The sequence below is a fragment of the Scyliorhinus torazame genome, chromosome 13 (genome assembly GCF_047496885.1).
Source record: "Scyliorhinus torazame isolate Kashiwa2021f chromosome 13, sScyTor2.1, whole genome shotgun sequence".
NCBI lineage: Eukaryota > Metazoa > Chordata > Chondrichthyes > Carcharhiniformes > Scyliorhinidae > Scyliorhinus > Scyliorhinus torazame.
The window spans coordinates 134,456,306-134,744,663 of record NC_092719.1 but is presented as its reverse complement, the minus strand read 5'-3'; the positions used below and the strand labels follow the sequence as shown (position 1 = coordinate 134,744,663).

Sequence of the window (288,358 nt, the reverse complement as noted above, 5' to 3'; positions counted from 1 at the left end):
GAGAGTTCTAGCCCCAGAGATGGTGAACAGTATTCTCCCTTGGCTGATGCCGATATTTCAAAACATGATTGGCCAGAGAATATGTTCCGACGTCAAAATCGTGGTGGGTGCCGATTTGATGCCAAATCATAATTCTCCATCACCTTGACAGCGGCGTCAATGCATTCTGGAACGCATGTACAGTAAACACCGTTTGGATGTCATTTGTGGGCCTGACTTAGTATTCTCCGGGGCCTCCGCGATTCTCCGCCTCTGATGATTCCCAATGGCGCAGTTCACTTGCGCTTTTAAATATCGTGAAACCGGCATCTTGTCTGATGAGGGAGAGAGGGGACACAGAAGAGGCGTGACTGTAGGCTGCCGGGCCGGGCTGGCCGGGTTGGGGCGGCCCCTGTCAAGGCCGGGGGAAGGGATGGTTTGACGGGGGAACAGGCCGAGTGTTGGCGAGCATGCAGCACTTGCAGGTGCAGTTGGAGGAGTCCAACCGCGTGCAGGAGCAGCAGGTAGTGCTGAACATGCCTGATTCACTTGACCTGGGGATCAACTGTGCATTTAAACAGTCCCTTTGTACTCACTCCCAGTCAGTCCAGGAGGATGGCAGCACAGAAACGTTCTCTTCGCTTCCTGGAGGGATACCTGAACAGGTTTCTGAACGCAGAGGAGGAGAGGTGGGGCACCATGTACATCCGAGTGGGTGGAAGACTCTGAAGCAGCGAGACTAATTCAGCCATGGGATGCGGTGACTGCTGCAGTCAGTGCCAGCAGCCTGACATGGTGGACCAGCGTCCAATCCCACAAGAAAATGAATGACCTCATTCGAGTTGCAAGGGTGAGTGACCATCTGTCTCTTCCTGACATCAGCCCCATCTGTCACACCAGGAATGTCAACATTAATCCACTCCCTGACAACGTGAGGACTCCCAGCACCCAAAGCCTTCAGGTGCAGGAGATGGTGACGACATTGTAATGCACCGGGTCAAAACTGCAAGGGGGGAGACCATCATAGAACGCCTGGTGCTGGTCCTCCGAGCCGTGAATGGCAGAGGCCAAGGCATGGCTCATTCTCTGAGGATTATTTCTGAGGGTCTCGAGAGCCCGGTCCAGGCACAGAGGGCTATTACTGAGGGGTTCAGGAGCTTAGTCCAGACACAGAGGTCCATTGCTGGGGCCTCTCACACCAGGGGCGTCATTCTCCGACCCCCCAGAGGGTCGGAGAATGGCCGTTGGCCGCCGTGAATCCCGCCCCCGCCGGTTGCCGAAGTCTCCGAAGGGAGAAAAGTCGGCAGGGCGTTAATGTCGCCGCTGCCGTCGGAGAATGTCACGGGTCTGCGGTGATGCCACCTGTCATGATGACCGCTCACGTCGACGTAAATTAAACCTCCTTTTCATCGACGTGACCCTGTGCTCCAGGTTCACGCCGACCAGCGTGGAGGTGAGTGACGGCCTGGGGGGTTGGCTCTGGGCAGGCGATGGCGTGGCCGCAGTCTGAATGCGTGAGGAGAGGTGTGTCTCGGGTTGTGTGTGTGTGTGTGCGGCGGGGGGGGGGGGGGGGGGGGGGGGGGGGGGGGGGAGTAGGCTGGGCTCCGGGGGAGTGCCGGGAGGGGGTCCGTGCCGGGGTGGAGGTTGGGGGGGTGTCCGTGCCGGGGTGGAGGTTGGGGGGGGTCCGTGCCGGGGTGGAGGTTGGGGGGGGTCCGTGCCGGGGTGGAGGTTGGGGGGGGGGGTCCGTGCCGGGGTGGAGGTTGGGGGGGTGTCCGTGCCGGGGAGGGGGATGCGGGGTCCGTGCCGGAGTGGAGGTTGGGGGGGGGTCTGTGCCGGGGAGGGGGATGGGGGGTCTGTGCCGGGATGGAGTTTGGGGGGGGGGGTCCGTGCCGGGGAGGGGGATGGGGGGTCCGTGCCAGGGTGGAGGTTGGGGGGGGTTCCGTGCCGGGGAGGGGGATGGGGGGTCCGTGCCGGGGTGGAGGTTGGGGGGGGGGTCCGTGCCGTGGAGGGGAATGGGGGGTCCATGCCGGGGTGGAGGTTGGGGGGGGGTCCCTGCTGGGATGGAGGTTGGGGGGGGGGTCTGTGCCGGGGTGGAGGTTGGGGGGGGGGTCCGTGCCGGGGTGGAGGTTGGGGGGGGTCCGTGCCGGGGTGGAGGTTGGGGGGGCGTCCGTGCCGGGGTGGAGGTTGGGGGGGGGACCGTGCTGGGGAGGGGGATGGGGGGTCCGTGCCGGGGTGGAGGTTGGGGGGGGGTCCGTGCCGGCGTGGAGTTTGGGGGGGGGGGTCCGTGCCGGGGTGGAGGTTGGGGGGGGTCCATGCCAGGGAGGGGGATGCGAGGGCAAGTGAGTTGGTCCACCTGGCCAGGTGGCAGCCTCCAACAGTTGGACCCATGCGGTCCATGCCACCTGGCTGGGGGGAGGAGGGGATATGGGCAATGATGACATGTCGTCGTTCCCCCCCCCCACACCAGGCCGTCATGTTTTCAGATCATCCAGCGATGTTGGCCGCCGTGGCGGCAGCCGCTTTTGTCTATGTTGCCCTGGATGAGGAGGAGGAGGAGGAGGAGGAGCGTGCCAGAGAGGCGGCGCAGGCTGCCGCAGAGGGACAGGCGGCAGCCGCCCAGGCTGGAGGGACACCTGACCGACAGGACGAGGAGGGGGAGGAGGGCGCCCCGTGTGTACCGGCCCCGGCAGTCATACCAGGACCTCACGGACCGGGAATGCAGGAGGAGACTCCGGATGAGGCGGGAAACCGTGGCACACATCTGCCACCTGCTGGCACACCTGTCACCGCGTGGCACTGGCGGGGGACACCCTCTCCCCGTGTCCGTCAAGGTTACGGTGGCCCTGAACGTTTATGCAACGGGGGCATTCCAGGCACCGAGTGGGGACCTGTCCGGCATATCGCAGACATTGGTGCATCGGTGCATCCGGGCAGTGACAGATGCCCAATATGCCATGGCGCACCGCTACATCCGCTTCCCCGTGGACCGGACCAGCCAAGATGCCCGGGCTGTGGGCTTCTCTGCCGTGGCCGGGTTCCCCATGGTCCAGGGCGTGATCGATGGGATGCACGTCGCCGTGCGGCCACCTGCAGATAACAGGGCCGTGTTCACCAATAGGAAGGGGACCTATTCGATGAACATATAGGTGGTCTGCGACCACCGCATGATGATCCTGCACGTCTGCGCCCGTTACCCAGGCAGTGTACACGACTCATACGTGTTGTCGCGGTCATCCACCCCGGCATGTACGAGGGACGCCATCCCCGGCTGAGGGGCTGGTTGCTGGGAGACAGGGGCTACCCATTGCGATCGTGGCTGATGACGCCTATACGGAGGCCACGCAATGAGGCGGAGAACCGCTACAATGATGCCCATGTAGCGACAAGGGGAGTGATAGAGAGGTGCTTTGGCGTGCTGAAGATGCGTTTCAGGTGCCTGGACCTCTCTGGGGGCGCCCTCCAGTATCGGTCAGATAGGGTCGGCCGCATCATTGTGGTGTGCTACGTCCTGCACAACATAGCCCAGCAGAGGGGCGATGTGCCGCAGGCAGAGGAGGGCGGACTGGAGGAGCAGCAGGAAGAGGCGCAGTCCTCCCCAGATGAGGGGGATGGGGGTAATGGTCAGGGCAGACGGGGTAGACACAGGAGGGTGGCTGTCCACCGTTACCGGCTGGCCCAGCGGGCACGGGACAGACTGATAGCCGCCCGCTTCACTGACTAGATGGGTGTGGGAATCGGGTAGTATGGCCACAGACCGCACACCATGGCAGCAGCCGACCACCCACACCCCCCACCCATCCACCCACCCAGCACCCTCACCCCCCTCCCCAACCCCACCCACCCCACCCGCATGCACACCACCCACCCCCCATTGCCGATCCACCTGCGGCACAACGGGCCGGGCTCACACAGTTGCGGGTGGACGCGTGTCTATTGCAGGCCATGGAGGATGATGACAACCCGCCCTGCGGTGAGCTCCTGGCTCTACATCGTTGGACTATGTCTGACCCATGGCCACAGTACCACCATCCACCCGGACCATCCCTGCATGCGGCTGTGACACTGCAGCGCACGGTCCCGTCCTCTGCCTCAGGGATGTTGATGGCGGCCCAGGGGGAAGGGGGTACACTCACCTGGGGCTGAGGTAAGACCACCCCTCACACACACACTTGCGCTCAACGTACATGACACCCCCGCACGCTTTGGACAGAGCACAAAGGCAGCTTCTGTAGGTGTAACATTGACTTTAATAACCAAAGGAGTTCATGCACGTGCCCTAGCCCCTAAAACTCATCTGTGCCCTGCACCCGTGCCAACTTACTCAGTGTCTAATTGTTTGGCCTTACGGGCCCTTTGACTACGTCTACGTGGTTCCCCAGACGGTACAGCAGAACTGGAGGTGGACTCCTGTGATTCCTGCCCTCTGACACTGGATCCCTTTGGCGGCCGTTTCCTGGGGCGTCCTGGCCTAGATGGGCCAGGCTGCGGCCCGGGCGACTGGGATGGCGCGCTGCCAGCCTGTCCTGCCCGTTGCCGACCTGATGCACCTGGGACAGAAGGGGGGGAGTCCGAGGTGTCGCGGTGTACCGGGACCTCCCCTACAGGGGGAGCCGGGATGGACCACACCACCTCCTCCTCCCTCGGGGTGCCCGATGGCCCCCAGGCCTCTACATGGGTGGGGGATGCGAACGGACTGGCCATCCGACACCCCCCCGACCTCTGGCGCTGCCAGTCCTGGAGGCCCGTGCTGGTATCGACAGGGGTCTGCAGGTTTGCAGCCATGGAGCCCAGGGGGTTGGCAAACCCTGTCTGTGACAGTGCGACGCCGGCTCGCACATGGCCACTGGCGCCGATGACCTCAGCGATGGCCTGCAGAGACTGGGCCATGGCCTGCTGAGACTGGGCCATGGCCTGCTGAGACTGGGCCATGGCCTGCAGAGACTGGGCTATGGCGTTGAGCGCCTCTGCCATCTGGCGCTGGCACTGGCTCATGGCCTCCTGTGAGAGGGCAGCCATTTCCTGGGCCACAGACGCCGCCTGCACGGAAAGCCCCAGGCCTCGCAAACCGTTCCCCATGTCAGACACCGTCGCACCCATTGCCTCCACCGCGGACGCCACCCGTGTGGTGTCAGCTTGGGTGGCACGCATGACCGGCACCACTCCCAGCTCCTGGACTCCTCCACCTGCGACTGCAGCCGCCGCAAGCCGCCCGTCACCCTCTTCGCTCGTCTCCGGGTCGGTGGTTGCATCGGATCTATGTGTGGGTGTGGTAACTCCAGGAACCCGGGATCCATCTGGGCGGCAGATGTTCGCTTGGGCTGGGCTGCCCTCCGACCGCCCGGCCCCTCTGCTGCTCCTACCTCCACCTGCTGTACCGGGACGGCTGTGTTGTGCGCACCAGACAGTGTACCAGACGCCTCATCACTAAAGTGCCCAACCGAGGTGAGTGTTTCTGCGATGGTGTAGGGTGTTGGTGACAGCAGTGGCGTTGTGTCGTGCTCTTCGTCCCACTCTGAGTCCATGGCACTTTGGGGTGGGGGTTCGTCTCCACCCATCCACTCTGAGTCACTGTCCGGTATTTCGTCTTCCTGGGTAGTGCTGTCCCGGGTAGGGGTGTCCTGGGCAGTGCTGTCCCGGGTAGTGGTGTCCCGGGTAGTGGTGTCCCGGGTAGTGGTGTCCTGGGTAGTGGTGTCCTGGGTAGTGGTGTCCTGGCTCGGATGTGACGGGGGCCTGTGGCTGCCCCCTCATCGCTGGGTGGTCGCTCCCGCACGTGACGGGGGTGTTGTCTCCCTGTTGCTCCAGGTCTCTCCGTCTCCCGTGGCCTCCGAGGGGCATCCTGCGGGCGTCGCATGCTGGAGGGTGCGGGTCTCTCCGTCTCCCGTGGTGTGCGAGGGGCATCCTGCGGGCGTCGCATGCTGGAGGGTGCGGGTCTCTCCGTCTCCCGTGGTGTGCGAGGGGCATCCTGCGGGCGTCGCATGCTGGAGGGTCCGGGTCTCTCCGTCTCCCGTGACCTCCGAGGGGCATCCTGCGGGCGGTCTGCATCTGCGGGGATGGGTGCCTGGACGTTTGGTCCTGCGATACACAATGAAGCATGCATGGTTAGACATCAGGCAGTGATCAGGTGATATGGGGGAGGGGGATATAGGGGAGGGGGATATGGGGACGGGCTGTCGGTGGCTCACTTGCTACTACGCCCCCGACCTCTGCATCAGCAACCTCCCGGTCCTCAGGTCCGCCAGCCAGTTCCAGGGCCCTTTCCTCGTGTTCGGTCAGTGGCCTCTCATCAGCGGGGCCTCCTCCAGTCCTCACATGCTCCCTATTGTTGTGTGCGCGCTTATCCTGTGGGGGGGGGGGGGTGGCAGGGGTAAAAGACAACACTGTTAGGCAGGTATATGAATGCACGCCATCTGTTGCGCGCGCATTGCAGAGGTTAAGGTTAGGGCTGGATTCACTTGGGCATATGGGGGCTATGGGGGAGGGGGGGATATGGGGGATATGGGGGAGGGGGATATGGGGGAGGGGGATATGGGGGAGGGGGGATAATGGGGATATGGGGGAGGGGGGATATGGGGGAGGGGGGATATGGGGAGGAGGGATATGGGGGAGGGGGATATGGGGGGGATATGGGGGAAGGGGGGATATGGGGAGGGGGATATGGGGGAGGGGGGATATGGGGAGGGGGGATATGGGGAGGGGGGATATGGGGGAAGGGGGATATGGGGAGGGGGATATGGGGGAAGGGGGGATATGGGGAGGGGAGATATGGGGGATATGGGGAGGGGGGGATATGGGAGGGGGATATGGGGATATGGGGGAGGGGGGATAGGGGGAGGGGGGATATGGGGGAAGGGGGGATATGGGGAAGGGGGGATATGGGGGAGAGGGGGATATGGGGGAGGGGGGATATGGGGGAGGGGGGATATGGGGGATATGGGGGATATGGGGGAGGGGGGATATGGGGGAGGGGGGGATATGGGGAGGCTCACCCTGCCTGCTCTGACGAGGTCGTTCACTTTCTTGTGGCACTGGGTGCCTGTCCGTGGTGTCAGGGCCGCAGCGGTGACGGCCTCTGCCACTTCCCTCCACAGACGCCGGCTGTGGCGTGGGGCAACTCTGCGGCCGTGCCCGGGATACAGGGCGTCCCTCCTCTGCTCCACCGCGTCCAGGAGCGCCTCCACATCCCGTGACTCGAACCTCGGGGCTGAGCGGCGGCCAACCATCCAGTCGGGTGTTGCGGTCGGATGTTCCGGTCGGGTGGGGGGGAGCAGCGCGGCCTTATGAGCCGTCACGCCGTGCGGCGCGTATGACGCTGCACGGCGTGAACCACTGCGCAAGCGCGTATCCCGTTATGTCGCTGCTAGCCCATTTCGGGCCGGAGACTTTCGACCCATTTTTCCGACGTGACGCAAGTCGGATTTGCGCCGTTTTTTGCGCCAATCGGCGGACTTTCCGCCGATAACGGAGAATTTCGCCCCATGTTTCAGACAATGGCAGGCCTCCAAGAATGGCAGTGTCAAATGACGCAAAGGCTTCTGAAGACCACTCCAGCTGCCCCACCTTATGGAGTAGCCCAGGAGCCCACAGGCACCCCGAGGGAGGAGGAAGCGCTGGATCCTACCCTGAGCCTTCCACCTAAAAGACTCTGGCAGTCTTTAGCTTTCTGAATCCCCTCTTCATGGCATTGGTGCATCTCAGCAGAAGCAGAAAGAACAGGGTGGCAAAGTTGACTGGATCACTCGAGGTTGAAGCCTTCCAGAGGACGCCCGGCAAGGGCATCTCATGCTACAGGGCGTGAAATGCAGCAGGCTGCCTCCACTTCTGATGTGGATCCTGGGGAGACACCGAGACATAGCGCTAGGCCACACAAGATTAAGAAGTTTTAGGGGCGCAGAGTGGACACAGGTGAAGGTATGCACCATAGTTAGGGAGTGGATAAATTGTAACTATAAATAAACACCATGAAAGATTATCGCACATCAAAGCTGTAACTCCTCTGTCTTTGATCCTTTTCCCACAGGGAGTTTATCTCCCCATCTTTATTCAGATCCTCCTACAGGCCCTCCAAGCAATCTCAGCAGTGAGAGACATCCTGAACTGTCAGCCTCATCATTCACTGAACCCTAGCACTTCCCCGGACTGTTGGGCCAAACAAATGTATCCCGGCCCGGGAGTCTGTTTGCAGTCAGAAGACAGACAGGAGGCAGTCTTCAGCAGAACTTGAGGAGAATCACAGCTTTCCTCACAATGAATCGCCTCGGCAAGTGACTCGCTCGCCCTGCCATTTGGGCCTCATTATAATGGGACTTTGCCTCGTTCTCGGGCCTCCATACTGGCATCATCAACAATTACCTCAGCTGGTATCCCTTGGTGGATGGCCTATTAGCCCTCCAGTGTTGAAAGACCACATTTGGTCCATACATTAGGGTCCGGATCCTGTTGGAAAATCCAACCCACATCGCTTGAATGAGTGTTGAAGCGAATTCCACAGGAACCTTTAAAAGTTAAATCATGAATTTATTTGAAGAGAATTAATTTGAAGGGTTAAGGTGAAGAAGTTCAGGTGTGGGATTAAATTGGACAGCTCTTTCAAAGAGCCAGCATAGCAGTAATGGGCCTAAAGGCTTATTTTGGACTGTAAGATTATATTCAATGGGTCAACAACCCTGAGTAGATCTGATATTGAACTTCAAATGACTCCTCACCTAGCTCCTTTATTCTGTAACTATGGTACAGTTGCAAAGGAAGATGTCATTTTAAACTGGGCCCCAGATGTTAAATGTCCTTTTCCAGTCATTCATGTGAAGGAAAAGAAAGAAACAGTAACTTTTTTCTGTTCCTGTGTCGAAGCACTGATGAGAACCTGCAGCACAGCATAACAGCACCGAAGTGTATCATACGATGGAGTGATCCTACAGTGTTCAAGACCAGTGGGACATTTGTGCTGGAATTAGTCGTCTTAATGAAAGGGATCACAGGAAGTTAACTTTTCTTCGATTTAAAGAAAAAAATCCATAAATAAAAATGTTAGTTTTTTCCGTAAAGAGTTCCCCAGGGCTTGGGAACGAGATTAAGAAGAGGAAATACTGACAAGTTCTTTGTGGAGACAATGAGTTACTATTATTCTGTCACGGGCGAGAATTCCCACAACTCTTAAGTGTCACAGATATAAGTTACATCTGATGTTTTTTTCATGAGTGTAAGAACACTGGGAATTCTCCAGATACATAGAAGATAGGAGCAGGAGGAAGCCTTTTGGCCCTTCGAGCCTGCTCCGTGAAGTAGTGTGCCCTCTTTATCTCTTCCAATATGCAAAATTCAATGGCGATGGGTTGCAATCAAAAATTGTGCAATTTATTACACTGTTAAACACTTCTTCAATATGCATGCCTCACGTTGCTGTGTTTTAAAAAAATAAATAATGGGGCTATTAATAATGGTAGCACTGGTAGCTTAAATGGTAAAGGGTTTTCAAGTGGCCAGGGCAGATCCTTGAGCTCAAAGTCCAGGTTAGCCCATCTTTAGCTCAAAACACCTTATTGGTAATGGAGTTTAAACTTGCACTAATAACTGAGGATGATTAAGGCTCTGATTACCAATAAATTCTCCCCTAACATTTATTAAAGAAGAGTCATGCCAGTTGTTGGCTGGTGCTCCTATTAATGACCTCTCCAATAGCAACCAGCAGAACGAGAAATTGCTGGTGAGGGTTTTCACTGTTCACGTGCTGTTGGAAATCACCACTGTGTGGGAAGCAGACTTTTTGATTCACATTGAGAGGTTTTCTGGAGCGCTTTGCAAAGATGTAACCTACAATGTATTAACGTCTATTCCAGACATTCTCAGAGGATTTCACGGAAAGAGGGTGAGTGCTACTTCAATTTATTGGAGACCACACAGAAGTCACCAGGAGGAAGAAGAGTGCTTGGGCATGAGCATTTTGCGAGGGATACCCCTAATCATAGATATGATAGGACAAGGAATGGAAAGAAAACATGAATGCAGGCAGAGCAGCATCAGCTGCTGGAGGAGGGGAGACAAGCAGACAGGCAGGCAGGCAGGCAGACAGGCAGGCAGACAGGCAGGCAGACAGGCAGACAGGCAGGAGGCAGGCAGGGCTCCACATTTATTTAGATTTGCTGCATGCTGCACACTCTGGCAATCGTGAGAAATCAGCCGTTAATATTAGCAATTCTGCCAGTTGGCCAGGCTAATGAGCCACAAGAGGACAAAGAGGTGAAGGAGGAAGAGAAGGTATCAGTTGGACACAAGTTGCAAATGAGAGGGGCAGAATATGCCCTTTGGAGCAAGGAGATTAAGTTTGTTAAATTTTTAGCCGAATGCCGTTCAGGAAACTTAAAAAATCAGCAGCTACGGAATAAAAATGAAGATGATTTTAACATCACTCAACTTTCTGATCAGTATGTATTATTTATATTTAGGAGTCAGAATTTCAGCAGTTGTTAATGAAGGTAGAAATTGTTTTGCTTGCTAATTGTGCAAGTGTCTGACTCATTCCCACAGCATACATCCTGAAGTAGAGGTCTTATTGGACTCAATTCAATATTTTCCCTTGTCTCATCATAATCTTTGCTTTTGTATATTAGGCTATGTTGTTTAATATATCCAGTGGCAGCACCAGAGAGCCAGGAGCACTTCACAAGCTTTAATTACAAAGCTGTTCTCTGTAATGGGACCTCAGTGTGTTTATGCAATTTTTGTATCTCCTCACTAATTGAGAGCCTTCTCGCAGCCTTTGTTTCATTCCAGTCTCCAGCCCTAAAGAGTGGGGCCATTTGTGGCATTGTTGTTCTCCAGAGGTGGTACTTGTACTTGCTGATGTGTTGCTGCCCTGGCCCCATTGTAAATACTCACTGAGGCTGATGCACAACTGCTGTGTCAGATGGACAGGCCATCAAGATTCAGGGGAGCTCTGGCAGTGTGGCTAAGTAGGATGCCAGTTAGTGAGTGTAGACCTAACATTCAGTTTCAGACTGCAGGAGGTCTCTCCTTTCACGAATGCTTCAGCATCTCTGGTTTCTGCACACTCTTCCATTATGTCTAATTTTCCGGCGGATCCAATGTTGCGACTGGGGTTCAAGAAAATGACCAGGAGGATGGTGAGAAGGAGAAGAAAGGAAGACATTGCTTCCTTATTCTTTACGGTGAGGATGGCAAGCAAAAATCCTAAGATTGCCTCAATCAAGATACTTCTCTGAGTTCATCTACCTGAACCCTCTCAAAGTCCTCTCCTGCATCACCAGTTTTCTCACTCCCAAGCACCAGCTCAGATACCTTTTAGATGGGCGATGTAGAGATTGTAAGGGAGGATGCCACACCAGTTGATTGATAGACAATGAGGAGAAGGGAGTGAATAAGATTGACTAGTTTTTTATTTATTTGTTCATGGGACGTGGACGTTGCAGGCTGGGCCAGCATTTATTGCCCAAACCTAAATGCCCTTGAGGGGGAAGTTCAGAGTCAACCGCGTTGCTGTGGACCTCATGTAAGGCAGATCCAGGCAAGAACATTAGTGAACTAGATGTGGTTTCACCAAAATCGACAATGTTTACATGGTCATCATTCGACTTTAAATGCCAGATATTTTATTGAATTCAAATCTCACTAATTACAGTGGTGGGGTTTGAACCTGGGTCCCCAGAGCATTACTCTGGGTCTCTGGTTTACTAGTCCAGTGACAATACCACTATTCCACCACCTCCTCTTTAGATTTGCCCATAGGGAGGCTGCAGAATCCACAGTTCTTACCATGGAATCATATGACTCCGCTTTCATAGGTACTGCCTCGTATAGAACCATGAGCAAGAGGCATCATGCCCATGTGACATCCCTCAGAGGTTCCTCTCTCAGGGTCTGCAGCACTAGGCTGTTGTCACTTTACAAGCTTCATTTCTGGCAACATCAGGGAAACTTTGACCTCATTGTAGACATCCCCGGACAGTGGGACAGCTAGGTGAGAAGACTTCTGGCTTTCGGGTGACATGGGAGTCTAAATATTGTGATTCACAAGAAATTGCCGTTGGGTTGGAGAGGCTGGACAGACCGGTCATTTTTTTCCCTCTCTCCCGTGATTTGACTGTTCAATGGAATTTGCGACAGCACCCACCACAACTTCCAACTTAAATGTATATAAAAACTATTCCATGGAAAGCAACTTTATTTCCCTTAAATCAATGACTGCTACTCTACACAACCATAGCTGTGCATCGCATTAAAAATAAAGCTGCATCTGAAAAAGAAATCAGCAATTTCTGAAAATAAAAATCAATGGTTCAAATTGACTGTCACTTAATTGTGCACCAGTCAATGATTTATTCTGTGGTGGCGACTGTATGTGTATTCTGATTCAATTATAGAATGCACATGAGTTAGATGCTGAACCCATAGCTTGATACATGACTTTCTGACTGCAAGAGAAATAATAGGGGAAGAAATAACAGGCGGGCTTCTCCGGAATTGGGAAAGGCGATTGGGTGGAGAATCGGCCGTGGGATCAAAATTGTGGATGGAGGAGTCCGGCTCCACCTTGGCTGAGGGCATCATGCAGAGTTTGCATGCTTGCAGCCTCTACTTCATATTTCTGTCATACTGTATACCCGGAGGCACTGCAACTCTGCCCTCAGTCGTTGAGTGCGAGAGGTCCCCAAATACTCTATCTTCCCAGTGAGGATGCATCAACACTGTCAGCCAAATTCAGGACCTCACCACAAGACTTCCAAACACTCTGGAAATGCAGAGGTTCGTCAAAATTATCGTTTCGGCAAGTTGGGTGTCTGACCCTTCAATAATCCTTAAAAGAGGTATCCAAATTACTCTTATTGACCCTGTTCTTTCCTTGAAGACTTGAACAGTTTTCCTTTTCAAGTATTTATCCAGTTCCCTCTTGCAGGTTACTACTGAATCTATTTCCATCACCTTTTTGAATAGATTTGTCAAACACGTTTTTCCTTTCATAAAACTGTGACTTTGCCTTATCCTTATGATTTTCTAAACACCCTATTAGCACATACCTAATAATGAATTCGAACATTCTCTCGGCTATTGATGTCAGGCTAACTGGCTTATAAGACCATAAGACATAGGAGCAGAAGTAAGGCCATTCGGCCCATCGAGTCCACTCCACCATTCAATCATGGCTGATTTCAACTCCAATTACCCGCTCTCTCTCCATAGCCCTTAATTCCTCGAGAAATCAAGAATTTATCAACTTCTGTCTTAATGACACTCAACGTCCCGGCCTCCACCGCCCTCTGTGGCAATGAATTCCACAGACCCACCACTCTCTGGCTGAAGAAATTTCTCCTCATCTCTGTTCTAAAGTGACTCTCTTTTATTCTAAGGCTGTGCCTCCCGGGTCCTAGTCTCCCCTGCTAATGGAAACAACTTCCCTATGTCCACCCTATCTAAGCCATTCATTATCTTGTAAGTTTCTATTGGATCTCCCCTCAACCTCCTAAACTCCAATGAATATAATCCCAGGATCCTCAGACGTTCATCGTATGTTAGGCCTACCATTCCTGGGATCATCCGTGTGAATCTCTGCTGGACCCGCTCCAGTGCCAGTATGTCCTTCCTGAGGTGTGGGGCCCACCTTGTTTTCTTGGTTCCTTGGTTTCTTGTTTTCCCTCTCCCTCCTTTCTTGGATAGCAAGGTTACATTTGCTACTTTCCAATCCACAGATACGATTCCAGAATCTAGGGAAATCTGGAAGATCAAAATCAGCGTGTCCACTACTCCTGCATCTTTTAATAACCTAAGATGTAGGCCATCAGGTGCAGGGATTCATTTTCAGCCCAATAATTTCTCCAGTATTTCCTTTTTACCATTATTAATTATTTTAAGTTCCTTGCTGTCGTTAGTCACTCATTATTTCCAAGGGATTCTTTGTGCCTTTTATTGTGAAGAAAAATATTATATGTGTCTACTGTCTCTGCCATTCCCCATTATATTTCTCTTGTCTCAGCCTCTCAGGGACCAATGTGTATTTTCAATAATCCCTACTTTTTAATGTACTTTGGAAGCTTTTACAATCTATTTTAATATATTTTGCTACTTTACTTTCATATTCTATTTTCTCCCCTTTTCTCGATTTCTTTTTCATCCTTTTCTGATTTCAGAAAACTTGCTTAATTCCCAGCCTTAGTTCTCTCTTTGACAACGTTGTAAAAATCATTTTAAAATATAATACTTCTCCAGTTAGTCATAGCTGGACCATATTCCCAGTGAAACTTTTATTCTTTGAGGGAAAGTATATTCGTTGAGAATTGTTCCTTCAAATGTTTGCCATTACTTATTTTCTGTAATATCTTTAAATCCAATTGCCTAATCTACACAGCCATCCCACCCCTCAAACCTGTGTAATTGGCTTTGTTTAAATTAGCACACTACTTTCACACTTAACTATATTGCTCTCAAATGCATTACAAAATGCATCAAGTTATGATCACTCTTCCCCAGAAGATTATTTGCAATAAGATTACTGTTTAACCTGTCTCATTCAATATGCAATATTGGATCTAAGATAGCCTGATCCCTATTTGGTGCTAAACACTGTCTGGAATGCATTCCAGGAACTTGTCCTCTGACCTACTTTTGCCAATTTGGGGTGCAGTTTTTGCACCCCCCCCCCCCCCCCCCATTGCACCTGGCATTGGTCCGCCACACCGGGATCATCGGGGGAGAGACCCATCTCGGGCTTTGCACTGGGCGGAAACCCTCCCGCAAGTCACCCGACCCACAGCACCCAGAGCGATCTTGATCATACCCTCGCTGGGTGTGATCTAGATAATGATCCATTAGGCTACTTTAAATATGCGCAACCTATGTGAGGCTGCATTTTCCCAGTGTCCTTTGTCACTGGCCACACCGGCGAGGCCTCACACAGGCGCCGATTAGTACCAGTCTCCACAAGCAAAGACCAGGCGTGATGGCCTGGTGATCTCGGAGGCCATTGGAGCCCTTTGGGTGGTTGGGAACAGGGAAAGGAAGTATCCTATCACTCCCCCGAGCACCCTGGTGCCAACCTGCGGAGAGTGAAGGGGCTTCATAAAGGTTAGGAGGGTGAAGGGGATTCCTGAAAGGGGGTCCGTAAAAAGGTTTTGGAGTGCCTGAAAGCAGGGGCCCACAGCGACCCCATAGCAGGGTGTCCTCACTGGGGGCAGGGGGGGCGGGAAGCTAATGCCCATGTTTGCAGAAGGGGTGGCATTGTTCAGGGGTGGGGTGTCTGGGGGACCCTCAATTGGAGATCAGGACACCCTTCCAAAATGGCACCACAATCTCTGAGGAGCCGGTCTCGCTGGAGAGTTCAGCTCCCCACTGCTGAAAGAATTTTCAAGTGTGGACGAGACGGGGAAGAAACTCCCCAAAGGCCCAAATCATTGGCTAAGTGCGGGTGGTCTTGATCTGACCCTAAAAGCTGACGGGAAACACCCTGCCAAACCCACCTAAAATGACACCTACGCATTTTTTGGGAGATTCAATCCCTTGGTTTGCCCACAACCTATATGAAGATACTGGGTGCTATCCTCTCCCCCCACGCCAGGTTGGAGAATTGCCAGGGTGCCACACAAATCGCGCCACGCTGCCCAGACATCCGCATGCGATACTCAGTGGCATGGGCCACTCAGCGAACCGGCGAGCGGCGATTCTCCGGCCGGATGGGCCGAGCGGCCGCTACGACACGAAAGGTTCCCGCCGGCGCCGTCCACCCCTGGTCGATGCCGGCGGGAACTCTGCGGGAACGCTGGGGGGGGGGTGCTGTGGGGGGAGGAGGGGGGCCTCCGATGGGGTCTGGCCCGCGATTGGTACCCACTGATCGGCAGGACGGCCTCTTTCCCCCCCCCCCCCCCCCCCCCCAGGCCTACCTCCTTCCGCGTGCGACCCCAGAACACCGGCTCCATGTTGGTGAGGGGCCGGCATGCGTAAGACGTTCCCCGCGCATGCGCAGGATTGGGCTGCCCCAACTGCGCATGCGCGGTTTGGCGCGGCGCCCATTTGGCACCGTGTAAGGACGCTGGAGTGGCGTGAACCACTCCAGCGCTGTGGGCCAGAATAGGTCGTGGCCGGACCCTGTTTGCGCCATCGTGAAACGCGACGGCATTCACGATGGCGCGAACACTTGGCCTCAATATCGGAGAATCGCCCCCTAAGTTCCCACACAACATGGCGGGATTTTCTGCACAACCCTCCGCATGTTTTCGGCAGTGGAGGCAGCCCGCCAGCGGGATCTTCTGGGCAGCATGGTAGCACAAGTGGATAGCACTGTGGCTTCACAGCGACAGGGTCCCAGGTTCGATTCCCCGCTGGGTCATTGCATGTACGGAGTCTGCACGCTCTCCCCATGTCTGCGTGGGTTTCCTCCGGGTGCTCCGGTTTCCTCCCACAGTCTAAAGATGTGCAGCTTAGGTGGATAGGCCATGATAAATTGCCCTTAGTGACCAAGAAAGTTGGGGGTGGTTGTTGGGTTACAGGGATGGGGTGGAGGTGAGGGCTTGGGTGGGTCAGTGCAGACTCGCTGGGCCGAATGGCCTCCTTCTGCACTGTATGTTCTATGTTCATGTTCTATGTTCCGCTGCTGTCAACGGGATTTGCTGTTGAATGCGCCCCTCGTTGCTGGGATACACGAGATGGTGGTGCGCTGTAGATGGGACCAGTAAATTCCAGCCACAATTAGTGTATTAGGCTTTTTAATATGTTCAAATAATTTAATGATTTATTAAATAAACACTATATCTATCCAACATTGTAACTACGCTTAGGGGGCCTGTAGACTACCCAAACCTGAGATTTCTGCTGTTTGTTATTTATTAGCTCCATCCATACTGTTCCTGTCATTTTGGAAATGTTTCCTTTGCATTCTCTCTAAGGTGTTCACGGCCTCCTAAAGGGCGATGTCCAAAATCAGGCACAAAACTTCAGCTAGGTCCTGAACATGTTCAATATTGATGATGTCATCCATCTTCATCAACTGCTGCTGAAAATACAATGTGGAGCAAAAGTCATCTCTGTTAAATATTGTGTATCCATTGCGACAATAGCAGTCACCTTCATTTTGTGTCCCATTTATCTTAATTACTCGTTCGTCGACATTGTGCCAGTGCTCCTTCACTTAGCTGGGAAAGGAAGGAAAGGTCAAAGACAAATCTCATTTCAAGCAGCTCAGGCTGGATATTGTGAAGAACGAGTTTCAGACCAAACTCAGTTTTTGTATTTATATTCAGACATCACTTTGCATTTTTCGCTCAGACTGTGACACCAACTTCATGGTTTGACGAAATGAAATTCATGGTCAACATTTATTATTCCTTACTGAAAGTAGAAGATCACATTGCACCAAACAATGCAATCCTATGCACTGAGTAAGATCAATGATATCTTGTGTTGATGCACATCATTGTTTGCAACTAAAAGAGAGGTTCACCTCTCATAATGTCCCAGTAGTGAAATAATTAAGTGAGAAACCATGATTTATTCATGTTTCTAACATCCATATTTATCACAAGGTATAATTCCAGAATAATAGCCATTTTTTGCATTTTACTACAGACTGTAAGATTATGACAGGTCCTATATGCTATCGAAAACATTAGGCTCTGATTTTGTTACATTATATTGAACATCGGACATCTATATTCAGGTCTAGTCTGCACACCTTCACCTCCTGATGTTAAATTACTGTCACACATTCTGGGTTATATTTTCTCTTCAGGATCTGGAAACCGAAACAGGGACGGTTTCCATATCCCAAAGCCATTCCCAGGGAGATCAATCAGGGTATCCCTGTGGGCCTCATGGGATTGTTACATTAACAATAAAGAAAACTGCCAGGTGGCTGACAGGAGGACCTGTAGGCCGAAGAGGAGTACTTCCATGCAGTTTAACTTTGTGCCACGAAACTGGGGGCTAACTGTAAAATCCCAGCCAGTCTCCTTAATCCCTTATTAACAAGCCTCTAACAGGGGGAAACAGTCACTGGTTGGTGTTTTGATTAATGCACATCCTTAATTAGCACAGATACAGGTTCTCTGTCCAATTAAGAATGATGGGTGGTTTCTCAAGGCAGGGGGATTAATTACAGGCTCCTTCCTTGGGAGGTGGTGTAGTGGCATTGTCACTGGACTAATAATCCAGAGCCTCAGGATGATGCTCTGGGAGCCCAGGTTCAAATCCCACACTGCAGATGGTGGAATTTAAGTTCAACAAAAACCTGGAATTAAAAACCTAATAAGGACCATGAAACCTTGTTGACTGTTGTAAAAACCCATCAGGTTCACTAAAGTTCTTTATGGAAGGAAATGAGCCACCTTTACCTGGTCTGGCCTACATGTGACTCCTGACCCACAGCAATGTGGTTGGCTATTCAATACCCTTTGAAACGGCCTTACAAACAACTCAATTCAAGGGCAAGTAGGAAATATCAATACGCGTTGGGCCAACCAATGACATCCCCTGAAGAAATGTTTTAAAAGTCAGCTGCAGTAAATGGTAAGGAAGTGAGAGGGCACTTAACAGTAATGTCTCTTTACAGCACATACCCTTAAAAATGTAATTAACTATTAAGACCCAGGAAGCCACTTCCGGGTGCGGCGATGACCAGCTGAGTCGCACGTTTCGGCAGCTCCCGGTGTAACGGACCTTTGGGCTCTTAATAAGAGCCCCAACGGCAATTTTAACGGTTAAAAGTACTGTGCGGTAAACCAGAAGGGAATCCCCCCTGGATACGGATGGAAAAAGGAGAGGAAGGTGGCCGGATTGCGGTGGATCCTTTAGAGCAGTGGCAAGGAAGGCAAGCAAAAACCAAGATGGCGTCGGAAGGTGGCAGCTTAATATGGGGCCCTGAACAACACGAGTTTTTGAAACGCTGCGTGGAAGAACTCAAAAAGGAAATGAAGAAGGAGCTGTTGGTCCCGATATTACAGGCGATCGAAGGGCTAAAGGAGGAGCAAAAGACCCAGGAGCGGGAGCTTCGGGTCGTGAAGGCAAAGGCTGCCGAGAATGAGGACGACATACAGGGCCTGGTGGTGAAGACGGAGATGCACGAGGCACACCATAAACGATGTGTGGAAAGGCTGGAGGCGCTGGAGAACAACGCGAGGAGGAACAACCTAAGGATTCTTGGCCTTCCTGAAGGTGCAGAGGGAGCGGACGTTGGGGCATATGTGAGCACAATGCTGCACTCATTAATGGGAGCGGAGGCCCCGGCGGGTCCGCTGGAGGTGGAGGGAGCATACCGAGTGATGGCGCGAGGACCGAGAGCAGGAGAAATTCCTAGAGCCATAGTGGTGAGATTCCTCCGTTTTAAGGACAGAGAGATGGTCCTTAGATGGGCAAAGAAAACTCTGAGCAGTAAGTGGGAGAACGCGGTGATCCGCGTATACCAAGACTGGAGTGCGGAGGTGGCGAGAAGGAGGGCGAGCTTTAATCGGGCCAAGGCGGTGCTTCACAAAAAGAAGATAAAATTCGGAATGCTGCAACCGGCAAGACTGTGGGTCACATATCAAGGGAGGCACCACTACTTTGAGACGGCGGATGAGGCGTGGACTTTTATCGTGGAAGAAAAATTGGAATGAGCGGGTTATTAAAAAAAAAGAACGTTTGAAACAAAGTGGTGGGGCGAGTGTGGGGGGCGAAGAAGGGGGGAAAGAGGAGTTTTATGTTATTAATCCTGCGATGTGGTAACTTTTCTCTCTTCCACAGGAGGTGGTGGGGGGAGGAAAGGAGGTGGAAGAGATGGGGCGTTGGCCATTGGGGGCGGGGCCAAGGGGGAAGCGCGGGCTCGGTTCCCGCGCTATGATAATCATGGCGGGAATAGGGAAGCAGGAAGGAGGGGGCATCGCACGGTGCGAGCCGAGGTCACGGGGGGAAGCCGAGGTCGGCCAGAGTTTGCTGATTTCTGGGAGCAACATGGGGGGGTGTAACTACGCTAGTGGGGGATCTAGCGGGGGGGTGGGAGGGGGGAATTATTGGGCTGCTGCTGCTGGGGAGAGGGGGGAGCTGATATGGGGTGGGATGGGCGGAGGGGCACCGCCTGGGGGGGACACAGCTGCGTGGGAACCGGATGAGGAGCTGGAAAAAGGGGATGGCTAATCGACAAGGGGGGGGGTAAAAAGCCCCCCAACCCGGCTGATCACGTGGAACGTGAGAGGGCTGAACGGGCCGATAAAGAGGGCACGGGTACTCGCACACCTTAAGAAACTTAAGGCAGACGTGGTTGTGTTGCGGGAAGCGCACTTGAAACTGATAGACCAGGTGAGACTACGCAAAGGTTGGGTGGGGCAGGTGTTCCATTCGGGGCTAGATGCGAAAAACAGGGGGGTGGCTATATTGGTGGGGAAGCGGGTAATGTTTGAGGCTATAGTGGCAGATAGCGGGGGCAGATACGTGATGGTGAGTGGCAAACTACAGGGGGAGACGGTGGTTTTGGTAAACGTATATGCCCCGAACTGGGATGATGCCAATTTTATGAGGCGTATACTAGGACGCATCCCGGACCTAGAGGTGGGAAAGTTGGTAATGGGGGGAGATTTCAATACGGTGTTAGAACCAGGGCTGGACGGGTCGAGGTCCAGGACTGGAAGGAGGCCGGCAGCAGCCAAGGTGCTGAAAGATTTTATGGAGCAGATGGGAGGAGTGGACCCGTGGAGATTTGGCGAACCTAGGAGTAAGGAGTTTTCGTTTTTCTCCTATGTCCACAATGTCTATTTGCGAATAGACTTTTTTGTTTTGGGAAGGGCGTTGATCCCGAAGGTGAGGGGAACGGAGTATACGGCTATAGCCATTTCGGATCACGCTCCACATTGGGTGGACTTACAGATAGGGGAGGAAACAGAAGGGCGCCCACCCTGGAGAATGGACATGGGACTAATGGCAGATGAGGGGGTGTGTCTAAGGGTGAGGGGGTGCATTGAAAAGTACTTGGAACTCAATGACAATGGGGAGGTCCAGGTGGGAGTGGTCTGGGAGGCGCTGAAGGCAGTGGTTAGAGGGGAGCTGATATCAATAAGGGCACATAAAGGAAAGCAGGAGAGTAGGGAACGGGAGCGGTTGCTGCAAGAACTTCTGAGGGTGGACAGGCAATATGCGGAGGCACCGGAGGAGGGACTGTACAGGGAAAGGCAAAGGCTACACATAGAATTTGACTTGCTGACAACGGGTACTGCAGAGGCACAGTGGAGGAAGGCACAGGGTGTACAGTACGAATATGGGGAGAAGGCGAGCAGGTTGCTGGCCCACCAATTGAGGAAAAGGGGAGCAGCGAGGGAAATAGGGGGAGTGAGGGATGAGGAAGGAGAGATGGAGCGGGGAGCGGAGAGAGTGAATGGAGTGTTCAAGGCATTTTATAAAAAATTATACGAAGCTCAACCCCCGGATGGGAGGGAGAGAATGATGGGCTTTCTGGACCGGCTGGAATTTCCCAAGGTGGAGGAGCAGGAAAGGGTGGGACTGGGAGCACAGATTGAAATAGAGGAAGTAGTGAAAGGAATTAGGAGCATGCAGGCGGGGAAGGCTCCGGGAACGGATGGATTCCCAGTTGAATTTTACAGGAAATATGTGGACTTGCTCGCCCCGCTACTGATGAGGATCTTTAATGAGGCAAAGGAAAGGGGACAGCTGCCCCCGACTATGTCTGAGGCAACGATATCGCTTCTCCTAAAGAAGGAAAAGGACCCGCTGAAATGCGGGTCCTATAGACCTATTTCCCTCCTAAATGTAGACGCTAAGATTTTGGCCAAGGTAATGGCAATGAGGATAGAGGATTGTGTCCCAAGGGTGGTCCATGAGGACTAAACTGGGTTTGTGAAGGGGAGACAGCTGAATACGAATATACGGAGGCTGCTAGGGGTAATGATGATGCCCCCACCAGAGGGGGAAGCGGAGATAGTGGTGGTGATGGATGCCGAGAAAGCATTTGATAGAGTGGAGTGGGATTATTTGTGGGAGGTGCTGAGGAGATTTGGTTTTGGAGATGAGTATGTTGGATGGGTGCAGCTGTTGTATAGGGCCCCAGTGGCGAGTGTGGTCACGAATGGACGGGGATCTGCATACTTTCGGCTCCATAGAGGGACAAGGTAGGGATGCCCTCTGTCCCCATTACTGTTTGCATTGGCGATTGAGCCCCTGGCAATAGCATTGAGGGGTTCCAAGAAGTGGAGGGGAGTACTTAGAGGAGGAGAAGAACACCGGGTATCTCTGTATGCGGATGATTTGTTGTTGTATGTAGCGGACCCGGCGGAGGGGATGCCAGAGATAATGCGGACACTTCGGGAGTTTGGAGAATTCTCAGGATATAAACTGAACATGGGGAAATGTGAGTTGTTTGTGGTGCATCCAGGGGAGCAGAGCAGAGAAATAGAGGACTTTCCGCTGAGGAAGGTAACAAGGGACTTTCGTTACTTGGGGATCCAGATAGCCAAGAATTGGGGTACATTGCATAGGTTAAATTTAACGCGATTGGTGGAACAAATGGAGGAGGACTTCAAGAGATGGGACATGGTATCCCTGTCACTGGCAGGGAGGGTGCAGGCAGTTAAAATGGTAGTCCTCCCGAGATTCCTCTTTGTGTTTCAGTGCCTCCCGGTGGTGATCACGAAGGCTTTTTTCAAAAGGATCGAAAAGAGTATCATGAGTTTTGTGTGGGCCGGGAAGACCCCGAGAGTGAGGAAGGGATTCTTACAGCGTAGTAGGGATAGGGGGGGGCTGGCACTACCGAGCCTAAGTGAGTACTACTGGGCCGCCAATATCTCAATGGTGAGTAAGTGGATGGGGGAAGAGGAGGGAGCGGCGTGGAAGAGATTGGAGAGGGCGTCCTGTAGGGGGACTAGCCTACAAGCTATGGTGACGGCCCCATTGCCGTTCTCACCGAAGAAATACACCACAAGCCCGGTGGTGGTGGCGACTTTGAAAATTTGGGGACAGTGGAGACGGCATAGGGGAAAGACGGGAGCCTTGGTGGGGTCCCCGATAAGAAACAACCATAGGTTTGCCCCGGGGGGAATGGATGGGGGATATGGAATGTGGCAAAGAGCAGGAATAACGCAACTGGAAGATCTGTTTGTGGATGGGAAGTTCGCAAGTCTGGGAGCGCTGACCGAGAAATATGGGTTGCCCCAAGGGAATGCATTCCGGTATATGCAACTGAGGGCTTTTGCGAGGCAGCAGGTGAGGGAATTCCCGCAGCTCCCGACGCATGAGGTGCAGGACAGAGTAATCTCAAAGACATGGGTGGGGGACGGTAAGGTGTCAGATATATATATAGGGAAATGAGGGACGAGGGGGAGATTATGGTAGATGAGCTGAAAGGGAAATGGGAAGAAGAGCTGGGGGAGGAGATTGAGGAGGGGTTGTGGGCGGATGCCCTAAGTAGGGTAAACTCATCGTCCTCGTGTGCCAGGCTAAGCCTGATTCAATTTAAGGTGTTACACAGGGCGCATATGACTGGAGCACGGCTCAGTAAATTTTTTGAGGTAGAGGATAGGTGTGCGAGATGCTCGAGAAGCCCAGCGAATCACACCCACATGTTCTGGTCATGTCCGGCACTACAGGGGTTCTGGGTGGGGGTGACAAAGGTGCTTTCGAAAGTAGTGGGGGTCCGGGTCGAACCAAGCTGGGGGTTGGCTATATTTGGGGTTGCACAAGAGCCGGGAGTGCAGGAGGCGAGAGCGGCCGATGTTTTGGCCTTTGCGTCCCTAGTAGCCCGGCGCAGGATACTGTTGATGTGGAAGGAAGCCAAGCCCCCAGGGGTGGAGACCTGGATAAATGACATGGCAGGGTTTATAAAGCTGGAACGGATTAAGTTCGTCCTAAGGGGATCGGCTCAAGGGTTCACCAGGCGGTGGCAACCGTTCGTCGAATACCTCACAGAAAGATAGAGGGAATGGAAAAGAAGAAGGCAGCAGCAGCAGCCCGGGGGGGGGGGGGGGGGGGGGGGGGAGGGGGGAGGAACCAGAAGGAGTCTCAGGGTTATTAATATATATGTATAATATGTATAGGTCGTTGCTATAAATAATTGTATATTGGATTGTTAAACCATATTTTTGGAGAGTGTTTATCTGAGACAAGGCAGTTGCCATTTAGTTTTAGTTTTCGTTTTTGTTATATATTATTTATTCTTTGTTTATAAAACAGGTCATTGTTATTTATACTGTTATATTATTGTGTAAAGGATACACTATGTACTGTGATGGTTGACCAAAAATTTTCAATAACATATTCTTAATAAAAAAGACCCAGGAAGCCGAGCGGTAAGGTGAATGCAGATTTATTGATGGTGTTGTTGCACAGCAATCCTTGGGAGTGGTTGGGGCATCCAGAATCAGAGTTTCGGTTTCTTTTACCTCATCGCCAATATTAAAACCCAAGAAGCTGAGCGGTAAGATGAGCTAGGATTTATTTACGGTGACAGAAAGTTTGACCATGGCAGTGAATATATTTACAGAGTACAGTACCATTGGGAGAACCAACATGCCGGTCCCTGTTTGGGCCGGCATTTATACTTCTTATGATCCCCAGGTAGGTGGGCCTCCATCCAATGGCGGGGAAGCTTATATTCCACGAGTTCCACAGGGAGATCAATCAGGGTATCCCTGTGGGCCTCATGGGGATTATTACATTAACAATAAAGAAAACTGCCAGGCTATTGCTGTGGAGGATGGGCTGGGGAGGGATGACCGCCTACAGGGGGCTGACAGGAGGACCTGTAGGCCGAAGAGGAGTACTTCCATGCAGTTTAACTTTTGTGCCACGAAACTGGGGGCTAACTGTAAAATCCCAGCCAGTCTCCTTAATCCCTTATTAACAAGCCTCTAACAGGGGGAAACAGTTGCTGGTTGGTGTTTTGATTAATGCACGTCCTTAATTAGCACAGATACAGGTTCCCTGTCCAATTAAGAATGATGGGTGGTTTCTCAAGGCAGGGGGATTAATCACAGGCTCCTTCCTTGGGAGGAAGGAGGTGGTGTAGTGGCATTGTCACTGGACTAATAATCCAGAGACTCAGGATGATGCTCTGGGAGCCCAGGTTCAAATCCCACACTGCAGATGGTGGAATTTGAGTTCAACAAAAACCTGGAATTAAAAACCTAATGGGGACCATGAAACCTTGTTGATTGTTGTAAAAACCATCAGGTTCACTAAAGTTCTCGATGGAAGGAAATGAGCCATCTTTACTTGGTCTGGCCTACATGTGACTCCCGACCCACAGCAATCCTCGGGAGTGGTTGGGGCGTCCAGAATCAGAATTTCAGTTTCTAAATGTTGAGTTTGACTACCAAACTAATGTGGAATACAATGTGTTGGGTAAATACATCGGGCGAAATTCAATGATAAAAATTCAATATCCGGTTTCGGGCATGTTTAGTGCTGAGAAAGACGCTGCTATTCAATGGCACTTTGCAGTTTTGTTTGGCCTAGGTGCGGAACGCTTCTCCGAGGCCATACTTTAGTAAAGTCCTGCACTGGCAAGCTGCAAGAAGACTACTCGTGGATCGGGGCGCCACTTTGAAAAGCAGCTCTGATCTTTAATCCCCCATCAGCACCCTCACCGCAGCCTCAGGAGCCCCACTTCATCCAAATGACCTCTTCCGAGGTCCTCAAGTCCCCCTCACCCCGTCTCTTATGAGTAAGGCACCCATGGGCCCGACCCCTGGCACGGGCAACCTGGCAACTGGCACCTTGGCACTGCCAGGGTTTAAGAGAGGAAGTGGATAAGAATGAAGGGAGGTTTCGGTCTAAGATGGACAACCCTGCCATCAACAAAGGACACACTTTAACCACCTGAAGTAAAACATCGGGCACCCCGCTACTGCCCTGTTGCCCCAGACAAATGTATTATGGTGGGGACAGCAAATTTTATGGTTAACAACAAGCCTATTTGATCCTTAATTCATCATTTTAATAAGATGGCTGGGCTGACGATTTTGGTGCTCACCCCCCACCCCCCCTCATATTATGGGGATGAGCTTTGGAATAAATGGGAAGGTGATAGGATGGTTCAGACGTGGACAAAAGAGCTGACCTCCAAACTTCCCTTGACATCAAGGCAATACTTGACCAAATATGGCATGAAGGAGCTTTAGCAAATCTGCAGACAATGGGAATCGGGGGAGAAAATCACCACTGGTTGGGGTCATATGGAAAACAAAGGAAGATGGTTGTGGTTTTGGAAAGTTAATCATTTCTGTTGCAGGAAATCACTGCAGGAATGCCTCAGGGCATTGACCTCGGCCCAACCATATCGCTGTTTCATCAATGACCTCACTTCCATTAGGTCAGAAGTGGGGATGTTCGCTTACGATTCACAATGTTCAGCACCATTCGCAACACCTCAGGTACTAAAGCAGTCCATGTACAAATGGCAGCAAGACCCAGACAATATCCAGGCTTGGGCTGACAAGTGGCAAGTAACAATCACACCATGCAAGTGCCAGGCAATAACCATCTCCAACAAGAGAGAATCTAACCATCGCAGCTTGACATTAAATGGCATTACCATCACTGAATGTCCCACTATCAACATCGTGCGGGCTACCATTCACCAGAAACAGAACTGGATGAACCATATAACTGTGGCTAAAAGAACATGTCAGAAGGTAGGAATCCTGCGGTGGGCAACTCACCCCCTGACTCCCCGAAGCCTGCCCACCATCTACAAGGCACAAACCTGGAGTGTAATGACACCACCCAGAAATAAGCAGCACACTTGATTGGCACCCCATCCACAAACATTCACTCCCTCCACTACCAACGAACAGTGGTAGCAGTATGTACCATCTACAAGGTGCGCTGCAGGAACTTATCAGAACTTACCAACACTCCTCAGGAAACACCTTCCAAACCCACAACCTCCACCATCCAGAAGGACAAGAGGAGCAGATACATGGGATCACCACCACTTGGAAGTTCTCCTCCAAGTCACTCACCATCCTGACTTGGAAATGTATCGTCATTCCTTCACTTTCCCTGGGTCAAAATCATGGAACTCCCTCCTTAACAGCCCAGTGGACCACATGGACGCCAGTGATTATAGAAAGCAACTCACAACCACCTTCTCAAGTGCACATACAGATGGGTAACAAATGCTGGCCTCGCCAGCGAAGCCCACATCTTAAGAATGAACATAAAATAAATGGGAGCCCACTCCATTTTGCATGTCCTCCCCCTGAAGAAATATGCCTGCCAGGGGCATGTAAAATTCAGCCCATTATTAGTTTAGTACACACAGGGAAAGGCTTTAATTCAAAACAGCTAAAGTAAAATGCATGCACTTATAAAATTATTGTACAAAATATATCTATTGTTAACAAAATACCCTATTTTTATCCAAAGTAGAATCATTAATTTCCCTTGACGAAGGAGTCAACAAGACTCTATGATAACATCAACGTCATGAATTTTTTAAAAAAGCAATACAGCCACAACCCTCCCACAAAAGCTCTGATAAACTCTTAAATAATGTGAGCACAGGTTTAGTGCCTAAAGTTTTGTAAGCTTCAATCAGGATTAGTGCAGTTTAGCACATTTTTATAAATGTTGAATCATAATTAAAGATTACACTCCAGAGTTTGTAATAGAAATAGCAATGAGGATATCAAGTTTCAACAGAACTTGCTGTTGTTCACTTCTACTTCGTAAACACAAAAACTGCACGGTTTGTACAATGTGTGAAACAGAAATCGTGGAATCAGCAATAGAACATATAATGATGTTAACAATTATGCAGACCTACATTGAGTTTGAAATACTGAACCTTATGAAAGCATAAGGTGAAAAGAAATGGTTTCAATTAATAATCTCGAATGTAATGTATTGTATCCTTAATTGATCCCAGCCCCTATTCCATTCTTATTGGCTTTGAATTTGATTTAGCAGTTACTCATTCTGGAGAGCTGAGTACAAGACCGTTTAACTTGTGGGAATCTCCATTCCTCCACCCCCGCTTTCCGGCATGGCGCTCCCCCGCCAGCAGTGGGGTCCTCCATTCTCACAGCCAGCCAATGGGGTTTCCCATTGTGCCATCCCACGCCCATCGGGAAACCTATAGGCTTGGGTGCGCTGCCAGCGAAGCGGAAGATCCCGCCGATGGGGAATCCCGCAGTTTACTTCCCAAGTGAGGTAGAATTTATGCATCAGCCCTGGCACTGAAATTGAAGGAGCTTGGAAAACGCTGCAGGTATGTACCAGATAAGTACAAATCCAAAATAATTATGCTATCAATATTTTGCTGAGTCTAGATGGACTCATCAAGGTGAAATATAATGAAGTATAAAATATTTGACGTTAAACCTTGAGAAACTATTAGGTAACCGCAAACATTTTAGTAACTGCGCAACATGGGCGGGATTCTCCGCAATCGGCGCGATGTCTGCCGACTGGCGCCAGAAATGGCGCGAATCAGTCCGGCATCGCACCGTCCCAAAGGTGCGGAAGTCTCCGCATCTTGAGGGGGCGAGCCCTCACCTTGAGGGGCTAGGCCCGCGCCGGACTGATTTCCGCCCCACCAGCTGGCGGGAAAGGCCTTTGGTGCCCAGGCAGCTGGCGCAAAACTGACTTTGCCGTGCGGCGCATGCGCGGGAGCGTCAGCGGCTGCTCACTGCATCCCCGCGCATGCGCAGTGGAGGGGGTCTCTTCCGCCTCCGCTATAGTGGAGGCCATGGCGAAGGCGGAAGGAAAAGAGTGCCCCCACGGCACAGGCACGCCAGCGGATCGGTGGGCCCCGATCGCGGGCCAGGCCACCGTGGGGGCACCCCCCAGGGTCAGATCGCCCTGCCCAGATCTAGGCCCCCGGAGCCTGCCCACGCCGCCTTGTCCCGCCGGTAAGAGAGGTGGTTTGATTCTCGCCGGCGGGACAGGCATTCCAGCAGCGGGACTTCGGCCCATCGCGGGCCGGAGAATCGCCGGGGGGGGGGGGCCGGCCAACCGGCGCGGCGCGATTCCCACCCCCGCCGAATATCCGGTGCCGGAGAATCGGCAACCGGCAGGGGCAAGATTCACACCAGCCCCCGGCGATTCTCCGACCCGGCGGGGGGTCGGAGAATCTCGCTCCATATCTCTGAGATTACTGAAATAATCTTTGAATACAGATTGTCTACAATCCAGTGAAACCTAACGGTTGATGCCCTGTTCTAGGTGAAGAACAATCTATTGTGCATCAACTATCACCCAGTAAATAATTGTTGTCTGAACACCTTCTATCATCTCTTATCTTCATCATTAATATATAGACTATTTTACTTTGGCGAGGCTGATGTGAATTGATCCAAATTTGGAGCTGTGCAATTCAACTAATTTTAGGGTTCAACAACTACTTTTGGGAGGGGGTGTGGGATTCCAAAAGTGAGTGTTGTTGGGATTGGTCAGCTGGTAAAAAGATGCGCAGGTTAGGTGGGGTTACAGTGATAAGGTGGAGGGCTGGGTCTAGGTTGGGTGCAGACCTGATGGGCTGAATGACCTCCTCTGTACTTTAGGGATTCTCTGGATGAAATGACGAATGAATTGTAAATTTGCCAGCTTGACCACATTCTGTCTTGTGCTTGAACACATTCGGCTGCATCGGGGAAACCCCCTCTAGGAAAGGACAATTTGTGTTAACTGGGATTTCAGAATTCTGATCTCTTGGCTTTCTCGAACCTCTAAATGAAAATAAGGCAAGAGAACAATGGGGATTGAGGGGTTTGAACAAATGTAAATACTAGAAATATTCAAACCTCAAGGTGCTTCCTTGCCTAAGCAAAATACGTTTTCCCACATGACTTGTTCTGAGCATGCATTTTCACTACCTTGGAGGTTATTTAATCTTTGGAAGTTACTTCTATTACCTTGGAGGCACCTGATCCACATTTTCCATTTGTCAAAAGTCAGTTCAGCATGGATGTTCTTTAGCAGTTTAACCTTGGACTATGGATCAGGATCAAAATAAATGGCATCATCAGGAGTCACTTTGCAGGAAAGAGGGGATGAACTGCAGGTGACAGGAGGTAATGCCCCTAACAAAGGGTATACTGACAGAGAACTAACTTCCTGGACATCGCCCAGTACCAGTGCCTCAGCGAGCTCAGGGCATTGCCTTAGATGGTTGCTGACACTTGCGGGGTGGGGTTGATTCTGCATGTCCTGTCATCATAATTGGGTGCCATACTTAAAAGGCACCCCACCTCACTGACCCACCATTAAAGAAAGAAGGTGGATCTCCTGAAAAAGAAGATGGATCTCCAGGAACACACCGAGGCAAGAAGATGGGCCTCCTTGGTGACACTGAGGCTGAACGATCCTCCCGACAGATGTTTGTCCCACCCACTGCTGTGCTGCTGCAGGGTCCGGGGTCACCGGCGGCCTCTATCCAGAACTCAGGAGGCAGCCCCAGGCATTCCTCAGGTCAATTCTGACTTCTGCATGCCACATTGTTCCAGACGCATTTTGGACAGGCATATTTTCCAAGCGGGTTTCCAGTCTCACTATTTGGGCACCTGCAGATGATCCCGTGGGAAATTTATGCAGGTGTGAAACAGATTTTTGGACCTCCTGCCCAATTCTCTACCCTTCTCCCACCTGCCATTATACCCTCCGCGGGACATGGAAGAATTCCATCCCAGGATTCCAGACATTTCTCAGTGCAGTACAATTCAACTATTTTGTTCATGACCTTCCCTCCAGCCTAATGTCTGAAGAAATTCCGAAGAACAAGAAATTATTGTTCATTCCTTTTGACTTTGAGAAGGTGATGGTGAGCTGCCTACTTGAACCGTTGTGTTCCTTGTGGTGTAACTACCCCCACAATGCTGTTAGATAGGGTGTGTTGTCTTATTAGCTCTGCACACAAGCACACTGCGATAATTATTAGTAATCCAAACGAAGGGATCTTTATTGAAGTGGAGATGCCGACGTTGGACTGGGGTGAGCACAGTAAGAAGTTTTACAACACCAGGTTAAAGTCCAACAGGTTTGTTTCGAATCACTCGCTTTCGGAGCACAGCTCCTTCCTCAGGTGAATCCTCAGGTGAATCAAACATTCACCTGAGGAAGGAGCAGTGCTCCGAAAGCGAGTGATTCGAAACAAACCTGCTGGACTTTAACCTGGTGTTGTAAGACTTCTTACTGTTCTTTATTGAAGAATAAAAGGATTCCTGGAGAGCTATTCATCCACTTGTTACCTGCTGATAAATATGCTGCAACTGCCAAATAACATCTTAACTTGCATCGCTTCCTGCAACGATGTAAGCAAAACCATTTCCTATTCAACAGTATCTTCATCAGCATGTTAAGCGACATGCATTACAAAGCAATATCATCACAGGGAGTGCCAGAATTTGGACCCAGCAATGATGAAGGAATGGTAATATATTTCCAAGTCAGGATGGTGTGAATCCCTCATCATAATCATTTGAGGGTTACCATTGAGCAAAAACAGAACTGAACCAGCCATACAGATACTACGGCTACAAGGGCAGGTCAGAGGTTGGGATTTCTGTGGTGAGCAACTCATCTCCTGATCCCCCAAACCTTTCCATCATTTATAAGGCATAAGTCAGGAGTGTGGTGAAATACATTCCATTTGTCTCGATGAGTGCAACTCCAACAACACACAAACTCAATGTCATCCAGGACAAAGTAGCCGGTTTATTTTAAACCCCATCCATCACCGTAAACATTCAATCCCTCCACCACTGCCAAACTGAGGCAGCAGTGGGCACCATCTACCTGATTCACACAGCAGTAGAACAGGCCTCCTTCAACAGCGCCTTCCAAACCCATAGGGCGCTATCTAACCAAATTGGAATAGAGTCTCGTGATGAGTGCATTTAGCCGGGTGATTCCTGGCGCTCACAGCTTCGACAAACGCCGCGCTATCTATCGTGACTCTGCTGCAATCCGGGGCCTCAGCGGGTAACTCCCCGCACTTTGTCCTGTTTCCTATACCAAGGGCCTCTGCTGGCCAGAACTCCTCAGTGCAGCCATTTTTAAGTGGTGTTCTCATCTCACAAACCCCCCGACGTGATCCCCAAAACCGCCCAAAGCTCCAACTCGCCTTTAAGGGGCTGCACAGGCTTCCCTACACCCCACCTCACATTTTCAGGACATGCCCAGGCCCAATCCCCACTGGGGTAAAAGTCCTAGCCTGACATCTTGGCACTAGCAGTCTGGCACCCTGGCAGTGCCTCTATCAGATGGAAGTGCCACCTGGGCACCTTTGAAGTGCCAGGCTGGTACCCAGGTGGCACTGCCATGGTGCCAAGCTGCCAGTGCCAAGAAACACAGCTGGCACCAGCAGTGCCAGGGTGCCACTCTGCCCAGAGGTCAACCACCTGGGGGCCTCTGATCCTCTGGGAGACCCACACAAGGGCTGTTCCAACTGGTCCTCATTCGTGGGGACCAGCACTGAACGGCGCTCGCCCGAGGTCTCCGAAGTCAAGGGGTTAGCTTCCAATGCCTCAGGCAGATCAGGGCAGCGCATATTAGAGTGAGACTAACTGTCTCACCATAACATGCAGATTTACAAAATACTGATCCCGCACAGAATGGGTGGGATTCAGGTCATGGCATCTCGCAAGATTGCGTTAGATCTCACAAGGCATGGCGAGCCAAGTAGATCCCTGAAAAACGATCTCCCGGGATCTATCGGCCCTGCTACCTTTTGGGCGCAACGCATCTCACATCTCCACCACCTATATGGACAAGGGTACCAGGCACACACAGGAATACCACCACCTGCAAGTCACACACCATCCTGACTTGGACATTCAGTACTGTTCCTTCACCGTAACAGAGTGGAAATTCAGGAACTCCCTCCAAGCAACACTGCAGATATACTTGCACCACATGGACTACAGTCTTTTAAACTGCCACCGAGGACAGCTAAGCTTGGGCAATAAATGCTGTTCTTGCCAGGAAATCCCAGATTCCATGAAGAAATAAAGGAAAGTTAACCATGAGAGCTGCCATTAAGCAAACAAGCACATTGGATGTTGAAGTTGTGCTTCAAGTGCCTGGATAGATTTTCCAAAGTCTTTCCCTATACAAAGGTTCAGGAATCCAGATTTCAAAAGAAGAATTGCACTTTGCATAGCACAGCTGTTGCTATCTTTATTTGCTCGAAATATGGCCATCAATAAGGTTGCCCTTCTTTTATATGGATATGAATATGATTTGCTCTCAGATTCGCCAGGCATCAAATGATACCACCACAAGGTTCAACCGGGTATTAATCAAAGAGCTAAACAACCAGTTAGTTACTTCAAGATCAATGGTACTTTATTTACACACAAGATTAACTTACACATGCAACATAAACACTACGATCTAAACTACATCTAACAACTATAACAACCTGTACTTAACTTCAGCACCCGGCTTATGTCAGAGGAACAGTGGCCTTTGTTCGAATCTGGATCGGCTGGATCTGGAGAAGTCACTGCGGTTCGGCTGGGATCATCCGTCTGGTAGCGAGCGTTGAACTTGAAGTTGCTTCTGGTCGTGCTGCTGCAGTTGGAGATGGACATTGCCAGAGTGCCAGGTCCAAAAGAGATGGAACACATGGCAGTGTCTCTCTTTGTCCTTCGGGAATTTTGCGTTCTTTTGGGCAGTCCTTAGGTTTGGACCCAATTAATTGGGCAGTTCTCGATCACTGCCTTCGATCTGAACCAATAAAGGGGCGGGTGCCTTGATGGCTGGGCGTGTCCTAAGCGATCATTGACCTTGCTGGTTATGCTTCCTGAGTAAAGGGAGAGGCGCCGATGTATCTGGGATTGTATCGGTTACCTGAGTATCAATCCTTTGACTTACGGAGATGGGCCATTAAATGCTAATCGGTTGGGGGTTTCGATGCTGTCTGGATTCTCTGCTCACAAATATACATTCAGGCTCTGAGCCTGCCTGAATCTTACATTGTCCATATTTCCCGTTAGGCTTTGCGAACGTCCATGTTTCTTGTTGTAAGTGGCCATCCTAGATGGCTACACAGCCGTGAGTACTGGAGCTTCGGGAGGAAGAAGGTCCTGAGCACATTGTCCCTCCTTCTTGCTTCTTTTCTTGGTCCTCCTGCTGTGCTGGTTTAAAGAGGCAATGTTGTGAGGACCCGAGTAGCAGTGCACATAACTGCCCGGGATGGCTTAATTCTGATACGTTTCAATTAGATTAAAGCAATTAATGCATCTTACAGACAACTTCTCAATTCACTTAGTTACCCCATCCTTCAATACTAACCGTTCTTCATCCCTATCACAGATATCCATTTCTTATTCTGAACTCTTGTTTTACTAGACTTCACAAGTGGGAAGGTCATTTTCCAGGCTGCAGGAAGGCAGATTATTATCTGAATGGTTACATATTTAGAGAGGGTAATGTGACATGAGACCTGGGTGTCCTTGTACACCAGTCACTGAAAGTTAGCATGAAGGTTCAACAGGCGGTAAAGAAGGTAAATGCTACATTGGCCTTCATAGTAAGAGGGTTAGAGCACAGGGAAAGGGTTGTCTTTCTGAAGCTGCACAAGACCTTGGTGAGGCCACACCTGGAATATTGTGTGCAGTTTGGTCTCCTTATCTGAAGTGTTCTTCCCACAGAGGGACTGGTGCAAAGGTTTATTAGACTGATTCTTGGAATGGCGGCACTAACCTATGGGAAGAGATTGAATTGGTTCGGATTGTATTCACTGAAGTTTAGAGAAATTAAGGGATCTCATAGAAACCTATAAAATTCTAGCAGGACTAGACAGGGTAGACGCAGGAAGGATATTCCCGATTGTGCAGCAGCCCAGAACCAGGGGTCAAAGTCCAAGGTAAGGGGTAAACCAATTAGGACTAAGATGAGAAATTTCTTCACCCAGAGAGTGGTGAGCCTGTGGAATTTGCTACCACAGAAAGCAGTTGAGGACAAAACAATGTGGGCGGGAATTTCCTGTCGGCAACATCGTAATCACATTCGGCGATCGGCCGGAGAATACCCGATTCCGAACAAATAGGGGATCGTGCCACTTTCGCGATGCCCCGCCCCCTCCAAAGCGGTGTACTAACAGAATGTGTCGTATCGACGGCCTCACAACGTTACCTGAGGCCCACCCCCCCCCCCCCCGATGCTGCGCCCCCGACCGGCCAAGTTCCCGACGGCATAGGTCTCTCACGGTCTCACCCATCAGTAAATCGGATTGGTGGCTGCGGACTCAGTCCAGGGCCGCCACGGTCGGGGATGGCCAATCCGCAGGCAGTGAGGACTTTGTCAGGGGCTGGGGGCCCTCTTGGGGGTGGCCGGGGCACGCGGACCGGCCAAAGGGGGTGCACTATTTTGCAGGCCGGGTCGTCAAGCAGCCGGCAATGTTGCACGGCGCACGGCCACTTCAGGCTGCCGGCGTGCGCATGCGCGGCCACGGGCCCGGCAATTCTCCGGGCCATATCGGCAGCTAGAGCTAGGAGCTCTACGCTGTCTTGCTGCTAGCCCCCAGCCAAACAGAGGATCGGTGGCCGTTTTATGCTGACTTTTCGGGCATAAAACAAAGAACACAGAAAAATTACAGCACAGGAACAGGCCCTTCGGCCCTCCAAGCCTGCGCCGATCCAGATCCTCTATCTAAAACTGTCGCCTATTTTCTAAGGATCTGTATCCCTCTGCTCCCTGCCCATTCATGCATCTGTCTAGATACCTCTTAAATGACGCTATCGTGCCCGCCTCTACGACCTCCGCCAGCAATGCGTTCCAGGCACCCACCACCCTCTGCGTAAAGAACTTTCCACGCATATCTCCCTTAAACTTTTACCCTCTCACCTTGAACTTGTGACCCCTAGTAATTGAGTACCCCACTCTGGGGAAAAAGCTTCTTCCTATCCACCCTGCCTGTACCTCTCATGATTTTGTAGACCTCAATGAGGTCCCCCCTCAACCTCCGTCTTTCTAATGAAAATAATCCTAATCTACTCAACCTCTCTTCTTGGCTAGCGCCCTCCATACCAGGCAACATCCTGGTGAACCTCCTCTGCTCCTTCTCCAAAGCATCCACATCCTTTTGGTAATGTGGCAACCAGAACTGTACGCAGTACTCACCACCGTTCCGATGCTGGCGTGGGAACATAGCCTCAAAATCGGAGACTCCAGCCCTATATTTTTTAAAGAAGGTGTTATATATAGCCCTAAGGGCTAAAGGGGTCAAAGGGCATCACGGTAGCACAGTGGTTAGCACAGTTGCTTCACAGCTCCAGGGTCCGGGGTTTGATTCCCGGCTTGGGTTACTGACGGTGCGGAGTCTGTGTGGGTCTGTCTCCCCGTGTCTGTGTGGGCTTCCTCCGGGTGCTCCGGTTCCTCCCACAATCCAAAGATGTGCAGGTTAGGTGGATTGGCGATGATAAATTTCCTTTAGTGTCCAAAAAGGTTAGGTGGGGTTACTGGGTTACGGGGATAGGGGGCGTGTGCTTAAGTAGGGTATTCTTTCCAAGGGCCAGTGCAGACTCGATGGGTCGAAAGGCCTCCTTCTACACTGTAAATTCTATTATATGGGGAGAAAGTGGGAACAGGTTACTGAGTTAGATGAATAGCTCGAAGGGCTGAAAGGCTTACTCCTGCTCCTATTTTTTATGTTTCTTTGCAGGCAAAATTGCAAAATGGTACAAACAATTAATTCTAAGCTTATAGAAAACTTAAAGAGAAACTTCACACTCTACATTGTGTTAATGACACTGTGCAAATGCTTCCTTTTTTGTTCTGTCCCTTCATGGTGCAACCCTGTGCCTTCAGCAGGTTTGGAGGCAAGCTGTTCATATCCTTACACTAACTGTTGAGACGCTCTTGGCCAACAGCTATTGGATTTTGGAGCCCATGAGTTCCACACCAAAGATTCCATCATCAGCATCTATTTCAGGGGCAGGCTCGCCCATTAGGATGGGAGGAAGCATGTGTGGCAAAGGGGATGGGTGGGGTCAATGGTTACAAAGTTGCCCACATTTTCATCTCCACTTCCATGTTTCTTTTCTCCATCTTCCCTATCATGGCCTATGAATGCTTCCCTGTTGCCCAAGAGCTGGAGAACACTTTGCTGCACATCAATGAGTTGCAGAAGGACCACAGCTTGGGTTTCACAAATCCTGTTTAAATTGACATTCAGAGTCTGCAAACCATTGTTGCATGCATTTGTTGAACCACAATGCAGGTGGCCATCTTAAATCAGCATAGACATCATTACAAAGAGCTGCGATATCATGCAACTCTCATCATTGAGACAATCTCCTTCAATCTTGCTTCAACGGTGCACAGTGCAGCTAGAAAGGGGATGGAATTCTCTGGTTCACCAGCTGCGTGTTTCCCTTTGAAGCCACCCCATGCCGCCGGGAAACCTGCAGGTGGGGATGCGCTGCCACACCGAAAAGTGAATCGCAACAGTCGGGGAATTCTGGCCAGGCTGTTACAACTTAACTTCTACATCAATGGCCCCTGAGGTTCAGCATTTGTGTCCAGCTGAGCAGAGTTTGGAGTGACCTGCATCCTCCAACTCTCCACTGTTGTCCCTTTATCCACCACCTTCTCTTGCTCACTGCTGATGTGTGAGGAACCATGTGAGAACCTAAATACCTGTCTTGCCAATCCCACCAAGGTGTGTATATCTGAGCTGGTAGACAGTTTGTATGGGTCCTTTGCCAGTTTATCCTCAGAGTGAGTGATGTTCTCTGAAGAGACTTTTCTCCACCTCCTGTGGGATACTTGATTAGCTGAACATTCAAAAGTTAAAATCCTGCCCTTTGATCTCCCCGCGGCCCATTCTTGACATCTCCTTGCATCACTTGGCTTCACTGTGTCATGGTATACACCAGTATATCATGGTGCAGATACACACACACTGATGGACACACAGCAAGACCAATCAACACACACAACACCGCAGCCAATCACCAGTTAGAGCACACTCACTATAAAGACAGGGGGCATCAGAGTTCCCGCTCATTCGGGATGCAGCCTCCTCCAGGGACAGAGATTACAGCTTACAGCACAAATCCTCACCATGTGCTGAGTGCATAGACTGGTTCAGACAGGCATAGGTCTTTAGTTTAATCTAACATCGTGTTTACCCACAGTGAAAGTATGTTCAACAGTTTCTAACTTAATAAAATAGTGTTGCACTATTTTAAGTGTTGGTGGCCTGTATGTGTTCCACGGATCCAGAGCACCCAACACATCATGATACCAGGAGTTGAGGGATATTAGAACTTCTTAGACCGCCCTGCAAGTGATCTGCCTTCCACAAGCATACAGTCATCCTGCAAAATGGACACCGTCCGCCCGCCGCCGCTGCTCCGCATCACCGGTAACCTAGGGGCCAACTGGAAGATATTCAAACAATGCTTCCAGCTCTACCTTGAAGCCACAGAGCGGAAAGATGCCTCAGACACCAGGACGATCGCTCACTTCCTATCCAAGGCCGGGGAACATGCCATCCACATTTTCAATTCTCTCACGTTTGCTGATGATGAAGATAAATCAAAATTCAAGACGGTCCTCCTCAAGTTTGACACTCACTGCAACATAGAGGTGAATGAAAGTTTCGAGCGCTATGTATTCCAACAGCGTTTGCAGGGTAAGGATGAACCTTTCCAGTCCTTTCTCACCCACCTCCGCATCCTTGCGCAGTCCTGTAATTACGGGCCCACCTCCGACTCTATGATACGCGACCAGATCGTTTTCGGTGTTCAGTCGGACCCCCTACACCAGCAGCTCCTCAAGGTGAAGAAGCTCACCCTAGCGACCGCCATCGAGACCTGCGTGCTACACGAACACGCCACTATTCGGTATTCCCACATCCAAGCGGCTGAAACGGCACGGCAAGGCCCCCACGAGGCAGAACGGGTCCAAGCAATCGAGCAACTCCAGGGCCTCAGCCTGGATGAGGGCGGCCATTTCGCACGCTTTTCACGGAACCCCACGCTTCTGCGCACCAAACGAGGGGACGGCGACGTCGACGAACGTACTGCGCAGGCGCGCACCACGTACGGCCACACCGCGCATACGTGGTGGCGCAGCAAACATACTGACGCTACAACGTGCGGCAACTGTGGCTCTGGCCACTTAAAGTGGCAATGCCCTGCCTAATCCCGACGATGCCTGAGATGTGGCAAACTTGGCCACTATGCTGCTTTATGCAGATCAGCTCAGCCTGCCAATTCGTATCACTCCAGCCAGCCTCGCAGGAATGTCCGGGCCATTCAACCCACGGTCACCGAGTCCGATGCGGACCTACTACCCGACATTGACACCGAGGTCCCGAAGGCACCTTTTCCAGTCGGTATCATTACAAAAAACAGGGTGTCCCCGAAGCAAAGAATCCAGCCTCTGTCGGTTTACAGCATCGATCCGGACGATGAGTGGTGTGCCACCCTTACGGTCAACCAGAATTCGTCGCCCACCTCAGAGACTTAATTTATGAACGTTGCGGACTTATAGACTCTCTGAATTGTTTTGTTGCTTTGTTTGATCATTTCCCTGGTTTGTATATAGTGTTGATCTCGTTATTCTTGTTGCATACTGCTTCTCTGCACCAGGCACCTTCGCATGTAAATAGCTTAGTTCTCATGTATGTAGTCCTGTAAATATGTCTTCGCACCCCACACGTAGTTAGGAACATTCTCGCCATACATTATTTCTTACCACACACATATATTCTTTTATAAAAGGGGGGATGTCATGATATACACCAGTATAGCATGGTGCAGAGACACACACACTGATGGACACACAGCAAGACCAATCAACATACACAACATCGCAGCCAATCACCAGTTAGAGCACACTCACTATAAAGACAGGGGGCATCAGAGTTCCCGCTCATTCGGGATGCAGCCTCCTAGAAGGACAGAGCTCACAGCTTACAGCACAGATCTTCACCATGTGCTGAGTGCATAGACTGGTTAGGACAGGCATAAGTCTTTAGTTTAATCTAACATCGTGTTTACCCACAGTGAAAGTATGTTCAACAGTTTCTAACTTAATAAAATAGTGTTGCACTATTTTAAGTGTTGGTGGCCTGTATTGTTCCACGGATCCAGAGCACCCAACACATCACACTAGTTGTGAAGAGAAACTGAAGACCTCATTCTGAACCTCCCTCAGTACTCCTTTTAGCTGCTAGGAACGTTACACATTTTTATAAAAAAATAAGTTACTGTTAGTGCATTGCTGACAATTTGAGAATGGGACAGTCTAGGTTAATCTATTTCTTAAAAACAATTGTTTGTACATGTTTGGGCAGCATGGTAGCACAAGTATCTAGCACTGTAGCTTCACAACACCAGGGTTCCAGGTTCGATTCCCCGCTCGGTCACTGTCTGTGAGGAGTCGGCATGTTCTCCCCGTGTCTGTGTGGGTTTCCTCCGGGTGCTCCGGTTTCCTCCCACATCCAAAGACGTGTAGGTTAGGTGGATTGGCCATGCTAAATTGCCTTAGTGTCCAAAAAAGATTAGGAGGGGTTATTGGGTTACGGGGATAGTGTGGAAGTGAGGGCTTAAGTAGGTTAGTGCAGACTTGATGGGCCAAATGGCCTCCTTCTGTACTGTATGTTCTATGTTCTATGTAATTGGTGATCACATGTTGATATTTTCCCATTGGTATTCTCTACTGTCAGCACGTGGTAGAAAATAAATAGATTGCTCTATTTTCTTAATGGGACCCTGAAAATGGTTTCTTGAGCTTAGCTACTCACTCTTGTGTTAATAGGACAGGGCACAGTGTTACAAATGGAAGGAAGGGTACTTGATGTTGCTTTGCCAAGGCTTAATCTCCACCCTCTCTATTTCATGTCCAGCCACTGTCAAGATCTCTTCCTGTCTGGTATCACAGCTCTGAATTCAAAGAACATAACGCAGGTTCCGCATCAAATATAACATCACATATTGGGCAGCACGGTAGCATAGTGGTTAGCACAGTTGCTTCACAGCTCCAGGGTCCCAGGTTCACTGTCTGTGCGGAGTCTGCACGTTGTCCCCGTGTCTGCATGGGTTTCCTCTGGGTGCTCCGGTTTCCTCCCACAGTCCAAAGAAGTGCGGGTTAGGTGGATTAATAAAATGCCATGCTAAATTGCCCTTAGTGTCCAAAAAGGTTAAGTGGGGGTTACTGGGTTACAGGAATAGGGTAGATACGTAGGCTTGAGTAGGGTGCTCGTTGTAAGGGCCGGTGCAGACTCGACGGGTCGAATGGCCTCCTTCTACACTGTAAATTCAATGATTCTATGAATTCTATGAGTCAATTCATCGGCAGTCCCTCAAAATCAAGGATGATATCTGTCATGCTTGGTGAGTCTTCAGATGACTGAGGAGCCCAATTCTGGATCCATAAGATCTTCCGCAGCAGAAACGTGAGTCAATTAATCATGTATCAGGATGGGTTCTGTGAAAAACTGTCTGGCTGGCTCTGATTATGTTTTTCACTGAGCCCAAAGCTCGAGTAAGATTGTTGTGCATTTTGCATAGAGGTAATATTGTATGTAACCTATCTATAAAGTCTATTACATTTTGGCATTGATTGTTCCTCTGTTTGTTACAACAGTTTTGCACTGGGATTTGAGAGGTGGAGACATAACTGCCGAATCATGATTTACTATTCGACTATTTCAGTTGTGCGATGCTATAGTTTGAGTAGTGAAGCCTTGTTTCAATTTTCTAGGAGCTTGTTTTGACCGCACCTGGAGCACTATGTGTAGTTTTGGTACCTCATAAGGCATATCGTTACCGTAGGGAGAGTGCAACAAAGGTTCACCAGACTTGTTCTGGGGATGGCAGGACTGTGTTATTAAGAGAGATTGGGCCTGTATTCTCTAGAGTTTCAAAGAATGAGAGGTGATCTCATGGAAACCTATATAATACATAAAGGTATAGACAGGGTAGATGCAGGTAAGATGTTTCCCTTGGTTGGGGAGTCTAGGTGCCCCCTAGGGGGCACAATGTTTCAATAAGGGTGGATGCCATTTGGGACCAAGATGAGGAGATATTTCTTTACACAGAGCATTGTGAATCTTTGGAATTCTCTACCCAGAGGCATGTGGAAGCTCAATCATTCAGTATATTTAAGGTAGAGATTGACAGATTTCTGATTAACCATAATATAAAGGGTTATGGGGATCGTGTAGGTAAAAGGCATTGAAGTGTCCAATCAACCACGATCGTAATGAAATGAAAATGAAATGAAAATTGCTTATTATCACGAGTAGGCTTCAATGAAGTTACTGGGAAAAAACCCTAGTCGCCACATTCCGGCGCCTGTTCGGGGAGGCTGGTACGGGAATGGTGGTAATGAATGGTGGTGCAGGTTTGACAGCTGGATGGCCCACTCCTGTTCCTATGTTCACCGGTTTTTGTTCATCATGAATTAGCTATAGACTTTAAAAGTGAAGGTTCTCCTCTATGCACTTGCTCCGGTCATTTTGGTCTTATTATTGGTCTTCCTTTTCTGATCGTGAATGGTTCTGTGCACCCTCGTGACGCAAGAAGTCTCTAATTGCCTTTAACTGGTTAAAGCTACGCCCTTAGTATGCACTTTATATCATGATTAACCCTGACATAATACCATGCCTCTGGAAGCTGCCCACTAAGTCAAACTATGCCAATACTGCAGTAAAATAACAGGAGAGTTTGGAATCCTATATACCTTCTTCCTGGTGCATCTTGCACATCCTCTTGTGTATACTTAATTTTAAAAATTGCCAGGAATAAATCTTCCACACAAAGGTAAAGCAATATTTATAAAATAAAAAGAACTCCGCTTTCAGAGAATAATGTACACATAGTGGAGTTCAATCCTCCAAAGCACCAGTAAATACCTAAGAAACCCATTTAATAATAAAGGACCTTGACTTATTCCAGTCGCTGTAAATCAAGAGCCCTACTGTTATGCCCAAATAGCAAAAGCATCCATATTATTATAAAACAGTAAATCCTCCAACTTACTGTGAGGAATGCCAAGGCAGATCTAACAGTCCATAAATAAAAGTCTTACATCCAATGTACATCTATCACACTTCAGTTTTGCACACTGTGATGATATAAAATAGGGGAAGTCAGTCATTTACTGTTACCCAACATTGGCAACAGCCCAGGGATTCGCAGAGAAACAGTTACCTTCAGTAAGAATTAGTGTCTATTTGGCATCAGGGTGCGTCAATTTACAGCAATTAGACCTTGTGTCTTTAAAGAAACAGGCCATTTGCACTTTGAAAACAAGATAATGGGTTGTGGATTATATAATTGTTATGTATCAGAGAATGCATCATTGCTGGTTCCGCATCATATAATATGTAGTGACATCAGCAGTGTTTGCGCGAGCTTTGGGCAGATCAGCACCTTTAATTGTGTGAGCAACATCTCCAAATAAACCTCTCATCGTGTTTCACAAGAATCCAGAGTGTAATAATAATAATTATTAGTGTCATAAGTAGGCTTACATTTTTTTTTAAATTTAGAGTAACCAATTCATTTTTGTTTTTTTCCAATTAAGGGGCAATTTAGTGTAACCAATTCACCTACCCTGCACATTTTTGGATTGTGGGGGCGAAACTCATGCAGACACGGGGAGAATGTGCAAACTCCACATGGACAGTGACCCAGAGCCGGGATCGAACGTGGGACCTCAGCGCCGTGAGGCAGCAGGGCTAACCCACTGTGCCACCATGCTGCCCCTATAAGTAGGCTTCTTTTAACACTGCAATGAAGTTACTGTGAAAAGTTACTGTGAGTGTGGACACCTCCATACCTTTTCTTTTTGCAGCAACAAAGAAATATAACAGGAGAGAAAACTGGGGACGGGATTGTACTAAGAACATAAGAACTAGGAGCAGGAGTAGGCCATCTGGCCCCTCGAGCCTGCTCCGCCATTCAATGAGATAATGGCTGATCTTTTGTGGACTCAGCTCCACTTTCCGGCCCGAACACCATAACCCTTAATCCCTTTATTCTTCAAAAAACTATCTATCTCTCTCTTAAAAACATTTAATGAAGGAGCCTCAACTGCTTCACTGGGCAAGTAATTCCATAGATTCACAACCCTTTGGGTGAAGAAGTTCCTCCTAAGCCCAGTCCTAAAGAAGTTCCTCCTAAACTCAGTCCTAATGTTCTCTGTATGCACGGATGTTGAGGTCTTTGTAGTTAAAGTGATCAGAGAACATACGTCTTTGTAAATGAAAAAAACTGTTTATTAATTAACTAAAACACTAAAGGGGTTCTATGATGTCCACGAAGACTACAATTGGATGCGATGGCTAAATACAAACAACTATGATTAACTATTGTTAATTACTGTTGACTCAGGAGCTGCTCGATCTTTGACTGCAGCATGTGCTTGCTGTCCAGGTTGTGTCTCTGTGCTGTCCAGGTTGTGTCTCTGTGCTGTCCAGGTTGTGTCTCTGTGCTGTCCAGGTTGTGTCTCTGTGCTGTCCATGTCGTGTCTCTGTGCTGTCCAGGTTGCATCTCTGTGCTGTCCAGGAGAATACATCCTGTCTGCCATGTGGATGGCGTCCAGTGACCTTCTCCTGTCACCACGCCACCTGTGGTCGGATGTTAGAATGCATCCCATGTGGCCTGTTTTCCAGTGACCTACTCCTGTCACCACGTCACCTGTGGTCGGATGCTAGAATACTAATCTACCATGCAGGCACGAATGTTTATATACGGTTTGATTGTTGTATTATATACATAGATGATAGTTCACATATTATTTCAGGGATTGAGGCAAATAAATTGATTTTAAAAAAAGATTTTCATCGACAAACAGTGAGACCGTTTCGGGAGCGGCAAAAGATTCTCGGGACAGAACACGCACGCACACAGACATCGGGCGAAACACTGCCGTCGATGTGAAGGTTTAACAAATCTTTCGACAACAACTGTGAGTAAGAAGATCGACAGTTGGAGAAGACTTGTTTGAATTAAAGTGAGTGAGGTCTGGACTCCAGGGACCGCACACGTGGCAAAGACACGGGCTGTGCGGAATGGAGATTTTGAAGTCTGCCGACTCTACACTGGCCATTACTTGGGGGTGAAAGTCAAGCTACAGTCAACCAAAACAGGAAAGAGTCTTAGTTGCTTTTTAAAGGGATTGTTTGTGCCATGCATTAAAAAATAGGAAGGGAGGAAGTGTACACCTGAGGAGCTGGGATCCAAAAATGGTGGGAAAAACAGACACCATGTATGTGTTTGAAGAGGATCATGGAATTCACAAGAGGAAAGATTCCAATTGTTTCTAACAAGTCAGACACCAGAGGACCTGAAGGTCGCAACATTTGTCAGCTCAGTTGGATGAAACACATTGATGCTGCTACAGAAACTAGATCACCCAGCAAAACAAGGAGAAAGTCCCATATGGAATTAATAAAAAATCTTAGAGGCACAGTTCTCTCCTAAACAGTTATTGATTGCAGAAAGCTTTTGATTCCAGAAGAAAGTGAAAGCATTTTATAGTTTGTAACTTTAGTCTTTAAGAAGGTTAGGTAAATATTGTGAATTCGGTCCAAAATGTGATGACAGGTTTGATGGCTTTTTGTGTCAGGCTGGTTTCTGGATTCCGCAGTGAAGTTATTCAGGGGAAGTTGTTTACTGTAAGTGATTTAACTCTAAAAGCTGCTGTGGAATTTGCCATATCTATGGAGCTTGCTACGAGAAAGGCTTTGCAGATAGGGGTTGAAGCAAAGATCCACAAAATGGATACCTCAAGTACCAAGGCTGCAAAGGTGCAGCCATATCACCATTGTACTCAGCTTGGCAAGAAGGGCCACATTACCAAGACATGTTAGACTCAAAAAAAAACTCTACACGTAGAAGGTGCAAAATGAACAAAGTCAAACAATCTAGTCGCGTCTACCAAAAAGTGGATGAAGTTCAAGATCACTCAAAAGACAGCAAAATTGAGCTACTGCTAAAGCTAGGTGTTGTGTCAATGCAGGGCGATCAACAATGTTTTTGGCTAAACTCAACAGTTGAAGGCGATGAAATTATAATTGAAGTGGATATGGGTGCAGCAGTATTGCTGATACCTGAGAAAATTCATCATCTGCCTTTAAAACCATCAAATGTAATCCTAAGGATATACACTGACGAGGTCGTACCACTAAATGGATTAATTATTGTGAAAGCATAAGCAAATGGACAGGCGGCGAAGTTGCCTTTTCACATTGTCCGTAGAAACGTTCCTGCTCTATTTGGCCGAGCAAGGTTGGCTAAGATTGTGCTTAACTGGGAAGCAGTCAATTAATTGGTGAATTCAAAGAGCAACTTGCAACAACTTTTGAAGAAGTACGAGAAGGTGTTCGAAGATTCGCTAGGCTCCATGACTGGAGTTGTGGTACATCTAAAAATCAAGCCAGACAGCACACCCAAATGTCTCAAAGCTTGAATCATACCATATGCCTTCAGGCCTGAAGTTGAAGAAAATATAGAAAGATTAGTACGAACAGGAATCATTGAAGCCTTTACTACAAGTAAATGCTCAGTGAGAATTCATGGAGATTGTAAAACTATTAACCCAGTTTTGTGCGCAGATCATTATCCACTGCCTCTGATTGAAGGCTTGTTTGCTGGACTTCTGGAAGACAGAAACACAGTAAAATTGATCTGTCACGGGCATACCTGCAGATGAATGTGGCGATCAAATCACATTACACACCATCATAACGCACAAAAGTCTTTTTTGTTACTGAAGACTGAATAACATCTGCACCTGCTCTTTCTCAAAGGTCCATGGATCAAATTCTAATTGTGTTGAATGGTGTGCAATGTTACTTAGATGACACTCTCATCATCAGTTCGAGTGAACAGGAACACTTGGAGAATTTGGAAGCTACTCTGAAGCAGTTACAGAGCCATAACCTGAGAATTAAAAATGAAAAGTGTGAATTTTTCAAATTGTCCATAAATTACCTTGGTCATGTTATCAGCAAAGATGGTTGACACAAAGAACAAAATAAAATGTCAGCAATCTGAGAAGCACAACATCCTCAGAATGTGACACAATTAAGGGGCTGGGTTTTCCGAGTTAGAGATTAAGAGCTGACATCGTGGTGAAAACTGTGGTCTTTTATGCCAGGAAAACTGGTGTCAAAAGTCCACCGATTCCCTGTTTTGCTGGGGGATAGCAGGGAGCTGTCGTAGAGCTCGCAGCAGAACATTTTGTTAATATTTTGTATTTCACACTCGTAGATAGTGTACCTATGACTTCATCTCAAAGTTAAAGATATAAAAGAGCCGATCCAGTGATGGGTAAGGTGATGGACTTGGTCCAAAATGGAACGCTGTCAGACATTCATAGGAACAATTCAGACCGTAAGCCCTACATCACACAAAGACTTGCTATTATGTGGAATTGGTGTGAGTATTCCTCTGTGCTTGCATAGTAGAGTCCTTGACTAACTGCATGAGTTACTACCTGGTGGGGTGAGGATAAAGGAATTGGCACGCAGTTATTTTAGGTGGCCAGGATTAGATACTCAAATTGAAGTAAAAGTTGGGCAATGCCAATCTTGTGCAAAACTAAGGAACACTTCACCACTACAACCGCTCAGCCATGGCAGAGAATACACATTGATTATATTGGTCCCCTGGAGGGGCACAATTTCTTAGTGATTGTGGACACACACTTTAAATGGCCAGAAGTCCTGATAATGAAGTCAACAACGACTGAGCAAACTATTGAGAAATTAGACAAAATATTTGCAAGGTTTGAAACAACGGAGCAAATTGTCAGTGATAATGGTATGCAGTTTACTTCGAAGAAGTTTGAGGACCACTTGGAAAACAATGGTATACACCACAACAAGTCAGCTCCATAACATCCAGCGGTTATTGAATTGGCTGAACATTTTTTGCAATCATTAAAGCATTCTATCAAACCATTGAAGGACCGGGGACATTATCACGAAGAATAAACAAATTCCTAATAACTTACTGAAACAAATTCCGAATAACTTAATGTAAATGTTACCATGCAAAATTCTCTGGTAATGCTGTTGTTTGAGAGAAAACTATGAACACAATTTGGTTTATTAACTACACCTGATAGTTCAGAGATTGTCAAATGACAACAGCAAGCGCAAATTTTAAGGAGGGAGGACAACTCTAAAAAGCAAAAATTCAACCAGGGAGAGAGAGTGTTAGATCTGAGTTACACCACCAACGAGAAATGGATATCTGCTATGATCCAAGCAAAGACAAGCCAATATCATATACCGTATCAATGAATGCTGAAAAGATTTGGCGACGTTATGTTGGTCAGAAATTTGCAGCACAAACTGAGTTTGCAGGAACTTCTCAAGAGGTCCTACCCTTGAAAAATCTAGAGTACAATACTTCAGAGCAGAGACTGATGTGTTGAGTGTTCTGGATCACATACAGGTCACCAACACTTGAAGTAGTGCAACACTATTTTATTAAAATGTTAACTATTTAAACATCCTTGAACTGTGGGTAAGTACGATACTAGCTTTCACTAAAGACCTTTGCCTTGTCCTAACCAGTTGATGCACTCAGCACATGGTGAATGTCTGTGTTGCAGGCTGTGAGCTCTGTGCTCCTAGCTAGCTGCTACTCGAATGAGCGGGAACCTGATGCCCCCTGTCTTTATAGTGCGTGTGCTCTCACTGGTGATTGGCTGCGGTGTTGTGTATGTTGATTGGTCCCATTGTGTGTCCATCAGTGTGTGTCTGCACCATGATATACTGGTGTATATTATGACAGAGACCAGAGACAGTGATGAGTACAGGTTCTGTTTCTGAGGACTTATCAATGCCTATCGTGACAGATACAGAAATAACTACTCATGAAGTACCATCCACAAAAAGGAATGAGAACACTTCTGAGGTCAAAAGTAGCGAAGTTCAAGAACACTGAATCCCACCAGAAAGGAATAGATGTTCACCACGGAGACTGTCTTATTGAATTGCATATATGTATAGAAATACTACATAAGGGAATCTGTTATATAAATGTTAATCATTGGTGTTACAGTAATGAAGTCAAGGGGGAGAGGTGGTATGTGTCCGAGAATAGATCCATGCTCCTTCTGCATTGCGTGATGTGTAGTGATGTCAGCAAAGTGTTTGTGCGGTCTTTGACCAGATCATTATCTTGATTGTATGAGCAACACCCTTAAAAAACCTCTCATTGTGTTTGACAAGAATACGGAGTGTAGACACCTCCAACCTTTTCTCTTTGTGGTATCAAAGGAAATTATTGGGAACAATAACATTGGAAGATTGATTGTATTAAGCAGCCAGATCTCCAATCCTGGGGACAAGCATAGGTAGATTCAATGCAATAAACGTTCTTCAGCAATAAATAGATAATCAATAGCAATGATTAATGGAAATTAGTTGAATAGAATTCACAGAAATATATGAGTTTCTATTGGTTTACTATGAAAGAAAATGGTCACTCAGATGCCTGGGACTCCATCTCGGGATCTGAGTCTATTACCACTCTGTGTCGGGTTCCCCAGGGGGCAACAGTCCCAGGCTCTCTTGTGCCGGGCTGGAGTGACTGGGAGATGGTTCCTCTGGAGGGATGGGTTCTAACACTGGACTACTGCTTCCACACTCTCCGTTCGTGAGTCTTTATTTGATATGGAAACTTGGAATGGACGTCTACCATAAGCAAGAACATGGAAGCTTGAAAAGGTTTGGCAGGATATGCGTGTAGGCGTACCCAAGGCCGGCCATTCTCATGGTGTAGTGTGCAGCCGGCAGAGCTTCTGATGCTCCTGGCACGTGGTACATTGTTGGGCCAGTCGTTCAACCCCACCATCCAAGCATGGCCAGAACACTTAGCTTCTGGCCAGCATTTTAATTTTCGACAGCCCCGGGTATCCGTTGTGTAGGTCTCTGAGTATGGTCCGTCTGCCCTGGCTTGGAATCACAATGCGAACCCCCACAGGAGGATGCCGTCCTCCACACTAAGCTCCTACTGCTTGACCTCAGAAGCTTGTAGCTCTTTGGGCAGATTCCCACGCAGGATGGCATGATGCAATTTTGCCAACACTGGGTCCTTCGGGGTCCAGTCGCTTATCTGGGCGGCGGTGACCAGCAAGTTGTCCATGAAATTCAGGGTGGATACAACCTCGCCAGCCCTCGTCAGCGCGTCAGCAATGGGAGCCGTCTCAGAGCGTCTGCATTCGCAATGTATGCACCCGGGTGATGCTCATAAACATACTCGTACGCCACTGACAATACGGTCCATTGTTGTATCCGTGCAGATGCTTTGGGCAGAATTTCCTTGTCTTCTTTAAATAAACTGAGTCATGGCTGTGGTCTGTCATGATGGTGAATAGACATCCGTACACATATTGGTGAAATTTTTTCATTGCAAAAATGATGGACAGCCCTCCTTTTCCATTTGGACATAGTTGCATTCCGCGAGGCATATGCCATCGGCCTGTCCAGTCTCTCATCCATGCGGTGGGATAACACCGCCCTGATTCCATAAGGCTAGGCATCACACCTCACCAAATGGGGCTTTGAAGAGTCGTAATCGGTCAACAACTCCAACGATGGCAACCGTTGCTTCACCCTGGCAAAAGGCTCCTCCTGAGGTGCTCTTCACGCCAAGAAAGGCAAGATCAAAATAAAAGGTAAAAGACAGTTAAAATGAAATGGAACGAAAACAAAGGGGTCGAGGTGGGCTAGAGCTAATCATCTGTTTCACTTGCACCTCTTTCAATTTGGTCTATTGCATTCGCTGCTCCCAATGCGGTCTCCTCTATATCGGAGAGACCAAACGCAGACTGGGTGATCGCTTTGTTGTGCTCCCTTGGTCTGTGCGCATTCAGGACCCTGATCATCCCATTACTTGCCATTTTAACACAAGACCCTGCTCCCATGCCCACATGTCTGTACTTGGCCTGCTGCAATGTTCCAGTGAAGCTCAACGCAAACTGGAGGAACAGGATCTCATCTTCCAGTTAGGCACGCTACAGCCTTCCGGTCTCAACATCGAATTCAACAACTTCATTGATTAGCTCGACCCATCTCGACTCATTTGTTTTCATTCTATTTGATTTTAACTGTCTTTTACCTTTTATTTGTTTCTTGTCTTTCTTTATATATATATTCCCCCCCACCTTATCTTACCCACCCTATCCTTACCTTTTCTCCCTTTTGCTTCTCCCTTCCCCCATATATCTGTCACAGCTTCCCCTCTGATTTTAGTTTCTCTGCTGTTTGGCCTTTCACACCTTTTATTCTCTCTGGGAACTGCCATTTTCACTCTTTTCCCTTGGTTTCTACGGTTATTACTCATCTTTCATTCCTTCACCCACAGTAGAAATATCTCCCACTTTCTATGCCTTTTAGCTTTGATAAAGGGTTATCTTGACTCAAAATGTTAGCTTTTTACTCTCCCTACAAATGCTGCCAGACCTGCTGAGATTTTCCAGCATTTTCTGTTCCCAGACCACTTCAGTGTGAGGCTGAAAGCGAGGACACCGTTCCCAAACTGCTTTACTGCAACGCTGACAGTGAGGACACTGTTCCCAGACTGCTTCACTGCGACGCTGACATTGAGGACACTGTTCCCAGACTGCTTCACTGCGACGCTGACAGTGAGGACACTGTTCCTAGATGGCTTCACTGTGATGCTGACAGCGAGGACATCGTTCCCAGACTGCTTCACTGCGATGCTGACAGTGAGGACACTTCCCAGACTGCTTCACTGCGATGTTGACAGTGAGGACACTGTTCTCAGACTGCTTCACTGTGACATTGACTGCAATGACAGTGTTCCCAGACTACTTCACTGTGACGCTGACTGCGAGGACACTGCTCCCAGTTATATAATAGTTATATAATACCTTGGACTTACTTACTTTGTGAGACACAAAGCATCAATCACTCACAAAGGATTGGGTAAATACTTTGCTAATAGTTCATTTCTTACGACCGGACACATGAGAGCAGTTAAACATAGATGTAAAGCTTGAGGGCATCGGAGCTGTTTGTGTGTGTTCTGCGCAGAGCAAGGGTGAAACCAAGAATGGATCACTTGACACGTTTCCCTTTTAGTGATATTATGTTGATTGTTGTGATATAATAATTTCTCTGCTTCCCCAGCACTTGTTTCTAAGTGGAGAGTAGCTGTTCCTGAGGCGTTCACTGACAGCGGGAATCTATCTTCCCTCTGCTTGTCAGTGAGATCTCCCATTGCAACCACGCCATGCCACCGGCAAACCTGCAGGCGTGGCTGGGCTGCCAGAGGGAAAAGTGAATCCCGATGACAGAGAATTCCGGCTAATTGTAAACATGCCTCTGCAGACAATGACATGCATCTTTAAGAAGTTGCATTGGGAGATCACTTTGGCAGCACCATCTGTTAGGCTGGAGAATAAAAGGTACAACCTCCATGTTAGATGTTCACTATTGCCTGTGACTGCATCAGGAAGACTTTATGTATAGCTTTTGATTCAGCCATACAGTCAAGTAATCAGCTGATGGAATTGTGAGGACCAAGGCTAGATCAAAGCCTGTGCAGAACTGTATATTCTTGTTGCATGTAATTGTGTTCAACCAGAACCCTTGTCATTCTCAATATGTTGCTTAACATAGATCGGATAAAGATCATGGGCGAGATTCTCCGACCCCCCACCGGGTCGGAGAATCGCCGTGGGCCGCCGTGAATTCCGCCCCCGCCGCCCGCCGAATTCTCCGAAGGGTGACGGCCTGGGAGGTTGGCCGCTGGAGAAGCGATGGCGTGGCCGCAGTCTGTATGTGTGGGGGAGAGGTGTGTGTAGGGTTGTGTGTGTGTGTGTGTGTGCGGCGGGTGGGGTGGTTAGAGTGGGCTGGGCGCCGGGGGAGTGCCAGGAGGGGGGGGTGAGTGACAGGGATGGGAGGATGACTGCCAGGGAGGGGGACGGGGGGACGGGGGGTCCATGCCGGGGAGGGGGATGGGGGGGTCCGTGCCGGGGAGGGGGACGGGGGGGGGAGGGGGACGGGTCCGTGCCGGGGAGGGGGACGGGGACGGGGACGGGGGGGTCCGTGCCGGGGAGGGGGACGGGGACGGGGACGGGGGGTCCGTGCCGGGGAGGGGGACGGGGGTGTCCGTGCCAGGGAGGGGGGGGTCCGTGCCGGGGTCCGTGCTAGGGAGGGGGACGGGGGGTCCGTGCCGGGGAAGGGGAGGGAACGGGGGGGACGGGTCCGTGCCGGGGAGGGGGACGGGGGGTCCGTGCCGGGGAGCGGGACGGGGACGGGGGGTCCGTGCCGGGGAGGGGGACGGGGACGGGGGGTCCGTGCCGGGGAGGGGGACGGGGGGGGGGGGGGTCCGTGCCGGGGTCCGTGCCAGGGAGGGGGACGGGGGAACGGGGGGTCTGTGTCGGGGAGGGGGATGGGGGATGGGGGACGGGGGACTGTGCCGGGGAGGGGGACGGGGACGGGGACGGGGGTCCGTGCCGGGGAGGGGGGGGTGCGAGGGCAAGTGAGTTGGTCCACCTGGCCAGGAGCCAGCCTCCAACAGTCGGACCCATGCGGTCCATGCCACCTGGCTGGGGGAAGGAGGGGGTATGGGCAATGATGACATGTCATCCCCCCCCCACTCCCACCCACAGACCGTCATGTTTTCCGGTCAGCCAGCGATGTTGGCCGCCGTGGCGGCAGCCGCTAATGTCCATGTTGCCCTGGATGAGGAGGAGGGTGAGGAGCGTGCCAGAGAGGCGGCGCAGGCTGCCGCAGAGGGGCAGGCGGAAGCCGACCAGGCTGGAGGGACACCTGACCGACAGGACAAGGAGTGTGTACCGTGTGTACAGGCCGTGTGTACCGGCCCCGGCTATCATACCAGGTCCTCACGGACTGGGAATGCAGGAGGAGACTCCGGAAGAGCCAGGAAACTGTGGCACACATCTGCCACCTGCTGGCGCACCTGTCACCATGTGGCACTGGCGGGGACACCCTCTCCCCGTGTCCGTCAAGGTTACGGTGGCCCTGAACTTTTATGCAACACGGTCATTCCAGGCACCGAGTGGGGACCTGTCCGTCATATCGCAGACATCGGTGCACCGGTGCATCCGGGCAGTGACAGACGCCCGATATGCCATTGCGCACCGCTACATCCGCTTCACTGTGGACCGGGCCAGCCAAGATGCCCGGGCCGTGGGCTTCTCTGCCATGGCCGGGTTCCCCATGGTCCAGGGCGCGATGATGGGATGCATTTCGCTGTGCGGCCACCTGCAGATAACAGGGCCATGTTCACCAATAGGAAGGGGACCTATTCGATGAACATACAGGTGGTCTGCGACCACCGCATGATGATCCTGCACGGCTGCGCCCGTTACCCGGGCAGTGTACACGACTCATACATGTTGTCGCGGTCATACATCCCTGGCATGTACGAGGGACGCCATCCCCGGCTGAGGGGCTGGTTGCTGGGCGACAAGGGCTACCCATTGCGATCGTGGCTGATGATGCCTATACGGGGGCCATGCAATGAGGCGGAGAACTGCTACAATGATGCCCATGTAGCGACAAGGGGAGTGATAGAGAGGTGCTTTGGTGTGCTGAAGATGTGTTTCAGGTGCCTGGACCTCTCTGGGGGCACCCTCCAGTATCGGTCAGATAGGGTCGGCCGCATCATTGTGGTGTGCTGCGCCCTGCACAATATAGCCCAGCAGAGGGGCGATGTGCCGCAGGCAGAGGACGGCGGAGTGGAGGAGCAGCAGGAAGAGGCGCAGTCCTCCACAGATGAGGGGGATGGGTGCAATGGTCAGGGTAGACGGGCTAGACACGGGCAGGGGGGATATGGGGGAGGGGGGATATGGGGGAGGGGGGATATGGGGAGGGGGATATGGGGTGTCATGATATTCAAACACACACATCATGATAGACACACCAACAGACAAATCAGAACACACAACACCACAACCAATGACAGAAAGATATAAAAGCACAGACACGACCCCCGGTGGTCAGTATTAGCTGCAGAGGAGAACCAGGACACATCTATTGCCAAACACACTCAGGGAGACAGCACGTGCAGAGTATCCAGAACGAACTGTATTATAAGAGTTATAATAAAATAGAGTTGTACCACATACAACTGTGTTGGCTCATCTGTGCACCAGAGCACCCAACACCACATGGTACAGGAGTGGATCGATACCTGCCGGCATACCTCAGTGTACACAGACAACCAGCAGTGCCCAGGCATGATGTACGAGCTCCCGGTTCCGCAGGCGCTCCAGTGCCACGGCGACCTCCGCGAAAACTGGCGGCGATTCCGGCAAATGTTCGAATTGTTCCTGGTGGCAGCTGAACTCCAAGACCTGGATGATAGGGAAAAAATTGAATTTCTCCTCACCATCGCCGGTGCAAGGGCAAGAGAAATATTCAGAAGGTTCAGGTTCTTCAGGAGGCAGCAAAGGTACGATTACCAGGCAGTCCTGGGCAAATTCTCCAAGTACTGTGAAGAAAACGCAATCCAATCGGCACATAAAGGTAAGAAAAGCTGCAGTACTCACCTCGTGGCTGGGATCCCGGAGCCCGAATTCCCAGAGGCCAAAATCCCGGGCCTGAGAGAAGGCTGGGTCGAGGTCGGCGGCCATCTTGCTAAAGGTATAACGCTAGCACAGTTGCGCGAGCAGTGCGCAGAACCGGAAGTTTCGTTTGCGCATGCGCGAGATGCTGCGCATGCGCAGTCAAGAAAACGGCCATCGGTAAAGGAACAGCGATCTGAGCATGCGCAGTCGCTTCCTACGTGCTACATACCGAGCGTCAGGATGTCAGAGGCCCCAGACTGCACCAATTTAAAAGGGAAATGTCCCAAATCCAATTTAAAAGGGAAACGTCCCAAATCAAAAAAACAAAAATCTGTTAAAGCTGTAAAACAACCTTCCCTCACCTGGAATGACAGCACATTGCCGCAAATTGACCCAGGAGATGAATTTGACCTCCGAAGAACCCTCCGACAAGCAGTTACCTACGCACAAGCCGATGATTCCGACCTTGAATACTTCGATGACGATCTTTACAGTGTTTCCGGACCTCGCGAGCCCAATGATAGCTCCGTGGTCCTATATGACTATGACTCGGACGAACCTTTCGTGTTGCACATTGGCGGCCCCCACATTGAATCCGACGCAGATGCGGATTCATTTTTCGGATTTGAGGATCTTCAATCCAGCAGATATGACGTTCCAACTTATCAGTACCGGATGATGCTGCAGCCTGACATTAACAGACAGGGAGCGGTGCAAGCACACGGAGAGTGCCCTGCTGCCACACAGAGCGTGGTCCACGTCCCGCTCAACGTTCCCGACTCTATGAAAGAAGACATGCAAGACTCCAGAGTGCAGCCCTCGCATGAACCAGAAGTGACTCCAGTGTCACAAGCTTCCACAGCAAGCTCGTGGACAGACTCCACAATTGCAGAAATGCAAGACTCCAGAGCGCAGTCCTTGCACGAACAAGAAGTGACTCCAGTGTCACAAGCCTCCACAGAGAGCTCGTGGACGGACTCCACGATGGAAGGAACGCAAGACTCCAGAGCGCAGTCCTTGCAGGAACAAGACCATGAGGGTCTAGCAACCTCTCCTGACCAACCAGCGGCAGACGATGCAAGTCTGCCATGCTCACGTGAACAGCAAGAAGGCTATAACAGCCTACCATGCTCCACTACACAGCAGCATGAACATGACGGTCTCTCATGCTACAATGAAGGGCACAGCGCTGAAGACTGTTCAAGCCCAACTGAAGACAAGCCAAAGGAATCGCCTCGTCCAAGCCCGAAGAAAAAAGGTTTATGCGCTGACCTTCAGGATCATTATAGCCGAACAGAGATTAATAATGCTGCACGGCCACAGAAGGATGCTGAGGATTTGCTAACGAAATTAATTGAATGTTTAACTTGCAAGGAGCAGACTGAGAATTGCCAGTGTTTTAGTACGGATCGAAAAAATGGACAAGACATTGATCCTCAGGTAATGGAAATAACACAACCTGAATCATATCTACAGCAGGGACAAATGTCTCCCTTCAACACAACGCCGCAAAATCCCAACTTCGGAGACCAGCAGTTAGTCAGTAATGACTCTTCAAACCTTGAGGGGAACATTAATTGCATTGAACCTATACACGCTCCACTGATTATTGAGCAGAACATTGGAGCAAGAATCCTGAGGACACCGACATCGAGTAGCCAGATAACGAATTTAAAACCCACAGCAGTGTCAAGTGAACCAAGTGTGCTTTCCACTAATGGTGAAGATGCAGATAAGGTCGACCCGATTATCCATTGTACCACACTAACCCCAGTGATTAAGCAGTTATGTATGGGGAGTATAAGGTGGGCAATTGAGAACAGTAAAAGAGAGACTGTGACCATGCCAGTCCCAGCAAAATCAGACCCAGAGACCATGAAGGCATGTACATTAGACAAAGATACACATGAGGCACCTGAGAAGAAAAGTGAAACGGAATGTTCTTTGGAAAATAGTACAATGTCGATAGAAATATTGGATCCTATATTCGAGACCATACCTATGGGAGAATTTGGGGGTAATAAACAAGGTTCTGCAATGTCTGGGGGAAGATTTAAAATTCCAAAGAAGAAAAGCCCAAATGAAGGACAACGGCAAGACAATGACAGTCCACCGACATGGTGTGCACCACCAGATGAAAACTCTGACAATTTACCCAACCCTAGTGAACAGCAAGCTGCTAATGAGGATCTATCCACGGGATGTGAGACGAGTGACGACAGCATCCCACTTCCCATGCAAAAGGTGCAGGGTGACAGACCTCGCCTAGTGCGTACCGAGGCACTCGACGATCACGGTGGGACCACTGACGACTGCGGTGGCAGCGCACCGCTTCCACCCTCGATGGCTCGACCCTCTCCACTGGTTGGTGCATTCCTGCATGTTCCGACTCCAGAAGTGCAGCTTCAGGGAATCTCGGCTGCCTCCAGTGAACCTGTTGGGACTCCGGACGGGGGGCATCGACGGAAGGCAGACCGGACTCCAGATGGGGAGCAGCCAAGCGCCGACTCTGATTCGCGCACGCCAGACCTTGCTCCGGACGGGCGGTGTCGCGGCCTCGGTGATGGCACGCTCAGGGTGACGGCGGATGCCACGGCGACAGGGAATGGATCGCGTGGCAGTCCCACTGGGTCGGCAGTGGCAACCAGCACCGGCGGTCCAAGATGGACACACCAATTCGCGCCATCGCCAGACGTTGATGCGAGCAACAATTCTCTCTCCAAGGCGACATGCTTCGACGTTTCTCTGCGGAGTCGCCCTTCCGGCACAGCAGGTGGCCGGAACCAGCGTACACGGTCTCGGCCAACTTCCACATCTGGCACAGTCGTCGCCTTGCATGATATTAGTGATGGTGCTACTTCGATGGCAACGACCCATCGGCTACAAGATGCCGTCCACCACAAACATAAAAAGAAAAAGACTCCACCTTGTTCCTGGCATGCAGGGCGGATGGATTGGTGCGTAGGCGCAATCAGCGAGCTTTGCGCCGCCTTCCACGCTCGCAACTGAACCGTACGCACACGCCGGATCCTCCACTGGTTCCCAAGGATGACTTCGTGGAGATGCCACGGATCATGCCCCTTCCATCGCCACCAGAACCAAATCTCCACAGCTGAACCGGCTTGAGGACCAGCCCATTCTTGAGGCGGTCACCCATTAGACTGGACTTATAACGCTGTTCATACGTTCAAAAAGTCAAACACTTCTGTATTATAACCTGTTGTTGTTTATTGTTCCAGATATCGTCTGACCAGACCAATGTTCAAGTTTTTTTTCTTCTCTCGCATCCAAGTTTTGTTATGGTACAACCTTGTTAGTGTGACGCACCCGACATCGCCCCATGTAAATAGTTACGTCATATACACACGCTGTACATAACACACACACACACTCTTCGATGCACTCACGACACAATTATATTTATAACCACGTAGGCACATATCTTTGTAAAAAGGGGGGATGTCATGATATTCAAACACACACATTATGATAGACACACCAACAGACAAATCAGAACACACAACACCACAACCAATGACAGAAAGATATAAAAGCACAGACACGACCCCCGGTGGTCAGTATTAGCTGCAGAGGAGAACCAGGACACATCTATTGCCAAACACACTCAGGGAGACAGCACGTGCAGAGTATCCAGAACGAACTGTATTATAAGAGTTATAATAAAATAGAGTTGTACCACATACAACTGTGTTGGCTCATCTGTGCACCAGAGCACCCAACACCACATGGGGGAGGGGGATGGGGGAGGGGGGATATGGGGGAGGGGGGATATGGGGGAGAAGGGATAGGGGGGAGGGGGGATAGGGGGGATAGGGGGGATAGGGGGGATATGGGGAGGGGGGATGTGGGGAGGGGGATATGGGGAATATGGGGATGGGGGGTATGGATATCGGGCGGGGGGGGGCGGCTCACCCTGGCTGCTCTGACGAGGTCGTTCACCTTCTTGTGGCACTGGGTGCCTGTCCGTGGTGTCAGGGCACAGCGCTGACGGCCTCTGCCACCTCCCTCCACAGACGCCGTCTGAAGCGTGGGGCAACTCTGCGGCCGTGTCCGGGATACAGGGCCTCCCTCCTCTGCTCCACTGCATCCAGGAGCGCCTCAATATCGCGGGACTGGAACCTCGGGGCTGAGCGGCGGGCGGCCATCCGGTCGGGTCTTCTGGTCGGGTGGGGGGAGCAGCGCGTCTTATGAGCCGTCACGCCGTGAACCACGTGAGCCAGCGCGGATAGCGTCAGGTCGCTGCTAGCCCATTCCGGGCCGGAGACTTAGCAACGTTTGGGGCGGCGTGATGCAGGTGGGATTTGCGCCGTTTTTGGCGCCGGTCGGCGGACATCGCGCCGATAACGGAGAATTTCGCCCCATGTGTGGTGCCAGCAGACCTTAAGAGGCCACAAGACTGACTTCCCTTATAGGGAACTTTACAACAGGAGGGAGGCTCTCATTTAACCTCTTAAGATTGTCTCAGCATTCATTTAGAAAGTGGCTGATCTGTACCACAACTCACTTTAGCTGTCTTTCCACGCCACAAGGTTACACAAATACCCAAGAACAATCTATTGGGTTCAGCCTCGGGAATATCAATTAACCCAGCATCTGCAGTCTTTTGTGGGAGAGAATTCCAGATATCCGCTATCCTGTGGCTTATCAAGACAATGACAGAAAGGAGTAAGTTTTCGAATGGGTAAAGATGCTGAGCATAGGCAGGGCCCTTCTACACAGAAGGAAGACAAATGTGAATATATTTAACGTGGGAAATCTCCAATTTCTTTCAAATGTCACTTGTTGACACTGAACTGCAAGCTATCTAAGTGATTTACTTACAATTATCGCATTGATTTGCGCTGAATAAAGATGGAAGCATTCAACTATCTGTGAGAAATCAAAAATGAACATTCGAAAATCAGAGAATAAATGAGTTATCAATCAAAACCATCCAGGAATTTATTGTTAAATCAATCGTAGTCGAAGAACTCCCATTATAATTATTGGAGACATCATTTAACAGCATTAAGAAGGCAAACAAATTGACTTTCTATATATAATTACTTCAAATGTCATTTGATAACTGGCATTTTCTTCATCAGTGTGAAAAAAACTGAATATCTTTTCACTTTAAAATTGAAGCAAGATTTAATTGTTCCCTAATTTTCTGTTATTTCCAGGCTAATAAAGGAAAACATTAATAAATTTGCAGAAAAAAGTTTTAATTGGCAAATGAACTTTAATATAGTTAAGATTGAGGTAACTCATTTTGCTAGGAAGAAGGAAAAAAAATCACATAGTCCTTGGAAAGTTAGATTTGGATTTTTGCACCCGAGTCTGCTAATGCGAGTCGGGAAATCTCCCAGCTTGCCCCGGCGCGCAACTCTGTAACAACTCATCTGAATAACATGATATTTGTTTTGGGATTGGGCCAATGTGAACATGGAATATTAGGCCTCTAGCCCTCACCCGTTAACCCTTAACCACTTCCCATCCATGTCAACTCATGACAATCCAAACCCCCACCCACCCCCATGGACCATTATAACTCTCATGCCATCTTAATGTCAACTCTTGCCAATCCAGACATGATCCTTTGCCCTTACACCTTCCTTGGCAACACAGTCAGTATCCTCTGGAAATATGTTGAGATGAAATAAAATAGAGTTCTAAATATTGCTCCGGAGGTGTATTGATGTAAAATATTAAATTTCAATTTCATCAGCTGGACTCATATGTAGAAAGGCAGTGCCAACTGTTGAAAACAAAGACTGACTTAAGATGGCTGCCATGGGTCACCTGACATTTGGGACTGCAACTTGGCCAAGCTTATGGACGCTTCTCAAGGTTGGATTGCAATGAACATGCCAAGATCATGGGTTAGATTCTCTGATCCCCGACGCCGAAATCGCGTTCGGCGATGGGGCAGAGAATCCCCAATGTTGACAGAATTGGGGGCGGCGCCGCTTTCACGATGTTCCACCCCCTGAAAAGCGGTGTACTCTAGGAGTACACGCAGGCTGTATCCACGGCCTCAGGCCATTGCCTGAGGCCCGCCAGGCGATGCTCGATCCCTGACCAGCCGAGTTCCCGATGGCGTGGGATACGTGTGGTCTCACCCGTCGGGAACTCAGCTTGGTGGCTGCAGACTCAGTCCAGCGCCGCCACAGTTGGGGGAGGGCTGATGGGCTGACAGGGGGGACATTATTTGGGACTGGGGGCACTGTGCAGGGGTGGTCCGAGAGGGCATGCGAGCCGGCGGAAGGGGGGGACTATTTTTGCGACAGGGTCCGCGGGCTACGCTTGCCATGAAGCACGGCGCAGCCGCTGCAGGCTACCGCCGTGCACATGCGTGGCCACGGACCCGGCAATGCTCCGGGCCGTATTGGAGCTCTACGCCGCCTGGCTGCTAGCCCCCCCCCCCCCGCCCCCCCCCACCCCCCCCCACCCCCGGAGCAAGGAAATGGTGGCCGTTTTGCGCCAGTTTTTCTGGCGTAAAACACCACCGTTTTCACGCTGGCCTGGGGACTTAGTCTCCCAAAAGGAGATTACAGCCCCACATCTTTTTGGGATGTCACATCTGCCTTTGTCAGGACTTACCCAAAAGCAGCAAGGGCACAAAGGCATCAGACTTTCTGTCCCCAGGACTACCAGGTAACAAAGAAGAATGGACTAAGTTGGGTATGCACAAGGAAAGTGCTAAGGAGCCCTAATTGCCTCTATTGTATGTCGATGGTTTTTGCCATGGGGTCTGGAAACTCTTTGATTAACATAAATATACCATCAATTGTTTTCCATGGCTTATCTATGGCCAGTCATCACAAGGCCAAATGTCTCTCATTGTTGAATGTCTGTTATTACAAAATCCTGCTGATGGTTGGGCTGTCTGTAGAAGGAACATTTGTAAACAGCAAAAAGGTTGCTTGCCTCTATCTCTTTAAACTAGCTGGATCCTGTGGTTTTGCCGTTACCTATCTGCGGACAACAGACAAATACATTTCAGACAAAACATCAACTTTCACAGTGGCATTTCCAGGAAACAAACAAGGACTACAGCTTTAAGAACTGCTTCAGCAAGGGACAGCAACAAAGGATCAGAATCAAACTACTGTTTGTATGGTTGCCTTTTATTGTTGAATTGTAATTGGGCCAAAAGTTAGCTTTCCTGCTTTGCAACTCGTAGTTTAACATGCTTGTGTGCATGTGTGTATGTGTATGCTGCAACATTCGGGGCCAAAAATTTACCATTTTTTATATTTTTATATCTTTATCGAAGTGTTTTGTTTTTTTGCACAATGAAAGTTAACCCACCCATCATTTAAACTTAAGAAAACCTGTTGGACTGACCTTCTTAGAATCAACCTGTAAATAGCTAAATATATACACTGAATTGGCAAAATTCTTCCTTATAAAGTTCAAAACCTCTGCTATAATCAACAAGGGCAGGAAGAAAAAGAGGAAATCCACCCTCGCTTGGTCATAAAATATTTATTACAACATTTGCCATATTAAAAAAATTTCCATCCATGAACCACCATGCAAAACATTTAAATCCTCTCAACTTAATCCCTTATGGACTTCCGGTGGCGACCATGGAGTGAGTGGTCACACATTTGGTGGTTCCCGCTCCAGGTTGATTTTTTCGGTCCTTCCCCAACCGAATGGTGTGGTATTTGATGGCAAAATGTGTATGAGTGCCCAAAGGAGGTAATACTCCTCTGGTGAGGCTGGTGTATGGATCAGCGGATGAGAAGTGGCACAGGAAAGACTGAGCAGCTAGAGCAGGAAAGTTTTTGTGATGCGCCACAGGTAGACGGGAAGGTGACTGCGCTGCTCACCCAATGGTTGACAGAGCAGCTGGTGGAGTTTTTGAATAATAAATTCCAGCAGCAAAGGAAAGAGGCTTTGGAGGATTTGGCCAAGGTGGTGGGGCCGCTCAGGGCAGCGATTGAGCAGAGGCAGGAGACTCAGGGCCTGGTGACCCAGAAGGTGGAGCAATCAAGTTGGGAGCATGAAGATCGGCTGACCTCTCTGGAGGCAGAGATGGGGATTGTGTTGAGCAGCCAGAAGAGGCTAAGAGAGAAATTGGAGCACATTGAGAACCGCTCCAGGAGGCAGAACGTGAGGATTGTCAGGATGCCTGAGGACATTGAGGGAGCGGAGGCCGGCAACTATGTGGTGAGCATGCTGGAGATGTTGATGGGGGAGGGGCCTTTGACCAGCCCCTTGAGGTGGATCAGATGCAGAAGGCATTAAGGAGGAGGCTGAAGGTGGGGGAACCTAGTGCGGAACTGGCGAAGCGGAGGGCCAAGTACAATTGGATAAAGGCTGCCCTCTTTAAGATGGGGTGAAGTTCGGGCTTCGCACCCTGCCCGCTTGTGGATGATGCCTCAAAGCAGGAATTTTATTTTGACTTGCCAGAGGAGACGATGGACTTTATGAGGGACCATGGACTGGGAGGATTGTGAGGACATTGAATGAACTTTGGAGAGGAGTTTTGTGTTCATTGTGGGGCAATTTGGGATGGGTTTCAACTGGGGAGCGGTGATGGTGAGTGTGCCTTTTGTTCCTTTTTATTTGTTGGTGGTTGGGAGGATTGGGGGAGGGGTGGACTGGAGGGGTGAGGGGAAGTCAGAGGCCTTGGGCAAGACCATCATGCCAGCTGGGCATGCTAGTTAATGAGAGTAAAGAGGGGGGTTGCCAGGAAGAAGGTGTGGGGAGGGGGGGATGGGGTTGTTTTTTTGCTTTGTGGTGGGGGGGGCATCGGGGATCGGGGGGGGCGAGGGTTGCTGACATGGATGTAGTTGGTGTGGCGCAGTTGGGAAGGGAGAGATAGCAGCGAACATCTGACGGCGGGCCCGGAGGGGCACCTGACCCGAGCCAGGGGCCGGCTTCAAAACGGTTATGGCTGATTGGCAGGGGAGGGGTGTGGGGAGCCCTCAAAGCAGGCTGGTCACGTGAGAGGGCTGAATGGGCCGATTAAACGGTCGCTTGTGTGTTTATGCATCTGAGGGGTCTGAAGAGTGACGTCGTGTTTTTGCAGGAGATGCATCTGACGCTGGGGGATCAGACGAGGGTGAGGAAGGGATGGGTGGAGCAGGTATTCCACGCCAGGCTGGACATGAAGATGAGGGGTGTGTCAATATTGGTTAATAAGAGGGTGGCTTTTGAGATAGGTAGTATTGTGGCCGATCGGGGGATGGGCTAGGCATGTGATGGTCAGTGGGAAGTTGGAGGGGATGTCAGTGGTCCTGGTGATTGTGTATGCCTCGAATTGGGACAACGTGGATTTTATGAGGTGGTGTTAGGGAGGATCTCGGACCTTGACACGCATCGGCTGATTATGGGAGGTGTGGGAGGTCCTGGACCTGAGTCTGGAGCAGTCGAGTCCTGAGTCATCGAGAGTGTTGGCGAGAGAATTGAGGGGGTTCATAGAGTGCATAGGAGTTGGGGGGGGAGGGGGAGGGGGAGGCAGACCCATGGAGGTTTAGGTTGCCGAAGGCGAAGGAGTTTTTGTACTTCTCCCATGTGCACTGGGTGTACTCCTGGATCAATTTTCTTGTGATTGGCGCTGCTGGCGGGGGTGGCAGGCTTGGAGTACTCAGCGATTGTACTTTCTGACCATGTGCTGCATTGTGTGGCTTTGCGGGTGGTTCGGGGGAGGCCCAAAGGCCGCAGTGGAGGTTAGATGTGGGGCTGTTGGTGGACGAGGTGATGTGTGAGCGGATGAGGGCTGGCATTCGGGGTTATGTGGAGTTGAACAACACGGGGGAGGTCACAGCCACCATTCAGTGGAAGGCACTCAAGGCGGTAGTAAGGGGGAATTTATTTCTATTCGTGCGCGTAGATAGAGGGTGGAGTGGGAGGAGAGAGCCAGACTGGTAGATGAGATTCTGAGGTACTCGGTGGCTCCAGAGAAGGGGCTGTTAATGGAGAGAGGTTAGGGAGCTCGAGATGTTGTTTGGATTAGTATCTACGGGGAAGGCAGTGGGGCAGTTGTGGAGGGCCAGAGGGGCAGTCTATGCGTACTGGGAGAAGGCAAGTAGGATGCTGGCCCACCAGCTCAGAAAGCAAGCAGCGGCAAGGGAGATTGGTAGGGTGAGGGATGAGAGGGGTAAGGTGGTGATGGATTTGGAGGGGATGAATGGGGCATTTGAGGCTTTCTATAGGAGGCTGTATGAGTTGGATCCCCCAACGGGGGAGATGGGGCGATGCCAGTTCTTGGATGGGTTGGAGTTCTCTAAGGTGGAGGGTGCAGGACTGAGGGTCCCAATTGGCCTAAGGGAGGTGATGGATGGCATGGGTGTAATGCAGTTCCCAGTAGAATCTTATGAAAAGCTTGGTGCGGAGCTGGGTCCACTGCTGGTGCAGATGTATGGTGAGGCAAGGGAGAGGGGGAGCTCTCCCCTACATTATCGGAGGCTTCCATCTCCCTGATTTTAAATAAAGATAAGGACCCACAGCAATGTGGGTCATTCCACTGAACGTTGATGCGAAGCTGATGGTGAACGTGCTGGGACCAGGAATTGAGGACTGTGTGCCGGGGTGATGGGGGTGGGGGGCAGACCAGATTTGTGAAGAGAAGGCAGTTGTCGGCAAATGTGCAGTGGATAGTTAATGTAATTATGATCCCCTCAAAAGGGCAGGAGTTAGAAGTGGTGGTGGTGATGGACGCGGAGAAAGCTTCTGATTGAGTGGCGTGAACGTACTTGTTCGAGGTGCTGGGGCGGTTTGGGTTTGGGCAGGGGTTTGTAGATTACAAGTAGGATTACTGGTTATGGGGATAGGGTGGAGGCGTGGGGTTGAGTGGGGTGCTCTTTCCAAGGCGCAGACTCGATGGGCCGAATGGCCTCCTTCTGCACTGTAAATTCTATGATTGGGTCTGGCTGTTGTACTGGGTGGCAGTGGCGAGAGTTCGAATGAATTGAATAATTTGGAGGTACTTTGGGTTACATCGTGGGACAAGCCAGGTATGCCCGCTCTCCCCGCTGTTTTTCACCTTGGCAATAGAGCCGCTGGCAATGGCGCTTCAGGCGTCGAGAGATTGGAACAGGAGTGAGCAGAGGAGGACCGAGCATAGGGTTTCGCTAGATGCGGTTGATTTTATATTCTGTATCTCGGACCTCGTGGGCATCATTGGAAGGATTATGGAGATTATTGGGGAATTTGGCCGGTTTTTGGGGTATAAATTGAACACGGGAAAGAGGGAGGTATTCCCGATCAATGCCAGAGGGCAGGAGAGAAGATTTGGGGAATTGCAGTTCCAGGTGATGGGGGCGAACTAGAATCCAGATGGAGGGCTTGTTGTTGTGGGCGCCGATATGTGACAACCATAGGGTTGTGGTGGCGGGGCTGGATGCAAGGTTCTGGTGGTGACGGCAGGTGGGGATTGAGTATTTTAGGGACTTGTTTATGGGGGAAAAGTTCTTGGGGCTGGAGGAGTTGGAAGAATTGTATGAGTTGCCAAAAGGGAATGGCTTTAGGAACCTGCAGGTGAGGATTTCGTGAGGAGAGAGGTGCGATCCTTCTTGGGGTGCCACCTCTGATGTTACAGGATAGGTTGTGTCGGAGGACAAAATAGGGGAGGGTGTCAGATATATACAAGGAATTGATGGCAAGGGAGGGCCCTCCGGTGGAGGAGATCAAGCGCAAGTAGGAGGAGGAGCTGGGAGGGAGGTGCGGGTCAGTAAGTGGACAGAGGTCTTGCGGAGGGTGAACCCGTCCTCATCGTGTGTGAGGTTAAGCCTCATCCAGCTAAAAGTGGTGCATAGGCCCACATGACAGTAAGGATGAGCAGGTTCTTTGCAGGGGTGTAAGACAGGTGTGGGCGGTGTGTGGGCGCATGCGAATCACGTCCACATGTTCTGGGCATGTACAAGACTGAGGGGGCTCTGGCAGGGATCCTGGGATGTTATGTCCGCTGTTTTGGTTGTGGGGGTGGCCCCGAATCCGGTGGTGGCAATATTTGGGGTGTTGGAAGATCCGGGAGTCCAAGTGGGTGGGATGAGAGGCTAATGTATTGGCCTTTGCCTACCTGATAGCCCGAAAGTGTGGGTGAGCAACCTGGCAGAATTCCTGAGGTTGGAGAAAGTCACTTTGAAGGGGTAGGTAGAGGGGTTCATCCGGAGGTTGAAACCATTCATTTATTTCTTCAAGGATGATTGAGAGGTCAGCAAGGGGAGGGTTAAGGGGGTAAACATTGAGAAGGTGGGATGTGATGGGATGTTGGTATCAAGGGAGGTTGGGGATTTATGGTTGTTTGTTTAGGTTGATGAGTTGTTCTTCTGATATTTTGTGAATATATCTAAAAAGCCATGAACAAAAACAGTTTAGAAAAAACGTAATCCCTTATGAAAACAGACAAATGTTATTCATAACCCCATATTAAAGTTAGATAATTCTTTAATAATCTCTTTGACTGTCATTGGCCTTAGGATCCCCTACTGAGATAACAGTAGGTTGTATGAGTCAGCTAAGTATTAATGATGGCATAATGATAACCTCTAGGGTAATGGCAACAAACGGTTATTGTAACTGCTAAAACTGATTTTTTTCAATTTTCATTGATGCTGTTATTGAAATATCTTCACAGCTTGAGGCAGGCTCTTTCTTTTCATTTTTAGAGGGTGGGGGACATTATTTGCTCTTTAAGAGCATTTATGATTACTCTAAAAGATTGTACCTCCCAGACTTTGAGTTAAGGCCACTGCTACAGTGAAAATGGCATCTGTTTGAACTCAGCGCCAGGTTCAATTGGCACTGTTGAGTTTGGGTTTCCCTAATGTGTGTTTCACATTCGTCCCCATTACCGTACCAATGAATCTGTCAGGAATGGGGGTGAGACTTCTGAATATGGGTCCCGCCATATTCTGAATATGGAAGGTTTCACGAAAATCCAGGTCTAAGTGTCTAAATGGGGATCAGAGTGATATGAAGGAATAGATACACAAGTCACAAAAAGTAGTGATACAGGTTAATACGTCCAGAAGAAATACAAACAAAGTCAATTTCTGGACGAATAAATTAAAAAGCAGAGACGATACATAAAACTTTCTCAAGCCTCAGGGCACTCTTCTCCTGAAAGATTTCTAAGTGTGGTAACGAGCGGGAACTGCCGCAAGCTTCCAGACGCTCAGCTCAGCGAGGCTAACAATGTTATTCAATCGTAATTGGTCCTCTTAACAAGGTCACAAGGGCTTCTCGCTGCAAATGAAGGCTCGCCAGCCGATTCACCAGGACTGCATTCGCCAGACCCCACAGTACCTACACAGCCAGCCTCACTCAGCTCACAGCAATGGCACTGAGAAGACCGGACCCAAGGTTTGCAGAAGCGGACCTGGGGAGGCTCCTGGACACGGTAGAGGCCAGGAGTGTTGTCCTGTTTGCCCCGAAAGTCCCGGAAGGTGAGCCACAGGGCAGCAAGTGCTGCCTGGGAGGAGGTGGCGGCAGCCGGGCGCTCAGGGAGTATGACCGGAAGGACTGGCCTCCATTGGCATAAGACGGTCAACGACCTACACCGAGCAGCAGGGGTGAGTTGGCACCAACGTCCCTCACCCGCCCCCCCCCCCCCCAAGAATGTTCCACCCCCATGCTTCCCCCAAACCTCCCTTCACCTCCCTTCCCTGTGTGATGTTGCCTCCCGCAGTGTTCAAGCACAGTGTCCATGCATCAAGGTGTGATTGGGATGCGAGGCTATGACTCTCACATGCTACATGGCCCGCCCACCCACAGGAATCCACTTGGAATGTGTGAAGTGCTCACTTAACCAAGACTGCTAATTCCCTCTCAGCAATAGCCTTCAGCCGCCTGGCCAGAGGCCTCGGCAGTCGGTAGAGCTTAAAGGCAGGGGCTAGGGTTGCCCCCGGAACACAGGATCCAGGGGTTGGCATACTTGCGCCATGTGCGATTGCCCCCACTCCCCAGCACCTGCCCCCATCCCCCTTCCCATGGTGGTCCACGCCTGCGGAGGATGCCCCCTCCAGCCGAGGGCAACCTCCCCCAGCTGAAAGTCCTCCACCCTCTCTGAGCGAGAGTGCAACGAGGCTGAGAATTACACCCTTAGTTAGAACATTGGATCAGATCAGAACGCCACATTTTTAAAACATGTAGAAGGGCTTGAGCAGGTACAAATACGCTTTTCTAAAATGATACTAGAAATGAGAGGTTATATCCATCGGGAGAAATTGAACAAGCTGAAGCTCTCTTCTTTCAGAAAGGGAAGCCTGAGGGGTGAATAGAAGAATATTTTGATGGGGTTAGATCAAGAGGCACTATCAGATGAGTCATGCACCGCACTCACATTAGTCGTTCAAAAGGGATTGATTTTATATACCCAGATAATACAGTTCAGGAAGGAGTTCGATTAAATCTGAACCCCCCTTCTCTGAGCCCTCTTAGCATTCTCTTCAAGTTATTTTTTATAATGAGTTTTTTCAGACAAAGATGCTTTTCTGGTCACCTTCAAATGAAAAATTAGCTGTGGAAATTGCATTTCTTGAAAGGAATTCTTGAGTGTGGGTCGTAAAGACAATGATGGATCACATGATAATTATGCTGTCTTATTGAAAGTTCTGTATTCTGAACATAAAAGTAGATAGCTAAATGGGGTCCTTTTCTCCTGCCGGCCATGTTCACACATGACTGGAGCCTTTCTCCAGCAAATTAAATCGTACTGTATTGAATTATAGATGTTCTGTTGATATGGTTCTCATGGAACTTGATTGTACCTGTGCAGACAAAACATATGTGGTTAGATTCTTTGTTGGTTGGTAACTTCCACACTGCCGGTTAAGGGGCGGGATTCTCTGCCAGCAGGATTCTCCGTTTTGCCGGCGCCCGGGGATTTTCCCGACGCTGTGGGGCTGCCCCACAATGGGAAATGCCATTGACCGGCCGGCGTAACGGAGAATCCCACCGGCGGGTCGGGCAGAAATGTGGCTCGGCGGGGCGGAGAATCCAACCCAAGGTCTTTGTTGCTGTTTGAGCTGCGTTCAAAGGGCCTTGCTGAGTTTGGGTTTCCCTCCCACCCAGCCCCTTTCCCCTACCAGCGAATGTGTTGGAAATTACTTCCGAATCGGGGCCATATCCACCGATTTGGAAGATGTCATGAAAATCCAGGCATAAGTGTCCAAATGGGGTTGAGAAACAGAGGGAGCTAGAGTTACAGATAAACAAATCACTAAAAGTAGCAACACAGGTTAATAGGTCCTGAAAGGAAGCAAACATGGTCCAAAGTTCATTTTGGGAAGAATAGAATTAAAAAAGGAAGTTATGGTAAAACCTACACAGAACCTTAGAACCCCAAAGCATGCAGTCAACTGTGGCATAAACTGATTTTATAGATGACTGGCAATACTGAAACAGAAAGCAACATCACATAATATAGGTTGAATATTCTTTATCTGTACAGCCAAAAACTGAACACATTCAAAAGCCAAACATTATTTTGAACAGCTATGCAGTTAATTTGTATGTTAATGAAGCACTGTAATATTATGGGCACGATCTACTGGGCGCGTTGGCCCGAACGGTGGTGTGGCCGGTCGATATCAGGGTTCCCTCTTCCAGGATTTCCTGACAGGGTCTAACGGGATCTCACAAGACGTCACAATCTGAATCCCACCCATTGTGGCAGGGATCAGTATTTGGCAAATCTGCATATTAGAATGAAACAGGCCCCCCCCCCCCCCCCCCCCCCCCCCCCACACACACACACATGGTATTCCCCACCCTGACCCCCCACCTGCACCGGATTCCACGTCCCCCACAACCCCGGCTGACCAGCCCCATCCATCTTCGATTGATCAGACTATCCCCATCCCCACACATCCTCCGACACCGCCCCCCCCCCCCCCCCCCACCCCCAACTGACCTGGCTGAACATCCCCACCCATCCTCAACTGATCTGACTACCCTTGCCCCTGCCCTCGCCCATGGCCCCCCAACCGACAGCTGGATGAATCTTCACTTTCACCACCGACAGGAGTGGGATGTATTGTATCCACTTGCAGCCCACCACATTTTAATATCCATTGATATCAATAGAACAAATCACAGGCAGGCAATCAACTGCCGTCTCTCATTGGGAAAATGTTTAACATGCAGCCAATCCAGTATTGCCTGCTTTACACAATTGCCAAAATTTAAACTTACTCTCAGTGTTTCTAAATTAAGGTGCAATCAAACTACAACAGCATCCAAAATTCTAAGGCTGGTCTCCCCTTGTCTACGTGGCTTTCCTCTGGGTGCTCCGGCTTCATCCCACAGTCTAAGATTATGCAGGTTAGGCAGCGATAGGGTGGCGGGAGTGGGCCTAGGTAGGGTGCTCTTTCGGAGAGCTGGTGCAGATTCAATGGGCCAAATGGCCTCCTTCTGGACTGTAGGAATTCTATGAAATCCTGCAAGCAGTGCAGATCTCACTGCCTTTTCCTGGTACAGCATGATGCCATGTCCACCCTGTTGATCAACATTCTATGTTGTTTGAGCATTTTCAGAGATAAATCGATAGCTATTCTCAAGGCTTATGTTCGTGTTCAATATCTTCAATAAATGTCTCTTTCTGTCGCACAGATGAAATGATTCATTGAGGCTTTATCTAAATTAAATACTATTTGTCAGTATTCAGCCCAAGTGCTGAACATGCCACATTGTTTCGAATAGTGTCGGCTTTTGATACATGTGACCTCCTCTGGAAGTTTAGTGTCATCTTCACTAGGTTACTAACTACCATATCTCTTAATCAATAGTGAAGAGTGTAGGTGGTCAAGAAACAAGTGCCTGTTACTGTTGAGTGCCATTTATTACTGTTCTTCAATAAGACCCTTGCCCATTCTCACAATCAACCTCTTTATTCTTTTGCCTAATTAATTTCATTCTAATTAACTAATGTCCATTTACGTCACTAGTCTTTACTTGGGCTAAAATATGAGTGAGCTTGAAGCACTGACTGTCCACCATGTAACTGAGTCACATCCTGAAAGTAAGAAGAATGTATCAGGTGTGACGTCTTATCCTTAAAGCTATGCTAGTTGCTTTTGATGTATGTCCTTAATGTATGATCACATATTACATATTATACCATACTCTGAAACTACTTTTCTCACCAGTGGAGTTAACCTTGTTAGCCTATAGTACAGTAACATTACTGATTTATTAGTGTTTTATAGCTCAGCAATATATTCGTTATAATCTCGTCCTCAGGAAGAGAATATTCTCTTTCTTTTTATCAATCTTTCCTTTTTCCATTGCGTCCTGTTTGCACATGGAATTTCAATTGCCAACTTTTCTCATGATTTTTACTTTATCACTCTTATCCAAAGTAATTATTCCAGCTTATTTTACTACCTTCATAATTCTGTTACCAGCCTTGCATATTGAAAGCAAATGAAAACAAAACACTTAGACATTTCAACTCATCTAGTCTGTCCTTTCCAGAATTCATGTATAGCCTATTTGGTCATATTGTGATTTCAACCCGTTAATTCAAAGGAACAGAAGAACATAGGAAGAGGAGGAGGCCATTCAGTCCCGCGAGCCCACTGCGTCATTCAATGAGATCATGGCTGATCTGAGGCCATATTCCTGATCCTTTAATACCTTTGCTTAACAAAAATGTATCTATCTCAGATCTAAACTGATCTAGCTTCAACTGCCATTAGTGGCAGAGAGTTCCAAACCTCTGCCAACCTTTGCATGTGGAAGTGCTTCCTAACATCTCTCCTGAATAGTTTAGCCCTATTTTTTAGACAATGCTCCCTAATTCTAGGATCTCCAACCAGTGGAAACAATTTATCTTCACCTACCCTGTCTTTTCCTGTTAATATATTGAAGATTTCAATCAGGTCATCCCTTAACCTTCTAAATTCTAGAGGAAACAAGCCTAATTTGTATAATCTCTCCTTGTCACTTAACCCCTGATGTCCAGGTATCATTTTTGTAAATCTGTGTTACACTCCCCTCAAGGCCAAAATATCCTTCCAACGGTGTGGTGCCCAGAACTGTTCACAGTCGAACCAGGGTTTTGTAAAGCCGCAGCATAACTTCTGTCTCCTTATAATCCAGTCCTCTAGATATAAAGGCCAGCAACCCAGTCGCCATCTTGATTACTTTCTGTATTCGTGGCATTTTAAAGATCTATGCACCTGAACCCCAGGTCTCTTTGGACATCCACTGGATTGAGCTTCATACCATCTAGAAAGTACCCTGATCTATCTTATTTTTGCCCAAAATGGATAACGTCACATTTGCTTGTATATTCCCCAAAGATCCTCCAAAGTTTCTCACTGTCCCCCAATAAGCAAATTTCTGAATATATATCCAACCTAACATTCCACATGATTTGTCTTTGACAAGCAGCTTTTTCCTTAAAACTGAAAGGCATTTGAATTATGTTCAAAGCCCTTTTTGTCAAGTTTCCCTTCTTTCATCCCTAATTTTGTTACTTTGACATAGCTTTCCTGAACAGAAATTGCAAGGTTGTGCTGCTGGAGCCTCTTTGAGCACCAGTGTAGTTTAGGGATAGAGCTACACCACGGTACTCAGTTTTCACCTAGACTCCTGGCTAAAACCCCCCAATGCATGCAGAGCCTCAAAATGTTTGTACTCTGTATGCTTCCCATGTCAATTTGTTAGTTCCTTTAAGCTTCACTTACAACTTTCATGGTATCTCTGTTCAATCAATTGGGCAAGGTACTTGATATGAATCTCTTGTTACTTCAAAGTAAAATAACATTTTCTGTCCTAAAGTGCAACCTTTATAAAATGCCATTTTACTCTCCTGTTCATCATGTTTTCAAATTATTCTCCCCAGTTCCTTCATTGTTGCACTAGTTTCTGCCCTCCTAAAGTTCAGGGCTTTGTTTTACTATTTTTAGTATTTGCCTTTGTCATAATGTCACATATAGCAACTGTGTGATTGCTGCAGGCCTAATGACTCCCCAATGCCAAATCACGTCTTACTTATACGCACCATTAATCATAATGGTGTCATTTCAATCTTGGAACTTTAGTTCTGAGAATATCATTTGTCAAGAAGCTTGGATAAAATAAAGATTAAAAAATTGGATAAAAGGGAATTGATAAGGATTCAACTGTTCTGAGGGGTTTTTGATTTGTGAATTAGCTGAGCAACAGGGGAAACAGATATTTACATAAGTGGAAAACAATAGAGTATAGAATTATAGGTGTAAAAACTACAGAAGGTGGGAGTCCAAAGTGGAGACATAGGAATGCATGTCACACTTACTTGCTAAAAGCAAGACTTCTGGGATGCCTTGTTAAGGTGGATTAAGATCAAAAGGAATAAATGATATATCAGGGGCAGGGTTAGTTCTGTACAGCAGAGAGAAGCATAATTGATGAGCAATTCAGGTCATAGCATAGTTCTGATGAAAAGTTACAGGACTCGAAACTTTAACTCTGCTTTCTCTCCTAATAGAAGCTGCCAGACCTGCCGAGTATTTCCGGCATCTTGTTTAATGTCATAGCCAAGCCCAGCTGGAAACAGCAGCTCTCCCGAATGCAGGCTTCTGGACTGAGAAGTTGCTGTTTTGAAAACCTCAGTGATTCTATGCCAAACAGAAGAATGGCTTCCTAAAATAAAGGTACAAATCATGTGTGGTAACTATTTGCTGAATTTGGCTCATAGAGTTAAATCTTATGGGGTGTGGTTTTGGGAACAGGGTCATTCTCAGATTTTGGGAAAGTAGATAGATGTGGATTGGGGTCAATTCAAATATACCATATGTGTAGACATTACTGCAGTTAATTTTGTTTGGTATTGTGGGCTTTCTCGTTTTGTGTTTTACAGTTTATTAAATATTCTTTTCTTTGAATGATTACAAGACTGAACATTTCCCCATCGATTTTTCATATATTTCCTCACATTATACCAAGTTGCAAAATGAACAATTAAGAATCCATGTTATAAGTTACCCATCAGCGGGGTTTGTAACATATTGCTTTAACATTATAAAATAAAACAGCACTGTGTTTAGATCATGCTGTACACTTTACATTTTTGATGCAATTGCTGATTTGTTCTAATTCTATGGTGCCATGCAGACATCTTCGAAAGTTAAGCTGAGCTGTTTGCTTCAAACACTTTTTTTCCCTTATTTTCCTCCAGTCTTCAATTGTACAATGTCTTTCAATTTCCATTACTCCCAAGATAAAGAAAAAACTGAATGGCCTTTTACTTTTATAGTATTTAAAATAAGTCTAACCATTGTAAATGTCTTGTCGCAATTTATCTTCTGCCACATTATTTGATATTGTTGGTTTGTGGCCAAATGCTAGATTTAAATAGATTATTGTCTGCAATGACCTGATAAATGCATCGGGATCAAAAGCAACCGGTCCGATTATGCTTACAAATTAATTTTCAGCGTCCTCCCCTACTCCCCTGAGGTAGCCTTGTTCTGTTTGTTTTGTTGCTGGATAATTGATATCACTGATGATTACAGCCTTGCTTACCTTGGCAACCTTGTTTATTTTAGTGAGCAATTCTATGCCAGCTTGCTTATCCTATTGGGCAGTAGATAGAGAGATGAGGGCATGTGTCTGCTCCAATGTCTGGCAGAGGTTGGCTTCCTTTACCCCACCTGGAAAGATTTGTCCAATTTATTCATTTGAGTTATCACTAACTTGCAATGCAATTTTGCACTCAACCACATTCTGTTTCACAGAGTGTCCGGGGATTCTGTAAGAGTTCCCGGGGAGGTTCCTAATGTCTTCAGACTTTGTCAGGCTGGGACAGTATGCCGCAAGGAATGTGCGGGAGAAATTCCACATCATTGCGCCCGCGTGGACGTGTAAAGTGAATATGGGATGGGGTGGAAACCAAATTGTGCGTCATGATCTCCAAAATCCAATTGCCCTGGGAGCGCGCAGGCCACGATACGAAGTTGTGTGACTCTTAGTTATCCTGGCCTGCCTCATCAAAATATTCACACACATACTTTACCGCTTTGGAATCAATTTCTGACATTGTCCTTGCCGCATTGATGTCTATTCAATTAATTACTTTTCAACTTCAAACAGCTTATTCACTTTGTCATTTACATTTAACCCACTTAACGGTAACTGATCACAAGTTGGAATATTTTTTGAACTGTGTCAGTACTTCCAGCAGGCAGAGGAGAGAACCTTCCTTTAAACTGCACAAACCCACCTTACTGCATGTAATGATATTGGGCCCCCTGCTGATGTGTGAAGCCAATGAACAGTCCGGTTAACACTGGCGACACACAGCAGCCATGATAATGAGCAAGCAGCATGAAGATCCCCAAAGCCGTTTTCAGGGTCTATCCACTTTCATCCCCGTGAGCACTGCTGTGCTCCCGACATGCAAAATGATGGAGCAGTGGCACTTCATCTGTGTGAAACAGGCAGGAAGCTGCCGTCCACAGAGCTATTGATGAAGGATTCCTTTTGATGGTGGCAGAAAACATGATTAAAACGGTAATGGATGTAGCATTTGCCAGATGGATATGTGATTTGAAATACCAGTGCGGAAATGCTGCTGTAAAAGCCCATTGTCTGCCATGCAGAGAGAATGACTAAAATCTCTTTGCTTTCGCACTTCAAAGAAATGCCTTTAAATCAAAGAATTTCCATCGGAAAAATAATTCTTGCTAAATCCTGATGAGTACGCAATAAGCGACATATTTGGGGTTCACATGCAGAATATCTCCTTCCAAAGATACACTTTGAGGCTGCAACATGTATATTAAAAGTCCAAAAAGACTTCACAGAATCCCTACAGTGCAGAAGGAGGCCTTTTGGCCGATCGAGTCTGAACCAACCCCCTGAAAGTGCACCCTACCCAGGCACACACCCCTGCCCCATCCCCATAACCCCAACTAACCGTTGGACACTAAGGGGCAAGTTAGCATGGCCAATCCACCTAACCTGTACATCTTTGGAATGTGGGAGGAAACCGGAGCACTCGAAGGAAACCCCCGCAGACACGGAGAGAATGTGCAAACTACATACAGACAGTCACCCAAGGCCAGAATTGAACCCCGGTCCCTGGCACTGTGAGGCAGTAGTGATAACCACTGTCCCATCGTGCCACCCATTCATTCTTAAGTCAATCCAAAATGGGAGCTTTTTGACAAAGGGATATCAACACTGAGTGAACTGATTTCCATTCTCTCATATTGGGCTGTTTGGAACTTGCATATAGCTTTGCTTCCAGAATTCATTCCCAGGGGCTGCAAACACAGCTTTCAATAGTAATTCTCTAAGGCTTTCTCTCAGTCAAATTAAATCTCTTTGTGCTCCAACACATCAAAGTTTAGCAGAGAAGAGTAAACAAGTTTTGAGAGATAAAAATGAGATATTGTCACTTGGCTTCATTTAAAATTGTAAATTAAGATTGATATTTGGGCTATTTTGGATGGTTATTTAATGAAGAAAATCCTCAGTGTTAACTGTTCACATTAATATCTGAATTTCAGTAATTTTGGAACATTTGTACAAATATTTCCATAAATGTTTCTCAAGTTTGTGTTTTGCTTTTTTCTTATTACTTCTGACAATTTAGTCAGGATTTTCTGTTGGTTTTGAGAGCGGGTTCATATAAGTGAGGTGGTAATGGTATGATGACATCGTGTGTCCAATTTCTCTATATTTCTGTTTTAGTGTTGCTCTGCAGGAATGATGGTTGTTGGGCATTGTTAGAATTTGGGTTGGGAAAGCCAAAAGCTGGGTTAACGAGCCAAACGCAGACATGTGAAAATATTTCATATGACTTTGGTGGAATCTTGTGCACTCGCTGGTGTGGAAATTAGAGACATGAAGGGCATTGATATCGGGGGGTGGTTGCATATCGAACCCTGTCACTTTTATGCTGGCCCATGGTCCACCTCCAACTGGGGCACAGAAATGACCAAATAATGCTCCCCTCTCTGCCTTCACACTCTGTGCCCCTCCCCACTCTGCTGCTGCCCTCTCGGCCCCTCCCCTCTTGGTCCCTCCCCTTTCAGCCACTATGGTCCCTCTCTCCACTCATTGCAGATGTCGCTCTCTGGCAGCTCTCAGCTATGTACTCTGTTTCCATTGCACAACATTGTGGCCCATTCACAGATTGAGCTGAACTCTTGGATTTTTTTCGAAGTGTCAGTTCTCGGCGAGGAAACCAGAGAGAATCACGTTGGGGCCGTTAGTGAGAAAAGTCGCCGTATATTCAGCCTCTTGAGCAATTTGTTTTTTGAAAGTTTACGCTGTGTCATCTCTGATTCATTCACCCAGCCACAACCTAATGGCTGCAATCAGTGGGGTGCACTATTAAAACGCCTCCCCAGTACTTGTTCCAAGTCCAATTGGGAGGATGGCTGCCAGAAAGACTGCACCATGCTTCACCGAGGGAGCCCTCAACAAGCTTCTGGATGGGAACCAGCAGAGGCGGAGACCCTCTACCCTCGACTGCTCAGACATGCTTCCAAGAAAGTGACTAATCCCATCTGGGAGGCTATGACCATGAATGTTAACACCAGCTCACTCCAAAACAGAATATGACCTTGTTCGTGCAGTCAGGGTAAGTCTATCTTCTCTCACATCCCGCAGCATCCATAGAATCCATAGAATCCCTACAGTGCAGAAGGAGGCCACTCAGCCCACCGAGCCTGCACTGGCCCATGCTATGATAGAGCACCCTACCTAGGCTCAATCCCCCATTCCTCCCCCGTAACCCCACCTAACTTTTGGGCAATTTAGCAGAGCCAATCTACCTAACCTGCACATCTTTAGACTGTGGGACAAGACCGGAACACCCGGAGGAAACCCCTGCAGACACGGTGAGAAAGTGCAAACTTCACACGGACAGTCACCCGAGCTCAGAATCGAACCTGGGACCCAGGTGCTGTGGGGCAGCAGTGCTCACCACTGTGCCAGCGTTCTGCCTCTCAACACACCCCTCACACCTCCATGGAGAACAACAAAGAACAAAGAAATGTACAGCACAGGAACAGGCCCTTCGGCCCTCCAAGCCCGTGCCGACCATGCTGCCTGACTAAACTACAATCTTCTACACTTCCTGGGTCCGTATCCCTCTATTCCCATCCTATTCATGTATTTGTCAAGATGCCCCTTAAATGTCATTATCATCCCTGCTTCCACCACCTCCTCCGGTAGCGAGTTCCAGGCACCCACTACCCTCTGTGTAAAAAAACTTGCCTCGTACATCTACTCTAAACCTTGCCCCTCTCACCTTAAACCTGTGCTCCCTAGTAATTGACCCCTCTACCCTGGGGAAAAGCCTCTGACTATCCACTCTGTCTATGCCCCTCATAATTTTGTAGACCTCTATCAGGTCGCCCCTCAACCTCCTTCGTTCCAGTGAGAACAAACCAAGTTTATTCAACCGCTCCTCATAGCTAATGCCCTCCATACCAGGCAACATTCTGGTAAATCTCTTCTGCACCCTCTCTAAAGCCTCCATATCCTTCTGGTAGTGTGGTGACCAGAGTTAAACACTATACTCCAAGTGTGGCCCAACTAAGGTTCTATACAGCTGCAACATGACTTGCCAATTCTTATACTCAATGCCCCGGCCAATGAAGGCAAGCATGCCGTATGCCTTCTTGACTACCTTCTAAACCTGTGTTGCCCCTTTCAGTGACCTGTGGATTTGTACTCCTAGATCTCTCTGACTTTCAATACTCTTGAGGGTTCTACCATTCACTGTATATTCCCTACCTGCATTAGACCTTCCAAAATGCATTACCTCACATTTGTCCGGATTAAACTCCATCTGCCATCTCTCCGCCCAAGTCTCCAAACAATCTAAATCCTGCTGTATCCTCTGACAGTGCTCATCGCTATCCGCAATTCCACCAACCTTTGTGTCGTCTGCAAACGTACTAATCAGACAAGTTACATTTTCCTCCAAATCATTTATATATACTACAAACAGCAAAGGTCCCAGCACGGATCCCTGCGGAACACCACTGGTCACAGCCCTCCAATTAGAAAAGCATCCTTCCATTGCTACTCTCTGCCTTCTATGACCTAGCCAGTTCTGTATCCACCTTGCCAGCTCACCCCTGATCCCGTGTGACTTCACCTTTTGTACTAGTCTACCATGAGGGACCTTGTCAAAGGCCTTACTGAAGTCCATATAGACAACATCCACTGCCCTACCTCCATCAATCATCTTTGTGACCACCTCAAAAAACTCTATCAAGTTAGTGAGACACGACCTCCCCTTCACAAAACCATGCTGCCTCTCACTAATACGTCCATTTGCTTCCAAATGGGAGTAGATCCTGTCTCGAAGAATTCTCTCCAGTAATTTCCCTACCACTGAAGTAAGGCTCACCGGCCTATAGTTCCCTGGATTATCCTTGCTGCCCTTCTTAAACAGAGGAACAACATTGGCTATTCTCCAGTCCTCCGGGACATCACCTGAAGACAGTGAGGATCCAAAGATTTCTGTCAAGGCCTCAGCAATTTCCTCTCCAGCCTCCTTCAGTATTCTGGGGTAGATCCCATCAGGCCCTGGGGACTTATCTACCTTAATATTTTTTAAGACGCCCAACACCTCGTCTTTTTGGATCTCAATGTGACCCAGGCTATCTACACACCCTTCTCCAGACTCAACAGCTACCAATTCCTTCTCTTTGGTGAATACTGATGCAAAGTATTCATTTAGTACCTCGCCCATTTCTTCTGGCTCCACACATAGATTCCCTTGCCTATCCTTCAGTGGGCCAACCCTTTCCCTGGCTACCCTCTTGTGAGGCCCCCACACTTGCCATGCTGATCCCTTCATTATCCCCCTCCCCCTTCATAGTACCTCCTCGGCTTCTCACATCCTTGCTGTCACTCACCCCCCACCACCACACATGCCACACAGCACTACCATCTGAAATGGTATGGCTTCCAACTACACTCTTCCCAACTATCTAATTGCAGTAGAAACTACAGCTTAACAGGCGGGAACAGCTAGCCAGAGTGGTACTGGGTCTCAAGACCATGAGCCCGAGCCCTTGAGCTTCCCCACGAGGAGCAGGACCGCACATGGGCAGAGGGCAGCACATCCAGCCATGGCGCAAGCTGCATGTGAGAGTCCTACTTTCTCCTACAGTGTTCCCCTGTCCCGCACTAATGCTTCCATTGCAGGTCAACAAACAAACCAGCCTGGACCATCCTCATGCCCCTGGACACCACAGTCTCGAGCAGCTCTGAAGGAGATATCTTGGAAACCGGCATTGAAGAGGCATCACACCTGTCACTCTCATCCTCCACCAATGCAGATACTCACACTTGGATGGGAATAGGTTCTGGCTGGCTTCTACGTCACTCACTGGTGAGCAACCCACACCTGATGATCCACAGCAGGTGGTGGCAGGGACGCTCAGGGATCCAGCATTCAGATAAATGCCTGAGCCCAGGACTTTGCTGAGGCCCAGGCTCATAGATGTTCCTCTTGGGTAAAGTCATCCCAGAGCTGCTGGAGCTAGAAAGGCATAGCTGCCAGCATCAGGAAGCATCCCTCCATGGACTGCCAGGCTGGCTGGAGGAGTCCCAGCACGTTCTGTCCAAGGTGCCGTTACTCTGCCGTAACAAGGCCATCACTGCGGGGTGGCATCTGCAGTGGAGACTTTGCTGCAGAACGTGCACTCCATGTCGGGGGGTGTCCACTCCATGGTTCAGGTCATGACCTCCTTAGCTGAGAGCATGAGTTCCATGGTGCAGGGCTTCAACAGCATGGTACAGGCACTGGTGCGAATCCACGATTGTCAGCGTTACAGGATGGCGGGGCTTCTGGATCTGACTCCACCTGCCCCTCTATCCCATGGAGGAGCCCATGGGCCCCAGGGAACCCAGAGAGAAGAGGCCTGCAGGAGTGCGGCATGGGGCCTTCCAGCCAGGAAACTCTGGGGGTGTCCAGACCATCTGACAGCCCCCTCTTTGTGAACAACACGGTTCCAGCCCTGCACACCAAGGAGGGGAGCACTACGATACTCGTGCAGTCGAAAGCAGGCCCGGATCCCCACAATGATCACCTCAGGCAACAAGGCGTGGAAGTCAGAGAATCATCCTAACCTCTGCTGTGGATCTTAGGGGAGCACCTAGATGTAGCGGGAGGGTGAGGAAGAGTTATAAACAACAGGCACCTAGTGGGCCCGGGTGATCCTAGGCACTACGAGAGAAAATAAACCATTGTAATAACCAGCTAGCATTAAAATTCACTTTGTTCACACATAAAGAACCGCCATGCTGTCAAGCCATGGTGCCATGCTCCGCAAACCCCTGCGCAAACACGGTGCTTCCTTCTTCTGCAGTGTGAGACTGGCAGCGCTTTATTCCATCTCTCACATTGACAACACATTAATGTCATGCCGCTCCTGGCACAAACCCCCTAGGCACTCCACTCCCAACACCCCACCCATGGAAGGTTCACCACCCTCTCCCCTACCCCACCACAGCAACACTCAGGCCTCTCATGTCTGCCAGTATTCTTTTGTTGTGAGGATGCCATCGGCTGACCCATGTGAGAGTCTGCCCACCTCGTCAGCAGGTGGAGAAAGACACCGGAACCCTTGACCTCCCAGGAGGCAGTACCAGCTGAGATGCATCGTTCAGCTTCTATGGCCGCAGTTCAGTGGAAGGTCATGCTCCGTTCTCTGTCAGGCATGAGTCAGTCATTTCATAGAGATAAGAGGAACATCTCTCTGTCCTCACCTCACTGAAAGTCACCAACATTCTCCTGCAGTGTCTGGATGATCGCTTTTGGGCCCTGCCCATGAATGGTGCAACCATCATGATGTCCTCCCGCAGGCACCAAAGTAGTGAGAAGATGTTCAACCCCAAACCAAGAGGCAATGACGGCATCCCTAGACTTGTGCTCCATGCAAACTCTGGCCATTGCCTGAGGTCCTTCCGTCACCTCCTCCCGAGTTGTCCTTCACTATCCTACTCGACCTCTTCCTCGTCTGAGGAGATATGGTGCTCCTCCATTTCCTCTTAGTCCAGCTGATCTCCCCGCTGCAGCACCAGGTTATGCACAGTGCAGCAGACCACAATGATGCGGGACACCCTCTGGGGGCTATATTGGCAGGCTTCCCCCTGACCTGTCCAGGCACCGGAACCGTATCTTGAGCAGTTCAATCGCTTGTTCGGCCAGCGCATGCATTGATGCATGAGCCTCGTTGCTGTGATTCTCAACTGATGTTTGTGGCCTCAACCCTGACATTGTCATCTTGAGGTGGTACCCATTGTTCCCAAGGAGCCATCCCTCCAGACCCTGCTCTCCCTCAAAAATGGCTGGGATCTGTGAGCGCCCAGGGATGTAGCTGTCATGGGTGTTCTCTGGGAAATGGGCACACACCTGAATGATGTGCATGGTGTGATCACATATGATCTAAAAATTGAGGGAGTGGATTCCCTCGCATTTCTTAAGTGACACCCCATTCTGCCATGGGGAACGTAGAGCTACGTGGGCGAAATCTATGATACCCTGCACCTGGTGCAGGCTAACTATGCAGGCAAAACTAATGGCCCTGGTGTACATAGAACATAGAACATACAGTACAGAAGGAGGCTATTCGACCCATCGAGTCTGCACTTAAGCCCTCACTTTCACCCTATCCCCAATAACCCCTCCTAACCTTTTTGGACACTAAGGGCAATTTAGCATGGCCAATCCACCTAACCTGCATGTCTTTGGACTGTGGGAGGAAACCGGAGCACCCGGAGGAAACCCACGCAGACACGGGGAGAACGTGCAGACTCCGCACAGACAGTGACCCAGTGGGGAATTGAACCTGGGACCCTGGCGCTGTGAAGCCACAGTGCTATCCATTTGTGCTACCGTGCTGTCCTGGTCAAAGTTGATGTACAGGTGGGTCCTCTCAAACAATGCATCTTTGATCTCCCTTAGGCACTTGCCACACGGCAGACTGGAAAATGCTGCACCCTGAAACGAGTTACTGGCATAAACGTTCAGAGCTGCTGTGACCTTTGGTCCATGTGGTGCCAACCCTTGCATTACCTGGCACAGGTGGCGCACCGTCCCCCTGAACAGCCTTCTCCATCATTAGTCCTGTGATATTTGGAGATAGGAAGGTCTCCGTTGACAGACTTGTGGGCAGTAGTGTCCCCTCCAAGGCTCCACCATATATGGCCCTGCCCCCAGTAGATCAGCGGGCTCAGCCTCCCCCTCCGCTGCAGGACATTGGTCCTGTCCACATGCCACTACACGTCGAGGTCGCTGTTCCACAGCTATCAAAAGAACTGCCAGCTCCACTGGCTCCATGATTCTCTCAAATCATTAACTGAATGGTCGAGAACAAAAAAAGCAAGTGATGAGAAGTCTTGACGATGCCCTGATCCACATCCCTCTCAGGATCTGGGACATCCACCCATATACATCCCCCAATGTGCGCATCTTTCCAATGAGCATCACTCCCTTCCCCTGTCACACAATGGCCACATCCCCAAAGTTGTTTCTCTCAACTCCGCCTGACTGGTATCTCAACCCTTGTACCCTCATCGGGCCACATGCCCTCCATCCAAGGGTGGGGATGGAGGACAGTTGACTGTGTTCATTCGACTTGCATTCCAACCTCACAAGGGAACGAGACACTGCCACCCGTCATGTCCTGAATGGGGTGAGCGATGAGCGCCTTGCATTAGTGACAACATCTGTGAGACTTCTCTGTCATGGAGATGTGGGTGTAAACCCTGCTGTTCAATGCTTGGGGGTTCAGCTCCCAAAGGGTTAACTACTTGGTGCCAATTAATGGCACACTCAAACATTGCAAGAGTAACTAAATTGGCACAATTGACTTGCCAAGGAAGGGTCAGAGCGCTGATTCAGTAACTGGTTTCCCCCTGTGGCAGGACAGGCACACATAATTCATGTTAAGCATGCAATTTACAGTCACCTTCATCCTTGTGGATCATCATGGGCTGTGGATTAAATGAACCTCCCAGCTTGAACTGCCAGCCACCCTGACTTTATTCCCTGATGATCTGGCCTCCATAACCAGTGGCTTTTCCCTTCCAGACAGCTCATGACCTGAGGATGCACTTTGCAGCCGGAGGGTTGGCGGTGTCATTTGGACTGCCCACATTCTCCCCACTGTTTGAGGGTCTTCTGCTCTCATGTAGCTGTTCAACATTCCTTGTCAGGACCCCCACTTTTCCCATGCAGCCTGACATTTCACAGGTCCCCACACACGGATCTCACAGTCGCACCTTGTGCTAACGCAGTGATTGAACTTGCTCCCACACACGTTCAGTTGCCACTTTAGAAGGGCAGCCCCTCGGCGGAGAAATGGCCACAAGCCCATCAAGGAGAACCCAAGAAGCGTGACCTGCACACCAGCTGCCAGACACCATGAGCCCTGGAAGACCACAGCAGTGAAGGGCCACTGGAGGCCTGCAAGCAACCCCCACCCTCTCCAGAAACGTTGAGACGCAACCCCTGCCCCATCCCAGGACCTGAGTTCCACTTATCTGGGTATGCCACATCCACTCCAGTGCCCCCTCTTGATGCGCAATCAATTGCACAAAGACGCAGATTGGGTACAACTGTGGCTTTATTGCAGTCAGATGTGTGGCCTCCTGCTGCAGCTGGCGAAATGGCAGGGCAATGTAGGTCATGCATATTTATACAGTTCTTAGTGGGCGGAGCCAGCCAGCAGGGGCTACCGGCGAACCTGTAGTGCAGGTCCTACCTTACATCCCCTAATACAGTGGTTCACCACATTCACCCCCTGTTAAAAATGAGTCTGGCGGGGGTGATGTGAAACTATATACAAATAGTGCAATTATGTACAGTGTTAAGAAGAAAAAAAAGAAAAAGTCCATGTTGACGGTCCGGAGTCCGTCAAAGGTTCAGCCGATCCGGTGCTTTGGTGCTTCGTTGGGAGCGGCGTAGCGGTGGCGGCGAAGTCGGTGCTGGTGGTGGTGGAGGTGGCACAGATGGCGGTGGTGGCGGTGCTTTTGCTGGCCAGTCATCGGGGAACTCCAGGAGCATGGAGTGGTCTGATGGGGTCAGTGTTGGCGGCGCTGTAGGAGGGGGGGGGTGCATGGGTGGGGGAGTGTGTTGGGGTGGAACCTGATGGTGCCAGGTCCCTGAGTGAGACAGTATCTTGGCGGCCGTCGGGGAACTCAACGTAGGCATATTGAGGGTTGGCGTGGAGCAGGTGAACCCTGTCCACCAAGGGGTCCACCTTGTGGAGTCGGACGTGCCTACGGAGAAGGACCGGTCCTGGAGCAGCGAGCCAAGTCGGGAGCGACACCCGGGATGTGGACTTCCTGGGGAAGGTAAAAACACGTTCATGGGGTGTGGTAGTGGTGGTGCACAATCGTGACCGGATGGAGTGTAGAGCGTCAGGGCGGACCGCCTGCCAGCGAGAGGCTGGGAGGTTCCTGGACCTTAGGGCCAGCTGGATGGCCCTCCAAACCGTCCCATTCTCCCGTTCTACTTGCCTGTTTCCCCGGGTGTTGTAGCTGGTCATCCTGCTGGAGGCTATACCCCTGCTGAGCAGGAACTGACGCAGCTCATCGCTCATGAATGAGGATCCCCTGTCACTGTGGATGTAAGCGGGGAAACTGAACAGAGCGAAGATTGTGTTGAGGGCCTTGATGACGGTGGCAGACGTCATATCGGGGCATGGGATGGCGAAGGGGAATCTGGAGTACTCATCGACCACACTGATGATGTACGTGTTAAGGTCGGTGGAGGGGAGGGGCCCTTTGAAATCCACGCTGAAGCATTCAAAGGGGCGAGAAGCCTTCTCCAGGTGCACACGGTCCGGCTGGTAGAAGTGCGGCTTGCACTCCGCACCAGTCCCTGGTGACTGTCCTTACTTCCTCGACGGAGTAGGGCAGATTGCGAGCTTTGACCAGATGGTACAATCGAGTGACCCCTGGGTGACAAAGGCTGTCGTGTAGGGCCCGGAGTTGGTCCACTTGTGCGCTGGCCCATGTAGCTTGGGAGAGGGCTTCTGGGGGCTCGTTGAGTTTACCGGGGCGATACAAAATCTCGTAATTATAGGTGGAGAGCTCGATTCAGGGATTTTATCATTTTTGATCTTGCCCCGCTGCGTATTATTGAACATGAAGGCTACCGACCGTTGGTCAGTGAGGAGAGTGATACTCTTACCGGCCAGGTAATTCTTCCAATGCCACACAGCTTCAACGATAGCTTGGGCCTCCTTCTCGACGAATGAGTGTCGGATTTCAGAGGCATGAAGGGTGCGGGAAAAGAATGCCACGGGTCTGCCTGCCTGGTTTAGAGTGGTGGCAAGGGCGATGTCTGAAGCGTCGCTTTCTACTTGAAAAGGCAGTGACTCGTCCACTGTGCGCATCCCGGCCTTGGCGATGTCTGCTCTGATGCGGGCGAAAGCGTGTTGTGCCTCGACCGCGAGAGGGAATTGGGTGGACTGAATGAGTGGGCGGGCCTTGTCCGCATAGTTTGGGACCCACTGGGCGCAGCAGGAAAAGAACCCCAGGCAGCGTTTGAGGACCTTGGAGCAGTGGGGGAGGGGGAGCTCCATGAGGGGGCGCATGCGGTCGGGGTCTTGCCCCAGAACTCCGTTTTGGACTACATAGCCGAGAATGGCTAACCGGGTCGTGCTGAACACACACTTCTCTTTGTTATAGGTCAGGTTGAGAAGAGTGGCAGTGCGGAGGAATTTATCGAGGTTGGCATCGTAGTCCTGCTGGTCATGGCCGCAGATGGTGACATTATCTAAGTACGGAAAGGTGGCCCGCAAACCGTACTGGTATTCGGTCCATTTCCCTTTGGAAGACCGAGACCCCATTTGTGACGCCGAAAGGGGCCCTAAGGAAGTGGTAGAGGCGTCAGTCCGCCTCGAAGGCAGTGTATGGACGGTCCGACTTCCGGATGGGGAGCTGGTGGTAGGCGAATTTCAGGTCAATTGTTGAGAAGACCGGGTACTGCGCAATCTGATTGACCATATCAGATATGCGTGGGAGGGGGTACGCGTCGAGCTGCGTGTACCGATTGATGGTCTGGCTGTAGTCCACGACCATCCTATGTTTCTCCACAGTTTTAACCACTACCACTTGGGCTCTCCAGAGGCTGTTGCTGGCCTTGATAATACCTTCCTTAAGCAGCCGCTGGACTTCGGACCTGATGAAGGTCTTGTCTTGGGTGCTGTACAGTCTGCTCCTGGTGGCAACGGGCTTGCAATCCGCAGTTAGATTGGCAAAAAGGGAGGGGGGATCGACCTTGAGGGTCACGAGGCCGCAAACGGTAAGCGGGAGTAAGGGCCCGCCGAATTTGAGGGTGAGGCTCTGGAGATTGCACTGGAAGTCCAGGCCCAACAGGAGTGCAGCGCAGAGATTAAGAAGGACATAGAGGCGGAAGTTACTAAATTCTACACCCTGGACAGTGAGGGTGACTGCACAGAAGCCTTGGATCGGGACGGAGTGGGATCCGGAGACTAGGGAGATTTTTTGATTGGCAGGATGGACCGTGAGGGGGCAGCGCCTTACCGTATCTGGGTGTACGAAGCTTTCGGTGATCCCGGAGTCCACCAGGCATGAGGTCGCGTAGCCGTTGAATTTCACCGTCGTCGACGCGGTGGCCAGGTTGTGCGGGCGATATTGGTCCAGCGTCATCGAAGCGAGTTGCAGGTAGTCGGCGGATGCTTCGGATGGCGAGCGTGTGCGGTTCTGATCTCGAGATGTCCGAAGACCCTGTGGGGGACAAGATAGCGGCGCCCATGGTGTGCACATGGCCCCTGGCGGCTCCCATTGTGCATTTGGCGTGGGGGAGGGGGCGATAGTGGGCGTGAATGCAGCGACTGCGCGGGCCTGGCACACAGCCACAAAGTGGCCCTTCTTACTGCAGGATTTACAAATGGCAGTGCGGGCCGGGCAGTTTTGGCGGGGGTTTTCTGCTGACTGCAGAAGTAGCAGCGGGGACCCCCGTGGTGCGCGGATCGGCGTGCGGCACAGGCGTATTGGGAAGGCAGAGCCCCAGCTGAGGAGGTCGTCGGCGGGGTCCAGGAGGGGTAGGAAGGGGTAGAAGGGTGGGCAGCGCGGCGGGCGGGGTAAGATTGTACATTACGGGGTGCGACCGTCATGGAGAGCGTCAAGGATTTAGTCTCCGCCAGTTCGAGCATGGCCCCTTCCAGTAATCGTTCTCGGATGCGGTCCACACAATCCCCGTCACGAAAGCATCGCGCATGAGGAGGTTCGCGTGTTCAGCGGCCGTGACGGCCTGACAGTCACAGTCCCGGACGAGTGGAATTAGGGCGCGCCAGAAGTCTTCGATGGACTCACCAGGTAGTTGCAAGTGGGTGGCGAGTACATGCCTGGCGAAGAGCGTTTTCATCTTCTGCGCGTAGTGTTCTTTAAGGAGTTCCATTGCTTTCGCGTAATTTGTGGCACCTTGGATCAACGGGAACACGCTGGAGCTCAGTCTGGAGTACAGGACGTTTATCTTCTGATCCTCCGATGGCGCGGGGTCCGTAGCGTTGATGTAGGCCTCAAAACATTCTAGCCAGTGAGTAAAGTCTTTCCTGGCGTCGGGCGAGTGCGGATCCAGCTGCAGGCGATCGGGTTTGATTCTGATATCCATTCTGTGGAAAAATCTGACTGCAATAAGTTGATGCGCAATCAATTACACAAAGACGCAGATTGGGTACAACTGTGGCTTTATTGCAGTCAGATGCGTGGCCTCCTGCTGCAGCTGGTGAAATGGCAGGGCAATGGAGGTCATGCATATTTATACAGTTTTTATTGGGCGGAGCCAGCCGGCAGGGGCTACCGGCGAACCTGTAGTGCAGGTCCTACCTTTCATCCCCTAATACAGTGGTTCACCACACCTCTCTAATTTACACCCTGGAGGATAAAAGTGACTGATGTGTTCACCTGCAATATCCCCTTTGGAGCTGAGGTCGCTACGTTCTCACTTTTATGCAGCTGTTGTAAAGCGCGCCTGTGTGACATCATGTCGGGCGCGCAATGAATATTTAATGAAGTGGGGAATTCCCAGGGGGAAGACCCGCTAGTGATATAATTGATTTAAATGAGGTTCCTGACCTTCCTGGGCGGGAATCAATTTACATCATCGGCGAGTGGGGGAGGGAAATCATGAGGCATGATTTGCTCGTGAGAATCACCTTTCCAGACTCAAGCGGGATTTTGAAGCCTTGTCGACTTTCTCACTGACGGCTAACATGGGCGCAAAACTCCGTCCATCAATCCCGACATCCGTGATGCATCATCCTCCATATACGGTTTCCTCAAGAGAGAACATTGCAGGATCATGCAATGTTAATTCTTGCCTGTGTCATGGTGCCGAGATTCCGTGTTTGTTCCCGGCCCCGGGTCACTGTCCGTGTGGAGTCTGCACATTCTCCCGTGTCTACGTGGGTCTCACCTCCACAACCCGAAGATGTGCAGGGTGGGTGGATTGGCCATGCTAAATTGTCCCTAAATTGGAAAAAAAAATATTAATTCTTGCCTGTGTAAGATTGAGGCTGACGTGTACTCCCAGCTCGCCTGCTTTCAGGAAAGCTCAGGGTTCAGTGTAAAAGGAGAGGTGTTGAAACAAATTGAGAAGGGTCACACATGTTGGAATTCCATGTATTCTGTAATTTGATAGGGGTTTCATGTTATGAGTTCCTCCTCAGAGCTCGTATGCATTCCTACGTGCCAATCACATATCTGAGTTTCCAAATTCACATGTGGTATGCTCACCAATAATCTTGCCACCTCAATGTGCCTACTCTATTCTCCTCTCAGCCACATTGTGGTCATGTCACTAATGCCTGCATCCTTTCTGTTGTCCATTTAGCAGTTGCATGTCCATATTTGCAATGTAGCGATGCAGCACTCTGTGCAGCCTGACCTCAACATTTTCCGGGGTCAGTGATGCTAATCGCAAATGGTAAGATATTTTACTCATGTAGCCTTAGAGTTAGCTCTGGAGGTGCATATGGTGGATTGAACCTATGTTGAGGGAAGCCTTGGAAAGTAGCGAAGATTTATTATCAAGTGAAGGCAACCTTGAGGGCTTCAAGATGTTTGGGTCTTCTGCAGATCCTTAGCAACAGCCAATGATGGTAGACTATCTCTGCTCAAGAGGGGGTATTGTAATGTGTGGCAGGCAACGTTTACAAACTTGTCTTCCTCAGGTGATCCACATCCAGAGAAAGATGAGGGCGAATGCATGGCAGCATCTGTAACTGCAAGTGTCAGATGTTAATGTGATTGTGCACAGGGAGGCATGGAGGATGCAGACATGTATAAATAGATCTGTAGAAACCTGAATTCCATCCCTCACAGCCTTCGCCTGAGTGGTGCCTCTTAGCAGGATCCGCGATGTGACACAGAGAGTGCTGCACAATTGCTGCTGTTGGATTTCATGGAGGGGTTTGGTGACAATGAAGGCATGAAGTGACGGGTCGAGCAAGGATAGTAGAGTAGCTGCTATCCCTTGTTGGCTGCCGTTGCCATCGGGATGCATGAGAGATGCTGGAAAAGGCAGCACCTTCAGATGTATGTCTCCAGACAACCTACTGGCACCTCATTTCAGGAAGGACATCCTCTCCCAAGGTCTCACCATTTTTCAAAGTGTTATAACAATGAAGGACAAATACCAAATTATGAACGGAAATATTGATTTAATTTAAAAATGGACAAATAAGCCACAGGTGGCTGAGGATGTACAGTCAATCACTGGCTGAATTACTGGTAGGTGGTACTTTGAGAGACAATGGAATAACACCCCATTTCCAGACACAAATACTTTGAAAGCATACAGAAACTAATTGTCATCTCCAGTGGAGACAATGGGACATAATTGGAGGTGAATATCATATTATCTGGGATAAAGACCAGCTGAAAGGTATTTGTGTGTGTGTGCACAAGTGTATGTGCATGCGTGCACATGTGTGCGTGTGTGTCAGCATTGGGGTGGCGGAGCATGTGTGACACCGAAGGAAAGCCAGCCAGCAGCAGAACTCCTGCAATAGCTATTTGCAGGTATGTCCCCCATCTCGCTCTATGATCAAGGAAGAAAGCCAAGTCAGTAAAGACCGTAGCTGAAACCCAAGCTGGGAAGCTTCTCCACCAAACTGCAGAACAACAGAATCTCAAAGTTGACTATTTGCCTCCTGAAGTCAGTGCCACTGGAATCTCAAAAGGCCACAACGCTTAATCATCTACTCCTCACATGTCAAGGACTGTTTCGTATGCTTTTTTTTAACTTACTTGCTTCGGACTCAATTCTCATTTCTAATCTGTACGAATGTATGTAACGGACCTATTTCTTTGCATGCTGACTAACAGGACATTGGTGGGTAAACGGATTGGTAATGGTGCAGGCAAATAGCGACCCTAAAATCAAATGATGAAGCAGAGTGTGCTTCAACATTACCCTTCTACCTCACTATTTAGATGAGGACACTAGACTCTTTGACATTAGAATTTTGTCAAAATATGAGATTATTTGAGGAGGGGGGGCTGTCGCATCGATGGGTGTGCCTACGAATAGAACAATTATAACCAGTATGTGAGGCAGGTCAGTTTGCCAAAAGCTGCTGATTTTCTTCTTGCTATGGGGAATTTTGAAGCAGTGACCAAGGGATTAGTACAAAATGATCGATTAGTGCCACTTATCAGTATTAATCTCGCATGAGTGTCCTTCATTGGTACCTTTCCCTGATTTCCGGCATTGTGAATAAAGGGTTCACAGTTTGTCTCAGCTGTACGTCTCTCCTCAATTGGGAATACACATCTGTTGGTGGCCCTTTACTCGGTCCCTCAGTGCAACTCACCAATCATCCCAGAGGCTCTCAGAGAAATCACCAGCTGAGTCTGCCCTCATTTAAGTTGTTTGCTGCCCAATTGCTTCATGTTATAAGATGGTGTTGTAAGTCTCAATGCCAGACCAGCTTGGCCTCTGTTGGTGTGAGCGTGTAAATCCTCCCTCCTTCTTGGTGGAGAAGGATGTTGAGGTTTCCCTCACTTCATGGCCTCTCAATCCTTTGATTCTAATCTTCAACCCCATTATGAGCACAAATGGACTTCCCCATCTTGAGGCCTCTGGCACAGTATGATGTAGTAACACCAACACCGCTCCCTAACTCCGTGCGGCATCTCAGTCATGTGTTAGCCCTCCCTTCCATTGTACTTTTTCAGGAATATTATTAAAATCAATGTTAAAATGCATACAGACAGTATGTCTGCTCGAGATGTGATTAAACATGAAATAATCAGTGATTTTTACAGAGGAAGTGTTTTGCTAACAGATATTAAACGCCATTTTATCTGTTTGCAGACAGAGAGCCAATGCAATGTTGTAACAATTTGATCTCGGCTGAACAAATCAAGGCACATCTTGTAACAGGAGGTAACAGAATGCTGTGTGCTTTGAGTGTATCAAAATAACTAATGAGAAAGGCTAGGTCTGGCTGAAAAGGCAGTTTTTTCCAGGACTCTAAGCTGAGTACAAGGTCTTCAGCTTGGTCCTAAAAAATGGTTTCTCCCTCCAAGGACTCTGCACCAAGATAAGCAAGTAAAACCTGGTTGTTAACTTTACACATAAATTGTATTTGAACTATATAGGTTTGCTTAATTGGAATGTAGAGGTAGGTTTCAGAAAGCAAGTGAACATGTTGAAACTGTTAACTGTAAAACCATTTATTTGCAGCTAATGTGTTTAATTCTGTGTTTAAAAAATAAAGTTTGTTTTAACATAAAAACTGTCTACCAGACAGTGTTATCACTCCGATGGGTGCAGTAACGCATCCTCATAATTTTACCAAATGCAAATAGTTGGGTTCTAATCAGGGATGTTAACCAAAATTGGGGTTCGGGTCCAGACCCATAACAGTATTTATTAATGATAGCACAGTGGTTAGCACTGTTACTTCACAGCACATGGATCCGGGTTCGATTCCCGGCTTGGGTCACTGTCTGTGCGGAGTCTGCACGTTCTCCCCGTGTCTGCGGGGTTTCCTCCGGGCACTCCAGTTTCTTCCCACAAGTCCCAAAAAGACATACTAAGAAGTGCTAGGAGGGGACATGTGAAGTCTTTGGCAGGTAGGATCAAGGATAACACTAAAGCTTTCTATAGATATGTCCGGAATAAACAAATGACTAGGGTAAGAGTAGGGATAGTCAAGGATAGTAGTGGGAAGTTGGGCTTGGATTCTGAGGAGATAGGAGAGGTGCTAAATGAAATTTTTTTGTCAGTATTCACACAGGAAAATGAGGAGAATACTGAGATTTAAGCTATTAGACTAGAAGGGCTTGAGGTTCATAAGGAGGAGATGTTAGTAATTCTGGAAAGTGTGAAAATAGATAAGTCCCCTGGGACGGATGGGATTTCTCCTAGGATTCTCTGGGAAGCTAGGGAGGAGATTGCTGAGCCTTTGGCTTTGATCTTCAAGTCATCTTTGTCTACAGGAATAGTGCCAGAAGACTGGAGGATAGCAAATGTTGTCCCCTTGTTCAAGAAGGGGAGTAGAGACAACCCAGGTAACTATAGACCAGTGAGCCTTACTTCTGTTGTGGGCAAAATATTGGAAAGGTTTACAAGAGATAGGATGTATAATCATCTGGAAAGGAATAATTTGATTAAAGATAGTCAACACGGTTTTGTGAAGGTTAGGTCGTGCCTCACAAACCTTATTGAGTTCTTTGAGAAGGTGACCAAACAGGTGGATGAGGGGAAAGCAGTTGATGTGGTGTATATGGATTTCAGTAAAGCATTTGATAAGGTTCCCCACGGTAGGCTACTACAGAAAATACGGAGGCATGGGATTCAGGGTGATTTAGCAGTTTGGATCAGACATTGGTTTGCTGGAAGAAGACAAAGGGTGGTGGTTGATGGGAAATGTTCAGACTGGAGTCCAGTTACTAGTGGTGTACCACAAGGATCTGTTTTGGGGCCACTGCTGTTTGTCATTTTTATAAATGACCTGGAGGAGGGCGTAGAAGGATGGGTGAGTAAATTTGCAGATGACACTAAAGTCGGTGGAGTTGTGGACAGTGCGGAAGGATGTTACAAGTTACAGAGGGACATAGATAAGCTGCAGCGCTGGGCTGAGAGGTGGGCAAATGGAGTTTAATGCATAAAAGTGTGAGGTGATTCATTTTGGAAGGAATACCAGGAAGACAGAGTACTGGGCTAATGGTAAGATTCTTGGCAGTGTGGATGAGCAGAGAGATCTCGGTGTCCATGTACATAGATCCCTGAAAGTTGCCACCCAGGTTGAGAGGGTTGTTCAGAAGGCGTACGGTGTGTTTGCTCTTATTGGTGGAGGGATTGAGTTTCGGAGCTATGAGGTCTTGTTGCAGCTGTACAAAACTCTGGTGCGGCCGCATTTGGAGTATTGCGTGCAATTCTGGTCGCCGCATTAAAGGAAGGATGTGGAAGCATTGGAAAGGATGCAGAGGAGATTTACCAGAATGTTGCCTGGTATGGAGGGAAGATCTTATGAAGAAAGGCTGAGGGACTTGAGGCTGTTTTCGTTAGAGAGAAGACGATTAAGAGGTGACTTAATTGAGGCATACAAGATGATCAGAGGATTGGATAGGGTGGACAGTGAGAACCTTTTTCCTTGGATGGTGATGTCTAGCACGAGGGGACATAGCTTTAAATTGAGGGGAGATAGATATAAGACAGATGTCAGAAGTAGGTTCTTTACTCAGAGAGTAGTAATGGCGTGGAATGCCCTGCCTGCAACAGTAGTGGACTCGCCAACACTAAGGGCATTCAAATGATCATTTGATAGACATATGGACGATAAGGGAATAGTGCAGATGGGCTTTTGAGTGGTTTCACAGGTCTGCGCAACATCGAGGGCCGAAGGGCCTGTACTGCGCTGTAATGTTCTATATTCTATGTTCGATGCTTGTTAGGTGAATTGGACATTCGGAAATCTCCCTCAGTACCCGAACAAGTACTGGAATGTGGCAACTGTGGGATTTTCACAGTAACTTCATTGCAGTGTTAATGTAAGCCTACTTGTGACACTTATAAAAAATATTATTATTACTGCGTTATGCTTTATTACTGTAGTTGCCTGACATTTAATTAACCAAATGAATTGCTGTTCTATTTTCACCTTGGTTTCTATGGAAGCTTGTGCACTCATTATTAAATTAATATATTCAAATCACTAACCTGCCCTACAAGGAGAGACTTACGCATTTGCAGTTGAGTATGCTTAAGCTAAGGCTGCATGTTAGAGCCGACTCCTGGAGATGTAATCAGATTTCCCCAATATTAACCCCTCACCAAGACTTAAAGCCACACATTCCAACCCCAAAACCTTCTGCAGTGCATAAGAGGCAGTAGCATAAAGGATTTTTAAAAATCTAAAATCTCATGAAACTGGAGCATTCAGAATGTCTTGGACCTCACAGAGGGATTGAAATTTTACAGCCCATAATTATGGATTCCATACCTTAAAAAAAAGATTACCGTCTATTTTATCAAAGTCCTCAGTTTCAGCAGTGTAGGCCTTCATTACAAACTGAACTACCGCTTCCTGCCCCGTGACAATAAGGTCTTCTCATTTCTATTGAACAAATCTAAGGATCCAGAATGCATCTGGCACTCAAGTCCAAGGGCAACCTATTGATTGTGCTGGGAAGAAATTAATGATGGGAGTCTATGAAAAAAAATCTATGTCAGGCTTTGGGCATGTTTTGCAGGGCGTTTCTAGGCATAAATTTTTTTTGCCTCGTGGAATTTCTCCCCATCGAGTCTGCAGTTAAGTCATTTTCTGCTGATGAGCCCAGAAGAAAAGGGTCCTCACAGATTGGGGTGCCAGGCTGCCCGGGTGACTGCCAAGGTGGCAGGCTGGCAGTGCCAAGGTGCCCGAGTGCCAGAGGGAGTGCCAGGGTGCCCCAATGCCCTGTCCCTAACCTCCTGTGGGTCTCCAATGGCCGGGGAGAACCCTCCTCCCCAAGGTGCCATTACAACTGATGCACCACATTTGTAGAAACTAGTACTAAATGGCACTCTGGCGAAGTCTCCCAAGTGCCATGAAGTTCCGGGTGCCGGGGGAATCCTGCAAGTGTGTAGGGTCATTTAAATGTGCAGATCTGGATCTCGTCCCAGTGAGGGAGAGATTCTGATCATGATGTCTCGCCAGATTTTGTTAAATAGGTCCCGTCTCGATACCAAGTCGAGCACGATAAGGTACCTCAATTGTGCCTTAAATTTCACCTTGTTATGATCCAACAACCGACTAGCTTTAAAATAATGACCTCAAGCCTCTTCCTATTGCTACACACTGGGGAGCTGCTGTAATTATCCAGATTTATATTTGTACAATGGCACAACTAGAAGCTGTCAGTTCGCCAAATAAGATGCCATAAACAATTTCAAGTGATGTAATCTCACAAGGTGAATAAGAATGAGGAACAATTTAGCTTCAAGGAACTTGTCTATCTTTGTCAGCACAGGTTTAAAATGGCTCTGTTTTTGTTAAATGCAGCGCAGAAAAGCGAGAAAATGCGACACAGTAATAAGTCTGTGTGAATACGTTCAGAGGGCAGTCGTAATGACAGTCCTCAGGTTTTCAATAATCACTGAACAGGAAGTTTGATAAAGTGCAGAACACAAAGATGATAACGAATGCAAAGAAGATAAATAAATGGTGGGCTGTATGTAGAAAAAAAATGTAATTGGAAAAAAGCGAAGGTGCTCCAGAAGGAGATTGGATCAAAGAAGGAATTTGACAATCTAGCTTCAGTGTAACACTGAGGAGGTGGAAAACAAGACACTTGTAATTACTTGTTGCTGATTGAAATAGATTTAGCTGTGTCGAACGAGAAATAGGTTTATATTAGAACAAAGGTACAAGTTGAAGGATAAACCAGATAACAATCCCAAGATGATATGAAGGCGTTAGTTTCAGCGATGTGGATTGCTAACTTACATTCTGCAAAAGTAAGACTTATTGGAGTAAATTCCCATTTTTGGCAGTGGGCAAACTGCAATAAGGATTGTCATTTGTTATAAATCCTGACCGATTTAACTTTTGACTGACTTCATTGGAAAAGTGGACAACCAATCTGTTACCATTAGTTTTCTGACACAACTGAAAGTGAAAATCTATGGCTGACTTAATTTTAAAATATTATTTATTTTCCTGTCATTATTTTCTCTTTCCCCTACATTATGTCACCTTGCATCATTCTCTACAGCAAAAGGAGTTTGGAAATAAATTATGCCTGTAAATGGAACAAGGAAACTTGCCATATCTTTCTACTGTTTTCCTGAAGAAAGGCAAGTACCTGGGGCGTCATTCTCCGACCCCCTGCCGGGTCGGAGAATCGCCGGGGGCTGCCGTGAATCCCGCCCCCGCCGGTTGCCGAAGTCTCTGGCACCGGAGATTCGGCGGGGGCAGGAATCGCGCCGCGCCGGTTGGCGGGCCCCCCCGCTCGATTCTCCGGCCCGGATGGGCCGAAGTCCCGCTGATAAATTGCCTGTCCCGCCGGTGTAAATTAAAGCACCTATTTACCGGCGGGACAAGGCGGCGTGGGCGGGCTCCGGGGTCCTGGGGGGGCGCGGGGCGATCTGACCCCGGGGGGTGCCCCCACGGTGGCCTGGCCCGCGATCGGGGCCCACCGATCCGCGGGCGTGCCTGTACCGTGGGGGCACTCTTTCCCTTCCGCCTCCGCCACGGTCTCCACCATGGCGGAGGCGGAAGAGACTCCCTCCACTGCGCATGCGCGGGAAACTTTCAGCGGCCGCTGACGCTCCCGCGCATGCGCCGCCCCGACATGTCATTTCCGCGCCAGCTGGCGGGGCAACAAAGGCCGTTTCCGCCAGCTGGTGGGGTGGAAATTCCTCCGGCGTCGGCCTAGCCCCTCAATGTTGGGGCTCGGCCCCCAAAGATGCGGAGCATTCCGCACCTTTGGGGCGGCGCGATGTCCGTCTGATTGGCGCCATTTTGGGTGCCAGTCGGCGGACATCGCACCGTTTCGGGAGAATTTCGCCCCAGATGTCTACTCCATGCCTCTTGTGGTCCACCTTTTTTTAGAATGTTAAAATCTTAATCTGGTAAATTTTTCATACAAATTTTGAAGAAATCTGTTGCGTAAGAACTTAAGAACTAGGAGCAGGAGTAGGCCATCTGGCTCCTCGAGCCTGCTCCGCCATTTAATAAGATCATGGCTGATCTTCTTGTGGACTCAGCTCCACTTACCTGCCTGTTGACCATAACCATAACCCTTAATAACCCCGTTGCTCGTACTCTGGAAATAATTATTTTTGTTGTGTGTGGACGAAGTGAGGAAAATACTTAAAGGAGATAAATTGCACAATGTAACATTTTTAATGCAAACTTATCGTGATGGATATCAGGAATTCTGGATGGAGGTCAATGAATACAATTCATGGCCTTCATAATTTTCCATCTGTTAACTTTAAGGGTGTTTGCCTCAACTGACAAGTGCCACAATGGAAGGTTTGCAAAAGTCTGATATCTCAAATGAAATGAACTGAAAATCGCTTATTGTCACAAGTAGGCTTCAAATGAAGTTACTGTGAAAAGCCCCTAGTCGCCACATTCCGGCGCCTGGTCGGGGAGGCTGGTACGGGAATTGAACTGTGCTGCTGACCTGCCTTGGTCTGCTTTCAAAGCCAGCGATTTAGCAGTGCCAATGTGCCTAGGTGCCAGGGAGTGCCTTGATTTCCCCCTGCCTTGTCCCTGACCACCTGGGGGTCTCTAATTGCCTGTGAGACCCCCCCCCCCACCCGAGGTGCTGTCTCGCCTGCCCCACATTTGTGGAAACCAGTACTAAACAGCGCCCTGTCGAGGCCTCGCAGGCACGGCTGTTAACTCCCGGATGCTGGGTGCATATGGAGTCTGGGTATTTAAATGAACCTAATGGCAGATCTGGATCAAGCTCAACGCGGGCGAGATCCAGATCGTGTCGAGCGGAGCGAGTCGGATGACTCGCGATTGGCCCAGCACAGAGCCTGATTTGGGGTTCTCGTGCGATTCACCTGTTGCGCCTGGCCCAAGATCTCTCCAAACACATTGCAGATGGTATATTAAAGAATTGACTCACTATGTCACTTCAATGCAGTATATAGAACATAGAACATAGAACATAGAATATATATATTTTTTAAATTTTATGTAAGGAACTGAAAGATAATTAAATCCCCATTTATACTTTGTCTTGTAGATTTTTACTCTGCACAATATGTGAAACTATTGTAAGAACACTGAGGCTCACAACTGTAACAAGACTTTAGTCTTGTTACATCTACTAAAATACTCTTCCATGATTAAACTTCTGTTAGCATTGTTTATAATATTTTTCTTCAGCAGGTTCAAGAGATCAGACACAAATTAAATCTTAGAATAGAATAAGGACATGAGATTTAAAAAGCTTTGCAAATCTTTATGCTCAAAGGCACTCACTCAGGCTTATTTTTCTTTTTGACTTGGGGATTACAAGAAAAACTTGTGATTTATTCAAATGGGTTATGGTTTATTTGTACCCCCAATTACAGATTCACAATTGGTACAGGGTAAAATGATTGTAGAAAATAAAATCAGATTTAATAGGTTGAGAAAGAAAAGAATGCAAAAACAAAATAAGAGCTGATTTGCTGCTGTACACTCAGCAATAATTCCTTCAATAATATTTGGCATCAGAATGCTCAAATATGTTTTCTGCAAATTGAGTCCGACCATTACTCAAAGTGGCTGACTCCCGTTGGTGGAAGATTCTCCTTGTGACACTTGGTCAGGATCCCGTGCCTTGACGGCAGTAAACGTCTCCAATACGTTCCATTGCCTGTGCCCCTATTCAAGGGATGGGTTACAATGCTGACGGGGTTATATCATCCGAGGAAGCATCTCTTATAAACACAATGCCCAATCTTATTCTGAGCTCTTTGTCCAAACCATCAGTCTGAACCCACCCAGCTGTTGCCCATCTTTCTTTAGCTTTTATTCAGTAATCTGCTTTCAGGTCATGTACATTATTGTCAAACCTCCAGGTAGACATGTTTGTAGTATCTGTGAGAAGACTAGCCTCTAACTTATCTCGTTTGTACAGTCACCAAAAATCTATCCAAATGCAAGCGTCTGTTCTTTGCCTGAGCAATCTCTGTTTATACTTGATTGCATTTGTTTCCTTATAACTTCCTCACCACAGCACCAGAAAGTTTCATCTTAAGCATTTTTTCCATCATCACGGGCTCCACAATGTCAGGCTAAAAACAATGTCAATTTGCTTCTTTTCTTTCCAGCTTTCTTATTTTTGCCAGCTCTCAAATGTTAGTCTGCAGGAAATTAATTTAGAAAAGGAAAGACCACACTTGATGAAACAATCTCCCCCCAATATGGGCAGCACGGTACTATTGTGGATAGCACAATTGCTTCACAGCTCCAGGGTCCCAGGTTCGATTCTGGCTTGGGTCACTGTCTGTGCAGAGTCTGCACATCCTCCCTGTGTGTGCGTGGGCTTCCTCCGGGTGCTCCAGTTTCCTCCCACTGTCCAAAGATGTGCAGGTTAGGTGGATTGGCCATGATAAATTGCCCTTAGTGTCCAAAATTGCCCTTAGTGTTGGGTGGGGTTACTGGGTTATGGGGATGGGGGGAGGTGTTGACCTTGGGTAGGGTGCTCTTTCCAAGAACTGGTGCAGACTCGATGGGCCGAATGGCCTCCTTCTGCACTGTAAATTCTATGATAATCTATGATGAGGGTGTACCAGGAATACTGATCAGGTTACAGTAGTAGGTTGTGCTGTACCACTGTGTTTTTCATCTTGGGTTACCATTCACTGCCAGTTGGTCAATGGCACTGACAATGGCTGGAACACGTGAAGAGGAGAAGAAAACTGAAAAACAAGAGAACAGAGAAACAACAAAAAACACAAGTACCATCAATTCAAAATTAAACCTACACAGTTTTTCCAATAATTGTGATCTTGTAACAAGGTAAATTTCCATAATCCCATCCATGCATAGGCTGCTTTCCCCTTTGAGGGGGGAGAGCTGGCTGGTGGTGATTTAATCTGAGGATCAGGCAAGGGGCCCAGGTGCGTACCAGGATTCAACCCTGTCCTTTCACTAATAAATACAGCTGGCATGGGAACTGAACCTGTACTGCTGTCTTTGATCTGCATTATGAACCAGCTGTCCAGCCAACTGAGCTAAACTGATCCCCATTTAGTAAGCTATGATTCACCGCCATGGATGTCATTAAGGCTTGATTCTCTCATACGGTCAACAAAGTCATACAGTGGCAAAGCAATCAAGTTAGAAGAAAAATACAGTACCATTTTCATCACCAATGTTCTTTTCAGTGAAGAATACCCAGTGTGTAAACTGAATTCCAAAATAATATTGTGCAGAGGAAGAATAGGGCCTGATTCATTCTGATAAATTTTATATTCCCAATTTATAGTCCCCAAAAGGCTCTAATTTTCTCTCTCCCATACCTTACTCTGCTTCTTGTCCAATAATTGTTGATTTACTATAGGCAGAATTACAGCATTGTCATTCCATCCAACACAAAAGACAGCTGCGAGTTGGCTTCTCCTCATAAGTAATTTACAATTGTACTGTGCTGGTAATTAAGTCACATGAATCAATGTGCACAACAAGATACGGTTTTATTGTTCAAGTACTTTGCTGATTTTTCAAAAATTCAGATGGGTTTGAAGGACCGAGCTGTCAATAAATTGTCTGTGCCGTTAGTAATAAGACAGTGCTTAACATGTCACATGCTTTTATGCAATGTATCTAACTTTCCTTCGAGCAAAAGCACAGAATTGTCATGGCACAGAAGGAGGCCATTTGGGGTGAGTACAGAGGCAAATGGCTGTGAAGGGTTGTGCTACTGGCTGGGTTTGCCAGCATTATCCCATCCCTTGGCCCACTTTCCCAGAGGTAGGATCAGGATTAGAAGGGCTACCCTCCCGCAAGCAGGCAGAGCCAATAAAAGTGACTTAAATGTCCCCTCTCTCTCTCTCTCTCTCTCTCTTACCTGCAACTGCAGGCTTGTGCTACCTCCCAGCTGGAGAGCTTCCTAGGTCATATTCAACAGCCTTCCCACCATCCTTAATTGGAGAGTAAGGCCATCCTCTAGTTGGCCAAATCATGGAAAATCAATACCGGGTATTTGTTTTCCACATAGTTCGTGTTGACCCTCCCATTTAATTGCGACATTGAGGTCCTCACCCAATACCAAATGTTTTGGCCCATATATTGTTTTTTGCCACAGCTACCACATAACAAAATAATTAAAGAATCTCAATTAAAATCTTGGAACAGTAGTTTTCACTTTTGATTATAGTGTAAATTGGGTGATATCGGTCTACCTTGCTCCAATGTTTAGGCTGGGTTAATCAGTCCTCTGGCATTGTGTTTGAACAGTAAGAAGTCTTACAACACCAGGTTAATGTCCAACAGGTTTGTTTCAAACACTAGCTTTCGGAGCACTGCTCCTTCCTCAGGTGAATTCCTCGAAGCAGTGCTCCGAAAGCTAGTGTTTGAAACAAACCTGTTGGACTTTAACCTGGTATTGTAAGACTTCTTACTGTGCTCACCCCAGTCCAACGCCGGCATCTCCACATCATTGTGTTTGAAGGCAGAGGAATGGTAAAATTGTGGTAAACCACGGTATTGCATTGAATGGCATTGTGCTGTGTTGTACATACCTGGGCTTGTCCAGGCTGGCTCCGCTTGTGGCTCCTCCCCTAGGGCTTATGTATAAACGTGGCAAGTCTCCGCCTCCGACCCAGTTCAGGTCCAGAGGCAGGAGGCTTGCTGTTTAGTTTATTAAAGCCTCAGTTACGCTCATCACTCGTCGTGTGTTATTGATGGCATATCGATTTAATACACCAAACTTCTAAAGATGAACTCATCACGTAAGCCCGATCGCTTGGAGCTGGACCCAAAGGCAGCTGACGCCACAGAAACGGTTAAGGACTGGCTAAGCTGCTTCGAAGCGTAACTCGCAGCCTTCATCGAAGACTTCACAGACCTCCAGAAGAAGCAGATCCTCCACGCACGGGTGAGCCTAAGAGTCTTTCTCCTCATCAGGGACCCCCCCTCGTACGTGGAGGTAATAACGCTGCTAAAAGGACAATACATTAAATCCGTTAATGAGGTGTATGCTAGGCACCTCCTCGCCACGAGACGGCAATGCCCTGGGGAATCACTTGCAGAATTCCTGCGTGCCTTGTGTATACTCTGCTGGAACTGTGACTGCCGGGTGATATCGGCTACCCAGCACGCGGAGCTGCTGATCAGGGACGCTTATGTCGCGGGCATGAACTCTAACTATATCCGCCAGCGATTAACTAGAAGGGGGGACACTTGGCCTCCCAGAGACATTACTACTCTCCAACTCGCTGGAGGTGGCCTCCCAGAACATGGGGACCTACACCTCCGACCACGCGGCACCCTCGTGGGCCTCGTGGGTGCAGCCATCAACCGACCCGGGTGCGACGTAAGCCTGTGCTGCGCAGCGGCCCGCCAACGCCAGAGGCCCGGGGTACTACTTTTGTGGCTAGAGTAATCACCCCAGACAATGCTGCCCGGCACGGAACACAACTTACACCGGGTGTGGGAGGGAGGGCCACTTTACAAGAGCCTGCCAGGCCCGATCTCCCCCTAAAACTTCTAGGCCCAGCAACGCTGCCTGCTGCCTATCAGGCCGCCTCCAGCTGCCGCGCCACCCGCCGTGTGCGACACGTGGGCGCAGCCATCTTCGCCGCCATCTTCAATTTCGGCCACCACATGCGACCCATGGGGGCCGCCATCATTAACGCATCTTCCAACCGCCACGCGCGACCCATGGGGGCTACCATCTTGGACGCCATCGCCGCTGCCACACGCCATGTGTGACGCATGGGGCCGCCATCTTGTACACCATCGCTGATGCCACCCGCCACGCGTGATGCATGGGGCCGCCATCTTGGACATCATCGCCGATGCCACCCGCCACGCGTGACTCATGGGGGCCGCCATCTTGGGACCACTCCACAGCCTCCTGGGAGCCCAGCTCATCCGACCGTACGCTGGCCACTGCTACCTCCGATCGGCCTACCAACCGACTTCTGAGGCTCGTCTCCATCACGCTCGACCAGTCCTGGCCGCACCACCTCGCAAAGTCTACGATGACCATCCGGATCAACGGGCACGAGACGGCCTGCCTTTTTGACTCCGGGAGCACAGACAGCTTCATACACCCTGATACAGTAAGGCGCTGCTCCCTCCCAATCCTACCCGCGACCCAGAAAATCTCCCTGGCTTCCGGCTCCCACGCAGTAGAAATCCGGGGGTACTGTGTTGCGACCCTTACTGTACAAGGCATAGACTTCAAACTCTATGTCTTTCCCCATCTCTGCGCTGCCCTATTGCTGGGGCTCGACTTCCAGTGCCTCCTCCAGAGCCTTATTTAAAATTTTGGCGGACCCCTGCCCCCACTCACCGTCTGTAGCCTCACGACCCTTAAGGTCGCCCCACCCTCCCTCTTCGCAAATCTCACCCGGACTGTAAGCCCGTCGCTACCAGAAGCAGACGCTACAGTGCCTGGGGCAGGGCCTTTATCGGGTCGGAGGTCCAGCGACTCCTGCGAGAGGGGACCATTGTGGCTGCCCGCCTGGTTGAGTGTATCCCCTGGAGAGCCCAAGTGGTGGTATTCAAGACTGGGGAGAAGCACCGGATGGTCATCGATTACAGCCAGACCATCAACCGGTACACGCAGCTCGATGCGTACCCTCTTCCACGCATATCTGACGTGGTCAATCAGATTCATAGAATATCATAGAATTTACAGTGCAGAAGGAGGCCATTCGGCCCATCGAGTCTGCACCGGCTCTTGGAAAGAGCACCCTACCCAAAGTCAACACCTGCACCCTATCCCCATAACCCAGTAACCCCACCCAACACTTTGGGCAATTTTGGACACTAAGGGCAATTTATCATGGCCAATCCACCTAACCTGCAAATCTTTGGACTGTGGGAGGAAACCGGAGCACCCGGAGGAAACCCACGCACACACGGGGAGGACGTGCAGACTCCGCACAGACAGTGACCCAATCCGGAATCGAACCTGGGACCCTGGAGCTGTGAAGCAATTGTGCTATCCACAAGGCTACCGTGCTGCCCACGAGATTGCGCTGTATCGAGTCGTCTCCACAGTTGACTTAAGGTTCGCGTACCACCAACTCCCTATTCACCCGGAGAACCGCCAATACTCTGCCTTCGAGGCAGATGGCCACCTCTACCACTTCCTCAGGATCCCCTTCGGCATCACCAACGTGGTCTCGGTCTTCCAAAGAGAAATGGACCGAATGGTTGACCAGTTCGGACTGCAGGCCACGTTCCCGTACTTAGACAATGTCACCATCTGCGGCCATGACCAGCAGGACCATGATGAGAACTTCCGGCATTTCCTCCACACCGCTAAATTCCTGAACCTCACCTATACTAGAAAAAATGCATCTTCCACACAACCTGCCGAGCCATCCTCGGCTATGTCGTGGAACACGGAGTCCTAGGGCCCGACCCCGACCGCATGCGCCTCCTCCTGGAACTCCCCCTCTCCCTCTGCCCCAAGGCCCTGAAGAGATGCTTGGGGTTCTTCTCGTACTACGCCCAGTGGGTCCCCAACTATGTGGACAAGGCCCGTCCACTGATCAAATCCACCCTTTTTCCCCTGACGGCTGAGGCCCGCCTAGCCTTCAATCGCATCAAGGCAGATATTGCCAAAGCCGCGATGCATGCTGTGGACGAGTCCATCCCATTCCAGGTGGAGAGCGATGCGTCGGACTTTGCCCTGGCCGCTACACTCAACCAGGCGGGTAGGCCCGTGGCTTTCTTCTCCCGTACCCTCCATGCCTCCGAAATTCGATATTCCTCCGTCGAAAAGGAAGCCCAAGCCATCGTAGAAGTTGTGCTACATTGGAGGCATTACCTGGCCGGCAGGCGATTCACTCTCCTCACTGACCAACGGTCGGTTGCCTTCATGTTCAATAACAGACAGTGGGGCAAGATTAAAGATGACAAGGTTCTGAGGTGGCAGTCGAGCTCTCCACCTACCGCTATGATATCTTGTATCAACCCGGGAAGCTCAATGAGCCCCCAGATGCCCTCTGTGTTCTATAATAGTGTAGATGGGCTTTAGAGTGGTTTCACAGGTTGGTGCAACATCGAGGGCTGAAGGGCCTGTACTGCGCTGTAATGTTCTATGTTCTATGTTCTATCCCGCGGTACATGTGCCAGTGCACAGGTAGACCGACTCCAGGCCCTCCACAATGACCTGTCACCCGCGGGTCACCCGTTTTTTTCACTTCATCAAGGCTCGCAACTTGCCTTACTCCATCGAGAGGGTCAGGACCGTGACCAGGGTCCGCCAGGTCTGCGCAGAGTGCAAACCGCACTTCTATCGGCCAGACAGAGCACACTTGGTAAAGGCCTCCCGCCCCTTTGAGCGCCTCAAATTTTTCCCTACACCATCCCGTGCCCTGACATGACCTCTGCCTCCGTCATCAAGGCCCTGCACAGTCTTTTCACCCTGTTCGGGTACCCCGCCTACATCCACAATGATCGGGGTACCTCCTTTATGAGCGACGAGTTGCGTCCGTTCCTGCTCAGCAAGGGCATCGCCTCCAGCAGGACGACCAGCTATAACCCCTGGGGAAAACGGACAGGTGGAGAGGAAGAACGCTAAGGTCTGGAAGGCCGTCCTTCTGGCCCTACGGTCTAGAAGTCTCCCAGTCACCCGCTGGCAGGAGGTCCTCTCCGATGCACTCCACTCCATCCGGTCGCTCCTGTGTACAGCCGCCAATGAGGCTCCTCATGAACGTATGTTTGCCTTCCCTAGGAAATCCACCTCCGGGGCCTCGCTCCTGTCCTGGCTGGCAGTCCCAGGGCCATCCTCCGGAAGCATGCGAGGAGCCATAAAAACGACCCCCTCATCGAGAAAGTCCTGCTTCTCCATGCAAACCCACAATATGCCTACGTGGCACACCAGGACGGGCAGCAGGACACAGTCTCCCTTCGGGATTTCGCACCTGCAGGTTCCCCAGCGACCATCACCACCATCCCCGTCCCTTCACCGTCTTCCCCAACCCCTGCCCACCTACCTCACAAACTAGCACCCGCAGGCCCACCGGCGACAATCACCACCACCCATAAACCGCCCCGCCCTTTACTGACTCAACACCTGGGTGAAGAAGAAGACAACACGCTGCCTGACGCGCAAGTCCCGACACCGGTGCTCACGCCACAGCCGGTACTGAGGCGATCATGGCGGATGGTCAAGGCCCCCGACAGACTTGACCTTTAAGAACACTTCACCCCCCGCCGGACTCTTTTTTAAAACAGGGGGTGAATGTGGTAAACCACGTTATTGCATTGTATGGCATTGCGTTGTGCTGTACATGCCTGGGCTTGTCCAGGCTGGCTCCGCCTGTGGCTCCTCCCCTCGGGCTTATATATAAAGGTGGCAAGTCTCCGCCTCCGACCCACTTCGGGTCCAGAGGCAGGAGGCATGCTGTTTAGTGTATTAAAGCCTCTGTTACGTTCATCACTCGTCGTGTAGTTATTGGTGGCATATTAAAAATGCAGTGCACTGCCAGTTCCAACCTATCTCCCATTTTATGAGGTGGGGAGATGGAGGCGGTAGGCAGCCCGCTAACCCTTGCACCTACTGAAGTCCGTAAGTGGTCAATTAATTGTGACTAAAGCACTACATCTTTCCCCCACAGGATGGAGAAGCCCAGGTCAAACAGGTGGCCAAAGTGGTTTTACTGGTGATCTAGTGGTGGAGTAGGAATTCACTTAACACAGTGGAGGCATTTTCACCCCACCCCCAACTCAAGATCATATTCCATTTAAGCATCCCTGCCCCTCACTCCGGCCTCTCGCACCGAGTTCCCCACCTCCCTCCTCCACTTCACTGGGGCCTGCCAGCCGGGCTGTTATATATGTGGGTTATTGTAGTTGTGTGCAATATCACGTTAGGAGCCGAATCACGTGACATGCATGACATCATCAGCTACTTTGCAGGCTTTTGTCCTTAGCCTGGTACCAACCATTGTACAGTGAAGACCTACTTAATAAACCTCTGTTATTGTTGCATTCAACTCACGTGCATCGACAATCTATTTCTTTTGTGCAGTTAATATAAAGATATCACACAGGTCCTGCTGAAATCCTGGGCTTACCTTCAGTCCAGCCTCCATTATGTCCTTTTTTGCGGGGATTGCCTGTAGTCCCAGCAGTGGCCACCACTCGACCCCGTTGTTGCTCGGCTAATTGGAATGGCCAACAGCTCTCTAAGGCAGGAATTCCTCCTCAAATGTGGGCAGATGTCTTGCCCTGAACCTATTAATGGCTTGCCAAGTGTAAAATGACTGGGGTTGGGGTGGGGTGGGAGGTGACGACAGCTAATTCTATCGTGGGCAGACTCCTGACCGGCTTCTTATCCCGGCATGGGATAAATCCAAAGATGTGCAGGTTAGGTGGATTGGAGATGCTAAATTGCTCTTCGTGTCCAAAAAAGGTTAGGTGGTGTTGCTGGATTATGGGGGTCAGGTGGAGGTGGGGGCTTAAATTGGGTGCTCTTTCCAAGGGCCAGTGCAGATCCGATGGACTGAATGGCCTCCTTCTGCACTGTAAATTCTATTATCCCATGATGGGGAGTGGAGTGGAAAACTTGGTTCTCCTTAAAATCTAGCCAAATATTTGTTGAAGGCAATAGTAAGGATATCAAGTGTGCTGTATAGAGGGGTGGCTGATCCAATAGCATCCTTTTTACATGATGATTTAACTCATTGCACCTTTAACAAAGTAGCTGAAGGAAGCCGATTTTGGAGAAGATGAGAAAAATCAGCAAGAAACATCCACAATAAACATGAACTATCCTCTACACACTGATTAACTTGACTGTGCTACCAGCATAGTATGATTGTAAATAAATGAGGCGAACGAGCGGAGGTTTTCTGTGTTGGTTATGTTGTAACTCTGTAGATGGTCAATCAGAATTAAAATAAACCTGGTTCTCTCACCACAGAGTTCGCCTGACCCACTGAGTAATTCCAGAATTTTCTGTCTTTATTTCCGATTTCCAGCATCTGCAACACTATGCTTTTGTGTTTAAATAATTCCTGCGGGTTGTTTAGATGAGGTTCAAGCTATGGTGCTCAAGAATGAAAGGAAGTATCGGGGCTGAAAACCGGAAGTGGCCCCTTTGCTGATGCAAGGATTGCGATGCGTGATTACATTCCATGCTGCTTTCTCATCTGCATGATTGCGGTGTGCAGCCCATTGCTCAACACGTTGTTGGCTGGCTATTCATTCAGCGGAGGTCCCGGGTTCATTCAAAGCTAGCGCAAATGAAAGCTAAAAGCAAGTGACTGCGGATGTTGAAATCTGAAACAAAAACAGAAAATGCTGGTCAATCTCTGCAGGTCTGGCAGCATCTGTGAAGAAAGAAGGGAGCTAACATTTTGAGTCTGGATTACTCATTATCAAAGCTGGAGAGAACTGAAAACAGATCAGATTTATACAGTGATGCGGCCATCAATTCACTCAAGGACTTGTGTCGGAGTAAAACAGTGGTTTTAATTAACTATCAACTTTGCCTGCCTGCGACTGGTACATACTGAGGACAGTCCCACAGGCCAGCTACTCTTATACTCCTTCAAAGGGGCGGAGCCATGGGTGGAGCTCGTACATGCTCCAACATCCTCCAACATCTCCCCCTGTGGATGAAGCCATACAATGGCCCACAGATAAAACTCACAGGGTTAATAACATAGAACATAACTGGTGAATTAACTGTATTTACAAACATAGAACATAACTGGTGAATTAACTGTATTTACAAACATAGAACATAACTGGTGAATTAACTGTATTTACATTCATCACATTCACCCCCTGTAAAAAAATAAAGTCCGGCGGGGGTGATGGGTCACAAGTTCAGCCGGTCCGGTGCCCTGATCGTACGCTGCGACCGCCGAAGCACTGGTGTTGCAGCTGCCTCAGGTGGCTGGGGAAGTGAGTCCGGTGCAGCCCCAGGGGTGGACTCCGGGAGCAGCTCTTCCTGAGCTTCATTCCTGCGGACTGGTGTGCCGGGTGGAATGGAGCGCGGGAAACAAATGGGCGCGGGGGCGCTGGGCATGGGAGAAAGAGCGGGGTACAGCGCGGGTGGTACTGTGGACGTGGTGGTGGCGGAGCCTGCGGGCGCAAGGTCTCGGAGGGAGACGGTACCCTGTTGACAATTGGGGTGCTCAACATATGTGTAGTGCGGGTTTGAGTGCAGGAGTTGGACCCTCTCTACCAGGGGATCGGTCTTATGGGTCCGAACGTGTTTCCGGAGGAGAACTGGACCTGGGGTCATCAGCCAGGATGGGAGCGAGGCCCCTGAGGTAGTCCCCCTAGGGAAAATAAACAAGTGGTCATGAGGAGTCTGGTTTGTGGCCGTGCAAAGGAGGGACCTAATAGTATGGAGAGGATCGGGGAGGACTTTCTGCCAGTGAGAAACCTGGAGATTCTTGGACCGTAGGGTCAGTAGGACGGTCTTCCAGACCATCGCGTTCTCCCTCTCCACCTGTCCGATTCCCCGGGGGTTGTAACTGGTCGTCCTGCTCGAGGCGATGCCTTTACTGAGCAGGTACTGACGCAGTTCGTCGCTCATGAATGACGAGCCCCTGTCGCTGTGGACGTAGTTGGGGAAACCAAACAGGGTGAAGACACTGTGCAGGGCTCTGATAACAGTGGGGGTGGTCATATATTTGGGGCAGCATGGTAGCCTTGTGGATAGCACAATTGCTTCACAGCTCCAGGGTCCCAGGTTCGATTCCAGCTTGGATCACTGTCTGTGCGGAGTCTGCACATCCTCCCCGTGTGTGCATTGGTTTCCTCCGGGTCCTCCGGTTTCCTCCCACAGTCCAAAGATGTGCAGGTTAGGTGGATTGGCCATGATAAATTGCCCTTAGTGTCCAAAATTGCCCTTGGTGTTGGGTGGGGTTACTGGGTTATGGGGATTGGGTGGCGGTGTTCACCTTGGGTGGGGTGCTCTTTCCAAGAACCGGTGCAGACTCAATGGGCCGAATGGCTTCCTTCTGCACTGTAAATTCTAAATAAAAAAAATAAAAAAATATCGGGGCACGGGATGGCAAACGTGAAACGGGAGAACTCATCAATAATATTGAGAAAGTAGGTATTGCGATTATTCGAGGGGAGGGGCCCTTTGAAATCGGCACTGAGGCGTTCAAAGGGCCGGGACACCTTCACCAGCTGGGCCTTATATGGTCGATAGAAGTGCGGTTTATACTCCGCACAGACTTGGCAGTTCCTGGTTACAGCTTCGACCTCCTCGGTGGAGTAGGGCAGGTTGCGGGCCTTGATATAATGGGCGAGCCGGGTGACCCCCGGGTGGCAGAGGTCGTCGTGGATAGCCCGTAGTCGTTCCTCTTGCGCTCTGGCGCATGTGCCGCGGGACAGGTAATCTGAGGACTCGTTGAGCTTCCCAGGACGATATACTACATCGTAATTATAGGTGGAGAGTTCGATTCTCCACCTCAAGATCTTATCGTTCTTGATTTTGCCCCGCTGTGTATTGTCGAACAAGCAGGCTACCTCCGACCAGTGAGGTAGTGCCTCCAATGCCGCACGGCTTCCACGATGGCTTGAGCCTCTTTTTTGACCGAGAAGTGTCGAAGTTCAGAGGCGGTGAGGGTGCGTGAAAAAAACGCAACCAGTCTGCCTGCTTGATTGAGAGTGGCGGCGAGAGCCACCTCTGATGCGTCACTCTCCACCTGAAAGGGGACGGACTCGTCCACCACGCGCATCGCGGCTTTGGCGATGTCCGCCTTGATGCAGTTGAAGGCCTGGCGGGCCTCGGCTGCCAGAGGGAAAAGGGTGGCCTTAAATAGTGGGCGGGCTTTGTCCGCATACTCGGGGACCCACTGGGCGTAGTAGGAAAAAAATCCAAGGCACCCGTTGAGGGCCTTGGGGCAGTGAGGGAGAGGGAGTTGCAGGAGGGGGCGCAGACGGTCAGGGTCGGGCCCTAGGACTCTGTTTTCCACGACGTAGCCGAGGATGGCTAGCCTGGTGGTGCGGAAAACGCATTTCTCCTTATTATTGGTGAGATTAAGTTTTGGGGCGGATTGGAGAAATCGGTGGAGGTTGGCGTCGTGGTCCTGCTGATCATGGCCGCAGATGGTGACCTTGTCCAAGTATGGAAACGTGGCCCGCCGCCCTACTGGTCCACCATTCGGTCCATTGCTCGTTGGAACACCAAAACCCCGTTCATGACGCCAAAAGGGACTGGAGGAAATTTAAAAGGCGGCCGTCTGCCTCAAACGCCGTGTAGTGGTGATCCTCTGGACAGATTGGGAACTGGTGGTATGCAGACTTCAGATCCACCGTGGAGAACATGCGGTCGTGAGCGATCTGATTGACCATGTCTGCAATCCAGGGAAGGGGGTACGCATCAAGTTGCGTATTCCGGTTAATGGCCTGGCTGTAATCAACCATCTTCCGGAGCTTCTCCCCGGTCTTGACGACCACCACCTGAGCTCTCCAGGGGCTATTGCTGGCCTCGATGACTCCTTCCCGCAAGAGACGCAGGACCTCAGACCTAATAAATATTCTGTCCTGCATGCTATATCGCCTGCTGCGAGTGGCTACTGGCTTGCAATCAGCGGTGAGATTAGCGAAGAGCGAAGGAGGGTCGACTTTCAGAGCGGCTAGGCTGCACACAGTGAGTGGGGGCGGGGGTCCGCCAAAGCTAAACGTCAGGCTCTGAGATTACATTGAAACTCGAGCCCTAAAAGGAGGGGGGCGCAGAGTTCTGGGAGCACATACAGCTGGAAATTAGTGTACTCAGCGCCCAGTACCGCTAAGGTTACCGAAGTGCACCCTCGGATTTGTACCGAGTGTGACCCGGAGGCGAGGGAAATTGTTTGTTGCGCCAGGAGTATCGGGAGCGAGCAGCGGCTTACCAGATCCGGGTGGATGAAACTCTCGGTGCTCCCGGAGTCGAACAGGCAAGGTGTCTCGTACCCGTTAACACGGACGGCCATCATTGAGCTCTTGAGGTGCTTGGGTCGCGACTGGTCCAAGGTGACTGCCCTGAGTTGAGGGTAACCGGCGGCGTGGTCGGTTACCCCCCGGAGACTGTCCGAGCAGGTCGTACGCATCGAGCGGCGTAGCAGATGGCGTCCAAGATGGCGGCCCCCGTCGATCAAGCTACTCTTGTACTCCTTCAAAGGGGCAGAGCCCGTATATGCTCCAACATCCTCCAACATCTCCCCCTGTGTGCGAAGCCATACAATGGCCCACAGGAAAAACTCACAGAGTTAATATCATAGAACATAACTGGTGAATTAACTGAATTTACAAACATAGAACATAACTGGTGAATTAACTGTATTTACATTCACCACATACTGCTGTGGATAGGGGGGTGAGGGGGAAATGTGTGGAGCAGTGGGGCTGGATTGAGGGCCTGGGATAGGTGAAGATTGATAAAGATGCTATGGACAAAAAGACAAAGGGGGTGTCAATGGTAGTGATTATGACTAAGAAGGGTATGGATAGTGGCACAGAAAGAGATTAGAATGAGTTAATGACAGAACAGAGGTAAGCAGCGTGTCAAAGGGCATATAGACTCAAAGCATTACTGTTTCTCCACAGATGCTGCAAAATCAGCATTTTATTCTTTTATTTCAACTCAAACTGCTGCTGCCCCTGCTGAGATGGTGCCGTGCAAAGTTGGGCTGTCAAGGCCTACGGCTGTTCAAATGGTGTCCTGCAAGGCCATCTACTGTCTCCTCACTGAAAGTCAGCAGCCTCCTACCAGCCATGTTGTAGCAACTGGGGCAACACTGAATTGGAACACAGCAATCCATGTTGAACTTGTGAGATGTTGATGATGCAGCTAGCTCCATCCTGGAAGGACGCGGAGGTGATTAAATTAAGGGCCATGGTGATCTTAGCTGCCACTGGGGAATTCATGTCCTTGCTCTGCTCTGTGGCTTTAGGTCTGGTTCAAGGAGTTAGCACAATTATGTGATCACCTCATTTGTAAAGCATAACTGTTACAGATACTGTTCCCGTGTGTTGGGAGTAGGTGACGTGTTCCCCGAGATGTGTTATCTGTGGTCTTCTAATGCAAACCCTCTTCCCCATCTCCTCCACCCCCCTTTGAACGCAGACTCTCTTCTCTGCTGCCTCTGCTTCAAGACTCTGCCATGCTGAAGCTCAAGAGAAAGGGCAGCTACAACCACCGTGAACGGGAGACAAGGTTGCGAACAGAAGCCTTTCAATTCATTGCCACTCTTCCCAAAGTTCAAGCTCCACTCCCTTCGAATTGAAAGTACAAGTATGATATTTTTCCAGCAGAGTACACAATATTCCCACTCACTCTGCCACAGCAAAAGAGATTTAAAAGCAACTTACCTGAAAGTTGCATGGTGCTGCATTGAATACAACTCATGGGGTTCCTTCATGCAGCTATATGCCTGTTTAAGAGATGTCAGTAAGAGGCCTTACAAGATCCAAAAGGGCAATTTGTGTACCAAGTCAGCAACAGTCACTGATGGACATCCTGATCTGCCCACTTTGCATGTGCCAAGTGGGTTGGTACTGCTGCCTCACAGCACCAGGAACACGGGTTCAATTCCAACCATGGGTGACTGTGTGGAATTTGTACATTCTCCCCGTGTCTGTGTGGGTTTCCTCTGGGTGCTCCTGTTTCCTCCCACAGTCCAAAGATGTGCAGGTGAGATAGATTGGCCATTCTAAATTGCCCTTTTGTGTTCAAAGGTTAGGTGGGGTTATGGGATTACAGGGATGAGACAGAGGAGTGGGCTGAGGTAGGGTGCTCTTTCAGAGAGTCGGGGCAAACTTAATAGGCCAAATAGCTTCTTCTGCACATTTAAGGATTCTAAGATTGCAGTGCACACTTGTATTGCTGTAAAAGCATTGTGCAAAAGCAGCAACCTCCACACCACACTTTGTAGTCTATTATGTTTGTAAAGAACCTACGAGATACCAAGCAAAAATGTTAAAAGGCTTGGACGGATTTTCTGACTCTTCCCACCAGTGTGATCTTCTGGTCCTGCTGACAGCGACCCCACAGCGGGTTCCCGGAGGACGGGATGGATGAGCCACGCAAAACACCATAGACATCAGCGGAACCGGAGGATCCTGCTGGCAGCCAATGGCAAGCTGCCTCCACTGCCAGAAAACACTCCACGTGGGGTGGGGGCGAGGGGGGGAGCGAAAAAGTTATCCTCACAGCATAGAAAAATAACACACACAATGTGTTAGCTTCGAGGTGAATTGGAGGTGATCAGTCTTGAATGCCTTGTGTAATACATGAGCATATCCAGAATTGTTCCAATCATGTTTTCATGTGCTATGCTTAATGCCTGCCTCATCTACATTGAATGTTTCATATACTATGAAACTCCAGCTTACTTTTTCCTGTACATCAATAGATTTTTCCAAAGCAAGCAGCCTCCTAAATGATCCTACATATTTCACAATCGGCACATACAGCCTGTAATCTTTTGCTGTAGTATAGCTTCTGATAAAAGGTATGTCATGTGAGAGTACCTTTAATAAATGGATATTTAAGCAATTTACCTTTAAGAAATGAGCTCATCATATTACTGAAGTGATGTCAGAGGGTAGGGGGAGCTGAGCTCACTTCTGCTTTTTGAGTTTCAGTTTGAGAAGGCAGCTGGGAGTGTGTGTGTGTTTTGCTGTGAGCTGCATGAAGAAACACAGAGCTGGTCTGTTGATTCCTGCAATTCGAAGACTATGAATATATTGAATGTAACCTAATGTGCTCCTATTTTTGAAGGTTTGAAGTCTTTTGGATGTTTAAAGGAACAGTTTGAAGGATTATTTAGTATTGTAATCTTTTGGGGTTATCTTTAAAGTAATGGGTGTTAAGATATTCAATGTTTGTTTTTAAAAGGTTAACGAGTTCATAGAATAAACATTGTTTTGTTTTAAAAACCACTTGTCCATTTCTGCTGTATCACACCTGGAGAGTACACCGTGTGCTTCCCACACCACAATCTATTAAAAGTTGTGGGTCGGTTGAACTCCATGAAACACTTTGGGGTTCTGTAAACGTGGACCCATAACAGGTGTAAAAGGTCACTTCCATAAACTACTGACAATAGCAACTCTGAACACAAAAGGCAAATGACACCAAAAAGCCAGTGAAATGGACTTTTCTCACAAGCCACTTGTGTTTTCACTTCCATATCCACAAAGCATTGACCCAGGTGGGAGGAAAGCACCAGGAAGCCTTTCAATGCCTTTGCAACCACCATCCCTCTCTCATCCACGTTCACCTATTCTAACCCAGCCAGACATACCCGTATTAACTCAAGACAACCTTGACAACAATGACATTTCAGAAAGTGATGACTCACAGTATAAATTGTTAACAATTGAGTGTGTGGGCGGATCATGTAAAAAAAAATCAATGTCTTGAATTGACTAGATTAAGCAATAAATGGATATATATTTGCTTTAAAATGATGAGATGCCATGTGGAGTTCCATTAGAATCTATTGTAACTACCAGGTTAACTTTTATTTGTATCCAGAGGTCAGATTTTTAACAAAGATTTAATAGTTGATTTGCTTTTAAAAGGTCAATATCTGTTAAGCAAATATTCTGCTGTACAGTGACAGAACTTATTCACCACAAGCAAGTCAGGAAGAATCACATGGGTATCCCATGCAGTTTTTCCAATGCAATTCACCATGTGCAGGCATAGACTCAGAAATCTAAAGTTCAATTTGTTAAGCTTCTGTAGGTCAGGTCTGTTCTGTGATTGCACTTCATGCTAGATATCTGGGCATCAATTATCAAAGAATGATGACAGTTCAGCAAGAGGCCATTCAGTCCATCAAGTCTGTGACGATTAGGACCAAAGGAAAGGTGTTATCCAATGGCTGCGCAAGTGAGAGGAAAAATGAACAGGGATGAAAGTGAAGGAAATGGTTTTGGCACAAGACAAACGCGACCTAAATAAGAGTTTGAAGCATTTAGTGAACAAAGCTGGTTACATGGGAGAGGAGTTTAAAATGCTGGCAAACTGGAGTAAACAACACTGATGGAGATTCATTGAGACCTTTGGTTGGCTGCCTGCTGAGTGATGAAGAGACCATTGCGATTCTGAGTTAACAGCAGGACATTGACGCAGCTTTCCAGATTGAGGTCTCATCTTCCAGCTGGGATAACCATAGCAAGGGAACTTGTGGAGTGCAAGGGCAAAGGTCGCGGAGGTTGTTGTTAGACGTTTAGCTGCTGTTGTATAAAGAGTCAAAGGTTCTTCTCCTTTTAACAAACACCTTTATTTCACTTTAACAGACTCTGCACAAAACTATCTTCACATCACCTGATATAAAGGCCACCTGAAGCCTCTTTACATATCAGTGTTAACTATTGGATACTTAACATAAATGAGACAACTATTTGGAATGTCTCTTAACCCATTACTTAACAGTCTCTCCTTCCTTGGAGAAAAAAATAATTAGGTGAAAACAAAATTACAAGAAACTCAAAAACACACGCAATTTCCCCCCTTCTCTTTTTTTTCATTTTTTTGGGAAGAAAAGGTAACAGTCACAGAACCAGGCGCCCTTCATTAACAATATCCAAAATTTGCTGTGAACTAGCCCCTCTTTTTGTAAAACAGTCTGATAATTGATAGCTGCTGTCGACTCATTTAATTTTTGCTGTTTCCCCTCTGTCCAATATCTGCTTCAAACTTGCGATGTCTATCCTGAACCTTTTTTCATTGGCACTTTTTGTAGAGTGCATATTTTCCCACAGGGATTTATTGTCAATGGGATATTTAATAGGTATATTACCCAAATCCCCTAATCCCAAAATTTCTGTCAATATCTGAGATATGTAAAGGGACATATCCACCGCCTCTACAAGGCTTAACGTCTCAGCAGCCAAAGTGCTTTTGACCACTCGCCTTATTTTCTTTGTTTCCCACACAAGACGGCAACATTTACCATTGTTCCCCAAAAGGAAAATTATAAAACCTCCTGCGCTTGAAACCCCATCACATAAATTTGCATAGGATGCATCATTATAAACTATGAGTTTCAAGTGCTTAAGGTCACCTAAAACCGGGAACCTCAAAACACACTCCTGTATTTTTAGTTTGACCAACGCTTTATTTGCTCTTATTATAACAACCAAAGAACAAAGAAATGTACAGCACAGCAACAGGCCCTTCGGCCCTCCAAGCCCGTGCCGACCATGCTGCCCGACTAAACTACAATCTTCTACACTTCCTGGGTCCGTATCCCTCTATTCCCATCCTATTCATGTATTTGTCAAGATGCCCCTTAAATGTCACTATCGTCACTGCTTCCACCACCTCCTCCGGTAATGAGTTCCAGGCATCCACTACCCTTTGCGTAAAAAACTTGCCTCGTACATCTACTCTAAACCTTGCCCCTCTCACCTTAAACCTATGCCCCCTAGTAATTGACTCTTCTACCCCGGGGAAAAGCCTCTGACTATCCACTCTGTCTATGCCCCTCATAATTTTGTAGACTTCTATCAGGTCGCCCCTCAACCTCCTTCGTTCCAGTGAGAACAACCCGAGTTTATTCAACCGCTCCTCATAGCTAATGCCCTCCATACCAGGCAACATTCTGGTAAATCTCTTCTGCACCCTCTCTAAAGCCTCCACATCCTTCTGGTAGTGTGGCGACCAGAATTGAACACTATACTCCAAGTGTGGCCTAACTAAGGTTCTATACAGCTGCAACATGACTTGCCAATTCTTATACTCAATGCCCCGGCCAATGAAGGCAAGCATGCCGTCTGCCTTCTTGACTACCTTCTCCATCTGTGTTGCCCCTTTCAATGACCTAGATCTATGTCTTCCACTTTGGGATCATTTATTTTTGTACTCAACTCTAAGACATCAAAACTCACATCCGGTCTAGTCTGTCTACCTAACCAATTCAGTTGCCCAATTAAACTTTGCAGTTGCTCTTTTTCCATCTTAGAAACTACTGCATCTTTTTGTGAAACCCGGCCACGACTAATTGCTATTGGGCTGATGCCTTCCAAATAAGATTGCTGACGTAAAGTTGCCCCTAACTTAGTCTGTCTGATTTCCAGTCCAATATATTTAAATACACCGGAAGCCTGACTTCCAACCCTGAATAGTTTCCTCAAACCAGACAATACAATAGCTTTGAAATCACTAGTCCCACCCCACAAAAAATCATCGACATGCATCATAAAGATGCCAGAAAGATTTCCTTTATAGTGCCTGAAAAACATCGCCAGATCTGCTTTCAACTGGCAACAGCCTAACTTTAACAAAACTGACCTTACTGAAAAGTACCAGACTCTAGACGTATCATTCAATCCATATACACATTTGTTCAACTTCCAGAGTACCCCTTCTGTGTTAGCTGCCTCGTTTGAAGGACGGAGAAAAATCTCTCTCTGGAGCTGATGCCCCTGCAAAAAGGCAGCTTTTATATCTATACATTTGCATTCCCATGCCTTCGTGGCTAATAGAGTCAAAAAGATCTTTAAAATAACCTTTCCTGCCGTCGGTGAATCTACCCTCGAAATCCTGTTTTCTTCAAATACCCTTGCCACAAGCCTGGCCTTTACCTTATAAGTCCCATCTGGATGAACCTTTTCCGTGCAAATCCATCTGTGGAATAGAGCTCTTTGTTCCCTTTCCGGTACTTCCGTGTATACCTCAAATTCACTCCAACTATGCAGTTCTTGTTGTTAGGTATCTTTGATTACTTTTTCATCTAATTTATTGGAAGCCACCAAAATCTCACGTGCATGTGGGCTTCTACTCCTATTAGTATTTGTAGTCTTACTCATGTTCCGAGATCTTGATAAACTACGTCCCCTCTCCCGCCTGGTATCTCGTTCTGTACTGCTACTGCTTGATCTTTCCCTTCTGGGAAAGGATGTCCTTTCAATAGTTCTCGACCTTTTCCTGCAGACCTGTTGACTATCCGATGCACTATCTGAACTGACACTGCATTTCTGTGCCCTCCATTTTTGAACTTCGTGTTCCCAATCCATTGTCTTGATTCTCTCACCTGAATGCTGAACATTCAACAAATGTTTATACTTTCCAGTGGCCTTCCCTGCTCTACTAATAACAGTTGCATCCTTCCATTGACTAGACCCTTCAGGCAGGTATGCCACTTTCGTACCAACTTTTGGCAGTTGTCCTTTCAGAAAAATGGCCTGTTCTAATTCATCAGAAGTGTTGTGTTCCTCTGCAGGAACCCTGTCTATCTCAGTTAGTTGGTCCTCATAGTTCTGTCACACGTGCATACTTGATGAGTCTGGTTCCTCGTCATGTCTGTCTGCTCTGTCTAAATTTGAAAATTTGTAATCTGTATCCATTATTCTTGATGAATGTACCCTAACAGTTTGATTGCCATGTTGTAAAATAATTGTTTTGCCATCTATGCCTATGATCTTCCATGGGCCTTTCCATTCATTAAAATTGTCTCTCTTATCGTATACTATGTCTCCTTGCTGAAAAACGGTATTTGATGGTCGTACATTATGTCTTAAAGCTCTGCAAATTCTTTCAGAGACTTCTGCTTCCAAAAAAGCTTTTCTACTGCTATGCAATGCATTTAAATGCTCAGCAAAGGCAGAGCTAATTGTAGTCCCTTCCCAAGCTGGAGGGTGATCAGCTAAAATGGACGGAATTTTAGGATTTCTACCAAACACTAATTGATAGGGACTATAGCCCCCAACCATCAGAAATGAATTTTTTGCATGTACCACCCATGCTAAAGCTGAATTTAGCTTGCAGTTTGGTCTATCTGCCAAAATTTTCTGGAGCATGTCATCTATTACCGCATGGTTTCTTTTACGCACACCATTACTAAATGGGCTTTCCGCAGCTGTATTCATAACTGTGATATTCACGTTTCCACACATATCCCTGAACTCATCATTAGCAATTCTCCCCCTTTGTCCATAAGGAATTTTGCCGGTGGGCCCGTTCCTGTCCCTATCTATTTTTCCATGATTTGATCCAGAATTACTCTCTTTTCTTTACTTCGTACAATCGTTGATTGACTAAATCTGGTTGCTAAATCTACAAAATGCAAAATGAATATATTATTGGCTTTATCCCAGATCTTAATGTCCATGGCAGTAATGTCGTTAAAATCCCTGGCCAAAGGTAGGGTTACTATCGGTCGCACTGGTATCCTTCTGTACTTCCCACAAACTTCACAGCGATCACTAACCTGTTCCATCAGTTTAGTATAGTCTTCATCCCTTACCCCTGCATCCCTTAATACATTTTTCAGCCTCCGAGGAGACACATGCGCAAATTACCTATGCAGTTTTAATACAACAAGCTTTTTATCAGCTAAAGTCCCATTTTCAACTGCCATTAACACATCCTTAACAACTGTACTTGAAATATTATTTGTCAGTAATAGAATAAAATAGTGTCCCAACTGTGTAAATTGTAAGTCCACCGTCTTTCCAAAAACTATTGCCTTATCCTATTCCATATCCAGTTTCATGTGTGCTTTCTTCATCGACGGTCTGCTCAGAAGCAAATGTATCTCTCTTGATACAACATCTGTGCTAATGAAATGATTCACTCCGGCAATATTGCAAGGGATCATCACTCTTTTTAGTGATCTCAGAGTATTATCATCCCCAAACCTGAAACTTGTGGAACTTCCAAATTCCTTAACCTTGTTTTCTCTTTCCCAAGGCAGTTACCTTAGTCCACATAACTATTTCACTTTTCCATTGATCGTACAATCCCCTTTCAGAAAATAAGGGGGGTAGTCATATCTGGCCATCTTTATCCTAGGTTCAGCCATATATCTTTTTTTTTTCTTCTCACTCACTCCTTGGTTTGGTCTGGAAAAGTTGTACCTTTCAACCCTTCACATTTGCACAGCAACCGTCCTCTGCTACCATTTGTTAGAAGTTTAGCTGCTGTTGTATGAAGAGTCAAAGGTTCTTCTCCTTTTCACAAACACCTTTATTTCACTTTAACAGACTCTTCACAAAACTCTATCTTCACATCACCTGACACAAAGGCAACCTGAAGCCTCTTCACATATCAGTGTCAATTATTGGATACTTAACATAAATGAGACAACAAATTGGAATGTCTCTTAACCCATTACTTAACAGTTGTCAGTTAGCCACCCAGATTATTTCAAGTGGGCCTTGGAAAGACACTCCTGCTCTTCTGGAAGTCACTAAAAAAAATTAACGCTGCTCTGATAACGTAGGGAAAATAGTGAAAATGGTGAAGAGCTAAATTGCAAACTATGCCAATGATTGATCCTGGTAATTCTACTAGTAATGCCAAAGCTCATTAAGAAGACAGAGACGGGAATTTATATTTTGTCGCTGCCTGCATGCAGTTAGTTACATGGCAGCATTGAATGACTTTCGGTCAGAATTTGTACTTGTTGGGCAAGCGCGCAGCTGACCAAATGATTATGGTAATGTTGGAAGGGTTTCCCGACACCATTGCGCCACCTCTCAGTATTTCGGCCAGCAGGCAGGCGCAGAAGTCAGAACTGCACCCACTGAGAGTTAAAGAGCCAATTAAGCCCATTTAAAGCCTGTGTGCTTTAACGCTATGCGCATGGGCCACATGGCCAGGTGACCTTCACATTTTTCATGCATTCTATATCCAGGGTGGGATAACATAAACTCACAGGATGTTGGTAAGGTGAGTAGTTAGAGGTTCTGCTGTGAATAGTTTGGAGTTAGCTTAGAGATAGTTTCTGACATTTATTTGGTGTTCTGGAGAACCCTGATTTTTGAGCATTTGCAGAGTCTTTCTGGAGAGAGGCTTTTTCAGTGCAGAAGCCGGTGCAACCACCTGTACGAAAAGATAGATTATGTATTCTGCTGGAGGGACCTATTCAGAAAAGGAAGAAAGGGCAGGAAGAGAGAGGACGCCAGTTGTGCGCAGGCAGTATCTGAACCTACGGAACCTACGGAACAGGAGGCACAGCCAAAAGGGATGCAGGGCCAGCAGGAAGTGCAAGGCAGAAGGACTGGAGAGTGTGTCGTAACCCTACAGATAGAGGTTACAGGCAGCATTCATAGATAGATTCATAGTTTAGATTCCCTACAGTGCAAAAGGAGGCCATTAATCTCATTGAGTCCGCACCAACCCTCTGAAAGAGCACCCCTTTCAGGCCCACTCCCCCACCCTAGCCCCATAACTCCACACAACTCTTGGACACGAACGGGCAATTTAGCCTGGCCAATCCACCTAATCTGCACATTTTGGGACTGTGGGAGGAAACCGGAGCACCCGGAGGAAACCCACGCACACACGGGGAGAAAATGCAAACACCACACAGTCACCTGAGGCTGGAATCAAACCCGAGCTCCTGGTGCAGTGAGGCATCAGTGCTAACCACTGTGCCACCACTAATGTTATCTGGACATGTCCTAGGTTCAGGGCCAAAGTAGGGACACTGTCACCTCCATATAGAAAGGATCAGTCCTGAAATCGACCACTGTGTAGGTGACCACCCCATGCCAGTGGCTGTTAAGGTGACAGTTGCCCTAAACTTTTATGCCCCAGGTTTTTTCCAGAGGTTGGTGACAGATCTAATGTGGGCCGGGTTTCTCCGAAACCCCGGCCAAGTATTGACGCCGGCGTCAAAACAGGCGGGAGCGATGCCGGCGTCAACGGGCCTCCAGGCCCAGGCATTCACCCCTTCCTCGGGGGCTAGAACGGCGCCGGAGTGCTGTGCGCTGCGCCGGCGCCGAATGCCAGCCTGCCACGGCTGGCGTAGGTCCGCCCATGGGCACGCCACGGCCGGCATATGGCCGCACATGCGGTCACGGCCAGCGCAGGTCCACGTATGCACACCATGGCCGTCTCCGTGCCGGCCCCCGGGCAATATGGCGGAGCCCTACAGGGGCCCGGCACGGAGGAATATAGAACTCCCCCCGGAATGGTCCTGCCGATCGGTTGCCCCCGATCGTGGGCCTAGCCACCCCCGGCGTCGCCCCCCCACCAGGTCGGACCCCGCAGCCAGAACGCCGAGCTCCTGCCGGGTTGGACCATACGCAGACAACGCTGGCGGGAATCGGCGGAACTCGGCGGGCACTTGGTCCGTCGAGTGCAGAGAATCGCCGGGGGGGGCTGCTTTCAACGGCCCCTGAACAGCGCTACGGCGACCGCGCCGGCGCGATTGCCGCTGATTCTCCGGTCGCCGGGGAATCGCCGGCCCGGTGTTGGAGCGGCATGCCGGATTCGTGCGCCACCCTGGCAATTCACCGACCCGACGCAGGATCGGAGAATCCCGGCTGCGGAGTCTCCCAATCGCCTGCCCACATTTGCATCAAGCTGATCACTGATACAGTGTTCTGAAGAGTCAGCATCTTCAATAATTCCCAGACAAACGATGCCAGCCAGGCTGAGTGTGCCAGTGGCTTTACTACAATTTAAGATTTCCTCACATCCAAGAAGCCATTCACTGCATGCATGTGCCCAAAAAGGTGCCAGCGGGTATATAGAAAGGGCTTCCACTTTCCTAAAATCCAGATTGTGTGTGACCACAAGAGTCAGATACTGCAGGTTTGTCCAAGATATCCGGGAAGCTGCCATGATGTCTACATTCTTTGTCTTTCCCAGGTGCCAAGACTGTTGATTGCCCCAGTATGCTTGGATATTCTCCTGAATGCATCTGCCGTATTAGTGTTGTCTGCTGTGCACTGCACAATCTGGCTCTGTCAAAGGGGGAGCTGTTGGAGGATGGAGATAGTGATCTTGCTCCACACGTTACAGAGAACGAGTCTGAGGAGGATCCCCGGGGTGACAAGCAAGACCCCAATGTGAGGATGCTTATGGGAGGCAGGAAAACCGGCATTACTTCAGAGAATTTTCAGTTAGGGATCCAAAGCAAGGAGTCAGGGTGATGGCAAGAGAAACAACCTTATTGATCATTGCTGATGAGACATTCCTGTCACTCTTAGGTCAAGACCCAACTTCTGAAATAAACTTTGCAGAATTTCAGATGTGACGCACAGCTCACAGGCCTCTTGCCTGTCAGTTGAATGAAGCACACTGAGGCCATTGCACATAATATAACATTTTTATAATGAAGGAAAAAATATATATGCACAAATATACTCGTGCCAAGGAAGCATTAGTCACCCGTAAGACCCCCTTATGTGATTATTGTGACTTAAATTTTCCCTTCCGAGTACTTTGTGTTGGTGGTCCGCGTCATTTACAGCTGGATTGAAGGCAGCCTCATTGGTGCCTCATTGGCTTTGATGATCTTGTCGGTTGTCTTCTGGTTAGTAAAGCCTGTGCGGGCGCCATCTGGCAGGAGAGTCCCGCGCCATGGCTGGGCACTCCTCAGTCGCCACAGTTCATCAAATGCGACAGTCACTGGCAGAGGTATGGAGAAGCTGCTGCCAACATTAAGAGCAACCCGAGAGGTGCCCACATATGTGAGCTATAGGTCATCACCAAACATAAAGTCGGTTTGAACCTCCCTGTTCACCATAGATGAACGGGCAGCTAGCAGAGTTACATGGTGTCTCATCTGTCTCTCACATTGGCCGTGACCTGCTGAGATCACCTCCAGTGTGTGGACATGCAGATCTGAACACAACCCCACAAACCCTTGACTGAGTTCCTGGAGCTGCCTCTCCTTGAGAGCGACCACTATCTCTATGGAGGAAGCCACGTGTTCTGAGCACTGGGCCAGCGCTAAGACCATGGCACACAGGCCCTCATGGATCTCTGCCAGTTCTTCCTGTGCACCCCATTGGACATCCAAAATATGCCACCTGATGGTTGACTCCAGAGGCTCATCTGCCTCAGACTCAGCATCATCTTAGTCTTCAGCAATCCTCCCAATGCCGCCACCCTGGGGACTCTCTGCCACGGTCAGCTTCTCAGGTGAGGCTGATGTGCATTCAACACTGTGCACTACCAGTGCAGCAATTGGCACAGTGGTTAGCGCTGCTGCCTACAGCGCTGAGGACCCGGTTTCGGATCCCGGCCCTGGGTCACTGTCCGCATGGAGTTTGCATATTCTCCCTGTGTCTGCATGGGTTTCACTCTCACAACCTAAAAGATGTGTAGTTTAAGTTGATTGGCCACACGGAATTGCCCCTTAATTGGAAAAAAAAATTGGGTACTCTAAAAAAAAATTTCAAGTGCAATACCATCTCCTCCGAAGTGCATATGCCCTCCGATGTGCCTATCAATGCACTGCTGAATGGTGCAGAGGGAGGATGTGATGTGGGTGCATCTGGCAGCTGACCATCCTTGGAGATCAAGAGAGAGTTTTCAAGGTCCTTTTGGGGCCATGATGATGTGCCATCTGAGCACCAACAGGTGTTGCCACCCACTAGATGTCTCCCAAGGTTCCAACTGGAATCAATCCTCACCCTGGCAGAGCACAGAATGTAACTGAACCTTTTCCAATGCTCGATCAAGGTTCTGCAAATGGCCGCTGACCAGGCCTGCCACCTCTGTCCTGTCTTTCTTTAATAATAATAGGAATCTTTATGATTGTCGCAAGTAGGCTTATATCAACACCACGATGCAGTTACTGTGAAAATCCCCTGGGCGCCACACTCCGGCGCCTGTTCGGGTACACAGAGGGAGAACTCAGAATGTCCACATTACCTAACAGCACGTCTTTCGGGACTTGTAGGAGGAAACCGGAGCACCCGGGGGAAACCCACGCAGACACGGGGAGAACGTGCAAACTCCGCACAGACAGTGACCCAAGCCGGGAATCGAACCTGGGACCCTGGTGCCGTGAAACAACAGTACCAACCACTGTGCCACCATGCCACCCATGACATGACACATGACATGGCCTCCTCTTGCCAGCCCCTGGCAGCAGGATATCACGATGGTCACTAATTGCCTCCAGTAAGACCCTCAGCAGTCACCTTAAAAATGGGGGATTGCACTGCTCCAGGCATTTCCATCATACCTGGCATGGGCTCCAGGCATTTCCATCATGTCTGACATGGGCTCCAGGCATTTCCGTCTCACCTAGCATGGGCTCCGGACAATGAGGATATTCGAGATAATCAAATGCAGTGTCAAAATGTACAAGCTCCCTCAGGCCAAAAGGGACAAGTTCCCTGAGGCCCTCAGTGCAAACTTCTAGCCTTCAGAGAGTTCAATTTAAATCCTCCACCCACACCCTTACTGGTCCTGGCGCCCACCTTCTTCCTGCCTCTGCTGCTACTCTAAGCACACATTTCACAATGTCCAGCAGTTAATTGGACAGCCAGCGAGAAATTGATGTCGGTGCCAATCGTGGGCAAGGGCGGATTTCACATCTGGTCCCGCAAACCGCATTCACTCAACAGGCTATAGATTCAGTATTAGTAATACAGCTTCAGCAAGAGTTGACACTGCGCTGGAAATATCCATGTAGCATTTTAATTTTTAACTACAGTGCTTGAACTGAATCTTGTTCATTTCTCTCTCTTATTCGATTTCTCATTTAACTCAAGACTGAGCAGAACAAGGTGCTCCCTCCGTCACTGAGTATGAGACATCTATTCATGGGAGGGACAGATAATGCTGAACTTGCAACAAAAGGGTTGATTTTTTGGCTGCCTTCACCCAGTACAAGCCTGGGACAAGAGGAGTTAAAATCAAGGAGCATTATTTTGCCACTCTGACTGCACCTTGCAGCAATTTCTCATGCTGGCTGGTTAAGGCTGCCTCATTAATGTATGCCAATCAGGTCCTATTACTGCAGATAATCCCCAAGGCCACACTAACGCTCAGCCAGACAAAGTGATTGTCATGGCCACTCCAAAGTGAAACCTAAGGGAACAGAAGCAAAATCTCTGGAAGAACAAGAAAAGAAAACTGCTTCCCACCGGCATCACTGTGCCATGACTACTGCACGTCCCCATCAATCTGCAAACTGGCGAGCATCCACACAATTCAGGCTGCCGACAAGCCAGTGAGATGTTAATAAGGCCTAGCTGTTAGGCTGGTCCTCCCAGAAAGACTCTTGGGCAGGAAATGTCACTGCTCCCCTTCCAACCTGTCCACCCCAAACCTTACTGTGTATAGTTAAAATCCACATTATTAGGGCAGCACGGTGGCACAGTGGTTAGCATTGCTGCCTCACGGCGCCAAGATCTCAGGTTTGATTCTGGGTAACTGTCCGTGCACATTCTTCCCGTGTTTGCGTGGGTTTTGTCCCCACAACCCAATAATGTGCAGGATTGGCCACGCTAAATTGCCTCTTAATTGGAAAAAATGAATTGGGTACTCTAAATTTATTTTTAAAAATCCCCACTATTGTCTTGTACAAAACCCTGAAATTGTTGACCAGCTGCCTCCCAACCCCCACCCTGTAAACTTTACAAATAGTTCAGTTAAGCTACAGCATTGTGCCTGAGGCTTAATAGCACCAACCATCCAAGAACACTGGGAACAGAGGAGAGAGGATGAAATAAATCAAGAAGTAAAGGTTTGATAATCAGCTGCGTTTGAAAACTATAGGTTTTACGAGGAAGGTGAAACTTGCGCATGTTTTGAGATCTTGGGAGGATGGGTTATACTATGAGTTAAGTATCAAAACTAAAACTCTAACCTACTGCATCAAACTAAAACCAGACAGAAAATGGTTTACTCCCCAACCTCAGGAAAGCCGTGCCTTCTGCTATACTGTAACATTTACCTCCCCGGTTATTTTTCAAAATGAATATTATGTGACATCTTGGGCTTACTTGTTGATGCCGATCAATATTAACTGCTAACAAATTAAGTAGAGCATGGGACATGAATAGAGCGAAACTTCGTCTGCATGCCCCCAATAATGCCCCTTGATACCAATCTCGGAAGAGGCTCTATTGAAAGTATTACATCATTGCACATTATCAATTTCTCGCATCATTCATCTTTATAGCCTCTGGGTGAAGCCAGCAGTTTGATGCCTATTTATTGCTAGTTTGAAGTCAAGGCCATTAGGAGCTCGGCTGGAACTCATTTTACTTGGGAGCTATTTTGCCGGAGGAGAGACAGGGGCTCACATTCCATTAGTCTCGGGCAAAATTAAATCTGGTACCAGAGGTGAAAAACAATTTTCCAACCCATTTTCTCAATCAATAAAGATTGGTCAGAAATGATCTCAGAACAATAATATGTCACATATATTGAGCGGTTTTAGGACATTAAAAAGAAATGGTGAGACTGTAAGTTCCAACAACGTTCATTTCCGGAGCATCTTAAATGTAATGAAACATCCCAAGGTGCTTCACGGGAGCATGAGCAAAGAAAATTTGACCCAGAGCCACAATTTTCTACACATTATTGAATATGGATATCGATGGCAAAGATAGAATTTATTGCCCATCACCAATTGCCCTCAAGAAGGTGGTGATGAGATGCCATCTTGAACAGCTTATTCGGTGAGGTATAGGTACACCTGCCATGCTGTTAGGGAGGGAGTTATAGGATTTTAACCCAACGGCAGTGAAGGAACGCCGATATATTTCCAAGTCAGGCTGGTGAGCGGTTTGGAGGGCAACTTGCAGGTCATGGTGTCCCCGTGCATTTGCTGCTCTTGTCCTACTAGCTGGTAGAGTTTAAAGGTTTGGAAGGCCCAGTTTTGAACAGCCTTGGCGAGGTGCTGCAGTGCATCTTGTAGATGGTGCCAATGTGCGTCACAGGTGGAGGAAATTAATGTTTAATATGTTTAGCATAAGCAGTTATTCAGGCTGATGATCAAATGCTTGGTCAAAGAGGTACATTTAAGAAGCATCTTAAAGGAAGAAAGAAATACTTGCATTTAGGTCATGCCTTTCTTGACCAGCAGCTACCTCAAAGCACTTTATAGCCAATGAAGCTCTTTTGAAATGTGGTCACTATTGCACGGATGAGGATCCTTTCTGTGGACCATGTCCTTGACATGGTGGAGAGGCAATGCCATGGGGAGCTTTTTTCTACTGGGCCACCCAGGACAACAACATTTGGGGGGAAGGGGGAGGTGTCAGCCAAAGCGCTGTCCAAAATGTCTTCCATGACAGAACAAGTGAGTGAACATTGTTTGTCTCAAAGTTAGAGGAAGACTGCAGCAGCCAATGGCCCCGGTCGGTCAACATGGTTCGACATGCCTCACTTAATATCTTGAAAGCTTCAATGAAATCACTCTTTACTTTTTAAGTTCCAGGGAATACATCCTTAATTTCTTTAAGCACTCATTGGTGTCGCGGCATCATTCAGGTGAATCAAAGCTGAACTCCCTTCAAGATTGGTATATCTTTCCAAAGCTGCAGTACCCAGAATGCTCACTACATGCCAGATGGGGCCACCTTGAGCTTTGGAGAGAGAAAGCATGACCTTTATTCCCTTGCAATCTATTCCTCTGGCTACAAAGGCTAGCATTCAGCTAGGTTTTTTGAATATTTCCTATTCCTGTTCACAACATTTTAATGGCCGATGTATCTGGACCACCAAGTCCCTTTGGACATCCACTGTTTCCAGCTTTTGGCCATTTAGAAAATACTCTGTTCTATTTGTTTTAGTTCCAAACTGGAAGAACTCACACCTCCCTACACCGAAATCCACTTGTAACGCTTAATCTATCAATGTTTCTTTGTAATTTTATGTTTCCAACCACATTATTTACAATATTGTCTATCTTTGTGCCATCAGCAAATTTAGATAGGTGGCTTTCTCATCCATCTAAGTTGTTAATGAACACTTTCAATAGTTAAAGTCCAAACACAACTCCTTGTCTGAGGATCCTGGGATTATATTCATTGGAGTTAAGGAGGTTGAGGGGAGATCTAATAGAAACTTACAAGATAATGAATGGCTTAGATAGGGTGGATGAAGGGAAGTTGTTTCCATTAGCAGGGGAGACTAGGACCCGGGGGCACAGCCTTAGAATAAAAGGGAGTCACTTTAGAACAGAGATGAGGAGAAATTTCTTCAGCCAGAGAGTGGTGGGTCTGTGGAATTCATTGCCACAGAGGGCGGTGGAGGCCGGGACGTTGAGTGTCTTTAAGACAGAAGTTGATAAATTCTTGATTTCTCGAGGAATTAAGGGCTATGGAGAGAGAGCGGGTAAATGGAGTTGAAATCAGCCATGATTGAATGGTGGAGTGGACTCGATGGGCCGAATGGCCTTACTTCCGCTCCTATGTCTTATGGTCTTATGGTTTTGTGCTACATCACTTGTCACATCCTGACTATGGGCGTGATTCTATCACTGTGGGGGGAGGCCCAAACCGGGTTTCGTGCCAGGTGCAAAACCCAGTGTGAGTCACTCGACTCGCGGCGCCCAGAGTGATCCGTATCACTCTCTCACTGGTATTTAATACAGAATGATATATTATATATCAATATAATGATATTTAATTGATCGATCCCTCTCTTGCCTTTCTTAGAAAGCAGAGTGGCATGTGCAATTTCCTAATCTCAAGAACCAGTTTCCAAATTGAGAGAACTTTGAAAGATTATAGTGAGTGCATCTGCAATGTTCTCACCTGCATCTTTTAAAACCCTGGGGATAGAAACCAATTGGTCTGGCGATATATTGGACTTTAGTGCCACTGGTTTCTCTATTAGCATTAGCGTGCTTATGTTCATTTTTATTAAGTCCATAGCCTAAATTACATAACCTCTGGGGCTGGATTTTTATTCGGGAGGTGGGACTCAGAAGGCAAGACTAATCCCCCCATTGAGATCCCACCTCCATCTCAAGAATTCTTGCAGATGGAATTTTCAGGAGTTCCAGAGCCCAAAGTGACCTGGAGGTGGCTGAGTCCAGTGCAGCCATATTAAAAGGCCCACCTCTTTTCCCAGAAAGTCCCAACCCAATGATGTTAGCCATCTATATATGGTTGAACCATCTGACCACTTTAAACTCTCATCCTCACTTCCTTCACTCTCAGCCCCTTGCCTCATCCTCTCACCTAACCCACATCCCTCACCCCCTCATGCCCCATTTACCCTCACCCCCTCACTCCTCTAACCCTCAGTCATTTACCTTCATTTGCCTCAACCCCAACCCATGCCCTCTTACTCTCAAACCCTCACCCATTATCAACTTTAACTGACTATCCATATTACAACAATTGGAAGCCATTGAATAGCCCATATAAGTCGCTGTACCAACAATATGAAGTACTTGCAAAAATATTAGGCAGTTGGATTGCAGCCACAATTCCATAAAACTTTCCCAGTACACGTACAGACTTCAGAACTGCTATTTCATCAGATGTCTAGACAGAATACATAAAAACATGGAAAAAAATGTTTACACTTGGTTATCATACTAAGATACCCTTTCAATGATATGAAATGTACTTTACCTTTTAATCCATTGGGTGAAATTTTTAACTCATCTGAAGGTTTTTCCACATTTACAATGCTGATTTTTATATTTGACAGCTTGGTAGAAATAACAACATGGTACACACATTGATTAAGCGATAGTTACATCTACCAATAACAGCACAACACATAACTCTCCCTAATGGACACAGATACAACTCGTGCTACAGCATTTAATGATGAACTATAAAGGAGGAGAAACAATTTGACTTACCTTTTAAACTCTTCCTGCCTCTGAACCATTGTTTACACCATCATGTACTTGGTGTGAAGCTTGACAGCTGCTAAATGTCGTGTTCTTACAATTATATAATACCTTAGGTTTATTTACTGCACAAGACAAAGATACCAATTGCTCAACAAGGATTTGGTAGTCATTTTGTGGGTTCAATTATGAAGGCTAGGCACATGAGAACAGTATACATAGATATAAAGCTTGAAGGCATCAGAGCTCGGTGTGTGTGCTCTACCTAAAACAAAAGTGAAAGTAAGACTGGATCAAAACACATTTCCTTTTGAGTGATGACATGTTGATATCCATTAAAGACATAATACAAAATCCACATGTCTTTTCATAGATATTCCCCGCCCTTCCAAATAAGCAATACTATTTAATAGACATTGAACTGATGAATTTATGGGTGAGATTTTCCCGCCTTTTTCCACCGGTAGGATCTTCAGGTCCCACTGAAGGCAACTCCCAGTAGTGGGATGGGTGAACCATGCAAAACGGCATGGACATCGGTGGGACTAGAAGACCCCACTGCCGGCCAATGGCGAGCCACCTTTGCCTCGAGAAAACACATCGGGGGAGGGGGTTTGTGGAAAATCCCGCCCTATGAGTATCGAAAATGTAAAGGTAATTTAGAATGCCCAAATCTTGTGATGTCAATCCTGTCTATAGGACTCTTTGATTGCTTGCAGTGATCCATGAGAATATCATTCTTGGATGAGGTATTTCTGATTGCATTTTGCAACAGGACTGTAGTCTGGTTGAGGAGCAGGAACGTAACCGATTTGTCCCTGGTTCAGCCTCTCTGTTACATCTCTTTGTGTAATGACTTCATAGGAGCTTGGTTCCAAAACATTCCTTATCACCTCAGCTGTTTTCCACATACCGTCCATGGAAACTGTGGGAACCTAGATGTTCCAAATGTAAACTTGGCAATTTTGAATCTATGTTTTTTTAGAGCATGTTGGTCATCTTCTCTTGTCATGTGAAAAGTTACCAGTGTGAGGTCACAACATGCCAGTAAACTTGCAATTGCCGGACCTTTAATTTCTACAATGTAGACCATCTGTGACACCCAAGAGGATATACTCTATTTGCACACCAGGAGTATGGATCCTGCATCTGGAATTAGTGAACCGTCCATTGTATGCCAAAAACTTTGCAGTAGGGGTTTCTTTTGCAGTCTTTTAGTTGCAGAGGGAGAATGTTGTCACTTTCCCCTATGTCAGTCTTGGCGAATAACAAAAAGTTACCAACTTCCTTCGGGCAGGTAATTCGAATTCGGCAAACACTTCAGAAGATGTGATGGCATCTAAGTTTTCTGTGAGATTGACCATGTGAAATATGAGTTCACCACTCTAGGTGTGATTCACTCAAAAATGGACTAAGTGTCATTTTTGGCAAGCTTGGTGGGATGTTTCGCACTGGCTGTAATGGCAAGAACCTGACCTGTATTCACCTGCACCTAGTGCAAAAAATGAGCCCCCACATGAATCTCGCCATGCCTGGCTCCCTCACCGTTGAATTGCCTGCCGTACGCCTCAGCTTCTGGCTGCTAAGAAGAGGGAGCTGGTTTTAAATGCTCCCTCAACAGTCACTTACAATCAAGTCACGAGGATGGCAGTGCGGAGACCTGCTCCTCGCATTGCGGATGCCGACCTAGCCAGGCTTCTTGATACCGTGGATGACAGGTAGGGCATCCCAACAGAATGCATGTTTCTCAGCGGTGCATTATTCGCGAGCAGCAGGATTCTCTACTCCTGCCACTTGTCAATGGGATTTCCCGTTGAAGCTGCTCCATGCTGCCGAGAAACCCATGGATGAGGATGCACTGCTGGCAGGAAAAGAGAATCACAACCGCCAGAGAATTCCGGTCCAGTCTTTCAAGCGCAGAAATCTGAATTTGCAATCCTTTTTCTCACAGGCAGAAACCATCATCTGCTACCATTGTTAATCTCCGAAGGTGACTATATTATAAACTAGGATGCAAGTCTTAACTTCTTCGACTCCAAGTTTGTGTTCGGTAATAACTTCTCCAACAACAAAACAGCGCCTGCATTCTCTTCATATAGCGGTGCAGTCTATTTAACAATAAGAGCAATCTAATAAATAAGCAGTAGGAAATATTTACTCTTTCTTAACATGAGGTGCTCACCAGTGAGTGCCCCAGAAGCCTGGCTACTAGTTAATCCCATCGAGGTGTGAGTATCTGTGTTGGGAGAGGGTGCAGGTGACAACTGTGACACCTCCTCAATGCTTGTCTCCGAGATGTTTCCCTCTGAGCTGCTCGGGTCTAAGATCTCCAGAGGGCGTGAGGTGGCCTGGACTGATCCACTGAGTGACCTGTAAGGGAAGGCAGATGGCAATAGTGCATCTCGGGTGAACTGATGGGAGAAAGTTAATCACATGGGGCTTGAACTATGACAGCCTTGAGGGTTCTCACTTTTGTCTACTGCTACCACTTTGCCTTCTGTGCAGATGCGATCCTGCTCCTCGTCGGCCTTAATGGCATGAGACATCCGAACTCAGGCATGACTCAGGCCTGCTCACGCCTTTTATGTTCAAGTTTATCCTGCACTGAGACAGATGGAGAGAATGCAGGTTGGAGTCCTGCCAGTTCAGATGCTGATGTCAGTTCAGAAGTCTGGCATGCATGGGGCTTGAGTGAGAATGGGGATGTGAGGAGCAGATTAGCTACTGGGGGGAACATGGCAAGTGGGGCGGGGGGGAGAGGACCACATAATTGGTGATGGGTTCCCCTGAAGTGGCTGAATAAGAGATCACTGTGGAGGTATGAAGTGAATGTGAAGGGGTTTAGCAGAAGACTTGAGGAGACAGACTGAAGAAGGTCATTCATTTTCTTGTGGAACTATTGCCCTGTCCTCTTCTGCAGTGAGCTGGCATTCATTAAGGCTGCCACTGCCTCCCAGGCAGGAGTGATGACCTTGGTGGCAGGACATCTGCGGGAATGCCTCTGCAGCACACCATCGAGGAGTTTAGTCAGGGCTCCCTCTGAGAATCCTGGCAGTGGCTTCCTGGCAGCCATCCCCCTGACTGGATCTGGCCAGTCCAGGAGAGTGCTGGAAAAGCATTTATATGGAGCACCCCACTTCTAGCAGAGATTCAGTTGTCCCAGGGTGAGTGAATCAGCAGCAAGCCACCACGAGCGTGGCAATTTTAAAGGGGCTCAGTATTTATAACAATTTCCCGCGCCTTCGGGATTGTGTCCAGTTTTCTCACCGGAACCGACACTTTGAAAAAATAAGGTAAGATTCCGCCCTTAAAGTTTGACCAGCCAGGTTTTATTTCCTATTGCACAGTAACTGCTTTTTTTTTTAAATCAACAATTGTGAAGTAAAAGGGAGAGAAGCCTATCAAATGTCTTATTAATGAGTTTGTGTCCATCGCAGATCCTTTTCTGCATCTTCCTTTATTTTCTTTATTTAAGCTAATGTCATTTTTCTCTCTTATTCTACCGAGTAACTTCCGAATGATGCCACTTGGGACAATGATGTGTCTCTTGGAAAGGAAGACAACATTAATTAGAAGGAACATAAATATAAATCACAAAGGTGATATTCAGAGCTGTGTCTCAATAAAACTAAATTAACCCATAAGGCATTATTAGGGGCCATATGAAATGTAAGATAGAATCCTCCGTGGCAGGTTCAAGGCAGATTCCACTGTGTAAATTTCCTTTCATAAGGTCAGTTAATGGAAGCCCCTCATGTTGGAAATGGGATAACCTACATATCATTAAACAAAGCTCTGGGCTATGTTTAATTAAAACCTGTTTTTTCCCTCATTAAATCGTGAGGATCTTTAATAATCTCAGATCAAATGACTGAACACAACTCTACATGCAACAGCATGTTAGCTTGCAAACTAAATGACTTCTGTGATTCTGGATTTAACCAGTTGCTTAATTGAAACACTGATATTGAAGGGGACATCTTCAAATGCTCGTATGCACTTATCAGTTTTCCCTCTTTACTCAGGATTAGTCCAGATTTGATAAGGACAATTCAGTCACTGCTGCAACAAACTTGACCAACCTGGGGCAGCACGGTAGCATTGTGGATAGCACAATTGCTTCACAGCTCCAGGGTCCCAGGTTCGATTCCTGACTTGGGTCACTGTCTGTGCGGATTCTGCACATCCTCCCCGTGTGTGCGTGGGTTTCCTCCGGGTGCTCCGGTTTCCTCCCACAGTCCAAAGATGTGCAGGTTAGGTGGATTGGCCATACTAAATTGCCCATAGTGTCCAAAATTGCCCTTAGTGTTGGGTGGGGTTACTGGGTTATGGGGATAGGGTGGAGGTATGGACCTTGGGTAGGGTGCTCTTTCCAAGAGCCGGTGCAGACTCGATGGGCCGAATGGCCTCCTTCTGCACTGTAAATTCTATCTACCATGGTGCCAATTGTGTTGGTGTATGGTCTTTTTGGTCTCAAACAGTAAACCTTCATGATGTTGATGGGTCCATAGATATAGAACCAACAAAAGTGGTGAGGAATGACTTTGATTCTCTGGTGTTGCTGCAGGCATCTTAGCAGACTGAAATGATGAGATGTCTCCTGGACTAAATAGTGATTAGAGAATTGAATTTGTTTGTTACAACTGTACCATTGGGAATACAAAAGCTAAGTGTGCAAGAGGTAAGTGTAGTAAGTCTTGTCCTAATTTTAAATTGCTTAATTTGTTTTAGCAATGGGTACAAATCAGCACACTACAACAAACAACTTCTGTGCAGTTATAATCGAATCATTCTCAAAAGTAGTCCGAAAACAGTGGACATGGTTACATTGGCAAAACTGGTCAGGACTGGAGACACCAAAATGGGCATTATTTCATTGTCAGAAATATATAGCCTTGCTTGTAACTTTTTCACAAAATGCAGATCATATAAAATACTTCCAGCTCACAGTTAAACATTAAATGTAAAATAAAAACAAAAAAATGCTGGATAAACCCAGCAAGTCTGGAGAGAGAAACAAGTTAACGTTTTGAGTCCTTGCTCCTTCTTCAGAACTGAAAAGATATAGAAAAATGATGAATTATATACTTGGACAGGGATGTGAGGTGGGGCATGAAACATCTGTATTGACTGTAAGAATCTCATTGTTGTCATTCAGAATTTTCTATGCATTGGTCCGGATCTTGTAGTCCAGAAAAGTGGAAGTGTACATTGCTGCCTACCTGTAAAACTATGTCCCTATCTTTCCCATGACTTGCAGCAGTAACTTGGGGCGGGATTCTCCGACTCCCTGCCGGGTCGGAGAATCTCCAGGGGGCGGCGTGAATCCCGCCCCGCCACTCCGACGCCGGCTGCCGTATTCTCCGGCGCTGGTTTTCGGGTGGGGCGGGAAGCACGCCACGCCGGTCGGGGGCCATTGGCAGCGGCCCCCCCGGCAATTCTCCGGGCCCTGATGGGCCGAGCGGCCATTGGTTTCATGCCAGTCCCGCCGGTGTGGATTGGACATGGTCCCACATGGCGGGACCTGGCAGGTATGTTGGCTGGTGCAGTCCTCGGGGAGGGCGCGGGGGGATCCAACTCCAGTGGGGGCCCCCACGGTGGCTTGGCCCGCGATCGGGGCTCACGGATCTGCGGGCGAGCCTGTGCATGGGGCACTCCTTCCTTCCGCACCGGCCCCTGTAGGGCTCTGCCATGGCTGGCATGGAGAAGACACCCCCCTGCGCATGCACCAGAATACGCCGGCTGGTCTGCGCGTGTGCTGCGGTGGTTCTGCGGTGGTTCTGCGCATGCGCTAACTCGCACAGTCCCTTCGATGCTGGCTGGTGCGGCGCCAACCCCTCCAGCGCCGGCCTAGCCCCTGGATGTGCGGAGAATTCCGCAACTTCCGGTCGGCCTGACTCCGGAGTGGTTCGCGCCATTTGTTACGCCGGTGTCGGGCCATCGCGTCGGAATGTGAGAATACCACCTTTGATCTCCAGTTTGATGAATGTAAGAAATTGTCATATTTCATGTTTGTATTTTTGCAGTAATGTTATAAAACCTAGGTTAGAATGCATACAGGCAACATGTCTGCCAGCGCTGTGATTAAAAGTGATTAATCAGTGATTTTGCAGGATGGCAGATAGAGAACTAATGGAATGTTGTAACAGTTTGAACCAGGCTAAACAAATCAAGGCACATCTTGTAACAAGAGGCAAAAGAATGCTGTGTGCTTCGAGGGCAGCTGGTGTGCTTAATGGGAGGGGCCAGGTCAGTCTGGAAAAAAGAGTTGCTTCCTGGACCATAAGCTGAGCAGGTTATCAGCTTGGTCCAAACAAAGGTTTTCCTCTCCAGGTAGTCTGCATCAAGATAAGCAAGTAAAACCCAATTGTTAACTTCACATACAAATGGGGCGGAATTTACCAGCTGTTCATGCCAGCGGGATATTCCGTTCCCACCAATGGTGCATGGGTTTCCCAGCAACACGGGGTGCAGTCAACGGGGAATCCCATTGACAACGGTGGGACGAGAAAATTCACTGGTGGGTTGGATTAGGATTTTGTTTATTGTCACATGTACCGTGATGCAGTGAAAAGTATTTTTCTGCGAGCAGCTCAACAGATCATTAAGTACGTGAAAAGAAAATAAAATAAATAATAGCCAATACAAAGTACACAATGTAACTACATAACACCGGCATTGGGTGAAGCATACAGGGTGTAGTGTTAATCAGGTCTGTCCATAAGAGGATCATTTAGGAGGTAAGTATATCCCACCCCTGGTGTTTGAAACATATGGGTTTGCTTAATTGGAATGTAGAGGCAGGCTTCAGGAAGCAAGTTAAGCTATTTCTTTGTTGCTAAAGTACATAATTCCATGTTCAAGTTAAAGTTTGTTTTAACATAAAAGCTGTCAACTGGTCAGTGTTATCACTCGTGCAGTGCAGTAGCATTTCCTCTCAGTTTTACCAAATGCAAATAGTTGGGTTCTAATCTGGGATCTTAACCAAAATTGGGGTTCTGGTCCGGGTCCATAACATCAGGCTGCAGAGTGGACCCACTGGCATATGGACTGGAGAGGGCTACTGACATGGTGGAACCCTGGCAAAGCCACACATCCTCTAACATCACGAGCTGGAGACACGCCCCTTCAGGTTTGCCTTCAGCTCAATGACAGGTAAGTATGGATGGCATGGTAGCACAGTGGTTACCACTATTGCTTCACAGTGCCAGGGAACCGGGTTGGATTCCAGGCTTGGGTCACTGTTTGTGCGGAGTCCGCAAGTTCCCCTCATGTCTGTGTGAGTTTCCTCCGGTTTCCTCCCACAGATCCCGAAAGGTGTGCTTGTTAGGTAAATTGGATATTCTGAATTCTCTCTCAGTGTACCCGAACAGGTGCCGGAGTGTGGCGACTCGGGGCTTTTCACAGTAACTTCATTGCAGTGTTCATGTCAGCCTACCTGTGACACTGATAAAGATTATTGTAATTATTATTTATTTTTTACAATCTCCCATTTGATGTGCTGTTAATAGCAGGTCCCCCCCTGCTCCTCCCATCCAACCCTTTGGCATCCCTTGCACTCCCCAGACTCCCTTCCTGGCAGCATGGCACCACCCTCCCACATCCCGCCCCCTCATCTTCTTCAACGCCCCCTCATGCCTGGGCTTCCCCAGTTCTTTTGGGACATTAGTGGGTCAGCGGAGCCAGTAAGAAGTCGGGCCAGGAATACTGGGGGTTGAGAATGAGCCAGGGGTGCTGCTGGGGAAGCCAGGGCCTGTTCTCCTGAGCAGCTGTATGTCTGCTAGGACCAGCTCTAAATAAATAATGTAAGGACTGGTGTAATTGCAGGACAATCAGCCCAAGTTTTCACTAATGGTTGTTAGCTCCCCCGGAGGCCATTCAGGTGCACTACCATCTCTGGATTTGAATGTAAGAGGGTTCTCCACAAGTTGTCATGCCTTTGCAGCCCTCAATAGTGGTGAACCTCTCAGCAACCGGCACTGTTGTGGTCACAAGATCCAGGTCATTATTTTCTTTCTCAATATCTTCACAAACACTCTCTGGTGCTCAGATCTTATGTGTCATAATCCACATGTGATTGTTTAAGTTAATTGAAAATATAGTAAAAGTCTATGTAAAGTTTGGTATGCAGTAAACTGCTGTTGAGGACATTGTTAGCCTCGGTCATGCAAAACATGCACCAGTGAAATGGATAAATGTGCATCTCCTGGCCTGGGAGCGGAGGCAAGGCTTGTTCCGAGGAAAGTCTATAGAAATACTGTTGAAAGGTCAATCAAAATGAAATCTCCAAAGTTGTTATATTGTGAATGAATTAAATGACCACAACATCTGTAAACCCTAACTAGTGTCTCTCTTATCTCTTCTGCCACCTTGTACCAATACCCATCATCAAAGAGGAAACACATATGACACCTCCTGTAGTTTGGTCTTGTGAGGACAGAGTAATGAGCAATGTCTTGTTTCATAGAGTAAATTGCACTTTATTTTGCTACATGAACGATGCCTGTTCCACATTGAAAACTAATGCTACCAAGAACAGAATAAAGCATTCTAATTACCACATTGTCAGAATAATTTCAATTGTGTTGCAGGATGGCTCTTTATCAATCTGTAATTGTAAGTCATTGGGCTGAAACAGCATCTGGTAATGTAATTACAGGTTCTGGTATTGGAATTGCAAAGTCTGAGGTATGTTTCATTGTCAATACATGAAGAATATAAAGCACTCTATACTTAGCCCCGTTTCTTTCTCATAAACATTTTATGATTGTACTGCTATTCAATTCCTGTCAATCAATGTATGAAAACAGATGAGGGTTGCAGTTCAGCTTTGAGAGCAATCAGCTTTCTGGGTTCATGTTGAACTCAAGATTGCGCTATTTTACAAACTGCAGTTCTGCTTCAGGTTTCTGTTTGCATCAGCAGTAAAATTGGTGTTTCTATCCAAACCTGCATAGTCTCCCAGTCTTAACCTCTCACACCTATACCTGGACCTTCACCAATGTTCTTACTTGATTACAGTAATGCTCCCGTGTGGTCGCTTTTCCTTGAACCTAACACTGGCGACAAGGATGGAATGTGACCCTACGCGCGCAATGTTTTGGCCGAGTGGGCAGTCCAATCATTCAAACATGGGACATGCAAGCAGACAGCGTTTGCCACATCTTCTCTTCTGTTATCAGACCATGCCTCATACTACCAACGTCGTGGCACCAGCAGAGCTCCGGCAGAGCTGCTGATGGGTCGTCGACTCTGGACTTGTTTCAACCTTTCGCTACCCGATATAGGCAGGAAGATTTGTCATGGAAAGGAATGGGTAGAGCATGGCCATGGCAGATATGTGCTGCCTCGATGTTTGTGCACCAGGGAAATGTGCAACATTTTGTTGATGGCACAAAGTGTAACCCAGGTACTATTGTTCGGCAGACAGAGCCGGTATCATACCACGTTCGTGCACGGGACCGGGAATCAAACAGGCACCTGGACCATCTCCGTCGCTGCACATTCATATTCAATAACTCCCTTTTGGAGAGCCCTGCGCAGCCCCTGGGGCTGCCACCACTGCTATTGCACCCGCCGCAATCCCATAAGGTGTTCGACACTGAGATGCCTGCCGCTGACGACTTGGACTCCGAGGTGGCTAAGGTAAAGGTAATTTTTCCATAGTCCCAGAAGACCATAAGCTGCTTTCCCCTTTGAGGGGGAGAGCTGACTGGTGGTGGTCTAACTTGAGGATCACCACACCTCAGACGAGGGGCAATGATGGCGGGTCTTCATGAATAACCTCAGTCGGTATGGGAATTGAACCCACGCTGTTGACCTTGTTCTGCATCACAAACCTGCTGTCTAGCCAGCTGAGCTGAACTGCACCCCCACCCCCACTCATGTGAGATGGAGATACTGCTGCCGGATGATGCTGGGGACTAGAGTCCAGGCAAACAGCCGCTGGAGCTGGTATCACCGAGGGGCTCGATACGGAAACATTGGTCCCCTGACAGTTACATGCCGCCTGGCCCCACCACAATGTCACCCATGCAGCAGCCTCTGGCTAAACAGTGCAGAAATCCTCCCCTGCGCCCTCCTTTGGTTTGGACTTGGTGGGGGGTGGGGAAGGGGGGGTGGGGTGGGGGGTGGGGGGGAAGGAGTGTTATAACCTCACGTGGGCCACTGGACCGAGCCGATTCAGTCCCAATGATTCTCGTGGAATATGAACTACCCTGCTGAGGGTGCGAAGCTCCCTCATCAGCATGTAGCCACTTCCATGAACTTAACAGCTATTTCCCCATCAGCAATAATGAGGCTTCTGGGAAATGTGAGCCTATTGTTCAGTGATTGGAAGTGAATAATGAGAAGGAAGAGAGGAGATTGAACACCAATTTTATGCTAGATGTTTTAAAATTCTTCCAAGGGCTCCCTGCTCTGCTTTATCTTCAGCACTTTCATCTAGTCACAGCTATCCTGGGTACTGAAACTATTGTTATGTGATAATTTACAATGGTGCCCCCTCACCGGGAATTTGTGGTGCGCCGGATCTGGACATCATCATTTAGAATGCTTTTAACTGAAAGAAAAAAAATGATTGAAAGGAAAAAAAGACTCAATTTGGCTTTGAAATAAAAGTGACGGACTTATAAATTCTGAATCGCCCTCAGCACAGACATTTTACATTTAATTTCTCCTTAGCATGTTGAGAAGGACACTCCAGCACCGGAGGTCAAAAAACATGTCTATCACCACAGTCGACTGAAATTTCTGCAACCGTAAAGTACCCAATTACAGGGGAGAAAATCCTGCCAGTTGTGCCTTATGGGCGAACAATTCCGGAATAACATTGACGAGGGTAAAGTGTTACTTCTCCCAGCTTCACTGGAATTAAAGGAGAGGAAAATGTCTTGATTTACACTATAAATAAAGGGCAATGTTCCAATACTTAAATCAAGGTTGTGGCAGTGCCATTGTTCCTTACACTTTTTCAGAAATGTTCAAATTTTATCCAGAGTCAGTAGGGCTTTGATCACTTGTGATAAAATGAGTGTGGCTTTCTGAGATGCTCAGAGGGTTAAATTTATTTTACTCGCAATCTTTAGTGACTTCTTCCACAAAGTTGCAATACTATGCTGGAATCTGAGAATTATGAAATGAAATCTCCACAATAATTCTTTTTTTTTGCAGTGCAGACATAATGCCACATAATTTATCCGATCAGCCCAATCAGTGTTTTATTGGCGCCAGAGTTCATCCCCCGTTGAACGATTTTATTAGTCCTTCATGTCAAACAGGACAAATGATTGACCTCAAGTTGTCATTGAGAGCTGAGAGCTCATTTGGACTGCCAAAGCCACATCTGCCTGCTCTGATTAGCTTTCAATTTGTCGTAATTCTAGGCTGTCAACAAGGCTTTCTTGTTGTGTTACCTGAAGGATGTTTGTCAGGAAAACCTGATCATAAAAGTAGTCGCTGCGACCCATAACTCTACAGTTACTCTATTAAACAAGCAGCTAAATCCATTTCAGCCAGGGATCCAGGTGGGCAGCTATGTTAGGAGCAGAAGTACAATAAACCTCATGCATGTCTTGTAACCAGTAGTTTATTGTATTACTTTAAATCTGCAATACCTGTTGTTTGAACAACAAATGACATATACATAAAAACTGGTACAGTGACATAAGGCTTTACTACATTTGCACAGGCATTGCCATTTACGTGAGAATTTTGTAGGTAAACCTCTGGTTTAAAATCTCATTTATAGACCCATGTTCGGCATTGCTTTTGGTTAGAGGGGGTCACTAACATCCACCACAAACATCCACCACATACATCAATAAAAAATCTTGTAATATCATTCACTGGGGACTTTTGACCTTGTTCTATTTCCAATCTGTATTAATAATTCACAAAAATAAAGACAGGGAAAAGATTATCATTCTTGGCTCTTGTACTGTCCTTTGCACTTGTAAAGCAGAGTGAATAAAAAAGCTAAGGGCGGGATTCTCCGGCCGCGACCGCCCGGCAACCGGAAATTCCCGCCCAAATTCAAGCCACCTTAACATGGTCCTCGTCCTGCCCGTGGCAATCTTTCAGCGGGCGGGGCAGAAGAACCCGGCCCTTAATGTCTTCACTGCCTGGGTTGTAATCTGGTGAATTGGATACCCACCCTTTACAGAACCAATTCATTTCAATCAATTGAAAATTATGCAAACAAACTTCTCCTACAGCAGAGATGAAAATCTACCCTTATGTTTGGACAATGTAATCTTTACTAATGTTTCAGCCATAAAAATATATTTATTTTAATTTCCAAGCTTATTAAATAAACAGAATTATATTACTACTTTCACATTGTCATATGTGCTGTTAATAATCTCATGCATTATAGCATACAAATCAACCCGTGTGAGAATGTCTAAGTCTGAGATACCAGCAGCAATCAGCATTAATTCGAAGAAGCAAAACCACTTTTTATTCAACACTCAAGCCCTTCTTTGACAATGCCAGCTTATCACTTTAAGCACGGAAAAGCAGGAGTAGGGTCACGTTTTTATAGAGACAGATATTCCCTGATTTGCCTCCAGAACGGTTAGTGAAAATCTGTATGCAGAAGCATTTATCATGAATTTGCATATCATTTATAAATGTACCCTTCAGGTACTGTCCAAAGTATACATCAGAAAAGTTACTGTCGATCGGTGGATAAATGATTGATGTATGCTTTGTCTCCAAACTGCACAAATTCCTTCGCACTACTTTGATTCAGAGCCATGGTAATTATACCCCTCCCGTTCCCCAGCCATGTGTTTCTTGCTGGCGCGCCATACACTGGCGGTGTGATTCTCTGCTCCCGCCACTTGCCAATGGGATTTACCAATGAAGTCACCCCATGCCAACAGGCAGGGATGCACCGGCGGCAGGAACAGAGAATCTCAACAGCCAGAATATTTCGGCCCCTATATTTTCCTCCAAGGGCAAAGTATAAGAAGAAAGTGGAAATGAACACACATAGAGGAAAAACTATCAACAGATCCTTGTCACAGTGCTTCATTTGAATCATTGCTCAACAGCAATCACCAAAAATACAAGTCCTTGTGATGGGTTTGTTAAGGAGTGTAAAAGACCTGTTGAACAGTTGTGATTTAAAAAAATCATGCTGCCTTTTATATGGGGAATAGAAAGGTAAATTAAATTTTGAGCCTCCATTCCGAATAGATGTGTTTTGGCCTCACCTCCATTCAGACGTTCAGTCAGGTCACTGAGACTCTTTAGTTTTTCTTAGTGCATATAGTTTGGTGCATGGGATTACTGTTAGCACTCCAGGGAACTGCACCATCCTCCATGACAGCTCACCATGAGTGCAGGAAATCCGGGTGCTTTGATTTGAATGTACATCAGTGCACAACCTCTGACAACAATCCCATTGTCACCCGCCTGGTCCCTGTCAACACCATGTGTGTGTATGTGTATTGGTAAAAGGTTAGAGCTGGATTAAGGGACAGCATAGGTAGTGGGACATTCCAGGATTGGGGCTGATTATGGAATTTTCAAACGCGATCAGGAGAGTAGTATTATAGTCAACCATAACTTTACCATCACAAATGGAGGGATGTGGGGTACTAGAAGATGGACGTTATGTTAGATAGAAGCATAGAAAGATTTATGGTGTAGAAGGAGGTCGTTCAAGTTAAATCAAGTCCTGAAAATCAATGACATGCTTCATCAATTGAAATCAAGTGCTTCTGGATTTACAAAGTACATGTAATAATACTTTATCATATACTTAAAATATAATACTAATAATCCCACCTAATGCTTGGGACTAAACACATTAGAGTTCTGAAATCAGTATTCAGGTTAATTAAACCCGTTAAATCCAAATACTCACTACATTCTGTCACTTTTTAAAGTTTTCTGAGCTACGCATTCCTATCAAAAGACCTACATATGATTTACTATGCCAATCTGAGCACATCTTGTTTAAATCTGTAATTTTACATTGATAAGCTGCAAAGTAGTAGCTAATGGGCCATTTTATAGTATTGAAAACAGAAAATTATGGATATACTCAGCAGGTCTGGCAGCATCTGCGGAGAAATTGTAATAACCACATCGGGCCTACGGCGTTGTAATGATTATCTTGCCTGTGGCCCTTGCGGAGTACATACTCCCCCGTTAGGGACGGGGAATCTCTATTAACCTCTGTATAAAAGTTTGGTCAGTAAGGCAGCGAGCAGAAAGGAACCCGGTAGCGATCTACCAGGCAGTGTATACATATTGCTGTTAATCAAAACCTTTGTTTCTTTATTTTACTCGGTGTGTACTCACCATGTCCTTATTAAAGAAACAACATTAAAGTTTCAGGTCTCTGACCTTTCATCAGAACTGGGAAAAGTTAGAAAACTAATTAGATTTTTTTATTTTTTTTTAGAGTACCCAATTCATTTTTTCCAATTAAGGGGCAATTTAGCGTGGCCAATCCACCTAACCTGCACATCTTTGGGTTGTGGGGGCGAAACCCACGCAAGCACGGGGAGAATGTGCAAACTCCACACGGACAGTGACCCAGAGCCGGGATCGAACCTGGGACCTCGGCACCGTGAGGCAACAGGGTTAACTCACTGCACCACCATGCTGCCCTGTAATTAGATGTTTATTATACAAAATAGGGAAGGGTGGAAAAAGAACAAAAGTGTAGGTCTGTGGTCGAGTGATAGATGGGAAACTTTGAAGGACTGAAGGGTTTTGAGGACAGAGTCCAATGGGGCAATTCAGGAAACAAAAGATGTGGCCAGAGGAGGTGTGAATGGCAGAATGATGACCAGCTGCCGTCGGAAAGCACAAACAAGAGAAAAGCAACAGTAAGGTTGAAACATGTAAAAGAAAAGGAAACTAAGTAGGAGTGAAGCTTTCAGTTTGAAATTGTTGAGCTTGATGTTGAGTATGGAAATGTAAAATGCCGAAGTGAAAGATGAGGTGCTGTCCCTCAAACTGCATTGAGTTCCTTCAAGAAGCTGCAATGGCTGAGGACAGAGAGGTCAGAGTAGAAGCAAAGCAGAGAATTGTGGTCATTTTTATGGGTTGATGGAGGTGTGCAGCAAAGCAGTCCCCAAGCTGTTTTTGGTATTCCCAATCCAGAACGGACCACATTGTGAGCATCAAACACTGCATATTAATTAAAAAGACATAAGTGTAAATCGCTGTCTCACCTGGAAGAAATGTTTGAAACCATGGATACTGAGAGAGGATATAGAAGGGCAGATGTTGCATCACTTGTGTTTGCATTGAATGGTGCTGTGGAAGGGGCCAGGGTTTTGAAGTGTTTGAGTAGTGGACCAGGGTGTTGTGGAGGGAATGGTCTTTTCAGAATGTTGAAATGGGAGGAGCTGATGCATCTGGTGGTAGCAGAAAAGTGATGCCTGTGTTACTTGCAATAGGGGCAAGTAAATAGGTGCAAAACACATCCTGTTTTGGGGACTATCGAATTTAGGTTCCTAATTCCTTACCCATGGTGTGATATTTGATGATGCTTAACATCGAAAATACAACTACATATAAGAAAAAATCTATTTGGATCTATACCATATGAATTACTTGAATTAATAAACCTTGCTGATGAACTCTTTAGCTTTTGGGACAATGAGATCCTTTTTTATTATCTTTTCCAAAACAAAAATCTCTTGTTACATATAATTGCTATTCCACCACGTGAATCTCTTAATTAAAAGTTTTTGTATTCTGCACGATCCACTCATTTGATACATTTCTCAGTTTATAGAAGCCATTATAAAAAAGATTTTGCTCAGGTTTTTTCTTTTGCAGGACTAACTAATCAACTTGCACCCACATCATAATCACAGCTCTTTAAACCTTGGAAAGCAGTCAGCAGTGATACGCCACCAATTAAATTTGCTCCTTAATGAGGTGATTACTTTATGATAAAATCTCCCTGGTGCTGTAATAATCAGTTTCCAATTAAAAATTCAATGGTCACTATCTTAGAATTGCTGCACACTAGTAATTATTTTAATGCTTTACAATTTAAGCATCAAACCTCTCCATTTAACAAACAGAAGCTAAATTCTCAAATTATTACGATATAAATATAAATCAACAGTGATACAGAATTAGCGCACTGCAAATCAGTCTGATTAATCCTTTCTTTACAACACACTTCCGAAATTGTCTCACTCTCCATATCTAGATTTCTATTTTCCCAAGAAGACGTTTTCTTGTCACAGTAATATATGAGGCAGAGACATTTAGAACGAGAAGGTCCTTATTTACTTGAAAGATTGTGTGAAAGGTGATTACATCTTGAATCATTCCTGTCAGGAATCAAGTTCCAACTGACCCAGGGCTGAAAGATAATTAGCAACCTTTCAAGCTCAAGCCAGTGCGGAGTTCAGAAAGGTGAAGAGGAGGAACTTGGACGATTGTGTAGAAAAACAGGACCCATTCAGTCAGCATCCGGTGTAACACATGATGGTAACAAGAATATTTATCAGGCAATTACACCGTGTTTTTAAAAAGGGTCGCACAATAAAATTGCTGCAAACGTGAATTGTGGAATTGCTATTCTATTTTACTGATGGGTTGCAACTCCTTAGGTAATAAATGTTTGCAACTATCTTTGCTAATTGTCCAATCCTAAAGATTTCTCTGAGGAACTAATTAATTTTCACTTCCAAAACTGACATTTAGCTACTTCAAACTTTTACACAAAAACAATTTGGTAAATTATAATGCATTTAATATGGGTCCACAATTTGCAGATATTTTCTTACTTCATTTTGATGAAAGTTGATGCAGAAAAACATCTGCTGGGTTCTCCATTTGGGGGACTATGTTCTCCCAATGGAGCTGCATCACTTCTAGCTTGCACTGGTGCTGGGAGTGGCACCCGGAAGCGATTCACTCTCCCCAACCATGCAAATTTATGCATGGCGGGGATTGCAAGGGATTCTGGTAGCTGGCTCCCCTCCCCCTGCAAAACAAACCCTGCCCCCTCCCATTGTCATATAAGGGTATACCCCCGCACCCACCATGGGAAATGCTGGGTTACCCATGCCCACAGTATACTTGCATAATGGTGACCCAACCTCCTATCAGAATCTCCCCCATCAGAGACCTTGGCATCAACCTCTCCATCAGAGCTCCCCATCAGGAAACTCCCCATAACAGGGAACCCTTCCCCATAACAGGGAACCCACCAGAGCAGAGAACACCCCCCTCCCATGGCAGAGAACCCCGCTTGCATGGAAACTAATGATCAGTCCAGGCAGAAACAGTGAAAAAATATCACTTCTTTTTTAGTCACCTGTGCCTTACACCTGCTGCCTCAGACAGATGTCTAGAAAGCAGTAGTTGGAACTTGATGAGGGTCTCTGGTAAGGTCTCTGATGGAGGTTCTGGTGGGAAGGATTTGTATTATGGGGGATGTGGCTTTGGAGGTACCCACCTGAAATACTTACCACCTTGGCCCACCACGAGGTCCATCATGTTAGGGCCACACTGGTAAATACTTGCACCAATCAATGCCTGCGTGAATCTCGACCCAGAGGACTGGAGAATCATGGAGGCTCCGGTTTCCAACCCATTAATAGGATGCAATTGGGTCATTTTGACCCATTTGCACCCTCCCGTTCGTGTGGGGCACAAACCTTGAAGCCGCCGCCAGCGGGAGAGTAGAGCATCATAAAGGGCGCCAATCCGTTTTTATCCCCAACACTGAATTCTCCACCGCATCGCAACATCGCTATTGGCGGAGGGCAGTGGATAATCCTATCTCTAGGGCATAATTCTCCAAACCTACAAGTGGCGGGCGGATGCGTGGAACCTGGCGAGAGCCAAAAAGGCAGAAACCCGCCAGCCTAAAATCATATTCCAATCTCCCAATGGCGAATGGTATGAACGCCATTTGCAGTCAGTTGCACCTCATGATTGCTCATTACAATAACAGCTGCCGACGTCTTGTCAGGCCTTCCAATCTTACATCACACCAGCAGTAGGCAAATGGTATGTTTGCCATCATTACAAGAGGACCCGAGTACAGGAGCAAGGATGTCTATTGCAGCTGTATAGTGCCTTGGTGAGATCACACCTGAAGCATTGTGAGCACTTTTGGTCCCCTTACCTAAGAAAGGATATACTTGCTATAGAAGGGCTGCAGAAAAGGGTCACCAGACTGATTCCAGGGATGGCAGGATTGTTGTATGAGGAGACATTGGGTCAATTAGCCTGCATTCACTGGAGTTTAGAAGAATGAGCCGGGATCTCACTGAAATGTATTGAATTCTGACATGACTGGATAGGCTTGATGCAGGGATGTTGTTTCCCCGAACTGGGGGGATCGTGAAAAAGGGGTCACAGTCTCTGGATATGGGGTAGGGCATTTAGGATTGAGGTGTGGAAAACCTGTGGAATTCTGTACCACAGAAGGCTGTGGAGGCCCAGTCACTGAATATGCTTCACAGTGAAATAGATATTTCTGGACACTAAAGGCATCAAGGTCATGGGGAAGTTCTGGAGTATGATGTTGAGATAGAGGATCAGCCATGATCACATTGAGTGGCAGAATGGGCTAAAGGGACCAGGTGACCACTGCTGCTCCTATTTCTATGTTTCCTCCATAAATTTGCAGGATCCCAATAATTCCATCTAAAGGGTCCCTCAATCACACCATGAGGTGACAGTATGCAGCGATGTAACAGAAAAGTTTCTAAGTGTGGTCGCGAGTGGGAACTGCCGCAGGCTTCCCAACAATCAGCACGGCGAGGCCATCACTAGTATCAAATGGTAATTGGTTAACTTCACGTCACAAATGACTGTCCCACCGGTTGATTCGCCGGGACTGGACTCGCCAGCCCCCAGTTAACAAGGGAGAACAGTGAAACAATATTGTAATGATATGTATAATCTAAGGAAAGTAAAGGGTTAACAAGATGATGTTCATGTATATCAACCCTCGATGGCATCACTGAGTAGTCTTATAAAAGGCTGTGTCTCTAGGCATTCTGGGAGAAGCTGTTGGAGAAGTTGATGTAGAAAGATAGTGTGAAGTTGAGTTAGAGTGTAGGTTATATTAGAGAGATAATTAATTACTGTAACATAGATTCAATACTATCATTTTGTTAGCTATTACTCAGTAGGGTGTGCGAACCATTACAAGTAGTGTAAAATAAACTAGTTTTGATTTAAACATATAGCTTTATGTTCTTTGTAAACACGACCACTTCGGCTATCTTGGAGAACAATACAAGGAACATAACAAATATCAATTATTTTTAAGTCACCTGTGCCTTACACAGAAAAGCTCCTGCAGAACAAACACCACACAGCTCACAACCATGCCACCGACCAGCCCCACGATTCGGGGATGCCGACCTGACCAGACCTTCTGACGCAATCGAGATCAGATGGGATGCCCTATTTCCTGAAGGTCAGCCACAGGGCAGTCAGTGCCACCTGGGAGGAAGTGGCAGTGGCTAACAGCTCGCAGAGCGTCAACAGCCAGACCGGCACCCAGTGCTGTAAGAAGATCAAAGACCTTCACCAAGCTGCATGGATGGGTTGGTACCGGCCGCCTGGCACCACCCCAATCCATTTCATGGCCTGGCCCACCCATGTCCAGCAGTGCTGCCCACGCTGCCTCACCCCCATATGTCCCATTACTCCAATCCCCCCATTCTCTTACTCGCCATCCCCCCACATATGCCACCATACCCCCCCTTCACCCATCCCCACTGCAAACCACCCCCACCCTCGATGAACGACAGCTGCAGCTCATGATGTCCCCTGTGTCCTCGCAAGAGACGTTGACCCTGAAAAGGTGGGAGAGGGCCTAGACGAGTGGTGGGGCATGGACATCAGGGGCGAAATTCTCCCCCAACGGCGCGATGTCCGCCGACTGGCGCCAAAGACAGCGCCAATCAGACGGGCATCGCGCCGGCCCAAAGGTGCGGAATTTCCGCCCCGCCAGCTGGCGGAAATGGCGTTTGTTGCCCCGCCAGCTGGCGCGGAAATGCGGTGCATGCGCGGGAGTGTCAGCGGCCACTGTCAGTTTCCCGGCGCATGCGCGGGAGCGTCAGCGGCCGCTGTCAGTTTCCCACGCATGCGCAGTGGGGAGAGCCTCTTCCGCCTCCGCCATGGTGGAGGCCGTGGCGGAGGCGGAAGGGAAAGAGTGCCCCCACGGCACAGGCCCGCCCGCGGATCGGTGGGCCCCGATCGCGGGCCAGGCCACCGTGGGGGCACCCCCCGGGGTCAGATCGCCCCGCGCCCCCCCCAGGACCCCGAAGCCCGCCCATGCCGCCTGGTCCCGCCGGTAAATACCAGGATGATTTACGCCGGCGGGACAGGCAATTTCTGGGCGGGACTTCGGCCCATCCGGGCCGGAGAATCCAGCGGGGGGTCCCGCCAACCGGCGCGGCCCGATTCCCGCCCCCGCCCAATCTCTGGTACCGGAGACTTCGGCGGGGGCGGGATTCACGGCGGCCAACGGCCATTCTCCGACCCGGCGGGGGGTCGGAGAATGACGCCACAGAATCCTCACCCCCGACAAGGAACTGGCCCAGGAGGCTGGATGGTGGCCAGGACCAGATTTGTCACTGATGTAGAGGTTGGTGCATGGCGCAGAGGTGAGGATCCACCAGTTTCCCATCCAGCTGATCTGCCACACGTGAGCTGTTAATGCCATAGAGACTGACCCATCCCTCTCACTGACCACATGTCCATTCTCCCACAGGATATCCATCCGACAGTTCCAGCTCCCATTAGAACACCTCGGAGGGGTGGAGACCATTGTATTTGCGACACAGTTATCATACCCACCCTTCACCAGTGCAGAGACACACACCTTGGTGGGCACTATCTGGTGAGCACCACATCATTCCCGATGCATATCAGGTGGAGGAAGGAATGTCCAGGCAAGACAGCAGCTGGAAGTTTGCTGGATCCCAGGACCCAGCTGGGACCCAGTCAGATACTGAGTCTCTGGTCCAGATTTACCTGGAGCTGATGTAGTTGATAGGGTGCAGCCGTGATATTCAGAATGGGATGTCAGCGACACGCCAGTAAGTCCATAGCCAATTGGAGGAGTCCCAGAGGCTACGGACGCAGGAGATAGTGTCGGCAATGCATGGTACCACAGTGGAGAGCCTGGTGCATGCCGTCCGCAACTTGAGTGCAGGTGTCCATGGCATGGCTCAGTTAGTGACATCCATGGTTGAGAACCTCGAGTGCATGTCCCAGTCGCTGGGGGACGTGTGCCAATCCTCTTGATGAGGCTCTGTGGAGCATGTCCCAGTCTCAGGTGGGCAATATCGAGGCCCAGAGCAAGTCCCAATCGCCGGCGGATGTGTCCTAGTCTCAGGTGGGCATAGCCGAGGTGCTCCAGAGCATGTCCCAGTCACTGAGGAGCATTGCCGAGGGTGTCAACACCATGGTGCAGACATTGGGGAGCGCCAGGGCTGGCAGAGCAAGGTGACACAGGGACAATTGGGGCTTGATCAAGCTGCCCTTCTGTCCCGAGGTGAACCCCAAGGCCATATGGGCACCAATGTGTGCCAACCCAGAGCCACCCTAAGGAGTGGCGATGGTGGGCCCCAGCTCCACCGAGACTCAGACCCCTGAAAATGGCGAGTCTTAGATTCAGCACCCGGAACAGGGCGGTACAGTGGGGCATGTGCCACCGGCAAGTGGACCCGGGCCCTTCAGCCACAGTGTCCCCAGAGGATGCCCGGTAAGAGTTCAAAGGCCACGGGACCCGGAAGGCAGAAGGCAGCCTCCACCTCTGATGTGCATCCTGGGGACACACCTTGGCGCGGCGGTAGATTTTAGATGGCTAAGCAGGTCGAGGGTCACTGAGAGGTGGGGGGGATGGGGTTCAGGGGTAAGGCGAGGGAGGGTGCATGAGTGGGGGTAAGTGTTGGGGGAGGGGTGGGGAAGTGGGGCGATACCATCGGAGGCTAGCGGCAGTTGGGGACACGTACGAACAACATTAAAAAATGTTGCACTCGAGAAATATGATGCCTCTGCACTTTCTTCCGCAATGAGGGCCAACCACCAATCCCCTGCGCCAGCCCCCAAAGGAGAAGGGAGAGGGAGAGGGGGAGGGGCAGGGGGGAAGGATGTGGAGGAGGCAGAAGGGTAAACGAGAGGGATAGGGGAGGAGGAGAAAGGGGGTAATGGGGAGGAAGGGGGAGAGGAAGGGAGAGGGGATGGGGATGGGGAGGGGGAAGGAGTAAGGGAGGAAGGGGGTGGAGGGAGGGGAGGGAGGATGACAGATGCGGCCATGTCCAATGCGAAGGGGGCAAGGATGAGAGCGTTCAAGGATGAGAGGATGAGGGGCTGGTTTAGCTCACTGAGCTAAATCACTGGCTTTGAAAGCAGACCAAGGCAGGCCAGCAGCACGGTTCAATTCCCGGTCCAGTCTCCCCGAACAGGTGCCGGAATGTGGCGACTAGGGGCTTTTCACAGTAACTTCATTGAAGCCTACTCGTGTCAATAAGCAATTTTCATTTTTCATTTTCCTGGCCCTGCGGGCTTGCCGGACCCTCACCACTGTCACCTGTACTTCATCCTCCGGCTGGCCCCGCGGGTCCACCCCAGGCTTGTCCTCCAGCCCCTCCTGGTCAGCTCCTCCTCATCCTCTTCCTCGGAGGTGGCCATATGTTCCTCCCCCTCCATCTCCAGCACGTCGCCCCGCTGCTGTACCAGGTTGTGGAGGGCACAGCAGACCACCACAAAGCAGGCGACTTTCTGGGAAGTACACTGCAGTACATCACCGAGCGCTCGAGGCATCGGAACCGCAACTTAAGGACTCCGATGCTCCACTCAATGACAGCCCGGGTTCCCATATGGGCCTTGTTGCATTAGTCCCCGGCCTTCATACTGCCATCATTAGCCAGGTCCTCAGCGGCTACCCCTCAAGAACGAACTGGCTGTCCTGGTATCTTCGAAAAGGCCGGCAATGCCTGACTGCCCCAGGATGTAGCTGTCGTGCACACTCCCTGGGAAGCTTGCACACACTTGCAAGATCTTCATGTGGTAGTCGTACACGAGCTGGATGTTCCACGAGTGGAACCCCTTCCTTTTGATGTAGGGCACTCCCAGTCAGCCCGACGAGTGCAAGGTGACATGCGTGCCATCTATTAACCCTGGACCTGGGGCACTTCGGCGATGGCAGAGAATCCTGCTGTCCGGACATCTTGTTGGACCTGGTCCATGTCAAAGTTTATATAGTCAGTTGCCTGGGCAAACACAGGATCGGTGACCTCACAAATGCACTTGTGGGCTGTAGCTTGTGAAATGTCCTCGCTCAAGCCCTGGAATGATCCTGAGGTGTGATTGTTCAATGCTGAGGTGTGAAGGTTCCTTGACGGCCACCGGGAATGGTTATCCTCCTCCTCCACTTGGTGTCAAGTCCATGTGGACATGGCACAGGTGCCGCATCGTCCCCTTGTTGAGGTTGAGCCTCCTGCGGCACAAGCTGTCCGTCATCTGTTCAAAAGACCAGTGACGCCTGTCCACCTTGGGCCATAGCCGGCCAGCCTGTCTCGGTTCCTCTCTGGCCTGATGGGTCGCCAGGTCCCCAAGGTGTGAGGCGCGGCCCTGCACATGGACCACTGCCTCGAGCCTCTGTCAACACTGCTGCTGTCATGAGATTAACAACCAGTGATGTCTTCCATCCCGGGACCTTCCATTCCGCCATTGTTACCCCCCTTACCCAATACATCCCTTGCCATCCGACACGCCCAGCCCACACACCCCTCGGCTACAGCGGGGGTCCCTGGTCATCAGACCCCAGATTCAGTAGCCTAGACACCTGCACATAACGTTACCTGGACCGGGCCCAGGTCCCTTCCTCAGTCAGTGCACACACCCACCCTCTGGTTGCAGAAATGCCCCCAGTGCTGGGGCACAGCCCCAGGATGTTTGGATGTTGGTCGCTGCATCCGGGTGTGGTGTTGGGTGCTCTGGTGCACAGATGAGCCAACACAGTTGTATGTGGTACAACTCTATTTTATTATAACTCTTATAATACAGTTCGTTCTGGATACTCTGCACGTGCTGTCTCCCTGAGTGTGTTTGGTAACCAATGTGTCCTGGTTCTCCTCTGCAGCTAATACTGACCACCGGGGGTCGTGTCTGTGCTTTTATATCTTTCTGTCATTGGTTGTGGTGTTGTGTGTTCTGATTTGTCTGTTGGTGTGTCTATCATGATGTGTGTGTTTGAATATCATGACATCCCCCCTTTTTACAAAGATATGTGCCTACGTGGTTATAAATATAATTGTGTCGTGAGTGCATCGAAGAGTGTGTGTGTGTGTTATGTACAGCGTGTGTATATGACGTAACTATTTACATGGGGCGATGTCGGGTGCGTCACACTAACAAGGTTGTACCATAACAAAACTTGGATGCGAGAGAAAAAAAAACTTGAACATTGGTCTGGTCAGACGATATCTGGAACAATAAACAACAACAGGTTATAATACAGAAGTGTTTGACTTTTTGAACGTATGAACAGCGTTATAAGTCCAGTCTAATGGGTGACCGCCTCAAGAATGGGCTGGTCCTCAAGCCGGTTCAGCTGTGGAGATTTGGGGTCACACTGGGTCACCTTGGACTGTTGGAGGTGATGCTGTTGCCGAAGTCTCTACTTTACCATTTGTTGTACTTCGTGCAGTGCTTGGTTTTTTCATTCGTGCAAATATAACATTCAACATCTTTGTTAGTGGTGCCTTGGCTGTGGTTTGGTTCTGGTGGCGATGGAAGGGGCATGATCCGTGGCATCTCCACGAAGTCATCCTTGGGAACCAGTGGAGGATCCGGCGTGTGCGTACGGTTCAGTTGCGAGCGTGGAAGGCGGCGCAAAGCTCGCTGATTGCGCCTACACACCAATCCATCCGCCCTGCATGCCAGGAACAAGGTGGAGTCTTTTTCTTTTTATGTTTGTGGTGGACGGCATCTTGTAGCCGATGGGTCGTTGCCATCGAAGTAGCACCATCACTAATATCATGCAAGGCGATGACTGTGCCAGATGTGGAAGTTGGCCGAGACCGTGTACGCTGGTTCCGGCCACCTGCTGTGCCGGAAGGGCGACTCCGCAGAGAAACGTCGAAGCATGTCGCCTTGGAGAGAGAATTGTGGCTCGCATCAACGTCTGGCGGTGGCGCGAATTGGTGTGTCCACCTTGGACCGCCGGTGCTGGTTGCCACTGCCGACCCAGTGGAACTGCCACGCGATCCATTCCCTGTCGCCGTGGCATCCGCCGTCACCCTGAGCGTGCCATCACCGAGGCCGCGACACCGCCCGTCCGGAGCAAGGTCTGGCGTGCGCGAATCAGAGTCGGCGCTTGGCTGCTCCCCATCTGGAGTCCGGTCTGCCTTCCGTCGATGCCCCCCGTCCGGAGTCCCAACAGGTTCACTGGAGGCAGCCGAGATTCCCTGAAGCTGCACTTCTGGAGTCGGAACATGCAGGAATGCACCAACCAGTGGAGAGGGTCGAGCCATCGAGGGTGGAAGCGGTGCGCCGCCACCGCAGTCGTCAGTGGTCCCACCGTGATCGTCGAGTGCCTCGGTACGCACTAGGCGAGGTCTGTCACCTTGCACCTTTTGCATGGGAAGTGGGATGCTGTCGTCACTCGTCTCACATCCCGTGGATAGATCCTCATTAGCAGCTTGCTGTTCACTAGGGTTGGGTAAATTGTCAGAGTTTTCATCTGGTGGTGCACACCATGTCGGTGGACTGTCATTGTCTTGCCGTTGTCCTTCATTTGGGCTTTTCTTCTTTGGAATTTTAAATCTTCCCCCAGACATTGCAGAACCTTGTTTATTACCCCCAAATTCTCCCATAGGTATGGTCTCGAATATAGGATCCAATGTTTCTATCGACATTGTACTATTTTCCAAAGAACATTCCGTTTCACTTTTCTTCTCAGGTGCCTCATATGTATCTTTGTCTAATGTACATGCCTTCATGGTCTCTGGGTCTGATTTTGCTGGGACTGGCATGGTCACAGTCTCTCTTTTACTGTTCTCAATTGCCCACATTATACTCCCCATACATAACTGCTTAATCACTGGGGTTAGTGTGGTACAATGGATAATCGGGTCGACCTTATCTGCATCGTCACCATTAGTGGAAAGCACACTTGGTTCACTTGAAACTGCTGTGGGTTTTAAATTCGTTATCTGGCTACTCGATGTCGGTGTCCTCAGGATTCTTGCTCCAATGTTCTGCTCAATAATCAGTGGAGCGTGTATAGGTTCAATGCAATTAATGTTCCCCTCAAGGTTTGAAGAGTCATTACTGACTAACTGCTGGTCTCCGAAGTTGGGATTTTGTGGTGTTGTGTTGAAGGGAGACATTTGTCCCTGCTGTAGATATGATTCAGGTTGTGTTATTTCCATTACCTGAGGATCAATGTCTTGTCCATTTTTTCGATCCGTACTAAAACACTGGCAATTCTCAGTCTGCTCCTTGCAAGTTAAACATTCAATTAATTTCGTTAGCAAATCCTCAGCATCCTTCTGTGGCCGTGCAGCATTATTAATCTCTGTTCGGCTATAATGATCCTGAAGGTCAGCGCATAAACCTTTTTTCTTCGGGCTTGGACGAGGCGATTCCTTTGGCTTGTCTTCAGTTGGGCTTGAACAGTCTTCAGCGCTGTGCCCTTCATTGTAGAATGAGAGACCGTCATGTTCATGCTGCTGTGTAGTGGAGCATGGTAGGCTGTTATAGCCTTCTTGCTGTTCACGTGAGCATGGCAGACTTGCATCGTCTGCCGCTGGTTGGTCAGGAGAGGTTGCTAGACCCTCATGGTCTTGTTCCTGCAAGGACTGCGCTCTGGAGTCTTGCGTTCCTTCCATCGTGGAGTCCGTCCACGAGCTCTCTGTGGAGGCTTGTGACACTGGAGTCACTTCTTGTTCGTGCAAGGACTGCGCTCTGGAGTCTTGCGTTGCTTCTATCGTGGAGGCTGTCCACGAGCTCTCTGTGGAGGCTTGTGACACTGGAGTCACTTCTTGTTCGTGCAAGGACTGCGCTCTGGAGTCTTGCGTTGCCTCTATCGTGGAGGCTGTCCACGAGCTCTCTGTGGAGGCTTGTGACACTGGAGTCACTTCTTGTCCGTGCAAGGACTGCGCTCTGGAGTCTTGCATTTCTGCAATTGTGGAGTCTGTCCACGAGCTTGCTGTGGAAGCTTGTGACACTGGAGTCACTTCTGGTTCATGCGAGGACTGCACTCTGGAGTCTTGCATGTCTTCTTTCATACAGTCGGGAACGTTGAGCGGGATGTGGACCACGCTCTGTGTGGCAGCAGGGCACTCTCCGTGTGCTTGCACCGCTCCCTGTCTGTTAATGTCAGGCTGCAGCATCATCCGGTACTGATAAGTTGGAACGTCATATCTGCTGGATTGAAGATCCTCAAATCCGAAAAATGAATCCGCATCTGCGTCGGATTCAATGTGGGGGCCGCCAATGTGCAACACGAAAGGTTCGTCCGAGTCATAGTCATATAGGACCACGGAGCTATCATTGGGCTCGCGAGGTCCGGAAACACTGTAAAGATCGTCATCGAAGTATTCAAGGTCGGAATCATCGGCTTGTGCGTAGGTAACTGCTTGTCGGAGGGTTCTTCGGAGGTCAAATTCATCTCCTGGGTCAATTTGCGGCACTGTGCTGTCATTCCAGGTGAGGGAAGGTTGTTTTACAGCTTTAACTTATTTTTGTTTTTTTGATTTGGGACGTTTCCCTTTTAAATTGGATTTGGGACGTTTCCCTTTTAAATTGGTGCAGTCTGGGGCCTCTGACATCCTGACGCTCGGTATGTAGCACGTAGGAAGCGACTGCGCATGCTCAGATCGCTGTTCCTTTACCGATGGCCGTTTTCTTGACTGCGCATGCGCAGCATCTCGCGCATGCGCAAACGAAACTTCCGGTTCTGCGCACTGCTCGCGCAACTGTGCTAGCGTGATACCTTTAGCAAGATGGCCGCCAACCTCGCCCCAGCCCTCTCTCAGGCCCGGGATTTCGGCCTCTGGGAATTCGGGCTCCGGGATCCCAGCCACGAGGTGAGTACTGCAGCTTTTCTTACCTTTATTTGCCGATTGGATTGCGTTTTCTTCACAGTACTTGGAGAATTTGCCCAGGACTGCCTGGTAATCGTACCTTTGCTGCCTCCTGAAGAACCTGAACCTTCTGAATATTTCTCTTGCCCTTGCACCGGCGATGGTGAGGAGAAATTCAATTTTTTCCCTATCATCCAGGTCTTGGAGTTCAGCTGCCACCAGGAACAATTCGAACATTTGCCGGAATCGCTGCCAGTTTTCGCGGAGGTCGCCGTGGCACTGGAGCGGCTGCGGAACCGGGAGCTCGTACATCATGCCTGGGCACTGCTGGTTGTCTGTGTACACTGAGGTATGCCGGCAGGTATCGATCCACTCCTGTACCATGTGGTGTTGGGTGCTCTGGTGCACAGATGAGCCAACACAGTTGTATGTGGTACAACTCTATTTTATTTTAACTCTTATAATACAGTTCGTTCTGGATACTCTGCACGTGCTGTCTCCCTGAGTGTGTTTGGTAACCAATGTGTCCTGGTTCTCCTCTGCAGCTAATACTGACCACCGGGGGTCGTGTCTGTGCTTTTATATCTTTCTGTCATTGGTTGTGGTGTTGTGTGTTCTGATTTGTCTGTTGGTGTGTCTATCATGATGTGTGTGTTTGAATATCATGACACCGGGGTGTTGCTTCCTGCAGTGCTTAGGCTGCATTAGCTGCCTGGAATCAGTTCTTGGGTCTCTGACAGCAGACATCTGGATATATCTGGGTGAAGCAATGGCTTGTAAAATTAGAGGTCAATGGTCACCCCATCTGCATCTTGTACTTCGTGCCAGATAGCTCGGAGAGTGTGAGCTGGGATTCGAGAAGGGGCGTAAGGCTGGAACATATGGTGGCACAGTGGTTAGCACTGCTGCTTCACAGCGCCAGGGTCCCAGGTTTGATTCCCGCTTGGATAACTGACTGTGTGGAGTCTGCACGTTCTCCCGTGCCTGCGTGGTGTAGCCACCTGGGTTGGCCACTTCCCGACTTAAAATGGAGAACTGCAAAGGCTGAAGGGAAATTCAGCCAACACAGGCAAAGACTAGCAAATACAGAAATCATGTGTATTGAAACCTGTAAGAAACCAGACAGCACTGAAGCCAGCAGCCATCTGCATAGTAATGAGCTATTCCAAGGCACAATAGCAACAGTTAAGGTGAATAAAGCCAAGCCAGACTCCTCGGCGCCAGCAGGATCCAAGACAAAGGAAGGCCAACGGACTTTTAGGGACCGCCCAACCATCAGGGAACAACTCCAGTATTGGAGAAATCGATCCAAGTGATGGGAACGCAATCCAATCACTTAGAACCAGGTACGGGGTCCGCCCCGAAGGGCGGGAAGCCCCTGGGGACTATAAAGTAAAGCCCCCAAGTTCAAATCGTCCTTCTTGACAGGGTCACTCAGCAACGCGAAGCAACCCCTGAGAGTGAACTGTCCAGCGGCCACCAACCAAGTAAGTCTCAAGTCAACACTCGCTACGAGATAGGCGCTCCTAGCTACCAGTCCATACCAGCTTTTGAATCCTGCAGACTCAGGACCTGAACGAAAGGCCATTTGTTCCCCTGACCTGGTGGGCCAATTCCAAAGCTAAGTATAGGCCTTTTAGTGATAGGAATAGTCTAGAAAGTAGAGTTTATGCATGAATAGTGATTTACTGTGCATAATAAATGTGTTTTGATTTGAATCTTACCAATTGGTATGTTGAGTTATTGATCATGACTTGAACTTGAACCTCATGGCGGTATCATAAAGATACCTGGCGACTCTAGAGCAAAGGTTAAACAAACAGAGCAAATTACGATTTAAGAGCCAACCAAAAGTTAGCAACAGTGGGTTTCCTCCGGGTGCTCCGGTTTCCTCCCACAAGTCCCGAATGGCGTGCTTGTTAGGTGAATTGGACATTCAAAATTCTCCCAGTACCGGAATATGGTGGCTAGAGGATTTTCACAGTAACTTCATTGCAGTGTTAATGTAAGCCTACTTGTGAAAATTATAAAGATTACATCCTGAATGTTCTCAGCGATGACGAATGCACTAACCTCAATAACAGCCAGCCTCATGAAATGAGGCACCATCAACTCTAGAGGGCTCAGGAGATGACAGTACCCTATGGTTCTCTGCATTTATAGGTCATCAAGGGATTGGGAAGAATATGAGTGAGGGTGTTTGGGTAATGTGCCTGCCATAGCTGAATAGCTGTATGGATATGGAAGCTGCGAGAGGTGGGTGTGAGTATGGTAGCTTTGGTAGGTCTGTGAGGATGAGATAGAGTATCTGAATGTTAGGCATGCGTCCAGATTTATTATGAATCAGTAATGGGACTGCAGTGCATTGAGCAACATAAAATATTGGTGAAGTGAGGGGTGGTTGCCATTTGAAGATGCATTCACTGGTCTGGACCACCTGTGTGAACTCAATGAACATTTTCTGGCATTGCAGCCAGCTCCTCAGGCCAGGCCCTGGGAACTGACTTTGGTGGCCATCAGCTCACCTTCCCCTCTCAAGGCAAACCCTAAGGTCCACTGTCTCTTTTGGGAACATGGTAGAACCATAGAACAGACCATAGCATTCTTACAGTGCAGAAGGAGACCATTCAGCCCTTCAAGTCTGCCGACCCTCTAAAAGAGTGCCCAACCAGGCCCACTATCCCGTCGTATCCCCATAACCCCACCTAGCCTGCAAATCTTTGAACATGAAGGAGCAAGTTTAGTCTGCCAATCCACCTCACCTGCACATCTTTGGATTGTGGGAGGAAACCAGAGCACCCAGCGGAAACCCATGCAGACGGAGCGAGAAAGTGCAAACTCCACACAGTTACCCAAGGGCGATATTGGTGCCGGGTGCCTGGCGCTGTGAGGCAGCAGTGCTAACCATTGTGCCACCGTGCCTTTTTCCTTTTCATCTTCATCACTAATATCTTCAAATTCACATCGGAACGATTGGGGAGCCTTCTCCTTTGGTTGTCACTTCATTTACTGTGATTTTTCTTTCAGGCATGTCTTCCACAGACAGCCTGCAGCAACTGCTGTATCCTGACTGTGGCTCTCTGTTGAAAGGTGCAGGCTGGTTGTGCATTGCATTGCTCACGTATGCTGCTGGGTCTCCTGCTGAACGGACATCCAGTCCCCAGCGTGTCATGCACTGGACTGCTTGCTGAAATTATTAAGGTGAGGAAGCAGAACAAAGTCTGCGCACTGTCTGCCTCAATGCCCACGCATCGGGTAATCACATATCATGATGTGCTCACCTGAAAACAGGCTTTATCCAATTTTCACCCTTATTTCAAAACCTTGAAAGAGGTGGTTAAAACTAGGTGGTTTACTAGATGAACAAAGTAAAGCTAGAAAAAGACAAATGGCTGAGTTAAGTGAAACAAATGCCAATTTATCTTACAATCTAAGAATGTATGCCTTTTTACCTGTCATGGATAACCATGGCATAAACTGAATAATTCAGACCAAGTCCATGAATAAATACATGTATACACCAGTATACACACAAATCTAATTTGCTATTGGAGAGAATGATGTATCTCACATGCAGCAAATCACAAAATTGATCAGTTAAATTGAGGCACAGTTTCTGAAAAGCTGCATGTCTAATAAATGGGCAGAATTTTATTTTTCAATGGTTTCTTTTGTTACCCGTCATGTTGGTAGCCACGCCTTCACCTAGGTGCTAAATTCAGGAATTCCCTCCCCAGATCCCTCAACCTTTCTAGTTTTTTCAAAGTTGTTCCTGAAAACCTATCTCTTTGACAAAGTGATTGGTCACCTCTTCTAATATTTTCTTATTTGGTTTGGTGTCGGATCTTCTTTGACAGCATCCTTTGAAGCACCTTGGGACATTTTAATGTGTTGAAGGCACTCTCTCCTATGTGATCCTATGAGTACATTGTGGGTTATTTTCTATTGTCAGTTCACCTGGGTTTTCTCTCACTCAATCTTTTCCTTCATAAGAATCTGTTTGAAATGTTTTTAATGTGTTGTCTCCCACCATGCACCTTCTGGCTTTTTAATCAGTTTTGCTTCTTGAATGCTGAAGGTTGTCTGCACCCCATTCCTAACTCTGAACTTCTTCCCGAACCCTCACTTTCTTCTTCTTCTTGAGTTCTCCGCCTGAAGGCAGGTCCAGCTCACAGTGTCGAGATCACCATTACAGGCAGGGTAAGGGGGTAGGACTCGAATCCACCCCAGTCAGAAATGGAAATAGAATCCATGCTGTTGGCACCAATCTGATTCACAGCAGCCCTTCAGTCAACTGAGCCAATCACACTCTCCCACACGCCGGGTGGGAGATGGGGAGGTAAAGTGCAGGTTGAGAGAACAAGATAGTGCCGCAAACAGCCACTTTGTAGGGTCCCTAAACAAAGAAAAACCCCGGAGAGCAGGGGCGCACCCATGTGGCGTACACACAGTTGGCGGCCATGTTGGGTGCCCCCTGTATTCGAGGTCGGAATCATCGGTTTGTGCGTAGGTAACTGCTTGTTGCAGGGTTCTTCGGAGGTTAAGTTCATTTCCTTGTTCAATTTGAGGCATTGTGCTGTCATTCCAGGTGAAGGAAGGTTGTTTTACAGCTTTAAAAGATATTTTCTTTGATTTGGGACGTTTCCCCTTTAAATTCGATTTGGGATGTTAAATTGGTGCGGTCTGGGGCCTCTGACGTCATGACGCGCGTGACGTAGCGCGTAGGAAGCGATTGCGCATGTGCAGATCGATGTTCCTTTACCGATGGCCATTTTCTTGATTGCGCATGCACGGCGTGTCGCGCATGCGCAAATGAACCTTCCGGTTCAGCGCACTTCTCGCGCAACTGCGCGAGTGTAATCCCTTTAGCAAGATGGCCGCCGACCTCGACCCAAATCGCTCTGTGGTCCGGGATTTCGGCCTTGAGGTGAGTACTGGCGCTTTTCTTACCTTTCCTCGCCGATTGGAGTGTGTTTTCCTCACAGTATTTGGCGAATTTGTCCAGGACTGCCTGGAAGTCGTACCGGTTTTGCCCCTTGGAGAACTTGAATTTTTAAAAGATTTCTTCTGCTCTTGCACCGGCGATGGGGAGGAGAAACTCTATTTTTTCATCATCGACTAGGTCTTTAAGTTCGGCTGCCACCAGGAAGAGTTCAAACGTTTGCCGGAATCGCTGCCAGTTTTTGCAGAGATCGCCGTGGCACTGGAGCGGCTGCGGAACCCGGAGCTCATACACCTTGCCTGGATATTGCCAGTTGTCACTGTACGCTGAGGTATGGCTATCTGGATTTAAGCAGTTCACTACTGGTACCATGTTTTGTTATGTTTCCTTTGTAACATAAGCGGCTTCCTTGTGTTGCATTTGTCAAGGAAGGTCGAGACGTGTAAATAACTTCAACTCATTTATTTACACTATGTACACTTTTATAACTTGAGTTCGACACTACTGCTAATCCTATTGTAGCTACCTAACTGACTAACCATCTGCCGTCTTCCACGTGGTGGGTGTAATAATGAATCAACCCTGTGCCTCTCCTCACTGACTGTGTCCACTGGCCAAAGGGGCTGATCATGTGTGTGTGGTGTCCTTTATGTATCAGTTGGTGTAATGCCCCCCTGTGGTCCTGTCACCTCCTTGTGTACCGTGAATGTCCATTGGTCGCCTCCCATCTAACTTATCTATTGGTTGAGTGTGTGTGTGTGATGTTTCTGGTGCTCCCTCTAGTGTCTGTCTAGCTTACATATATTTACAGTGATGCACATCACCACACCCTGGACAAAGGGAAAGCCCGGAGAGCAGGAGCCGACCTCATGGTGAGAATGGTGACTATGGCCATTTTGGATGGCCCCCTAACAAAGGCAACCCCCAGGGTGCAGCGGCGCGTCCACCAGGTAAGTATGGTTAATCCTGCAGGAATGGGGTGCAGAAACCCCCCCACAGGATAGTCACCTGGAATGTCAGAGGACTTAATGGCCCAGTGAAAAGCTCCAGAGTCTTCGCCGACTTAAAAGGCGGGATTCTCCGACCGCCTGCCGGGTCGGAGAATCGCTGGGAGGCGGCGTGAATCTCGCCCCCGCCGGCTGCCGAATTCTCCGGCACCGGAGATAGGCCGAAGTCCCGCTGCTGTAATGCCGGTCCCGCCGGCGTGAATTAAATCACCTCCCTTACCGGCGAGACCAGGCGGCGCGAGCGGGTTCCGGGGTCCTGGGGTGTGGGGTGATCTGGCCCTGGGGGGTGCCCCCACGGTGGCCTGGCCCATGATCGAGACCCACCGATCCGCGGGCGGGCCTGTGCCGTGGGGGCACTCTTTTACTACGCGTCGGCTGTGTAGGTCTCCGTGATGGCCGACGTGTAGGTGACCCCCCCCCCCGCGCATGTGTGGGATGACGTCAGCAGCCGCTGACGCTCCCGCGCATGCGTGGACTTCCGCCGGCCGGCGGAGTCCCTTCGGCCCCGGCTGGCGTGGCGCCAAAGGCCTTCCACGCCAGCCAGCGGGACGGCAACCACTCCAGCGCGGGCCTAGCCCCTAAAGGTGAGGGCTTGGCCCCTAAAGGTGCGGAGAAATCCACACCTTTGGGGCGGCCCGACGCCGGATTGGTTCACACCACTCCATCTGCCGGGACCCCCCACCCCGCCAGGTAGGGGAGAATCCCGCCCAAGAAGTTTGAAAGTCGACATAATCTTCCTGCAAGAGACACACCTTAAGGAGAAGGACCAATTGTGGGTAACAAAGTGCTGGGTGGGACAGCGTATCACTTGTGTTATGGGATGAGTGCTAGGGCAGTAGCCATACTGATTAGCAAGAAGATGGTGTTCATGGCGACAAGGACGGTTACGGACAAAGGGGAGGGGGGGGCAGTACTTCATGCTCAGCGGTGTCCTAGACGGGGCACTGGTAGTTGTGGTAAATGTGTATGCTCCCAACTGGGACAACACGTACTTCATAAAAAAGATCATGGAGGAAATCCCCGACATCAACATACACCAACTGATCATGGGATGGGTGACTCCAACTGAGTACAGGACCCACTGACGGACCGGTCAAACCCCAAAATGGCTAGGGAAGTGGGATCTTTCATGGAGCAGATGGGACAGTGAACCCACAGTGGTTCCTAACCCTGATGAGAAGGAATTTTTGTTCTTTTGTCCATGTATTGACTTCTTTGCAGTGGGGAAATCGGTGCTTCCAGAAATAGTACGGTTGGAATATTCTGCGATAGTCACATCTGACCACGCTCCCCATTACATGGACGTGAGGTTGGAGATGGGCCCTGCCTAGCGCCCCGCACAGAGGTTGGACATGGACCTCTTGGCCGACAAGCTCTTCTGCCAGAAACATCACAGGCTAAAGGTGTGTACATCACTAACAACCAGAATGGGGAAGTCTCACCTTCCGCATTCTGGGAGGTACTGAAGGAGGTGGTTAGGGGAGAGATTATAACCTATAAGACTCATAGTGACAGGGAAGAGAGGGCGGCCAGGCAGCAACTTATCGACTCCATCCTGGAGGTCGACAGAACGTACTCTGAGGCCCCGACCATAGAGCTTCTGGCAGAGAGGAAAAAGTTACAAATGGACTATAACCTGCTATTCACCAGGAAGGCAGTGCAGTAATTCCGCCAGACACGGGGAACCATCTACGAACACGGAGAGAAGGCTAGCCGCCTGTTGGCTCACCAGCTGAGAAAGCAGGCAGCCATGAGGGAGATAGTGCAGGTAAAGGATAGTCAAGGCGGACTGGTAGCCGAACCAAAAAAGGTCAACCAAGCATTTAAGGCCTTCTACCGGGGACTGTGCACCTCCGAGCCCCCCGACGGGGACCCGGAGTTGAAATTGTTCTTCAATTGATGGGGCATGCCAGTCATGGGGGACGATAGGCGAGGGGAGCTGGAAACACCAATGTTTCAGTCATGGGAGAAATCTTGGAAAGTACTAACTCCATCCAGGTGGGGAAGGCGCTGTGACCCAATGGGTTCACGGCGGACTTCTATAAAGAATTTGCACCAACCCTGGCCCCACACCTACGGCAAATGTTTGCGGATTCGGTCGTGAGGGGCACCCTGCCTCCTACGCTAACACATGCCACGTTAGCGCTGATAATCAAAAAGACAATGACCCGACGGAATGCAGATCATACAAACCCATTTTGCTGCTCAATGTAGATGCAAAGATATTCGCAAAGGTCCGGGCTAAGAGACTGGAGAAATGCATACCAGAAGTGGTCGTAGAGGACCAGATGGGCTTTGTCAAGGGTGGATGGCAAACTGCAAACATCAGGCAGCTGCTGAATGTACTAATGACCCCATCTGTGGAGAGAACACCAGAGGCGATCGTCTCCCTGGAAGCAGAAAAGTAGAATGGAAGAACATCATCGAGGTACTGGAGCGGTTTGGGCTAGGGACGGGGTTCACCTCGTGGGTGGAACTCCTGTACAACGCCCCCAAGGCGAGCGTTCGGAGAAACACCACCAGCTGAATACTTCCAGCTGCACAGAAGCACCAGGCAAGGATGCCCACTGTCCCCGCCCCTGTTCGCCCTGGCAATCGAAACCATGGCGATTGCTCTATGAGATGCAAAAGACTGGAAGGGCATCCAAAGAGGAGGCAGAGAGAACAGAGCCTCACTCTATGCGGGATGACCTGCTCTTCCTCTTCTTGGACCCAAAGGACAGTCATGATGCTGCTGGCAGAGTTTGAGGCCTTCTTGGGCAATAAACTTAACCTGGGCAAGAGCGAGTCATTCTTAGTGAGCCTGAACAGGGTGGGGGGCAGAGCTGTAAATTTACCATTCAAATTAGCCCAATGTAAATTCTGCTACCTGGGGATCCAGATAGACCACGGCTGGACATGGATCCATAAATAGAACCTGATCAGTCTGGCAGAGGAAGTTAATAAGGACCTACAGAGATGAGATGCACTCTAGCTTTCCCTGGCGGGGAGGGTGCAGACAATCAATAATAATAATAATAACCACCTTTTATTGTCACAAGTATGAAGTTACTGTGTAAAGCCCCGAGTCGCCACATTCTGGCGCCTGTTCGGGTAAGCTGATACGGGAATTGAACCCGCGCTGCTGGTCTTGTTCTGCATCACAAACCCGCTGCCTAGCACACTGAGCTAAATAAGATCAAGATGAACATGCTGCCAAGGTTCCTCTTCCTGTTCAGATTTGTACCCATCGTCATCCACAAGGTCTTTTTCCAAGGCATAGACAAAATGATCAAGGTGTTTGTATGTGTATGTTGGGGGGCGGTGAGGGGGGGGGGGGGTTGAGGGGCGGGTGTGGGGGGAAGAACCAAGGATCCCCAAGTCTACACTGCAAAGGAGGAAATACATGGGTGGCCTGGCCCTCCCAAAACTGCAATACTACCACTGGGAAGCCACAGCCGAGAGGGTGAGGGGATGGATACGAGAACCCAACACAGAATGGGTGAGGCTGGAGGAGTCCTTCTGCAAGGGAACAACACTTTGTGCCCTCGCCATGGCAGTGCTCCCCCCCTCCCCCAGCAAAATACACATCCTGCCTGTGATGATATAGCTATAAACAATATCATAGATGGATGGTGTGCGACCTCCAACCAGCAGGTGGTGGTGCGGATACACAATGCATCTCAAGACCATGGTCAGGTGACCAGGGACTCCCATATAAGTGGAGACACATCCGGTCATCGGCAGATGGTTGTAGGAGATGGTAGTAAGACTTAGGTGAACAGTCGTGCTAGGTGTAGTTCCAGAGAAGTACAAAGAAACTCCATGATAACTTGTTCCGCAACAGCTCGCTATCTTAGAATCATACAATTTAGAGTGCATTTGGCCCATCGTGTCAGCACCGGCCCTTGGAAAGAGCACCCTACCTAAGCTCACACGTCCACCCCATCCCCGTAACCCCACCTAACCTTTTTTGGACACTGGGGGCAATTTTAGCTTAGTCAATCCACCTAACTTGCACATCTTTGGACTGTGGGAGGAAACCGGAGGAAACCCGGGGAGACACGTATGATTCAATAAAGATCCTGGTTTGGACAAGTCAAGATATTTGTTGGATTTCTTTGCAAGGTACAGAAGACCAAACACAGTGGTGGTAGCCACATTGCAGATATGGAACCAAATGAGGCAGCATTTTGGTTTAACCAGGATGTCCTCCATGGCCCCCATCTGCGGTAACCACAAACTCCTGTCAGCCATCTTGAAAAAATGGAGACAGGACGGGGGGAACGCTAATGGTCAGGGACTTTTATTAGGAGGACAGACTCTCAACCCTAGAACTGGAGGTATGAAAGGACAGGAGCTCCGACACCTTCAAATCAAACACTTTCTCCGTAAGGAGACGACGAGGGCCCGAGAGATATTTCACTGGAGGAACTACCAAACACAGACAGTAAGAAGAGGGGGCATCTATGAATGACTGCTGGAAAGGGCAAGGACACTTTTGGACAGAGCTAGGCATAAATGGGACGACAAACTCAGGATGAAAACGGGTTGGGGGACTCTGGAGTGAAGCACTAAGTAGGGCCATCTCCACCTCCTCCTGCGCAAGGCAAGTGTCATGTAGTTTAATGTGGTGCACAGAGCTCACCTAAAGAGAACTCGAATTAACAGGTTATTCCCGGAGGTGGAGGAAAAATGTGAACGTTGACAGGGAAGCCTGACCAACCACGCCCACATGGTCTCAGCCTGCCCCAGACTTATCTGGTTCTGGACAGCCTTCTTCAAGGCGATGTCCAAGATTGTGGGGATGAGGATGGAGCCGTGCCCGAGAGTGGCAGTCTTCGGGGTTTCGGACCAGCCAGAACTACATATGGCGAAGAGGTCCTTCTCCCTGGCTTTTACTTCCTTAATCGCATGCCAAAGAATCCTGCTCGGCTTGCGATCAGCAGCACCACCCACAGCTGCACCCTGGCTGGCAGATCTGTCGGAATTTCTCCACCTGGAGAAGATCAAGTACACCATCCGAGGGACGGACAAGGGCTTCCACAAACTGTGGGGCTATTGATCAGCCTGTTCCAAGGTCTGTTCAATGCCAATGGTGATGAGAAAGTAGGAGGTGAGTGGAGGGGACTGAGGAGGGCAGACAGGAGCACACAAAGCAGAGAGGAGTGCTGGGGGTGGGGGGGGGGGGGGGGGCGGTAATGGAGGAGGGAAGGCAAGGAAGGAACCCAGGGGAATATCAGAGAGAGACATGGCAAAAGAGGGAGGAGGTGAGGAGGCAGGGAGTTCCCCCCCCCCCCCCCCCCCCCACCCCAGCGAACCTACAAAGACAACAACAGGAACCACATAAGAAAAGAATTAAGTATAGCAATACAACGCCCAGGGCGAATAGGGGTGTGAGGAAGGAGCCCGATTATCAACGGGGGAGGATTGGGAAGGGCTGACAAAAGGAATGTGTGTAAAATTTGTACATAAGAAACATCGTGCCTTGTAAATATCATGTGCTTTATATGTTAAACCGATATACCAGAAAAAATGAAAAATACCAATAAAAATATTCTTAAAACTAGGTATGTAACTAATCTCAGCAAAACACCAGGGTGAGATTTTCAGGATGCGTTCCCCGCATAGCGAGAACTCAGTTTGAGATCAGTCCCGCTGCCAGTGTATTCAGGCAAGGGCGTGCACCTGATTACCATGAAATTGACTATATTTAAATATTAGTATAATATGGGCAGGAGGTAGCATTGTGGATAGCACAATTGCTTCACAGCTCCAGGGTCCCAGGTTCGATTCCCGACTTGGATCACTGTCTGTGCGGAGTCTGCACATTCTCCCCGTGTGTGCGTGGGTTTCCTCTGGGTGCTCCGGTTTCCTCCCACAGTCCAAAGATGTGCGGGTTAGGTGAATTGGCCATGCTAAATTGCCCATAGTGTCCAAAACTTGCCCTTAGTGTTGGGTGGGGTTACTAGGTTTTGGGGATTAGGTGGGGTTACTGGGTTATGGGGATAGGGTGGAGGTGTGGACCTTGGGTAGGGTGCTCTTTCCAAGAGCCGGTGCAGACTCGATAGGCCGAATGGCCTCCTTCTGCACTGTAAATTCTATCTATCTATGTAATTAATGCTGTTGTTTCCGTGGATGCTGAATGCTCCCCTCTGGCCTCCGCCAGCGTGAAGTCACACCAGAGTGAATCACTACTGGTTTCCAAGAACAAAAACCAGTCGTGGGGACCATGTCAGAGGTGCAAAGCTGAGCATTGCTCCTTGGCAGGCGCGGATCTACTATGAAACTAACGAAGCTTAAGCTTCAGGGCCCCTAATCCCAGAGGGGCCCCAGACGCGACTTTAGTCCACATTGCTTAACAATTTGGGGTCTACTGTATGAGAAGGCATTTTAAAAAATAATAATATTAATAATATAGTGTAATTCAATACAAAATAATAGTTAAAATAAAAATTAAAAGGTTATTAAAGTATCATGTAGGGTAGCCATGAACAAAAAAACATTCAAATTAAGGATGTTTCATTCTAAATATATTTAATATAAAATAATTACAAATAATTTAAAACATTATTATCATTTATGACAGAAATACAAACAGTAGATGACGTGTCGTAACAAAAAGGGGAGCCGTTGAAATGGCAATCACAATGCTAACGTGAATTTTCAACATGATAGCACTCGTGATAGCGATCTAGACAAGAATTTTTTTCAATAAAGTGTTCATAAGGATACAATATTTTAATTACCCCTACTCAAAAATAAATGTTATATTTAGAAAAGTAAGGTAAGTAATAAAGGTGAAATAGTGTTAGATTAGCCTAAGCCTAGTGTTTTTATGAAGAGGTGAACAGAAGGTAGGCTACGACCGCATAGCCTAGGCTAATACTCTGTTACAAGTATTTATGAAAAAGTAATAAAAGGGTGAATTTGTGTTAAATTACAGGTGTTTATTATGAAAAGTGTTCAAATAATGGTAAAATTGTGTTACATTACCTTAGCCTATGAGTTTTGGTGGCCTAGTCTTGCCTAACTCAGTCTAGCCTTGCGTAGGCTAGCTTGAACATAGCCTAGTTTAGCCTATTTAGCTTATTTATAATAAATCTTAAAAAATGGCACTTTACTTTCTGAGAAGGGTTTTTTTTTAAACTTTCTCAGAAAGTAGACGTAAATGTTTTTCCTTTCAAAGCATGCGACAATAGTCGCACGACTCAAATTGATTAATTTTTTGTTGTATATATTTCAACAATCCCAAAGTTTGAGAGTCAGTAGCACAGATGTTGTAAAGGTGGAGTGTCGCGGTAAGTTGGCTGTTCTGCTATGGCTAATGTAATTTTTTTCTCTTTTTAACAGCGGTTAAGACCCTAGAGGAATAACAATGAGTTCACGAAACTTCTTAAGTGGATACCAAAAACGCAAACTCAATGAAAAACAATCTGACAAAATTTCTAAATGTCAAAAACTAACAAACTATTTAGCAATGTCAAGTTTGTCAACACCTACAGTTGAAACAAGCCAAGCAAACACCATTGAAGCCAGTGATAGTGCACAAACTGTGGGAGCTCTTTCTAGCAATATTCAACCCACTGTTGACGCTTTTGATACAGATGACGATCACAGTGGTCAACATGGAAGTACCGCGGAACAAGCAGAGACTGAGCAGAAACATGAAACAGGAAGCAAATTCAGTGGTTTCAAAGAATACAGTGACCTCGAAAACTGGCCCATAACAGTTGATAATGATTTCATACAGAATTGTTTAATGCAAGACATAGTTTTTTTTCAAAATAAAAAACCAGATGATGTATATACCGAATCAAGCAGGGTTTACAAGGAGCAAAACAGAAGTTTCTCAAACAAATATTTTGAAAAAAGATTGAAAAATGGCCAGACTGTGATGAGATCCTGGTTAGTTTACTCAAAGAGCAAAGGCTGTATATACTATTGTTTGTAAACTCTTTTCTAAATGCCAAACATCATTGACAACAGGTGGGTTTTCTGACTGGATGAATGTACTCAGAACTCTGGAGAATCATGAAGACAGCTTGGAACATAAGAGGGTGTTGTTGTGTTTGATAACAAGAAAGTCAAATAAAAATACTGTGGATCAGCAACTTGAAGAACAGATGAGAAAAACCATACAGTACTATTTTGAAGTACTGAAAAGAGTTGTAGCTGTGATAAAGTTTTTAAGTGAAAGAGGTTTGGCATTTAGAGGTCATGAGGAGAAGTGGGGCTCACCAAATAATGGAAACTTCATGGGGGCCATTGAACTTGTTGCAGAGTTCGACCCATTTTTACATGAACATCTCGAGAAATGTAAAAATGAAAAAGTAATTGCTACTTACCTATCCAAACCTGTGTATGAAGAACTGATAGAAATCATGGGAAAACATGTGCAAGATGAAATTGTGAATTAAATCAACAACCTAGAAACCAAATACTACTCTATTATTGTTGATTCCACGCCTGACTTGACACATGTTGACCAGCTGGTAATTGTGGTTCGATACTGCTACAATGGAAAACCCTGTGAGAGATTTTTAACATTTTTACCGATAGAAAACCATTCATCCATGACCTTGTTCAACAAAATAAAACAAGTCCTGGGCGAACATAAGCTTTCACTTGAAAATATCCGTGGTCAGTCCTACGATAATGCATCTAACATGAAGGGTTCGGAGAAAGGGCTGCAAGCACTCTTTAAAAACATGAACAGGTACGCATACTAGGTACTATGTGCAGCCCATTCACTTAACCTTGTTGGAGAAAAGGCAGTGTCTACTGTACCTGAAGTTCTTGACTATTTTGGCATTTTGCAGGAGCTGTATGTTTTCTTTTCTGGATCTCCACGAAGATGGGGGATTTTAAACACACAGGGTAATCTACATTTTTCTCTAAAGAGCTGAAGTGTAACTAGATGGTCTGCATACTATGAAGCAGTCCGGGCAATTAAAAATGGATTATTGGTATTTTACAAACCCTCAAACATATTTTTGAAGACTCAGAAGAGAAGCCTGAATGTAAACGAGATGCAAAGAATTTATACCACAAGTTGGTAAAGCTGGAATATGCTATTTTAACAGTTGTTTGGGAAGAAGTGCTGGAGCGTTTCAACAAAACAAGTAAGAAACTCCAAACCCCTGGTTTTGATGTATTTGAAGGTTATCTTCTGCTATCATCTTTACTTTCGATTGTTGAAGAACTGAGAAAATTCAGCCGATTGGATTGCACACTATGAATCAGAAGCAAAAGGTTTGCATGAAGATATCACCTCAAGTTATTCTGATGCTTCCAAACGCATTGTTACAAGGAAATTTTCAGATGGAATAAGTGGTATTGCTTCTTTGAGAGGAGCTGACAAATTTAGGATAGAAGTTCTATATCAACTCTATGACTGCTTGATAATCCAGTTACACAAGAGGATTGACCCATATGAGCAGATTGCGAAAAGGTTCAAGTTCCTCTCAGAATTGGTGACCAATTCTGAAATTGATGAGGACTTATAATATCGTATTGCAAAGATGATATTGACCACAAATTAGTAAACGAGTGTTATCAGTTCAAAGAATATTTGCACCTTAGGAAATCCCAGAACACAGAAGAAAACACGGCATCTAAAATGCAATGCGCAGAAGTTCTTCAGCATATTTGTGAGCAACACCTAATTGAAGTGTTCCCCAATATTACTAATGCACTTAAGCTGTACTTGACAATGCGTATCACGAGCTGTGATGCAGAAAGGAATGTTTCAAAGCTATCCTTTATAAAGAACAAATTTTGGTCTACTATAATTGAAGAGCGTTTAAATTCTTTATGCATATTGTCTCTGGAAAATGACATTGCAAGGGAGCTCTCATATGACAAAACTGGGCGTGAATATGTTACTGGAATAAACAGAAAAAAGAGTATTTTGTAAAATGTGCTTCATGTAGTATGTATTCCCATAGGTGTCTAAAATAAAAGATGATATTGACTATGGTCTTTTCTATGTTTTATTTCATCATTCTATGATGCATCATGCATGTATATAACATTACCCTAATTTTCATCCCCCCTTAACTCAAAAACTACAAGGCATAGGAAATTGGTATTCACACATCCAGTACAGCAATTTTAATTAAAATCTGAGATGTAGTGGTTAAATTTTTAAAAAATTTGTGGTGATCTGTCGTGGAACAACCCCATTGAAGAAGATAACAGTGTTTACCCAGACCTCATTGCTGGTTGCGAAGGGGCCCCCAAACAGTTCAAGCTTCAGGGCCCCAAAAATGTAGGTCTGACACTGCTCCCAGGTGGTGAGGGACATGGCTGGGCAATGCCATATCACTGCCCTCTGGAACCCTAGCAATTCCCTTGATATTGCCAACCTGACACTGCTGTTAGGGAAGCACTTTGGGGGTTCTCATTATGTGGGGCAGTGGCGATGGTAGAGCATTGTCCCCACATGGTGATGGGGGCCGGATGGTGTGGAGACTCAGAATTGGGGGATTCCCCAGTGCCGGTAAAGATTGGGGGGGGCTGGAGAGGTTAGGTCACTCTGATGCCTTTGTGAGGGGGGTGGGTGGGGGGACCCGACCTTTGAGTGTAGGGGGGATTGTTAGCCCTTTGTGTTTGAGGGTTGGGGGTGTTTCCCTTGGCAGCCAGGGCTCCTGATATCTGGGGGTGGAGGATCTTTACCTTCACTCTGAGATTGTTGCGTCCTTAGAAAATGGCTCCCCGACCTCTGAACCCCAGTTTTGTTGGTGCGTTAACGCCCCCCCTCCCCACGCTGGCTGTGTGGTCCTCGCCAGCACTTTGAAATTGTACAGAGTGCTGTTTGATCTGGTTAGAAAAGACAACTGTGAAACCAGCGTGTGTCACACAGCTTTTCTTACCTGATCCAGCACTGTGTAGTTTTGGGAAAATTCCATTCCAGGTTTCTATATTGCTGAATGCTGGACTATAACAACATCAAGGTAAATTTGTTATATTGCTGCAGCAGGTTTTGCCCTTGTAGACAGATCACTGCCTGACGGCTTGGCTGTCGTCGTAGGATTGGCCAGTGCCACGTTGGACTTCTCTTAAAGTGACAGACATCGCAACAATCTTCACCATTTGCTGAACAAACCTTTTTGTAAACATGTGAAGTATTTCTTTTGGCAGGGAGGTAAAACTATGAGGGGCAACATTTTTACAGCCCCGTCTGGGTGGCCAGGGGGTCATTAAATGTGGCGAGCCATTCAAATCTTCATTGACTTCGATGGGAACAGACCCGGGGAGCTTGCTTCAGACTGCCAACAACTTTCTCACTTATTCAGATGATTTCTGTATTTAAATAATATTATCTTGGCTGGTCAGAGTAAAAGATCCATCAATGTGCCTAAAAATATTTTCATGGTGCACAACTGAATATATGTCTGAACAAATATGTGTCTAGTTTATTGTATAAATTAATTGATTTCACTCATTATAAATGGAGAGGGCTGTCAATCATCTTTTGCTGTCTTTTATTTCTTCAATACCCATATTTTCTTCCCCTATAAGTTATTATACAACTGGCAACACCTTAACAGTGTGAACAAATTGCTGCCTGATTAGATGGCCTTGATTGTTCACCGTTCGCTGTTCTTTGTATTGGTTGCCATGGGACAAACCTCAGCAAATATTTCAAACTTGACAGAGGGCAAAGCATTTTCTAAATGAATTTTTTTCAATTCCTTTTGAGAATCATCATTTTATAATAAAAGAAGAATCTAAGGATATACAAACAGCCAGTGATTACTTATCTTCATCACACTGATTCCTTTTCATTGTTTCCCTCAAAGATCTTTATTAAAGTCCATTATATCTGTTATATTAGGATTATATCCTGATCAATTGTAAATGCAAATTTACAACCTTGGCCAGCATGAATCACAATCAGGGAGGTTCCTAGACTGTGGTTGTCCATCACAATATACTCTGCTCACTGCCATCTCTCATTCATGCTTTTTGATTATTTTTATTTAACATGCATGAATATTGGATCTTAACATACCTCTCAAACTAACCCACAATGCAACCCTTTGAAACACAATGAATCATTTGGGCATTGACACCCTCAATTTGAATTGCCTTTACTCAGTTCCTCCATTTGTCAAAATTCATTCACAAATGCCTTCTGATGTTTATACAATAGTTTCTGTAAAAACTCTGGTGCACCCCTGTCTGTTGCTCCTGTTCAGTCAAGTCATTAGGTTATGCTATGAGGGATTTACTTTCTGATCCTCCAGTTCAGAAGAGGGTGAAGGAGGATTTGACTTTGATTCCTTTTTCTTCTTACCGCCAATAATTGGGGAGTGTTTATTTTAAGTCTTACGCTTATTCCTGTGAAGTTCACTAACAGTCCAATAAGCAGAGGCATTGCAGAGCACCTCAGTCCCATGGGATGCACATTGCGTGTCATGTGGGAACTCCAGGTCACAAGAAGTGTTCTGAATAATGACATGTACAGGAGGTGCCGTTAGCTGAAGGAGATGGAGCTCCGGGTGTTGCAGCTTGAGCAGCAGCTGCTGTCAAGGAGAGCGAGATGCATAGTGTGTTTCTAGATTCTGTAACCCTGCAACTTAAGAGTGTTCAGGCAGAGGGGAAATTGGTGGCTGCCAGCAGGGCCATGGAGAGAAATCATGGATCGCGGTACTTCTCCGGTCTCTGGGGCTCCACCCAGCATCCTGTATTATTGTTAATTTGAGAAGAAAATATCCCATTAATTACATATAACACTGCAGATGATAACATTGGTTTTGGTGATTGGCTTAGCTCTTAATAACATGTTCCTCACATTGCACAATCTGGACACCATGACAGTGAATTCCTGCTTGGGGAAAAGATTCAATACTTACAACCCAAATAAATTGCACACAATTGTTTCCATTCTGTAGAAGTAGAAGAAACAATTATTCTACCTGGTTTCACATTATTAGTCAATATAATTATTTCAAGCAAGGATATATTTGGATTGATGTAGTTTTGTCCTTAATAGTCTTTCTGTTAGTTTAGTCAGTCTGTCCTTAATTGTCTGTTCTTTAATAGTTGTCTTTTTCGGGGTGTTAATTTTGTCCTTAATAGTCTTTCTGTTGTGTTGTGTTGAGATGTCTTTTCCGAGGTGTTCGTCTGTGTCAGTGATGTAGTGTACTTTTGACTTTGAGTTTGAGTTTAGCTGAAGATTAGCTCTCTCTCTCTCTTCATGGTTCATTTCCAGACTTTGACCTTTTAAAAGTTACTTTCGAGCTGTCTGCCTAAGCAAAAAGATAATGTCTGTAATTCTCTGAAAGCTTTGAATTGTCTACGAATTGCCTTTTAAATGACTTTCAAATTGTAATCAAGCAACTACAAATAAAACAATTCTTTTTGGCACCTGAGAAGTTTTAACTTAAATTTCTGCTGAGTCCCAGTATTCGCAAAGTGCTACTGGTAACCGAATAGTGGAAATTATATAAATTCCTTCAACTATACTGTTACCTGCTGCTCCGAGGTTCAAATCCTGGCCCTGGGTCATTGTCCGTGTGGAGTTTGCACATTCTCCCCGTGTCTGCGTGGGTTTCGCCCCCACAACCCAAAAGATGTGCAGGTTAGGTGGATTGGCCACACTAAATTGACCCTTAATTGGGCAAAACAAATTATTGGGTACTGTAAAAAAAATTTTTAATGGATCTCAAACACAGTCTCGTATAAGGTAGGTAGGTTCAGGGACTTCCGGATTCTTTGGGATCATCATGATTCACTAGTGAGTACTTCAGCAGTAGAGGTAACTTCTGTTTGAATCTCAACTTGCGAAGGTGCAGAAGTGCAAATCATTTCCCCAGTTCCTTCTGGAACATTACTTGGCTCTTGCTGCAGCATTACTTCCATCTATAACAATATCACTGACAGGTATACTCGGGGTAGAATGCCCCATTGGCTCTGTATGCAATTCTCTTCTTCTCAAATGGTCCAGGTCTTTCTGCACCCTTTTTACTTGGACATCTCTTTCATACGACACTGGGCCTAATCTGGCCATGACCGTTCCAGGGATCCAATTCAGACCAGTACCAAAATTCTTTACATATACCAAATTGTCCACCTCAAATGTACTCTCCATTTTTGTAGAGTTGTGATGTTTCTTCTGTGTATTTTATTTTGCCTCCACCCTCCCCCCCACATTCAGAAATACCAGATCCAATCATGTTCCAACACGTCTGTCCATTAACAACTTGTCAGGTGTAACACCTGTGGTGACATGAGGTGTTGTTCTATAGGCGAGCAGGAAACTGCCCAGTTTGGTTTGTAGAGGTGCTGATGACTGCTTCTTCATGGCAGCTTTGAGTGTTTGGACAGCTCTCTCAGCTAGTCAATTTGAAGCAGGGTGGAAAGGAGTGGCTTGAACATATTGAACGCCGTTGGTCCTCATAAAATGCTAGAACTCTTCACTAGTGAAGGCAGTCCCATTATCTAAGATCAGAATCTCAGGCAACCAGTGGGTGAAAAATGTCTCTTACAATTTCTCTACTGTTGCTGATGAAGTTGTGGACTTCATTTTGTGTATGTCCAACCACTTACGCGAACCGGCCTCTCATCCATTGACTCTATCTACACCTCCTGCTGCCTTGGGAAAGTGGGCAGCATAATCAAAGGTCCCTCCCACCCGGGTTATTCACTCTTCCAGCTTCTTCCATCGGGCAGGAGATACAAAAGTCTGAGAACACGCATGAACAGACTCAAAAACAGCTTCTTCCCCGCTGTTACCGGACTCCTAATCGACCCTCTCATGGACTGAACTGATCTTTTCGCACATCTTCTCTGCTGAGTAGTACTACACTCCTGTACGCTTCACCCAATGCCTGAGTCTATGTATTTACATTGTGTATTTTATGTTTGCCCTAGGTATTCTCTTTTCCCGTATGGAATGAAAGGGTCTCAATTGCTCAGACCTATTATCACAATGTCAGCCGTGGAGAACCGTATGCTTAACCCTAGATAATAAGGGGTCCTTCTGGGTCCAAAACCTGATCTGTCGCGTAGACATTGACCATGTATCGAGAAAGTTTAGAGCAAGAACAATTTCTTGTCATACCGCTGGAGATGGTTATAGTGTCCTATAGGGGAAGGTGGATTCAAGCGTCCACATTTGATATGTGTGTGCCTGACCTATGCTGAAAAGTACACTCATAGGCTGCTAACAATAGACCCCAGCGTTGTACCCTAGCTGAAACTATGGGAGTGATGATCTTGTCCTCCCTAAATAAGCCTTGTACCCTAGCTGAAACTATGGGAGCGATGGTCTTGTCCTTGCTAAATAAGCCTTACAGGGGTTTGTGATCAGTAACAACGATGAATTGTTGTCCATAAACGTACTGATCGGACTTCTTCACTCCAAAGATTACAGCTAGTCCCTCTTTTTTGATTTGAGAGTAAGCTTGTTCAGCCAAGTTCACATTCATTAAGGAAAGCCAGCACAGAATTTTCAATAGCAAATCATATTTAACCTCTTTGAGTTTTGTGATGCGGTAACAGATAGGGTGGATGAGGGTAATGTGGTTGATGTGGTATATATGGACTTCCAAATGGCATTTTTAGCAAAGTCAAAGTCCATGAAATATTAGGGACTGTGCCAGCATGGATACAAATTGGCTGAATGATAGGAAGCAGAGTGAGCAGTTGTTTTTTGGTGGAAGGTATATAGAGTGGGTTCCCCTGGGATCAGTATCAGGACCCCTGCTTTTCCTGATCTAAGTTAATGGCTTGACTTGGGTGTACAGGGCATTTTAATATGACCCAACACTTGGAAGTATCGTAAATTATATAAGGATCGTGATAGGCTTCAATAGGACACAAATAGCCTGCTAAAATGGATGGACACGTGGCAGATGAAAGTTAAAGAAGAGCAATTCTAAGATATACACCGGAAAGGAAAGATTGGATTGGATTGGATTGGATTTGTTTCTTGTCATGTGTACCGAGGTACAGTGAAAAGTATTTTTCTGCGAGCAGAAAATGTTTGATCAACCCATTCATGTGCTATTTCACGGCATATTGATCCATACTGCACTCTCTGGCCAGAAAGACATCAGCCAAACATTTGACAGGTCCTAAATTCTGGATGCCGCTTTTAATCCATCACTGCTATCCGACAAGAATTTCAGAGTGAAAGCAGAAGAAATCGCAATGCGATGAGGTAAAGCAAAAGTGGTTCATAATAATCTTTATTGTCACAAGTAAGCTGACATTAACACTGCAATGAAGTTATTGCGAAAATCCCCTCGTCGCCACACTACAGTACCTGTTTGGGTACACAGAGGGAGAATTCAGAATGTCCAATTCACCTAAGCATTTCTTTCCGGACTTGTGGCAGGAAACCGGAGCACCCGGAGAAAACCCACGCAGATATGGGGAGAACGTGCAGACAGTGACCCCAAGCAGAGAATCAAACCCAGGTCCCTGGCGCTGTGAAGCGACAGTGCTAACCACTGTGCTACTGTGCGGCCCACACATGTTGCGTGTCTGAGAATTTGAAGTGCGATGGTTGTATGTAACTTTTAATTGAAGAGTTTCTGAGGCAGACCAATATGTTCTCAATGGCATTATTTAAAGCTAGATTCTTGTAGTGACACATTGTAAGCAGAAAGTGGATGCTATTCTGTGAGCAAGAAAGGGGACATGCCAGTCTGCAGTCTTCTATGAAATTCCTTTATCCCTTACTTTAACAAGAATGTTAACCCAGTTTAAAATAGTTGCGTAAATAGCAGATAAAGGATTGCCATCTTATTGCCTTCACACATTCATTATTAATATTGCATAGCTGGATTTCAAGCTATTCAATATCTATAAATAATGAAAAGACTATGGTCAATTCACATCATTACTCCTGGCAGTAACCTGTCGAGAAATTATTCATTGTTTTTTCTTGTGGGTTTTGTTCATTTTCTGTGTGTGTTTGAACTTTTTGAGTGTTTCAAAATTTGAAAGTAATTAATGTTGAAATAATCTTGTCAAATTACATTCTTAGGTGCGAGTTTTGTCTCTATACAACAAAACCTCGAATGATAAGGAAGATTCAAAAATGGTTCTCTTGCAGTTTATGAATCGGTATGCAGACAATTCCCATGAGGCTGTCATTGTTTGAAACAGAGCACAGTAGGTGAGGCCACAACTGTATCACATCAATAATCTACTTTGCTTCAAGCACTTGTGTCTCACTAAGATTTTAAAAGCTCCTTTTTTATTTATGTCCACCGTTTCATTTTGCAAAGCAAGCATACTTCTACCATTAAGAAGGCAGAGATCAGCCGCCACTTCCGAGTACCAGGAGAGTGTGCCCAGTGTGATACTCCAAAGATGCACTGAGTACCCACACAGTCCCGCTCCCCCCTCCCCCTCCCCAGGCTGCAACTGGATGCAGCTTTAACCAAAAGACACTCCAGACCTTGAAGTTAGTTCAATCTGATTTATTGAACCAGTAGCACAGTTAGCACAGCTCTCTATGAGTTTGACTCTCTGCTAACCTAAGTGTGGTTACTCTGTCTGACTGAACCAGACTAGCTCTTAGCCACGTGCTGGAGGTATGCTACTGTACATACACCCTGACTCACTCTGTAGATGTTCATCAGTGGAAAGAGGTGGAGTGTGAGCGCCTCGTGCCTTTTATAGTGAGATACCACCCCTGAGTGTCCTGCCTGCTCATTGGTCATATCCTGTTCTCTGTGTTCATTAGCTGCCTGTCTGTTCCTGTCTGTATATCATTATCTGCATGTCTGCATATCATGACATTTCCCCTTTTTTCAAATGTTTTGTTGGCATGTGGGAACGTACTTACATGTGATGGCATATATTAACATATTTACAAGCGGTGGCATATGTGACCGTATTTACATGTGAAGATAGGTGTCTAAAGTGAGAAAACAGAACATAACAAATAAAACAAATGTTCATAAGTCCAGTCTCTGGGGCTTGCGTCTTATCCTTGTCGACCGCCGGAGAGGTGGTAGTGGGGACGACGGCACCTTGACAGGTGTGATGGAAGCCTGACAGGTGGCCTCGTAGTTCGGGGTATCAGGAGGTGGCAAAACAACGGACGGACATGGACAAGAAAGCGGTTGCGGGCAGGCAACTTTGCGCAGTGCCCGTCTGTTTCATCGCACAACAGAACCATCAGTCATACGGACAACATACGAGTGGGGCGCAGCCTGTCGAACAACGACAGCTGGAGCAGACCAGCCACTATCCGGTATCTTGATCCTGACAGTGTCTGCCGGAGATAACATGGCAGATCAGTGGCATGAGCATCATAGCCCTGCTTTTGCTGGTTTCGGAGCTGCTGCACCTTCTGCAGCACCGGGAGGTGATCCAGGTTGGGCAACTGTATGGCTGGAAGTGTCGTCCGCAGGTCACTGTTCATCAGGAGTTGAGCCGGCGACATTCCAGGGGTCGCCCTGTACGCAAGCAGCGCGAGGTTGATGTCAGAAGCAGAATCCGTGGCCTTGCAGATGAGCTGTTTCACAATGTGCATCCCTTATTCAACCTTCCCATTGGACTGTGGATAGTGTGGGCTGGAAGAGACATGTTTGAACTGGTATGACTTGACAAACGTAGACCACTCGTGGCTGTTGAAGCACGGGCCATTGTCACTCATGACAGTGAGTGGGATACCATGCCTGGGGAACGTCTCCTTACAGGCCTTGATGACGGACCGAGATGTGAGGTCTGAGAGCTTCACGACTTCAGGGTAATTGGAGAAATAGTCAATAATCAACACGTAGTCACGACCATTCGCACGAAAGAGGTCGATGCCAACCTTGGACCATGGGAAGGTCTCGATTTCATGCTGCTGGAGCGTCTCCTTGTTCTGCGCTGGCTGGAAGCGTTGACAGGTCACACAGTTGAGGACCATGTTCGAGATGTCCTGGCTAATACCGGGCCAGTAGACAGCCTGCCTGGCTCTGCGTCTGCACTTCTCGGTGCCCAGGTGTCCCTCATGGATTTGGCGGAGCACCAAGCTCTGGAGACTGAGTGGAATGACAATCCGGTCCAGCTTGAGGAGGATACCATCAATCACCGTCAAGTCGTCCTTTACATTGTAAAATTAAGGGCACTGCCCTTTCTGCCAGCCATTGGCGAGGTGGTGCACGACACGCTGCAAGAGGGGTCTTTGGCTGTCTCCTCGCGGATACGAACCACCTTCTCATCAGGTGCCGGGAAGGTGCTAGCACACAGCTGCATCTGTGATTCAATCTGCCGGATGATTTCCAGCGGTTCACTAGGCAATGTGATGGAGCGGGACAATGCATCAGCGATGATGAGCTTCTGGCCAGGCGTGTACACTCAGTCAAAGTTGTACCTTCTGAATTTGAGGAGGATGCGCTGCAACTGAGGCGTCATGTCGTTCAGGTCCTTGTGGATAATGTGGACCAGAGGCCTATGATCCGTCGCGACAGTGAATGTCGGCAGGCCGTAGACATAGTCGTGAAACTTGAGAATGCCAGTGAGAAGATCCAGGCATTCCTTCTCTATTTGCGCTTACCTTGTTTCAGTGTGTGTCATGGCCCTCGATGCGTAGGCTACCGGTGCCCAGGATGAAGTGTCATCGCGTTGAAGCAGCACCGCACCGATGCCACCCTGGCTCGCATCTGTCGAGATCTTTGTCTCCCTGTCTGGGTCGAAAAATGCCAAGACGGGTGCAGTGGTGAGCTTGGCTTTCAGCTCCAACCACTCTGCCTGATGTGCTGCCTTCCACTCAAAGGCAGTGGACTTTTTTACCAGGTTTCGTAGGGCCGTGGTGTGTGAGGCCAGGTTTGGGATGAACTTGCCCAGAAAATTGACCATGCCCAGGAAGCGCAACATCGCCTTCTTGTCTTCAGGGACCTTCATGGCTTCGATGGCCTTGACCTTGTCTGTGTCCGGGCGCACGCTCTGCTGAGAGATCTGGTCACCTAGGAACTTGAGTGTCGACATGCCAAAGCAACATTTGGACCTGTTCAGCTTCAGGCCATTGGCATGGACACGGCGGAATACCTGCTGGAGACAGGAAACATGCTCTTCGGGGGTCGGGGACCATATGATGATGTCGTCCACGTACACACGAACCCCTTAAATGCCCTCCATCATCTGCTCCATAATGCGATGGAAGATCTCCGATGCCGAGACAATGCCAAACGGCATGCGATGATAGCAGTAGCTACCAAATGGTATGTTGAACATGCAGAGCCTTCTGCTGGACTCATCCAGCTGGATTTGCCAAAATCCATGTGACGCATCTAACTTGGTGAAAAAACGTGCGTGTGCCATCTCACTGGTGAGTTCCTCCCACTTCGGGATGGGGTAGTGTTCACGCATTATATTCTTATTGAGATCCTTGGAATCAATGCAGATGCGCAGGTCTCCCGAAGGCTTTCTAACACATACCATCGAGCTGACCCAGTCAGTCGGTTCAGTTACCTTGGAAATCATACTCTGTTGCTGAAGATCCTTGAGCTGTGCCTTCAGGCGCTCCCTCAGTGGAGCCAGGACCCGGCGTGGTGCATGGACCACTGGCTTGGCATCAGGTCGTAGCAGAATCTTGTATCGATATGGCAGTGTGCCCATCCCGTTGGAGACTCAATTTTTGTTCGTCCGTGATGGATGGCATCGATGACGCGCCAAGGTAGGCCTTAAAACACCGCAGCCAGTGTGAAAAAATTTCCTTCACCTCCGTGGCCTGTGGATCGAGCTCCAGTCTGTCAGGTTTGAGGGCTGACTCCATAATCGTTTTTGTTCATACAGTTAATTAAATTGATGCGACCATCAATTCACTCAAGGACTCGTGTCGGAGTAAAACAGTGGTTTTAATTAACTATCAACTTTGCCTGCCTGCACCTGGTACATACGGATGACAGTCCCACAGGCCAGCTACTCTTATACTCCTTCAAAGGGGCGGGGCCAGGGGCAGAGCCCGTACATGCTCCAACATCCTCCAACATCTCCCCCTGTGGATGAAGCCATACAATGGCCCACAGATAAAACCCACAGGGTTAATAACATAGAACATAACTGGTGAATTAACTGTATTTACAAACATAGAACATAACTGGTGAATTAACTGTATTTACATTCACCACAGTCAGCAATATCACCAAAGTTGCAGGACAGCGCTAGCAGGCGGAGTTTAGTTAAGAAGGAGTTGAAAGATTCATCTTTACCTTGTAGACGCTGTTTGAATATGTAGCGCTCGAAGATTTCATTGGTGTCCACTTCACAGTGACTGTCAAACTTGTCCAGGGTGGTCGGAAACTTTGTCTTGTCCTGGCCTTCGGTGAAGTGAAAAGAGTTGAAGAGTTTGATGGCTTGATCACCCACTGTTGAGAGGAGAAGCGCGATCATCCTTGCATCAGATGTACCCACGAGGTCTGAAGCTTCGATGTACAGCAGAAACTTTTGCTTGAATGTTCGCCAGTTGGCACTGAGATTGCCAGAGGTCCTGAGCTGGTGAGGAGCCTGAATCTTCTCCATGGTGCCGGGATACATTCGTTGGTCGTCACGGAACGGACTCAAAGGCAGTGGACTTTTTTACCAGGTTTCGTAGGGCCGTGGTGTGTGAGGCCAGGTTTGGGATGAACTTGCCCAGCAAATTGACCATGCCCAGGAAGCGCAACACCGCCTTCTTGTCTTCAGGGACCTTCAGGGCTTCGATGGCCTTGACCTTGTCTGTGTCCGGGCGCACGCTCTGCTGAGAGATCTGGTCACCTAGGAACTTGAGTGGCGACATGCCAAAGCAACATTTGGACCTGTTCAGCTTCAGGCCATTGGCATGGACACGGCGGAATACCTGCTGGAGATGGGAAACATGCTCTTCAGGGGTCGTGGACCATATGATGATATCGTCCACGTACACACGAACCCCTTAAATGCCCTCCATCATCTGCTCCATAATGCGATGGAAGATCTCCGAAGCCGAGACAATGCCAAACGGCATGCGATGATAGCAGTAGCTACCAAACGGTGTGTTGAAGGTACAGAGCCTTCTGCTGGACTCATCCAGCTGGATTTGCCAAAATCCATGTGACGCATCTAACTTGGTGAAAAAACGTGCGTGTGCCATCTCACTGGTGAGTTCCTCCCGCTTCGGGATGGGGTAGTGTTCACGCATTATATTCTTATTGAGATCCTTGGGATCAATGTAGATGCGCAGGTCTCCCGAAGGCTTTCTAACACATACCATCGAGCTGACCCAGTCAGTCGGTTCAGTTACCTTGGAAATGATGCCCTGTTGCTGAAGATCCTTGAGCTGTGCCTTAAGGCGCTCCCTCAGTGGAGCCAGGACCCGGCGTGGTGCATGGACCACTGGCTTGGCATCAGGTCGTAGCAGAATCTTGTATCGATATGACAGCGTGCCCATCCCGTCGAACACATCCGGATACTGAATGAGGATGTCGTCAATGGTGGCCTGAAGATCCACATTGGAGGATGTTGTTGTGTAAACCCGCTGCACGAGGTTCAGCTGCTTGCAGGCCTGCGCGCCAAGTAGGGATGCTCTGTCTGGCTTGACAATTTCAAAACGTAACCGTGCATGGGTGCTCCGGTTGGAGACGAGTAGGTGGCAGGATCCCAGTGCCGTGATGGCATTTCCGTTGTTGTCCAGGAGCCTGCAGGCTGCTGGAAGGACCTTGAGGGGGCTTCATGATGTGTTTGAAATCTGCCTATGAGAGGAGGTTGGCAGAAGCACCTGTGTCCAGCTCAAACTGGATGGAGCAGTGGTTGACCTGCATCACCGCACGCCATTCGTCCGCAGAATCCACAGCGAGGATGGAATGAATTTGTGATGAGTTGGATGGGGCATATTCACATTTGGTAATGATGTCCACACAGTAGGCGGAGTCCAGGCATTCTTCCTCTGGATCCATTGTGCTGCCAGGATCAGAATCCTGTAATCGTTGTTGAACACTCTGAACGCGCCGTCGTCGGAATTGGGAGCGCTGGTGGTGCAGACCTGCACAAGGCTGCATAGTGTCCAGGCTTCCCGCAGTTTAAACATCGCCTGCCTCTTGCAGGGGAGTGTTTCTTTAAGTGGGCGTTGCCGCAGTTTGAGCACGTTATGACATCGGCGTCCTGACACTCCGCGCGTCGTCGCACATGCGCAGTTCGAGTGTTGGCCGCTTCGTTATCCCGTTCGCATCGCGCATGCATGGGGCCCCAGGAAAAGTGTGCAAAATGGCCGCTTTCATCAATGCTGAGGCGCTGCATCCGGGAGATGGCCTGCACACTCTCTGCCTTGTGGGAGGCAAGTTTCTCATTTAAGCCGATTTGTACTGGGCATAGCGATTTTTGGCGTGCTCATGCACTGTGCATGTTTCAATCGCAACTGGCAGTGTCATATGCTTGATTTTCAGTAGCTGCTCTCTCAGAGGATCAGAGTGAACTCCAAAAACGATTTGGTCTCTGATCATGGAGTCAGTGATGCGACCATCAATTCACTCAAGAACTCGTCTTGGAGTAAAACAGTGGTTTTAATTAATTATCAACTTTGCCTGCCTGCGACTGGTACATACTGAGGACAGTCCCACAAGCCAACTACTCTTATACTCCTTCAAAGGGGCGGAGCCATTGGCGGAGCCCGTACATGCTCCAACATCCTCCAACATCTCCCCCTGTGGGTGAAGCCATACAATGACCCACAGATAAAACACAAAGGGTTAATAACATAGAACATAACTGGTGAATTAACTGTATTTACAAACATAGAACATAACTGGTGAATTAACTGTATTTACATTCACCACATTCACCCCTTGTAAAAAAAATAAAGTCCGGCAGGGGTGATGGGTCACAAGTTCAGCCAGCCTGGCGCCCGGATCGTACGCTGCGACCTCCGAAGCACTGGTGTTGCAGCTGCCTCAGGTGGCTGGGGAAGTGAGTCCGGTGCAGCCCCAAGGGTGGACTCCGGGAGCAGCTCTTCCTGAGCATCATTCCTGCGGACTGGTGTGCCGGGTGGAAGGGAGCGCGGGAGCCAAATGGGCGTGGGGACGCTGGGCATGGGAGAAAGAGCGGGGTACAGCGCGGGTGGTACTGTGGACGTGGTGGTGGCGGAGCCTGCGGGTGCAAGGTCTCGGAGGGAGACGGTACCCTGTTGACCATCGCGGTGCTCAACATATGCGTGGTGCGGGTTTGAGTGCAGGAGCTGGACCCTCTCTACCAGGGTATCGGTCTTATGGATCCGAACATGTTTCTGGAGGATAACCAGACCCGGTGCCATCAGCCAGGGTGGGAGCGAGGCCCCTGAGTTTATCCCCCTAGGGAAAATAAAGAAGCGGTCATGAGGAGTCTGGTTTGTGGCAGTGCAAAGGAGGGACTTAATAGCATGGAACGCAATGGGGAGGACTTCCTGCAAGTGGGAAACCAGGAGATTTCTGGCCGTAGGGTCAGTAGGACGGTCTTTCAGACCGTCGCGTTCTCCCTCTCCACCTGTCCGTTTCCCCGGGGGTTGTAATTGGTAGTCCTGCTCGAGGCGATGCCTTTACTGAGCAGGTACTGACGCAGTTCGTCGCTCATTAACGACGAGCCCCTGTCGCTGTGAACGTAGTTGAGGAAACCAAACAGGGTGAAGACACTGTGCAGGGCTCTGATAACAGTGGGGGGTGGTCATATATGGGGAACGGGATGGCAAACGGGAAACGGGAGAAATCATCAATAATATTGAGAAAGTAGGTATTGCGGTTATTCGAGGGGAGGGGTCCTTTTAAATCGATACTGAGGCGTTCAAAGGGCCGCGACACCTTCACCAGCTGGGCCTTATCTGGTCGATAGCAGTGTGGTTTACACTCCGCACAGATTTGGCTGTCCCTGGTTACAACTTTGACCTCCTCGGTGGAGTAGTGCAGGTTGCGGGCCTTGATATAATGGGAGAGCCGGGTGGCAGAGGTCGTCGTGGATAGCCCGTAGTCGGTCCTCTTGTGCATTGGCGCATGTGTCGCGGGACAGGGCATCTGGGGACTCGTTGAGCTTCCCAGGATGATAGGTGGAGAGTTCGATTCTCCACCTCAAGATCTTATTGTTCTGGATTTTGCCCCGCTGCATATTGTCAAACATGAAGGCTACCGATCGTTGGTCGGTGACGAGGGTAAACTTCCTACCAGCGAGGTAGTGCCTCCAGTGCCGCACGGCTTCCACGATGGCTTGAGCCTCTTTTTCGACCGAGGAGTGTCGAAGTTCAGAGGCGGTGAGGGTGCGTGAAAAAAACGCAACCGGTCTGCCTGCTTGATTGAGAGTGGCGGCGAGAGCCACCTCTGATGCGTCGCTCTCCACCTGAAAGGGGACGGACTCGTCCACCACGTGCATCGCGGCTTTGGCGATGTCCGCCTTGATGCAGTTGAAGGCCTGGCGGGCCTCGGCTGCCAGAGGGAAAAGGGTGGCCTTAAATAGTGGGCGGGCTTTGTCCGCATACTGGGGGACCCACTGGGCGTAGTAGGAAAGAAATCCAAGGCACCCCTTGAGGGCCTTGGGACAGTGAGGGAGAGGGAGTTGTAAGAGGGGGCGCATACGGTCAGGGTCGGGCCCTAGGACTCTGTTCTCCACGACGTAGCCGAGGATGGCTAGCCTGGTGGTGCGGAAACACATTTCTCCTTATTTTTGGTGAGATTAAGTTTTGGGGCAGTTTGGAGAAATCGGTGGAGGTTGGCGTCGTGGTCCTGCTGATCATGGCCGCAGATGGTGACCTTGTCCAAGTACGGAAACGTGGCCCACAGCCTGTACTGGTCCACCTTTCGGTCCATTGCTCGTTGGAACACTGAAACCCCGTTCAGTGACGCCAAAAGGGACCCGGAGGAAATGAAAAAGGCGGCCGTCTGCCTCAAACGCCGTGTAGTGGCGATCCTCCGGACAGATTGGGAGCTGGTGGTATGCAGACTTCAGATCCACCATGGAGAACACGCGGCAGTGAACGATCTGATTGACCATGTCTGCAATCCAGGGAAGGGGGTACGCATCAAGTTGCGTATTCCGGTTAATGGTCTGGCTGTAATCAACCACCTTCCGGAGCTTCTCCCCAGTCTTGACGACCACCACCTGAGCTCTCCAGGGGCTATTGCTGGCCTCTATGACTCCTTCCCGCAAGAGACGCAGGACCTCAGAACGAATAAATATTCTGTCCTGCATGCTATATCGCCTGCTGCGAGTGGCTACTGGCTTGCAATCAGCGGTGAGATTAGCGAAGAGGGAAGGAGGGTCGGCTTTCAGAGTGGCTAGGCAGCACACAGTGAGATGGGGGCAGGGGTCCGCCAAAGCTAAGCATCAGGCTCTTGAGATTACATTGAAAATCGAGCCCGAAAAGGAGGGGGGCGCAGAGGTCTAGGAGCACGTACAGCTGGAAATTTGTGTACTCAGTGCTCTGTACCGCTAAGGTTACCGTAGTGCACCCTCGGACTTGTACCGAGTGCGACCCGGAGGCGAGGGAAATTGTTTGTTGCGCCGGGAATATCGGGAGCGAGCAACGGCTTACCAGATCCGGGTGCATGAAACTCTCGGTGCTCCCGGAGTCGAACAGGAAAGGTGTCTCGTACCCGTTAATCCGGGCGGCCATCATTGAGTTCACGAGGTGCTTGGGTCGCGACTGGTCCAAGGTGACTGCGCTGAGTTGAGGGTAACCGGCGGCGTGGTCAGCTGTGGTGGGGCGGCCCCCCGGTGACTCTCCGAGCAGGTGGTACGCGTCGAGCGGCGTAGCAGATGGCATCCAAGATGGCGGCCCCCATTGATCAAGTGTGGCGGGCGTCGAGGAAAATGGGGTCCAAGATGGTGGCCCCCATGGATCGCATGTGGCCGGCCGTGTGGGGGAGGATGGCCAAAATGGCGGCCCCCGTGAGTAACACGTGCTGTGTGGAGTCGGAGTCAGCAGGCCGCTGCCACATTGCGAGGTCTGCAGGCCTGAGAGTCGAAAGTCCGGGTCTGAGAGTTCGCGTGCTTAGACTTGGTGAGGCAGACCTTGACGAAGTGCCCTTTTCGGCCGCAACTGTTGCAGTGCGCGTTGCGGGCCGGGCAGTGCTGTCGAGGGTGTGGAGGCTGGCCGCAAAAATAACAAGGCAACCCCCCATGATGAGCGGGTGGGCGCGCAGCACCGACCTGGGGTAGTCTCTGGTCGGGAGCCCACGAGGGGGTCGAGTGTTCGGCCGGAAATGCAGTGAGGCTCTGGAAAGCGACCTCCAGTGAAGTCGTCAGTTTCACCGTCTCGTCCAGGTCCTGAGCCCCTTTCTCGAGCAGTCGCTGCCGCACGTAATTTGATCTGACCCCCGCAACGTAGACATCTCGGACGGCAAGCTTCATGTGCTGAGTGGCCGTAACGGCCTGATAGTTGCAGTTGCGCGCAAGGGCTTTGAGGTCGCGCAGATCGTCGTCGAGTGACTCCCCGGGGCGCTGGCGTCGACTAGTGAGAATATGTCGCGCATAGATCTCGTTCACAGGCCGCACATAGATGCGCTCAAGGATTGCGAGAGCGGTGGTATATGAGGTGGCCTCTTCGAGTTGCACAGAAATGTGGTAACTCACCAGTGCATGGGGGAGACTCATTTTTTGTTCGTCCGTGATGGATGGCATCGACGACGCGCCAAGGTAGGCCTTAAAACACCACACCCAGTGTGAAAAAATTTCCTTCGTCTCCGTGGCTTGTGCATCGAGCTCCAGTCTGTCAGGTTTGAGGGCTGACTCCATAATCGTTTTTGTTCATACAGTTAATTAAATTGATGCGACCATCAATTCACTCAAGGACTCATGTCGGAGTAAAACAGTGGTTTTAATGAACTATCAACTTTGCCTGCCTGCGACTGGTACATACTGAGGACAGTCCCACAGGCCAGCTCTTATACTCCTTCAAAGGGGTGGAGCCATGGGCAGAGCCCGTACATGCTCCAACATCCTCCAACATCTCCCCCTGTGGATGAAGCCATACAATGGCCCACAGATAAAACCCACAGGGTTAATAACATAGAACATAACTGGTGAATTAACTGTATTTACAAACATAGAACATAACTGGTGAATTAACTGTATTTACATTCACCACAGTCAGCAATATCACCAAAGTTACAGGACAGCACTAGCAGACGGAGTTTAGTTAAGAAGGAGTTGAAAGATTCATCTTTACCTTGTAGACGCTGTTTGAATATGTAGCGCTCGAAGATTTCATTGATGTCCACTTCACAGTGACTGTCAAACTTGTCCAGGATGGTCTGAAACTTTGTCTTGTCCTGGCCTTTGGTGAAGTGAAAAGAGTTGAAGAGTTTGATGGCTTGATCACCCACTGTTGAGAGGAGAAGCACGATCTTCCTTGCATCAGATGCACCCACAAGGTCTGAAGCTTCGATGTACAGCAGAAACTTTTGCTTGAATGTTCGCCAGTTGGCACTGAGATTGCCAGAGGTCCTGAGCTGGTGAGGAGCCTGAATCTTCTCCATGGTGCCAGGATACATTCGCTGGTCGTCACGGAACGGACTGAGGTAAACCACCTAAATTAAGCTGTCTCCTGGTAGCATGTTGTGTTATGTACTCTGGAATAACACAGGCTGCAACTGGATGCAGCTTTAACCAAAAGATACTCCAGACCTTGAAGTTAGTTCAATCTGATTTATTGAACCAGTAGCACAGTTAGCACAGTTCTCTATGAGTTCGACTCTCTGCTAACCTAAGTAAGGTTACTCTGTCTGACTGAACCAGACTAGCTCTTAGCCATATGCTGAAGGTGTGATACTGTACATACACCCTGAATCACTCTGTAGATGTTCAAAAGTGGAACGAGGAGGAGTGTGAGCACCTTGTGCCTTTGAAAGTGAGATACCACCCCTGAGTGTCCTGCTCATTGGTCATGTCCTGTTCTCTGAGTTCATTAGCTGCCTGTCTGTGCCTGTCTGTATATCATTATCTGCATGTCTGCATATCATAACAGGTCCTTTAAATCTACCTGATTTACAGCAACCAATGGTGGAAAAATGGTCTGTGCTCAGCAAAGGGATATTAGAGGGAACATTTGTGGAGAGCAGGCAAAATGCAATGTCAATCAGCATGTAATCCGGATTTGGTACCATCAGTGTCCCTTTGGGCCTTATTGCACTGGCTATTGCCCTCAACCAATCACAACTGAACTTGTGCTCAGCAGCAGGAAGAAGAACTCAACACCAACACAATTTAAAGAGTTCATCAATAACTTGCAGTTTAAATGTTGATGGATTTCTCCTGATTGTTTGTGGATATTCTGGGTATTTCAAGGAGTTATTGCATTTGCTGAAATCTGCAGGGAGTGGTGCTGCACATAGGGAAGATGTTGGTTGTAACGACAAGGGTTCTGGCCACAGCATGTTCACCCAGTCTTGCCACTGGTGCTACCATTGCAATTCACCTTGAGTTGCAGCATGAAGGAGAGAGAGAGAGATGGAGCAGAGGTAACAATTAAGGGACCATGCTGCTCACAGAGAAAAGAAAGGATTTCAGCAGAAGGCCTTATCCACCTTGGGTTTCTGGGAGCACTTCTCCACCTCGGCCAGGAACAATGGGCTGGATTCTCCGCACCCAGATGCCAAAATCGCGTCCGGTGCCGGGGCAGAGAATCCACTTCCGCGCATGGAATCTGGACCGGCGCCAGTTCCCCAATTCTCCGGGCCCCGACAACGCCGCGCCGTGTATCCCCACCTGCGGCCATTGCTGGACGCCCGCCCCACCATTCTCCGCCCCCGACCGGCCGAAGTCCCGGCGGCGTGGATCTAATGTGGTCCTGACGTTCGGGATAATCGCATGATGGCTTTGCACTCAATCTGCGGCTGCCATGGTTGGGGGGGTCCGATCGGAGGGCAGGGGGGGGCCTCATAAGGGACCGGGCTATTTTTAGGTGGGCGGTCAGGGTCGGGCACACGCCCGATCGGGGGCACTAATTAGGAGGTCCAGCTCTGCCATCTGAGTCCGTCATGGAGCACAGCGTGGTCGCCGCCATGCACATGTACGGCCTCTGACCCGGAAGTGCGGGGGCCCGTACCTGCAACTAAGGCTGCTAGATTCACGACGAGTCCCTGTTAACCCCCTGCAGGGCTATGAATAAGTGGCCTTTTCACGGCAGTTTTTCCAGCATGAAAGGCCAGTTTTTACGACGGCGTGGAGACATAGTCCCAAAAACGGTGAATCCCGCCCAATGTGTCTCTCATCTGCATTTTATGAAAGAGGTGTCACAGAACTCTACCCACCTCTTGCATCCAGACCTGCAACTGTGTAGCCGGGCAAGGGTGACTCTGCCAGTGTCTGAGAAGGTGATGGTTGCCCGATATTTCTTCATGTTAGGATCTTACCACATTGGAGCAGGCAACATATCCAGCCTCTCTCAGTTCGCTGTATATTTCTGCATCAGGGAGGTGATTGAGGGTCTTTCTGCTGGGGAGTTAACTTCACTGCCTTCGCTATGAACAGAGAAAGGTGGATGCAGTGTGCACAGGGCTTTCCCAGGATAATGAGTTTCACGTGGTACAAGATGTCATCAACTGCACACACGTGGCTTTGGAGGTTCACGATCTAAATGCTGAGATGTATCAAAACCGCTGATTGTGTACTTATTGTGTGACACAAAGCACATGTTGCTGAATCCACACTGACAGCAGTCACAATTCTGTACCAGTCTCCTGTTCCCTCAATCATTCATCCAACATATCAAAGCAGAAGGTGACCACTGGGTGACATGGGCTATTTGCCCCACACCTGGTGCATGGGTCCACTCTATAACCCAATTGCATGTGACCAGCATTCATATAATGAGCACCATACTGCCAAGAGAAACATCATTGTGCATAGTGTTGTGCATAGTGTTGTGAGCACCACAGCAATCGTTCTCTTGCCTCGATCATTCTGTCGGAGCCGTCTAGTCATCGCTGGAGAAGGTGCAGACTTTTGATAATCTTCTCCGTACTCTTTGACCTGGTCATGAAGTGGTGTTTTAATGGTGACAGGATGAGGTAGGGACAACCAATCTGCTCCCAGTGTTAGTCAGTTGTTGAAACCTTTTAACAAAATCAGCGTGCTCATATTTTTCCACAGTCTATTTTGAACACCATGTTGGTCAAGCTTCAGGAAACATGACAGGTAAAAGGAGGTGATAAGATTCAGATTCATCGGGCAAGTGCATTTATGGCATTGCTTTTAGACAAGGAGGAGCAGGAATGTTTCCTCCAGGCTCAATAAATATTTCTCAGCTCCACAATCTCCCATGACAGCAACCCCAACTGGCTCGTGATCTCTGGCTTTCCCCTGACCTTTGACCCCCGATCTCCTGCAATAGCCCCTGCTATCCAGAACAATGCTCTGCACATCTTCCACTACACCAACAACCACCCCACCCCCAACAACTGCAAAACTAACCTGATCCTGGGCAACATTTTGTTCCAGAGAACATTCACATCTGACACACGTCCGAGCCAAAAGAGAAAATGCTGGAACATCTCAGCAGGTCTGGCAGCATCTGTAAGGAGAGCAAAGAGCTTACGTTTCGAATCCAGATGACCCTTTGTCAAAGCTAAAAGGCATAGAAAGTGGGAGATATTTATATTGTAGGGTGAGGGACTGAAAGACCAGTCATAGCCACAGAAACCAAGGGAAAAGAGTGCTAATGGCGGTCCCCAGAGAGAATAAAAAGTGTGAAAGGCCAAACAGCAGAAAAACTAAAATCAGAGGGTAAACTGTGGCAGATGTAGATAGAACATAGAACATAGAACATTACAGCGCAGTACAGGCCCTTTGGCCCTCGATGTTGCGCCGACCTGTGAAACCACTCTTAAGCCCATCTACACTATTCCCTTATCGTCCATATGTCTATCCAATGACCATTTGAATGCCCTTAGTGTTGGCGAGTCCACTACTGTTGCAGGCAGGGCATTCCACGCCCTTACTACTCTCTGAGTAAAGAACCTACCTCTGACATCTGTCTTATATCTATCTCCCCTCAATTTAAAACTATGTCCCCTCATGCTAGACATCACCATCCGAGGAAAACGGCTCTCACTGTTCACCCTATCCAATCCTCTGCTCATCGTGTATGCCTCCATTAAGTCACCTCTTAACCTTCTTCTCTCTAACAAAAACAGCCTCAAGTCCCTCAGCCTTTCCTCATAAGATCTTCCCTCCATACCAGGCAACAATCTGGTAAATCTCCTCTGCACCCTTTCCAATGCTTCCACATCCTTCCTATAATGCGGCGACCAGAATTGCACGCAATACTCCAAATGCGGCCGCACCAGAATTTTGTACAGCTGCAACATGACTTCAGTAAGGCCTTTGACAAGGTCCCTCATGGTAGACTAGTACAAAAGGTGAAGTCACACGGGATCAGGGGTGAGCTGGCAAGGTGGATACAGAACTGGCTAGGTCATAGAAGGCAGAGAGTAGCAATGGAAGGATGCTTTTCTCATTGGAGGGCTGTGACCAGTGGTGTTCCACAGGGATCAGTGCTGGGACCTTTGCTGTTTGTAGTATATATAAATGATTTGGAGGAAAATGTAACTGGTCTGATTAGTAAGTTTGCAGACGACACAAAGGTTGGTGGAATTGCGGATAGCGATGAGCACTGTCAGAGGATACAGCAGGATTTAGATTGTTTGGAGACTTGGGCGGAGAGATGGCAGATGGAGTTTAATCCAGACAAATGTGAGGTAATGCATTTTGGAAGGTCTAATGCAGGTAGGGAATATACAGTGAATGGTAGAACCCTCAAGAGTATTGAAAGTCAAAGAGATCTAGGAGTACAGGTCCACAGGTCACTGAAAGAGGCAACACAGGTGGAGAAGGTAGTCAAGAAGGCATACGGCATGCTTGCCTTCATTGGCCGGGGCATTGAGTATAAGAATTGGTAAGTCATGTTGCAGCTGTGTAGAACCTTAGTTGGGCCACACTTGGAGTAGAGTATTCAATTCTGGTCGCCACACTACCAGAAGGATGTGGAGGCTTTAGAGAGGGTGCAGAAGAGATTTACCAGAATGTTGCCTGGTATGGAGGGCATTAGCTATGAGGAGCGGTTGAATAAACTCGGTTTGGTCTCACTGCAACGAAGGAGGTTGAGGGGCGACCTGATAGAGGTCTACAAAATTATGAGGGGCATAGACAGAGTGGATAGTCAGAGGCTTTTCCCCGGGGTAGAGGGGTCAATTACTAGGGGGCATAGGTTTAAGGTGAGAGGGGCAAGGTTTAGAGTAGATGTACGAGGCAAGTTTTTTACGCAGAGGGTAGTGGGTGCCTGGAACTCGCTACCGGAGGAGGTGGTGGAAGCAGGGACGATAGTGACATTTAAGGGGCATCTTGACAAATACATGAATAGGATGGGAATAGAGGGATACGGACCCAGGAAGTGTAGAAGATTGTAGTTTAGCCGGGCAGCATGGTCGGCACGGGCTTGGAGGGCCGAAGGGCCTGTTCCTGTGCTGTACATTTCTTTGTTCTTTGTTCTTATGACCTCATGGCTCCGAAACTCAATCCTTCTACCAATAAAAGCTAACACACCGCACGCCTTCTTAACAACCCTCTCAACCTGAGTGGCAACTTTCAGGGATCTATGTACATGGGCACCGAGATCGCTCTGCTCATCCACACTGCCAAGAATCTTACCATTAGCCCAGTACTCTGTCTTCCTGGTATTCCTTCCAAAATGAATCACCTCACACTTTTCTGCATTAAACTCCATTTGCCACCTCTCAGCCCAGCACTGCAGCTTATCTATGTCCCTCTGTAACTTGTAACATCCTTCCGCACTGTACACAACTCCACCGACTTTAGTGGCATCTGCAAATTTACTCACCCATCCTTTTACGCCCTCCTCCAGGTCATTTCTAAAAATGACAAACAGCAGTGGCCCCAAAACAGATCCTTGTGGTACACCACTAGTAACTGGACTCCAGTCTGAACACTTCCCATCAACCACCACCCTTTGTCTTCTTCCAGCTAGCCAATTTCTGATCCAAACTGCTAAATCTCCCTGAATCCCATGCTTCCGTATTTTCTACAGTAGCCTACCGTGGGGAACCTTATCAAACGCTTTACTGAAGTCCATATACACCACATCAACTGCTTTACCCTCATCCACCTGTTTGGTCACCTTCTCAAAGAACTCAATAAGGTTTGTGAAGCACGACCTACCCTTCACAAAACCGTGTTGACTATGTCTAATCAAATTGTTCCTTTCCAGATGATTATACACCCTATCTCTTATAAACCTTTCCAAGATTTTGCCACAACAGAAGTAAGGCTCACTGGTCTATCGTTACCGGGGTTGTCTCTACTCTCCTTCTTGAACAAGGAGACAACATTTGCTATCCTCCAGTCTCCTGGCACTATTCCTGTAGATAAGATGACTTAAAGATCAAAGTCAAAGGCTCAGCAATCTCCTCCCTAGCTTCCCAGAGAATCCTAGGATAAATCCCATCCGGCCCAGGAGACTTATCTATTTTCACACTTTCCAGAATTGTTAACACCTCCTCTTTATGAACTTCAAGCCCTTCTAGTCTAGTAGCCTGAATCTCAGTATTCTCCTCGGCAACATTGTCTTTTTCCTGTGTGAATAGTGACGAAAAATATTCATTTAGCACCTCTCCTATCTCCTCGGACTCCAAGCACAACTTCCCACTACCGTCCTTGACTGGCCCTACTCTTACCCTAGTCATTCTTTTATTCCTGACGTATCTATAGAAAGCTTTAGGGTTATCCTTGATCCTACCTGCCAAAGACTTCTCCTGTCCCCTCCTGGCTCTTCTTAGCTCTCTCTTTAGGTCCTTCCTAGCTAACTTGTAACTCTCGAGCGCCCTAACTGAACCTTCATGTCTCATCTTTACATAAGCCTCCTTCTTCCTCTTGACAAGTGTTTCGACTGCCTTAGTAAACCACGGTTCCCTTGCTCGACCACTTCCTGCCTGCCTGACAGGTACATACTTATCAAGGACACGCAGGACTTCCGGGTGCGGCGATGATCAGCTGAGTCGCACGTTTCGGCAGCTCCCTGTGAAACGGACTTTTGGGCTCTTGATAGGAGCCCCAACGGCAATTTTAACGGCTAAAAGTACTGTGCGGTAAACCGGAAGGGAATCCCCCCTGGATACGGATGGAAAAAGGAGGAGAGAGTGGCCAGATTGCAGTGGATCCTTTAGAACAGCGGCAAGGAAGGCAAGTAAAAACCAAGATGGCGTCGGAAGGTGGCAGTTTAACATGGGGCCCTGAACAACAAGAGTTCTTGAAATGCTGTGTGGAAGAGATCAAAAAGGAAATGAAGAAAGAGCTGTTGGCCCCGATACTACAGGCGATCGAAGGGCTAAAGGAGGAACAAAAGACCCAGGAGCGGGAGCTTCGGGTCGTGAAGGCAAAGGCAGCCGAGAATGAGGACGATATACAGGGCCTGGTGGTGAAGACGGAGACGCAGGAGGCACATCAGAAGCGATGTGTGGAAAGGTTGGAGGCACTGGAAAACAACGCAAGGAGGAACAACCTGAGGATTCTTGGTCTTCCTGAAGGTGTGGAGGGAGCGGACGTCGGGGCATATGTGAGCACGATGCTGCACTCGTTAATGGGAGCGGAGGCCCCGGCGTGTCCGTTGGAGGTGGAGGGAGCATACCGAGTGATGGCGCGAGGACCGAGAGCAGGAGAAATTCCCAGAGCCATAGTGGTGAGATTCCTCCGTTTTAAGGATAGAGAAATGGTCCTTAGATGGGCGAAGAAAACTCGGAGCAGTAAATGGGAGAACGCGGTGATCCGCGTTTATCAAGACTGGAGTGCGGAGGTGGCGAGAAGGAGGGCGAGCTTTAATCGGGCCAAGGCGGTGCTTCATAAAAAGAAGATAACATTTGGAATGCTGCAACCGGCAAGACTGTGGGTCACATATCGAGGGAGGCACCACTACTTTGAGACGGCGGATGAAGCGTGGACTTTTATTGTGGAAGAAAAACTGGAATGAGCGGGTTATTAAAAAGAACGTTCGAACAAAGTGGTGGGGTGAATGTGGGGGGCAAAGAGGGGTTTTATGTACTAATCCTGCGATGTGGTAACTTTTCTCTCTCCCACAGGTGGTGATGGGGGGAGGAGGGGAGGTGGAGGAGATGGGGCGTTGGCCATTGGGGGCGGGGCCAAGGGAGAAGCGCGGGCTTGGTTCCCGCGCTATGATAATCATGGCGGGAATAGAGAAGCAGGAAGGAGGGGGCGTCGCACGGTGTGAGCCGAGGTCACGGGGGAAGCCGAGGTCAGCCAGAGTTTGCTGACTTCTGGGAGCAACATGGGGGGAGTAATTACGCTAGCCGGGGATCTAGCGGGGGGGGGGGGGTGGGAGGGGGGAATTACTGGGTTGCTGCTGCTGGGGAGAGGGGGGAGCTGGTATGGGAGAGGATGGGCGGGGGGGCACCGCCTGGGGGAGATACAGCTGCGTGGGAACCGGGTGAGGAGCTGGAAAAAGGTGATGGCTAATCGACAAGGGGGGGGGGGGTAGGAAGCCCCCCAACTCGGCTGATCACGTGGAACGTGAGAGGGCTGAACGGGCCGATAAAGAGGGCACGGGTACTCACACACCTTAAGAAACTTAAGGCAGATGTGGTTATGTTACAGGAAACGCACCTGAAACTGATAGACCAGGTTAGGCTACGCAAAGGATGGGTGGGGCAGGTGTTCCATTCGGGGCTAGATGCGAAAAACAGGGGGGTGGCTATATTAGTGGGGAAGCGGGTAATGTTCGAGGCAAAGACTATAGTGGCGGATAACGGGGGCAGATACGTGATGGTGAGTGGCAAACTACAGGGGGAGACGGTGGTTTTGGTAAACGTATATGCCCCGAACTGGGATGATGCCAATTTTATGAGGCGGATGCTAGGACGCATTCCGGACCTAGAGATGGGAAAGCTGATAATGGGGGGAGATTTTAATACGGTGTTGGAACCAGGGCTGGATAGGTCGAAGTCCAGGACTGGAAGGAGGCCGGCAGCAGCCAAGGTACTTAAAGATTTTATGGAGCAGATGGGAGGTGTAGACCCGTGGAGATTTAGCAGACCTAGGAGTAAGGAGTTCTCGTTTTTCTCCTATGTCCATAAAGTCTACTCGCGAATAGACTTTTTTGTGCTGGGTAGGGCATTGATCCCGAAGGTGAGGGGAACGGAGTATACGGCTATAGCCATTTCGGATCACGCTCCACACTGGGTGGACTTGGAGATAGGGGAGGAAACAGGAGGGCGCCCACCCTGGAGAATGGACATGGGACTAATGGCAGATGAGGGGGTGTGTCTAAGGGTGAGGGGGTGCATTGAAAAGTACTTGGAACTCAATGATAATGGGGAGGTCCAGGTGGGAGTGGTCTGGGAGGCGTTGAAGGCGGTGGTTAGAGGGGAGCTGATATCAATAAGGGCACATAAAGGGAAGCAGGAGAGTAAGGAACGGGAGCGCTTGCTGCAAGAACTTTTGAGGGTGGACAAACAATATGCGGAAGCACCGGAGGAGGGACTGTACAGGGAAAGGCAAAGGCTACATGTAGAATTTGACTTGCTGACTACAGGCACTGCAGAGGCACAATGGAGGAAGGCACAGGGTGTACAGTACGAATATGGGGAGAAGGCGAGCAGGTTGCTGGCACACCAATTGAGGAAAAGGGGAGCAGCGAGGGAAATAGGGGGAGTGAGGGATGAGGAAGGAGAGATGGAGCGGGGAGCGGAGAGAGTGAATGGAGTGTTCAAGACATTTTATAAAAAATTATATGAAGCTCAACCCCCGGATGGGAGGGAGAGAATGATGGGCTTCTTGGATCGGCTGGAATTTCCCAAGGTGGAAGAGCAGGAAAGGGTGGGACTGGGAGCACAGATCGAGGTAGAAGAAGTGGTGAAAGGAATTAGGAGCATGCAGGCGGGAAAGGCCCCGGGACCGGATGGATTCCTAGTCGAATTCTATAGAAAATATGTGGACTTGCTCGCCCCGGTACTGACGAGGACCTTTAATGAGGCAAAGGAAAGGGGACAACTGCCCCCGACTATGTCTGAAGCAACGATATCGCTTCTCTTAAAGAAGGAAAAGGACCCGCTACAATGCGGGTCCTATAGACCTATTTCCCTCCTAAATGTAGATGCCAAGGTCCTGGCCAAGGTAATGGCAATGAGAATAGAGGAATGTGTCCCGGGGGTGGTCCACGAGGACCAAACTGGGTTTGTGAAGGGGAGACAGCTGAACACGAATATACGGAGGTTGTTAGGGGTAATGATGATGGCCCCACCAGAGGGAGAAACGGAGATAGTAGTGGCGATGGATGCCGAGAAAGCATTTGATAGAGTGGAGTGGGATTATTTGTGGGAGGTGTTAAGGAGATTTGGTTTTGGAGAGGGGTATGTTAGATGGGTGCAGCTGTTGTATAGGGCCCCAGTGGCGAGCGTGGTCACGAATGGACGGGGATCTGCATATTTTCGGCTCCATAGAGGGACAAGGCAGGGATGCCCTCTGTCCCCATTATTGTTTGCACTGGCGATTGAGCCCCTGGCGATAGCGTTGAGGGGTTCCAAGAAGTGGAGGGGAGTACTTAGGGGAGGAGAAGAGCACCGGGTATCTTTGTATGCGGACGATTTGCTACTATACGTGGCGGACCCGGCGGAGGGGATGCCAGAAATAATGTGGATACTTGGGGAGTTTGGATATAAATTGAACATGGGGAAAAGTGAGTTGTTTGTGGTGCATCCAGGGGAGCAGAGTAGAGAAATAGAGGACCTACCATTGAGGAAGGTAACAAGGGACTTTCGTTACCTGGGGATCCAGATAGCTAAGAATTGGGGCACATTGCATAGGTTAAATTTAACGCGGTTGGTGGAACAGATGGAGGAGGATTTCAAGAGATGGGATATGGTATCCCTGTCAATGGCAGGGAGGGTGCAGGCGGTTAAGATGGTGGTCCTCCCGAGATTCCTCTTTGTGTTTCAGTGCCTCCCGGTGGTGATCACGAAGGCTTTTTTTAAAAGGATTGAAAAGAGCATCATGGGTTTTGTGTGGGCCGGGAAGACCCCGAGAGTGAGGAAGGGATTCTTACAGCGTAGCAGGGATAGTGGGGGGCTGGCACTACCGAGCCTAAGTGAGTATTATTGGGCCGCTAATATTTCAATGGAGAGTAAGTGGATGGGAGAGGAGGAGGGAGCGGCGTGGAAGAGATTAGAGAGGGCGTCCTGTAGGGGGACTAGCCTACAGGCTATGGTGACAGCCCCATTGCCGTTCTCACCGAGGAACTACACCACAAGCCCGGTGGTGGTGGCTACACTGAAGATTTGGGGACAGTGGAGACGGCATAGGGGAAAGACTGGAGCCTTGGGGGGGTCCCCGATAAGAAACAACCATAGGTTTGCCCCGGGGGGAATGGATGGGGGATATGGAATGTGGCAAAGAGCAGGAATAACGCAACTGAAAGATCTGTTTGTGGATGGGAAGTTCGCGAGTCTGGGAGCGCTGACCGAGAAATATGGGTTGCCCCAAGGGAATGCATTCAGGTATATGCAACTGAGGGCTTTTGCGAGGCAACAGGTGAGGGAATTCCCGCAGCTCCCGACACAAGAGGTGCAGGACAGAGTGATCTCAAAGACATGGGTAGGGGATGGCAAGGTGTCAGACATATATAGGGAAATGAGGGACGAAGGGGAGACTATGGTAGATGAACTAAAAGGGAAATGGGAAGAAGAGCTGGGGGAGGAGATCGAGGAGGGGCTGTGGGCAGATGCCCTAAGCAGGGTAAACTCGTCGTCCTCGTGTGCCAGGCTAAGCCTGATTCAGTTTAAGGTATTGCACAGGGCACATATGACTGGAGCACGGCTCAATAAATTTTTTGGGGTGGAGGATAGGTGTGCGAGGTGCTCGAGAAGCCCAGCGAATCATACCCATATGTTTTGGTCATGCCCGGCACTACAGAGGTTTTGGATGGGGGTGACAAAGGTGCTTTCAAAAGTAGTAGGAGTCCGGGTCGAACCAAGCTGGGGGTTGGCTATATTTGGGGTTGCACAAGAGCCGGGAGTGCAGGAGGCGAGAGAGGCCGATGTTTTGGCCTTTGCGTCCCTAGTAGCCCGGCGCAGGATATTGCTAATGTGGAAAGAAGCCAAGCCCCCGGGGGTGGAGACCTGGATAAATGCCATGGCGGGGTTTATAAAGCTGGAGCGGATTAAGTTCGTCCTAAGGGGGTCGGCTCAAGGGTTCACCAGGCGGTGGCAACCGTTCGTCGAATACCTCGCAGAAAGATAGACGGAATGGGAAAAAGAAGGCAGCAGCAGCAGCCCAGGATCGGGGGGGGGGGGGGGGAGGGGAGGGGGGAGGGGGGAGGAGGAACCAGAAGGACTCTCAGGGTTGTTAATATATACTGTATAGTATGTATAGGTTGTTGCTACAGATAATTATATATTGGACTGTTAAATTATATTTTTGGAGAGTGTTACTTGTGACAAGGCAGTTGCCAATTAGGGCTAGTTTTCATTTTTGTTATTTATTATTTATTCGTTTTTTGTTTATAAAATAGGTCATTGTTATTTGTGTTGTTATAATATTGTGTAAAGGATGCACAATGTACTGTGTTGGTTGACCAAAAAGTTTCAATAAAATATTTAATAAAAAAAAAAAATCAAGGACACGCAGTAGCTGTTCCTTGAACAAGCTCCACATTTCCATTGTGCCCATCCCCTGCAGTTTTCCTCTCCATCCGATGCATCCTAAGTCTTGCCTCATCGCATCATAATTGCCTTTCCCCCAAATATAACTCTTGCCCTGCGGTATATACCTATCCCTTTCCATCACTAAAGTAAACGTAATTGAATTGTGGTCACTATCACCAAAGTGCTCACCGACCTCCAAATCTAACACCTGTCCTGGTTAATTACCCAGTACCAAATCCAATATGGCCTCACCTCTCGTTGGCCTATCTACATACTGTGTCAGGAAACCCTCCTGCACACATTGGACAAAAACGGACCCATCTAAAGTACACAAACTATCGCGTTTCCAGTCAATATTTGGAAAGTTAAAGTCCCCCATAACAACTACCCAGTTGCTTTCGCTCCTATCCAGAATCATCTTTGCAATCCTTTCCTCTACATCTCTGGAACTTTTCGGAGGCCTATAGAAAACTCCTAACAGGGTGACCTCTCCTTTCCTGTTTCTAACCTCAGCCCATACTACCTCAGTCGACAAGTCCTCATCAAACGTCCTTTCTGCCACCGTAATACTGTCCTTGACTAACAATGCCACCCCTCCCCCTCTTTGACCACCTTCCCTGAGCTTACTGAAATATCTAAACCCTGGCACCTGCAACAACCATTCCTGTCCCTGCTCTATCCATGTCTCCGAAATGGCCACAACATCGAAGTCCCAGGTTCGCAAGTTCACCCACCTTATTCCGGATGCTCCTGGCATTGAAGAAGACACACTTTAAACCACCTTCCTGCCTGCCGGTACACTCCTGCAACTTTGAAACCTTACTCATGACCTCACTACTCTCAACCTCCTGTATACTGGAGCTACAATTCAGGTTCCCAAGCCCCTGCTGAACTAGTTTAAACCCTCCCGAAGAGCATGAGCAAATTTCCCCCCTAGGATATTGGTGCCCCTCTGGTCCAGGTGTAGACCATCCCGTTTGTAAAGGTCCCACCGACCCCAGAATGAGCCCCAATTATCCAGAAATCTGAAACCCTCCCTCCTGCACCATCCCTGTAGCCACGTGTTCAACTCCTCTCTTTCCCTATTCCTCGTCTCGCTATCACGTGGCACGGGTAACAACCCAGAGATAATAACTCTGTTTGTCCTCGATCTAAGTTTCCACCCTCGCTCCCTGAATTCCTGCCTTACATCCCTATCCCTTTTCCTACCTATGTCGTTGGTACCTATGTGGACCACGACTTGTGGCTGCTCCCCCTCCCCCTTAAGGATCCCGAAAACACAATCCGAGACATCACGCACCCTGGCACCTGGGAGGCGGGGGGAGGGGGGAAATGGGTGGGATAGAGGTAAAATGAGAAAAAAGGGGGGAAGGGGTGAAAAGGTATGGAAAGTGGGATAAGATAGGGGACAGAGTGCGGGGGGAAATAAATACACAGAAAGACAAGAAAGAAATAAAAGGTAAAAGACAGTTGAAATGAAATGGAATGAAAACAAAGGGGTCGAGGTGGGGTCGAGCTAATCATCTGAAGTTGTTCAATTCGATGTTGAGACCGGAAGGCTGTAGCGTGCCTAACTGGAACATGAGATACTGTCCCTCCAGTTTGAGTTGAGCTTCTCTGGAACATTGCAGCAGGCCAAGGACAGACATGTGGGCATGGGAGCAGGGTCTTGTGTTAAAATGGCAAGCAACGGGTGGGTCAGGATCCTGAACGTGCACAGATCGAAGGTGCACAGACCGAATGTCCGAGCCAGGCAGGCGGGCAGCTGACGTCAAGGTCAGGATCCTATTTTTAAAAATGTTTACTGACCAGTGCCTCCTCTATGTTTTATTGGCCCATAACTTCCTTCCCTGGAGTGTAATACCCCAGAGATAATGCAGAAGATGAGCTGAAGGAATCCCTGTAAGTGTCAACGCAAGCAAGGCATTGGTGTTGGCTGGAAGTTTAAACTTGTGATGGGCAATTACCCTGCGCTGGGAAGCATCCAATACGCCGATCAGAGACTTCTGATGGTTCAAAAACACTTAGCAGAATAGTTACCCAGAAATGATTAAAGTCACTTCAAACTCCTGGGTTACTTTGGTACTGATCCCCCCACTGGTCTGACTCATTACCCCCAACCTCCTTCAGTGGCTGGTGTCATGATATTCAAACACACACATCATGATGGACACACTAACAGGCAAATCAGAGTACACAACACCACAACCAATCACAGACAAGAACACCAACCACATAAAAAGCACGAGCACGACACCTGGAGGTCAGTAGGTCTGGGGAGAAGGGAACAGAAAGAGCTGATGAAACACCACAAGCAGGGAGCCCCCCACGTGCAGAGTGCAAAGACCAAGTTGTAAATAGTGAGTTTAAATAAAGAAGTGTTGTACCATATGCAACTGTGTTGGCTCATCTGTGTGTCAGAACACCCAACACCACATGGTACAGGAGTGGATCGATACCTGCCTACTAACCTGCCATTCTGGACATGGACCACACCGGCAAACCGCAGCCGATGCAAGTCACGGGGAACCTAGGCACCAACTGGAAGCTCTACAGGCAGCGATTTGACCTGTACATCCGTGCCACCGAAAAACAGAATGCCTCGGATGATTCGAAGATTGCAATGCTCCTCTTCTACGCAGGCCCCCACCCGAACGATGTCTTTAATTCACTGGTGTTCGAAGAAGGCGAAAACCAGGCCAAATATGACACGGTCATCCTCAAACTGGACCAGCACTTTCAAACTGAAGTAAACGAAACTTTTGAAAGATACATCTTTCAGCAACGCCTGCAAGGTAAGGAGGAGCTTTTTCAACCCTTTTTGACGCACCTCCGGATTCTAGCGCAGTCCTGCGGTTACGGCACCACTACAGAGTCCATGATCAGGGACCAGATTGTTTTTGGCGTTGCCTCTAGTGGCCTACGCCAGCAGCTTCTTAAAATAAAGAGCCTCACCTTAGCGTCTGCTGTGGAAGCCTGTGTCCTCCATGAAAATGCTACCTGCCGTTTTGCCCGATTTCAGGCGTCCGAGTTGGCACGGAGGGGGTCCCCAGCCGTCGAATCGGCAAGCCAGGCCGCCCACGACGTTGAACGCATCCAGGCCGTCGATTTCTTCCCGCCCCACGGCCCGGACGACAGCGGCCGCTTCCCGCGCTTTTCGCGGTCTCCCGCGCAGGTGCGCGCCAAAAATAACGGCCACAACGAGGGACGCACTGCGCAGGCGCGCCCACCGCAAGATCGCACTGCGCATGCGCAGTGGCGCAACGAACGCCGTGACGTCATGACGTGCAGAAATTGTGGAGGTCTACACTTAAAAGGGCAATGTCCTGCAAAATACCGACAGTGCAACAGATGTGCCATGATAGGCCACTACGCAGCCCGCTGTCGTGCGGCTCAACCCATGGATCCGGCGCATCCTCGACAACCTCGCACACGAGTCAGGACCGTCCAGCCCACGCATCAAGACTTCCAATTAAGTGATGCAGATGACCAGGATGACTTCCGAGTTGCCGTCATTGATGTCAACAAGGTCAATGCCATCAATCCAGACGATGAGTGGTGTGCCACCCTGACGGTCAACCGATCGCGCGTCGCCTTCCGTCTGGACACCGGCGCATCCGCCAACCTGATTGCTTACTCTGCAGTCCAGGCCATGAAGGTCAAACCACCCATCACACCATCCCGGCTTAAGATGGTTGACTATAACGGGAACGTTATCCCGTCCATAGGATCTTGCCAGCTACAGGTGACTCACAAGAGGTACACGGCCACACTCCCCTTCGAAGTTGTGGGCTCATCAAAGGACTCGTTACTGGGCGCACAAGCGTGTAAGGTCCTTCACCTGGTACAGCGCATCATGTCTCTCTCTCCAGATGAGATATCCGACTTCCCGGATGCTGAGTTCCACGCGAATCTCCATTCCCTCCTCGCTCACAACCAGGAGGTTTTTGAAGGCATGGGGACATTGCCACACACGTACAAGATTCGACTCAGACCGGACGCCATCCCTGTCGTTCACGCACCTCGCAGGGTTCCTGCGCCTCTCAAAGACCGCCTCAAGGCACAACTGCAGATTCTTCAGGACCAAGGGGTCCTATCCAAGGTCACGGAGCCCACGCCATGGGTCAGCTCCATGGTCTGTGTAAAGAAGCCCTCTGGCGAGCTCCGTATATGTATAGATCCAAAAGATCTGAACAACAACATCATGCGGGAACACTATCCCATCCCGAAACGAGAAGACCTCACCAGCGAGATGGCGCGAGCCAACATATTCACTAAATTGGATGCGTCCAAAGGATTCTGGCAGATCAAACTGGACCCGGCCAGCCGAAGACTATGCACATTCAACACCCCTTTTGGCAGATTCTGCTACAACCGGATGCCATTCGGCATCATTTCGGCATCTGAAGTATTCCACCGCATTATGGAACAGATGATGGAAGGCATCGAAGGGGTACGTGTATATGTGGACGATATCATCATTTGGTCCACCACTCCGCAGGAACACATGCATCGTCTTCGACGTGTCTTCACCCGCATACGGCAAAATGGCCTGCGTCTCAACCGTGCGAAGTGTGCTTTCGGCCAGACGGAGCTGAAATTCCTCGGGGACCACATCTCAAGGTCCGGGGTCCGTCCCGATGCAGACAAGGTTAGCGCCATCACAGCCATGCCACGACCGGCTGACAAGAAGGCTGTCTTAAGATTCCTCGGCATGGTCAACTTCCTTGGGAAGTTCATTCCCAACCTGGCTTCTCATACAACAAACATGCGCCATCTCGTAAAAAAATCGACGGAATTCAACTGGCACCAGTCGCATCAGCGGGAATGGGAGGAGCTCAAGCACAAACTGGTCACGGCACCAGTGCTGGCCTTCTTTGACACGACTCGCCCTACAAAGATCTCAACAGACGCCAGCCAATCTGGTATTGGAGCGGTACTCCTCCAAAAAGACAGCACGTCATCATGGGCCCCGGTTGCGTATGCCTCACGAGCCATGACCCCTACCGAACAGCGCTACGCGCAAATCGAAAAAGAATGCCTGGGCTTGTTAACTGGACTGGACAAGTTCCACGACTATGTGTATGGCCTGCCACGATTCACGGTCGAAACTGACCACCGCCCCCTGGTCAACATCATTAACAAAGACCTGAACGACATGACTCCTCGCCTCCAGCGCATCTTACTCAAACTCAGGAGGTACGATTTTGAACTGATCTACACTCCGGGGAAGGAACTCATCGTGGCGGACACTCTTTCCCGAGCAGTGAGCACACCACCAGATGCAGAGGGGTTCGTGCGTCAAATTGAGGCACACGTGACTCTGACAGCAGCAAATATGCCAGCTGATGATCCTAGTCTGGCCCACATACGCGCAGAGACGGCGACTGACCCTCTGCTGCAGCGAGTGATGCGCCACATGACGGAAGGGTGGCTAAAAGGGCAGTGCCCCCAGTTTTATAATGTGCGAGATGATCTCACCAATATAGACGGGGTCCTTATGAAATCGCATAGGATCGTCATTCCACACAGTGTGCGCCAGATGATTCTTCGTCAACTACACGAAGGCCACTTGGGCGTCGAAAAATGCAGACGAAGGGCCCGGGAGGCGGTATATTGGCCGGGTATTAATGAAGACATAGCCAACATGGTGCTCAACTGCACAACCTGTCAGAGGTTTCAGCCAGCGCAACCTCCGGAAACACTTCTACCACACGAGATGGTGACGTCCCCCTGGGCGAAGGTGGGTGTTGACCTATTTCACGCGCTCGGCAGAGATTACATTGTTATTATAGACTACTTCTCAAACTACCCGGAAGTCATGCCTCTCCATGATCTGACGTCGTCCGCAGTCATTGGGGCCTGCAAGGAAACGTTTGCTCGCCATGGCATTCCAAGGACTGTCATGTCAGACAATGGACCTTGTTTTGCCAGCCGTGAATGGTCGTCCTTTGCCGCAGCATATGGTTTCACTCATGTGACATCCAGCCCTCTGCATCCACAATCGAACGGGAAGGCTGAAAAGGGTGTCCACATCGCAAAGCGGCTCCTGTGCAAGGCGGCTGATGCCGGATCGGACTTTAACCTTGCCTTGCTGGCCTATCGATCGGCCCCGTTATCCACGGGCCTCTCGCCAGCGCAGCTACTAATGGGTCGCTCCCTCAGGACGACGGTACCTTCCGTCCTGGCACCGACAACAGACCATGAGGCGGTTCTTCGGAACATGCAACTGCAGCGTGATCGCCAGAAAGGTCGGTACGACACACGAGCGACGGACCTGCCCCCCCTGTCCTCCGGAGACAAAGTACGCGTCCATCAACCGTATGGTGGCTGGTCAGCACCGGCCGAAGTCCTCCGACAAGTGGCTCCCCGCTCGTTCCTGGTTCGCATGCCGGATGGTTCCGTGCGTCGCCGCAATCGGCGCGCCCTTCGCCGACTTCCACGCTCACAGCCACACAACACGCCAGATCCTCAACAGGCCTCCGAGGATGACTTTGTGGAGCTGCCGCACATCACGCCCTTTCCATCGCCACCCATGGCCATGCCTGCACAGCAGCCGGTGGTTCTTGATCCACCCTTAAGGCGGTCAACCCGAATTCGTCGCAAACCCATTAGAATGGACTTATAATACAGTTCATATGCTTAATAAGTTGGACAATTTTACATGATAACCTGTTGTTGTTTATCGTTCCAGATGTCGTCTGACTGGACAACTGATCAAATTTTTTTTCTTCTTCTCTCGTTCGCATTTCTGTTATGTTATGGTACAACTGGATTCATGTGACGCACTCGACATCGCCCCATGTACATAGTTCCGTCATAGACACATGCTGCACACGACACACACACACTCTTAGATGCACTCACGTCACGATCATATTTATTACCACGTAGGCACATATCTTTGTAAAAAGGGGGGATGTCATGATATTCAAACACACACATCATGATGGACACACTAACAGGCAAATCAGAGTACACAACACCACAACCAATCACAGACAAGAACACCAACCACATAAAAAGCACGAGCACGACACCTGGAGGTCAGTAGGTCTGGGGAGAAGGGAACAGAAAGAGCTGATGAAACACCACAAGCAGGGAGCCCCCCACGTGCAGAGTGCAAAGACCAAGTTGTAAATAGTGAGTTTAAATAAAGAAGTGTTGTACCATATGCAACTGTGTTGGCTCATCTGTGTGTCAGAACACCCAACACCACAGCTGGGACCTTTAAACTTGCCTTTTTACAGCAGTTGGTACTGTAAGATGGTGCATAGCTTCTCATTCCCTGACGCTGCTGCACTGCTCTGAAGGACCCCAGAGCTGCTGCACTTCACCAAGGACCCCAGTAGCTGCTGCACGTCACTGAAGGACCCCAGGAGCTGCTGCACTGACTGAAGGACGTCAGGAGCTGCTGCACGACACTGAAGGACATCAGGAGCTGCTGCACTGCACTGAAAGACCCCAGGAGCTGCTGCACTGATTGAAGGACGTCAGGAGCTTCTGCACTGACTGAAGGACCTCAGGAGCTGCTGCACTGACTGAAGGGCTTGAGGAGCTGCTGCACTGACTGAAGGACCTCAGGAGCTGCTGTACTGACTGAAGGACTTGAGGAGCTGCTGCACTGACTGAAGGACCCCAGGAGCTGCTGCACTGACTGAAGGACTTGAGGAGCTGCTGCACTGACTGAAGGACCCCAGGAGCTGCTGCACTGACTGAAGGACCCCAGGATCTGCTGCACTGACTGAAGGACCCCAGGAGCTGCTGCACTGACTGAAGGACCCCAGGATCTGCTGCACTGACTGAAGGACACCAGGATCTGCTGCACTGACTGAAGGACCCCAGGAGCTGCTGCACTGACTGAAGGACCCCAGGAGCTGCTGCACTGACTGAAGGACCCCAGGATCTGCTGCACTGACTGAAGGACACCAGGATCTGCTGCATTGACTGAAGGACCTCAGGAGCTGCTGCACTGACTGAAGGACCCCAGGAGCTGCTGCACTGACTGAAGGACCCCAGGAGCTGCTGCACTGACTGAAGGACTCCAGGAGCGACTGCAATACCTGGAAGGACTCTAGGACTTGCTGCAACGCCTGGAAGGACTCTAGGAACTACTGATTTGCATGTTTCTGAGGGGGCCTGGGGCGTGAAATATGCAGCTCCCAACTAACCTAAGTAGAAAAGAGCGGAATGGCAATCCCACGGTGATTGCCACTCTCTGGAAGTTCTGGTTCATCGTGTGTGCCTGGCCTTTTCAAAGCGCCATCTTTTTTTTGCACAGCTGCTATCTTCAGTGTTTTAAAGGAGACAGATTTTGCGTGAACTGCGCAATACCCTCAGGGTTGCTGCATGGCCGTGAACTGGTATTGCTGATCGTGGCTCCTCTCTAACTCCGAAATATTTGGCCAGAATCTCAGGAGTGATTGAAGAGGCAGTTGGATGCCGTGATAGTGCGAGGTATTTGCTTCTTTAGAAGGCTGCGTGAATGAGTTGACTAAACTGTTAACCCAGTTCAATGACTCTGTTAAAATACCCGCCAGAGGGGCAGCAATAGAGTCCATTCATCTATTCATTATTAATAACAGTCTGTAATACCAATATATTAATCAGTACCATAAGTGCCAAAAGGGCGAGGAAGCCATAAATCAGTAACATTAATCCTAACTCAAGGTCACAGATGAATAACATAGGAGGTTATTTAAAGAAATCAGAGGAAGGAAACAATTAGGAATCTGGACAAAAATTGCATTGGGCAGGAAAAAGAAACGTGTATTCACGTTTATCCATGTCACTGTCAATTAAATAAATTGGATTGCTTGTTATATATCAATTGCTTTAATAGCTACCTCTCTAAGATATACAGAATCCAAACCAACAGGGACCTTACACAAATGTCTATACTCATGGCCATTTTCAACAGTACACCATATGCACAAAGTTATTTTGCTTCTTCTTTTGTCTCCTTTCTGAATAATAGCTGATGAATAATGAGGGAAGATCATCAGCCAGCACGATAAACCTATATGCGGTGAAGTTCACAGAAACTCTGGCGTAAAGCAATAGGAAGAAAATAATACAATCGGCTTAAAAATATCTGCTTGCGCTGAGATGCGGACTGGCAGCTCCCAGAAATACATTTCAGCAAGTTGAAAGCCATGTAGAGAGAGAGGGAGACGGCAAACAGAGACAGCATGAGATAGACAGTAAGATACAGGAATAGAGTGATTGATGGAGGAAAACGATGGAGGGTTGGAAAGAGACAGCAAGGCAGAAAGTGATAGAGAAAGTGAGACAGATGAGGGAAAGCATCAGAAAAGAGAGAGAAATATAGGCAGACAGGAAAAGACAGACAGTAGAGAGGAATAAAGGTAGCGATGAAAATACAAGAGAAATAGAAAGCAAGAAACAGAAAAAACAAAGGCATAAAGAAAGATACAGAGCAAGAATGTCTGATAAATCTTTTACTTATCAAACTGTATTGACATCCTTTATCATGCCATGTCACATTCTTATTTTCGTACTGATTTATCTCAGATCTAACTGAGCTAATGTCATCTCGATAATAGATATGACTATTTCTATAAGTGTAAAATGTATGGTGGCATTAAACTTTCTACTTTAGCTGCTGTAACCCATTTAAAGGAAAGTTCAGTCTGAATTGATCGAATAATACAATTTGCACTATCAATGGGAATTATCTGGTAACCAGAATTTCTGATTCACTGAGGAAGGAGCTGCACTTTGAAAGCTAGTGATTCGAAACAAACCTGTTGGATTTTAACCTGGTGTTGTAAGACTTCTTACAGAATTTCTGAAACATCGATTTTTTAAAAAAGATCAACCTCTAAACCCATGGCAAGAGAGACCGGAACAAACCAGGGAATTTAAATCCAGCATTCCGGTATTTGACAATTCGGCCAAAGATTTAAGTCAGCTCCCTTGGGCTGAGCCTGAGCTGAGAGAAAAGGGCAGTGCTGTCACTCCAATCCCAGAGTCAGCACCCTGATCAGGAAAATCATAAGATTCCACAACCTTTTCATGAGATCAGGGGCTCGGTTCTCTGCCCCCTGACGCCGAAATCGCGTCCGGCGCTGGGGCGGAGAATCCACTTCTGATCATGGAATCGGGACCGGCGGCGGTTCCACGATTATCTGGGCCCCAAGAAGTGGCGTACTTGGAGTGTCCCCTACCTGCAGCCATTGCTGGAGGCCCACCCCGCAATTCTCCTCCCCTGACCGGCCGAAGTCCCGACAGCGTGGATCTAATGTGGTCCTGCCGTTCGGGATACTCGCATGTGGCTGCGGAATCAGTCCGCGGCCACTATAATTGGGAGCGGGCCGATCAGAGGGCAGATGGGGGCCACATACGGGACCAGGTTGCTTTTGGCGGGCGGTCAGGGTCGGGCGCGCGGCCGATCGGGGACACTATTTAGGAAGTCCAGCTCCGTGATCTGAGTCCGCCATGGAGCACGGCGTGGCCGCTGGAGGCCGCCGCCGTGCACATGCGCGACCTCTTACCCGGAACTGCGGGGGCCTGTATCTGCAACTAAAGCTTCGAGCTTCCCAATGGGTCCCTGACAGCCCCTGCAGGGCTATGAATAAGTGGTGTGATGAACCACGTATTGCTACTATATATATATATTTACCGTTATTTGTTATTCGTCCTATTGTTATCCACCACTGTATAAATGTTCACTGTTGCTCTTATTCACTGTTACTTACTGTTGTTGTGTTGATGCTTCTGTTGGCTCCGCCTGTGGCTCCGCCCCTCAGCGGAGGTATATAATTGGCAGACCTGTGGCCAGCTCTCAGTGCGGGAGCAGCAGCAGGCTGGAATACTTCTTAGCTTATTAAAACCACTGTTCTCGTCTACAACTCGACTCGTGTGAATTGATGGTCCATCAATATAATAAACTAAGATATCACAATGGACTCCGCTCTTAAGCCTGACCGACTTGTACTCGACCCGCAGGCAGCTGAAGCCACTGCAATCTTTGAGCATTGGTTAAGTTGTTTCGAGGCCTCCCTCGACCGACGACGTCTCCGGGGCACACAAGCTGCATCTCCTCAAAGCTCGGGTGAGTCACAAAATTTTCCTATTAATCAGAGACACGGCCTCGTACGAAGAGGCAGTTGCACTGTTGAAAGGACAGTTTGTGCGGCCGGTGAATGAGGTGTTCGCTCAACATCTTCTTACCAACCGGTCAGTGTCCTGGTGAATCGCTGGCAGAATTCCTGCGTGACCTGAGGGTACTCGCCAGGAATTGTCACTGCCAGGCAGTTACGGCAGTGCAACACACGGAACTCATGATCCGGGACACCTATGTGGCCGGAGTCCGGTCAAGTTATATCTGGCAACGACTGCTTGAAAGGGATGCCCTCGACCTCAAGGACACGGTACAGCTATCTACCTCGTTAGAGATAGTATTCCAGAGTTTGGATGCCTTCACGCCTGACCACACAGCATCCTCGTGGACGTCGGAGGTGCGGCCTTCACCCGACCGGGCGTGTCCCATGCCTATGCCGCGCGGCTGCCCGCCAACCCCGGGGGGGCCGTTCTGCTACTTCTGCAGCAAGGGCCAGCACCCCAGGCAGCGTTGTCCAGCTCGGAACGCGACTTGCAATAAGTGTGGTAAGAAGGGGCATTTTGCCAAAGTCTGCCTGTCCCGACCTAAAGTTTCCAAATCGAAAGCCTGCCAAGCCTGACCTGAACCTCACAGATCCTGCAGTGTGGCATCGTGCCTGCCGATACCGGCCCCTTCTGACATGTCACCCACCTCGTGCAGTCCGTGGGGGCCACCATTTTGTCCACCATCTTTAATGCCGCCCGCCATGTGCGACCCGTGGGGGCCGCCATCTTGGCCGCCATCTTCGACGCCGCCTGTCACGTGCGACTCATGGAGGCCGCCATTTTGGGACCACCCCGCTACCGCCGACCGGACCAGTCATCCGCAGCTCGGCTCTGTTACACTCGACCAGTCCCGGCCCCATCATCTCAAGAACTCTATGATGGCTGTCCAGGTCGATGGGCATGAGACGTCCTGCCTCTTCAACTCCGGGAGCACGGAGAGCTTTGTCCATCCGGATACGGTAAGGCGCTGCTCCCTCCGGATTTTCCCCGTGTCCCAAACAATCTCCCTTGCTTCCGGATCACATTCCGTGCAGATCCGGGGGTACTGTGTCGCAAACCTTGTGATACAGGGCGTCGAGTACGCCAACTTTAAACTTTACGTCCTCCCCCATCTCTGCGCTCCACTCTTATTCGGACTGGATTTCCAGTGTAACCTGCGAAGCCTGACCGTGAGGTTCAGTGGACCCCTACTCCCTCTCACCATCTGTAGCCTCGCAACCCTTAAGATCGGCCCTGCCTCGCTCTTTGCGAACCTCACCCCCGACTGTAAGCCCGTCGCCACCAGGAGCAGACGATACAGTGCTCACGACAAGGCCTTTATCAGGTCGGAGGTCCAGTGACTCTTGCGGGATCATTGAGGCCAGTAACAGCCCCTGGAGAGCCCGAGTGGTGGTCGTCAGGACCGGGGAGAAGAACCGGATGGTCGTCGTCTACAGTCAGACGATCAACCAGTACGCACAACTCAATGCGTATCCTCTTCCCTGCATATCTGATATGGTCAACCAGATTGCGCACTATCGAATCTTCTCCACGGTAGACTTGAAGTCCGCGCACCACCAGATCCCTATCCGCCCGGAGGAACGCCACTTCACTGCCTTCGAGGCAGACGGCCGCCTCTACCACTTCCTCAGGGTTCTCTTTGGCGTCACCAATGGGGTCGCGGTCTTTCAACGAATGATGGACCGAATGGTTGACCAGTACGGGCTGCAGGCCACATTCCCATATTTGGATAATGTCACCATCTGCGGCCATGTTCAGCAGGACCACGACGTTAACCTTAAGAAATTCCTCACACCACCCAACTCCTTAATTTGACCTATAACAAGGAGAAATGCGTTTTCCACACAACCCGACTAGCCATCCTTGGCTATGTCATGGAAAAAGGAGTCCTAGGGCCCGACCCCGATCGCATGCGCCCCCTCCTGCAACTTCCCCTCCCCCACTGCCCCAAGGCCCTGAAGAGATGCCTGGGGTTCTTTTCCTACTATGCCCAGTGGGTCTCCAATTATGCGGACAAGGCCCACCCACTTATCAAATCCACCATTTTTCCCCTGACAGCTGAGGCCCGCCTGGCCTTCGACTGCATCAAGACAGACATTGCCAAGGCCACGATGCACGCGGTGGACGAGTCCATTCCGTTCCAGGTGGAGAGCGATGTGTCGGACATTGCCCTGGCCGCTACCCTCTACCAGGCAGGTCGGCGCGTGGCTTTCTTTTTCCGTACCCTCCATGCCTCCGAGATTCAACACTTCTCTGTCGAGAAGGAAGCTCAAGCCATTGTGGAGGCTGTGCGTCATTGGAGGCATTATCTGGCTGGCACGAGATTCACTCTCCTCACTGACCAACGGTCGGTTGCCTTCATGTTCAATAACACACAGCGGGGCAAGATCAAGAACGACAAGATCTTGATGTGGAGGATCGAACTCTCCACCTATAACTACGATATCTTGTATCGTCTTGGGAAGCTCAATGAGCCCCCAGATGCCCTGTCCTGCGGTACATGCACCGGCGCGCAAGAAGACCGACTTCGGGCCATCCACAATGACCTCTGTCATCCGGGGGTCACTCGGCTTCTCCATTTCATCAAGGCCCGCAACCTGCCCTACTCCACCGAGGAGGTAAGGACCATGACCAAGGACTGCCAAGTCTGCGCGGAGTGCAAGCCGCACTTCTATCGGCCAGACAGGGCTCACCTGGTGAAGGCCTCCCGCCCCTTTAAAAGCCTCAGCGTTGATTTCAAAGGGCCCCTCCCCTCCACTGACCGTAGCATGTACTTCCTCAACATCGTTGACGAGTACTCCCGTTTTCCCTTTGTCATCCCATGCCCCAACATGACCTCGGCCACTGTCATCAAGGCCCTACACAGCATCTTCACCTTGTTCGGTTTCCCCACCTACATCCACAGTGATCGGGGCTCCTCTTTTATGAACGATGAGCTGCGTCAGTTCCTGCTTAGTAAGGTCATCGCCTCAAGCAGGACTACCAGCTACAACCCACGGGGAAAGGGGCAGATGGAGAGGGAGAATGCAACGGTCTGGAAGGCCGTCCTTCTTGAGGGAGCAGCAGCAGACTGGCATACTTCTTAACTTATTAAAACCACTGTTCTCTTCTACAACTTGACTCGTGTGAATTCTTGGCAGTTTTTCTGGTGTGAAAGGTCACAGTTTTTACGACGGAATGGGTACATAGTCTCAAGAACGGAGAATCCAGCCCCAGGTGTGAGCCCGGGATTGACTGAGAAATTATCTCTTGCGATGAACTCATGAGAGTTGGCATGTCAGGGGATAACAACAGGCTAAGTCACAAGCTAATATATACATGGATTGTTGTGACCAGATTAAGTGGGGTGAGCTGACCCCTCTCTTTGTTCTGCTCCTGGATTAAGAATAACAGTTTGAATTTTAAAAAAATGTGATATTAACAATTCAGCATGTACTTAACTGTATGTAGCTCAGTGTAAGAAGTAAGACAGTCAGATTTATTGAGTTGACAATAAGGAGTTAGTTTTATTACAAAAGATATTAACGAAAGGATTCAAAATGTACAAGTATGTCCAAATTTCCACTCATACAAATATCCACAAATTCTGAGGCATGCAAAAAAGGAAATAACATTTTAAATAATATCAGGGGTTAAAACTTGGCCAGGTAAAAATCGTAAAGTCTGAAAACCATACCCAGATTTTCTGAATGCTTGTTCACAACGAGAGAGTCACTTTCCACAGTGAGTGTTTGTAATTAGGTTTCTTACTGAAGCAATCATTGCAGTCATTGATTGATTGATTCTCTTTTCTCTTGAAGACAGTGGAGTCATAGAATTTGGGGGCAGCACGGTAGCACAAGTGAATAGCAATGTGGCTTCACAGCGCCAGGGTCCCAGATTCGATTCCCCACTAGGTCACTGTCTGTGCGGAGTCTGCACGTTCTCCACTGTCTGCGTGGGTTTCCTCCGGGTGCTCCGGTTTCCTCCCACAGTCCAAAGATGTGCAGGTTAGGTGGATTGGCCATGTAAATTGCCCTTAGTGACCAAAAAAGTTAGGAGGGGTTATTGGATTACGGGGATAGGGTGGAAGTGAGGGCTTAAGTGGGTCGGTGCATACTCGATGGGCCAAATGGCCTCCTTCTCCTCTGTATGTTCTATGTACTATGTACAGTGGTGCTAAGTAGGAATCCAGATTTAGGAACTCTTGGTTTGCAGCAATAAGGTCTTTTGGTGGGTTTTCAAACCACAAACAGGGTTCAACTTTGTTGAGAGAGGTTTCAGAGAGAAAGAGAGCGGGTGAGGTTGATCCCTCTACAGTTCCTGTGGTATTATTTGTTAGTTCAGACTGGATCATGTGACCTCTCTCTAGTTTCAATTTGGGGCTTATCTTAGCTATTGTCTTTGAGAGCACCATAGACTCTGTGGCTCCATAAAGTGGCCTTCACAAACAGAACTTAATAGCTGTTATAGTCCTTTGTTTAGCATAAAAATGTTCTTTACAAAATGTTCAATACAGCCAGCAGATGACATTACAAATTAATATTCTATATAACACATCTTCATAACAGGACACAGTGAGAGGCTTCGACACAGGCTAATCTATCCATTGAAATGCTGATAACCTCGCATTCCTCGCACGTATTCTGGAGTTTGAGATGCTCAAATTCCAACAACAGAAGAGCTACTCTACCTACAAGGATGGAATTTATGCAGTATTGCAGACCACAAGGTCACCCAGCAATAGTTGAAAACCAAACTCTTAGGTCACTGGCATTTTTGATTAACCGCCATCGCCTATTCCCTGTACATGCAGATAATAAAGATTTTACTGAATAATCCATTTGGTTCAGGAGCTCTGCCGTCTCAGCCAACTCCAAGTCTGGGCTTTGCAGTTCCCTGTCAATCTACAGTGGCCTCTCAGTGACACGGCCCTGTTTAACTCCATTAGTGACTGGGAACAGGTCAAAAGTCTTGTTATCATCTCTGCCATAGGTAAGGATGCCATTGTGGAACTGCCAAACCATTGTGATGAACTTTTCAGGGCAGCCACATTCCTCCATTACCCTTCAAAGGTCCTTACCATTAGCATGAAGAAAATTGAAGTAATATGCCAGCTTGCACCAAGGAAGCCTCACCCCAAACCCAAGGTCTCAGTCTGTGACCAGAACCTGCTAACAGTGGATAAGTTCACATATCTCAGCAGTACACAATTTCCAGCTGTCCGTGTCGATGGTGAGACCCATGCAGGAATTGCCCAAGCAAATGTAACCTTCAGCAGACTTTAAACATCAGCTTGAGGAGGAAGTCTGCTCATGAGTTGGAAGTCTCTAGGGCCCAAATTGCGCCCATTGTGGTCTGCACATGCAAGACTTGCATTCTGTGCCACGTCTCGGGGCTGGTTTAGCACACTGGGCTAAATCGCTGGCTTTTAAGGCAGACCAGCAACACGGTTCAATTCACGTACCTGCCTCCCCGAACAGGCGCCGGAATATGGCGACTAGGAGCTTTTCACAGTAACATCATTGAAGCCTACCTGTGACAATAAGCGATTTTCATTTCATTTCATCATGCCAAGAACTTCAGCCACTTTTACTTGAGCTGCCTTTGGAAGCTCCTGAAGATAAGATGGCAGGAAATTTGAAATGCTCACCCAAGCTGGCGTGCCAAGCGTCTAGAACATACTGAAACACTCACAATTGTGTCGGATTGGCCATTTGTCAGAATGTGTGACGCTCACTTGCGTCAAACATTCTATGGAAAGCTTAAGACTTGCGTGTGCTCTACGGCAGCCAAAAGAAGTACTACAAGGCACTGGGAGTTTTGATATTGATTTTGACTCCTGGGAGAAGTTCAGCCAGGATCGTTGCACCTGGTACAACCAAATACAAAACGGTGCTGCTTCCTCCAAAAACAAGCACATATCAGAGTGCGAGAGAAAGCGCAAGGAGAGGGAATCTAAAGCCAGCAACCCATGCAAAAATCAAGGGTGGGCTTCTCCGTCCAGCGGGAATCAGGAATCGTGATTGGGTGTGGAGTGCGTAAGCTAAAAATTGAGGTTGATGCCATGCGACCAACAAAACAGTATGCTCCAGTGCCTCAATGGCGGCCCATCAGCGGGATGTGCATGGCCCAGCACAGCCAGTGGTTCACCAGGTGTTGGCACCCCTGAGTGCACCCATCCAAGGCACTGCGCCACTGCAGGGTGAGCAACGATGGCGGTGCAGAGCACAGTCCGAACAGCGGGTCCATGCACCATGGTTCTTGCCATCCTCCCTAGCACACTACCACCCCCCCTCCCAGGGCAGATGCCCCCACCAATGGCACCATCAGCTAGTCCACTCCGCAGGAACACCGGTCATCACCAAATCCCGCCTTCCCAGTGTGCTCCTGCTCCCATCCATCCTGCCCCAGACAGGTAGGCACATATGGGGCAGGTGCTGCAGTGCAGGAAGCCACCGCATAGCCCGGTGACTTTGTTGGGCACGGGAGTAACCGCCAGGGTAACATGTCTGCCCCTTTATGTTAAGTAATGGGTTAGAGACATTCCAATTAGTTGTCTCATTTATGTTAAGTAGCCAATAATTGACACTGATATGTAAAGGACTTCAGGTGGCCTTTGTGCAGGTGATGTGATGATAGAGTTTTGTGCAGAGTCTGTTAAAGTGAAATAAAGGTGTTGGTAAAAAGGAGCAAAACCTTTGACTCTTTATACAACAGCAGCTAAACGTCTAACACTTTACCCCTGCAGAAAATGGATTTCAGTGTCTAGCCAGGCGTGATTGGCATCTGCCTGGCCACGGTAGATGCGGTGGATGCACTGAGGCTACACAAGCAGGAGCTACTCGGGGAGGACCCTGCAGAACTGGAGCCTGCCCCAGAGGAGCAGGCGTCAGCCGGTGAAGATGGAGAGCCAGCCGCCTAGCAGGCCAAGGAGGAGTGGGGAGAAGGCGTCACATCAGGCCTTGTATATACCGGCAACACCTGCCGTAGTGCTGGCTGGGTGTGCCGCCTTTGAGTGCGACTGTGCAGAGAGATCATGTGATATTTGAGCCAGATCATGGCCCATCTGGAACTGGGTGATGGACACCCATTCCCAGTGGCCATTAAGGTGACAGTCGCCCTGAAGCTTTATGGCAAAGGGTCCTTCTAGGTGCCGAGTGGTGACCTGCCTGGGATCTCCCAGACATCTGCTCACAGATGCATCCACGCCATAATGGATGCTCTGTATGCCCAGGCAGCATAATACAGTATCCTTGACGTGGACCGTTGCCCAGGCTGCGGGATTCTCCGCTATCGCCAGCATGCCCAGGGGATGAACGACGGAATGCATGTCCCCCTACGGTCATCGGCGAATGAGAGAGTGTCCTTCATTAATCGGAAGGGATACCACTTCCTCAATGTTTATCTAGTGTGCGAACACCGCATTGTGTATATCTGTGCTGGTATCTAGTCAGCGTGCACGGTGCCTTTCTCCTGGCACACCCGATGATGCCCGACACTTTTCAGGCACTCACCTAGGTGAGGGGTTAGCTCTTGGGCGATAGGGGTTATCCACTGAGGGTGTGGCTATTGGCACCTATCATGGAGAAGGGCCAGGATGGGTAGGTCCTGGCGCCCGAGTAGGCATCGGAGGCCAGCCGACATGTGCACCAGGCCGTCACACACAGGACAACTTTAGCCTCCAGGTTCACCGACTCAACTCAAGCGTCCTGTCCCCCTGCTACAAACCCCCCCCCCCCCCTCGTGCAGGTCGTGCAGCTTTTTCCGGCACTGCTGCCCGGTCCTTGAGGTGGGGCCCACGGCACTGACTGCCTCTGCAACTTGCGCCCAGGCTTGATTGATGTCAGCGGGTGGCAGCCTCTTTCCCACCTTGGGGAACAGGGGCTGTCCTGCCTCTCCTGCATGGCATCGAGCAGTAGCTCGAGCCCTGCAGCTGCAAACCCTGGGATTCCTCTTAGGGGTGCCACCTTCCTGGCTGGAATGAGAGTGTGTGGGGAGTGGAGTGCTCATGTGCAGCTCCAGCTTGTCAGGCTCTCCAACCCGAAGCGGCGTCAGTTAGATTTTGCAATAGTTCCATGTGGCGCGAATGTTGGCCCATTAGCATGTCCTGAATTGTTCCGGGACTGGTGCCAGCACCGGGACCATGGAACAGTCCTGGTGTTAGCACTTAGTCTCTTAAATGGAGAATCCAGCCCCAATTATTTGTGGTCTCCTGCTCAACTTGCAGCAGGACTGTCCAGGTGCAGATCAGCTTTAACAGTTACCTACGCACCCACAGGAAGCCAAACAACCCCACCCCCACCCCCCACCCCCACCCCCGACCCCCCCAAATGATGAATATGGTCACCTCAGCCTCAACAGGACACAAACTACTTCAAAATGTAATTGTAATAATATACACCAGTATATCATGGTGCAGACACACACACTGATGGACACACAGTGGGACCAATCAACATACACAACACCGCAGCCAATCATCAGTGAGAGCACACACACTATAAAGACAGGGGACATCAGAGTTCCCACTCATTCGAGTAGCAGCTAGCTAGGAGCACAGAGCTCACAGCCTGCAACACAGACATTCACCATGTGCTGAGTGCATCAACTGGTTAGGACAAGGCAAAGGTCTTTAGTTAACGCTGGTATCGTATTTACCCACAGTTCAAGTATGTTTAAACAGTTAACCTTTTAATAAAATAGTGTTGCACTACTTCAAGTGTTGGTGACCTGTATGTGATCCAGAACACCCAACACATCAGTAATATGGCTTTGTATTTCATCAATCATGAAGAGCGTGAAGATGATTGCAACATGGAGAAACTGATATTCATTAACTCTGTTGGAAGCATGTAACTGTTTAAAGTGTAACAGAGTGATATCTAGATGCAAAGCTAACAGCTTTGTTATTTATCACTGAGCAGTACTCCCTGTATGATTTACAATGCGACTCTAATCCATAGATAAGATTAATTTCAAATCTCACATGATCACGACGCAACAGATGCAGCACGCAGAACTTACAGGAGCAAAGTGACTTCACGGTTCCTGGGCTCCCAGTGAACTACAGGTTTCTGATATTTATCACAGGAAGAGTTATTTTCTGTCAGCCTGCAGAGAAGGAAAAGTCAATTTTAATTTTAAAATATGTTTGCACTCCTAGTTGTGCGGTAGTGAGATATTTGGGGGATTATTCAACTCTGGGGCAGTAACTTTGATAGAAGAAAGCACAGGAACCTCAGAGAAAGGACCCAAGTGGTGTTCGGCCATTTTTTTCCCCAGGGTTTATCTGCAAGTTTTCCACTAGTTAGGGCAGATGAGTTGAATAATCCTTATAGGAATTCGCCTTCCAGATGCCCTGAGTCTGCGTTTTTCTTTTTGTCATAATCATTGCTTTTCCCTGACCAAACGTTGGCCAATGGTGAGTCTTCATCGATTCTGGAAGGTTCCTGGTGTCATTAATGCTTCCTGTTTGGGAGTTCACACAGCCAGAGGGTGGAAAATAGTGAGCAGTACAGATATAAAACAATCAATCTGCTAAAAGGGCTCAGCAATGCTGCAGAATTCATTCTTTGAAAGCCGTATTGAAAATCGTTAATTGTATATTTGGGAGGCTTACTGCAAGACAGAGTTCAGTTTTCAGATGCTGCAGTGAAAGTGCAACTGACCTCATTTATATTGGAGAGGTGGGCAGCATGGTAATGCAGTGGTTAGCACTGCTGCCTCACAGCACGGGCCCGGGTCACTGTCCGTGTGGAGTTTACACATTCTCCCGTGTCTGCGTGGGTCTCACCCTCACAACCCAAAAAGATGTGCAGGGTAGGTGAATTGGCCACACTAAATTGTCCCTTAATTAGAAAAAAAGAATTGGATACTCTAAATTTATTTAAATTTTTTAAAACATTATATTGGAGAGGAGGCCCTCAGCCAAAGAGACAAGATGGCTGAAACAATTGTCAGCAACAACAGCAAAAATAATTCCAGCAGGTCTCAGAAACAAGCCCCTTCGAATTCGATTCATCAAACATTTGTTGGCTCTATTCATCCACTTTCATTTTCCATTATTATCTCGGAAATCCTGGAATCGTAGAAACCCTACCGTGCAGAAGGATGTTATTATAAGGTCCGGAAAGGAGTCCCCACCGAGCCAAGCGGGTTGAGCCAAACGAAAAAGTTTAATGCAACAGAACAAAAGTACAGAGCAGTTACTCTTATGAGACTGGGGATTTTATATTTACAGATTACAGTCGAAATGAAGCTATCAGTCGATCGGAGGCCCTGGTCGCCTCTGTGATCGTCGGAGCCTCGGTGGTGACTCCAGTGGAGGCTCGGGCGTCTGTGACACAGGGTTAGCATGGAGCAGATGGACCCTCTCGACCAACGGGTCCGACTTGTGCGCCCGCACGTGTTTTTGGAGCAGGATGGGCCCGGGTGCTGCCAGCCAGGTCGGGAGCGAGGTCCCAGAGGAGAACTTCCTAGGGAAGACAAGGAGACGTTCGTGAGGTGTCTGATTGGTGGTTGTACAAAGTAGTGACCGGATGGAGTGGAGGGCATCCGGGAGGACTTCTTGCCAGCGGGAAACTGGGAGGTTCCGGGACCGTAGGACGGTCTTCCAGACCATTCCATTCTCCCTCTCTACCCGTCTGTTACCCCGGGGGTTGTAACTGGTCATCCTGCTCGAGGCGATGCCCTTGCTGAGCAGAAATTGACGCAGTTCGTCGCTCATAAAGGAGGACCCCCTATCACTGTGTATGTAAGCAGGGAACCCGAACAGTGCAAAGATGCCATGGAGGGCCTTGAAATGACGGTGGTGGCGGTCATGTCGGGGCAGGGGATGGCGAATGGGAACCGGGAGTACTCGTCAATCACGTTCAGGAAGTACGTGTTGCGGTCGGTGGAGGGGAGTGGGCCTTTGAAGTCCATGCTGAGGCGTTCAAAGGGACGGGAAGCCTTTATCAGGTGCGCTCTCTCTGGCCGGTAGAAGTGCGGTTTGGCAGTCCCTGGTGGCAGTCCTGATCTCCTCGATGGGATAGAGCAAGTTGCGGGTCTTGACGAAATGGAAAAAGCGAGTGACCCCCGGGTGGCAGAGGTCCTCGTGGAGGGCTCGGAAGCGGTCCACTTGTGCGGTGGCACATGTGCCGCGGGACAGGGCGTCAGGAGGCTCGTTTAGCTTCCCGGGACGATACAAGATCTTGTAGTTGTAGGTGGAGTGTTCGATCTTCCACCACAAGATCTTGTCGTTTTTTATCTTGTCCCGCTGTACATTATCGAACATGAAAGCAACCGACCGTTGGTCAGTGAGGAGAGTGAATCTCCTGCCGGCCAGGTAATGCCTCCAATGTCGCACAGCTTCTACTATGGCCTGGGCCTCCTTTTCGACTGAGGAGTGGCGGATTTCGGAAGCATGGAAGGTACGGCAGAAGAAGGCCATGGGTCTGCCCACTTGGTAGAGGGTGGCTGCCAGAGCTACATTGGACGCATCGCTCTCGACCTGGAAGGGGGGGACTCGTCGATGGCATGCACCGTGGTCTTTGCAATTGTCGTGTTGGGTGTTCTGATGCACAAATGATCCAACACGGCTGTAGATGGTACAACTCTGTTTTATTATCTAATCAACGGTAACAACTAACTACTGGCTTGGATATGTGCTTCACCAGCTAACCTGTGGACCCAGCCCTATCACTATCTTAGTGAGGCACTCAGCACATGGTCTATGTCTGAGTGGCGCGCTGTGAGCTCTGTGGTCTGAGCTATCTCCTGGTAGAATGAGCGGGAACTGTGGTGTTCCCTGTTTTATAGTGCGTGTGCTCTCACTGGTGATTGGCTGCGATGTTATGTGTGTGCTGGTTGGTCCAACAGCCTGTCCATCAGTGTGTGTGTGATTGCACCATGATATGCTGATCTGGATATCTTGACAGCAATGTCTGCTTTGATGCGGCTGAAGGCCTGGCGGGCCTCTATCGACAGGGGAAAAGCTGTGGATTGGATCAGGGGATGGGCCTTGTCCGCATAGTTGGGGACCCACTGGGTGTAGTAGCTGAAAAACCCTAGGCAGCGTTTCAGGACCTGAGAGCAGTGAGGCAGGGGGAACTCCATAAGGGGGCGCATGCGTTCAGGGTCGGGGCCTATAAATCCATTTTGCACTACGTAGCTGAGAATGGCTAGACGATCGGTGCTAAACACACATTTATCCTTATTGTATGATAGGTTAGGATTTTAGCGGTCCGGAGAAATTTTCGGAGGTTGGTGTCGTGGTCCTGCTGGTCGTGGCCGCAGATGGTGACATTATCGAGATACGGGAATGTTGCCCGTAAACCGTCCCGGTCAACCATTCGGTCCATCTCGCGCTGGAAGACCGAGACCCCATTAGTGACACCAAAGGGAACCCTTAAGAAGTGATAGAGCCGTCCGTCTGCCTCGAAGGCAGTGTATTTGTGGTCACTCGTGCGGATGGTGAGCTGGTGGTAGGCGGACTTGAGATCCACCGTGGAGAAGACCTTATAATGCGCGATCCTGTTTACCAGGTCGGATATGCGGGGGAGAGGGTACACGTCCAGTTGCGTAAACCTGTTGATGGTCTGACTGTAGCCGATGACCATCCTATGCTTCTCCCCGGTCTTCACCACCACTACTTGAGCTCTCCAGGGGCTGTTACTGGCTTCAATGACCCCTTCCCTCAGTAGCCGTTGGACCTCCGACCTAATAAAGACCCGGTCCTGGGCACTGTAGAGTCTGCTCCTGGTGGCGACGGGTTTGCAATCCGGGGTGAGGTTCGCAAACAGGGAAGGGGGGTCTGCAAGGCCACAGACAGTAAGGGGGGGTATAAGGCCGCCGAATTTGAAGGTCAGACTTTGAAGGTTACACTGGAAGTCTAAACCCAGGAGTGTAGCCGCGCTGAGGTGGGGAAGGAGGTAGAGACGGAAATTTTTGAACTCCCTTCCCTGGACTGTGAGGTTTGCTACACAAAACCACTTTATCTCCACTGAGTGGGAACCGGAGGCCAGTGAGATTTTTTGATTAACAGGGTGGATGAGGAGGGAACAGCACCTTACCGTGTCGGGGTGTATGAAGCTCTCCGTGCTCCCAGAGTCAATTAGGCAGGACGTCTTGTGCCTGTTGATGAAAACGGTCATCGTAGCGGTTGAGAGTGTTCGAGGTCGAGACTGATCCAGAGTCACCGAGGCCAATCGCAGTAGTTGGGAATTCTGTTCAGGCAGTGTGTGGTCGGCCGAGCTGGGGTCCTGGGGGTTCATCCAAGATGGCGTCTTCCATTGGTCGCACATGGCCGGGGGTGCACAAAATGGCGGCGCCCATCCCTCAAGCGTGGCGTCCGCGGAACAAGATGGCGGCTCCCGGGGTCTGCACGTGGCCCTGGGATATGGGGGTGGCGGCGAATGCTGGCCGCACGGGGCCCGTGGAGATGTTTGTGGTGGCGGTCCGGATTCGCCGCAGGAGACCGCGGCCACCGCTCGGGCCTGACATACCCCCACGAAATGGCCCTTTTTGCCGCATCCCTTGCAGGTGAATGCGCCAGCCGGGCAGCGCAGGTGGGGATGCTTGGTCTGCCCGCAAAAGTAGCAGCGGGGCCCCTCGGGGTTGCCAGGCCGCCTTGCAGTGCTGGCCTGTGGGGGAACGGGGGAAGTCTCGGGGTCGGCCGCTGCGGGTTTCCACGCTGCCCAGGGGGCTGCCGCGCGGTCGGGAGGGTAGGCGCGGGCGTTCCTGGAGGCCACGTCCAGGGAGCCTGCCAGGGCCTGTGCCTCCCTGAGACCCAAGGTGTCCTTCTCTAACAGGCGCTGACTGATTTGTGACGAAAGCATACCTACCACGAAAGCATCCCTGACTAAGAGTTCCATGTGTTCGCTCATCGAAACTTGCGGGCAGCCGCAGCTTCTTCCCAGCACCAGGAGTGCGCGGTAGAATTCCTCCAGCGATTTCCCAGGGGTTTGTCCGTAATCCCGTGGGTGGAGAATGAGAGGCAGAGTTTCTCGATCGTCATTGCCGTGGTGCTAGATGGCATTCGGTGGACCTCCATCCACTTTGGGTGCGCGTCGATTAGCAGAAGAAACATTGAGCGCAGAAAGGGACTGGCAAAATCAACATGGACGCAGGCGCAAGGACGGCAAGGCCATTCCCACGGGTGCAGGGGCGCAGCAGCGGGGAGCTGCTGGTGTTCCTGACAGAGGTCAGACTGGTGGGCCACCATCTCGATGTTTGCGTCCATACCAGGCCACCAGATGTAGCTCTGAGCTAACATCTTCATCCGTGAGGACCCTGGGGTGGCCACTATGGAGGTCACTCCATATAACTGATCTGCATTGCCTTCAATGAGGATGACATTTCGTAACTTTGCCAAGACAGGATCCTTTTGCGTCCAGTCACAGATACGCAAGGCCATGACTGGAAGAGAATCCATCAAATTTAAAAAGGCCGACAATCCGTCGACAAGGTGGGGAGGCACCGACTCCAAAGGCAATGGGAGGCGACTCAGTGCGCCGGCTTGGGAAATCTGTGTCTCAGGGCGACGGCCGAACGTGTATTCATAAGTTGCGAGCAGCAACGCCGAGCATTGGATTTGAGCCAAAGCTATTAGCCTTATCGTCTTTAAAATGGCCCAGCAGAGGTTTGTGGTTGGTGATCAATAAGAAATGCCAACCCCACACATATCGATGGAATTTCTTGATGGCATAGATCACTGCCAAGCCTTCTTTTTCAATGTGGGCATAGCAGCACTCGGTCACTGGCACGGTCCTGGAAGTAAAGGCAAGGCTGCTCAGAGCCATCCGACATTTGATGCACCAACATCGCTCCGCTTCCATATGGGGAGGTGTCACAGATGACAATCAAAGGTTTTCGAGGGTCACGGGGCTGGATTCTCCGTTCCAGAGGCTAAGTGCCGATGCCAACGGAGGATCCATGGTGTTTCACAACGGGAAAATTGTGGCAAACCATCACCGATTCCGCTAAAGGTGAGGGGCGAGCACCGGCACCGTGTGAAACACGCAAAAAGTGGTCAGAGAATCGGCGGGTCCCTGCACATGCGCAGGGCTGACAGGCTGTAGCCAGCCGTACGCCTGCACCCCCCACACATGCACCGATCACATCGTAAAAGATGGCGCCGACCATGCTGGACCATGTACTCGCCCACCGTGACCCCACAGCCCACCCCCTGGTCACCCCCACCACATCCCCCAGTCCTGGCAGAAGCTCCCCGGCCAGCAGCACGGATGTCGACCGAGTGTGACAGCGCTGGGCACTGGCACGCCCTCTCTCTCTCTCCGCAGCTGGCACGCCAGGCTCCTGACCGCTAAGACCACACGTGGCCTGCGCCATCGGGAAACTCGGCCCATCGGGGGGGGGGGGGGGGGGTGTCGGAGCATCACAGGTCGGCCGGCTAATGGTATTCCAACGGGGTTGCTACTGTGGCACATGCGTCCCAATATGTTGATTTGGAGGGCGCGGGGCATCACGGCCCGCCGTCAAACCACGCCTGCCCCGATTTCGGGGTCGGGAGCCATTCTCCGCCCAATTGCTGTTCCCAATTTCAGTATCGGGCAACGGAGAATTCCGCCCATAGTGTGACAGCAAGCCCAAGGTTGATTTTCTATAACAGCAATGACTTGAGTCTGAAATTCCTCTGGTATGGGAGATGGCCTCTATGGTTAAGAAAGTGTAAGCCATGTAGCGGAGCAGGGAGAGCAACAGTAGAAGTACAAAATAAATGGAAACAGTCTGCAAGGAAGGGATCATTACGGTTTCAATGGTAAACATCTTCACCAGCAGCGCAATACGCAGCAGTGATGCAGAAATCAAATAGGAGTTCGGGTTGTATCTTTCGAGGAATTAAGTCCCAGCAAACTGGTTTGTTTGAGGTGCTGATCCACCCATTCCCATCCTCAGAATAAGTACAGTTCTGGATATTGTGTCGGAAGGAGACATCCCGACCTTGGAGGGAATGCCATCTAAAATGACAAATAGATCAAAGCAGAAAGCCAATGAGTATTGGGTACTGACAGCTTTGAGGTCTCCTTCATGAGATCATAAAAGAATAAGTTGAAACTAAGAGCAATGTTCTATGTTAATGAAAGCTCCAAAGCAAGGCAACATGCCTTCAAGCTTAAACGAGGTAAAGTGAATCTGCAGTTAAAATATAAAGGGAGAGTTTCCACCAGAGAACTGTCAGCATACACCGGTATCAGGAAATTATACACCTCCAGATTCTATCCATCAATTTTAAGGGATAGAAAATCTAGCCCAGGGATTTCCAATTTGCTGACATATACCTGGAGCTCTGAAGCAGAAAATATCTCCACAACATCTTTATTTAGAATATGTGAAATATCTTGTCTGAAGAGCAGTGGAAATGGAGGATGTAATATGTATCAAGGAGGTGATAGATGATTTCCTGGCAGACCCGGGCTAAGATTAAGGAGCTGGAATGGAGTATGAAGTCTATGACATTTAGGTCAGGTCCAGTGGGTGGAAATGTTGCTCCGAGCGCAGTATAATCCTGTGTACATGAAGATCCAGTGTCAGACTGTAGAGATGGGCTGCTTAGTTATGTCATGTGTCTTGGGTAACATTGGAGATGCCTAGATTCCTTTTGTAAATTAAGTAAGAAAGTCCTAAGAAATTTTCTTGCAGTGTTTAATCTATTTCTTTTGTTGTCTGTCTGAGGATTAGTATCCGTGCAGATTGGGAGGATGGTGCCCAATTACTGGCCTTTCCTCCTCTATCTTTTCATGTGTTTCATATAGAACCAAAATGACCAGTTTGGACTTTAAAAGACAGCAACAGATATTTGAATTGAAAGCAGTTTTTATCGTGAGACATATTTAACATTTTCAAAGACTCAAAAGTGTCCAAAAGTGTCTCTGTTACCAAATTCATAGGGGAGTTCTGCTTCACTCAGTTTAAAAGCATTTCTCTCCTGTCCTTTGTTTCAATGCCTTCACCAATGGTGCTCCTGAAGCAGCTGGTGGGAAGCTTCCAAGAGCAGCACAGGCAAATTTTCACTCCAGCCCTGAGGAGGCTGGTGTCAATTCCACTTGTCACATTCCCGAGATGTGATTGGAAACTTATTGCCTGGAGAATTTCGGGAGACAACTCGCACTCATCCATCCTGTGGCACTTACATTAGTCTATCAGCGCCTGAGTCACTGACTATGAACGTGTTTGACTTTGTAAGTGAGCAGTGTTGCTATGGCAACAGCTTATCCTGTGGTAAGTAAACACAGTGAGCTGGCCCTGTCCGCACGATTATATCTTTGTTGGATGAATCACCTCCATGTTCTTTCTGACACTGTTTCATGTGGAATCATGGACACCAGCAGTGTTAACATTAGCAGTGCCAGCTCCTCTCTGCTAGAAGGTTGGATTGGAGATCACCTCATAGAAGTGGGTATCATACATCAGAAATCAGGACGGGTTTCAATCACCGAAGGATTTGGGAGAGGAATTTATCCAGATACTTTTTCCTAAAGATTTTAAACAGGTTTATGACTAAAAATAGCACAGCATAGTAATTTGATATAAGCATCTTAGCTAAATTGTTAATAATTGCATCGTATCATTGCTTTTTTTGAAACAGCACTGAATGGGATTACGGTGTTTGTCCTTCACACATTTGCTTCAAGGACAGAGTACAGGAGCTGAGAGGTTTAGTTTGAAATCTGACAGGGAAGCTCATGGGAAGATCATGTAAAGTTCTAAACTTATATATCTAGTGGAATTGTTCAGCTAATTAACACGAGCTTGAAAAACTCAATTCCTTCAGTTATGATTCCTGTTACTCATTCTAAAGCATTTTCTCCTAAATGCAGCAGGTATAACCTGAAAATACCCCTTTTAACAAAAAGCCTTCGATAATAAAGTCCCTTAACTACAATACAGACACTGACTCTCCAGGCAATATAATCGGAATAACTGAAATTACCCTGTGTGACAGGCTTATAAATCCTCCTGTAGTTGCAATTTATGGTGGTTTACAAAGGACTGCTGGTGTATGTTAGCACTTTGGATGTCTTAACACAAGAGAAAAGCTATATGCTTTGGAAATATATATTAACAGCTCAGTGTATGTGTATAATGCATTTTCTTGCTGTAGAATGAACAGAAGTCCTATATGGTCAGCCAAGTAGGAAGAGTAACTAATATCTAACTGATCCAAAGTAAAATGAAACACGAGGTTACAATTATTTCAGTAGTTCCTGTATGATTTATATGCATATTATCTATTGCTACTTGCTCTATAACGTTGGGGTTAATCAACAGCTGTTTTACTGAGCAGTTTTGATGCACAATATGGACGTTAATGGTGCTGATGTTTCTATTGCGATCAAGGGTTATGCAGGGAAGGTGGGATCAGGGTATTGAGTTTGATGATCAGTCATGATCATAATGAATGTCAGAGCAGGCTCAAAGGGCCGAATAGCCGACCCATGCTTCTATTTTCTATGTATTTTTCTATGTACAAGTATTGAACGGTCATCGAACAGATGCTCAATACAAGACTTGCTCGAGTTGTGTTACTGTCCAAGAAACGTTTCTCCCCCGTGTCTTGATTTATCTGATCTCAGCATGGGCTAGGCAGGAGTGGGGAAAAAGGATTGGTCATCACCCTCATTGCGCATGTGTGTGTGTGTGTGTGCATGTGCTTCTGACTTAACAGGGCCTTGGGCGCCTGTGCATTTGTTCTGGGGGAGGTATTAACCACTTTCAAATGCTCTGCCAAAGCAGTGACGAGAGGAATTGCAAATAGGCACGTTTACCATCTATGTACTTATATGGCACAGAGTGATCTTTACATGGCAAGCAGGGACAGTTAATCCCTGTGACTGATTAACCTGGCAAAGGTGGGTGTTGGCTCTTGAGCAAGAACTGCTGCCACCAATGGAAGCATAGCCCAACATAACTCATTGTCATAAAAATGAAGGTCAAGTGAGGAAAATGGATGAGCAAAAGTGATCTTCAACATCAGTAAACAATGTTAAACCTATACTTGGTTCGAGAACTCTTGCTGACATGATTGCTAACATGATTGACACTCTCTATATAGTTAATATTCATTCATGGTCAAATCTGTAGCTTAATTAGGTGCATTATTGAAATCAACTTTGATTTTAGACTGCTTACATCCAAATTAAAATTTCATGGTCAATTTGCCCTACACGTTTATTGCTATGATTTAAGAACCTGGATGTGTGTCACCTCATTATCTTTTTCAGAGCTGCTCAATTGATTTTTTTTCTCTATCATTGTCAATCCAGGCAGGTGAACCAATAATTTTATTTTGTTACTGTATGTCGTGGATGTCAATCAATACTCAGTCGTTTCCAATTTAATCAGCAGGAAACTGGAAAATTCTTGAGAGCAGTGAAGAGCACATGTTTTTAAGGTTTCAAGTCTTTTGTAGTTTCTAACGTATTGGTAGTCAAGTACAGGACAAAGAAGTTCCCCAGATACTCACCTCTTGCGTGGACTATATTGGAGTAATTTTAAACTTAGAGGACAGCTAGAGAAGGTGCTGGGTAGGGAATTAAAATGTAAAAGATCGGAAACCAAACCAAATTCACCTCCAATCGTCTGTTTTTGTGGAGGCAGGGTAGCCATTAAAATCTTTGATGAAGCCTCCATTTTAACTTGTGCTTCATTTTTAATACCTGCAAACCTGGTTTCCCAGGCCTCAGGAACCCTGGCAGATGGAGTGAGGCAAAAAGGGTGCATTCATGAAGTTAGCAGCTTTACAGAGTTCTTGCAGGCTGTGCGGCACAAGGAATCTTTCATCCAGTTCACCAAGTTTATCTTTAAAACCATCCAGCGATTGACAGATTAACCCCACACTGTTCTCCCTCCCCACCCCACGATGTTGAACTTGGCAGACATGACTTCCCAGCTCCTGCCAGCGAACTTGTCAATTTGACTGGTTGCTGGGCAGAAAACCTGTTTAAAAATGAAGGTCCTGCTACTTAAATTTAGCAGACATGCAGAAAATATGTATTTCTGTGTTTTCCTGTTTGAAAACCCTCCCCGCCAACCTTGTTCATTTCCTGGCTCACAGTTATTATTGAGCACGATTGTGTTATTTTGTGGCCCGTTGTAGATTCCTTAATATGGTCAGTTGGGCCAAACTCAAGAAGTCTTCATAGCTTAAAAACATACAGGCTGTGAAATTAATTTGTGTAACGTCACTTCTAGCCCATGCCATAGAGAGTATCATGCAGTGGAGGAGAATGGGAAGCACCAGAGTCCTCTTCCTGCAAGGCCCCTGTGGGGTAAGGTTACTAGTGTGGCACATGCCCAAAGAGGGACATCATAACAGGTTGATTGATGCAACATATGCATATTAAAATTAATCAATGAATGTGCATGGAGCGCCATCCCGATACATTCCTGAAACACAAGGGATTAGAAAGTAAAATGGCCCCTGCTCTGGGGATATTTAAAGGGCCACTACACAAGTTGCACTTATGGAGGAGGTCACATTGGGAGGAGGAGGAGAAGGCGGAGGAAGAAGGGGACAAGGAGGAAGGGAGACCATTTGCACCAAGTGAAATTGGATAGAGAGAGAGGGATTGAGTGGTGAGGTTTTGCTTCAGTCAAAAGGAGCTACCCCGCAACATTTCCCTTGGACTCAGCTGTTTCAGTACTCTCAGGAATGTCTGGGCTGTCAGACAAAAATGCTCAATAAGCATTGGCTGGGAGGCCAGAAATCCATTAGATTGTTGAAATGGCCAACATTTGAAATGTGCGCTTCCATCCCATGAATGAATACCACACACAGTAATCTGGGCTGGTAGGCTGAGGGGCAACAGCAAGGACATAGGTGGAGTGGTAGTTGAGCACAAATGCAATCTTTGTGGGAAAGAGAAGTGAATTCATGCCGCAGACACTTCCCTGGGTGGCATCTCAGCAATCTTCATCATCCTGAGCACACATTCCTGGACTGCTGGGAGGGTCTCCATGACCCTTTGAGCACTGAGATCTGCATCCATGAGGACGACTTTCAGTATCCGGACAGCAGCAGAATGGATTTCATGACCTTTGCCTGAGCTTCTACTGAGCAGCGATACATCAAGAGGCCTCTCCACCTATGCTGCAGGTGAGACAGTGAACCAGAGATACTCTATCCTTGGTCAGTCTGGTAATGCTGCCGAGGAGTTGCCCGCCACCTCAATGGTTGGTAGGATAAACTCCATGCCCTATGTGATACCTTGTTCCACAGTGGAGCTGGACTCAGCTATGGCAGGTTAGCCAGTGAGCCTGACAAAGCATCAAACATCTCAATGTGCTTGTCTATCAGTTCTATAGTCTGTCCCAGTGAGATCCACATTTGAGTCCCCTGCATCAGACCTTGCCTGCAGACAAGAATGTGAACTGACCTATTGTCCATGTCTGGCTGCAGCTAAATCACATCCAGTGAGTCACCACACGCAAATCACAACTCTAATATGCATGCAGTGCTCAGTATCCGAGCCATTGACTGCGGGTATTAGATTGACAATGTTTCTTCATGACCTTTCTTTCTCCTCTCATGCTAGAATCTGAGGCTGCAAGGGCTGAGAAGCTGGGAGTTCATGACTTTCTGAAAGCTCAGGGAGTGAAGGGGAGTGAAGATTGCGGGAAGAGTGGATGGGGAGGAAAGCAGAAGGTCCGCAGTCTCTCCATTGACAGTTTCCATCCCATGACACCTTTCAGGATGAGGGTGAGGATGGTGCCATGTGGAAACAAGTTATCATCATCCAGGATGACCTCAGCAGTGCCAGGTACAGCAAACTGATTCTGCGGTACCGGCATCCATGGTTATCAAAATTATCTCTGTGAATGAATCCTGGGTGGTCCTCCAGCCATCATCTGCCTCTCCTGCTTGCTGTGGGCCAATTTCCGTGCAAGAGGAAAGGTGTAATGTCAGTAACTGTGTCAGTGTGTGTTGGGTCATGTGCCTACCATTGCTGAATAGCTGTAGGTTTACAGGGGCCTGTAGAGGTGTGTGTGTATGTGTGTGTTGTTGGCATGATTGGAAAATGTACGTTGGTGGGGTGTAGTAAAAGTATATTAGGGGTGAGTCCTGAGTATCACGGTTGCTGCTGGGAAGTGGTGACTATGCAGTGCACTAAACAGTGTTAGAGGTGTGAAGCTCATGTAATAATGATTCTAGCTCTTATTTTATTTGAACTGATGTGGAGATGCCGGCGTTGGACTGGGGTGGGCACAGTAAGAGTCTTACAACACCAGGTTAAAGTCCAACAGGTTTGTTTCAAATCACTAGCTATCGGAGCACAGCTCCTTCATCAGAGGTGGGTTCCATAACCACATATACAGATAAATTCAATGATGCAAGATGATATTTGAATGCGAGTCTTTGCAGGTAATTAAGACTTTACAGGTCCAGACGGTGCGACTGGAGAGAGGGATAATCACAGGTTAAAGAGGTGTGAATTGTCTCAAGCCAGGAGAGTTGATAGGATTTTGCAAGCCCAGGCCAGATGGTGGGGGGTGAATGTAATGAGGCATGAATCTAAGGTCCCAGTTAACATTGGAGTTTTTACAACTTTATTTTTTGATATACATTTTATCATTTTTGACATTTGTTAGCTAGAAGTGTATTTTCTTATGAAGAGGGAGACATATCAATATTGGTATTATTTTATATCCAGAGCCGAGTGTAACAAGGTCGGTGATTTCTTTGACCTGTGAGTGTTTACATAAGAACATAAGAACTAGGAGCAGTTGTAGGCTACCTGGCCCCTCGAGCCTGCACCGCCATTTAATGAGATCATGGCTGATCTTTGTGGACTCAGCTCCACTCTCCGGCCCGTACACCATATCCCCGAATCCCTTTATTCTTTAGAAAGGTATCTATCTTTTTCTTAAAAACGTTTAAAGAAGGAGCCTCAACTGCTTCACTGGGCAAGGAATTCCAGAGATTCACAACCCTTTGGGTGAAGAGGTTCCTCCTACACTCCGTCCGAAATCTACCTCCCCTTATTTTGAGGCTATGCCCCCTAGTTCTGCTTTCCCCGACCAGTGGAAACAACCTGCCCGCATCTATCCTATCTATTCCCTTCATAATTTTATATGTCTCAATAAGATCCCCCCGCATCCTTCTAAACTCCAATGAGTACAGTCCCAGTCTACTCAACCTCTCGTCATAATCTAATCCCCTCAACTCTGGGATCAACCTAGTGAATCTCCTCTGCACTCCCTCCAGTGCCAATATGTCCTTTCTCAGGAAAGGAGACAAAAACTGAACACAATACTCCAGATGCGGCCTCACCAACACCCTATACAATTGCAGCATAACCTCCCTAGTCTTGAACTCCATCCCTCGAGCAATGAAAGACAAAACTCGATTAGCCTTCTTAATCACCTGTTGCACCTGCACACCAACTTTTTGCGACTCGTGCACCAGCACACCCAGGTCCCTCTGCACAGCAGCATGTTTTAAGATCATGGCTGATCTTTTGTGGACTCAGCTCCACTTTCCCGCCCGAACACCATAACATAGAACATACAGTGCAGAAGGAAGCCATTCGGCCCATCGAGTCTGCACCGACCCACTTAAGCCCTCACTTCCACCCTATCCCCGAAACCCAATAACTCCTAACCTTTTTGGTCACTAAGGGCAATTTATCATGGCCAATCCACCTAACCTGCACGTCTTTGGACTGTGCGAGGAAACTGGAGCATCCGGAAGAAACACATGCAGACACGGGGAGAACGTGCAGACTCCACACAGGCAGTGACACAGCGGGGAATCGAACCTGGGACCCTGGTACTGTGAAGCCACAGTGCTATCCACTTGTGCTACTGTGCTGCCCTATATTCCTTTATTCTTCAAAAAACTATCTATCCTTATCTTGAAAACATTTAATGAAGGAGCCTCAACTGGGCAGGTAATTCCATCGATTCACAACCCTTTGGGTGAAGAAGTTCCTCCTAAATTTAGTCCGAAATCTACTTCCCCTTATTTTGAGACTATGCCCCTAGTTCTGCTTATACCCACCAGTGGATACAACCTCCCCGCATCTATCATATCTATTCTCTTCATAATTTTATCTGTTTCTATAAGACCCCCCCCCCCGCATCCTTCTAAATTCCAACGAGTACAGTCGCAGTCTACTCAACCTCTCCTCGTAATCCAACCCAGTCAATTCTGGGATGAACCTAGTGAATCTCCTCTGCACACCCTCCAGCAGCAGTACTTCCGTTTTCAGGTAAGGAGACCAAAACTAAACACAATACTCCAGGTGTGGCCTCACTAACACCTTATACAGTTGCAGCATAACCTCCCTAGTCTTAAACCCCATCCCTCTAGCAATGAAGGACAGAACTCTATTTGCCTTCTTAATCACCTGTTGCACCTGAAAACCAACTTTTAGCGACTCATGCACGAGCACACCCAGGTCCCTCTGCACAGCAGCATGTTTTAATATTTTATCATTTAAATAATAATCCCTTTTGCTGTTATTCCTACCAAAATGGATAACCACACATTTATCAACATTGTATTCCATCTGTCAGACCCTAGCCAATTCACTTAGCCTATCCAAATCCCTCTGCAGACTTCCAGTATCCTGTGCACTTTTTGCTTTACCACTCATCTTAGTGTCGTCTGCAAACATGGACACATTCCACTTGGTCCCCAACTCCAAATCATCTATGTAAATTGTGAACATTTGTGGGCCCAACACTGATCCCTGAGGGACACCACGAGCTATTGATTGCCAACCAGAGAAACACCCATTAATCTCCACTCTTTGCTTAATTAACCAAACCTCTATCCATGCTACTATTTTACCCTTAACGCCATGCATCTTTATCTTATGCAGCAACCTCTTGTGTGGTGTAGCCACCTGGGTTGGCCACTTCATGACTTTAAAATGGAGATCCGCTAAGAATACAGGGAAATTCAGTCAAACGCAGGAAAAACAAGCAGGTGCAAAGTTTCCTGTATATCAGAACTTGCAGGAACCCAGACAGCACTGAAACTAACAACCATCTACATATTGATGAGCATTCCCCGGGAACAATTGGAAACAGTTAAGATAAACAAGGCCATGCCAGACTCCTCGGTGCCAGCAGGAGCCAAGACAAAGGAAGGCCAACAGACACTTAGGAACCGCCCAGCGATCAGGGAACAGCTCCAGTATTGGAGAAATCGATCCAAGTGATCAGAACTTAGTCCAATCACTTGGAACCAGGTACGGGATCCGCCCAAAAGGGCGCGAAGCCCCTGGGGACTATAAAATAGAGTCTCCAAATTCAATTCGTCCTTCTTGGCAGGGCCTCTCAGCAGCTCGAAACAACCCTTGACCGTGACCTGCCTAGTTGCTGCACCAACCAAGTAAGTCTCCAGTCAACGCACGCTACGAGATAGGCGCTCCTAGCTACCAGTCTATACCAGCTTTGAAGCTGGATCGAATGAAAGGCCATTTGTTCCCCTGACCTGGTGGGCCAGTTCCAAAGCTAAGTATAGGCCTCTTAGTGTTCGAGATAGTCTAGTAAGTAGAGTTTTATGCATGAGTAGTGATTGACTGTGTATAATAAATGTGGTTTGATTTGAAACTTACTAACTGGTGTATTGAGTTATTGATCAGCACTTGAACTTGAACCTCGTGGTGGTATCATAAAGATACCTGGCAACTCTACAGCAAAGGTTATAAAACAGAGCAAATTAAGTAAAGACACAACGAGCAACATTTACTGGCGACTCCGCCGGGACGTGATTAAATAGAGCCAAATTAAGAACCAACCAAAAGTTAGCAACATTTACTGGCGACATCTGACGGGACCCGACTTAGAAGTGGCCGAACCATTCTGGGTGAACCGAAAATTTGAATTGAGAATCCAATTGGGAACAGAAACATTCACAAGTGTTCAAGCAGTTCTGATCAATCCTCATAATTCGGAAGCATTTTAATGCATGCGTATCTAACAGGGCTATAAGGTAAAACTGATAGATTTTGTTGCGAAAAACTGTCGGGAGTTTGTATTCCGGAAAATAGCGAACGCCGTACCCGTGTTTACAGCACTGCCTTAGTACCCCTTGTTCCAAATTTTAAAAGAGAGCATTCAGATAGGGAAAATGGCAATGAAGGCAATGGAACCCCTCATGAACCCTCAAGAATTTGTGGTCGCAGCGCCCAACAACTGAGTAGGTCAGTGTCCCGTTTGGGAAGTTGAGATTAGAAGGTGCCTCAAAGGGAAGGGATGGCCCCTTTGGAGTGACTTTTGTTCAAATGAGGAAACAGGTCCCGGGAGTATAGGACATACTTGGTGGGAGAACCTGAGTGAAATCCAGAAGAAGAGCTTAGGGAAAGCTTACAAGCCGATGGCAATCGTGTCCTGTCTGGCACAATTGCGAGGCACAGAGGAGGTCGTTCGGATGCTCCGCAAAGAGATGGAAGAGAGACATCGAATGAGCAAGGTCGATGTTAGTGAGATCGAGAGAGAGAATGTAGAATTGAGAAGGAAGTTGGCAGCAAAGGACGGAGAGGTGGATGATGCCAAGTGGGCACACCAGTCTTGTCTAGCGCATCTGAGCAGCTTCCAAACCCAATACGATAAGGCCTACCAGGACACGCAATGTGCAGTCCTGGTAAAAGAGACAGAGAAACAGGTCGAGGCATTGCAAAGGCAGTGCAGCAATCTAAAAGCAGTGTTAAGAGCATTCCATGCTGCCACCACGGAGCACAGACAAAGCTCAGTGGATCATGCAAAATGCCGGATGCAGATTGCGGAACTGCAGTCTTTGCTTTCAGTGCAAAATGGGTTTCAAAGCACCTTTGGATCCCAATTAGATGAAAAAGACGGCCCTGATTGGCAAGAACTCAACAAAACCACGCATAGATATGTACAGGGAACATGTGCGCAAGGAAAGCCCCAAAGGAGAAAAGCACCCCAACCCGCCACAGAGCAGATAGATCAGGCACCCATGAATCCAGTAATTACCCACCGCACAGTCACTTCGGATGGAGACTCGGAATTCCTTTACACCACCCCCTTAACTGTGACCCAATTACGGGACACGTGCAAAAAGACCACACCGTTCCTCCCCACCTCAGACCCCCACCGCTTCTTTGCTGGAGTGAAGCAGCAGGCAACCATGTATGGCCTGGATGAGTGTGAGCAAGTGAAGCTCACAGTTTTAAGCTTAGATCCTTCTGTTGTAGCAGCCCTTCCCGACCCACAGAATGTAGGAGGAGGCACCCTTTCAGAGATGCACACGGCGATCCTAGACGCGATCGGTTATAACAGAGGTGACCCAGTAGAAGGCCTGAATAAGTGCAGGCAGAAGAAAACAGAACACTCCACAGCATTTGCTGGATGCCTGTGGATCCATTTTACAGCCGTTTTCGGAAACTTAGACCGTGCCCATTTGTCCCCAGACAACATGGCCAAATGGACCCGCACCCTTATCTCCCATGCCACAGAGGCAGGACAAAAAGCTTGTACTAATTATGACTCCCTCGGAAGAAACGCACAACAAAAAGTGGGTTTTTAAAAGGTTGCCCCGCTCCTGGGAGCAATCTGTCCACAACAAACCCACGATTAGAAAACCCGAAGAACAGCAGGCAGAGGCAGATATTCAAGCAGTTAAAGCGCACCAGAACCCCGCATGGATGAAGGAAGGCATGAACAGCCCCCCACAGAAACCACAGGCGTGTTACAACTGTGGACAATTAGGTCACTTTGCACGAGAGTGCAATGCCCCACGAAAGCCACAGAGAGCCCAGCAGGCAGGCACTCTGAATAATAACAGGACAAAGCCCATACATATTGTAAACAGCCGTTCAGACTAGACAGACATGAACGGAACTGACTGACGGTGTTCGGGCTTCCCCACCTGGGTCTGCGACACCCTTTGGGATAGGTCCGGCCGACCAGTCGTTGCAGCAAAAATATGGGGACAGCCCATCGAATTTCTCTGGGACACAGGAGGGTCCCGCACCACAATTAATTCCTCCACCATGTTCCATGCCTCCGAAATTCGGCACTCTTTTGTTGAAAAGGAGGCCCAAGCCATTGTGGAAGCTGTGCGACATTGGTGGCGTCACCTGCCTGGCAGGAGATTCACTCTCCTCACTGACCAACGGTCGGTTGCCTTCAGGTTTAGCAATACACAGCGGGGCAAGATTAAGAACGACAAGATATTGAGGTGGAGGATCGAACTTTCCGACTATAACTATGATATCTTGTAACGCCCGGTTCCCATTCGCCATCCCCTGCCCCGACATGACCGCAACCACCGTCATCAAGGTCCTCCATAGCATCTTTGCACTGTTCGGGTTCCCCGCCTACATACATAGTGATAGGGGGTCCTCCTTTATGAGCGACGAACTGCGTCAATTCCTGTTCAGCAAGGGCATCGCCTCGAGCAGGACGACCAGTTACAACCCCCGGGGTAACTGACAGGTAGAGAGGGAGAATGGGACGGTCTGGAAGACCGTCCTACTTGCCCTACGGTCCAGGAATCTCCCAGTCTCCCGCTTGCAGGAAGTCCTCCCGGATGCCCTCCACTCCATCCGGTCACTGCTTTGTACCACAACCAACCAGACACCTCACGAACGTCTCCTTGTTTTTCCCAGGAAGTCCTCCTCTGCGACCTCGCTCCCAACCTGGCTGGCAGCTCCCGGACCCATCCTGCTCCGAAAACACGTGCGGGCGCACAAGTCGGACCCGTTGGTCAAGAGGGTCCATCTTCTCCACGCTAACCCCCAGTATGCCTATGTGGTCTCCCTACGAGACCTGGCGCCCGCCGGAGCCCCATGCACACCCCAGCCACCAGTCCCACCCTCCCCGCCACCAGGGAACCTTACAGGAGGATCGGTCCTTCCGCCGGCCCTGTCTAGCCCCCCCCCCCCCCCCCCCCCCACCCACCGAAGCACCCCGCAGGCGCTCCCTTCCTAGGTCAACATTTTTCCCCACCACTAGGGGTGTCGAAGCTGCCACAGAGATTGAGGCCACGTTCCTGGAGTCACAGACGCCCAAGCCTCCACCGGAGTCACCACCGAAGCTCCGACGATCACAGAGGACGACCAGGGCCCCCGGTCGATTGATTGCTTCATTCTAAATTGTAAATTTAAATCATAAATTGTAAATAGTTACTACAATTGTAAATAGTTACAAAACGCTGGACGTAGATATTACGGTACCTCCATAACTAATTCTACCATGTTGCCATGTTTGTAGTATTAGGCCACCACCCCGGCCGGACTCTTTTAACAGGGGGTGAATGTAGTAGGAGAGGTATTACGGTACCTGGTAATGCTGGAATACCATTGGTAGAAATTGTATGCTTCCTATTGGCCAAGCGGTATGGTAGCTCCGCCCTGCTAGGCGGGGTATAAGAGCCCGTGCTGCCCCAGCAGCCTTCATTCTGTACCTGAGCTGCTGGGGGAAACATCTAGCTTATTAAAGCCTTCAGTTGGACTACAACCTCGCTTTAGTGGTCATTGATCATGCATCAGGGTTCTTCTCATATTATGCCCAATGGGTCCCTAATTATGCGGACAAGGCCCGCCCACTCATCAAGTCCACAGTTTTTCCCCTGGCGGCTGAGGCCCGCCGGGCCTTCAACCACATCAAGGCGGACATCGCCAAAGCCACAGTGCACGCGGTTGACGAGTCCCTCGCCTTTCAGGTGGAGAGCGACACATCGGACGTGGGTCTGGCCGCCACCGTCAACCATGCCTCCGAAATTCGGCACTCTTTTGTTGAAAAGGAGGCCCAAGCCATTGTGGAAGCTGTGCGACATTGGTGGCGTCACCTGCCTGGCAGGAGATTCACTCTCCTCACTGACCAACGGTCGGTTGCCTTCATGTTTAGCAATACACAGCGGGGCAAGATTAAGAACGACAAGATATTGAGGTGGAGGATCGAACTTTCCGACTATAACTACGATATCTTGTAACGCCTGGGGAAGCTCAATGAGCCCCCAGATGCCCTGCCCCGTGGTACATGTGCCAGCACACAAGTAGCCCAACTTCGGGCCCTCCACAATGACTTCTGTCACCCGTGGGTCACCCGGTTCTTCCACTTTATCAAGGCCCGCAACCTGCCTTACTCCATCGAGGAGGTCAGAACTGTGACCAGGGACTGCCAAGTCTGCGGGCTGTACAAACCGCACTTTTACCGGCTGGACAGCGCGCACCTGGTGAAGGCCTCCCGCCCCTTTGAGCGCCTCTGCAAGTACTTGAAAGGGCCCCTCCCTTCCACTGACCACAAAGTGTACTTTCTCAATAGAATTGATGAGTACTCCCGTTTCCCTTTTGCCATCCCATGCCCCGACATGACTTCTGCCACGGTCATCAAGGCCCTACACAGTATCTTGTTTGGTTTCCCCACCTACATCCACAGCGATCGGGGGTGCTCCTTCATGAGTGACGAGCTGCGTCAGTTCCTGCTCAACAAGGGCATTGCTTTGAGCAGGACGACCAGCTACAACCCCCGGGGAAACGGGCAGATGGAGAGGGAGAACGTGACGGTCTGGAAGGCCGTCCTGCTGGCCCTTCGGTCTAGGAATCTCCCGGTCTCTCGCTGGTAGGAGATCCTCCCCGATGCACTCCACTCTATCCGGTCGCTCCTGTGCACTGCTACCAATGAGACCCCTCACAAACGTGTGTTTGCCTTCCCGAGGAAGTCCACCTCCGGGGTCTCACTCGCAACCTGGTTGACAGTGCCTGGGCCCGTCCTCCTCCGGAAGCATGCGAGGAGCCATAAATCAGACCTCCTCGTCGAAAAAGTCCTCCTCCTCCATGCAAACCCACAGTACGCCTACGTGGCTCACCATGATGGGCGGCAGGACACAGTCTCCCTCCGGAACCTGGCACCCGCTGGTTCACCATCCACTTCCACCACCACCCCCGACCTGGTACTGTCCCCGCCCCTCCCGGTTTCCACCCCGACCCCTGCCCCGTCCACCCCCCCTCCAGGGACTATCACCGCAGCCCCCACCCCAGCAGCACCCATCCCCCCACCGGATCCACTACTGGGTGAAGAAGGAGAGGACAGCACGCTCCCAGAGTCGCAGGTACCCACATCGGCACCCACACCATAACCGAGACTGTGGCGATCGCGGTGGAGGATCAAAGCCCCTGACAGACTCAACCTGTAATGTTGCTTCACCCCTGCTGGACTTTTTTTAAACAGGGGGTGAATGTGGTAAACACCACTGGTCATATACTACGTGTATTACGATACTGCCATTGTACTACAGTCAATACGGTAAACCCCGGCCTGCTGGCTCCACCCAGCAGGCTCTGTATAAAAGCATGCACTCTCCTGCGCTGCCTCCATTCTGTTCCAGCTGCAGCAGGCTTAATATCTAGCGCAATAAAGCCTCAATTGTTCACTATTTCGTCTTGTGGTCTTTGATGGTGCATCACTGTCTTTGGGAAAGTTGATTTGTTTCTTTAGCTTGGGAAAATGATGTCAGTGATGGGTGGAGCACAAAGAGAGACATTTTGAAAAGTTGTGGAGAAAGGCAGTTTTGGAGAAAGCTGTGGAGAGAGACAGGGTTTTGGAGAAAATGCTTTTGATAGCGAATTTGGATCTGGCAACCCTTGTGCTTTGTAGACCACAGATAAAGGCAGTTTTCTTTCCCAGTAGGATAGGGAAAAAAAGAATAATACTATTTTAAAAACAGAGCCGGCTTGACTGAAGACAAGGAAGAGACTATAACAACCAAGTTGAAGCAACTATTTGAAGATATTCAGCCAGAGACTGAAGGGGTTCTAAAAAAGAGCCAGAATCTGTTCTGAACCACAAGTATTACTCTATTCCCTGCTAATTGTAAGTAGGTTTAAGAGCTGCATTTTTATTTTCTTATTGTTTAATGGGAAATCATTTAGTTGTGCTGAGGGCTCATTGTAAGCTGTTCTTTTTCTGGTGTGAAGTTAAAAGTTTAATATTGTATTTGTAATAAAGGTTTTGTTTTAAAAATAACCAAGACCTATTTCTTCATGTAATTAATCCTGGAGCAAATCATTCTTCCCGCAGTCTTTCAAATGAACTAAAATATTGGGGTTTCAGTCCAGTATTCCAGCCATTATTGGTGTCGAGGATCGTAATACTCGTGAGATTCAATGGGCTCCTACTGACACCAGGTTGGGCGCAATGAGGCTGCTGAGCTCCATCCAAGAGCTTTGATTCCGCCTTAGTGAGGATCAGCAGTATAAACAAACTGCTCTTTAAATGGCAGTGATGGGATGGTGGTTAGCATAGGAGTGGATGTGGAATTGCCCAATAACCATGAGTACATTGGAAAATCCCTGGCTCCATTATTTCATGTCATTTTGCAATGGCTAACTCATTTACACAATTTTGTTGGCAACCTTAGGTTGAAGGGAAATGAGTGCTGGGGGAAAAAAATGAAGTGAAAAAGAATCCCGCCAACCAGCGGTATCTTCCGAGTCCTCCGAAGTCAAGGAACCTTTGGGTGGTTCGCCCCATCGGCTGCGTGGAAACCCGTTGTGGCGGGACAGGAATATTCCAGCAGTCATGTGTGACATGATATTCAAACATACATCATAACACATACATAATGATTGACAGAGCAACGGACCAATTAGCACACATAACACGACAGCCAATCACAGACAAGAGCAGACACAGGATAAAACAAGAAACACGACACTTCCTAGGCAGTCCATCTGGAGACGGCACAGGGCCAGGACCTCATAGCAAGACACTCACACAGTCACAATGTGCTGAGTACCAAGTCTGATGTGTCAATAGTTTAATGGAATAAAACTGTGTTGTACCAATCGCAACCGTGTTGGTTCGTCTGTACCTCAGAGCACCCAACACGTCAATGTGGAGGTATGAAACTCAGTCTGAGGACAAGTGATGGAGTAGCCAAGTGTCAAATATTTACAGCTAATAGGCAAACCCCCCAAACGACAGTGGAAAGACAGAACATTTGCCAAGAGTATTTTGCATGATCACTAAAATAGAAGAAGCCAAAGCAGAATATTACATATTGCTGGAGATCTGAACTAAAAGCAGAACATGCTGGAAACCTTCAGCAACTCAACTGTACCTCAAGGGGTAGAAAGAGAATTCACGTTTCAGGTCGATGACCTTTTGTTAGATGCTGTCTGACCTGCTGAGTGTTTTGAGCAATTTCTTTTCATTTAAAATAGCAGAAATCCTGAGCTGGGGGATAGTTAAGAATTGGCAAAGCCAGTATAAAAGCGAAATGAATCTGTGAATCACACTAATCATGGGAGATAAACACCACTTTTACCTCAAACTGCCCAATTGCTTTCACCCAAGGGGGCCAGCCATCAGTTCTTTCTGTGGAGTTCAGGGTCAGCTTGCGGAGGCAATCACCTATCTTTGGGATGACTTCTGTGCGATCTGATCGCTGAAGGAGCTTAACTGCATTGATTGCTTGAAGATTCTCTCATATATTAAGAAGCTAGCATAGTGCCATTTTATTTTAACGGAGCAAATGCTGAGAAACTCAAAAAACTCTCTCCAAATTTCACCTGCCTGGGTTACTTCAAGGCTTTCAGTTTAGCTCGATGCACATGCCTAATAATTAACTTGTTCCTGAAATCACAGGTCTAGCGTCGGTCACTGATGAGAGGAAATGGAATGAATGAATGAGCAGAAGGTGCTTATGTAACAGTAATTATCACGGGGTCATTCTATGGTCAAATCAACTGAGGTCTCATTTTCAGGGATGAGTGCCTCTGTTACAGTAATTTGGACGGACCCCTGAGAAAAAAGCAGCAACTCAACCCACACAGAGCAAAACTGCGTGGAGCGCAGAAGATTAAAACCCGCTGGTGATGTTTCCGAACTTTGTTGAACGCCAAGATCCTAAAGCTACTGAATGACTTCCAGTGATTATTATTGAATCGGCAGGGGCAAGTAAGGTATTCACAGATATAGTTTGCTTGCCTAAGACAATGTTAGGAAACAAGTGCCTTGCTAATAACTGTAGCAGACCACATGAAGGTAACCGCAGCACTTAAATCCTGTCTAATCAATCAGGTTGTTCAAAATCAAATCAAAGCAGCATAAGCTTTCAATTCCGGTTCTGTAAAAGGAGAATGCCTGAGCAATATCCCTGGGTCAGTGGCACACACATTTGTCTTTGAAATATGTATTGGCTTGCTCGCAATTAGTTTTTTTTATTTTCAGGGTCTTATAGTGGGTCATAGTGGGTCACAATAAACAAGGACAAAGGAAATGAATATTGTAGCGTTGCACAATTGCTTGCTTTTCCTTGTGCAGATACAGTTTGTACAATCTTAGCTGGGGGTGTAGCAAAGAGTGATATCAGCTTTATCTGTTTGTGTCCTCTGATCTCTACATTCTCCCCTCTTACCCCAGATTTTTAATTATGCATTGGCAATATCAATGCCTGTCAGAAACATTAAATACTTTTAAATTGGAGACTGAAAAGACCTCATTTCCAAGATAAGCTTCTTTAATGTGTTATCGCTGTGTGGAATGCAATCTTGGGTACTGCAGCTTTAAGCAATCTGTGGATTTTGAATCATTCCCACAAGTCATCTTATCAGATTGAAGGCTGTAATTGTTCTCTGCTGTTGCTGCTGTCCACTGTCAGTTGACTGACTACCCCATCAGCAAAATCAATGCATCCTTTCATTCACCTGGGAAATACACTCAAAGCTGTGTCAAGTAATAACACTGGTCATGATTTCAAAGTGTGGCATCTACAGTCAACGTTTCGACCCCATGGGAATTATCCAGCGGGATTTCAACTGCTGGTCAGTTTCTGCTCTCCATTAATTTCCCATCCAGTGGACATCATGGCTACTTGAACTTGTTACTGTGGTGATATGCATCACTGTAAATACACAACGGGTTAATGCAAATACACTAAGACTAGATAAACACTAGAGGGAGCGCCAGAGACATCATGACACACAGACATTCAACCAATAGGTCAGTAAGATAGGACACGACCAATGGGCATTCAAAACACATCCAGACGTGACACTACCACAGGGGGGCATTAGACCAACCCATATAAAAGCACAAAGCACGCATTCTCAGTCTCTTTCCAGTGGAGACATTTAGTGAGTACAGACAGGGTTGATTGAAACACATCACACCCACCACGTGGATTGTAGCAGACTGGTTAGTTAGTCTGAGTAGCTGTAGCAGGATTAACAGGAGAGTCGAATCCAAGTAGGAGAATTGTTAATAGTTCAATAAATGTGTCAAATCTATCTCAAAGTCTGAAGCTTCATTTGTCAGAGTGTACATCAAGGAAGCAGCTTATGCTACGTCAAGAGCATAACAAAACAGTTACCATGTTGCCAATCCATCACATGGACATTCTGACTGGGCCTCCGAAAAGCAGGGAAACTTTCAGCAGCTTGGTTAAATGTGAAAGAGGGGTTCTGTCATAATATGCACCCATGCACATCATGAGGTAAAAGCAGGCAGTGACAGACACCCAGGTGAGCCAATCAAGATACAGAACAGAACACGACCAATCACAATTCAGAACACCAAGGGGGGGCTTCCAACTATAAAACACACGCAGCATCAGCACTCTGCCTCTTTCCACTGATGATAGCTGTAGTGACAGTCAGGGTGTACAAATCATTCAACACCTTCTACACGTGGATCAGAGCTAGCCTGGTCTAGATAGTTAGTGTTTGTTTACTTAGAGGAGTAGAGCGTCAACCCACAGGCAGCTGTGTGTTTCGTTACTGGAGTTCAATAAACTCTATTAAACCAACGCCTACGTTTGCTGTGTGCTTTATCAGTCAACTGCATCGTGTTGCAGTCCGTGTTACCCCAGGGTCAATAACACGACATGATACCAGAAGTGGCTACTGCTTCTAAGTAATTTATCTTCTAAAATTCACTGACGACCGGCAACTGCCTTCCAGCGGCATGGAAAAGATCCAGGCACCTTCACAGCTCCAGATCTCAGGTAACCTTGGCACCAACTGGCGGGTCTTCAAGCAGAAATTCAGTCTGTACATTGAGGCCTCGGGCCTCGAAAGTGCATCCAATGCCCGAAAAATCACGCTGTTACTGTTGACTGCTGGGGACCAGGCCATCCAAATCTTCAATTCACTCACTTTTGCCGACGGTGAGGACAAGACCATCCATTGGCTCTCCTTGGTCTAACCTATTTGTTATCTCTTCAAAGAATTACTGGGCCTGTAGAGGCTTCACTCCCCACTCGCGGCCAAGCTCAGAGCATGTGGTTGCTTCCTTCTGCACTGTTGTTCCTCAAGGTTATACTGATGAAATCTCTTTTGTCTCTCTTTCTTATACAGATCTTGCTGGCACAGGTCTCATGCTTCCAGTTATGTGCACACAGAGCAGCACTAATCAATCACTGTCCTTTCTGGGCATGAATGTTGAAAGAATCGTGACTCATTCCGGGGTCGTATCTCTTCTCAGAGCGGAACACACAGAAATATGTGTTCAGCTTAGTTTATTGCAGGATGCCTGACCTTAGGGCCAGTTGTCCTTCATTATTTTCATCTTTCCTTCCTTCTGCCTGTCCATTTGATCATTGATTAGGATAAGTTTATTATCTGGGACATATGTTGCTTTTCATCCTGCTAATTCACCATGGTCATCCTTTCTCTTGAAGACATCTATTGCCAAAATCCTGCTGACTCTATGGCCAGTCGTAAAATCAAAGACATTTGTGGTAAATCACAGAGGTCACAGCCTAAAGTCATTGGTTCTGCTGATCATATTCTTGAAGTTAAAATCGCTCAGTTAGCCACATTTCCCATCAGGAAAATATAGTAGTGCCCTTTCTTTTCTTGGCCATTTTGTATCAGGCTGTAAATGTCCGGCTACAGGCCCTCCCTGCAGCCGCTTACCTGCTCTTGATCTTTTCATTGAGAACTGTCGGCATGACAACAACCATCTCAATTGCTCCACTCCTCTCACCCCATTCTAACCTGTCTCCTTCTGAACTTGCTGCAGTCCGCTCTCTCAGGCCCAATTCTGACTCAGTCATCAAACCCGCCGATAAGGGTGAGGCTGTTGTTGTCTGGCCTTGCAGAAGCTGAGCGCCAACTCTCAGACACTTCCTCCTACCTCCCCCTGGACCATGACCCCACCACCGAGCAACAAGTCATTGTTTCCAGGGCTGTCACTGACCTCCTGCTCTGGAAATCATCCCTCCACAGTTTCCAACCTCCGTCTCCCAACCCATGGCAGCCCACTTTTTACCTCCTCCTGAAAATCCACAAACAGGATTGCGCCAGTAAGTCCATCGTGCAAACCTGTCCCACCAAACTAATCACTTCCTATCCTGACTCCATACTCTCTCCTCTTGTCCAGTCCCTTCCCACCTGCGCCCAATATTCCTCCGATGCCCTACATCATATCAACAACTTCCAGTTCCCCAGCCCTAACCACCTCCTCTTTATCATAGAAGTCCAATCCCTCCATAACTCTATTCCCCACCAGGATGGTCTGAGGGCTCTCCACTTCTTCCTCGAACAGAGGCCTGAACAATCCCCACCCACCACTCTCTTCCATCTGGCTAAACGTGTCCTCTCACTGAATAATTTCTCCTTCAACTTATCTCACTTCTACCTGACCACAGGTGTGGCAATGAGTACCCAGTTTTGCTTATCTCTTTATGGGGTATGCCGAACATTCCTTGCTCCAGTCCTACTCCGACCCCATCCCACAACGCTTTTATCGATACTTTGTTGCCTATTTTGGTGCCGCTTCATGTTCCTGTCTGGACCTGGAAAGATTTATCAATTTCTCTTCAATTTACACCCCTCTATCACCTTCTCATGGTCCATCTTTGACACTTCCCTTCCCTTAACCTTCCTATCTCCATTTCTGGTGATCGACTGTCCACCAGTCTGCATTACAAGCCCACCAACTCCCACAGCTACTTTGGCTACCCCTCTTCACACCCCACATCCTGTAAGGACTCTATCCCATTCTCCCAGTTCCTTTGCCGCCGTCGCATCTGTTCTGATGATGCCACTTGCAGCATGGTGCTGCTGACATGTCTTCATTTTCCTTAATTGTGGCTTCTCATCCACTGTGGTTGACTGGGCTCTCAACCCTGTTCGACCCATCTCCCACACCTCTGCTCTCACCCACTCGCCTCCTTCCCAAAACCAGGATAGGGTCCCCCTTGTTCTCACTTTTCATCTCATCAGCCTCCGCATTCAAAGAATCATCCTCCACCAATTCCAACTTCCCCTCTCCCCCACTACCAGCATTTGCAGGGAACCTTCCCTCTGAGATACTCTGGTCCGCTTCTCCATCACCCCTTACACCTCACCTTCTTGCCGCAGCACCTTCCCATGCAATCACAGAAGGTGTAACACCTACCCATTTACCTCCTCACTACTCACCATCCAAGGGCCGAAACACTCTTTTCAGTTGAAGCAGTGCTTCACGTGCACCTCCTTCAATCTGGTCTATTGCATTTACTGCTCCCAATGCGGTCTACTCTACATTGGAGAGTCAAAACACAGACTAGGTGGCTGCTTTGCAGAACACCTTCGTTCCATCCGCAACCGGGACCCAGACCTTCCTGTCTCCTGCCAATTTAACATGCCATTCTGCTCTCATGTCCACATGTCTGTCTTTGGCCTGCTGCAATGTTCGAGTGAAGCCCAGCGCAAACTTGAGGATCAGCACCTCATCTTCCGATGAGGCACATTACAAGCTTCCGGACCTAACACTGAGTTCAACAACTTCAGACTGTGAACTCTCTCCTCCACCTTCACCCCATTTTTATTTCTATCAATTTTTCATTTCTTTCGTCGATACATTTTTCTCTCACCCATTATCTCCCCTCCCCCCACCCGGGCCATCTGTTTCCTGTTCCAGATTGTCCTTTGACACACTGCATTCCTTTTTTCTGTCATTAACACACTCTGATCCCTTAATGTGCCACTATCAGACCCATTTCTAGTCATTATCATTGCCATTTACACTTACACTCCCTTTGTTCTTTTGTCCATGACATCTTTGTCAATCTGTACCTATTGCTGACCCTCTTATCCAGTGCCACTACTCCATGAAACCCACCACCCTACCCCCCCCCACAACAGTATAACTCTCACCCTATTCCTAGTTCTCTCTAGCTTTGACAAAGAGTCATCCAGATTCGAAACGTTAGCTCCCTTCTCTCTCCACAGATGTTGTCAGACCTGCTGAGATTGTCCAGCATTCTTTGTTTTTATTTCAGATCCCAGCACCTGAAGTAATCTGCTTTTATCTTACTGGAGATCTCAGTGCTCAAAGGAGCCCGCAGGCTCTCAAAGCAACCCAGCAATCTGTGCTCCAGCAGATGTCTCGGATTGCTGAGGCCCCATCTTGACGAATTGGCAGTGGCCACACAGGAATCTGCTGCCTTCTCCCGGGATGACAGCACTCCTGCTCCGAGCAGTGTCACTTCCTTAGTGCCCTGACTGTTGCCTCTCAGCAAGCCAGCCCAGCCTGCTGTTGCCTTTGCTGAGGTGGTGCAATGTGAAGCAAGGCCCTCTATATCCAGAGCTGCTTAAGGTCAGCCTACAAGGCCACCTGAAGTCTCTTCCAGCAGAAGTCAGCAGCCTTTCCCGAGCTGTGCTGCAGCCAGTGCAATAGCTCTGTGTAAAATAATTAAACCACAGCACCTGTAAGACAGGCACTGAGGATGTGCTCAATGGTAAATTGTTCAGTTTTCTATATTATTAGATGTGTTAAAGTTGTTATAGGATTGTTTTTTGTTCATTACTTTTATTTCAGGATTTGGCCTCCTCATGATCTTTCTCCTCCTCATCCACTTCCCAGCTTGACCCTGGATGTCTGGTGGCAGGAGCTGCAACCTCCACATGGTGAGGTTGTGGATGCTGCAGTAGGGCCATCACACATTTAGCTGCCCCTTCAGGTGAGTATTAAAGAGCTGCTCCGAGCAGTCTGGGCAGCAGAATCATTGCTGCAGGACAGCATCAGTTTGTTCCTTGCTGTTTGTTGTGACTGCATGGCACTCATTATAGGTGTGTTGTCATCATGTGGCTGGGTGGTGGAGGAGAGTGATGAGCTTGGTCCCCTCTGCTCCTGTTGTGCACCGACATGATGTTTTGTGCGTGGCCGCACGCCCAAATGCACATTGAGTATAGCTCATGAGGCTCTGGTACATCTCCACAATGCAATGTGCACGCAGTTCATGACTCCCTGCACCACAGGGGATATCCTGGCAAGGCCATGTCTGCCCACTCCTGCCTCTCCTGGCACACAGGGCTTCCTTCAGTAAATGCCAATCAACGTGAAAATGTTGATGATGTCGTCAGCTCCCACCTGATACGGTCTACTTGCACAGAAGAGTTTTCCCTTGATACTGAATGGTTTGCTAGGCCATTTCAAAGGGTATTGGATCTGTAGGCCAGAACAGGTAGGGTGGCAGATTTCCATCCTTAAAGCACAATAGTTGCAATGAACATTAGTTTTGTGGTCATCATTAGACTTTTAATTCCAAATTTTTATTGACTTCAAGTTTCACCATCTGCCGTGGTGGGATTTGAACCCCGGACCCCAGAGCATTACCCTGGGCCTCGGAATTACTCGTCCAGCGACAATACCATTACACCGGGGCCCAGGCACTTGGGGACCTCAGAGCTGGATTGCTCTGTGCCTGTATATAGTTGCCTTGGCCTATTGTTAATAAATCCCTTTTGTGGTTACTGGAAATCTCGAGTGTATTGTCTCAGGCCGCGACAGGTTGGATGTCTTTCTGTCCCTATGTTCCTTCCTGTGTCCCTGTCACAGAACATATCCCTTCCTAACAGCCCTATGGGTGTATCTACACCACATGGCCTGCTGCAGTTCATGAAGACAGCTGAATACCATCTTCCCAAGGGTATGGAAAAAAAGGTGCTGGCCTGGTCAACGACACCCATAACCCATGAACGAATGTGAAAAAAAAACTTACTCTGGATAATTGAAAACCTTCTCTGATCATTCTTTGGTTGACAAGGTTAGCTGGCCACTTTTGATATTCTTCTGTGCCCTTTTGCTTGCATAGCAATAAAAAGGAAACTGGTGAATTGGATGCTCTTCCCTTCTTGCCTGTGATAACCCTCACGAGGACCATGGGGGATCACTGATTGATCTCACCATGGGCTTTGTAGAATAGGAGGTCCCGTGGTGAGTGGGAGGAGGTCTGCCAAGCTGGGCCTCTTTAGCACAACCTTTAAATGTAGCTCGCAAACACGGACCGGGAGTTCCCGATAGTCCTAGTTTGAAAGTTTGTTTTTTGTGTTGCAGTAGTGGCTTTATTTTCCATTTAAAATAAACCAGTTTGACCTCTCACTCACGTCTCCTGGAATTATTACATTGGCGACGAAGGTCAAACACGGAATTCTGAGCAGGTTTTTTGAAACTCCCCAAAGAAAACTCCAGTAAGAAACAAAACAAAAAGTAAAACCCAGAATTGCCCTTGTTTGTGAAGCTCGGATGTTATGATACAGACATGGAGGACTGGCCGCAGCACGCCGAACGCATGCGCTACTTCTTCATTGCCAATGGCATAGAAGGGGATGACAGACATAAAGTAATCCTTTTGACAGTGTGCAGGGCCCCGCCATTCAATATTACCCTTAGTTCATCCTGGAGCTCCTGATACTAAACCACTTGTGGATCTAGTAAAGAACAATTATGAAACAAAACCATTGGAACCCTCCAGTGTAACTGCTTCAACACAGCTGGGAGGATCCCTGGGGAACCCGTGACAGAATTCCTGGCTAGATTAAAGAAGCTGGCCGAATACTGTGAGTTTTGCCCATCCCTGACTGAGATGCTACATGACAGGCTGGTATGTGGGGTCAATAATGTTGCGATACAAAAAAAAACTTGACAGAACCGATCCTGGACCTCGAAAGGGCTATAGAATTAGCACTATCTTAAGAGAACATCATAAAGGGCTGATGGACAGTAGTGTTCTCATGCTGGGGGAGGGAGGGCCCTCATTAGAAAAGCCAGCATTCCCAGCGAAGCCTCCCACATGCCTCACCCATCACCAAATCAACAGTCAGCCATCTAAAAAAAATGACTGGGTAAACCTGGAAGTAGCAGGGAAGCCTCCCCAGGGAATGCAAGTGTCAGCTGCAAGGCTGCTGTATGTGTGGCCAAGGGACACAACCCAGGCAAGGCTGCCAAAATCAGCAGTATCTGTGCCACCCAGGTCAGAAGTCCAAGCCACCTCAGGTCTGAGCCTTGCAATTGAATCATCACCCTTAAAGATAATAATCTTGGTCAACGGCCATTTCCTAGAAATGGAGGTTAATACAGGGGCTGCCATCTCCACCATCGGGGAATAGACCTTCCAGCATCTCCAGATAGCATCTTGCCCCTCGGCCTGCAAGAGACCAGAGCCACGATGGCCACATATATTTAAGGCCTTTGAGGATTATGGCAACCACTGGTTATCTATGGGCAGCAGATGGCCCGACTCCTGCTTATAGTTGTACGAGTACCAGGACCCAGCCTCTAGGGCAGAGATTGGCTACAGAGGATCTGTCTGGACTGGTTAAAAAATTTTAAACTAGGAACCAGTGGACTCTACAAGGTCATTGGTAAATACCCAAGGTATTCCAAGAAGGCCTTGGTAGAATAAAGGGAGCAAGGGCAAAGATTTATGTGGCCACCGACGCCCTTCCCAAATATTTCAGGGCACGGCCAGTCCCATATGCTTTACTTACCAAAGTAGAGACCAAACTCGAGGGGATAGGGAGCATATAATACAACCAGTGCAGTTCACTGAATGCACTGCACCAGTCATCCCGTCCTCAAGCCGACAAATTGGTTTGCCTTTGCAGGGAATATAAACTAACCGTTAACAAAACTTCACATTTAGATTGGTACTCTGATAGACTCTGAAGGGCAGCTGAGTATATTTGCTTAAACCCACATAAAAGGTTCATATGCCAAATTGTCAGGGGGCAAACCTTCACCCAATTAGATATGAGTCATGTCTGCCTCCAGCTCGAACTAGATGAGTCATCCAGGAAGTGCGTAACGATTAACACCCATAAGGGTTTATGCAAATATACACACCTGCCCTTCGGAGGCTCATGGGTATGTGGCATTTTCCAACATGTGATGGAAACATTCTCCAAGGGTACCAAAGGTGCAGTTCACCTAGACAATGTACTGATCCAGGAACCACGGAAAAAAGAGCACTTAGCAAACCTGGAGAAGGTTCTTACATGATTTCCTGGCACAGGTGTCTGTCTCAAACAAGAAAAATGTGTGTTCCAGGCAGACAAAGTGATCTACCTTGGGTACCGAGTCGAGAGAAAAGGCCTACACCCATGGAGGATTAAGTTAAGGCTATCAAAAAGGCACCAACCTCACAAAATATGACAGAATTAAAATATTTCCTAGGCCTTATAAACTGCTCTGGGAAATTTATCTCAAATTTGGCCACTATATTGCCACCCCTGCACACACTGTTAAAACGACACAAGAAGTGGACATGGCAGGTGCCACAGGAGGAAACCTTCATGAATGTGAAGCAGCTGTTCCTATCATAAAACATCCTGGCTCGTTATGACCCCAAGGGAAAACTAGTATTAACATGTGATACCTCGCCATGTGGAGAGGGAGCAGTCCTTTCTCATTGATGGGATGATGGCACAGAGAGACCTATAGCATATGCATCCAGAACCTTGGTGGACGCAAAAAGATGGTATCCTCAGATCGAAAAGGAAGGAAAGGTTGTTATTTTTGGGATGACATTGGGCAGACATTTCACTATCGTAACAGGCCATAAATCTCTACTGTGCTTCTTCAAAGAGGATAAATCAATTCCCCCGTCACCTCTGCCCGGATCCAACGATAGGCATTATTGTTAGTGGCCTATGAATACTCTCTTGGCCACTGCCCAAGAACATACATTGCCAATGCAGAGCTCTTAGTCACCTCAGGTTGCCCACAAGCTCTGCCGGCATTGGAAGAAGTCCACAAATCCGTGAAGCAGATTCAGGCATGAATGCAGAAGGATCCCACACTGGCAAAATTGTGGCAAATGATCCTCACTGGCAGAATCCAAGAAAACATTAAGCTTTTCCTCACTAAACAACAAGAGCTGACTGCAGAAGATGGCATCATCCTATGCAGATCCCGAATAGCGGTTCCCCACCCCAGATCCGCACCCAATCCTGACGGAATTACACAATGGACACCCCAGGGTATCCAAGATGAAAATACACTCGAGGAGCTACATCTGGTGATCCTGGCTCGATACAGACACCGGAAATCTGGTAAAGCAGTGCTCCTGTGGCAGGAGAATCAGAGGCTCCAACCTATGGCCTCTTTGCACCCATGGGAAAAGCCAGGAACACCATGAGTATGGGTGCAAATGGACTTTGCTGGCCCGTTCCAAGGATTGATGTGCCTTATTATGGCCAACGCCTACACAAAATGTACATTGTATGTTCTCCATGACTTCTCATGCTACCGTAGAAAAAGTCTGGCAAAGTTTTTTGAAGTTGAATTGCTTTAAACACATCTGAATGGCGACGTACCATTCATTGTCTAATGGATTGGCTGAACGGGCAGTTCAAACATTCAAATCCAGAATGACAAAACAGCCTGCTGTTTCCCAGGATATGAAATTGGCCTGGCTCTTCTTTGGTTACTGCACACCAGGCTCAGCCTGCTGTTTCCCAACTTGGAGGGGAAGGTGGAGTCAAAGCAGGAAGCCCAAATAAAGGACCACAACACCAGAAGACCCGAAAGGACCTTCAGAACAGGAGATGACTCTCAATGGGTCTCAGGAGCCATTTTTCAAAAGACTGGTCCACTTTCTTATAAAGTCAAAATCCAAGCGAAGGCCACAAAAAAGAATCTGGACAGCCCGAGAAGCAGGGAACCCGCTCCAGCCGAGACGATATCAGCAGAAGCGACGTCCTTGATGCCCATTGTGACTACCTCTGTCAAGGGGACACGAGAGTTATTTCCCCCATTGATGAAGATCCGGAGTCCGAAACGGAGACTAAGGAGCTTGATTCTCCGCCAGAGGTCAGCACGGAAGACGATCCTCTACCTGTGGCCCTTCGGCGCTCACCAAAGAAGTGACTATCCCCAGTCTGCTTCACGCCCCGATCCGGCTCCACCTGCCGCCGACCCCAGGCCATGCACTAAGTGCCAAAAGAGGCCTCATCGCCACGAGAGTGAGGGGGATGATTCAGACTTGATGGCGGGGGGGAGGGGTGTGATAACCTCCACGAGGACCAAGAGGGATTGCTAATTGATCTCCCTATGGGCTTTGTAGAATACAAGCTCCCATGGTAAGTGGATAGAACCCTGCCCAGCTGTTGCTCTTTAGTGGGACCTTTCAATGTAGCTCCCAGAGCCAGACCGGCAGTTCCCAATAACCCTGGGCTGGGATGTTTGTTTCGTGTGTCGAAGCAGGGGATTTATTTTCAGTTTAAAAGAAACCAGTTTGACCTTTCACTCCGCACCACCTGGAATTATTACACCGCCCTTTGGAAAAGTACATCTGTACGTCTTTCAGGAGCTCTGAAGAGTTTGAGAGTGGCAGAAAAACACAGGGAAAGTAAATGATTTTCTCCAGCAGTTAGAGAAAGTAAATCGGTGAACTGATGGTTATTGACCTGCAGCCAAAAGCTTTTAATTGAACTGACACAAAATGACTTTCCCAGCAGCTATTACTTGAAGTTCAGGAGGTAATCTGGTTGCATGTCACAAAGAATTTGTTTCCTTTAGTCCCACGAGATGGAAATGGCAGAGTAATTACAACTCTTAAATAAATGCCACACTTAATGCTTCTCCAGACAAAGCAGGCTTTGAAGGTACATCAGGTTTTTAGGTCAGCACATTAACTGAACAGACAGTTCAGAGCTGTCTGACCCCAAAGGTTTACAGTCTTTGTTGTGGGAATTTCCCTTCTAATAATGACCTTCTGCGGGGGCAAGAAATCACCAAAAAATGTTTTCTCATTGGAAAGATGTGAAGTGGTTAAAATTAATCGTGCTTAACTTACTCAATGACATGCGACCAATATGAAATCAGGCTTTCTTACCTATCGCGAAGAGGTGCACTATCAAGTTGATTACAGAGACAACAGACAGAAATCTTATCAGGCCAGCAGAGGCTAACTTTGGAAGAGGGGGCTGGATGGGATGGGATCGGGATTGGGGTGCGGAGTTGGGAGGGTGGGGATGTGCAGGGGGTAAATAGGCTGATGCACTCCCACTTCAGCAACCCACACCACAGAGGTAGGCAGTTAATTCAGGCATTTTGGAGCCCACTTACATATCATTTCCAGAACTTGCTGGGACCTTCTCAATGCCACATGGGCCCCTCCATCCTCCTGCTGAGGCTAGAGGCTGGCAGATACCTGGAGGAAGGTTCCCAGTGGCAGGACGTGAGCCATTGGAGCCTCCTCTTAAAGGCACATCAAGAAAAGGGCCCCAGAAATTGAATAGTAGGGCAAAGAGCTGTGCCAATCACCCAACCACCCTACTGCTACATTGGTTTGCTTTACACTAACCAGCCTGTAGGCTACAGAGATTGAGAGGTCTATCAATGGCGTTATGAACAAAAATATTATTTTAAAAAAACAATGGTTTAGCAATGACTTACCGTGAAATATATAAAAGCACAGTGGCAGCTTACCCTTTGATAGTGACTATCATGTGATTACCAAGTGCACACATATGTATCAACTCCTGAAAAAATACATCCGGGGTGAAATTCTCCGCCTCGTGACATCGTAAACATGGGGCGAAATTCTCCGTTATCGGCGGAAACTCCGCCGATCGGCGCAAAAAACGACGCAAATCCCACTTGCGTCACGTCATAAAAATGGGCCGATAGTCTGCGGCCCGAAATGGGCTAGCAGCGACGTAACGGGATCCGCGCTTGCGCAGTGGTTCACGCCGTGCAGCGTCATACGCGCTGCACGGCGTGACGGCTCATAAGGCCGCGCAGCTCCCCCCCACCCGACCGGAACAGCCGACCGCAACACCCGACTTGATGGCTGGCCGTCGCTCAGCCCCGAGGTTCGAGTCACGCGATGTGGAGGCGCTCCTGGATGCGGTGGAGCAGAGGAGGGACGCCCTGTATCCCGGGCACGGCCGCAGAGTTGCCCCACGCCACAGCCGGCGTCTGTGGAGGGAGGTGGCAGAGGCCGTCACCGCTGTGGCCCTGACACCACGGACAGGCACCCAGTGCCACAAGAAGGTGAACGACCTCGTCAGAGCAGGCAGGGTGAGCGTCCCCCATATCCCCCATATCCCCTCTCCCCCAAATCCCCCTCCCCCATATCCCCCCCTCCCCCATATCCCCCCCTCCCCCATATCCCCCATATCCCCCCTCCCCCATATCCCCCCTCCCCCAAATCCCCCCTCCCCCATATCCCCCCTCCCCCATATCCCCCATATCCCCCCTCCCCCATATCCCCCCTCCCCCATATCCCCCATATCCCCCCTCCCCCATATCCCCCATATTCCCCCCTCCCCCATATCCCCCCTCCCCCATATCCCCCCCTCCCCATATCCCCCCCTCCCCCATATCCCCCCTCCCCCATATCCCCCATATCCCCCCTCCCCCATATCCCCCCCTCCCCCATATCCCCCATATCCCCCCTCCCCCATATCCCCCATATCCCCCCTCCCCCATATCCCCCCCTCCCCCATATCCCCCCTCCCCCATATCCCCCATATCCCCCCTCCCCCATATCCCCCCTCCCCCATATCCCCCATATCCCCCCTCCCCCATATCCCCCATATCCCCTCTCCCCCAAATCCCCCCCTCCCCCATATCCCCCCTCCCCCATATCCCCCCCTCCCCCATATCCCCCATATCCCCCATATCCCCCCTCCCCCATATCCCCCCCTCCCCCATATCCCCCCCTCCCCCATATCCCCCCTCCCCCATATCCCCCATATCCCCCCTCCCCCATATCCCCCCTCCCCCATATCCCCCCTCCCCCATATCCCCCATATTCCCCCCTCCCCCATATCCCCCATATCCCCCCTCCCCCATATCCCCCCTCCCCCATATCCCCCATATCCCCAAGTGAATCCAGCCCTAACCTTAACCTCTGCAATGCACGCGCAACCGATGGCGTGCATTCATATACCTGCCTAACACTGTTGCCTTTTACCCCTGCCACCACCCCCCCCCCCCAGGAGAAGCGCGCACACAACAATAGGGAGCATGTGAGGACTGGAGGAGGGCCCGCTGATGAGAGGCCACTGACCGTACACGAGGAAAGGGCCCTGGAACTGGCTGGCGGACCTGACGACCGGGAGGTTGCTGATGCAGAGGTCGGGGCCCCACGAGCAAGTGAGCCACCAACAGCCCGTCCCCATATCCCCCCTCCCCTATATCCCCCTCTCCCGTATCACCTGATCACTGCCTGATGTCTAACCATGCATGCTTCATTGTGTATCGCAGGACCAAACGTCCAGGCACCCATCCCCGCAGATGCAGACCGCCCGCAGGATGCCCCTCCGAGACCACGGGAGACGGAGAGACCCGCACCCTCCAGCATGCGACGCCCGCAGGATGCCCCTCCGAGACCACGGGAGACGGAGAGACCCGCACCCTCCAGCATGCGACGCCCGCAGGATGCCCCTCCGAGACCACGGGAGACGGAGAGACCCGCACCCTCCAGCATGCGACGCCCGCAGGATGCCCCTCGGAGACCACGGGAGACGGAGAGACCCGCACCCTCCAGCATGCGACGCCCGCAGGATGCCCCTCGGAGACCACGGGAGACGGAGAGACCCGAACCCTCCAGCATGCGACGCCCGCAGGATGCCCCTCGGAGACCACGGGAGACGGAGAGACCCGAACCCTCCAGCATGCGACGCCCGCAGGATGCCCCTCGGAGACCACGGGAGACGGAGAGACCTGGAGCAACAGGGAGACGACACCCCCGTCACGTGCGGGAGCGACCACCCAGCGATGAGGGGGGCAGCCACAGGCCCCCGTCACATCCGAGCCAGGACACCACTACCCAGGACACCACTACCCAGGACACCCCTACCCGGGACACCACTACCCAGGACACCCCTACCCGGGACAGCACTACCCAGGACACCCCTACCCGGGACAGCACTACCCGGGACAGCACTACCCAGGACACCCCTACCCGGGAAGACGAAATACCGGACAGTGACTCAGAGTGGATGGGTGGAGACGAACCCCCACCCCAAAGTGCCATGGACTCAGAGTGGGACGAAGAGCACGACACAACGCCACTGCTGTCACCAACACCCTCCACCATCGCAGAAACACTCACCACGGTTGGGCACTTTAGTGATGAGGCGTCTGGTACACACACTGGTGCGCACAACACAGCCGTCCCGGTACAGCAGGTGGAGGTAGGAGCAGCAGAGGGACCGGGCGGTCGGAGGGCAGCCCAGGCCAAGCGAACATCTGCCGCCCAGATGGATCCCGGGTTCCTGCAGTTACCACACCCACACATAGATCCGATGCAACCACCGACACGGAGACGAGCGAATAGGGTGACGGGTGGCTTGCGGCGGCTGCGGTCGCAGGTGGAGGAGTCCACCCGCGTCCAGGAGCTGGGAGTGGTCCCGGTCATGCGTGCCACCCAGGCTGACACCGCACGGGTGGCGTCCGCGGTGGAGGCAATGGGTGCGACGGTGTCAGACATGGGGAACGGTTTGCGAGGCCTGGGGCCTTCCGTGCAGGCGGCGTCTGTGGCCCAGGAAATGGCTGCCCTCTCACAGGAGGCCATGAGCCAGTGCCAGCGCCAGATGGCAGAGGCGCTCAACGCCATAGCCCAGTCTCAGCAGGCCATGGCCCAGTCTCTGCAGGCCATGGCCCAGTCTCAGCAGGCCATCGCTGAGGGCATCGGCGCCAGTGGCCATGTGCGAGCGGGCGTCGCACTGACGCAGACAGGGTTCGACAACCCCCTGGGCTCCATGGCTGCAAACCTGCAGACCCCTGTCGATACCAGCACGGGCCTCCAGGACTGGCAGCGCCAGATGTCGGGGGCGCGTCGGATGGCCAGTCCGTTCGCATCCCCCACCCATGTAGAGGCCTGGGGGCCATCGGGCACCCCGAGGGAGGAGGAGGTGGTGTGGTCCGTCCCGGCTCCCTCTGTAGGGGAGGTCCCGGTACACCGCGACACCTCGGACTCCCCCCCTTCCGTCCCAGGTGCATCGGGTGGGCAACGGGCAGGACAGGCTGGCAGCTCGCCATCCCAGTCGCCCGGTCCGCAGCCTGGCCCATCTAGGCCAGGACGCCCCAGGAAACGGCCGCCAAAGGGATCCAGTGTCAGAGGGCAGGAATCACAGGAGTCCACCTCCAGTTCTGCTGTACCGTCTGGGGAACCACGTAGACGTAGTCAAAGGGCCCGTAAGGCCAAACAATTAGACACTGAGTAAGTTGGCACGGGTGCAGGGCACAGATGAGTTTTAGGCGCTAGGGCACGTGCATGAACTCCTTTGGTTATTAAAGTCAATGTTACACCTACCGAAGCTGCCTTTGTGCTCTGTCCAAAGTGTGCGGGGGTGTCATGTACGTTGAGCGCAAGTGTGTGTGTGAGGGGTGGTCTTACCTCAGCCCCAGGTGAGTCTGCCCCCTTCCCCCTGGGCCGCCATCAACATCCCCCGGGCAGAGGACGGGACCGTGCGCTGCAGTGTCACAGCCGCATGCAGGGATGGTCCGGGTGGATGGTGGTACTGTGGCCATGGGTCAGACATAGTCCAACGATGTAGAGCCAGGAGCTCATCGGAGGCGGGTTGTCATCATTCTCCATGGCCTGCGATAGACACTCGTCCACCCGCAACTGGGTGAGCCCGGCCCGTTGTGCCGCCGGTGGATCGGCAATTGGGGGTGGGGGGGTGGTGTGCATGCGGGTGGGGTGTGTGGGGTTGGGGAGGGGGGTGAGGGTGCTGGGTGGGTGGATGGGTGGGGGGTGTGGGTGGTCGGCTGTTGTCATGGTGTGCGGTCTGTGGCCATACTACCCGATTCCCACGCCCATCTAGTCAGTGAAGCGGGCGTCTATCAGTCTGTCCCGTGCCCGCTGGGCCAGCCGGTAACGGTGGACAGCCACCCGTCTGTGTCTACCCCGTCTGCCCTGACCATTGCCCCCATCCCCCTCATCTGGGGAGGACTGGGCCTCTTCCTGCTGCTCCTCCACTCCGCCCTCCTCTGCCTGCGGCACATCGCCCCTCTGCTGGGCTATGTTGTGCAGGACGCAGCACACCACAATGATGCGGCCGACCCTATCTGACCGATACTGGAGGGCGCCCCCAGAGAGGTCCAGGCACCTGAAACGCATCTTCAGCACGCCAAAGCACCTTTCGATCACTCCCCTTGTCGCTACATGGGCATCATTGTAGCGGTTCTCCGCCTCATTGCGTGGCCTCCGTATAGGCGTCATCAGCCACGATCGCAATGGGTAGCCCCTGTCGCCCAGCAACCAGCCCCTCAGCCGGGGATGGCGTCCCTCGTACATGCCGGGGATGGATGACCGCGACAACACGAATGAGTCGTGTACACTGCCTGGGTGACGGGCGCAGATGTGCAGGATCATCATGCGGTGGTCGCAGACCACCTGTACGTTCATCGAATAGGTCCCCTTCCTATTAGTGAACACGGCCCTGTTATCTGCAGGTGGCCGCACGGCGACGTGCATCCCATCGATCGCGCCCTGGACCATGGGGAACCCGGCAATGGCAGAGAAGCCCACGGCCCGGGCATCTTGGCTGGCCCGGTCCACGGGGAAGCGGATGTAGCGGTGCGCCATGGCATAAAGGGCATCTGTCACTGCCCGGATGCACCGGTGCACCGATGTCTGCGATATGCCGGACAGGTCCCCACTCGGTGCCTGGAATGACCCCGTTGCATAAAAGTTCAGGGCCACCGTAACCTTGACGGACACGGGGAGAGGGTGTCCCCCGCCAGTGCCACGCGGTGACAGGTGTGCCAGCAGGTGGCAGATGTGTGCCACGGTTTCCCGGCTCATCCGGAGTCTCCTCCTGCATTCCCGATCCGTGAGGTCCTGGTATGACTGCCGGGGCCGGTACACACGGGGCGCCCTCGGGTGCCTCCGTTGCCGTGGGGCCGCGACGTCCTCCTCCCCCTCCTCGTCCTGTCGGTCAGGTGTCCCTCCAGCCTGGGCGGCTGCCGCCTGCCCCTCTGCGGCAGCCTGCGCCGCCTCTCTGGCACGCTCCTCCTCCTCCTCCTCCTCCTCCTCATCCAGGGCAACATAGACATGAGCGGCTGCCACCACGGCGGCCAACATCGCTGGATGATCTGAAAACATGACGACCTGGTGGGGGGGAGGGGAACGACGACATGTCATCATTGCCCATATCCCGTCCTACCCCCAGCCAGTTGGCATGGACCGCATGGGTCCAACTGTTGGAGGCTGGCACCTGGCCAGGTGGACCAACTCATTTGCCCTCCCATCACCCACCCCGGCACGGACTCCCCCCCCCAACCTCCACCCCGGCACGGACCCCCTCCCCAACCCCCAACCTCCACCCCGGCACGGACCCCCTCCCCAACCTCCACCCCGGCACGGACCCCCTCCCCAACCCCCAACCTCCACCCCGGCACGGACCCCCTCCCCAACCCCCAACCTCCACCCCAGCACGGACCCCCTCCCCAACCTCCACCCCGGCACGGACCCCCTCCCCAACCCCCAACCTCCACCCCAGCACGGACCCCCTCCCCAACCTCCACCCCGGCACGGACCCCCTCCCCAACCCCCAACCTCCACCCCGGCACGGACCCCCTCCCCAACCCCCAACCTCCACCCCAGCACGGACCCCCTCCCCAACCTCCACCCCGGCACGGACCCCCTCCACAACCCCCAACCTCCACCCCGGCACGGACCCCCTCCCCAACCCCCAACCACCCCAGCATGGACCCCCTCCCCAACCTCCACCCCGGCACGGACCCCCTCCCCAACCCCCAACCTCCACCCCGGCACGGACCCCCTCCCCAACCCCCAACCTCCACCCCGGCACGGACCCCCTCCCCAACCCCCAACCTCCACCCCGGCACGGACCCCCTCCCCAACCCCCAACCTCCACCCCGGCACGGACCCCCTCCCCAACCCCCAACCTCCACCCCAGCACGGACCCCCTCCCCAACCTCCACACCGGCACGGACCCCCTCCCCAACCCCCAACCTCCACCCCGGCACGGACCCCCTCCCCAACCTCCACCCCGGCACGGACCCCCTCCCCAACCCCCAACCTCCACCCCGGCACGGACCCCCTCCCCAACCTCCACCCCGGCATGGACCCCCTCCCCAACCCCCAACCTCCACCCCGGCACGGACCCCCTCCCCAACCCCCAACCTCCACCCCGGCACGGACCCCCTCCCCAACCTCCACCCCGGCATGGACCCCCTCCCCAACCCCCAACCTCCACCCTGGCACGGACCCCCTCCCCAACCCCCAACCTCCACCCCGGCACGGACCCCCTCCCCAACCCCCAACCTCCACCCCGGCACGGACGCCCTCCACAACCCCCAACCTCCACCCCGGCACGGACCCCCTCCCGGCACTCCCCCGGAGCCCAGCCTACTCTAACCACCCCCCCCCCCCCCCCCGCCGCACACACACACAAGCCGAGACACACCTCTCCTCAGGCAATCAGTCTGCGGCCACGCCATTTCCTGCCCAGAGCCAACCCCCCAGGCCGTCACTCACCTCCTCGCTGGTCGGCGTGAGCCTGGAGCACCGGGTCACGCCGATGAAAAGGAGGTTTGATTCACGTCGACGTGAACGGTCATCACGTCGACGGGACTTCGGCCCATCCGGAAGGGAGAATATCGGCAGGCCGAAAATCGGCTGCCTTGCGCAGACCCGTGACATTCTCCGCGGCAGCGGCGCCATTAACGCCCCGCCGACTTTTCTCCCTTCGGAGACTTCGGCGGGGGCGGGGGCGGGATTCACGGCGGCCAACGGCCATTCTCCGACCCGGCGGGGGGTCGGAGAATGACGCCCCTGAATCGTAATCGGGCGAAGAATCGGGTGCCTGGCCAAAATCGAGATCCGTTCCCGTCCGGTCCCTCGCTGATGGCGATAAAGAGGTTTGTGGCCTGCGCCAGTGGCGGCATGCAAAACTAGAATTTAAATGTTTAGCGGGTTGGACATAATATGCTCCGCCGTTCCACGATGCTCCGCTCCTCTCAGGCAGCTGTCTCGCGGGTGAATTATTCCAAGTATTTGCAGAGATGGACTGGGCTCCATGGCTGCGCAGGGGGAACGGGAGGCTAAAAAAGCACTGCAAAATTGCTGGAGGGTGGCTACCCGGGCCGGGAGCTGTAGCGGGTAGTGACTTGGTGCCAAGTCCGTGGACTTGGGGTGTGCCCCTCTGGATCGGGTAGTCTGGCTCATCTCGCCATTACTGCAGTCTGTCTTTTAAACACACTCCTTTGGTGCTACTTACAGGCTTTTGGCTGTTCGCACTGCTGAGTGCTCCCTGTGTCCTTTAAATGCACAGAAAGCCTCTGGTCAACTGGGAGCCCACCCAGGCCACCCCTCTGGATATCCTCATAGCCCAACTGCATCATTAATGGCCAAGCTGGATCAGGAGTCTATCAGGTATTGGAACTCCTCAGAAGCCCTGCCCCATTGCAAAGGATGCAGGAAATGAGCAGTGCTCATCCGAGCCAGAGGACACCTGCACCTACAGAACCATCCCTGCTGCTCTGCCCCTCTCAAGGCAGTGGACAACCTCCCACCTCTCCGGATCACCAGCTGTCTCCTCCTGGTGAGACTGGCAGCACTGACTGCCTCTACCACCACCTCCCAGGCAGTGTTCAGGAGAGCAGGCTTGAGTCTGCAGCCCATGCTGGGGAACAGGGTGTCCCTCCATTCCCCACTGGCATGGAGCTATGGGTCCACTTCGGATTCCCGATCTCAGTGATCAGGTATTCTGTGCGCCATCTTGGTGGCTGCAGTGAGTGTGTGGTAAGTGGAGAATGTAAAAATAGTTCCAGTTGCTAAGCTCTTTGGTGTTAACTCTGGCTCCAGCGGTTAGAATGTCTGCCAGGCCAAGAATTACTCGGAATTCGCGCCAGCAGCTGGCCCATTAGCATGTCCAGAATTGCGCCAGAAATAGCACTCCCAACGGGAACACGAACCACGTGGAATTCAGTCCCGGCGCCAACGGTAGTCTCCCAAACGGGTAATTTCACCCCCTGTTAAAACCATTTCCTTTTAAGGAGGTGTAGCAAAAGCAAAATCTTATTTGCAATAATAATGGACAGAATAACAGATTTTGTATGGATACAAAATCATAAATTGAGGCCGTCATGTTAATTATGTTCTGTGATCACCTTACACAACTGATTCCAAGCTGTCACAGAATGTGCATAAACTTGTATCGTCAAACTTTTAAATCAATTCTTCCAGTCTCCAGATCGTTGGAGACTAGACGTATAACTGAAGATACTGTCAGGACGTTGTGGAGGTCCTGACGCACTGAGCTCTGTGGGAATTTTTGGGAAGTTTTAACTTCCGAAGGGCAATTCTCCACCACCATGGGACCCTCCATGAAAGTCTCCAAATCTGATTTAGAGACCCCCCCCGACTTCCTAACTACCCCTTCGAGCCCCCTGGCCTCCTGGCTACCCTCTGACCTGACTGCCTCCCAATCTGACTGCTACGCTGACCCAACTTGCCTACGACCTCGACTACATCGGCAACTTGGCCCAACTGCCCTGCACGAACCCAACTATCCACTTGCCCATTAACCCGCCTACTTACCTCATCTATCTACCCCCATCCACTTACCCATCCTACCCACTAGTCCACCTCATCCACTAGCTCAACCTACCCACCTAGCCCTTACCCATCTGCGACTTACTCACTATCCAATTCACCCGCATACCTATTCACTTACTTAGCCATTCACCCATTCAATCATTCATGCACTGACATTTAAAGAATTAACGTTTACACTTGCCATAAGGCAGTTAGTGCTATAAAAAGGGGATGTGTCCTGCCTCCCCACAACTTTACTCTGCTTCGACAGAGATACCGAGGGACGCCACACTGTGCATTTCTGGGAAAGCCGGACTCAGAAGGTTCTCAAAGAAATGCGTAACAGCATTGAGCCGGGGAATTTTCAATTGCAGTGGCAATCTGACAATCATAACTGCTGCTCAGATGATCTGGGCCACCTTTATAAAAAATTGTATTGTTCATATAATTATTTTCTCGAGCAATAATCATTTAAATATGTGAAGGTGAATCACTATCGTTTGGAAAACAAACCATTATTAATGACCACTGCTACACAATACACCAGCTCGGGTCCATTATGTCAAGATGGCAGAAGCATTAAGCTGTTGGGTTTCAATTTTCATCAACCTTTTTGTAGTTTCTGACTTTAAAAAATATTGCATGGTTAAACAAATCTGGCAGGTCGATTTCAAAATGGATGCATCTCTTTCTCTTTGATCCTTTGGGGTTTCATTTACCTCTGCTGCTTCTAGAACATCAAGTTGATGTATTTGCAATAAATTCCAGCACAGACTGGTTGAACAGAGTTGTTAATAGATTTCTACGTTGCTGTGGCAAACCATTACAAGATATGCTAAGGGTTTGTCTTAACCTGTTCCAAGGAACGTTACTCTTTGTGAGGAATGGGCGAAAGACTTTTGTTATAAGGGAAGCTAACATGCAATCAGGTATTTGTGGTAACCATCTGAGCAGCCAGCAGTTTAACTGTGTCGGGCGGGGGGGGGGATGGAGAAATGCATCAGAACTACTTCTGGGTTACATTCTAAGGTCATTTGTTCATCAGTTCACTGTTTAAGTGATATATTAAAGTTCCAAGTATGTCCACATTCAAATTAACTGAAAGTATTTATTGTTTTATATCTCACAGCATGTAAAAATTCAACTTTTCGTTGAACCTTATAAAAGAAATTGAATTCAATATTGCAGCCAGAATGATCAAGTGCACTGTTGATATTACATTCCTGCTGTGTGAGCTGTCCCAATGGTTGGGCTTGAATCAAATGTTCCAATCGTCGACTCTTTCACAGTCTGATCCAGAAGACCTCTGACCGGTGGTAAAACAGCTGCTGAATGTTATTAATTAACAGCAATTATATTGTGATAATGCCAATTGAATGTTATTCAAAAGCTGTTGTGCCACTTAGTACCTATGGGCGAGATTCTCCGTTTCCCGACGCTGATTTTGTAATCGGTGATCGGGCGGAGAATCCATTTTTACGACCAAATCGGAGGCTGCGCCTGTTTTACGCAGGTTGCGCATTCTCCGCACCCTCCAAAATGGCGTCATCGCTGCGTGCACCGTACACCGTTGGGACGGCCTCAGGACGTCACCTGAAGGCCCTCCCCCGATGCACTGACCCCGATGGACTGAGTTCACGACAGCGCGGGGGACGTGTGGTCCCAGCCTTGCGGGAACCCAGCGTGGCGGCTGCGGACTGTGTCCAGCACCGCCACAGTCGGAGCCGTGCTGCTGGCCGAGTGGTTTAAGCGGTGGCTGGGAAGACTGGTGGGGGGTGGCCAGGAGGTGTCAAGGGGGTGTCCAGGAGAGCACTCTCTGGCAGGTCGGGTCCATGCACGGCCGGCGCCATGTTGTATGGTGTGACCGCTGCAGGTCGTCGGTGTCGTATGTGCAGCTACGGATCCGGCAATTCTCCGGCCATCTATTTCATGGAGGCCGAGCTTTTTACGTGGCGGGGCTGTCAGCCCCTCACTGGTCGGAGAATCGGTGCAGGGGCGCCGCTGATTTTTCCCATGTAAAATGCCATGGATCTTCCAGACATAGCCTCAAAAGAGGAGAATTTAATCCTATATTTTTTATGCAAAAGAAATAAGAGGAATACCTCTGTCTGAAATGCAGTTTGTTGAAATGCAATTTAGAGACGTGCCACAATATAACTGAGGGTGGAAAGGATTCTTTCTCTTTTTGCTCTGTAAATTCAACTGTACGTTTAAAATTAATTGACAGTATGTGGGTCTCACTGGTAAGGCCAACATTAGTTGTCCATCCCTAATTACCCTTGAACTGAGTGGCCTGTTCGGCCATTTCAGAGGCAATTAAGAGTCAACCACATTGCTTTGGGTCTAGAGGCTCATGTAGGCCAGAGCAGGTAAGGATAGCAGCTTTCCTTCCCCAAGGTACATTCATGAAATAGATGGGTATTTACAACAATCAACAAGGTGTCACGGTAATCATTAGGTGTGTAATTCCAGATTTTGATTGAATTCACATTCCACAACTGCCATGGTGGGATTCGAACCTGGGACCGCCGAGCATTACCATGGGTCTTTAGATTTCTGATCAATTGATAATAAGGGGATCAGGGGTTATGGGAGAAGGCAGGAGAATGGGGATGAGAAAAATATCAGTCATCATTGAATGGCGGAGCAGACTCGATGGGCCGAATGGCCTCATTTGCTCCTATGTCTTTTGGTCTTATGGTATTACTATGCCACTGCTTTCAGAAGAATATTAGGAAGTAAATACTGTAAACCTCTTGGCTAATTTATGTTATTTTTTGTTCATTTCGTCTCAGGGCAGCACGGTAGCCTTGTGGATAGCACAATTGCTTCACAGCTCCAGGGTCCCAGGTTCGATTCCGGCTTGGGTCACTGTCTGTGCGGAGTCTGCACATCCTCCCCGTGTGTGCGTGGGTTTCCTCCGGGTGCTCCGGTTTCCTCCCACAGTCCAAAGATGTGCAGGTTAGGTGGATTGGCCATGATAAATTGCCCTTAGTGTTCAAAATTGCCCTTAGTGTTGGGTGGGGTTACTGGGTTATGGGGATAAGGTGGAGGTGTTGACCTTGGGTAGGGTACTCTTTCCAAGAGCCGGTGCAGACTCGATGGGCCGAATGGCCTCCTTCTGCACTGTAAATTCTATGAAATGTAAACTATGGTAACATTTATTGCCCATCCCCAGTTGGCTTGCAAATGCATAGTTAGGCCTCTTCAGAGGAGAGTTAGGAGGTATGCTTTTTACCTTACAACCTGTTACTAGGTCCCTAAATTTCTCAGCACATCACTTCAACTCGCATTCGAATGTTCAATTCTGCTGAATGAATGTCTGCTGCATTTTCCTGGGAGGACTGTCAGTTCTCGATATCGCTCCATTCTGAGAGGAAGGTGGTGTGCACCAGATGGTAAGCCTAATCCCTCACTTTCTATTTCTTCAGTATTTGTCATGTGTGCCTGTTAATCACATTGTGTGGCAGTGACTCGCAAGTTGCAACATATCTATGTGTTGTGTTACAATCCTAGAGCAGACCCTCCAGTTTTGGTGCAGTCCCAGACAAGGCCCCCAGAATTTGTAATAATCCTGTGAGGGACTAAGAACGTTTTTGTTTAAGTAAACAAGATTTCAAATCCCAGTCACTGACTCAGAGAATAATGCCACAAGATTCCACAATTTTAAACAAAGAGAAGAAATTGTACTATCCATGAGTTACCAAAGCAAATAGTCAGTACCAACTATCTTGCACTCTAACGGAGAATATGAAGCAAACATGAATTATCAGGCTATCTGTAGTCAAACAGACCACAAACTGCAGGTTAAATGGCAGGCACAACCCAGACAGGGGTTCCCTGAATTTTCTCAGTCACCAAACCACATGTCAGCAATGACTGTGAATCGCAACATCCTTTAAACTCTGTTTCCTCCCTAAAGGTTTTCAGCTTCTCGCTTTCAAAGATCCAGCTTCTTATTTCCCTCAGAAGCTGCTCCCAATGACTGCTCACCTCCCAGCCACTCAAATCTTCTCCTGAGACTGTGTCCCACTGAATTCATAAGGTTGCACCCCAGCATCCAGACATTGGCACAATTCCAGCTCTCTAGCTACTCTGGTCAGAATCCCACCAGAATCCCACCAGCCACAGATTTTTGGTTGCCCCCCTCTGCCACCTCATGGAGCAGACAACCACATACCAGCTTCACTGAGCTCATGCTGCTCCCCGTGTTCTTCCCTAATGTCTCCCACATCGTGATGGCGTGCTGTGGCCTCCACAACATTGTGCAGCAAAGGGGCGGCATGTTGGAGCAGTAGGAGGAGAAACGGCAGGTCTCGTCCGACGAGGAGGATGCAGAGGAGGGCCTGGATGGCAGGGCATTGGGCCTGGGCAGGCATAGGAGGCCTCTCGACACGTGCGTCTGGACTGCCACGCACGGGACAACCTAATTACCTCCAGGTTTGGCGACCAGAGATTCACAACCCTTTGGGTGAAGTAGTTTCTCCTCAACTCTGTATTAAATTTGCTACCTCTTATCATAGACAGAGAATGGACAGTGCAGAAGGAGGCCATTTGGCCCATCGAGTCTCCACCGGCCCTTACAAAGAGCACCCTACTCAAGCCCACATCACTACCCTATCCCCGTAACCCAGTAACCCCCACTTAACCTTCTTTGACACTAAGGGCAATTTAGCATGGCCAATCCACCTAACCTGCACGTCTTTGGACTGTGGAAGGAAACTGGAGCACCCGGAGAGAACATGCAGACTCCGCACAGACAGTGACCCAAACCGGGAATCGAACCTGGGACCCTGGCGCTGTGAAGCAACTGTGCTAACCACTGTGCTACCGTGCTGCCCTTATCCGAAGACTATGGCCTCTCATTCCAGAATGCCGCACAAGAGGAAGCATCCACTACACGTCTATTTTATCTATACCTTTTATCATCTTGTATACCTCAATTTGATCTCCCCTCGTTTTTCTAAACACTTGAGAGTATAGGCCTAAACTATTTAATCTCTCTTCATACAACAAATCCCTCATTTCTGGAATAAACCTGGTGAACCTCCTCTGAACTGCCTCCAATACCACTACATCTTTCCGCAAATAAGGGGACCAAAACTGTGCAAAATACTCCAGGGGCGAAATTCTCCGGAAACGGCGCGATGTCTGCCGACTGGCGCCCAAAACGGCGCAAATCAGACGGGCATCGCGCCGCCCCCAAAGGTGCGGAATGCTCCGCATCTTTGGGGGCCGAGCCCCAACATTGAGGGACTAGGCCGGCGCCGGACGAATTTCCGCCCCGCCAGCTGGCGGAAAAGGCCTTTGGTGCCCCGCCAGCTGGCGCGGGAGCGTCAGCAGCCGCTGACAGCATTCCCGCGCATGCGCAGTGGAGGTAGTCTCTTCCGCCTCTGCCATGGTGGAGACCGTGGCGGAGGCGGAAGGGAAAGAGTGCCCCCACGGCACAGGCCTGCCCGCGGATCGGTGTACCCCGATCGCGGGCCAGGCCACTGTGGGGGCACCCCCCGGGGCCAGATCGCCCCGCCCCCCAGGACCCCGGAGCCTGCCCGCGCCACCTTGTCCCGCCGGTAAGGTAGGTGGTTCAATTTACGCCGGCGGGACAGGCATTTTAGCGGCGGGACTTCAGCCCATCCGGGCCGGAGAATTGAGCGGGGGGGCCCGCCAACCGGCGCGGTGCGATTCCCGCCCCCGCTGAATCTCCGGTGCCGGAGACTTCGGCAACCAGCGGGGGCGGGATTCACGCCAGCCCCCGGCAATTCTCCGACCCGGCGGGGGGTCGGAGAATTTCGCCCATGGTGTGGTCTCACCAATGCCTTGCATAGGTGCAACAACACTTCCTTACCTTTATAATCTATTCCTTTAGTTCCAAATGCCAACTTTTCATTTGCATTCTTTAATATCTCCTGTACTTGCATGCTAGTTTTCTGTGACTTATGAACAAGGACCCCCCACCCATCCCTCTGCAACAGAGCACACCGAAGTCTCTCCCCATTTAGACAATAAGTTGCCTTCCCATTTTAACGATCAAAATGACCTCACACTTATCCACTATCCTGCGCCTCAGCACCCGCCCGCACACCCTGCCCCAGGCCTTGGACATCCTGATCTATGGCTGCGACACTCACACCCAAAGCTTCCATTGCTTACGCCACCCATTTGGTGTATGCCTGGGTAGCACGCATTATCGGCACCGTCTCTTGCTCCTGCAGGCGGTTGAACTCTTACTGCACCTGCAGCCCCTGGAAGGTTACTGACACCCTCTCATGTAGTCCCCGGTTCTGTGCCTGCATCTTCAGCATTGATAGGACTGCCCTTTCCAGAAGCCTGAGATCCGTTTCGATAGCAGCTAGACTCTGGAGCTGGGCTGCCCTCTGACCATCCGCCACCACAGAGGCCTGATATTTTGCAACATGTGTGTGGTGCACACCAGAGAGTGTCCTCGGAGCCTCTTCACTAAAATGACCAACCGAGGTGAGTGGCTCTGGGATGGTGGAGGGTGTTGGTGACAGCAGTGACGAGAAGTCAGTGTTATCCCCGGACTGGTGCTCCGGTGGGTTGCGGCTGGGGGCGAGGGACCCCGGAATACCTGCCTCATCAACAAGTGAGTTGCAGTGATGTGGCTGGGAGCGAGGGACTCCAGCTGGTCCTGCCTCATCAGAAAGTGACCCTGCAAGACACAAGACAGGATGCATGGTGAGACCACAGGTTAGCATGGTGAGCTCGCTGTCGGCCACCGCTCAACATGACGGTCCGACAGCGGGATTACCTGGGAATCCCTCGGATTCCACACCATGTATAAACTTGCATGGCAAGGAATACGGAATTGCTTTCCGGTTTGCGCTCCCAGGGGGATCGTAAACCAGTTGCAATTTGGCTCCGGCAGGAGAAGGTCTCCCAAATGGAGAGTCCCACCCTTAGTCTATCAAGCGGGAGAATCCACCCCATCGTCTTTCATAACCTCAGAGTATCCCAAAGTGCTTTGTGGCCAATGAACAGGGTGATCAGAGCTGTAATGCTGGAAGTACATCCGGCAACCATTTGTGCAAAGCTAGCTCTCATAACTAACTGTGAAATAAGTAAGCGGATCATGCATTTTAAGTGTGGATTAGGGAAATATTGGCCAGGACACAATGGAGATCTGTCCCGCTCTTCTGTGAACAGTAACAGTGGGATCCTTTACATTCATGGATAGGGTGATGCACGACCAATTAAACTCAAAGACGAGGTTGTATCATAACTGAAGGCTTTAATAGACTAGATATGTTCCCCAGCAGCTTCGGTACAGAATGAGGGCTGCTGGGACGGCACCTGTTCTTATACCCCGCCTGTCAGGGCGGAGCCACATACCAAACAGCCAATGGTAAACTGCTAGGCTTACCTAATGGTCTACAGCCTCTCGGGTACTGCCATACCTGATACTACCACAGAGGGCAAGCAAGCCTTGGTTTAAAGTCTCATGCCGATAACCACAGCTTTGGCAGTGTGCCACTGAGACTGAACCCTAAGGTGGTATCAGCATGGGGCCTGTGAATGCAATGCTCACACTCTGGACTTCATTGAAATGGATCAATAAACGTGAGTGAGCCAAGCAGGAGTTAAATCCTGAAAACTACTTTCCACACTGTCAGGTACTTGGTTGAATTATAGAAATGGGTCAGCTAAGATTGACTTCTGTATTTCTGCAATACTCAATTTAACACATGGCTTTGCTCTGCATTAACTACAACAAAACAGCCTTGATTTGTCTGGTGCCTTTAATGTAGTAAAGCATACAAAGGTACTTCACAGGAGTGTTATCAGGTAAAATCTGACACCGAGCCACATGAAGGGGTATGAATTGATTTGATTTGACTTATTGTCACATGTACCGAAGTACAGTGAAAAGTATTTTTCTGTGGCCGAGGGAACGTACACAGTACGTACATAGTAGACAAAAGAATAATCAACAGAGAACAGTGACAAATGGTACATCGACAAACAGTGATTGGATACAGTGTGGAACAAGGTGCCAAACAAAGCAAACAAAGCAAATACATGAGCAAGAGCAGCATTGGGCGTCATGAATAGTGTTCCTACAGGGAACAGATCAGTCCGAGGGGAAGTCGTTGAGGAGTCTTGTAGCTGTTCCTATATCTGGAAGAAGCTGTCCTATGTCTGGATGTGCGAGTCTTCAGACTTCTGTACATTCTGCCTGATGGAAGGGTCTGGAAGAAGGCAATGCCTGGGTGGGTGGGGTCCCGGATAATGCTGTCTGCATTCTTGAGGCAGCGGGAGGTGTAAACAGAATCAATGTGGGGGTGGCAAGCTTGTGTGATGCATTGAGGACAGGTGACCCCCAAAATTGTGCCTGAAAAGTTAGACTGTAGTAAGAGCTACATAAACGAAGGGAGAGAGAGAGGGGAATGGTGGAGAGCTTTAGGGAGGGATTTCGAGAGCTTACAGCCCAGGCAGCTGGAAGCAAGGCTGTCAATGGTGGAGTAAGGGAAAATCAGGGATATGCAAGTGACGAGGATTGGAGGAGCACAAAGATCTCAGACGTATTATGAACTGGATAGGGAGGGGTCAGATCATGGAGGAACAGAAGGATATGCATTTTAAAATTAAGAGCATTATTGTTGGGCTGGATATCAATGTAGGTCAGCAAGCGCAGGGGTAATGGATGACTAGAACAATGAAACAAAGTTCTGGGGCGAGATTCTCCGACCCCCGCCAGGTCGGAGAATCGTCGGGGGCTGGCGTGAATCCCGCCCCCGCCGGTTGCCGAATTCTCCACCACCAGAGATTCGGCGGGGGCGGGAATCGCGTCGCGCCGGTTGGCGGGCCCCACCCGCGATTCTCCGGCCCAGATGGGCCAAGGTCCCGCCGCTAAAATGCCTGTCCCGCCGACGTAGATTAAACCACCTACCTTACCGGCGGGACAAGGCGGCGCGGGCGGGCTCCGGGGTCCTGTGGGGCCGCGGGGCGATCTGGCCCCGGGGGGTGCCCCCACGGTGGCCTGGCCCGCGATCGGGGCCCACCGATCCGCGGGAAGGACTGTGCCGTGGGGGCACTCGTTTCCTTCCGCCTTCGCCACGGTCTCCACCATGGCGGAGGCGGAAGAGACTCCCTCCACTGCGCATGCACGGGAATGTCGTCAGCGGCCGCTGATGCTCCCGCGCATGCGCCGCCCGGTGATGTCATTTCCGCGCCAGCTGGCGGGGCACCAAAGGCCTTGTCCGCCAGCTGGCAGGACGGAAATTCGTCCGGCGCCAGCCTAGCCCCTTAAGCCTGGAGCTCGGCCCCCAAAGATGCGGAGCATTCCGCACCTTTGGGGCGGCGCGATGCCCGACTGATTTGCACCGCTTTGGGAGCCAGTTGGCGGACATTGCGCCGTTTCTGGAGAATTTTGCCCCTGGTTGAGCTCACGTTAATGGCCCTCACACGACCTGAGTCCTTCAGAATGGCTCTATTCGAATGGCTTCATTTTTCACAAGAAGTATATCCAGTGAAGTCACTATTGTCATTTAATCAGCAATTATCAAAATTGTTGACTTTGCACCATCCCATTCAGAGTGATTTTGATTCATCATTTATAAAATTCCATATTAGTCACAGCCTGCAGTAGAACATTACTAATAAGGATGGGTATAGATATTTTTAAAACTTCACTGAACATTGAGTTTACACAGGTTGACAGAGTATTGTGAGTGAGCTTAAGTAATGCGTTATCTGCTATTTTCCAGGGTTGCTTTCAAGACTCAAAATATCTGCCACAATTTCTCCTTTTGAGATGGTTTCATGTCTTGACTCACTAAACACAATGCTGAAAATTGTGCCCTGTCACACATCATGGGCGGGATTTTCCATTAGCCGATGCCGAAATCGGGGTGAGCAATCGGGCAGAGAATAGCTTCTGGCTCCACATCGCAGCAGGAGCCGGTTTGACGCCAAATCGCGATGCACCATCACCTCAAAAATTATGCATGCCATTGACAGCCCGCTTTAAACCTGGTGCCCTGGTGAACCCGCCCTCAGGGCACCCCCCGGGTGCCCTCTGGCCCCAGCCAACCCATCAGCTGTATGGGTGCTCTAGCACAACCTGTCCCATCTTTTTGGCTTCGATAAGTGTGTGTGTGGGGAGTGTATGTTTATGCGTGGTGCAGCTTATCAGCACTGCGAGTGTCGATCACGGACCCGACGATTCCTGCACCGTTTTTCATGGGAACCAATGGTGTTTCACAGGGCACTGCTGGTAGGCCCTCATTGGTAGCGGAATTGGTGCATTCTCCTGTCGTAAAAGTCCACGGATTCTCCGCTGTGCCAACACTTAGTCGCAGGAACGGAGAATTCCGACTCATATTTATCTTTGGATCATGCACTTTGATAGAGAACTTTGTGCTCTTATCAATGAGTTCTCTTGCAAAACCACAGCAAGTTTCATAGAAGGCCTTTAAAATGCCATTAATTGCCTTTGTACGTTGGTGTCAGACAGTTGTTGGTGGGATTTTCCTGCCCCTCTGCAGCAGCGGAGTGTAGCTCGCTATTGACTGTCGGCGGGGTCTTCTGGTCCTGCCATTGTTAACGCTGCTTCCCCTTGAACGCACCCCTCGCTGCTGTCAGTCGCACCCCTCACGGGTACGCTGATGGCGGGACCATGAGATTCCACCAGCCTAAAAGGTCGGAAAATCCCGCCCAGTATCTCTGACATCTGTCACCCACTCATTCCCACTTACAGCCGTTACAATTTACAATAAAGTTACAATTTACAATAAAGTTTCCATTGTAATGGGGTTTTTAAGGATACCTTCTATGTGCAACGAGCAAATTGTGCACATTTAACTCACAAGGTACCACCAAGCTTTAAGATGCACTCTATAATGTTTTGATTAAAGAGTGTCTGCTTGTTTGCATAAAAAGTATACCTTGTGTGGTGAATTAGCAGCTGTACTGAATATGTTGAAACGGGAGATTTAAAAAGCGCGGGAGGAAAGAGCCCGGACAGCGAAAACAGCGCGGGAGGAGAGAGCCGGGAGATTTAAAAAGTGCGGGAGGAGAGAGCCTGGACAGCGAAAACAACGCGAGCGGAGAGAGAGCCGGGACAGCGAAAACAGCGCGGGAGGAGAGAGCCGGGAGATTTAAAAAGCGTGGGAGGAGAGAGCCCGGACAGTGCTGGGAGAGGTGAGTGCACAAAAGGTGTGGCAGGAGTGCCATTAGACAAGGAGTGCTGATTGGAACAGAGTGCATCTGAGTTTAGGTGAGTGACTGAGTTCGGGTGAGTGGCGAGAGAGGGCTGTGTTTTTGTTGGTGTTCGGGTTTATCCTTGAGGTTCTATTAAAAAAAAATTTAAAATTATTTAAATTAATTAACTAGTTGAATATGGCTGGACAGGTGATGTGCTGTTGCTGTATGATGATGGAACTGGTGGATCCCATTGAGACCAGTGTTCTAGCGAATAGGATAAATAGGTTGGTCACAAGGACTTTAAACTAGCAAGTTGGGGGGAAGGGATGTGTAAAGCTATGGACAGTAAAATGGTTAATGGAGATCAAGGCAGCAGGTTACGTGACAGGTTATTATATAGAGATATGGGTTCAAAGACAAGGAAAATTAGGAGAAAGGGTAAGAGGAAAAATAACTTGCGAAAAGTTACTGATCAAGGTGTTAGGATTATAGCAAAGACATAAAAAACAGCATAAGTGTACTTTACCTGAATGCTCGTAGTATACGAAATAAGGTAAATGGGTTGATGGTGCAAATCATCGTGAATGACTATGATTTAGTGGCCATTACTGAAACATGGTTAAAAGATGGTCACGACTGGGAGTTAAATATCCAAGGGTATCAGACTATACGAAAGGATAGAATGGACGGTAAGGGCGGTGGTGTAGCTTTGTTGTTTAAGGATGGCATCCGGGCAATAGTAAGGGATGATATTGGTGCTATGATCGACAAGGTTGAATCAATTTGGGTGGAAATCAGGAATAGTAAGGCGAAAAGGTCACTGATAGGAGTAGTCTATAGGCCACCAAATAGTAACAGGATGGTAGGGCAGGCAATAAGCAAAGAAATAACGGATGCATGTAGAAATGGTACAGCGGTTATCATGGGAGATTTTAATCTGCATATCGATTGGTTTAACCAGGTTGACAAAGGCAGCCTTGAGGAGGAGTTTATAGAATGTGCCCGGGATAATTTCCTGGAACAGTATGTAATGGAACCTACAAGGGAACAAGCGGTCCTAGATCTGGTCCTGTGTAATGAGGCAGGATTGATTAATGATCTCATAGTTCGGGATCCTCTTGGAAGGAGCGACCACAATATGGTGAAATTTAAAATACAGTTGGAGGATGACAAGGTAAAATCAAACACTAGTGTTTTGTGCTTAAACAAAGGCGATTACAATGGGATGAGAGAAGAACTAGCTAAGGTAGACTGGGAGCAAAGACTTCATGGTGAAGCAGTTGAGGAACAGTGGAGAACCTTCCGAGCGATCATTCACAGTGTTCAGAAAAGGTTCATACCGACAAAAGTGAAAGACGGTAGAAAGGGGAAAAATCGACCGTGGATATCTAAGGAGGTGAGGGAGAGTATCAAATTGAAGGAAAAAACATACAAAGTGGCAAAAATTAGTGGGAGACTAGAGGACTGGGAAGTCTTTAGGGGACAACAGAAAGCTACTAAAAAAGCCATAAAGAAGAGTAAGGTAGACTATGAAAGTAAACTGGTTAAGAATATAAAAGCAGATAGTAAAAGCTTCTACAAATATGTAAGACAAAAAAGAGTGGCTAAGGTAAATATTGGTCCTTTGAAAGATGAGAAGGGAGATTTAATAATAGGAGAGGGGGAAATGGCTGAGGAGCTGAACAGGCTTTTTGGGTCAGTCTTCACAGTGAAGGACACAAATAACATGCCAGTGACTGATGGAAATAAAGATATGATAGGTGAGGACCTT

The 288,358-nt window shown here is 49.1% G+C and overlaps 1 long non-coding RNA gene across 1 annotated transcript; it reads right to left on the bottom strand.

Moving 5' to 3' along the window:
• Positions 1 to 110,443: 110,443 nt before the first annotated feature.
• LOC140387727 (uncharacterized) lies at positions 110,444 to 253,083 on the bottom strand. The gene is made up of 4 exons (XR_011933979.1): positions 252,955 to 253,083; positions 199,345 to 199,444; positions 114,398 to 114,709; positions 110,444 to 110,816 (listed from the first exon to the last, which is right to left on the bottom strand). It is a non-coding gene; the product is annotated as an uncharacterized lncRNA (long non-coding RNA).
• Positions 253,084 to 288,358: the final 35,275 nt, after the last annotated feature.